The 271041-nt window shown below is 40.6% G+C and overlaps 2 protein-coding genes, 2 non-coding genes and 1 pseudogene across 8 annotated transcripts; 3 read left to right on the forward strand and 2 right to left on the reverse strand.

Annotated features, from left to right (window-relative positions):
* Window positions 1-256: 256 nt before the first annotated feature.
* HERC2 (HECT and RLD domain containing E3 ubiquitin protein ligase 2) lies at window positions 257-234974 on the reverse strand. Of its 5 annotated transcripts, none has more exons than XM_061431346.1 (94): window positions 234925-234974; window positions 234631-234677; window positions 233731-233833; window positions 221929-222043; window positions 200164-200301; window positions 193191-193410; window positions 190523-190623; window positions 189878-190034; window positions 188288-188398; window positions 187574-187745; window positions 185815-185988; window positions 183991-184179; window positions 183304-183455; window positions 181168-181325; window positions 180964-181077; window positions 178824-179075; window positions 174069-174262; window positions 165574-165774; window positions 162334-162562; window positions 162104-162228; window positions 149730-149908; window positions 145455-145639; window positions 143807-143962; window positions 142920-143105; window positions 137659-137829; window positions 137197-137300; window positions 136177-136327; window positions 132825-133039; window positions 132449-132581; window positions 132224-132351; window positions 131937-132132; window positions 129290-129423; window positions 128566-128739; window positions 128351-128487; window positions 128087-128238; window positions 127241-127432; window positions 119014-119201; window positions 117729-117921; window positions 116292-116474; window positions 114132-114313; window positions 113254-113401; window positions 112976-113172; window positions 112507-112737; window positions 111500-111638; window positions 109504-109647; window positions 106900-107042; window positions 103592-103859; window positions 103309-103445; window positions 102749-102847; window positions 100415-100583; window positions 100190-100315; window positions 98612-98720; window positions 98356-98495; window positions 93468-93658; window positions 92771-92876; window positions 92584-92675; window positions 83060-83235; window positions 76287-76398; window positions 74531-74612; window positions 74281-74424; window positions 72779-72869; window positions 72308-72485; window positions 72039-72120; window positions 71789-71960; window positions 70915-71059; window positions 69736-69961; window positions 62271-62442; window positions 60652-60841; window positions 59952-60092; window positions 53671-53862; window positions 50828-50981; window positions 44641-44748; window positions 43076-43207; window positions 42521-42679; window positions 42319-42437; window positions 41598-41723; window positions 41000-41155; window positions 40499-40614; window positions 40201-40399; window positions 29095-29309; window positions 24475-24652; window positions 23803-23964; window positions 21736-21827; window positions 21394-21533; window positions 16736-16923; window positions 15890-16087; window positions 13233-13316; window positions 4985-5126; window positions 4667-4861; window positions 3919-4031; window positions 3123-3313; window positions 2131-2236; window positions 1653-1865; window positions 257-981 (listed from the first exon to the last, which is right to left on the reverse strand). In XM_061431346.1, the coding sequence occupies exons 3-94, from the start codon at window positions 233800-233802 to the stop codon at window positions 709-711; spliced, it is 14514 nt and encodes a 4837-aa protein (XP_061287330.1). In that variant the 5' UTR covers window positions 233803-233833; window positions 234631-234677; window positions 234925-234974; the 3' UTR covers window positions 257-708. The 5 variants fall into 5 exon arrangements, with proteins under 5 accessions (XP_061287330.1, XP_061287337.1, XP_061287353.1 ...); XM_061431353.1 differs by having other exon boundaries at window positions 234879-234963; XM_061431369.1 differs by lacking the exon at window positions 234925-234974 and having other exon boundaries at window positions 137659-137814; window positions 234631-234719.
* LOC133256591 (ras-related protein Rap-1b-like) lies at window positions 10066-11991 on the forward strand. Its single transcript, XM_061431379.1, has one exon. The coding sequence runs from the start codon at window positions 10211-10213 to the stop codon at window positions 10697-10699; it is 489 nt and encodes a 162-aa protein (XP_061287363.1). The 5' UTR covers window positions 10066-10210; the 3' UTR covers window positions 10700-11991.
* Window positions 65719-66274, forward strand: LOC133256602 (NADH dehydrogenase [ubiquinone] 1 alpha subcomplex subunit 5-like; annotated as a pseudogene).
* TRNAC-GCA (transfer RNA cysteine (anticodon GCA)) lies at window positions 160072-160144 on the reverse strand. The gene has a single exon. It is a non-coding gene; the product is annotated as a tRNA-Cys (tRNA).
* TRNAE-CUC (transfer RNA glutamic acid (anticodon CUC)) lies at window positions 180132-180204 on the forward strand. The gene has a single exon. It is a non-coding gene; the product is annotated as a tRNA-Glu (tRNA).
* Window positions 234975-271041: the final 36067 nt, after the last annotated feature.

Genomic DNA, 271041 nt, shown 5'->3' on the forward strand with positions numbered 1-271041 from the left:
CAGTGCTAGTTTTAACCATATAGAAAGATCAGCTTGCAATTTTGTGACAAATGTTTTATTTATAGAGAATTAAAATTTAGGCATAAACATGACACAAACATTATATATAGCGCTGTCCATGACAGAAGTGACGACACTGCTCATGGAGAGGACTTGGCTCCAGTCACACACCGCAAATGCTGGCGTGAGCACCTGGGGAGGAGAGGGGAGCTGGCAGCCTTTTTGTTTGGTTTGGTTTAAATAACTTCTGGATGCGTTCAAGTAATACTGATCATTTAATGTTCAAAAAACTTTTAATAACAAATTTCAAGTAAAATTAATTGAAATATTTATAATAGGATTTCATTGTTACACAGTATTTCCAATGTACAATCAAGGCAATGCACAACATTTAAAAGGAAGGGGAAAATATCTATTGCACCCACAAGGGAAAAGGCTTTTTATTCATTTTCGGGGATGCTGCAATTCAATATTCATGTTAAAACCTTTACGCACTTTAGTAAACACGTCCTACATGTAATGCAGCACTGTGGGTTAGAAGACCCTTTTAACAGTTTCCAAGTGCAAGGCTAACTCTCCAATTGATATCCCACACACTAGGGTACTAACCCATCTCCTGGCACATATCACACCCTGAACTCTAAACTGTAGCACTCTGCCGTCTCAGTCAGTCTCGTGGGGTCTTGTGGTGGATGGCATTTATCCAGCTCAGTGTCCTGTTAGATAATCCTGGGTAGAATCTGAGGCAAATGAATCCACATCCTCGTTCTCCGAGTCGTCACTGCTATCATCTGCAGCCGGCTCCCCTGTGAGGGCTATGCGAGCGTAATCATCTGTGTCTATCGACTTGCAAAAGTGGATGGCGTATTTCAGTTTCTCCTCCAGCACCTGCTTACAGGAATACCTGGGCAACTTCAACAAGAAGAAGCATGTGTAGGATTCAGGAAGGAAATGGTCAGGTGGGTTGTATTTATCCAATACCTGTTAATGAAAAATGTTAAATAATCAGAGACCATGTACAGGACAGTTAAAACTGCAATCTGTTTTATTAGGTTCATTAGAGTTGACTCTCATTCACATACAGCATGATGTTTTTGGCTAAGAATAACAAAATATCAGAAAAAATATCATCTAGTCAATTTCAGAAATAAAAAGGAACAACTCATTAATTCTTAGGACTTTCAGTAAAAAATAGCAATTGGTTGCTGTGATTTCACCCCCAGGGGCTGGCAGGTAAACACAGCCTGATTCTGACCATTAAGAACTCAAGGCAGAACTCTTATCCTCAATCGAATGGGCACTCTGATTTTTCTCAGTAAGGAGCATTATTTATTAATTCGCCTAATTCAACCAGAGACTCAAACAAATGCTTTTTTACATGATGTATGTGCTCAGAATCTAGAATATGCTGACTTAATAGCAGCATATTCTGGGGGTGGCCAGATACATTTTTTAGAAGTAGGTAGTGGTACCCAACACCTGTAGTCATAAAATTCTGAGCTCTCATATCAGAGAAGTTAAGTGTTTTTCATTTTGTTTCCAGAGGGTAGAAAAACCATGTAACAGGAAAGAATTGTTTTCTCATCTGTGGCAGAGCTCTGTGTGAGGGGCATGACTCTCAGTTGATCCCAAAGGACATGCAGGAGCCACACCTGGATGACGAAGTCTCTGCCCCGAAAGTCAGCGATGGTCCTGGGCAGCCTTGTGCGGCCCCACACGAAGCGAAGGAAGAGGGAGCGCTCAGTGTTGGAGAAGGACTCCATCACCTCCCAGAACCACTGGATCAGGGGCGCAGAGGGCTCCACCCCCTTGTACGTTGCCACAGACTTTAAAAGATGCAGAGGGATGTCTGGGCTGCCACACACCTGTGGAGGGACACACTTCACATCAGCATACCACAGCTTTCTACCAGGGCTGGGGTGGGGAGGGTCAGGTGAGAGCGGCTGGAGGGGAGGGGTGGGAGGCAGCGAATACTCGCTTCCTGAGCACGTCTTACTTCACTCAAAAGGCATGAGCACATCTCAGACCTCCAAGAGCGAGATTTAACTGAGAGGTTAACTGGTGGTGCTGATTCAGTGGATTACCACGAGAAGGGCGCTGCAGGGAAGCACAGCAAAGGGGTGGGCATACCATCGTCTCCAATTCGTATCCGGTGAACAGAGAGAGAAGAGGGACAGGCACGACTCGGGCCATCCCCTCACGAACGGCAGCTACCTGCTCATCAAATTCGTGGAGTCTGAAAGAAAACATCCACTTTGCATTTCATGCAGATCATGACCTACTCATGCCAAGTCTCATTATGCTGACGGGCAAGGTGTGCGCTTTGCAGACACAGAGTCTCAAAGCTTCTCACGGACTGAGAAGCGAGACTGGCCCACAGAATTCTACTTCAAAAATGAGCCACAGCTATACCCATTACAAGACACAATTCTCCATCTTTCCCTCCTTCCCAGGAAGGAGCCAGAATTAGACATGCAGAGTCAGAGAGTCAGGTCCCACAACAGCCGAGCTAAGAACTTTCTGAAAGTCAATGCTGTATCCAAGGTCCTCGTGACTGGCGAGTTAGGGCATGAGATAGAAATGAACACAGGTGGACGACACAGGATACCTGCAAGGACTGCCCCCAGCCAGAATCCAGCAAGCAAAGCCCACGTGATACACTGGGCCTCATCCCAACACCCAGTTGGATGATTCTGGAGGACAAGGCTTCCAAAGACCACACTGAGGGGACAGTGGGCAGAGGTCATGGATGGTGCCGCCGGTCTGCAATGCAGCAAACACAACTGAGCGGTAGTGCGAGGGCCCCATGAGGGGTGGAGACCGTCCGAACACAGCCCTGCCCCGGGAAAGGCGGCACACAGAGGCCCCGGGACCTCTGCTGGCAGAGCCCAACAGGGCACTTCTCACCCCGGTGTTCTAGCCAGAGCCAGGAATCTCAGGTGAGAACAGTAAGTACTCTGACCCTGACTACAAAGGAAGCTTTGATGATTGCAGGCAGCAATTGCTGGAGCCAACTCCATTAAATTTTACTTATGGAAAAAAAGCTGCCACCCAAGCAAACCATTTTCTGCTATTTTTGCTATTTATTGAGTTGAAACTCTGGAAGGCAGACTGTCACACACCTGTAGTTTATTGCGAGCCGGACATACTCTGCACGGTTGTCCAGAGTGATGTGTGTGTACTTGGAGCTCAGCTGGATGTCCTGGCCGCTGGCACTAGGCACTGTGAAGGGCAGGCTCATGGCCTCAAACTCCTCTGAGGTCGCTTCATTATCACGGATGTACATGAGTCCAGGGATAAAATCTTTGTCGACCTTTCAAGGGAAGAAGGGAGTTCATCTACTGAGCCAGGGTTGTTCCTCTGCCCCAGGTCCCTGTTCACATCCCATACTTGGTCATGCCGGGTCTCGATCTGCCTGGAGCCTGTGGCAAGGCTGTGGCATGTGCCAGGAAATAAAGCAGCAGCAGCAGGGAAATGTTTTCACCCATGGAGCTGAAGAAAGAGTTTGCAACAAGGAAGTCCTTAAAATCACTTGCTGAGAGTGACTGTGTTGGTCAGAGGTGAGTCCCACCTGCACTGAGGGAACCACACCCTGGAGAGGTCCCAGGAGCCTAAACTGCCCCCCAGCTGCCTGCCCACGCGCTCAGCTGTGCCACAGGAAAGACAGCAAGCTTTCTCATCTGACGAGACTGTACAAGTGGCAAAGCCCACAAAGCAGGTATCAAGTTCTAGAAACAGGTTGGCCTGTGTCCACACCGCCACTCTGCTACCCGATGGCCAGCAGACTGATCATCATGAGTCTGTTGGGATCTCAGGGCAGGCTATGCCTCTTAACCAGACCGCAGGTGACCCCCACCATGCTTTGCACTGGACACACAGTGAGTCCCATTTCTCTGTCCTCTCCCTCCTGGAGGTTACCTCGCTGAGGTCTGCAATGGTGAGGCTCATCCCAGCCAGCTGCTTCCAGACAGGCTCAGCAAGGTTCAGACTCAGGGGACTTCCAGTCCGAATGGCAATACCCAGTAACACACCTGCTCATTCAAAGCACAGAAGACAGGATATACTTGGTGCTGATGACAAAGTGCCCAGTCCACTCAAGCACACAGTGGAGATGAGCTCGGCACTGGGGCCTCAGTGCCTTCCAAACCAACGCTGCCCCGATTCACAGAGACTTAGTCTGTCCGTGCAGCCTTATACCGTACACTAAGGTTCATTACTTGCTTCTGTTCCTATGGACTGAGTCTATAACTCTTCTGCTCTTTCCACCAACAGTTGTAGCCACAGTGGCTAATCCTTGTTCCTTATATGGCAAAGCAGACAGCTGGAGCTTCTCAAGGTAGTTGGAGGCAGTGCCATGAGTGATGGAAGCTGACCCTCACCAGGAGGGAGGGCCTGGCCAAATGTAAAGACTCTCTAAGATGTGATCCCAAGTTTTGGATATGTTTAAGGTGCAGAAACACAGTATCTCAGATCCTCTAAGCGACAAAGGCACCGTCTGGTCCTTAGCACACAGCTGCTAATGGTCCAGCTCTGCATGTCCCTGCAGCTACACACTGAGGAAGCTAAGGGAGGTATTTACAACAGCCACCACCAGTCCCAAGACAGCAGCCATTACACTAAGCAGAGCACATGGAGCTGCAGCACTGCATCCACACGAGAGGCCTACCCAAGAACCGGAACATGTTGGTGTGCACAGGCGCCCTGGCAGCTGGGCTGAACAGGTAGCAGTCCCGGTTGGCCCCCGACTCGTCCCTCCCATTGGGTGTTACGATCAGAAGTGGGGTGAGTCCATTCTGCAGCTCCTCACATATCTCAGCTATGGACTCACTGTAGCCACCACCACAGTCATCCACAGATTCACCTAGGGAAAAGGAGGGTCAGCAGCTCACAGTCACTGACTCCATCAGAGCCCCCTGGGGAGCATCTGGGGGGTCTCCCAGTTCTCCTCTCACACCAACACCCCTCCACACATGCGAGCTCTCACCCACAAACTTGACCTTCCAGACGCGGTGTGGGAGGAGGAGGCTGTCAGGACTGAACGAGGTCATCTTAGCGCACATCTGCCCAAAGACAGACTTGGTCCCATCAGGGCCCGCGAGGCCCCCTTTACTTCTTGAACGCTTGACCTAGAGACAGAAAGAAGGAAAATACATAACAAAGTCCACAGCAGAAAGCACATGGGTGCCATCTTCACAAACTGACCAGCCCTGGAACCCCTGCATCCAAAGCAGTGCTCTGCAGCTGATCATCCCTCCTGCAACCCTCACCTGCCCTGTCCTGGTCACAGTGGGGGTGACGGTGGGGTCCCTCTACAGACAACAAACAGCACTCAGATTCCTGGTGTCACCCCTACAACCTCAGGCCACTGTGAGCACCCAGCAAACTCAAGTACAACCACCTGAGCATGCCTGTGCAAACATGAAGGGCAGCTGGACCTCCCAAGAGTAACTCCTGTCCTCGTCTCCTCACCCACACCTGCTGAGGACCCCAAGGATCAGCTTTGAGCTCCTCTCTCTCCCGCCCTTGACACAGGCTGCCTGCTAGACAGCTGTGTCAGCCAGGCCAGGGCCCACTCACCAGCACACACAGCACATCAGGACGGGTGGCGTCTATCAAGAGAGCACAGACCACAGGGAAAGCTGCAAGCAGCTCAAGTAGGCAGTAACTGCAACCTGGTTTATCCTCACACTGTATTTAACCTTACCCATCGTCTCCATGCAGAGAAGGCAATGGCACCCCACTCCAGTACTCTTGCCTGGAAAATCCCATGGACGGAGGAGCCTGGTGGGCTGCAGTCCATGGGGTTGCTAAGAGTTGGACACGACTGAGCGACTTCACTTTTACTTTTCACTTTTATGCATTGGAGAAGGAAATAGCAACCTACTCCAGTGTTCTCGCCTGGAGAATCTCAGGGATGGGGGAGCCTGGTGGGCTGCTGTCTATGGGGTCGCACAGAGTCGGACACAACTGAAGCGATTTAGCAGCAGCAGAAGCAGCAGCAGCATCGTCTCCATGACGAAGAGACAGGATATCTGAAAGCAGCCTCTAAGCAGACCATCAGCCCTGGGAGGATCACATCCAGTGGCTCTGAGACCAGACCTGGATGCACCAGCTTGGCCAGAACAGAATCTTCCTTCTGTCCTTTTTTTCACCTGCACAGATTCTATTCAACCCTTGGGGTCACTGTGTCTCCAAGTATGAGCACTTATCCCACCTGAGTTTCTTATCATAAGCTATCCAGATTGATGTAAAAGTAGCTGTGGTTTTGCACTGTTGAAATTTGCCATTTGACACTGGAATACATTCTTAAATAAATGTGGTTATGTTATACTTCATTTTAACGTGCATTTCTTGCTTTATGTTTTTTGCTAATGATTTATTACTTGCTGCTTATTTTATATTTATTTTAAACGAGAGTACGTTATCGCTTCCCTGGTGGCTTAGATGGTAAAGCGTCTGCCTGCAATGCGGGAGACCCAGGTTCGATCCCTGGGTTGCGAAGATCTCCTGGAAAAGGAAATGGCAACCCACTCCAGTATTCTTGCCTGGAGAATCCCCACAGATGGAGGAGCATGGTAGGCTACAGTCCATGGGGTCACAAAGAGTCGGACACGACTGACTGAGAGTACATCATGAGAAACGCTGGGCTGGAGGAAGCACAAGCTGGAATCAAGATTGCCAGGAGAAATATCAATAACCTCAGATATGCAGATGACACCACCCTTATGGCAGAAAGTGAAGAACTAAAGAGCCTCTTGATGAAAGTGAAAGAGAGTGAAAAGTTGGCTTAAAGCTCAACATTCAGAAAACTAAGATCATGGCATCCGGTCCCATCATTTCATGGCAGATAGATGGGGAAACAATGGAAACAGTGGCTGACTTTATTTTTGGGGGCTCCAAAATCACTGCAGATGGTGACTGCAGCCATGAACTTAAAAAACGCTTACTCCTGGAAGGAAAGTTATGACCAACCTAGAGAGCACATTAAAAAGCAGAGAGATTACTTTGCCAACAAAAGTCTGTGGTTTTTCCTGTGGTCCTGTATGGATGTGAGAGTTGGACTCTAAAGAAAGCTGAGTGCCAAAGAATTGATGCTTTTGAACTGTGGTGTTGGAGAAGACTCTTGAGAGTCCCTTGGACTGCAAGGAGATCCAACCAGTCCATCCTAAAGGAGATCAGTCCTGGGTGTTCACTGGAAGGACTGATGTGGAAGCTGAAACTCCAATACTTTGGCCACCTGATGCGAAGAGCTGACTCAATGGAAAAGACCCTGATGCTGGGAAAGATTGAGGGCAGGAGGAGAAGGGGATGACAGAGGATGAGAAGGTTGGATGGCATCACTGACTTGATGGACATGGGTTTGAGTGAACTCCGGGAGTTGGTGAGGGACAGGGAGGCCTGTCGTGCTGCATGTGGTTCATGGGGTCGCAAAGAGTCAGATACAACTGAGCGAATGAACTGAACTGATGGAAATGATGTTAGACCAAAAGCAATTCAAGTGATTTTCTTATTCAAGTTCAAAATGGGTTGTAAAGCAGCAGAAACAACGCACAACATCAACAACGCATTTGGCCCAGGAACTGCTAACGAATGTACATTGCAGTGGTTGTTCAAAAAGTTATGCAAAGGAGATGAGCCTTGAAGATGAGGAGCATAGGGGCTGGTCATCGGAAGTTGACAATGACCAACTGACAGCAATCATCAAAGCTGATCCTCTCATAACTACACAAAAAGTTGCCCAAGAACTCAGTATCAACCATTCTACAGTCATTTTGCATTTGAAGCAAATTGGAAAGGTGAAAATACTCAGTAAGTGGGTGCCTCATGAGCTGACTGAAAATCAAAAAAATGGTCATTTTGAAGTGTCATCTTCTCTTTCTTTATGCACCAACAAACTATTTCTCGATTGGATTGTGATATGAGATGAAAAGTGGATTATATGACAACCAGTGATGACCAGTTCAGTGGTTGGCCCAAGAAGCAGCTCCAAAGCACTTCCCAAAGCCAAACTTGCACCAAAAAACAGGGTCACGGTCACTGGTGGTCTGCTGTTGGTTTGATCCACTACCACCTTCTGATTCCTGGAAAAATCATTACATCTGAGAACCATGCTCAGCAAATTGATGAGATGCACTGAAAACTGTAACGCCTACAGCCAGCACTGGTCAACTGAATGGGCCCAATTCTCCGTGACAACGCGCAACCGTATGTTGCACAACCAATGCTTCAAACGTTGAACAAACTGGGCTATGAAGTTCTGCCTCACTGCCATATTCACCTGACCTCTCGGCAACTGACACCACTTCTTCAAGCATCTCAACAACTTTGAGCGAAGGGAAAACACTTCCACAACCAGCAGAAGGCAGAAAATGCTTCCCAAAAGCTTGTCAAATCCTGAGGAATGGATTTTTATGCTACAGGAATAAACAAACTTATTTCTCATCGGCAAAAATGTGTTGATAGTAATGGTTTCTATTCTGATTAATAAAGATGTGTTTGAGTCTAGTTATACTGATTTAAAATTCAGGGTCTGAAACTGCAATTATTTTTGCACCAACCTAGTACGATGCCTCAACAGATCAGAACAATGGCCTCAAGCCCTTACTCAGCTACTCAGTGGACTAAGTAACCCTGCAGCCTGCATCTCAGGCTGTGCTTCAGAATCACCCAGGAAGCTCAGTCTGAAGTGATGGCAAAATGAGAAGTTAAGGAAAAATGATTCTGAAAATGTACTTTTACACTGACTCCTCTGGCTAAACTCTCATCATCCTCAACTTCTTTGTGAGTTCTCAGCTGAGTTTAACAACTAATTTTCCTTATTGCAGAAATTATCAATCTTAAGACTAAAAGAACAATGACAATAATAATAACAACAGTTTCCCGTGGAGTGAGTTTTCCTACACGCCACACATTCAGCTGCACGTTCTCATATGTCATTTCATTTAGCCTCAGCAGCTCTCTAAGGCATACAATACCTGGGGGGGAAGTGAGCTACACGAAGGAAGAGGATGTGTTCCTCTGTGAGGGTAAGTAAGACACAGACTTGCTTCCCACTTGAAAGATCACATCACCTCCATTTACAGTGCCAGTTAACACAACCTGATACTCTCAGCCGCTACGAAGGAGCATGGCTCTATGAATACAGCCAGGACACTGAAAGGACAGTGTTGTGTACCTGCTATTTCTGAACAGCAGGAATATAGGTAGTTTTAATTGTCTTTAAATTTTCTAAATTTTTGGAAATGTGCTCATTATCTATAATAAAATTTTAATATACACTGATTTTTAGACCCTGTTACAAAACTAAATCAAATTCAAACAGAAATACCCTCCAAGAACACAGCCTACTTTTAGTGTCTCTAGGGCACTTTTAACATAAAGTAAGAAAATCTCTCCACAGGTATCCCCACAAAAGTTGCAGCCCTGGGAGAGTACAGGGAAGAGGCCACCTACACCACCTTTCTGGGTGACTACTGGTGTCTGCGTTCAACTTGGACTCACAGACTGTCCCCTCCACCGCTCTGCTCTATTTTATCTCCATCTTTGTGGAAGTTCTTCCTAATTTTAAGAGTGGGTATGAAAGCCTGAATTGAGGAGAATCTGGCTCCGGCGCCTGAGGGTCTCTGTAGCTGGAGTGGCTGCTCCGACATCAACGAGCACTGTACACTGCACCGAAGGGTATTTATATGTCTTTTAAAAAATGTGCAATAAAATCTGTTTGCCCTCTTATCTATTCTTATCTAGTCACGTCTGTTCAGACATGCACCCAAAAGACTCATAACTCAAGGTACTAGGGATATAAAGACGAGAAAGAAAGAGTCATCAAGCACACAATGACTGAAAAATGTGCCTAGTGCAGATTCCAGGTTATCCAGGTTCCCAGACGACCAGGGCCCCTGGGCCTGGACACCCACATTAGGCCACTGGCCCCAGCATGGTGCCCGTGCATGTCTGAGGCAAGCCTGAGACCCAAGAACACCCAACTGCCTAAATTAGACGATCTGCAGCCATCAGCCTTCTGCACTTATGAACTTAAGTATTTAAAACCTAATAATGGAGCCGGAGTGGCGGCGGCGGCGGCGGCAGCAGCAGGGGTAGCGGCAGGACCGCCGTGGCGCCGGGAGCAGCGACTCGGAAGGAGCGTGAGGCGACGCTGGCTGCGGGCACCCGGTGACAGCGCGAGAGGTACTAGCTTTTACAAGCTTGCACCATGCGTGAGTATAAGCTAGTCGTTCTTGGCTCGGGAGGCGTTGGAAAATCTGCTCTGACTGTACAGTTTGTTCAAGGAATTTTTGTTGAAAAATATGATCCTACGATAGAAGATTCTTATAGAAAGCAAGTTGAAGTAGATGCACAGCAGTGTATGCTTGAAATCTTGGATACTGCAGGAACGGAACAATTCACAGCAATGAGGGATTTGTACATGAAAAATGGACAAGGCTTTGCGTTAGTTTATTCCATCACAGCACAGTCCACATTCAATGATTTACAAGATCTGAGAGAACAGATTCTTCGAGTTAAAGACACGGGTGATGTTCCAATGATTCTGGTTGGTAATAAGTGTGACTTGGAAGATGAAAGAGTTGTAGGAAAGGAACAAGGTCAAAATCTAGCAAGACAGTGGAACAACTGTGCATTCTTAGAATCCTCTGCAAAATTAAAAATAAATGTTAATGAGATCTTTTATGACCTAGTGTGACAAATTAACAGAAAAACTCCAGTGCCTGGGAAGGCCCGCAAAAAGTCGTCATGTCAGCTGCTTTAATATACTAAATGCATTGTAGCTCTGAGCCAGGTCTGAAGAACTGTTGCCCAATTCAACAGTGCCAGCATTCCAACTTTGTTAAACCTACCAACATCTTAAATGGACTTTCTGTGGTGGTACCCTTTAAGAGGCGGATGAAAACTACTACATCAGTTTGCACATTCTAATCACCTTCCAGTATCACAGAGAGATTTTTACTTATATAATAGTCCTAGAGTATGCAGCTGGTAAAACCAGAGGCTACAACCCAGTATTACTGCTAAGAGACATTTTTCATCCACCAATGTTGTACATGTATGAAAATGGTGTACTGTATACTTTAACACACCCCATACTTTGTATTGGAGAGTACAATAATGTAAATCCTAAAAGCACCACTATTTTAGCATAATAAAAGAAAGTCCAAAGAGCTCCTATATAGACTACTCCAGATAACTTTGCTTCTTTGATACTTGTAGCTTATTGTAATTTTTTTTAAAGAAATTCAAGGTCATTATCATTGTATTGTACAAATAAGCGCTTTGATTAACACAGCTATATAGTTTTTTTAATTTTTAAAAAACCTGTGGAGACAGTGATCTTGTCTTTAAAATATGATAGTCCTTTCAGTATAATGTCTTAGATTAAAGACGTTGCCTTTAATATCTGTTGGGAAGGAAATGTCCAGACTTTTCAAATCTTTTATTATATGTTTCCTTTTTTGTTTACATAGGGAACAATGTTTATAGTTGTGTGTACAGTGGGGGTCTACAACAAGAAGTGTATATTTTCAAACAATTTTTTAATGATTTAACAATTTTTGTAAATCATTTTCAGGCTTCTGCAGCTGTAGATTCTCACTGTGAATCCCCTGCTTGCTCATGCATAAGTGTATTTGCAATACCAAATATACAGGTTTAGTATTTTTGCCTGTTAGTGATTGTTTCCCATGTGTAACATTTTGGTTGAGATGTTAAATGGTGGAAGAGTACTGTGGATGTGAATGTGGGAAGTAATTTTAATCATGTGTAATTGGTCACAAGGCCTAAGTTGCAGTAACTATTGCTGTTTTATTTAACAATGCCTTGTTGCTTTGTATGCATTAACGTTTGGGTGTAAAGATTGTGTGTCTATCCAACAGGGAGCCACAGTATTTAAATTGACCAACCTAATGTTACAACTACTTTTGAGGTGGCCAAATGTAAACTAAAAGCCTTAATTAAAGTGGTGCAATTTTGTATAACTTAGCATCAGTAGTTCAATAAATTTGGATTGCCATGCAAAAAAAAAAAAAAACCTAATAATGTAGAGAAAACCAAAATGATTCTCCAAGGGGGGAAATAAAAGCTTTCTCATTAATCTAATTAAATAGCCCATTTGTTTGTGGAATGGGCTGACTGACCTCCAGCTTCACATTAAACATTATGACGTCAGTGAATTAATCACTTCCATCAGCATGGTCACATGTGTTCTCCAACAAAGGACAAGAGTTGTTGGAGAACTCTTCTCCAACAAAGGAGAAGAGTTGTTGCCTTAATTAAAAATGCCCCCCAAGAACAACTCTGGAAGAATTTCTAGTCATATAACCAACATCAGGGTAAAAATCATGTGCTAACAAGGAAGTTCAGGAACAAAGCACTTGTTCTTCATGGCTCGCTTTTGCTCCAGAGGTGGGGCCAATTTCATCTGCATGGTAAATGTCAAGTACACACACTGTCATCATTAGTGCCTTTTAATTCTTTTAATGTGAAGCTTATATACATTCGGCAGCAGTATAAGTCCAGAGATAGTCTCCTTTTCATTTCTTTGATTACTACTGTGATGCAAAGTCTTAGTATTAGTGATTCTGGCCTATTAAACTGGCAAAGTAAGCCATCAGAATTGGAAAGGGTGTGAGGCTGGTGTGAATACGAAACCTGCTCTGCATCTCAGAACCTAACCCAAGTGGGTGACTGAAGACACACACGTAGCTAGAGCCACACCAGCTGGCCCTGCTGTATCCCAGAAAAGCAAGCCCAACTTTCCAGCCCACAGCAGAGAAATCAGCATGTGCCGCTGGTTAGCAGAAACAATCGCACAGCCCCACGGCACATGACAGAGATCTGGGTGCTTACAATGCATTAAGGGGAACAGAGAGCAAGTTACCAAAGTCTAGTTCAGGTTATAACATACCCCACAAACATTAGCAGCAGTTGTCAACATGTGGTGGAAATATGGGTCATTTTTATTTTTCCCTTTTTGCTTATCTGGATTTGTGCTCCCAGGTTATCTGAAATAAGCTTTCCTTCTTCGTGTTATAAAGAAAACCATTTACACGGCCACCTGGCAGTCTCAGCACCACAAGCCATCCCACACACATGGTACCTTGCTCTCAAACCAAGGGCACAAGAGGAGTCTTGCTGTGAGCACTTGCCCCAGGCTGCAGGGACGCAACTCACAACCACAAAATCATCGCATCTGTGAACAGAGAACATCTCCATTTTGTTACCTGGATGCGGTTCAACTCCACCACAGGGCCGTGCTGGCGATCTCGCACCATAGTGGCTTGTACTACTTTTCGGAAGGCTGCTTCCTAAAACACACCACAACAAAATTTAGAATGTTATACATTAAGTATTACCCATAGATATTCCACGTCATAAAACTCCCTTTTTCAGGTCTGAGGTGGCCCAGGGGATTAGCCTGGCATCAATACACAAGTCCCTGCAGAGGCTGAGGCAGCCAGCAGGGCCAGTGCTTGGCACTGCTCCCTGCCTGCCATCTGGGGGTAGGAGGCACCCAACATGCCCTGGACACAGAAAGGAGAGGGCCAGAACCTGAGGAGCAGCTGCTCTAACTCAGGTCTCAGGCCAGGCTCAGGGCTAAGGAGAAACCTGAGGTTTCCCAGCCAACTGCAAGTCCAGTACTGGCAGACTGAGGCACCAACTACACCGCAGCACTGCTGTCCCGACAGAGACGCCAGACACAAGGCGGCAGCAGCAGGGAGCCAGGGGAGGGGCCAGGGCCGGGGTGGGGTGGGGAGACACCTGCACCCTGCACTGAGAGAAACCTGGAAAACCCAGGGTGAAGACGACAGGGAAGTGGAGTGGGTGCCAACTCCACCCGGGGAAGCATGCCTGTGTGGGCCCCAGCACATGGGGAGACTGTGCGGTGCTGTGCGCGTGCCTGAGGACAGGACCAGACCCCAGAGGCCCTCAAAGGAGACAGGGTCACTGGCAGACACGGGTCCCCACAAGTGGACCCCGTGTTCTTTTCTGGAGAAAGGGTGGCTAAGAGAGACGTAGAGGGCAGGGCACACTGCTCTTAAGTCAGAGCCCTAGAACTCTCACCTGTGGAGGAGGCGAAGGCAGAGGTGCTCCCATCTGCACAGAGGGGGCCACAGACACACACTCCACACCACCCAGGAGACTGCAGAGCAGGCCCCTCCCCACACAATCCTGAACACCAACCAGCTACCTTTGCCCTCACCCTTCCTGACCTCTGCTCTCCCCCTGCTCTGGGCAAGCGTTCCCTTCCCCACAGAGCAGCCCCCCTAGTCCCACCCTCCTGAGATGTGCTCTCTTCTGGGCTCTGCTGACTCCACAGTCACCAACAAAAACTACTTGCCAAAACTCCCAGCAGAAGCAGTCCTTTCTAACTAGGACCAAACAGGCTGATCCTCTGTTGCTGAGGAAACCTTTCAGCCTCCCTGAGGCCCCCATACCCCACTCAGTTACAGGAGACTCGCACACTGTGTGAGATGCTGCCTCTCTGCTCTCCCCACAAGGAAAGGCTTTCTCCCTTTTATTGTGCATTATCACCTCTACTCTGAGGGATTAAAGTAATGATGAAAGGAATCAATTTGCCATTTTTATTACTTAAAAATGGTTGAAGATTCAAATTTGATTTTACCTGTCCACAATTTTTTCCTGCTCCCCATTATCAGAGAAATTTTTCCATTACCACAATCCCCATCATTGCCTACATGTCTCTGCTGCTGCTGCTAAGTCACATCAGTTGTGTCTGACTCTGTGCAACCCCATAGATGGCAGCCCACCAGGCTCCCCGTCCCCAGGATTCTCCAGGCAAGAACACTGGAGTGGGTTGCCATTTTCTTCTCCAATGCATGAAAGTGAAAAGTGAAAATGAAGTTGCTCAGTCACATCGGACTCTTCAAGATCCCATGGACTGCAGCCTACCAGGTTCCTCCGTCCATGGGATTTTTCAGGCAGGAGTACTGGAGTAGGGTGCCATCACCTTCTTCGACATGTCTCTAAGCCACACATAAAATGTGTGCACCAGTCTTTTGTGGCTAGGAATTTTAGGAAATAAAGCTAATCCTGAAAAATAATCTGTTTGGACAGTACTCCAAAACATCTAAATTTTATTATCATTAAAAACAGGCCATGACCTTGGATTAAAAACCCTATTATGTCACAGAATCAGAACTCTCAGGGCAAGGACTCCTTAACCTAACCTCTATACTTTTTTCCCTGTATAAACACCCCCTAGCATACAGCAACTGAGCCTCTTCTAGGCCGTCCTGCCAAGATGCTTGCCAGAAACTTGATGACTTCAGATATCTCAATTCTAGACAGCTCAAATTATTACAAATGTCAGTGGGTCAAAATCTGTCTGACACCTTTCAGAAGCCCTCATTCCTGATTCTTTCCAGAGTCTGATAAATTACCTTCAATCAGGAATTTCTACATATCCTAGTATAATACTTTTATCTAAGCAATCTATAACTTCTGGGTCCTCTGCTAGACATACCTGGAGAAGAAATTATCTCATTTTTTTTCCTTCCTGCTGCCAGTAGGAATTTGCCATAAAGCCTCAAGTCCAGGATAGCAGAGAGCACTGTAAGAATGGAAGCTTAGTTTTGCCAACCCCCTCCTGAGGCGTGGGGTAGTGGGAAAGAGATTACCAGGAGAAATCAGCACCTAACCATTTTAATATAAGCTCCAAAAAAGAAGGGATTTGTGTCTGTCTGTCACCAATGCACTCTAAGAACCCAGGACAGAGCCTGGTACATAGTAGGTGCTCTGTGAACATTTGCTAAATGACCTGTTTTCAGTATATTTCTGGTTTAGAAATTTTTGTTGGATTAAAACTTACTAAGGATAACATCATCACCTACAGTAAAAATTGTTACCAGAGCAGTACCTTTCCCTGGGATATCAGAATTCCTCGAAGAGTGTCAAACCCCACAGATGGCCCAAGTCCAGTTTCATCGAGAGAGCCCTCAAGGTCAAACATGGGGATGCAGGGGCAAAAGAGCTCTGAGATGTGATGCAGGAGCAGCAGCCGGTTCCTCAGCGCTATGATAGGGATTTCCTGTAAATGATTGTACTCCATGGGAACCTGAAACATGGAAACTTGTTATGTCAATTTAGATGTCAAATGCACAGTTAAGCCACAGTATAGCAGATGGGTTGAAAATACTGTTCTTGAAAACAAAGAAGCACTATGACTTCTGAGTTTGGTTTGAAAAATCTTGCCATTTTAAAAATAATATTCTGGCCATTTTGCCTGAGCCAAGAAATGTTAACCAAGGAGAATGCTAAAAAAAAAAAAATTAGCTTATAGAATTATATTTACTACAGAAAACATACAATCTGTACTACCAGAATAGTTTATAAAATTTTTAATAAAGGTGACACACTGATATACACAGAATGTTGACAAGTGTGAATAATTAAGGTTCTTATATGTGTGAGTGCTCAGTTGTATATGACTCTTTGCGACCGCAGGGACTGTGCCCACCAGGCTCCTCTGTTCATGGAGTGTTCCAGGCAAGAATACTGGAGTGGGTAGCCATTTCCTACTCCAGGGGATTTTCCTGACCCAGGGATTGAACCTGGTAATTAAGGTTCTTAAAATACTGTTTTTATCATTATGAATCAGGGGAAAGGAAGTGTGTGCATGCTTATACACCCATAACTTAGTACATAGAGCATAACTTTGTCACAACATGCATGCCTGCTAGCCCACTTGGCTCAACCAACTGACCTGTACAGGGAGCTTCCCAGCACTGGCGGGCTTGCTGGTTGACCAGGCGAGAGTGTGTGCTGAGCCACAGGCCACACGGTTGACCTTCTTACCCTGAAGAGCAGCTACCAGCCGAGGCCTCTGGATGGCATTTGTTGTTCCGTCTCCCAACTGTCCCTCATCATTGTCACCCCATGTATAAACTTCACCTAAAGCAGCAGATTGAGAACAAGGACTTGCAGACAAGAACCAATAAATGCACAACCACCACATCTTCCCACGTATATAGTTCTCACTACCCTCCAACTGACTGTTGGAGGTCATCTGTGCAAAATGTTACACTTATGGTGACCTAGATGTCTTGGATCACAATACTTAAAAGGCAGCAGGATTCCCAGGATTCTTGACAGCCTCTGCTGGCTAAAACTCCTTTTCCAAGTGTGTCTGTTCACCAGACTAAGCATGTACCTGGAAGCAGCTCTTAATCCAAACAAGTAACATCAAAACAGATGGTAAAAACAATCCAAATTGATTTTGTATGTTAAAGGAAGAGAAAGTCAGTTTTTAACTAAACAAAATCCATGTCTTAAAGGAACATGTGCTCTTCTAATGGTTATTCCTATCCTAAACTCAAGATTCAAACACTGATGAGAATCACGCTTTTCAGCACACCATGCAAGACTCCAATCACAAAACACCACTGTATGGTTACGATGGTGATTAGAACAGAAGTGAATTTAGTTCTGCAGAGATGTCACAAGCCTTGCCAGATTCACAAAGACTCCTCAGGATGCCATGCAGCCATAAGCACCACTCTACAAAGTACAAGGCCTGCACAATGAAGGGCAGGGTGCTTGTGTCCTTCCCCTTCCTGTTCTGGATAGCTCAGTCCGAAAGCCACTGGGTAGGTGTCAGAGTGCAAACAAGAGGAAGAGAGCCTCTCTGCAGAGGCACAGCTGGGTGAAAAGACTCAGAATGCACAGGGGCAAGGGCTTCCACAAAGAGGGTAAGCCCAGTAGGAGAGGTAGGCCAAAGCAGGGAGCTGTATACCCATGAGAGGGCACAATCCTGATTGCCGGGGCAGTCACAACCGAGTGAGGTAAGGATCCACACGGGGGAGAAGTCAAAGGCAATGATGGGACAGCAGCCACTACAGGAAGAGTAAGTTGCTACATTAGAGGACCAGGTTTCTTACAAAAGAGAAAGGAGTTACAAGGATGGGGAGAGAGAAAACTAGAATGAATCGGTGGTTTAGAACTAGATGGTATGGGGAGGGAGGAGGGAGCAGGGTTCAGGATGGGGAACACATGTATACCTGTGGCAGATTCATTTTGATATATGGCAAAACCAATACAATATTGTAAAGTTAAATAAAATAAAAAAATAACTAGAGCTTGGGGTACTTGTGTGAACAAGTTGCGTTCACTGTATATATATACATACAGAAACAAACACAGATGTAATTTTGTATATTATTTACACATATATTCCCTAGCTCTGTCCTCTATGAAGGTCTGACAGCAGTGACAGCATTTTAACAATGAGCGCCTGTAGACCAGATTTTGTCTTTTAAATGCCATTTTCTCCAAAGGTACCAGGACTCCTTGGGGAAACATCAAATTCTAGGTCTGAGACATAAAGACTGAGGATAAGGACAGAATGTCTTACTGTGCCAGAAAGCACAGAAGTACTCAAGGAATAACGTGGGGATACTCCAGGAGATGAAATAGGGCATGATTTAAGCATCAAGGTAAGTAATAGCAACAGCTTATATTTTTGTTGTTGTTCAGTCACTAAGTTGTGTCCAACTCTTTGTATCCCCATTGAGTGCAGCATGCCAGGCTCCTCTGTCCTCCACTATTTCCCGGAGTTGCTCAAACTCATGTGTCCATTGAGTCGGTGATGTTATCTAACCCTCTCTTCCTCTGCCACACCCTTCTCCTTTTGCAGCATCAGTCTTTTTCAATGAGTTAGCTCTTCACATCAGGTGACCAAAGTATTGGAGCTTCAACTTTATCATCAGTACTTCAAATGAGTATTCATAGGGTTGATTTCCTTTAGGATTGACTGGTGTGATCTCCTTGAAGTCTAAAGGACTCTCAAGAGTATTCTCTAGCACCACAGTCTGAAAGGATCAATTCTTCGGTGCTCAGCTTTCTTTACGGTCCAACTCTCACATCCATACATGACTGCTAGAAACCATAGCTTTGACTGTACAGACCTTTGTTGGCAAAGTGATGGCTCTGCTTTTTATATACACTGTCTAGGTTTATCATAGCTTCCTTCCAAGGAGCAAGCGTCTTTTAATTTCATGGTTGAAGTCATCATCCACAGTGACTGTGGAGCCCAAAAAAATAAAGTCTGACACTGTTTCCACTGTTTCCCCATCTATTTGCGATGAAGTGATGGGACCAGATGCCATGATCTTCTTTTTTTGAATGTTGAGTTTTAAGCCAGCTTTTTCACTCTCCTCTTTCACTTTCATTAAGAGGCTCTTTAGTTCCTCTTCACTTTCTGCCATTAGAGTGGTATTATATGCAAATCTGAGGTGGTTGATATTTCTCCCAGTAATCTTGACTCCAGCTTGTGATTTATCCAGGCTGGCATTTTGCATAATGTACTCTGCATAGAAGTTAACCAACAACGTGACAATATAGTCTTGTCGTACTCCTTTCCCAATTTGGAATCAGTCAGTTGTTCCATGTCTGGTCCTAACTGCTGCTTCTGGACCCACATACAGGTTACTCAGGAGGCAGATAAGGTGTGGTACTCCCATCTCTTTAAGAATTTTCCACAATTTGTTGTGATCCACACAGTCAAAGGCTTTAGCATAGTCAATGAAGCAGAAGTAGATGTTTTTCTGGAATTCCCTTGCTTTCTCTATGATCCAACAGATGTCGGCAGTTTGATATCTGATTCCCCTGCCTTTTCTAAACCCAGCTTGTATATTTGGAAGTTCTTAGTTCACATACTGCTAAAGCCTAGCTTGTAGGGTCTGAGCATAACTCTGCTAACATGTGAAATGAGCGCCACAGATGGTAGTCTGAACAATTTTTGGCATTGCCTTTCTTTGCAACTGGAATGAAAACTGACCTTTTCCAGTCCTGTGGTCACTGCTGAGTTTTCTAGATGTGCTGACATATTGACTGCAGCACTTTAACAGCATCATCCTTTAGGATTTGAAATAGCTCAGCTGGAATTCCATCACCTCCACTAGCTTTGTTTGTAGTAATGTTTCCTAGGGCCCACTTGACGTCACACTCCAGAATGTCTGGCTCAAGGTGAGTGGCCACAAACAATCGTGGTTATCTGGGTCATTTAAGACCTTTCTTGTATAGTTCTTCTGTGTATTCTTAATTTTCTTAATCTCTTCTGCTTCTGTTAAGTCCTTACCCTGTCTGTCCTTTATTGTGCCCATCCTTGCATGAAACAAGCTTACATATATATAACTCATTAAATAAATTAGGAAACCATGAGTCCAACAAGATGAAAACAAAAAAATTTTAAATATCTGATGAGAATAAGTAAATAAAATGTTCAAGAACTCAGCATATCTTACTCAGAGCCACTGTTCATTACAGGGACACAAAGCAAAATCAGCAAACGGCACATGGATGAAGTGCAGAGAAAACCAGGAGCGAGCTCCCAACAGTCCCCCTGCAGGGCTGTCACACGGACATATTTAGTTCCCTGAGTAACAAGCTGTGGCCACGTGTGATGTGCTGTCCAACAGGGAAGCTCATTAGAAACTCAGTGCTCAGGACTTTGAGTGGGGCAGATCATGCAGGCACCTCTGTTCAGCATGTACCCAAGTTCCAGATTCCCGCCCAGAAGGAAGCAGGATTCAGCAGAGACCACACTCTTTTCAAACATTCTAACAAGGCCTCTTTCAACTGGGGTAGTGGGTTAGCCTGAAATCCAGGTTCCCAGAAGCCAGCTGAAGGCCAACCTCACAAGCAGGCCTTTCTAAAAATAGCCATCAAAGTGTGGGGCAAGTGTGGGCATATACTACTATGTGTAAACAGATAGCTAGTGGGAAACGGCCGCATGGCACAGGAAGCTTAGCTCGGTGCTTTGTGATGACCAGATGAATAGGATGGGGGTTGGGAGGGAAGGAGGCTCAAGAGGGAGGGGATATTTGGCCACCTGATGCCAAAGAACTGACTAATTTGAAAAGACCCTGATGCTGGGAAAGATTGAAGGTGGGAGGAGAAGGGGACAACAGAGGATGAGATGGTTGGATGGCATCACAGACTCAATGGACATGAGTTTGAGTAAACTCCAGGAGTTGGTGATGGACAGGGAGGCCTGGTGTGCTGCAGTCCATGGGGTCACAAAGAGTCAGAACGACTGAGCGACTGAACTGACCTGATACACACATACATACATATATAGCTGATTTACTTCATCATATAGCAGAAACTAATACATTGTAAAGCAGTTATACTGCAATTAAGAAAAAATAAATAAAAACAGCCATATCAGCCCTGCTCTGCTCTTTTCTGCCACGAAACACAATATATTCACAGGTATTAACACCAGAGGCCAACACCACAAATGTCTTTTCAGAATACAGTAATGAATCCCTCCATACCCACCCCTCACCACCTTACAGCTGTGTATTCATCCCTGACCTCTCAGATCACACACCTCCAAGTTACAAAATCGCTTCCACCTACCGTCCTCAGAGCAGCACACACAGTGCAGGGAGCCAGTGGCAATGGCAATGACTTTCTTCCCCTGCAGCCCTTGGACTTGCCGAGGTCTTCTAACATGGTCATCAGATCCATGACCCAGCCTATGATAATCACCTTTGCCCCTGCACACAAGAACATGGAACTTATGAGTACAATGCCATCTCATTCACCATGCTGCCCCACCCTTCTGCAAACACCTACAGGAAGACAGAAATTGCAGCCTGCCACAAAAGTTACATTTCAGTCTACAGAAAGACAGTTAATGTAACTTCAAATTAACAATCATTGGTTTTGGTGGAATTAAATAAACAGAATCTTGCATACCAAGTGTAAACAGCACCAGATTTGGTAAGGGCGACAGAAAACTGGGATCCACATTCCACTTTAACCACTCCAAGGCCTGTAAGAGAGTCAATCTAGAAGGGAAACGGTTCAATTAGACTGATTGAATCAAGGATTTTGCTGATGGCAGCACCCATATACTGAACTAAATCTAATAAAGAACTCTGAAAACCCTTACTTCTATGCCAAATATTTATTACAACTTAAAATCCTGCTCCATGTAACCAAGTACTCTCAAAAGGCTCTGAGGGTACAGAGGCCACAGGCAGGCAGAGACCCATAAGACCCGCCGCGTAAATGAACACACTGCTTGTCCCCAGAATTTACTCTCCCGACTCAGTTTGTCTTTATGGCAGCCCCACTCTCTAGCAAGCCCTGCACTTCACATCTGCCCTCCAGCCTTCCGAGACATAGAAGCCCACAGGGGAGGAGCAGGTAACAGGGAGGAGTAGCCAAGACAAACAGGGTTCTGTTACCAGCAATCCATCTGCCCAGGTTATTCCAATTAAAAACAATGGTGATTACGCCAGTATTAGAACCCACTCCCAGCCCCGCCCGCTCAAGGGTCCAGAACCTTCATAGCCAGCACCCAGACGTCTTGTTGGGATTCATTTACCTAGCTATCATCTTTCTTCACCTATCCATCTATGCTCCTTATTACTTGTTTCTGATCCCAGACTCAAGTTCTCATACTTAATTATAAATTTAAATTAGTAATAACTTAATTCTTTTAGTTTTTTCCTCACCCTACCCCCATCACAATGATATCAGTTAATATCCTCCAGTGCCCCCTCTCCCCAAGTACTTGACATTTCAATCCTGGTTAAGTCTAAAGCTTTCTCAGCATAAAAAAGTCAACAATTTTTTCATAAATGTGGAAACCATAAGCAACCTGTCACGTGGTTAAAATTCCATATAACTATAAGGGAAAAGAGAAAGTGGTGATTAGGACAAGGAGGCAGCCTTGAGTCCCAGATTTTCCAGCAACACCTGCCAAGGAGGCCCTGAGCAGCCACAGCCTCATGGCAGAGGTGCAGGTGCCGTCTCCTTCATCATGCCCTGCCTCTAGCCAGCACCTGCCAATGCCACACCACATGATAATGAAGCCTGTGGTGTCCACACTGCCCAGCATGGAAGCACATCAGCTCCTGAAATGTGGATACTGTTAAGCGAGGGAGTCAACTATAATTTTACTTACTAGCTCTGATTTAAGCTAACATTTTAGTAGTCATGTATGGCCAGTGGCTATTGTACTGAGCAGCACAGCTCTGAGAAGAACAGCTTGGCAGTTCCAGCTCACTCAGGTTCATATTCTGACTGGCCTTGAGTGGCTTCCCAGCCCCTCCCAGGCTGCCCATGCACCGTGCTGGCCTCTATTCCACACGGGCAGTCTCAGTACACCAGCAAGACAGGATGCCAAGCAGAGACAGCTTCTAGCTTTCTTTCACAGCACCTACACTCCCAAGTCCACAGCACATCACAGCTGCAGGCTGCTAGGCAGTCAGCAAGTGACCCAAGCACGCCAATGACGAAAAACCTCTGCCAACTACATATTCACAAAGGTAAAATACAGTTGTGACACAAATGTTAATAAACTACCCAGAGCCACTCAGCTCAAGTGAAGCCTCTTCTCTTGGCTTCTCACAAGATGTCCATCTAACAGTTTCTGACTAAGTCAGATGCAGCCTTTCAGCAAGTACTAGTACACTGCACAGCTACAGACCTCAGTAACCTGAAGAGTGTGAATGAATTGGTGGTTTTTCCTCAAACAGGGCTACATACTAATTAAAACCACAGACTATGTGATTCCTCACGTTCCAAGAGAGCACAAAACAGCACTTATATCTTTATACCTCTGGATCTTCCACTCACTTTTCACCCAATAACCCATTATATTTTTTCCAAAGAAGTTAAAGATGAAGTTAATGCGGTATAGGACAGGACATGAGCCCAGTAGGGCCCTGGGCTCGTGCACGCGGATGGTGCCATGAGCAACCTGAGCTACAGAGACCTCACACCCGAGGGCCCCAGAAACGTCAAGAGAAATACCTTCATGGGCACCTTGCAGCCATCACTGCCTCCTCTGCCCAGCTTGCCGTAGTCCCCATCCCCCCAGGACCAGACAGTGTCGTCATCCGTGAGGCAGAGGGTCTGGGCGTCTCCACTGCCACAGGCAACGTCGACCACACGGTGGCCCTGCAACGCCTCCACCTGCAGAGAAAAGGGACTTAGGGGTTATCTGACCACAACAGGAAGGAGAATCTCCCTGAGAGAGGCTGAGGATTTTTTTTTGTTTTTGGGATGCCTTTTTTAATTCTTCCCAAAAAACAGGTAATCTTAATAATCCTATAAGATAAGACAGAAGATACCCCTCACATATTCAAACTACAGGCATCTCAGCTATAAGAGGCAGGTCTCAGTGTCCAATGCTCAGTTCTGCCACCCTATGGCCTCACCCAAAAAAACTGGGCCTTCTAGGAGACAAAAGTCTCTAGGTAGATGCCAAAGCAATATTTACTAGTGTAGATAAAATTTCAACACTATCCTGTTTAAATGACCTATGGAAAATATACCAAGATGGTTTTCATTCCCACCAAAAATAAAACTGTTAACTCTGAAACTAAAATGAATCTGCAACAGGAAATACTTTTTATTTTTAAAAAAGGATAATGACAACGGCAAGCTGTCCCTCCAGACCTCCCAAGCAAAGCTTCTCCTCACCAGCTTCGGCTTTAACTGGTCCTCACTGTCACTGTGCCCCAGACGGCCATAGCGGCCTTTGCCCCAGGTGTACAGGTCCCCAGCTGCAGTGACACAAGCACTGTGGGCTCCACCGGCAGCAACATCAACCACCTCAGTTCCTCTCAGAGACTCAATGACGCGAGGACGGTCACACGGACTGCAAAAAACATCACCAAATATAGTAGAAAGAGTTTAATTCCTGAATATTTTTAAATTATTTAATATTAGGCTTCTGGTTTGCTGTTCACTTATTCAATGCACACCTCTCAATCTACATCAAGTCAATCATTAAAAAAAAGAAAATCAATCTGGAGGAATCCTTCAGGCCTGAACTCTAAATTACATAATACCCTACCTACCTTCTTTTATACAAACTGCCAAATGCCAGAGAAGAGATGTACAGTCTAAATCAAGGGGTAGCACTTACAGGTTGACTAAGTCTGGACTATAACCTGTTTTTGAAAGGCCAGTGAACTGAGAATGGGTTTTACATTTTTTAAGGGCTGTAAAACAAACAAACAAAACAAGAAAGAAGCATAGACAACAAAGATGGTATGTGACTGACAAAATATTTATTAGTATCTGGCCTTTTAGAGAAACAGGTTATCCACCCTTGCTATAAATCAACTTTTTATTTACAGACTCAAATAGTCTACAACGTGACCAAGCACTTTCTTTTTCTTGAGTTTTTAAAGCTCTTTTTAATGATTTCAGATACAAGACCTTAGTCAAATATATGATGGCAAATGTTTTCCCAGTCTGTAGCATGTCCATCTTAACACTGTCTTTATAAAAATTGTGAATTTCTTCAAAGAGAAGTTCACAATTTTTAAGAAGTCCAATTTATCCTATTTTTCTTTATTGAATTGTGCTTTTGGAGTTCTAGCTAAAAAATCTTTGTCTGACTTAAGGTCACAAAAGTTTTCCCCATGTTTTCTTCTAGAAGTTTTTAATTTTAGGTATATGAATTAATCTTGGATATGATGCAAGATAATTCAGGTTCAAAGATCGAGGTATTCCCTTAGGCAAGGCTGAAGATTTCAGGCTATGGTATGTGGAATTCAGGCTATAGTCCTTATTTCTGGACGGATTACTGGACATGTTGCACAGTCCATGCTTTAAACCAGATCTGAACAGAAGATCGGCTAGTTGGCCTAGGTAGAAAGTGAAGGATTTGGTTTAATTTTGTATATTAATGGTACAAGATAAGAATTTAGGTTCACTGTTTACCATATGGTTATTGAATTGTTCACAACCATTCACTGAAAAGACTATCTTTTCTCCAAAAACTTGTCTTTGAACATCTGTAAATTTTTCAATGCAAACTGTGAGGGACAAATCAAATTTCATTCTTCCATATTTATTGTGTCAGTATCTGCAAGTGCATTTTTGGACTGCCCATCCTGTTCTGCTCCACTGACGTATTTCTCTCTTTACAGTACCTCACAGTCTTGATTACTGTATCTTTATAATGAGACTTGAAGTTAGGTGGTATCAGCTCTCCAACTTTGCTCATTTTCAAAGTTTGTTTTTACTATTATAAGTACTTTGCATTTCCACATGAATTTTATAATCAGCTTGTCAATTTCTACACAAATTTTGAATGGGAAGGGGTTGAGTCGATAGGTTAATTTGGGAAAAACAACAAATTAACAATATTGAGTCTTCCAATCCATGAACACAGTATACTCCTCCATAATTTTAGGTCTTTTACAATTTCTCAGTAACATTTTTATAGGTTTTTTTTGTTGTCTATAAGTTATCCTATCTTTGGGTCAAATTTATTCCTTACTATTTCAATTTTAGGGGAAGGGTGCCATAAGTAGTATTTTAAAATTTCAATTTCTGATTGCATATGTAATATGTATAAAGACACACAATTGACTTTTTTTGATACAGGAATGTTTCCTTTGTCTACAACTGACTTTTATTTACTGATCTTCTATCCTGCAACTTTGCTAATCTCACCTCTTAATTCCAAAAGCTTTTCTGTAGATACCATCAGATTTTCCACATAAATAATTATATTATGTGTAAATGGACAGTTTTAATTCTGAATATTCACTGGAAGGACTGATGCTGAATCTCCAATACTTTGGCCACCTGATGAAAACAGCTGACTCATTAGAAAAGACCCTGATGCTGAGAAAGATGGAAAGCAGGAGGAAAAGGAGATGACAGAGGACAAGATGGTTGGACGGCATCACCAACTCAATGGACATGAGTTTGAGCAAGCTCCAGGAGATAGTGAAGGACAGGGGAGTCAGGTGTGCTGCAGTCCATGGGGTCACAAGGAGTTGGACTGAGCGACTGAACAACAACAAATTCTCTTTCCAATCTGAATGCCTTTTATCTCTCTGCATTGTTGTATTGCACTTGCTAAACCTGCTAAACAATGCTGAACACAACTGAATACAACAAGACAGGGATGTCCCTGTCTTGTTCCTGGAGACAGGAAAAGTGCTAGGTCTGCCACTATCAGGCACTATGTTAGTCCTAGGTTTAACAGAGATGTCCTGTATCAAGTTTAGGAAGTTTTCCTTCCTTCCTATATTGCTGAAAGTTTTTTTTTTTATCAGAAACAAAGGTTAATCTGCCAAATGCTTTTCTGCCTTTCATCCATTGAGATAATCAAAATAATTTTTCTTTTTTATACTGATCAATTTTTTAATGTTAAAACAATTATTCAATTTCTGGCATAAACCTCACTTGGCCATACTACTTTATCCTTTTACATACTGTTAAGACTCAATTTTCTAAACTATTAAGAATTTTTACATCTATGTCAATGAAGGATATTAGTCTGTATTTTCCTAATAATATCTGAGTCTCATTTTGATATAAGAATATAACTGTCCCCACAAAATACTAAATTGGGGCAAATTCCCTTCTTCACTATTCTGAAATAGTTTGTACAGAACTTGTATTATCTGTTACTTACATGTGTGGTAGAAATCACTAGTCATCTATATGGTCTTGAAGACTTATTTGTGGAAAATTTAGTTTTTTAAATAGACACAGGGCTATTCAAGTCATCCTTCCTGAGTGAGCATTAAAGAATACGTGTCCTTTGAGGAACATGTCCATTTCACCTCAACAGTTAAATCCGTTTGCATAAAGTTATTCAACATACTTCATCTTTCAGTAACTACACATCTTCAGTGATGAAAACTCCCTCATTCCTGATAGTCCTACACACTCGTGTGTGTGTGTGTAGAGATAGATCAGTTTAAATGGAGGTTTTCATTGATTACACTTTCTCAAAGAACTGATTTATGTTTTCTTTCATTTTCTTCCATTTTTCTGTTTTCTATTTCATGGATTCTTGCTCTGATCTTTCTTTCTTATTTCCTTCCTTCTGCTCACTTTATCTCTCTTATTCTAGTTTCTTTTTTTTTTTTTCCTGCTAATTATGAGTAGTTTATAATTCTAGTTTCTTAAAGTAGAAGCTGAGGTCATTGTTAGGGACCATTTTTCTTTTATAAAAAGGCATTTTATGCTATAAGTTTCCTTCTAAGTACTGCTTTTTCTCGATCCTACATATTTTTACATGCTGTTTTCACTTTCACTCAGTTCAAAATTGTTTCTAATTTAGCTCGGATTCTTTCTTTGACCTATCAGTTATTTTAACATGTTTTACTTACTTTCCAAATTAATGGAGGATTATACATTATTGATTTACTCAATTTCTAATCAATTCCATTGTGGTCAGAGAAAATCTTTTATATAACTTGAATCTTTTTGATTTATGAGATTAGTTTTCTGGCCCAAATTATGATCTATCTTAGCAGCTGTTCCATGTGTACTTAAAAAGAATGTCTTATTAAGTAAGTAGTATTCTATTGTGATCAAGTTGGTCGATAAAGTTGTTCAAGTCTCCTGACAGATTTCTATCCACCAACTCTAGCAGTTATTGAGTTGTTGTTCAGCTGCTAAGTCATGGCCAACTCTCTGCAACCCCGTGGACTGTAGCACTCCAGGCTTTCTTGCCTCTCAGTCTCCCCACAAGTGAGTGACAGTGCTCACCTCTGGAGATCACTGAACACACTTTATCGCCTGTTACTCAATGCCTTGAGGGCTGCTGTTTCATGTGTCTTGCCTGGTGCTTTAGTTATTTCAGATGCAAAGGTCCTGTGACTCCAAAGTGGCCTTTAGTTCCCATTAATTTTTAAAAATTACTGAGTGTGGTTGTTTTGTGTAAAAAACTGTGTCATCTGTGTGTTCCTTTCCCCTCACTGCCATTTGCTCTGTATTATAGGTATTTATAGGTTTAGCATCTGCATGTTCACAAAATGCCAGCTATTTGTGGAGAACTAGAACCAAGGTAAGCAGCCTCAGGGGAAAGGACAAGATGAAGCTCATCATACTTGGTAATCAGAAATCAAAATTCAGATTTGATGTCCCCCAACAGAGAGGTCATGTAGACGAGCCTAAATAATGTTACATGAATTATTTCTGCTAAATAAGTCACTAGGTTTGAGTAGATTATTGCAGATGTTGTCCTTAAAAACAAACTGCCAATATACTATACAAGCATTAGCACAAATAAAATCAAGAAAAGGAAAACATAACACTGAAAATGATGTTTTCACAAAATACCTTCTGTTGCCATGCCCCAACTTCCCATCTTCTGCTTCACCCCAAGAGTAAACTTCTCCTTCTGAAGAGAGGGCAAGACAGTGTTTTCCTCCTGAGTTCACAGCTACTTTCTTAATGAACACATGCTGAATGGATTCAAGTAATGTGGGGGTGGACACCGATTCTGTCCCTCCAACTCCTAGTCTGCCGCCCGCACCATACCCAGTGGCATACAGCTACAAGATAAAATAATACAGGCATCATATTTTTATCTAAGGATCCTATATTTTAATACTCAATAAATCAAATCAATGCCCTAGGTATTTTTACCACAGAAAAATGAAATTTAAAATTAAGACTTTATTTTTGCTTTATCAGAACTCTAAAAATTTAAGAAAAAATTACAATGAATAGAAACCCCAAATTCAGAAAATGTATTTTGAACATACGTCTTTTCCCTGAAAGTACTTCTATTTTTGTCTAGAATAGCAATTACAATTAATACCAAGAAAAGCAAAAACACTTTAATTATCTATTATATGCAACCCCGGAGAAGGAAATGGCAACCCACTCCAGAATTCTTGCCTGGAGAATCCCATGGACAGAGGAGCCTGGCAGCCCATGGTCCACAGGGCTGCAGAGAATCGGACACAACTGAAGCGACTAAGCACACGTGCACACACTACATGCAAATGCCAAATAACACCTACACAAATACCCACAGGAAAAGTATACATATATCAATATTTCAGCAAAGCAGTATATAAATCACATAGTAGAATATACTATTTTTTCATTCATTCTAGGTGGGTAATTCATTTAGGATATAAAACATCTTTATCATTAAAAAAAAAAGTCAAGACTGCCATTTCCAAATGCATGTCAAACACCCCTCCTGTAACAATTTAAAGGCTGCTTCACATTGTTTCAACTGGTCTGCTGCACTGACACAACAGGAAGGAAACTTGAAGGCCCAAAACAAGAAGTAAAACCAAGAATTCAGACAGATAAAGGAGCCCAAAGTCAGTTTCCCCTGGGAATGTTTTGAGGATCTCAAGTGCACAGGGTGTGGGGGGTTAGGAGTCAAGCCCAAAGGGAAACTGTGTAAAAAGAACAGGCTGAGAAGGGCTTCCTCTCACTCAGACTGAATGAGAACTAAGAAGAAAACAAAGAAAGTTGTCTTTCTCAACCTTAGGATTGAATGAAAGGGTGGAAAATCTCTCCTGAGAATTCATAACCACAAAAGCTGGTCACTGAGTTGGTTTTCAGTCTGAATTAATGCTACCTATGGTCTAAATTCTGTAGGTAGAGAATTTAATTTACAATGCCTTAGACTTGGAGTACCCTAAACTCTCTTTTGATTAGTGACTTTAGACCAGACCTCTAACACCACAAACTTCTTAACCAGCAGAGGCAGGAGAGAACACTATGTGAAAAAGCAAACAAATGTGCTGGCTTCTCTTTTTCTCTTCATTTAGATATCGCCTGATCCCTCAGGCTCTGCCTGGAAACTTTCATGGAGCTATTTCCAGGCAGTTTTCTATGCTTCAAAAAGCTGTCCCATCCTTTCAGAGTCCTACTTCTTGCAGATATTTAACTAAGATGTTAATAGATTCTAATAGTTTTGGATATCATTTTTTAAAATGTGTCCATTAATTGCATAACAAATCTAAATAAAAACAACAACAAAAAAAACTAGGCCTCATCTCAAAGAATTTCTACATAAAATTTTCCAAGGAAAATAGTCAGATCATAGTTTTAAAAATTCCCATTATCTAAGAGTGAAAAGAAACAAAGTCCAATATTATGTTTAAAGAAATAAAAACTTGAAAGTATCCCCAAGGAATGAGAGACTAAGATAACACAAAGCAGAACTTCCAGAAATTAAAAAAATAGAGTTTAAATTAAAAGCCCTGATGCATAAAAGAGTTATAAGCAGGTGAAGAAATATTAGAAAACTAGTATATGGCTCTAAGGAAATTATCCAGCATATGGCAAAGAAACACGGAAAGAAGAGGCAACAGAAAAGAAGAGAGAACTGGGAATAGATCTCCTCATTGAACATCAATTAGAACTCGGAGTTTTAAGTACAGATCATAGAGAAAATATGGCTGAGAGGCAATATTTGAAAAAATAATGTCTGAGAATTTATCAGAATGTTAAAAGACCAGTTCCCTAGAACCAGGAAGCTCATCCCTCATCCCTCACCACCTGGTTAAAAAAAAAACAATAAAAAAGGACAGGAAAAATAAAAAGAAATTGACATCTAAATATATCATAGTGAAAGTATAAGTCACTAAAGAAAGATTTTAGAAGCAGATGTTATACAAAGGAAGGATTTAACTTTCATTTGGGTAAAAATTAATCTGACTGCTGACATCCTAGGTCATGATCAATGAGGGCCAAAAACCAGAAGAACAAAACTTTTAATAGACTGACTAAAAATAATGGTCAACCGAAAATTTTATACTCTGGGACATGGCTTGGATTGCTACCCACAGGCCAAATCAGGCCCACCACCTGTTTTTTATTAAAAAAAGAAAAGTTTTATTAGAGCACAGGCACACTCACTCATTTTCATATTCACCACAAGCTGCTTTCATAATTGTAACAGAGATCAGATTGTATGATTCCCATAGCCAAAAAACACTATGGCAACCTTCACAGAAAAAGTTTGCAACACTGACCTAGAAAAAGGACAAAATTAAGATATTAAAAAAAACAATCAGGAGATTAACCAACAACAGACCCTCACTAAAAGAAACTGAAAATACATGTTTAAAGTATCAGTAGAAGGACTGACCACCTGCCCTGCCTCTTGAGAAATCTGTATGCAGGTCAAGAGGCAACAGTGAGAACCGGACATGGAACAACGGACTGGTTCCAAATAGGAAAAGGCTGTATATTGTCACCCATTTAACTTATATGCAGAGTGCATTATGAGAAACGCTGGGCTGGAATAAAGACTGCCGGGAGAAATATCAATAATCTCAGATATGCAGATGACACCACCCTTATTATACAGTGAAGAAGATATGCAGATGACACCACCCTTATTATAAAGCAAAGAAGAACTAAAGAGCCTCTTGAAAGTGAAAGAGGAGAGTGGAAAAATTGGCTTAAAGCTCAACATTCAGAAAACTAAGATCATGGCATCTGGTCCCATCACTTCATGGCAAATAGATGGGGAAACACTGGAAACGGTGACAGACTTTATTTTGGGGGGCTCCAAAATCATTGTAGATGGTGATGCAGCTATGAAATTAAAAGATGCTTGCTCCTTGGAAGAAAAGTTATGACCAACCTAGACAGCGTATTAAAAAGCAGAGACACTATTTTGTCAGCAAAGGTCTGTCTAGTCAAAGCTATGGTTTTTCCAGTAGTCATATGGATGCAAGAGTTGGACTATAAAGAAAGCTGAGCACCTAAGAATTGATGCTTTTTCCCTGTGGTATTGGAGAAGACTCTTGAGAGTCCCTTGGACTGTAAGGAGATCCAACCAGTCCATCCTAAAGGAAGTCAGTCCTGAATATTCATTGGAAGGACGGACGCTGAAGCTGAAGCTGCAATCCTTTGGCCACCTGATGTGAAGAACTGACTCATTTGAAAAGACCCTGATACTGGGAAAGATTGAAGGCAGGAGGAGAAGGGGATGACAGAGGATGAGATGGCTGGATGGCATCACTGACTCAATGGACATGAATTTGAGTAAACACCGGGAGTTGGTGATGGACAGGGAGGCCTGGCGTGCTGCAGTCCATGGGGTCGCAAAGAGTCAGACACAACTGAGCGATTGAACTGAACTGAGAAGGAAAATTATCCCAGATAATTGAGGACATAAGAAATAACTGGTGAGAAAAGATGTGTATAACATTTGGGTAAATCCAGAAAACTATATGGTCTATATAAAAAAACAATAATAATAATGTTTATTATTAGGGACACAGGTTAGGGCCAAAACGCAGAATAACAAAGGATCAGCCTTTCTTATTTGGGAGGAGTACAGAAATACTGACTAACTTTAGATTTTAGATATGTTAAAACAACCAGAAAACTCCAGAAAACAGAAAAAGAGTGCCGGGAGCCGGCATATTGCATACTGAGTGCATATTGCATATTGAGTGCAGCACTTTGCACAGCATCATCTTTCAGGATCTGGAATAGCTCAACTAGAATTCTATCACTGCCGGGAGCCAGCGTGAGGAGCTCCACCCATGACAAAGGTCATGAGGAAGGAGGCTCGGCATACGCAAAGGCGGGATCGAGCCTCAGGAGTCCCCCTGGAAATTCTCGAGCATCTACCCCCAAAACCAGAGTCTGCCTACTTTCTGCTTTGTGCTCTCACCTACACCTCTGACTTTACGGGGGGCTGGCCCCCACTACCTCTCTCTGAAAAAAGTTAGCTTACAGCTCCAGGTAATAATTCCTGGGTGTGACAGTGTTTAACCTACAAACTCCTTTGGAAATCCTCTAGCCTGCCTGAAAAGGTTTTTCCGGCCACATGTGATTGTTCAGAGCCTCCCAACTGTGAGAGGCAGGAGATGTTCTAAACTGTCTAAACACAGATTCCTTTGAGTAGTTAAAAGATTGATTAGAAATTGTATTGGTGAAGGGTTTTTCACTTATTGGGCCAATGTTTGCTGCTAAGTCTCCATACTCCTTACCTACTGTGTCCTTGGCAGTGTATTGATTGATATAATGGGAGTATAGAAATGTAAGTAGTAGCCTCAATGTTTGTAACCTTGGACCCTTGAGTTAATTCTTTTCTTGATTGAGCCCACCTCACCTTTGCCCTATAGGAATGCAGCTTTGTCCAATGCTTTTTTGGAGGCTGGTGCCTGACTTTGGAATAATCACCTTTAGAGAAAGATAAGTTTCTTAAAATGTTAACAGGCCTCCTGGCCAGAAGATGATGTAATTCACCTGAACTTTTGCATATGATAAGTTTGAAAGCCTGGCTTTGATTAGGACCAGGAACTGCTGTCCTTGCATGACTCCACCCCTTCCCCCATTATCCTCTATGCACAACTTAAGGTATAAAAACTACTTTGGAAAATAAAGTGCGGGCCTTGTTCACTGAAACTTGGTCTCCCCATGTCGCTCTCTCCCCCAAATTCTGGCTGAGTCTCCATCTGGAGCGCGGAACCCGCCATGCTTGCTAATTATGCCTGGGCTTCTAAGATCTGACCGGGGAGGCCTCAGTGTCTCCTCTCCTTCGGGAGAACGGAAGGATGCCTGCGGCCTATGTAAGTGGTGCAAACTTCTTGTCTTGAAGTTTTATTGGTCTCCCGCATAAACCAAGCTACTCAGCCTCTTTTCTCCACTGAATTTTCCTACTGAGCTATCCTCATCCTATTACTCTTTATATCTTTGATAAAATATTTAAATAAATAGGTCGCCAAGGCCGTCCCCGCTTCAAATACCCTGGATCAGCCGGGGCTGGTCCCCGGCAAAAGACAGCTACACTTCAACCCTTGATACTTCTAGGTAGCATGACCTTGATACTTCTGGCGGGTAGCCTCTGATTTGCTTCCCAGAGTCCCTGCTTGCAGGATTCCCACCCCTATGTAATCCCTCCTTAGATGTGGGCTGAGCCCAGTGACACTCTCCTAATGGATAGAATATAGCAACAGGGATGACATGTCACTTCTGCATTAGCTTGCACAAGACTGTGACTTCTGTCTTGCTCGCAGGCTCTCCTGCTTTGACAAAGCCAGCTGACATGTTGTAAGATGGCAAAGAGCTGAAGGCAACCTCAGCCAATAGGTCATGGCAAGCTGAATCTTCCTCAGGCCAGTCCTGCAGCAACTGCAGCCTGATGAGAGAGTCTAGGTTGGAGGACCAACCTAAGCCACCCAGACAGACTGTGACATAATAAATTTGTATTGTTTTATGTAAACTGTTGTAAGTTAAATATAGTATCATAACCTGACGTGCAATGGATAAGACAAATAAATATATTATGATGATCACACTCATGACCCTGGGTGTCCCTAAAATTCCAAACACAAACCAATATGTGTGTGTGTGTGTGTGTGTATGTATGTATACACAGGTGTGTGTGTATATATATATATAAATATTTATAAATATAAAAATAAAACAGAACCTAACCAAGTAAGGTTTCTTCAATGAATGCAAGACCGTTTGATACAGGAAAAGCAGTCAATCTAATACACTATATTAATCTTTGGCCCCCTGATGCAAAGAGCTGACTCACTGGGAAAGACCCTGAAGGCAGGAGAAGGGGGTGACAGAGGATGAGATGGCTGGACAGCATCACTGACTCAGTGGACATGACTGAGTTTTGAAGAAACTCCAGGAAATAGTGAAGGACAGGAATGCTGCAGTCTATACAGTTGCAAAGAGTTGGCCATGACTTAGCGACTAAACAACACGAGGAGAAAAACATCTGTATGTTAGTGTTTTAAATGTAGAAAGTTTGACAGAAGTCAATATCCATTCATAACTAGAAAAAGATGCAAACTTCCTTAATTTGATAAAGGGCATCTGTCAGGAAGCATTTAACAGGAGGCTTCCTGTGTGCTGTTTTGGATCTGTCATGAATCCTCTGTCCCTTAGCAAACTACTCCCAGGGGCTTAGGAATGCATGCATTTCCTTTGTTAGTTTTTCCATACGGTGATAAGTAACTATTTACGACCCTCTTCCTTTTTATGAACCATACAGTAAAAGTGATTATTTACGACCCTCTCTCTTTCATATAGATGACCTCATGTTTCCTTGATAACTTGTAAGTTTTGATTTTATCTCTGCTGGAAATAGCTACCTTGTAAGAGAGTATAAATACCCACAAAATGTTGAATAAGACACCTTTGCTCCATCAGAGCTTTGGGCCCCGTGTCTTCTCTCTCTCTCTCTCTCTCTCCTCTCTCTTTCTCTCTCTCTCTTTCAGGCTAATTCTCTGGAGTACAGAGGCCCTCTGGGTTCACTTTCCTGCCTGGGCTTTTAAGATCCTCTCCAGAAGGTGCTCTGCCCCTTCACCCCTTCGAGAGGGCGCCTGAGGCCTTCGTGAACAGAGCAAGCCCCGTGTCAGGGACGTCACTGGTTTTCTGTGTAAACCAAGGAATATCAGCCTCTTTCTCTCTCCTTTACTTTCTTATTGCCGACTCCAGACCACCAGGTTCCAGTCCATTAAAGGACTTCAACAGGCATCTATCAAAATCTCACAGTGTGTGAAGGATCCCATCACAGTGTTTCTTTTGCAGCCTAAATTAAGACAAAAAGAAGGTCCATTACCACCACCCCTGTTCAGTATTATACTGCAATTCCCACCCAGCCCAATTAGCTCCATTTCTCTGTAAAAGACAGGTGAACTGAAAAGGAATGAACAAAATTTATCTCAGAACATGAATTTATAAAGATGATACAAAACAGTTTGAGATACTAAGAAAGAAGAATATAATAAAATCACTAGACATATGGGCCACCCTTTGGATGAGGGCTTCCCTTGCGGCTCAGTTGGTAAAGAATCCATCTGCAATGCAGGAGACCTGGGTTTGATCCCTGGGTTGGGAAGCTGTTCCGGAGGAGGGAACAGGTACTCACTCCAGTATTCTGGCCATGGAGAATTCCATGGACTGTATGGGATTGCAAAGAGTTGGACATGACCGAGCAACTTTCACTTTCACTAGGCATACAGTCAATATATAAATATCAACTATTTGAACGTATCAGTAGCAATTTTTTAAAAGACAGCATTATGGGAGAACTTCCAAGACGGTGATAGAATAAGATGGGAAAGTCACCTTCCTCTCCACAAATACATCAAAAATACATCTACATATGGAACAACTCCTAAAGAACACCTTCTGAATGCTGCCAGAAGACCCAGACTTTCAAACAGGCAAGCCAATCTCCTTAGAATGAGGTAGGTCAAAAGATAAAGGTTAAAAAAACGAGACAAAGGATTTCAGGATGGGGACCTGAGCTCTGGGGAGACAGCTGTAAAGGAGGAAAAGTTTCCACATACTCAGAAACCCCTCATGGAAGGTGGGGCAGGGGGGGAGCTTCAGAACCTCAGAGGGGAACACAATGGCGGGGGCTCGGAAGGCAAAATGGAGAGAACTCACCACAAAGATAGCTGCCAAACATTACTTCCCAGGTGAGAAGCTGCTCATACTGCTGGCCTAGAACAAATCGGGGCTGAGTGCTGAGGCTCAAGCTTTGAATCTCAGGGAGAGGTCCTGATTTGGCCAACTGTGAGAATACTCTGAGGACGTTAGTAGGACACAGCTGAGGGAGTCCAGGGAAAAAACTGAGCATCCCAGAGAGACAAAATATCGTTGCCACTGGAACACTCCAACTCCTACTCCATGCATTTGCAGACAGCAGTGTGTGCCCAGGTGGTGGCTGTCAAAACCAGCAAAACTGGTAGGAGAGCCAGAGGCAGAAGTGACACGACTGCAGTTTACGTAAACATAAGTGACTAGACACTGCCAAAACCAGGGCAAGGGCCTGAGGCAGCAGACAAAAAGCCGTCACTGCAGTCCCGACCCCAGAGGCGGCAGCTGCCAACGGCTGTGAGCAGGCACAGGTTACTGCCCAACCCATGCTGGGAGTCTATGCAGCTTGGTTCTTCCTAGGGACCCACAAATTGAGGTATATTCCTCTGGGAGAGCACATGACCCGCCTCAGACTATGACAACATCTGGCAAGTCTAACGCCGCAGGCACTACTTAGTACATCCTAACTGTGGCTGCCACATTCCACCCTCTCCACAGCCCAAGGGAACAAGTGGGCCCTAATAAGCCTTGGCCTTCTCCGCCTCTTACCTGGCTAAGGAACAAACACTGGAGGATAGCCTATAAGCAGAGCTAATCGATCAAAATCACTAGAGTTGATCAACGAATATAACAGTCATAGGATATATTAATAAAATTAATATACAGAAATTCCTTGCATTCCTATACACTAACAGTGAAAAATCAGAAAGAGACATTAAGGAAACAATCCCATTCACCACTGCAACAAAAAGAAAATACCTAGGAATAAACTGACTTAAAAAGACAAAAGACTTGTATGCAGAGAACTATAAGACACTGATGAAAGAAATCAAAGATGACACAGAAAGATGGAGAGCTATTCCATGTTCTTGGAAGAATCAACATCATGAAACTGACTATACTACTCAAAGCAGATTCAATGCAATCCCTATCAAACTACCAATGGCATCTGTCACAGAACTGGAACACAAAATTTCACAATTTTTATGTAAACACAAAAGACCCCAAATAGACAAAGCAACCTTGAGAAAGAAAAAAAAGCTATAAGAATCAACCTTCCTGACTTCCGGCTATACTACAAAGCTACAGTCATCAAGATAGTATGGTTGGCACAAAAAACAAAAATAAAGACCAATGGAATAAGATAGAAAGCACAGAGATAAACCCACGCATCTATGGGCATCTATCTTTGACAAATGACACAAGAACATACAATGGAGAAAAGACAGCCTCTTCAGTAAGTGGTGCTGGGAAAACTGGACAGCTACACGTGAAAGAACAAAACTAGAACACCTCCTAAGACATACACAAAAATAAACTCAAAATGGATTAAAGATCAGAAACTATAAAGCTCCTAGAGGAAAACACAGGCAGCACACTCCTTGACATAAATCACAGTAAGATCCTCTATGACCCACCTCCTAGAATAATGGAAATTAAAACAAAATAAACAAGTAGGACCTAATTAAACTTGTAAGTTTTTGTACATCCAAGGAAACTATAAACAAGGATAAAATAATTGCAATTATTTTCTCCAAACTCTCAGAATGGAAGAAAACAGCTGCAATCCAAAATATACAAGTAGCTCATGCAGCTCAATATCAGAAAAACAAAGAACCCAATCAAAAAATTGGTGGAATATCTAAACAGACACTTCTCCAAAGACATACAGATGGCCAACAAACACATGAAAAGATGCTCAACACTGTTCATTATTAGAGAAATGCAAATCAAAACTACAATGAGTTATCACCTCATAACAGTCAGAATGGCGATCAGCAAAACATTTACCAACAACAAATGCTGGAGAGGGTGTGGAGAAAAGGGAACCCTCTTGCACTGTTGGTGGGAATGTAAATTGATACAGCCATTATGGAAGATAGTATGGAGATTCCTTAACAAGCTAGTCTTAGTTCAACTACCATATAACCCAGCAATCGCACTACTAGACATATACCCTGAGAAAACCATAATTGAAGAAGACACATGTGTTCACTGCAGTACTATTTATAGTAGCTAGGACATGGAACCAACCTAGATGTCCACTGACAGGTGAATGGATAAAGAAGCTGTGGTACATATATATAATGGATTATTACTCAGCTACAAAAAAAGAACGTATTTGAGTCAGTTTTAACGAAGGGGATGAACCTAGAGCCTATTATACAGAGAGAAGTAAGTCAGAGAAAAACAAATATTGTATATTAACACATATATATGAAATCTTTAAAGACGGTACTGATGAACCTATCTGCAGGGGAGCAATGGAGAGGCAAACATAGAGATCAGACTCGTGGGCACAGTGGGGGAAGGAGAGGGAGGGATGAACTCAAACAGTAACACTGAGGCATATACAGCACCATATGTAAAACAGATGGCCAGTGCAAATGTATGATGCAGGGAGCTCAAACCCAGTGCGCTGTGACAATCTAGAGCAGTGGGATGTGGTGGGAGGTGGGAGGGAGGTCCAAGAAGGAGGGGACATATGTATACCTATGGATGCTCATGTTGATGGACAGCAGAAACTAACACAATAATATAAAGCAATTACCGTCCAATTAAAAAATTTTTTAAAAGACAGCATTATGATAGCAGACAAAAAAGTAATACATCAAATGAACTGATTTGCAAATAACTATAATACACTTTTGTATGTATGCTGCATTTCAAAGTAAAAAATTCTAAAATCATAGAATACATTAAAGATTATACAGAAACACTATAGAATTTATGGCATACTGCTTTCAGTATACCATGAATACTATTAATCTTGAGATAATGTTTTAGTACACAATCCTTATACACACTATGAACTCAACTGCCCTCTAGCCACAGCTGTCTCGCAGTTTCGATGTCAGTGTGACAGAAAATACACCTTCTTACCTTCCCATCAGCTGTCACTGCAAAGAGCGTCTGCTCTCCTCCAATTAGTTGCACAGGTCTGAGGGCTGCAAGGGCTTCACATGGTGTAGGGACTTTAACTTTTGCACCTTCAATGCCCCCAAGCTGACCCCTATGATTATGACCCCATCCATAAATTGTTCCACTGCCACCAGCAGAAAGAGTCCAGTCATCTGGTCGCCTGTAACAAACATTAAAAAACAATTGACATGGGAAGAACTCCATGTTAAGCACCATTTTCCCAGAGACAATATTAATTCTTGTTTTGGCTATAGTCAACCTGTTCATCCACTGCACAAGCTGTTCATCTTGCTCTCTTCTAAAAATGCTGTGACTCTCATGGAGAACGTCCATGTTTTCGCCATCTGCCATTAGTTCACGAATTTTCTTAGCCACCTGGACAATATTATTATGAGATTATAAATCAAGCACTCATCTCTCAGGAATAAAATAAATAACACTAAGGCAAGAAGACAGGAGAGGAGGTCTTCCCAACCAAGAAAATGAGGGAATGCCAACATTGTGATTTTAGGGTTAATAATCAAAACCAAGACTATATTACATTGAAGATATTTTAAAATGTCTAGGCAGTATCATTATATCTTTACTAAAAACAAACTTTAACTGAAATTCAGTGTTATTCATTTTCAACTATGTGCTTCTTTTTTTACGATATTCCTTGCCAAGACAGATGTTACTATCTTGTAACACTGGCATCTTTTTACACTATAAAAGAAGACACTTTGCATCCCTAAAGAGGTTCCAAAATAAGGTACAATACCTCATCGAGAAACAGACGGGGCAGCGACGTTCTCTTGTCCAGGGCCACAGCAACACGGGAGGCCATGCAGTACCTCCGGAACCAAGCCCACTTGTGTGTTTCAGCACAGCAAGGGAGCGTGTCTAATTCCAGGTCACAAGCAAGAGCTACTAGTACCTGCAGCCAGCAAAAATTAACAACACAGGGATACTCAGACACAGCGAACATTCTACTTCACCAGCACTGCATGACCAAAGACAGCCCCCATGCAGGCTCTGTGTGGGTCTTCCTTCACAATTCCTCACTCCAGATAACTGCCACATGCCCAGCAAGGGGCGTGCCATCACCAATGATGTGGATTATTCCTACCCAGTTCCTAGTGATACACCCGACAACAGGAACCCAGATCAGACCACGGCTACAATACTTGCCACCTAAGTAAAAGCATCTAAAAGCACACTGTTATTAAAGCACAAGAGCTTAGACCACACAGTCTTGAAACTGTTTCACATTCACCTTCAGTACCTATACCTGTCCTCAGGGATGCCTGATATTTGATGTACTGTACTTGACAGCTCTCTGTGGTTCTCTCACCACCTCAAAACAAGCCAAGAATTACCTTAAAGAATGGGCTGTGCAGTAGCTGCTTGCCACCTCTCACAATAGGATCTTCATATTCAAACTGCCTTTGCAAAGCTTCTGGAAGGCCTTTCACCAAAGCAGCAAGAGCACTGCCTGAAAAACTCTTTTAAGAAAACAACAAAATTATAGCCCATACTAGGAAACCAAACTCAGGAGAGTTGAGTGTTTTGTTTCTATGAGTCAAATGTTTAATTATACTGATACTATTCTCCCCTAAAACAAGTGATTGATATTTATAAATGGGGAAAAAAATCTAAAAAGACACAATGAATACTGAAATTAAAAAGAAGAGCATGAAAATTCACTTCAGAATATTTGGTCTTAATTTCAGTATAACAAAAACAGTTCTCCCAGGGAACCAGAAAGGAATTTCTGCTTCAGAAACCTCCATCTCCAACATGGTTAAGATAAGCATTCTTTTAACAATAACTACTTCATCCAGCAAAACAAAGGGGATGTGGTGAGTTAGACTCATAAAGCTATTCTCATAGCCATCTACATGGGGCTGTTTCTATAATCAAAGTCCAGCCTGCACTCAGTATAATAGCAACATAAAGGGAGTCTGAATGCAAGAAAGGCTGTCTTAGTCCTATGTGAAATTTCCCAACTCTTCTGTGATTAAGAAGTTAAAATAATTAAAGCAACATTTTAGTCCCAAAGGGTCACACAACTAGAAACTATAATGTAATGTTTCATACCAGAGCTCTTGTTTCCCCATCATTATCTCCAAGTAGCCTGTTTATGTTAATTGATTGTCCAAATTCAGTTGTAAGAAGCTTCCTCAGTCTTTGAAGGGCCCACATTCTGTGACTGGCAGCTGAAACGAGAAGACAGAAAAGTCAGAGGATGACCATTCTTCTCAAGAAGTAAGACAGACCTGACAACAGAGGTGCCACTTACCCAAGGCACTCAGCTGTGCACAAGCTGCCAGGGACGCTGCAAGGCGGGGGATGATGCTTCTGTTTGAGGCAAGGTTGAGCCGGAAGTCCAACAAACAAGTTACCAAGTCCATGGACGGGCACGAGAGGACACAGCGATCAGAAAGTAGGTCTTTAGGGCCTGAAGAAAGGTAATTATAAATGTCCCCTTGTTGGGCAGGGCAACAGCTACCCCACAAGGAGATTCACCCAAAGTTGAGTGCGTCATCCACATGGATGCTACGGCTAGAGGGCTGCACCACTGTCGTGTCACGTGACTACGCTCCACACACTGACATTTCACCTGAGATCTCACACGGCTGAAGAACCGCAACCAGCAACAGCTGGAAGACTTTGGGTGAAAACAGAGAGCCACATCCCAACAGCCAGAAACTGAAGCAGCTCATGCAGTTCTGAGCCTTGATGTGGTGGGGCCTTGGGCAGTGCTGGGTCCCAACACAACAGAAGGTAGACTACAAGCACCAAGTGAAAATTCGTGTGTATTTCCCTTGCTTGGATCACCAACCCCCCTCCTCACCTGCAGCTGGCATGATGGGGTAGACTGTGAAGCGCCAGCCCCACCCATTCACAGACCCATCACTGATGAACTTCCACTTCAACTCATCCCCCGGGATGCGCAGTTCGCTGGACCAGTCAGACCACTCCCGGCCTGGGGGACAAAAGCACACTGGTGGTGGGTTTACCCCTCATCAGATCAACATCAACTTCCTTAGATACAAAGTCACTCACATCCTGTCTGAACGACAGCTGGCTCCTCTAGCCCACTGCCCAGGTGCGTCCACACCAAGGCCTTCAGCTCACACTGCAGCAAGCAACTGGGAAGCAGAGGACAGGTAGGCAGTGCCCCAACAGAAGACACTCAAACACAACCACAATGCTATGTGAGAGGCCCACAGAGCCAGTTCGTGCTCACACCAGGGTCAGGGCCTACAGAAGTTTCTTTGAGAGGGTCTGATGCAATGGTTATTACCCAGGCAGCCAAAGAGAAAGCCTCCATCTTCCTCAAAGGGGAAGCAAGTGTTCAGAGACACAGGGCCCCCACTGAAGCACAGGGGCGGTTCAGCACACATGAGCCACTCTCCAGAAAGAGGAGAGTAGCCTGCCAGAGCTTGCGGTGCCCTGGAGAGGAGCTGGGGAGACAAGCTTACAGTGTGCCACCCCAAATGAGCTTCCACTTAGAGGAGCCATCAGGCAGCAGTGTGGGAGTAGCCTGGAAGGGATCCTGTTGGAAGCAGAGAAACTGGAAACATGTCAGAACACTACTGCATACTACAGTGACATCTGTCAAACTGTCAGAAAAAAAAAAATCCATGCTCATCTGTGATACCACTTCATCCAAAGTAACCTCTTGTGAGTAAAATTCTACTGGCACACAGCCAGGCCCATCATTTATATTTGGTCTGTGACTGCCTTTGCTACAAAGGCAGAGGGGAGTAGTTATGTTAGGAAACATTTGTTGACCCTGGCTCCAGATGAAGAATAAAGATATCTTAAGAGATCTGCACACACAGACACATATACACCTGCACTGATGATTCTAAAAAACACAGTGAAGGGCATTTATCAAGCCCCCAGACAGAGTGATTCACTCTTGCTCAATCTCACGGAGCACATCAGAGCAGGGAGAGGCCCAAAGGAGACCCCTCCCATCTACTCCAGTACTGTCCACCACGCGCACACAACACTTACTCAGAGGGGAGCCTAACTCCTCACAGCAATCAATTAAAAAATAAAACCTTTAAGAAGCCTTGTAGTATGTCAACCTTTACCGTGCATGAGTCTGACAATCCCAAACATCTTACAGCACCATCTCCACTGTCTAGGTGAGACTGGACCCTCCCGACAACCAGTGCCCCCAAGAAGGACCGGCAGTCATACTGGACACCAGTAGTCCCACCCATTGGTGGGGAGGTACATGCATCACTTAATAAATCATCTTACTGAAAGCACAGGGGAAAACAGATAAAACCTACTGTATTTTGCAGTTAGGTCACTTATTGTTCTCTCGTGAAGTCGCACGTGAGAATGAAGCAGTAATGTGCTAATGGTTTCTACAAAAGCAAGCTCAACTCCTCTTCCTACCTGACCGCACGGAGACAATCCTGTTGACACCATCCATAACTGTGAGAGGGTCATGGCGCCTTTCGGTGGAGCACTGCCGGTCAAACTCCACCCTGAGTCCCTCTGCACCTGGAGGACAAGTAGGTACAAAAACAAGGTAACGCTCCCAGTCAACATACCACAGACAGGGCCAAAACCACACCACACAGAAGCAGTGAGTCTAAAATGATGTGCAACAGCCACCGAAAAGCAGAAAGGAAGAACTAACCTCAAAAAAGAAGGATTCCTCTCCCTCCAACTCTGCCTCCCACAAAATATTTCACCCATGATGAAACAATTGAAGACACTCTCACTTGGCCAACTAGTTTTGTGGTCTCACTTCTGGAAAGATTTTCATGCTATAGCCCTAACCAGACGACCAAGCTTTATTATCCTGCTCCCCCACATTTTAAAAGCCATATAAAATCATGTCCACCAAGAATTTAGCATTAGATCTAGAGTCTTCTCTGGGACAAATTAGCTTAGAAAAGAATCAGTGAAGGCTATGACCTGGGTTACGGTGGAGGGAAAAGGTTGGCAAAACAACTATAAAATCACTCAAAATAGTAAGAAACAATGATTCCAGGGCTCTTCAAATCAATTCAAGGCGAACAAACAAGCCGAGAAGAGTTCATTCACGGAAAAACTGCCCAACTCAGGTAGGGACAGTGAGAGCCTATGTGTTCTCGCCTAGGATTGCCCTGTGCGGCTGCAGCTCAGCTTTACCAGGATGGGACTCTGTCTCCAGTGACATGCTAACTGGTGCAAAGCAGGCGCAGTGCCTGGGCAGAGATCCTAAAAGTCAGAGAGTGGGGAGGGTAACTGAGGACATACAGAAAAGCTTGCGTCTTTGCTGGCTTAAGAATGTGGTGTGGCTGGGCGGGTGGCAGACATGAGAACTAGCCAGAAATCTAACAAGAAGATTCTGGAAGTCAGAGAACAGAGAAGGGCTCAATGAGGACGTCATGGAGGCCTGGGTGACTCGAGGCACATATCCTCAAGAAAACGGAGAGTTGGGTGTGCGTGTGCATGTGTGTGTGCATGTGTGCGTGCACTTGCGCGCACGCACACACACACACAGGAAAACTGCCAAAACACTGACTTCCATGCCCTCCCTTGCTTCCACCCACAGAGATCCATCCACAGATGGGGAAATGAGCAGGCTAAATCAAGCAGATGGAACAAACCCTAAAAGTCAGGCTAGAGAACAAAAATCAGAATTATAAAGTAAGCTAGGATATCAGTGAATATGTGACGCAGGGAAGAGATTTTAGAGAGTAATTCCAGGCATCTTACAAAATAAATGCACAAAACCACCATAGAAACCCAGCAACAATTACAAGTCTTTTTTAAAAACTCAGAAACCAAGTGTCACAACAGAATCTAAAATGTCTAAGTTTTCAACAAAATATAATGAGATATGCAAAAACACTGAAAAATGTGAGCCATACGCGGGAAGAAAATCAGACAACAGAAACTGACCCTAATGGGCCAGATGCTGAACCGAGTAGGCAATGACTTCAAAACTATAATAAATATGTTCAAAGAATTCACAAAAACAGTGAAAACATGATAACAAAGGAAAATATGATAACAATGACTCTGGGTCCTTAGACCTTTTTGTATAGTTCTGTGTATTCTTGTTGTCTCCTGTTAGCCTCTTCTGCTTCTTTTAGGTCTGAACAAAGCCCCAAAACACACGACAAAAAAACAAATATAAATTTAAAAAGTAAGCAAATCCACGATTACAACTGGGGATTTCAAAATTTAGCCTTCAACAACTGACAGGACAGATAGAGAGAAAAATCTGTAAAGATACAGAAGATTTCAACAAGACTACCTACCATCTTGAACTCTTATATACCTCTTTATCTGGCTGTTCATCTGTATTCTTTCTCATGTCCTTTATAATAAACTCCATGGAGGGGCAAAGAGTCGGACATGACTGAGCGACTGAACTGAACTGAACTTACAATAAACTAATAAACATAAGTAAATGCTTCTGTGAGTTCTGTGAGGTGCTATAGCAAATCAATTGAACTTCACTTCTGACTGGCATTTGAAGTGGGTGCCATCTTGGTGGGACTTAAGCCATTAACCTAGTGTCAGGACTGAGTTAAACTGCAGGACACCAGCTGATTTTGCACAGCTGCATGATGTGTGGAAACCCTCACATGTCTAATGTCAGAAGTAGAGTGCTATAGCTGGAGAATAGAGGAGACACAAGTGAGGGAGTTTTCATTTTTACTTTTGCTATATTTTATACAGAAAACATATTCTGTAAATATGTTTTCATGTTTATGGAAGAAGAATACCTACCCTACAAAAACTCTTTCAGAGAGTAGAGAAGGGAACATGCTACAATTCAATCTGTAAAGCCAGTATTACTCTAATATCAAAATGAGATCAAGATGTTACAAGAAAGGAAAGCTACATAAATAAATTTTAGTTTTTAATAAAAAAATAAAAAGAAAGGAAAGCCACAAACTGACACTATTCATGAAAATAGGTCAAAAAATCCTTAACAAAATATTAGCAAGCCAAATCCAGCAACATATACTATAGATTATACATTGTGGACAATTATGATTTGTCTAGAAATGCAATACAAGTTTAATATCCAGAAACTGATTCATATAACATGCCATACTAATAAAGGATTAATATAGAAAACAGTATGTCAATACACAGAAAAATCATTTGACAAAATCCAACACTCTCTCGTGATAAAATTTCCCCCACAAACTAGGAAGAGAAAGTTTCCTCAACTTGATAAAGGCATGTATGAAAAACCTATTGTTAACATACCTAATGCTAAGAGAATGATATGTATTCACTCTACTGGAACAAGGTAAGGATTTCCACTCTCATCCCTTGTATATAACATTAACTCCAGCTAGTCCCTATTCTAGCATAAGACAGAAACAGGTGATGTCTGTTAAATGTCACAAAGTATAACTGATTTGAAGAGGACGTCTACGAAACAAAATTTGGAAAAGGCTGTTCTAGTGTAGCAAGGAAAGGATTCCCTCCACAAGGGAGATATGATCAGAAACCCGTAACTAACTGCCTACGAGAATACTACTTCAGGCAGATGGCAAGTACAAAGTGAGACAAATGGCCTATTCCTGGAACATATTTAAGGGCCACCATAAAAGATGATGTGGAGGGCCCAGGAGAGACAGGTGAAGAGGAAGGGAATGCTGTTGGAGAGGCAAACAAGGTTCATGGGAAGTTGCACAGGCCATCATCAAGGATCTGAGTCTTATTTTAAGGTTACAGGAGTGCACTGGCAGATTTTAAGCAGAGCACCAGTATATTCTGACTCACTTTAAAAGAATCTCTCTCTCTGGTTGTCATGTAAGGAGCTGATTCTGGGAGACATAGAAGGTGAGAAGTAGAAGCAGAACATTTATATTATACTAGTATATGAGTTAGTATAATAAACAAGGTGAAACTAGATGGTTAGGCCCAGAATGATTCAGAATGGTGATAAATGGCTGAATCTGAAATACATTTTTAGAGTAGAAATGTTAGGACTTGCAGGCAGACTGGATATCAAGTAAGAGAAACAGGAACAGGAAGAGGTACACTAGACTTTGTCTTAGGTAACTGCTGAGTGGAATTACCTTTTGTTTAATTTCTACTATGAGAGAGTAAGAGTTCAAAGTTAAAGAAGCTTTTATAAATCCCATCTCATTCTAAAAGTTTAAGAAAATTAATTTCACATAAAAATAATCAGGATAAAATTATCAAGGTCAAATACAATATAAAGTTATTATTACAAAAGAGAGAAAAGGAGTAGAATAACATTCTCCTATAGACAATGAAGGCAAGCCAGAAAGATGTGCCCACAAAACACATGAAAAATGTAATCTATTATTTCAAACCAAGCTAAAAGAAATTAGGAAAATGATACACAATATGAAAGAAAAATATAAATAAGAATTAGGAGAAAACACTAAATGATAAAGTTTAGTAAACAATTTTTTTAATTTCAGAAATGAAAATTAAATTACAAAGAACATAGGGGCAAATAAACACAAAAGATATGCTTTGAGACAAACAGGAGGAAAGGAAGTAGCCAATATTGACTCTAAAGGCATCCAACACAAGATAACAATCACATATCCATGAAAAAGAAAATTGAAACAAGGTTGCAAACAAATACCACAAACTGTAATGCAAAAAAAACTGTCCTGAAAGACAAGACTCAAAACTATTCAACATTTTAAAGGGGCACAAACCCTTATCTGAGAATGTCACTTATAACACTTTCAACAACAAACTTTTACAGGAGGAAAATATGCTATTCAATAAAACTAACTTTCAAATGTGGGCAACCAACTTTTAGAACAAGTTGACTCATGTCAGGACTGTCATCCTCTGAGCCTTGCTGAGGAATTGACAAGAGAGTGAGCTTCAGACAATCATAGTAAGAAAGGAGACAACTAGAACTAAATGAAGATTAACAGGAAGAAAGCAGACTATGCAATAGCTATTATGCTCTGGGATTTATAGTATGACCAAGCTAATCAAATTTCAACAATGAAGAGAGCAAGAAACCAAGACAAAGTTTTGTTAACTATTTTCAGTAACCATATACATATCTGGTAGTGTTAGACTAGTACCCTGAGTCTTTTGTGCCTGTGATGTGGGATAAAGCAAGTACATAATTATAAGATATTCTAATTCTATCATTCCTCTGTCTTAGAACCAGGATTTGGGGGGAGAAAAGAAACAAAGACGGAACAGAAGAGGTTAAGTATAAATAGAAACGTGTAGTTCTGAATTTGGATCTATCATACCATTATGAACTCAAAAGAAAGTCGGTCAGTCAGTGAGACTGTCCACTCATTTACCCCATCTCTATTCGCTGAAAAAGTCTACAAACAACAACAGCCCAGTGATCTAAAATGCCATCTCCACTAAAAGACACCAGGGTAGACTCCAGGTGGAGAGGAGAAACTACATGACAGCCTGAAGCATCTTGTCTTATCAGACTACAAGGAAGTTACCGCTGGACCATAAGAAGCACTGGCAAGAGCCAAATACAACAGGGAGCTCAACGTCTGGAGACGCGATAACCTGAGCTTCAATAGGACAATAGTCACAATGGATTAAAGCCCATCACACATGTGCAAATCCATGGGTTCATGATATAAAAGAAAAAATAGGTAATTTTCTGACTATCTAGTGTTAAGGACTTGGTGCTTTCCCCATCTGTCAGTCTGGGTTCAGTCTCTGGTCAGGAAACTAAGATCCCACAAGCTATGAGGCACAGCCAAAAAAAAAACCCCAAAATAACTGGTCACCTTCAAAGAATGATGTGTTCGTTCTCATGAAAATGTAAAAAGAAGAGAAGAATCAAGCTTTTATCCTGCCTTTCTTATACAAACAGTACTCCTGGGTAACCAACCAAAGGATCAGGGAAAATGTCCCTATATAATGTAATCTAAATAATAAATAAGAAATGAAATAAGTAGAATAGCACCATTTTGCAACCACCAATGGACTTAATGGCCTCAGGTAATGAGCATCAGTAGCCGCTGCCATCACAAAAGTAAAGACAAGCAGATACTAGATGCTTCCAGATGCTGGATCACAAACACTAATGGTCCAGCCAGAGGGCCTGGCTGAACTAATCAGGCCGATGAATCAGGGGTAATCTGTAGAAAGACGGGACGGAGGAACAGGTGAAAGTGCAGAAGGGATGAATTATTGAAAAAAAAGGAAGAAACTACTGGTTAAAAGATACTTAAAAGATGGAAACTGTTTAATTAAGAGAGTTAAGATGAGAATGCACACTTGGGTAATAGAAACTGTCCAGAAATACAAGCCAGGACAGTGTCACATTAGAGGGGGCGACACATGGAGGGCTTCTGGGCACAGGCACAAGACTGCTTCTAGATCTGAGTTTCGGCAACTAAGGTATCCACGTAATAAGCATTAAGCTAAACATCTACTCTGCATAGTTTCCTGTATCATGTTTTGGGTAAGTGAGGTTTCTAGAAAAGGTGGGGAAAGTGACTCTAAAGCAATTTTGTCCCTTTTTTTTTTTATGTAAAACAAGGATGGCTACTTCGACTGATGCAATGGCAGAAATGGAGCTGTTCTACAGGCAGCTTTTATATGACCCCTGTGTCCTCCCTGGGGCAGCCCTCAGTACCTGGTATCTTCACTGTGCCGCTGGACGAAGTGTCATCAGTGTAGGGATGGCTACTCTCCACCACCACAGGCTGAGAGGACAGGCGGCCACTCTGTGAGTCTGTAGCCACATCCTCCAACTCGGTGACACAGAGCTCCAACAACATATCGGCCACCTGTGGGGGGAAGCAGGGGACAAAGCAGGAAGACATCAGGAGCCTGCCCGGTTCAGTTCTTTCCACAGGGACGGGGGCACGGAGAGCTTGGGAGTTTGAGAAATCTAGTGTAAATCAGGGCTCAGGTTCCTCACCAATAAAATCATGATAGCAGAGCTCACAGGGGTGCTGTGAAGCTTGGAGAGATCTATGTACAAGTAATAAGGAAGCACCTACACACAAAACACCCAATACATGCCAAGTGATGAAATGCCCGTGATCTCAGTCAGCACTTTCTCTTCACGTCAAGACAAGGTTACGTCCTAGTGAGGAAAATCTGCCCAGGAACAAAACTTTCAAGCAAGCAGCAGAAGGTGTAAAAATGACCAAAATCCTAGAAGGCATGGGGGTCAAGCAAAAGGGACAGGAATGGAGAGGAACGACCCAGCTGTCCAGGCTGAACGGTGGTAGACAGCACCGGAAATGAGACAACTGGGGGTGTCTCCTGACCCAAGACATTTAGGCTCAGCCCCCATACCATACAGCCCAACAATCCATAATGTTCAGATTTCATTTCAAAATTTTAGTGACTCACACCATTTAAATGGTCAATACTAGTGATTATATTTTGATTACTATTTTAAAAACAAACATTGTTACAGTAATTAACTTCCAAAGTTTTTAAACTTAGAAAAACTTACTGAGACCATTCTCTATTCTTTCAGAAATGATTATTTTAATCTATTTTTCCTTGTATTTAGATAATAAAGGTTATCTTAGTAAGAAGTTTCATTAATGACAATCTATAATCATTGCCATAATTTAGGTTTTATAATTATGAAAACAAAAGTTTCTCTTGTTTAAAAAGTCTCAAATACTAGATCAGGATGGGGCATAAGAGTAGCATCCTGCCACTGGCCAGGGAAGTTGGAAGAAAATCCCCATCTCTGTTTCTGTCTCCCCTTGAATTTGAGATGTTGATGTCATCTAACTCCTAATGCACAGCCTAGCAGGGGTTTTCTGGGCTTTAACACCTTCTTCTGCAAAGACAGCCAGTACCCCAGGAGAGCCAAATAAACTCTGAGAAGAGGGTGACAGAGGGGTCATAGATGTGGTTCTGCCCTCAAGAGTTTACAATCATCTCTCCCATCCACCAGACACCTGAGTGTCTTTGAGGGAGTAACGACCACTGAGAGCTTCAGTTTTCTTATCTGTAAACAAAGGGAAAGCCTGTGTTCTGTACTAAGAGAATGCACCAAGAACAGGGCCTGGAAGATATGTTTACAACAAATTCTACGTATTATTACTTTAAATCCACATTCTCATTCCATCCTTTCCTCTCACAAATGCAATACACTTGTAAAAACATTAATATTTTCCTTATGGAAATTCACCTTGATTTAATCTCTCAGAATTATGCCAAGTAACTTGCCTCAAAAAACTACGAAGCAGGAAACCTATAACCTTTCAGTTCTTCCTGAATATGATTAAGAAACAACAAGCCCCTAAAGTATCTACCAAATCATTTACTAGGATTTCAAGAACGCTCACCCATTCCTAAGCACACTATGGTTTTGGTGGTGGTATGGAAATCAAACCCAGGCGACACAACTGCACAGGGCATATGGCGTCACTCCTGACACAGCCCACTCTGAAGAGGCGGAGGGGGGCTGCTGGTAAGCAACAGGTGTCCCCAAGGATGCCCAAGGGCTTCAGAACTGATGAGTTCTACTTCTAAGGTACACTGATATGATATTGACTCGATACCATACATTAGCCACATGCGGTTGTTCGAACTTAAAAGTGAAATACAATGAAAACGTCAGTGCCTCAGGTGCACTAGCTACACTTCAAGAGCTCAAGAGCCATACGTGGCTAGGAGTCACCACACTGGATGGCTCGGGTACAGATCATCATCATGGCAGAAAATACTGCAGAACCCGTGCTACCAAACAGTAAAACCTACTTTAAATAGTTAATAGTTAAAATACTCTGATATTAAAGCATAAAAACTAGCATAATGGAACCAAAAAAAGTCTATAAAGGACCCAAATAAGTACAGTTTACAGTACAATAAGAGTGGTCTTCAAGTCACTGGGAAGAAGATGGATTTAGTCAATAAACTGTGTTGTTGCAACATGTTTGCCGTCTAGGAAAAAGTAAAGCTGAATCCCTACTTTATCCCCTATATCAAGATAAATTTCAGATGGTTCAAAAAGGTAAATATAATAACAAATGAAGCTCAGCTTGGTGCTCTGTGGTGACCTAGAGAGGTGGGATGAGGTGGTGGGAGGGAAGCTCAAGAGGGAGAGGACATATATATAAATATATATCCCTGACTCATGATGTTTGTATAACAAAAATACAACATTGTAAAGCAATTATATTCCAATAAAAAAATAACGAAAACAAAAATGATTAAAAGAAACCTGAGAGGATTTCTTAAACAATGTCATGCTCGTACCGTATTTACAGCATAATACAAAATCCAGAAGCCATAAATGAGAAAATTTGGCAGATCTGACTTTGCAAAAACTAGAAATTTCTAAATTCTAAAATATTAAAACAATGTTATAAGGCAAACTGAGGAGCAACTCAGCACAGATGGCAGAGAAGGGACTCATTTTCACCAGAATTCCTTGCAGCACAAGACGGCTGCAGCGCCTCCAGCCCACGCCCCTGCAGCTCAGCCCACGCCCCTGCAGCTCACCTGTGGGTAGGCGGTGCCCATGCCGGACAGCACCGCTGAAAGCACGTCCCGGCCCTTGTCCCCCGCCCGGCCACACACAGACAGCTTGAGCAGGTCCACCAAGACACGCGTGTCGTCCACAACCAACAAACTAGTGAATTCATCCAAGGACTGAAGTTCTGGGCCTGACACTTTATTCTGGCTTTCAACATCCTAAAAAAGTTCAACAATTAAAATGAGGAATCATATATTAAGAGACAAACAGTCAAGAACTCAAAGGATACATGATTACTAATGACGAATAAGGAACCTTCTAAGCTATTTACAACCATGAAATACTAGAATAAGAAATAAGAAGCCCCTAAATCTACACCACCTTGTACTATGCTTTCAAAATCAATCAACTATTTTACAAATTACCAACAGCAGCTGTCAAAAGGAATGCCTAAACTATAAAGAAATGACAATATATACTGTGACCAACTTCATATCTGAGGTTGTGTTTCAAGGGGAGACTTCAAATGAAATCTCACCATGTAAAATCTACCACCACAGGGTATGTTTCGGAGTCTTCTATCAACTGCATCTGTACACTATACTTTTACATCTTTTGCCTAGATCCTCTTCATAATTCTTTCTCAGAATATTACGTAACAGACTTTTTGACATATAAACATTGCTCATAATCTCTTGTTCCTTAGGTACTGTTAAGAAGAAAATAAACAGTCTTCTCAGTACTCCCCTTTTACTTCTCATTCACAGAATGTCAGTTAAAACAAACCACACCTGTGATTATTTACCTCTTTCCACATCAGCAGAAAAAGGAATTGCTTGTTTGCCTGTGACAGCATCACTGACCCATCACAATCCCACGTCATGAGGGTTTCCTGCCCAGGACAATCACCCCACAACCTGCTGCCACCACAGAGGAGCCTCTTGAAGGTTGGCAGTGGGGTCTGGCTTACATAAAGTAACAGAGAGATCCAACAGCTTCTAAGCTTAGAGGGAGTGGGTATCAGAGACCCGAGCCCTTTCTGTTTCTTAGGCAGAGGCCAGCTCTCCAGGGAAAGAACAAGATGCCACAAGTGTCTCTTCTCTTCTCTCTTGCTTTCTGGATCTCAGCGAAATCACTGTCAGTGGTTTTCAGAAACAGAAATAAGCCAGGGAAAGCACAAGCCCCACTTAGGAATCTTTAGGGGAATGTAATCCGAACAATTGTTTGGGAATTGTGCAGATTCCATCAATGCTCAAGTTGGCCCTGGAAACCATAGCTCTGAGGCAGGAGCATGGTTTCTCCCTTAAAAGAAACAGACCTTACTCCCACCTTCAAGTGAAGACACAGGGAATCAGCAAGTGAAGTGCATCAGAAACGAAGACACTCCAGAATCTCATTCACTGAAGGCCAGCAAAAACATTCAGTACAATATATTAATCATATATAACATCTTTGGTCTTATTTGAAACAATACCAAACATTTTTTTGGTGGGGTTGTTTAAAAAAAAAAATAGAGAACAAATCCAAAGGAACTGCTGAAAAATAAAATCACTAGTACTAGCTACATAACCTTGCTGTTGTTTAGTCACTAGGTCATGTCTGACTCTTCTGCGACCCCATGGACTGTATAGCCTGACAGGCTCCTCTGTCCATGGGATTTCCCAGGCAAGAATAGTGGAGTGGGTTGCCATGTAGTCTTTCAGGGAATCTTCCCAACCCAGGGATCAAATCCTCATCTGTTGTGTCTTCTGCATTAGCAGGTGGATTCTGTGCCCAAAACTAACATGAAAATTACTTTCCTGTTATTAATGACTCAAACAAAATTGAAATGATAGTAATTTCAGGCTATAATTTGTATAATGCCTATGCCTCATAAATAAATTTGTAAGAAAGAAATTATATCATCTTTCTTCTACCTAAAAGAAAAAATTTTGAATAATTCAGATTAATTTCTGCATTAAAACCTCACCTTAGGAGATTGCCAAATATCACAAGTTGAGTCCAGACATCTAATTTACAAATATCAACTTTCTTATTACTACAGGTTATGAATATTTTCCATAGCATTTATTTTTGACACTAGTGACAGCATAATAAATCAAGAGTTCCAAATGTAATTGAAAATATATGCTTGGAATATGCTGGAGACCATGTGAGCAGGATGAGATGGCCTGGGATAAGGAGCACCTGAGTAGGCTTGGGAGGTCGTCCACAATGGGAGGGTTGGGCAGGGGAGGCCGCCATGTGACAGAGCCAAGCCAAGTGGAAAGTGTTCCTGCTTTGGGCCAGCTGGCACTGGGTACAGGAGTGGGTCAAGCAGGATGAAAGGTCATCCCTGCACAGGCAGACTGGTTTTGAGTGCCAGAAGCTATGCAGGGGAAGGAGGATATCCATATGCGTGAGGAGAGACAGCCAAATGAGAAGGCAGCTAACTGAGGGGAAGTTATTAAACTGTCAATAGCAGGAGCCAGATTCCTCACTGAGAGAATAGCATGATCAATACAGAAAAGGAAGGAACTAGAATGAACCCTGTGCAGTTATTAGTACTGACTGTACTGCTGTGAATCAGTGGTTTTCAATATATGTAGGTATATACCAAAGTAAATATTAAATGCGTAACTTATTGAAAGCATATACACACACGTATTTTCTAGCTCTGCCCAGTAAGAAAGGAGATGAACTGCACTTCCCGCCATAGAAAACCAAAGATATTTCAGATCTTGGCTTTGAAATACCATTCTCCAAGAAAAAGAACCATGATTTTTTGGAGAAATAGGATTTCTGTGGTGCAGCACAAAACATCTTGATGAACCTAGAATTCTGTGTTGTGCAGGAAACAACAAAATAAAAGAATAATGAGAGTATGTTCAAAGAGAGAAAATTGTACCAAATATTTAAAGAATTGACACCAATCTTTCACAAACTCTCCCAACAAACAGAAGAGGAACACTGCCTAACTCATCTAGGAGGCCAGTGTTATGCTTTAATGCAAATCAGGAGAAGATATAGGTGCAAAAGTCCTTAACAAAATAGCAAAGCAATGCAACAGGCAAGTTAGGCCCTGGAATACAAAAAAGGGTAACAGAGTTTTGCCAAGAGAATGTACTGGTCATTGCAAATACCCTCTTCCAACAACACCAGAGCTGACTCTACACATGGACATCACCCAGATAATCAATACCAAAATCAGACGGACATCACCATTTGGCTACATTCCTTGCAGCCAAAGACAGAGAAGCGCTCTACAGTCAGCAAAAACAAGATGGGGAGCTGACTATGGCTCAGATCATGAACTCCTTATTGCAAAATTCAGACTTAAACTGAAGAAAGTAGAAAAAACCACTAGATCATTCAGATAAGATCTAAATCAAATCCCTTATGATTAAACAGTGGAAGTGACAAATAGATTTAAGGGATTAGATCTGACAGACGGACTGCCTGAACTATGGAAGGAGGTTTGTAACACTGTACAGGAAGCCATGATCAAAACCATTCCCAAGAAAAAGAAATGTAAAAAGGCAAAACAGTGTCTGAGGAAGCTTTACAAATAGCTGATAAAAGAAGAGAAATGAAAGGCAAAGGAGGAAAAAAAATATATATATACCCATCTGAATGCAGAGTTCCAAAGAATAGCAAAGAGAGATAAGAAAGCCTTCCTCAGTGATCAATGCAAAGAAATGGAAGAAAACAATAGAATGGGGGAATGACTAGAGATCTCTTGAAGAAAATCAGAGATACCAAGGGAACATTTCAGGCAAAGATGGGCTCAATAAAGAAAAGTAACACTATGGATCTAACAGAAGCAGAAGCTATTAAGATGAGGTGGCAAGAATACACAGAAGAACCATACAAAAAGATCTTAATGACCCAAATAACCATGATGGTGTGATCACTCACTTAGAGCCAGACATCCTGGAATGTGAAGTCAAGTGGGCCTTAGAAAGCATCACTACGAACAAAGCTAGTGGAGGTGATGGACTTCCAGTTGAGCTAGTTAAAATCCTAAAAGATGATGCTGTTAAAGTGCCGCACTCAGTATGCCAACAAATTTGGAAAACTCAGCAGTGGCCAAGACTAGAAAAAGGTCAGTTTTCAGTTTTCATGCCAATCCCAAAGAAAGGCAATGCCAAATAATGTTCAAACTACTGCACAACTGCACTCATCTCACATGCTAGCAAAGTAATACACAATATTCTCTAAGCTAGGCTTCAACAGTACATGAACTGAGAACTTCAAGATGTACAGGCTGGATTTAGAAAAGGCAGAGGAAGCAGGGATCAAATTGCCACATCCGCTAGATCTTAGAATTGAAGAAAATCATCTACTTCTGCTTCACTGACTATGCTAAAACCTTTGATGTGTGGATCACAAGAAACTGGAAAATTCTTAAGGAGATGGGAATACCAGACCACCTCACCTGCCTCCTGAGAAATCTGTATGCAGGTCATGAAGCAACAGTTAGAACTGGACATGGAACAACGGACTGGTTCCAAATTGGGAAGGGAGTATGTCAAGGCTGTATATTGTCACCCTGCTTATTTAACTTAAATGCAGAGTACATGATGCAAAATGTTGGACTGGGTGAAGCACAAGCTGGAATCAAGATTGCCGGAAGAAATATCAAAAACCTCAGATATGCAGATGACACCATCTTTATGGCAGAAAGCAAAGAAGAACTAAGAGCCTCTTGATGAAAGTGAAAGAGAAGAGTGAAAAGGCTGACTTAAAATTCAACATTCAAAAAATGAAGATCATGGCATCGGTCCCATCACTTCATGGCAAATAGATGGGAAACAATGGAAACTGTGAGAGACTATTTTTGGGGGCCCTGTATCACCGCAGATAGTGACTGCAATCATGAAATTAAAAAACGCTTGCTCCTTGGAAAAAAGTTATGACCAACCTAGATAGCATATTAAAAAACAGAGACATTACTTTGCCAACAAAGGTCCACCTAGTCAAAGCTATGGTTTTTCCAGTAGTCATGTATAGATGTGAGAGTTGACCATAAAGAAAGCTGAGCACCGAAGAATTGATGCTTTTGAACTGTGGTGTTGGAGAAGACTCTCTGCGAGTCCTTTGGACTGCAAAGAGATTCAATCCTAAAAGAAACCAGTCCTGAATATTCACTGGAAGGACTGATAGTGAAGCTGAAGCTCCAATACTCTGACCACCTGATGTGAAGAACTGACTCACTGGAAAAGATCCTGATGGTAGAAAGACTGAAGGCAGGAGAAGGAGACGACAGAGGATAAGATAGTTGGATGGTATCACCACTCAATGGACATGAGTTTGAGCAAGCTCCAGGTATTGGTGATGGCCAGGGAAGCCTGGAGTCATGCAGTTCATGGGGTTGCAAAGAGTCAGACAGGCCTGAGCGACTGAGCTAAACTGACTGTGCTATAAAGTAAAGTGCTCAAAGAAATATGGGGGCACATCAGAAAGACAAACCAGATGGAAAGGCCTACCAAAGGCCAAGTCTGGGACAATTTGGGTGTCAAATTGATGATAGTAATATGTCATTATTTGAGTAAAATAGAATTCCATGAATATATACCCACAGAAAGATGAGATGAAGAGGGAAAGTTCTTCCCTACTGAAGAGTAGCAACAATGGTATTCCAAAAGGAATGATGAAATCTGAAAAATCACCATTTGACAATTATCACAGTAGTAATGGACCCAGATGGAATTATCAAGAGATACTAAAAACTGGCAGATGAAAACATAATGAGGGATAAGCTAGTAACATAGTCCCAAAGTAAATTATCTCCCCAGGAATACCTATAAACATGCTTTTTTTTTAATTTATTAACTTCCAATAGTGAAATCTTGTAGACAAACTTAACAAATAAGAATTAATATCACCTGTGATGCAGCAAATCAACAATGCACACACCTCAAAAGAATGCACTGAAAAGAACTCTGCATCATTCTTGTGGCATTTCTTATAAAAAGAGGAACTTAAGGATGGTTCCATATTGAATACAAAAAGAGGTAACCCTCACACCTGGGCAGGATCTAGACCCGTAATGAGCAAAATCTGAGTCGGTCTCTGGAGCAGAAAATAGTCCCTGATCAGTGGCAATGTCCTGATACTTAGGAAGCACACTCTGAAGCTTTAAGGAAGGCTGGGATTATGCCATGCAGCTCTCCCACCAACAGTTTAGAAACACTCACAATTGGAGAATCTAGGTAGACAGTACAAAGGAGTATGCCATGCTCTATGTCTAGGAAATATTTCTGCAACTTGAGTGTACATTTAAGATTATTTCAAAATTAACCATTAAAGAAGAAAACCCCCTGACCTCTTTGGTTTTGGTCATGGTTTCTGCAATGATGCTGGCAGCTCCTGGGTCATCTGTTACTGGGATAAACGGCCGAGAAGAAGCTGAGCAAGCTGATGGGGTCACTGCAGAAGGGGTCACAGCATCCTCAGAAGAGATAATCTAGTTTGAAAATGAAGAAGAAAAACGAGAAACTTGGCAACATGGCACACTTCCCTTCTAACTCCAAAAGGCTTACTTACCCCTTAGGTCATCTGGAATATGCAAGATTTTACAGAGATAACCAGACATTTATATTACCAGCTACCACCTCCAGTGCAATCTGGGACAGCCCTGCAAAGTTAAGCATATTCATGTTCCCAGGAAAACCTATTAATATTCACAAGCAATCACATGAAAACAACTAAAATGAGCTCACATCTCTCCAAGCTGGGCTTTTCCCCAAAATAAATACAAAAACCTTTAGTTTTCACAGTGTTCAAGTTTCAGAATTATAGATGAACAACTGCGCGTTGTACTTAGCAACTTTTTAAAAGAATATTCCCATCTATACACTACAAGACTCCTTTTAAACAGAATACTAATTCAAGCCAAAAATCATAGTAGTAGACATAAAAACATTCTGAATTAAATTAAAGAATGACTTGTACTTTATAAGACACAAATGAGCTACCTTTCACTTCCTAATCAAACACTGCTTTACTGCTTTACCATTTTTTACCTCTCCTCTCTTTTCTTGCCATGGATTTGGACTCAATCTGTCTTCAATATCAACAGCCAGCACACACTCCTCTCCATTCATGGGACTGGCCATGGCAGATACGTCAGAAGCAGGTGCCGAGGAGGAGAAGGAAGGACACTCCACCGGGGCAACCATGCCAGCCGGCATCAGGGCCCCGACCACGGTGTCTCTGTCAGGAGAGAAAGCCAGGCCTGTGGTGAACTGAATCTACCTCTGCAGGATGGCAGAGTCAGGGGGCAGGGCAACTGTTTACTGAAGGATTCCCTCATTATTATAGAATAACTATAAAAAGAGAGTTTTAGAAAAATATTGAATGTTATTACTATGTATCTATTGCCTAAAATATTTACTCCTAATCTTATTTACTGAACGACCACAGTGATAACAGGTGAAAAACTGCCAACATAAAAATCAGACCAGAATAAGCCTCTGGATTTCTCTGAGAAATCTTGGTTGTTAAGAGTCTAAGGATAATTTGGGTTTTTTTGTTGTTAGGTCACTAAGTCATATCCAACTCTTTGCGACCCCATGGCCAGCAGGCACACCAGGCTTCCCTGTCTCTCACTATCTCCTGGAGTTTGTCCAAGGTCACGTCCATTGAATCAGTGATACCATCCAACCATCTCATCCTCTGTTGCACTCTTCTCCTTCTGCCTTCAAGCTTTCCTAGCACCAGAGTCTTTTCCAGTGAGCTGGAATTCACATTAGACGGCCAAAGTATTAAAGCTTCAGCATTAGTCCTTCCAATGATTATTCAGAATGTATTTCCTTTAAGATTAACGGGTTTGATCTCCTTGCTCTCCAAGGGGTTCTCAAGTCTTCTCAAGCACCACAGTTCAAAAGCATCAATTCTTCAGTGCTCTGCCTTCTTTACGGTCCAGCTCTCACATCTGTTCATGACTACTGGAAAGACTTTGACTATAGCCTTGACTATATGGACCTTTGTTGGCAAAGTGATGTCTCTGTTTTTTAATATACTGTCTAGGTTTGCCATAGCTTTCCTGCCAAGAAGCAATCATCTTCTAACTTCATGGCTGCAGTCACCATCCACAGTGATTTTGTGTTTATTGCAAGCCAGATACCAAAGGTGCCTCACACAAGGCAGTGAAGATTAAATATCCTCTCAACGACTAAGTTAGCCTTTAGTCTAAATTAATGTCCCTAAGTATTTATTTCTATTCATCATGTACATAACCACAATACAATGATTGATGGGCCATTTATTTAGTCTGCATGAAAATAGCAGCAAAATGGAGGAAAAGACAACACTATCAAATCTCTGCCTTAACAAGAGTGAAGGAGATGACAACTATCTTAAATATTACTGTATATAAGCATCAACTAATTCTTCCTCCCAAAACAGGTATAAAGCTTATTGGCCATAAAGAATAATGAAAATGTTCTTCAACTTGATTTTCTAATTCATATTTCAACCTCCATTGAAGAAAAGCATAAAGATACCATCATTCACTATCAAAGGGTGTATGACCTAAAATTCACAGTATTTAAAAACAGTAACAAACATTCTCCATCAAAAAAGGACAAAAACCTAAAGTTTACATAATTGTGGGATTTCAAAAGCTAGCAAACAAGCTTACCTGGCATACATGATTTGCAATGCTGTAAGTATATGAGATAAGGCCTGTTGTTTGGCCAGATTTCCATCTAATGATAGGAGAATCTTGGCAAGAGAAGGGCGATTTGGTTTAGAATTATTTGCACCATTGATTTTATTACTGGCAGGAGAAGAGTCAGCATCAGAAGGCACACCTGGAAAAGTAAAATAAAACTGGCTTCAATTTTTAAGATCAGAGTTTGCTCTATTTCTATAATTTGACCTTTCCATTTCATTTCAAAGCACACTGCAATCTGCATTTTGCTATTTCACAGATTAAATATTAGTTTCACTAATAATCTCGCATAGTTTAAAAACAAACATCTATAGCGAAGGTTTGCTATAACTACAAAAAAATGTAAATGCTTTTGCAAAATGTACTTACAACAATTTACGCTATACATATATAAGCCATGACAATACTATGATAACTATCTATATTTACTTATTGATGAAATGTAAAGCAAAAACAAAAAAATCCACAACAATGGTGAGAAGATAGTATATTCACCATATACAGTATTAGCAAGTTCCAGCCCACTGCCCTGAGAGTTCCCAGGCCTGATTACAGGGAGAGAACCAGATGGAGCCCAGTGGTCTCTGTGAGAAGAGGAGGTTGAGCTCAGCACCAGGGAATCCAATGTGGGCAAAGTTCACAGGACAGGATAAGAGGGAAAAGTTGCACAGAGAGTGCCCTGGAGATATGCAGGCATTCTCACTCATCCAGATAAGACGCCTTCATAAATGGGCATGACTCAGAGACAAAGAAAGAACTTGTATGAGAGGACTAGGAGAACACAGAGGTCCCAGCTACTGCCTGTTCCCATCAGCTAGAGGGAAGACCTCATCATTCACAAGGCACTGGGTGAAATACTCAGTGGTAGAGAATTATTAGTCCCACAATAGTATCAGCTCTGAATCCACTTAACAAATCCAAAACAAAGGTCCAAAGGGATCAAACTGTTTTGAGAGTAATTTAACTGTACGTAAGCTCAAGAAGATTCACTACACGCATAAAAATCTCCAGCAACATTCACAATGTATGGCATCAAACTAAAAGTTACCATGTTGGAAGAAAAGCAGGAAAATACCACTCAACTCAGGAAGAAAAATCGATCTAAACAATCCAGAATTGACACAGATATTACCATCAGCAGACAACTTAAGTTGAAATACTTATATCTGTATTCCATATGTTCAAAAGAAAATCAGAGACATAAAAGATAAAAAAAATACGCAAATCAAATTTCTAGAAAAGTAGCTAAGATGTCTGATTACCTTCTTATATCTGTATTACATATGTTCAAAAGAGAATCAGAGACGTAAAAAAAAAAAAAAAAACTCAAATCAAATTTCTAGAAAAGTAGCTAAGATGTCTGAGATTTAAACAGTAACATTAACAGCATATGAAAATGAAGCAAAGACGAGTGCATGTGAAGATACAGCAACAGAAACTATTCATGTGAAACAGAAAGAACAGTTTAAAAATGAACAATGTCATTTATCCGTGGAACAACTTGAGGAGTCCTAATACACATGGAACTAGACTTCCCAAAGGTACAGCAAAAAAAATTTTTTTGAAGAACAGTGACCGACAATTTTACAAAATGGATGAAAACTTAAAACTCAAGAGATCTAAGAGGCACCATGAACCACAAGTGCTTGAACCATGAAAATAAAAACCAGGGAAATAAAAACAAATTAATAAAACCAGGAAATAAAAACAAAATTAAAATCCTAAAAGCAGTCTTAGATAAAAGACATGCTATGTACAGAAGAACAAAGATAAGAATGACAGCAAATTCTCAATGAAAACAATGTCAACCAAAAATTATATAGTCAGCTAAAATATGGTGCAAACATGAAGCAAAATAATGCCTAGTTTAGCCATAAGAAGCTGAAAGGAAGAATCGCACATCTGAGCTGACAAGACATAAAAAAGGAATTTCTTCAAGCGGAAGAAAAGTGATTCAGATGGAAAAAGGATCTCCACAAAGAAATGAAGAACACTGGAAAGAGTAACTGTGTGAGTAAATACAGAGATACTCTTTTAACTCATTTAAATAGATAACCTGATGTTTAAAAAAACTGATTTAAACAACTGTAACATTTACAACATACAGAGAAAGGCATAACAAAGTAGCACTGAGGCCGGGAGGGCAGAAGCAGAGATGTATCACCGCGAGAGGCACACACTGCGCATGAAACAGTGTGACCCCACCTGCAGGTGGCACTGGTGCAGTCGCTCAGTTGAGTCCAGCTCTTGCGACCCCACGGACTGTAGCCCGCCAGGCTCCTCTGTCCATGGAATTCTCCAGCCAAGAATACTGGAGTGGGTTGCCATTTCCTTCTCCAGGGGATCTTTCCCACCCAGGAATCGAACCTGAGTCTCCTGCATTGCAGTCGATTCTTTACCTACTGAGCTACAAGGGAATCAGCTAAAGGCAGACTATGATACATTAAAGGTGCATAATTCCTAAAACAACCACTAAAGTAACACAAAAAGTTAAAGCTCAAAGAAAACAAAGAAGAAAATACAACATCAAAAAGAACAATTAATTCAAAGAAAGGCAGAAAAAGAGCAGAAAAAAACAATAAACAGCTAGGACTAATATAATACAAAACAAACAGCAGGATACTGATTGAAAACAAATACATTCATAATCACATTAAATGTGAGTGAAGTAAACACCCCAATTAGAGAGTCTCAGAGAAAAAATTAAAAAGCAAAATCCAACTATATGTTGCCTACCAGGAACTTTTTTTTAGTAGGTTAACAGTAAAAAGAATGGAAAAAATATATCATAGTTTCTCTTGTACCTATATTCTTAACAGTCAAACTTTATTTCAAAGCAAGAATTTCAAAGCCAAGGATGAGAGGATAATCTGTCATTAATGATGTCAGTGTCAATTACTCAAGGAGAGTAAACAGATGTTTACACTAGAAAACTGGGAAGACCCTAAGCCAAAGACCTAAGCTTCTTAGAAGAAAAGAATAAAGATTAAAGATCAGTGAAACAGAAAACAGAAAAACAACGAAGGAAAATCAAGGAAACCATTGGCTTATTTGAAAAAACTTAATAAAACTGATAAAGCTATAGACAAACTGGAAAGAGAAGACACAATTACCAATATAAGCAATGAGTAATAACACCACTATAGAGTCTACAAATACTAAAAGAAAAATAAGCAAACACTGAGACAACTTTATGCCATTAAGTTAAACTTGCATCAAAGACACAAATCTTACCATTAAAGAAACAGCTAGCCCTAAATCTTAAAGGAATTAAATTTATGGTTTAAAAATACTACACAGACAGGTGAAAGTTCTTAACTAGCTTTTTTTTTAAAGCAACTAGAACACAAAAAGGAACAAAAAGAATAATTCATATGTCAAAAATAAGCTGAAAAACATATAAAACTGGGCTGTCATGGTGGGCTGGCCCCAGAAGACCACTGGCCTTGTGGGACTAGCTTATGTTTAAGAGTCCACATGAGAAGCTAAGAACATGGTATACAAAGATTCTTGGATGTTCTTGGACGAATCCCTAAAAATACACCATATAGAAGGTATATAGTATAGATTACAAATAAGAAGCTGGGTATAGTTAAAATGGAACCAGAGGTTATAAAATTAAAAGAGCAACTTCAGAGTGGTTAATAGAAGAGATGATTTTTTTAGGCTGAAAATGAATTAAGTCTGCAAGAAAAATGGTGGAGTGGAAAACATGGGAGTCCTCAGTGGAAGAGCCTCCTGCCAACCAATGGAAATGGATAATATAAACATTAAGTGACTAGTATCTTCATGAGAAACTATATAGTCAAAAAGTTATATTAAAAATATTTTCATATTCATCTTATGATCAAGAAAACTGATACAGAACATATTTAGGACACTTGATAAAATGGATGATTATGGTACCAGGGGCTTGTGAATCAATTTTTGATTTATAGAGTAGCTATCCAAATTACTGAAGAAGCTGAAGTTGAACGGTTCTATGAAGACCTATAAGACCTTTGAGAACTAACATCCAAAAAAGATGTCCTTTTCATTATAGGGACTGGAATGCAAAGGTGGGAAGTCAAGAAACACCTGGAGTAACGGGCAGATTTGGCCTTGGAATACAGAATGAAGCAGGGCAAAAGCTAATAACAGTTTTGCCAAGAGAACGCACTGGGCATAGCAAACATTCTCTTCCAACAACACAAGAGAAGACTCTATACATGGACATCAGCAGATGGCCAACACCAAAATCAGATTGATTATATTCTTTGCAGCCAAAGATGGAGCTCTATATAGTCAGCAAAAAACAAGACCAGGAGCAGACTGTGGCTCAGATCACAAATTCCTTATTGCCAAATTCAGGCTTGAACTGAAGAAAGAAGGGAAAACCACTAACCCATTCAGGTATGACACAAATCAAATCCCTTATGATTATATAGTGGAAGTAAGAAATAGATTTAAGGGACTAGATCCGATAGAGTGCCTGATGAACTATGGACAGCGGTTCGTGACACTGTACAGGAGACAGGGATCAAGACCATCCCCAAGAAAAAGAAATGCAAAAAAGAAAAATGGCTATCTGAGAAGGCCTTACAAATAGCCGTGAAAAGAAGAGAAGAAAAAAGCAAAGGAGAAAAGGAAAGAAATACCTATTTAAATGCAGACTTCCAAAGAATAGCAAAGAGAGAAAAGAAAGCCTTCCTCAGCGATCAATACAAAGAAATAGAGGAAAACAACAGAATGGGAAAGACTAGAGATCTCCTCAAGAAAACTAGAGATACCAAGGGAACATTTCATGCAAAGATGGGCTCAATAAAGGACAGATGGTATGGACCTGACAGAAGCAGAAGATATTGAAAAGAGGTCACAAGAATACACAGAAGAACTGTACAAAAAAGATTTTCACGACCCAGATAATCACAATGATGTGATCACTCACCTAGAGCCAGACATCTTGGAATGTGAGGTCAAGTGGGCCTTAGGAAGCATCACTACAAACAAAGCTAGTGGAGGTGATGGAATTCCAGTTGAGCTTTTTCAAATTCTGAAAGATGATGCTGTGAAAGTGCCGTAATCAATATGCCAGCAAATTTGGAAAACTCAGCAGTGGCCACAGGACTGGAAAAGGTCAGTTTTCATTCCAATCCCAAAGAAAGGCAATGCCAAAGAATGCTCAAACTACCACACAATTGCACTCATCTCACACGCTAGTAAAGTAATGCTCAAAATTCTCCAAGCCAGGCTTCAGCAATACGTGAACCGTGAACTTCCAGATGTTCAAGCTGGTTTTAGAAAAGGCAGAAGAACCAGAGATCAAATTGCCAACATCCACTGGATCATCAAAAAAGCAAGAGAGTTCCAGAAAAACATCTATTTCTGCTTTACTGACTACGCCAAAGCCTTTGACTGTGTGGATCACAATAAACTGTGGAAAATTCTGAAAGAGATGGGAATACCAGACCACCTGACCTGCCTCTTGAGAAATCTGTATGCAGGTCAGGAAGCAACAGTTAGAACTAGACACAGAACAACAGACTGGTTCAAAATAGGAAAAGGAGTACGTCAAGGCTGTATTTTGTCATCCTGCTTATTTAACTTATATGCAGAGTACATCATGAGAAACGCTGGGCTGGAAGAAACACAAGCTGGAATCAAGATTGCCGGAAGAAATATCAATAACCTCAGATATGCAGATGACACCACCCTTATGGCAGAAAGTGAAGAGGAACTAAAAAGCCTCTTGATGAAGGTCAAAGAGGAGAGTGAAAAAGTTGGCTTAAAACTCCACATTCAGAAAACGAAGATTTGGCATCCGGTCCCATCACTTCATGGGAAACAGATGGGGAAACAGTGTCAGACTTATTTTTTGGGGCTCCAAAATCACGGCAGATGGTGATTGAAGCCATGAAATTAAAAGACGCTTACTCCTTGGAAGGAAAGTTATGACCAACCTAGACAGCATATTCAAAAGCAGAGACATTACTTTGCCAACAAAGGTCCATCTAGTCAAGGCTATGGTTTTTCCTGTGGTCATGTATGGATGTGAGAGTTGGACTGTGAAGAAGGCTGAGCGCTGAAGAATTGATGCTTTTGACTGTGGTGTTGGAGAAGACTCTTGAGAGTCCCTTAGACTGCAAGGAGATCCAACCAGTCCATTCTGAAGGAGATCAGCCCTGGGATTTCTTTGGAAGGAATGATGCTGAAGCTGAAACTCCAGTACTTTGACCACCTCATGCGAAGTATAGACTCATTGGAAAAGACTCTGATGCTGGGAGGGATTGGGGGCAGGAGGAGAAGGGGACGACAGAGGATGAGATGGCTGGATGGCATCACTGACTCGATGGACATGAGTCTGAGTGAACTCTGGGAGTTGGTGATGGACAGGGAGGCCTGGCGTGCTGCAATTCATGGGGTCGCAAAGAGTCGGACACGACTGAGCGAGTGAACTGAACTGAACTGAGCACTACACATCTACAGAATGGCTAAAATTAAAAACTGACTACATCAAATACAAACAAAAATATGGAGATGCTAGAGTTACAGAATAACCACTTTGCAAAACAGTTTGCAGTTCTTAAGAAAATAAACTTGTATCTACCATACCAGCCAATCATTCCTCTCCTAAGTACTTACCCTAGAGAAATGTAAGTATATGTGTCCATATAAAGACTATACACAAATGTTCAGAGCAAGTATTTGTATAGTCAAAATTAAGAAGCAACACCAAAGTCCATCAACAGGCAAACTGATGTATCAACTGCAGTATACCCATAAATAAAATGCTAGCCAACAATTAAAAAAGAATGAAATACTGATACATGCAACATGGATGAATCTCAAAATAATTATGGTGCGTGAAAAAAGTTAGATTAGAAAAAAAAGCACATACTATATGATTCCATTAATATAAAACTCTAAAATGGCAAACTGATCTACAGTGACAGACATGAAGTCAGTGGTTGTGGAAAGCTGGGAGGGGTCTACTCAAGGGTAGTATACACATTTGTTCATTATGTCGACTGTGATGATGCTCTCACAGGTGCACACATATCAAAGCTGATAAAAATTAGTCTACACAGGTTGGATTGTTTTAATATGTAGATTGTATTATTCATATATGTATTCATTTCTGAATACATATATGAATTCAGCTCTGAATAGAGCTGATGAAAACACCAAATGCCTAAACTTTAAAGTCCCTCAGTCTGCACACGTGCACAGCATTGCCAGAGCTGTCCTGATCTCAAGAACCAGCACTGTACTTCTTCTAGTTTTCATTCCAGCATAAATCATAGCACAGAGCACCATGACGACTCTGGGGCTATGGTTCAGAACATAGGTAACTCGGTGCTACAAACTCTAACCTAGTAGCAGTATTAAACATTCCATCTATGACATTCTATCTGTGCAGAAGGATCTCGTATAAAACACATATCTCGGTTACCTAAATAGGAAGCACCTAAAGGGTCTCTTGCAGTCTGGAAGAGGACAGGCTCGTGAACAGAGGGTGTTGCCACATCAACGGTTGTCCACGCCACACTGTGAGAAGACCCGCAAGCTACTCGTGTGATCTTCTGGCCTTCTAAGCCTTGCACAAGTGTGGGCTTCCTATTAACTGTGGTTGTGCCATTGCCCTGTTGGCCATGGTCATTGTCACCCCAAGCGTATACCTGTTAAGGGGATAAAAATAATTTTTCAACATTTCAGAACTTTAAGTTTACTTCAAAATTCTTGCTGAGTGCTTCCCGGATAGCTCCGCTGGTAAAGAATCTGCCTACAATGCAGGAGACCCTAGTTCAATTACTGGGTCAGGAAGGGACCTGCTGGAGAAGGGATAAGCTACCCACTCCAGTATTCTTGGGCTTCCCTTGTGACTCAGCTGGTAAAGAAATCTGCCTGCAATGCAGGAGACCTGGGTTCGATCGCCTGGGTTGGGAAGATCCCCTGGAGAAGGGAAAGGCTACCCGCTCCAGTATTCTGGCCTGGAGAATTCCATGGACTGTATAGTCCATGGGGTCACAAAGAGTCGGACGTGACTGAGCAACTTTCACTTTCATTTCCTTAATATCAACCCAATAAACTCATCTATATACTGTTCTTAGAAGCAGGAAGTTCTCCTCTTTAACTAAATATTGTAACATTTTTTCCTTAATTTTGAAAAGAGAAAATGATCCAAAAAATACGTTTACTTTTCAAGGAATTTTATGCTTTACAGAATTAGGAAGTATAATTCATTTTTATTTCATTCTGATTGAAGTACAATATGCTGATTTATTGTCATACATTTCAAATTGTCATAATTTCAAATTATATTATCTCTGAACCTGTCACAGGATAGCCTCTTATTGGAGGAACAAACAACTCTTATCAAGGATAACTTTAGTTCAGAAATGAAATACATACATTTCCCTATCAGACATTACAGTGGGAAAGCTCACTACTTTATAACGTGCATTACTCAGCAGTCTTTCCTGGATGCCCTCACTCATGCTGACAGTTAGGCAAATGTACATAGGAACACAGTGGACACAGCCCACCCTTCTGGTTTTTCAAGTACCAAGACTCACTTTATTTTGTCACAAGTTATACTATCAACATAAGATCTTGTCCCGAGCTCCCTTACCTGTCCTGCATCAGTGACCGCCAAGCAGTGCAGGGCCCCGACAGCCACATGCACAATCTTCTTCCCTCTCAGCCCTTCCACTACCTGTGGTTTCCGCACGTGCACATCCGAGCCATGGCCCAGTCTGAAATAGTCCCCCTTCCCCCTGTAAGGAATCAACAGTGAGTATTTTAATACATGATTATGGTCTGGCAATACCCCACAGCAAAATATTCACTGCCACAGCACTAGAGTCAGCTCAATGACAACAGACACAATGCCCAAGGTCTTAGAAATTATAAAATAGTATACCATTAATTCAAAATAATACATTAATTCTGCTAGCAAGATCCTTAATGTGTTTAACGGTACTTAAATTACTGATGTAGATTTCATAGACTGAAAACATGACACACAACCTCAAATGGCTCTTTAAAGATCTCTGTAGTGATTCTTCCCCAAGCTGCCACTGAGTCATGACGCTAAGACCAAGGCCATCACACTGTCTGCCCATGGTCAGCTGAATATTCCACCTCTCTCTGATTTAATAATCTTTCACTGGAAACACACATGAACTTTTTCAGGGATCAAAGAAATCAGAAATCTGTCTTCCACACATGTGATCACTAGGCTCCTTGCATGGCAAAAAAAGCAGAAAAAAGCCTCTACACATACTTTATCTAAATAAGAAAGACAAGCTAGGCTAAAATTTCTCCAGTGTTCTTTTCTAAACAACCCAGTTATAATTGGATATTTCTTCTTATAATATCATCACTAATCCCAACTCAGAATAAATAAAAGGACAAAGATGCCTGGATGAGCAAGAAAATAAAGGCGAACCCCTCCCTGGAAGGCCCTGAACAGACACACTGGTGGGTGACAGGCATTTACGTACCATGTCCAAACTACACCCGACTTAGTGAGGGCCAGGGAGAACTGTGCTCCACATTCGATCTGGCACACCCCTTGTCCATTAAGTCTCTCGATGTTCTGGGGGATGTTACAGCCTTCACTTCCTCCCCGGCCCAATTTTCCAAAGTCACCATCACCCCAGGAAAATACCAAACCTAGGTTTAAAAATATAGACATCAGGCCAGCATCTCACAACATTCCTCCCCTGAAACGTGGAGTCAGACAGGACTTACCTTCATCAGTCAGAGCCAGGGTCTGTGCATCTCTACTTCCACATGCCACTTGGATTACTCTGTGACCAAGAAGGACTTTCACCTACTCAATTACAAATTTAAAAACAGAATCAAGCACAGGCACCAAGAAAGCAAGGGAAATTTTTCCCCACAAAATGAAAGCCAATACTGCACATATCTTTATTAACTGTCCTAGACTCGGAGCTTATCTTCTCTGGAAATCAGCAGATGGGGAGCTTTCTGTAAGCAACAAAAATAGGTATAATCACCATTTTGGGCTTCAGTTGTGTTGTGTTATCCCCATGTCCCAAGCGGCCGTACTCTCCGAGACCCCAGGTGTACAGTTCACCACTGGACGTGAGGGCTGCACTGTGTGAGCTCCCACAGGCAATATCCCGGATTCGCTTGGTTTTCAGGGCCTCTATCAGCCGTGGCTTGTCACAGTTCCTAAAGCAAGATTAAATAATATTCCCTATCATCAATCTAGCCTCTTTAAAGAAGGGGGAAAAAAGGACATCTACACTGATCCACATTTAATCAAAACAGTATCTTTAGATTCACTGAACTATCAAACCTTAGAGCATGTGAGGCAAATCACATTCAGAGATATTTTTTAAATGTATTTTTAAGTTTCTTTTGTATAAATAACCCATCCTATTCAATTTTTTACAAAAATTATCCAAAAGCATTCATTATTATTAACAGTTTCTTATTAGCAAAAATGAAGAAAATATTCTTACATTCTACTAAAGTGTCCAAGTTTGCCATCATCACCTTCACCCCAGGAAAACACTTTGCCATCGACAGTTAAAGCGGTAGCGTGCCGTCCACCTGCAATAGTCACATAGGTAGAGGCTGCCAAAGTTGGTTTAAAAGAAGTTAACAGCATAACTACCTTTTTTGCTTGGCACACAGTATGTGTGAGTATCTGTGAAATGAGTAAATGGGATCAACATTTAAGGATGACAATTATATAAAATAAATGAACATTTCTACAAAGTTCAAGTCCTATAAAGGATTTTACTTGCAAAGAACCAGCAAAATAATGCTATTTTTAGCATTATTAACTTTAATGGGGTTGCTATATTAAATATATAAAAGATCAAAATTCAGATGGAAAAAGTAAAACTAAGTTCATTTGCAATTAGACAAATTAGCAAGTGTAATGGTATTCAGGCTTTTGTGAAATGCATCTCAACAATGAAATTACTAAAGCAAAAGTACCATCAATTGCAATAAAGGCATTATGCTCACTCTTCCCAAAACAATCAGTTCACACTCTTTCCTCACCACGGCCCACTCTTTCACTCCATCTATCCCAGCTCAGAACTGAAGAGTGTTTCCTCTCTGTCACCAGCTTCTAGGATCCAAGACCCACTTACCAACAGAGCCCACATGATCCAAGGCAATGTGCTCAGCTAAAAACAATGTTTCCCACACTCCCTCGCCCAGAGAGGATGGTGACAAAGATGATTGACGAGTGAGGCTTCGAGAAAAGCTCTCTGAAGGGGCAAAGTGGGCTTGAGGAAATGCTTATGTGCTCACCTGTAGCTGCAACGGGGATGGACAGCAACCCAGTGTCCCTCACGGGTACTGTAGCTGCAACACTGTCCCTCCCCCTCACCTCCAGATTTTTACAGAGGAGAATGGTAAAACACGATCTTGCTCAAGGCACTACTGTTCAGATTTTCTGTTATATGGGGTTAAATCTAACCCTATTCAGTATAAATACAAACTCAGTTTGTATCTAATTCGGTTTCATTCCTCAGAAGCCAAGCACAGTGCTTTAAAATAATGCTCTATATATTTCTTGAATTGAAGCACTATGACTTTTTAAAAAATGATCCTTTCTTATGGCTAGAATTTATAGACACTTGAAATCTGATGAAACTTACAGGCTCTCTTCCCAAAAAATAACACATATTTAGGCACAGAACATGATTACTGCAATCTTTTATGAACCTGAGACAACAGTTCAAAATTAAAAATCCCCTCCTTTGGAGGGGTACGCCCCACATGGCAGAATACCAACAAACCCTGATCTCCAAAAAGTCTTATGTAACAAATATAATTAAAACTCTAGACCATCTGAAGTTTTATATTACCCAATTTTTACTTCTAATAATGAGTAGAACTTGACAGAATGCAAGGACACTCTAGGGGAAACTGTTTAAAGCCCTGGGTAATTACAAAGCCTGAGCAGCAGGCTTGTCTGAGCACAAGTGTCAATTCTGGCCTGTACCTGAGTGAACAGCCACCTTCTTGACCACGTAACTGCTGAGAGCTGTGATCTGTCGCGGGATGGGCACAGTCCCACTGGAGATGCCCAGCCCCAGCCGGCCATTCGTGGCTTCTCCACAGGCATATACTTTTCCTTCCACTGTCACTGTAAGAAACAGGAGTGAGGAAGAGACTCACTTTTTGTGACACAACAACTATACATTTAGGCTTTAACATCATTTAAAACTTTTACGTTATTTGAATAATCATACCTGCAAACAAACTTTTAGAACCACCAGCCACCTGTACTACATTCAAAGCAGACAGTGTCTCAGAGAATGACGGAACTTTTATCTAAAACAAAATATTTTAAAAAAAGCAAAAGAAAAAAGAAAATTTTATTTACACTTTTAAAATTACAAGTAATCGTATTTAATAGTACAAAGAATTTACATGGTTACACTCTCCAAAGAATCTCTTGTCTATTACAGATGCATAAGCATTTTAAGAATGAAATGATATACTGGAATTTACTTTAAAATACGTAGGGGTGAGGCTATGTAGAAAATAAAGATAGAAATGTGACCATCCACAACTGCTAAAGCTGGTACAGTGACAAAAGGAGCAAGTCTCTATTCTGCCTACCAGGGAGGTACATCTGAACATCTCCATAATAAAAGGTGAAAAGAAAAAAAAAAAAAAAAAATACACATACTGTAAAGTTATAAACAAACATTTGGTAAACTATATTTTATTTCAGGTCATGTCCTCCTCATTCTTGTTAATTCCGACTTCTTTAAGAAACTATTAATATATGTGCAAATTTCCCATTAGAGATGAATGTGATTTCATTTAAAATTACTAAAGCCCTTGTCTAAAAAGTCTTTTATGATGCCCATACGTCATGAAGTATCAAACAGGCAATGCTACCGTGGAAGAAGGACGCTCTTCATCCCAACTATGAAGCACCCATCTGCCTTTCGTGTGCAAACACCCATGTGCACACAGGGCCCTCTAGAGAGCCCACAGTAATAAAAGAAGCGCCCAGATCTCCTGGGCCCCACACATCTCCAAAGGCAGTGCAGCGGCCTCAAAAACAAAGGGAACCCAAGGCTGCTGAATTATATAGGATCATTTTCATCATACTAGAACCATGGTCTCAAAATGAATGAGTTCTAACTTTCCGTTTCAGTGTCTCAACAATGCAAATAACAGGGATCTTACAATGAGTGAGGTCTCGTGAAATACTAAGTTGTGTCTGTGCTAAGTCGCTTCAGTCATGTTCAATTCTCTGTGACCTTATGGACTGAAGCTGCCTAGCTCCTCTGTCTGTGGGATTCTTCAGGCAAGAATACTGGAGTGTGCTGCTATGGCTTCCTCCAGGGGATCTTCCCGACCCAGGGATTGAACCTGCATCTCTTGGGTCTCCCGCATTGGCAGGTAGGTTCCTTACCAATAGCACAACCTGAGAAACCCAAGTAACACAGATGCTCAGTCAAAAAGAAACTGTTTTCAGACACTAAACCTTGGAGGAATCTATTCTGTGGCACCTTAGTTGAGAGCCACAGGTGAATTCAACTCGAGTTCAAATGCATACCTTGTCGTTCCTACTCTTTAAAATATAATCACAGTCTACAATTTTCACCTCTACACTTGTCAAATGTTTTCGGAAGTGTATCTTCTAGTTTATAAAACAGCAATAATGCAACTATAGCTAACATGCACTGTTTTCCAAGGACAGAGGCGTCTTAGAACCTAAAATGATAATGTCTATGAGTTCATGTCAAGAATTACTTAAGAAAAGTCCATTTTAAAAACAACATATAAAAGGTATGATGTATAGTAGAAATCAAACCAATATTGTAAAGCAATATTAAACCCTTCAATTAAAAATAAATAAATTTAAAACACACACACACACATAAAAGGGAAAATCATTATAAAAATTTTAAGAGGCCTGGCTAACTCTGGGCCTGTGTGGGCCCAAGCAGTGTGGGGTGGCGAGCGCATGGGGTGTCAGGCACACACCTTGGAACCCTTCAGACCTCCCAGCTGGTCCTTGTCATTCAGGCCCCACACAAATACTTTGGTTCTTATTGTAGCTGCTGATTCCAGACCTGCTGCCTTCTTTCTAATAAGGCTAATCAAAGTAAAAAAATAAAACAGAAACAGAGGTTAATCACATAGCAATTTTTTAAATAAAGAAGAAACAACCTAAAGCACACAGTTTGATGGTTACTACCAAACACTCTTAAAATTTTGCTATAACTAAACAAAATCCGAAGTATACACAAAAGTTAGTGGTACAGAGGGTCAAAATGTCTACAAACCAACATACTACCTTTCAATACTAGAATTTAACTTTAGCTATTTATCCTGGTGGAAATCTTTCTAGGAGTTGTTACTGTTGTTTAGTCGGTAAGTCCTATCTGACTCTCTGCAAGCCCACAGATTACAAAGGCTTCCCTGTCCTTTACTATCTCCCAGAGCTTACTCAAACTCATATCCATTGAGTCAGGGATGCCATCCAACCATCTCATCTTCTATCATCCCCTTTTCATCCTACCCTCAATCTCTCCCAGCATCAGGGTCTTTTCATATGAGTCAGCTCTTCAGATCGGGTGGTCAAATTACTGCAGCTTGAGTTTCAGCATCAATCCTTCCAATGAATATTCAAGGTTGATTTCCTTTAGGATTGACTGGTTTAATCTCCTTGTACTCCAAGGGACACGCGAGAGTCTTCTCTAGCACCACAGTTGGAAAGCATGGATTCTTATGCACTCAGCCTTCTTTATGGTCCAACCTGCACATCTGCACATGACTACTGGAAAAACTATAGCTTTGAATAGATGGACCTTTGTCAGCAAAGCGATGTATCTGCTTTTTAATATGCTGTCTATGTTTGTTGCTTCTATCTTTTAAATTCATGACTTCACTCACTATCAGCAGTGATTTTGGAGCCCAAGAAAATAAAATCTGTCACTGTTTCCACTTTTCCCTATCTATTTGCTATGAAGTGATGGAACTTGAAGTGACAGAACTTAATGTCATGATCTTTGTTTTATGAATGCTGAGCTTAAACCTAGGTTTTTCACTCTCCTCTCTCACCCTCATTAAGAGGCTTTTTCGTTCCTCTTAGCTTTCTGGCATTAGAGCGGTATCCTCTGCATAGCTGAAGTCGCTAACATTTGTCCCAGTAATCTTGATTCTAACTGTGACTCAACCAGCCCGGCACTTTGCTTGATGTACTCTGTATATAAGTTAAGTAAGAAGGGTGACAATATACAGCCTTGTCATACTCCTTTTCCAATTCTGAACCAGTCTGCTGTTCCCTGTCTGGTTCTACCTGCTGCTTCTTGACCTGCGTAAGTGTTTCCCAGAAGACAGGTAAGGTGGTCTGATATCCCCATCTCTTTAAGAATTTTCCAGTTTGTTGTGGATCCACACAGTCAAAGGCTTTAGCGTAGTCAATGAAACAGAAGTAAACATTTGTCTGAAACTTCCTTGCTTTCTCTATGACCCAGTGAATGTTGGGAATTTGATCTCTGGGTCCTCTGCCTTTTCTAAACCCAGCCTGTACATCTGAAAGTTCTTGGTTCACATACTGTTGATGCTTAGCTTGAAGGATTTTGACCATTACCTTGCTAGCATGTGAAATGCAACTTTATGGCAATTAGAACATTCTTTGGTGCTGCCCTTCTTTGGGATTCGAATGAAAACTGACCTTTTCCAGTCCTGGTGCCACTTCTGAGTTCTCCAAATTTGTGGGCATATTGAGTGGACACTTTCATAGCATCATTTTTTAGGATTTGAAATAGCTCAGCTGGAATTTCATCACTTCCACTAGTTTTGTTTATAGTGATGCTTCCTAAGGTCCACTTGACGTCACACTCCAGGATGTTCACCTCCAAGTAAGTAACCACACCACCAGGGTTATCTGGATCATTAAGATAGTTTTTGGATAGTTGTGCATTCTTGCCACCTCTTCTTATTCTCTCCTGCTTCTGTTAAGTCCTTACCCTTTCTGTTCTTTATCATGCCCATCCCTGTATGAAATGTTCCCTTGGTTCTTCAATTTTCTTGAAGAGATTTCTAGTCTTTCCCATTCTGTTGTTTTCCTCTATTTCTTTACATGAGTACATGAGTTAGTCACTCAGTCGTGCCCGACTCTTTGCGACCCCATGGACTGCAGCCCACCAAGCTCCTCTGTCCATGAGATTTTCCAGGCAAGGATACTGGAGTGGGTTGCCATTTCCTCCTCCAGGGTATCTTCCCAACCCAGGGATCAAAACCAGGTCTCCTGCACTGCAGGCAGATTCTTTACCGAGTGAGCTACAAAAGAAGCCCCTATTTCTTTACAGGATTCACTTAAGAAGGCTTTCTTATCTCTCCTTGCTATTCTCTGGCACTCTGCATTCAGTTGGGTATACTTCCGTTTCTTGCTTGCCTTTCACTTCTCTTCTATTCTCAGCAGTTTGTAAAACCTTCTCAGACAACCACTTTGTCTTCTAGTATTTTTTTCTTTGGGATAGGTATTGGTCACTGCCTCCTATACAATGTAACAAACCTCTGCCCATAGATCTTCAGGCACTTTTTCTACCAGATCTAATCCCTTGAACCTATTCATCACCTCCACTGTCTAATCATAAGGGATTTGATTTAGGTCATACCTGAATGGTCTAGTGGTTTTCCCTACTTCCTTCAATTTAAACGTGAATTTTGAAATAAGGAACTCATGATCTGAGGCACAATCAGTTCCAGTTCTTGTACCTTGCTAATGGGATATGGCTTCTCCATCTTTGGCTGTAAAGAATATAATCCATTTGATTTCAGTATCGATCATTGGGTGATGTCCATATGCAGAGTTGTCTCTTGTTATTGGAAGAGGGTGTTTGCTATGACCAGTGTGTTCTCCTGACAACACGTTAGCTTTTGCTCTGCTTCACTTTGTAGGACTTCCCTGGTAGCTCAGATGGTGAGGAATCCACCGGGGAATCAGGAGACTAGGGATCCATCCCTGGACTGGAAAGATCCCCTGGAGAAGGGAATGGCTACCCACTCCAGTATTCTTGCCTGAAGAATTCGATCGACAGAAGAGCCTGGTGAGCTAAAGTCCATGGGATTACAAAGAGTCAGACACAACTGAGTGCCTAACACTTTCAGAACTCTCCCCTGTGTTGTTGAAGAGGATGTTTGCTGTGACCAGTGTTTCTCTTGACAAAACTATTAGCTTTTGCCGTGCTTCATTTTGTAGTCCAAGGGCAAACTTGCCCTGTTACTACAGGTATTTCTTGACTTCCTAATTTTCCATTCAAATCCTTTATGATAAAAAGAGTAAATTTTTTGCTGTTAGTTCTATAAAGTGTTGTAGGTCTTCACAGAACCAGTCAATTTCGGCATCAGTGGTTGGAGCACAGACTTGGATTACTGTGATATTGAATGGTTTTGCCTTGGAAATGAACCAAGAGCATTTTGTTGATTTGGAGATTGCACCCAAGTACTGCATTTCCAACTCTTACTTACTATGAGGGCTACTCCATTTCTAAGGGATTCTTGCCCATATTAGTAGGTATAAGGGTTACCCAAATTGAATTTACCCAAAGACTCTTGAGAGTCCCTTGGACTGCAAGGAGATCCAACCAGTCCATTCTGAAGGAGATCAGCCCTGGGATTTCTTTAAAAGGAATGATGCTAAAGCTGAAACTCCAGTACTTTGGCCACCTTATGCGAAGAGTTGACTCACTGGAAAAGACTCTGATGCTGGGAGGGATTGGGGGCAAGAGGAGAAGGGGATGACAGAGGATGAGATGGCTGGATGGCATCACTGACTCGATGGATGTGAGTCTGAGTGAACTCTGGGAGTTGGTGATGGACAGGGAGGCCTGGCGTGCTGCGATTCATGGGGTCGCAAAGAGTCGGACATGACTGAGCGACTGATCTGATCTGATCTGATTCTCACTCATTTTATTTTACAGATTCCTAAGATGTCGATGCTCACTCTTGCCATCTCCTGCCCAACCACATCTAACTGACGGTGATTCATGGACCTAACATTCCAGGTTCCCATGCAATATTGTTCTTTATAACATCAGACTTTACTTTCACCACCAAACAAATCCACAACTGAAAGTCATTTCTGCTTTGGCCCAGTCTCTTCATTCTTCCTGGAGCTATTTTCCGCTCTTCCCCAGCAGGAGTGGACACGTTCTGACCTGGGGGGCTCATCTTCTGCTGTCATTATCTTTTTGCCTTTCATACTGTTCATGCAGTTCGCGAAGCAAGAATACTCGAAGGGTTTGCCATTCCCACCTCCAGTGGACCATGTTTCGTCAGAACTCTTTGATATGACCTGTTTGTCTTGAGAGGTCCTGCACAACGTGGCTCTTAGCTTCATTGAGTGATTGCAAGCCCCTTAGCTAGGACAAGGTTATGATCCATGAAGGGGCTTCCTATGAAACACTAGGAACTAGGAGACACTATAATTTTCTTGTACACCAAGTTGACCATGACATATTTTAAAGCAATTACCACTCATCACCTTAATATAACTACTATAGATGTAACTGGAGAGAATGCTGGTTAAACAGCTCTAAGAATCACCACCAGTACTGGCACTGTGGCCATGTCCCTAAATCCAGACCTCTGTTTGGTCATACTTTTTCCCAAAACAAATAATAAAATGGATTCAGTCATATGACCTCCAACGTGCTCTAATACAAGCACGTGAACCAAGGCAAAATGCAATTTTCTTACTTTATACCCTCTGTCCACTGTATGGTCAGCTATGCTAGAAGTCCCAACCTCCATTCTACCAGGGGAGGCCTGCCCTAAATTCCAGGGCTCCTGAAGCACAGGCAGCTGGCTCCTGCCACCTGACTCATTCTATCTTCTGACCTGCCCTCAACAGGTTAAAAGTTTGAACAACAAAGCCACAAATTCTTCAAAATATAATGAAAATAAAATTGAAAAAAATACTACAAAATAAGTATAATAGCAAAACCAGCAAGTGATGTCCATGAGTTAGGTGTTAACTATACTGTTAAAAAAACTTAAAAGTGGATATTGTTACTTCCAATTCGTTGTATATCATAAATCAGTTCAGCTCAGTTCAGTCGCTCTTGTGTCCGACTCTGCGACCCCATGAACCGCAGCACGCCAAGCCTCCCTGTCCATCACCAACTCCCAGAGTCCACCCAAACCCATGTCCATTGAATCAGTGATGCCATTCAACCATCTCCTCCTCTGACATCCCCTTCTCCTCCTGCCCCTCAATCTTTCCTACCATAAGAGTCTTTTCAAATGAATCAGCTCTTTGCATCAGGTGACCAAAGTATTGGAGTTTCAGCTTCAACATCAGTCCTTCCAATGAACACCCAGGACTGATCTCCTTTAGGATGGACTGGTTGGATCTCCTTGCAGTCCAAGGGACTCTCAAGAGTCTACTTCAACACCACAGTTAAAAGCATCAATTCTTTGGCACTCAGCTTTCTTCACAGTCCAACTCTCACATCCATACATGAACACTGGGAAAACCATTGCCTTGACTAGACGGACCTTTGTTGGCAAAGTAATGTCTCTGCTTTTGAATATGCTGTCTAGGTTGGTCATAACTTTCCTTCCAAGGAGTAAGTGTCTTTTAATTTCAAGGCTGTGAGTCACCATCTGCAGTGATCGTGGAGCCCAAAAAAATAAAGTCAGCCACAGTTTCCCCATCTATTTCCCATGAAGTGATGGGACCAGATGCCATGATCTTCGTTTTCTGAATGTTGAGCTAAGCCAACTTTTTCACTCTCCTCTTTCACTTTCATCAAGAGGCTTTTTTAGTTCTTCTTCACTTTCTGCCATAAAAGTGGTGTCATCTGCATATCTGAGGTTATTGATATTTCTCCTGGCAATCTTGATTCCAGCTTATGCTTCTTCCAGCCCAGTGTTTCTCATGATGTACTCTGAATATAAGTTAAATAAGCAGGGTGACAATATATACAGCCTTGACGTACTCCATTTCTTATTTGGAACCAGTCTGTTTTTCCATGTCCAGTTATAACTGTTGCTTCCTGACCTGCATACAGGTTTCTCAAGAGGCGGGTCAGGTAGTCTGATATTCCCATCTCTTTCAGAATTTTCCACAGTTTATTGTGATCCACACAGTCAAAGGCTTTGGCATAGCCAATAAATACAAATATAAATCATAAATAGACTGAGTCAATTAAAAAATTATACAACAGAAGACAAAGGATACATATATTCTAAAAATGGATGTTGCTTCTAGCTTCCAAATAATATAAACTATTTAATGCCACTGAACAATACACTTAACAACTGGTTAAAATGGTAAGTCTTATGTATATTCTACTATAATAAAAACTTTCAATTTACATGTTAACAATAAAATACGTAACATAAAAAAGGCTTTAAAATATATACCACCACATACTATCTCCACAGGAAAACACAATTAGGGACAAATAAATAAGAAAACTATAAGAATATACACCAAAATATTAACAGCGATATTTCAGGCACAAAAGTTAAACATTTGTATTTTTTCTTTTAAAAAAATTTTTCTAAATACAATGTTTCCGTATTAAATTTTTCCTAAAATTAAATTAAATTACAATTTTGGAAAACTTAACTAATATTTACCAAATAGTCCTATGAGCAATAATATAATACATATGGTCTATATAACACATATAGACTATATAATACAATAATCCTAATGTATTCTCACTATGAGATACACTCTAATTAAATATTGGCTTTTGAAAGTGAGAGTGTGGGCGTAAGCAAATAGCTCTCACCTCCCACTGTTGCCTTTTTCATCTTCTTCTTCTTCATTATCTGAAGCTAAGAAAGGAACTGCAGCCATATCTTCCTCCTCTGCACGTATCCGTCCCAGCAGGATGAGACCATGGATTTTACAATCAATTCCTGAGCTTCTGCACTGCTTTATGGCAATTTCAATATACCTGTGATACTAGACACAAACACAGTAAGCTGCAGAGCTTTCAGAGGCAAACACTTTAACTAGAGAGAAGGACATATGAAACATGCAGTATGTGGCAAGTCACAAGCCTTCCTAACACTTGAAGTATGGAGAATTTGACATCAACATGCACACACTGCTGTATTTAAAACAGATAACCAAAAGGACCTACTGTACAGCACAGAGAACACTGCTCAGTGTTATGTGGTAGCCTGGATAGGAGGGGAATTTGAGGGAGAATGGGTACATTACCTGTATGGCTAACTCACTCTGCTATGCTTGAAACTACACCATTGTTAAGCAGCTACACTTTAATATAAAATAAAAATTTAACAAAAAAATTTGACTACATACAAATTAGAAAAAACTATACAAAGAACTCATAACCCCACCAACTAGCCCAACAATTATCAATGTATGATTGATTTTGTTCATGTAGGGATTATCATAAGAAAATTCCTGACAACATGTTGTTTCAAAACTTCAGTAGGTATCAGCGAAATATCAGCATTTAACAAATACATCCACAGTACTCTTATGATAGCTAAAACAATAGTCTTATGTCATCTAAATGCTGCTGCTGCTGCTAAGTCGCCCCAGTCGTGTCCGACTCTGTGCGACCCCATAGACAGCAGCCCACCAGGCTCCACTGTCCCTGGGATTCTCCAGGCAAGAACACTGGAGTGGGTTGCCATTTCCTTCTCCAATGCAGGAAAGTGAAAAGTGAAAGTGAAGTCACTCAGTCGTGTCAGACTTTTAGCGACCCCATGGACTGCAGCCTACCAGGCTCCTCTGTCTATGGGACTTTCCAGGCAGGAGTACTGGAGTGGGGTGCCATTGCCTTCTCCGCATCTAAATGCTACCAGTGATCAAATTTTCTATCTGTCTTGTAAACATCTTTCTATTCTGGACTTGTTCAAATCTAGGTCAAACGCTGTACCGTCTTCACCATTCATTATTTTAAAGTTGGCCCTCTGTCCTGTGGTACGCCCACATCCCATACATGGCGTTTCTAAATGTAGTTTATCCCTCTAGCCCTATATTTCATGTGAACAAAGACTGACTGCTTCCAGGGGACCTATCAAACCTTAAGATCTATAATATCTATGATGTCACAGGAAGAACAATTTGAATAAAACAAACAAATAGAGAAATGAAAGATTCTATAGGAAAAAAAAAAGATAGTTTCTTTCTTTAGCAAGGAAAAAACAAAAGGGTTAAGATTTTAATGCAGTGCAAAGGGCAGACACTGTCTGACTCACGAATCATAGAAAGCAAATGCAAAGAACATTTATGGGATAACTGGGAAATTTTAAACACTGACTGGATATTGTATCATATTAAAGACAAAATTTTAGGTGTGATTTTATTGTGGTTACATTTTTAAAGTCCTTGTCAGAAATAGAAGTACTCACTACTGAAATAATGTCATGGCTAGAACTTGCTTTAAAACACTCAAAAAAATGGGGTGTAACACAGGAAGAGAGTTAGTGAAACACGACTGGCAAAAATGTTGATAATCATTGAAACTGGGTGGGAGGTTCATGGAGGATTCAGTATACTTTCTATTTTCAGTTATGTTAGAAAAATTCTGTTAACAAGCCATTTTTAGAGGAAAGGCAATGCTAGAGAGTTCCATAGCTTTAGGAATGATAATGCTCTACTTTGTAAGTTGGTCTGATGGGTGGAGACTGGGCCATGAATTTTCTGAGTACTCACAATGCTTAATATTTCTCATATATGTGGTATAAGCTATTTTGTGCTCATCAAATAATACATAATAAATTGTTTTCAACTGAAAATTTGTTAAAGTCAATATATCTTTTATGAATAATAACCTCAGTTTTTTATTAAATAAATTAATCCTTGGTTATTGATCTACTTAAAATACAAAGCAAAATTCAAACAAAAAATATTCAGTAGTATAATTCAGACATAAGACAAACTGCATTTTCCATTACCCTGGAATAAGTTATTACAATAAAATGCACTAAATGCATTATCTTTTCTCAAAAAAACTCAATAATATATTACATTTTCATCATTGGCCACTTTATTATTACCACCATTGATAGTAACTGTTAATTACATGGTATTTCACAAAATAGTTTAATGACACTGAAGAATGAATGGTGTTCTACAATTTTATTCATTGAAGACTGGAAGAAAATTTTAAAAAATCTTCCGGTGTACCCAAAGGCCAAATAATCAACTCTTGGATCTGGCAGGGGAAGTGCTAGTACGGTCCCATAGTCTCTAGACACAAGTTACCAACTTTCCACTCTTAAAAAAAATTAATCTATGACTGGCTGTGTACCAGGTTCTTTGATATAACACACTAGGACCCCATGAAACTTGTCTGTCCTTATGTGGGCATGTGTGTTAGTTGCTCAGTCGTGTCTGACTCTTCGACTCATGGACTATAGCCCACCAGGCTCCTCTGTCTATGGAATTCTCCAGGGAAGAACAATGGAGTGTGTTGCCATTCCCTTCTCCAGGAGATCTTCCTGACATAAGGATTGAACCTTGGTCTCTCACACAGCAGGGAGATTCTCTACCATGCGAGCTTCTTGGGAAGCCCTTTGTGAGAATACCAAAATAATAAAGCAATGACTAACAAACAGCACTTAATAATTTAAAAATAAACTCACGATGAATTTTAGATGAACAGAAAGTCAAATGTTTGACATCTTTATCCACTATCATACCAATTAAACAATTTCTCATGAGACAATGTATATATAAGCAGTAAAAAAAAAATTGCCTTAATTTGCATTATTTTAAATATATATAATTTACCAAAATAGTGTAGATTTACTGAAAGATTTATGTGGCAGTCTCACTAATCTATAATATGTTCTATTTAAAAGAACCTTCACTGATTCTATCAGAATTTTTAAGAGATAAAATTAACTTGGATTCATTTTGCAAATGTCCTTATTACCAAATTAAAGGTATGAAAACAAAAACAATTTCAGTGTCATATATATGGTTAAAAAGAACCACTGCTTACTAGTACATATTTAATGGAAATACCATGATGCTAGATGCCCAAAGAAGCCCAAGGTGTGTGGCAATGACTTCTGCCTAGAGCTTTTTACCTGCTTTTAACCAAAGACAATGAGGAAGGAATTTGTTTTGTTTTGAAATTGATCTGGTAAGCAACAAATTCAAGTTGTACACATGTCAAATTTTAAAATAAATACAATTATTTAACTAAGGGGAGAAAATGGGCTCAATATTATTATAGAGATGATGAGAAAAGGAACCTCTCTTGCCATTTGCAAACCATCAAAGGAATACTATCAGAGTGGTCAAGATGGCAGAGTAGAATAACCCTCAGCTCATCTCTTCTCACAAGCACAACAAAATCACAACAATCTGCAAAAGAACCATCACCAAAAGACTGAAACCACCAGGAAAGATCCTCTAAAGATGGACCACAACAAGAATGGCAGAAGGTGTGAACTCCTGATATAATCAAATCCCATACCCTCCAGGGTTCAGTTCAGTTCAGTTGCTCAGTCGTGTCCGACTCTTTGTGACCCCATGAATCGCAGCACGCCAGGCCTCCCTGTCCATCACCAACTTCCGCCAAAGATGCTTTTGTTTTGTTTTGTTTTTCCCAAAGATGCTTTTGAACTGTCGTGTTGGAGAAGACTCTTGAAAGTCCCTCCAGGGTTGGCAACCCACAAATTGGAGAATAATTATATTCAAGAGTTTTTCTCATGTCACTCTCCCCAGCCTGGGGGTCTGGCACAGGAAAGAGAACCTTAAGAACATTTGTCCTTGAAGGTCATAGGGGCCTGACTAGATGAGCTCTAGAAGGAGGACGGGTTGGGGTGGGGGGATACTTCACTCATACAGGGCACCTGCAAAACCTCATACGTGCCGGGACCAAGAGCAAAAGCAGTAATCGGATAGGTGCTGGGGCCACACCTACCTGCTGGTCTTAAGAGGGTCTCCTCAAAGGGGAGGCAGGGGGTGGCTGTGGCCCCGCCTGTGTGTGCAGACAATGGTGGCAGATACACTGGGGAAATATTCAGCTGCATGAGCTATCATGGAAGACAACATTCTGACACCAAGACCTGGCTCCAAACATCAGACTCTAGACTCCAGTGCTACAAGGCCTCAGCCCAAACAACAAACAGGGTGGGGACACAGCCCTACCCATCAACTTCAACTGACTCTAGACAAGGCCATGCCCACCAGAGGATCAAGACCCAACTTCACCTACCAGAGGACAGGCACCAGCCCCTCCCACCAGGAATCTCAACTATAAAAAATATCAACAACTTCAGATATGCAGATGATACCACTCTAATGGCAGAAACTGAAGAGGAATTAAAGAGCCTCTTGATGAGGGTGAAAGAGGAGAGTGAAAAACCTGGCTTAAACTCAATATTCAAAAAACAAGAACCATGGCACCCAGTCAGATCATATCATTGCAAATAGATGGGGACAAAATGGAAACAGTGACAGATTTTATTTCACTGCAGACGGTGCTCCAAAATCACTGCAGATGGTGATTGCAGCCACAAAATTAAAAGACACTTGCTTCTTGGAAGAAAAGCTATGACAAACCTAGATAGCATATTAAAAAGCAGAGATATCATTTTGGTCTGTAGAGTCAAAGGTATGATTTTTCCAGTAGTAATGTACGGATGTGAGAATTGGATCACAAAGAAGGCTGAGCACCCAAGAACTGATGCTTGCGAACTATGGTGCCAGAGAACACTCTTTAGTGCCCCTTGGAGTACAAGGAGATCAAACCAGTCAATCCTAAAGGAAATCAAGCCTGATATACACTGGAAGGACTGCTGCTGAAGCTCAAATACTTTGGCCACCTGATGTGAAGAGCCGACTCATTGGAAAAGACCTTGGTGCTGGGAAAGATTGAAGGCAGGAGGAGAAGGGGTTAACAGAGGATCAGATAGATGGTTGGATGGCATCACTGATTCAATGGACATGAATTTGAGCAAATTCTGGGAGATACTGAAGGACAGGAAAGTCTGGTGTGCTGCAGTCCATGGGATCACAAAGAGTCGGAAACGACTTAGCAAATGAACAATAACAATGCCTGCCAGAAGTAAGAAAACTATTAATCCTGCAGCCAACACATCAAGTCTGTAAATGCAGACCAGATCCTATCCTGAAACCAGCAGGCCCCTGGCCCTTTCTTCAGTGATGAAAGGAAGTTCACTGCTGGATTGCATAGGACCTCTCTTATAGAGGGCCACTTCTCCAAGGCTGAGAAATAGAACCAACCTACCACGTACACAAAAACACAAGAAGCAATTTTGACAAACTCAAACAATAGAATATGCTTCAGATGAAGGAGCAGGATAAAACATCAGAAGGAAAACAAACTGATGTGGTCGATTCTCAGGCAATCTACCAGGGAAAGAGTTCACAGTAATTATGGTAAAGATGATCAAAGAACTCAAGAGGAGCATGGATACCCAGAGAGAGAAATTAGAAGCGTTTTAAGAAAAAAATAGAAAATATACAGAACCACACAATTAATAAATACAATAAGCGAAATGAACAATACATTAGAAGGAATGAATAGTAAACTAAATCTGACAGAAGAATGGATTCATGAGCTGGAAGACAGAATAGCGGAAATCACCACCACCACACAGAAAAAAAGAACAAAAAGAAATAAGGGCAGTTTAAGAGATCTTTAGGGCAATATCAAGCACACAGATAGTCATATTATAAAGGTCCAAGAAAAAGAGAAAAGGTGTTTGATAAAATATTTGAGGAGATAATAGCTGAAAACTTCCCTAACTTGAGAAAGGAAAAAGTCAACCAAGTCCAGGAGGTGCATAGAGTCCCATAAAGGATTAACCTGCAGAGGAATATGTGCAGACATATTATAAACTAAATGAAAAAAAAAATGAACAAAAAGAGAGAATGTTAAAAGTAACAGAGGAAAAGTAAAAAATAACATACAAGGGATCTGCAATAATGCTATTAGCGGATTTTTTTTTTTTTTGAGGAAAGAACTCTGCAGACTAGAAGAGACTGGCATAAAATACTCGAAGTGATGAAAAAGAAAAATCTACACCCAAGAATACTCAGCAAAAGCTCTCACTGAAATTTGATGGAGAAAACAAAAGCTTTACAGACAAGTAAACATTTTTTAAGAACAACTCAGGAACACCAAACAAGCTTTATGATAAACTCTAAAGGAACTTCTCTAGGTGCAAAAGAAAAGGCCACAACTAGAAGCAAGACAGAAAATCATCCAAACATAAAGCTAGTAGGGAGGTTAAAAGACAAAAGTAGTAAAAATCCCACATTAAGGGTTTAAGGGTTATACAAAATAATTAGATGTGAGGCATGAATTGAAAAACAATGACCATGAGGGGAGTAGAGTACAAATGCACGGTATCTAAAATGTTTAAAATTAAGAGATAAGCAACTTAAAACAAGCACATATATAACTAGACTGTTGTACAAAAAACTCACATTAACCAGAAAACAAAAATCTATAATAGAAATACGCACAAAAAAGGAAATGAAATGCAAACTTACACTAAAGTTAGTCAAGTTACAAGAGAAGAGAACAAAGGAAAAAGGGAAAAAAAGACCTATGAAAACAAACTCAAAATAGCAAAATGGCAATATAAACATACTTATGGATAAACACGCTAAATGTAAATGGACTAAATGTATCCAAAGATGCTACCAGAAAACTACCTAGAGCTTATCAATGAATTCAGTAAATTTGCAGAATACAAAATTAATACACAAAAATCTGTTGCATTTCTATGCACTAACAATGAAAGAAAGAGATTAAATCAGAAAGAGAAACAATGATCGGAAAAAGAAATTAAGGAAACGATCCCCTTAATCATCACATCAAAAAGTATAAAATAACTAGACTAAACCTACCTAAGGAGGCAAAAAACCTGCATTTCAAAAGCTTTAGACACTAATGAAGGAAAAAGAAGACAATACAAACACATGGAAAGATAGACCTTGTTCTTGGATTGGAAGAACTGATATTGTGTGAACTATACTATCCCAGGCAATTTATAGATTCAATGCAATCACTATCAAGTTATCAATGGCATTTTTCAGAGAACAAGAAGAAAAAAATTTTTTAATTTGTATGGAGACACAAAGTACCCCAAAAAGCCAAAGCACTCTTTGAGAAAGAAATATAGAGCTGGAGGAAATCAGGCTCCTGACTTCAGGCTATACTACAAAGCTACAGTTATCAAAACAGTATGGAAATCACACAAAACCTGAAATATAGATCAACAGAATGAAAGCCCAGAAATAAACACATACATCAATGGTCAATCAATCTACAACAAATGAGGCAAGATCATACAACGGAGAAAAGATGGTTTCTTCAGTAAATGGTGCTGGGAAAGCTAGACAGTTACATGAAAATTAAAGAAATTAGAACACTCCCTAATACTATACACAAAAATAAACTCAAAAGGGATTAAAGACCTAAATCGAAGACCAGATACTATAAAACTATTAGAGGAAAATATAGGCAGAATACTCTTTGACATAAGTAGCAGCAAGATCTTCTTTGACCCACCTTCCAGAGTTATGGAAATATGAACAACAATAAACAAATGGGACTTAATTAAACTTAAAGCTTTTGCACAGCAAAGGAAACTATAAACAAGATGAAATGAATGAAGAAAACAATCGCAAACAAAGCAACTGACAAAGGATTAATCTCAAAATATACAAGCAGCTCATGAACAAACAAATCAAAAAACTGGCAGAAGACCTAAATAGATACTTCTCCAAATAAGACATACAGATGGCCAACAGGCACATGAAAAGATGACCAATTATTAGACGAATGCAATTGAAAACTATGATGATGTATCACTTCATACCAGTCACAATGGACATCATCAAAAAGGCTACAAATAATAAATGCTGGAGAGGGTGTGGAGAAAAGGGATCCCTCCTGCACTGTTGGTAGGAATGTAAATTGGTGCAGTGACCAGGGAGAACAGTACCGAGGTTCCTTAGAAAATCAAAATAAAAGTTGTCATATGATCCAGCAATCCCACTGCTAAGCATATATCTGAACAAAACTCTAATTCTAAAGATACATACAAGTCTTATGGATTCTGTGGGAGAGGGCAAGGGTGGGATGATTTGGGAGAATGGCACTTAAACATGTATAATATCGTATGTGAAATGAATCGCCAGTCCAGGTTCAATGCATGATACATGATGCTCGGGGCTGGTGCACTGGGATGACCCAGAGGGATGGTATGGGGAGGGAGGTGGGAGGGGGTTCAGGATGGAGAACACGTGTACACCTGTGGCAGATTCATGTTGATGTATGGCAAAACCAATACAATATTGTTATTAGCCTCCAATTAAAATAAATAAATTTAAAAAAAATAAAGATACATACACCTCAATGTTCATAGCAGCACTAGTTACAATGGCTAAAACAAGGAGGCAACCTAAATATCCATCAACAGAAAGATAAAAAAATGTGGTACCTATATACAATGAACTATTACTCTGCCATTTAAAAAAAAATGAAATAATACCATTTGCAGTACCATGGATGAATGCAGATATTTCATATTAAGTAAGTCAGACAGAAAAAAAAAAAATCATATGAAATCATTTATCTGTGAAATCTAACAAAATGACACAAATGAACTTACTTACAAAACAGAAATATACTCAGAAAACAAATTCATGATTACAAAAGGGGACGAGGGTGGGAGACAGGGGTTAGGAGTTTGGGATTAATCTCTACATATTACTATATAGGCAGAAAGAGAAGAGGCCAAGAGAGGAAGGATGAGATGGTTGGTGGCATCACCAATTCAATGAACATGAACTTGGGAAAACTCCAAGAGACAGTGAGGGACAGGGAGGCCTGCCATGCTGCAGTCCGTGGGGTCGTAAAGAGTTGAGCACAGGGAACTATATTCAAGATCTTTTAATAACCTTTAATGGAAAAGAATTTGAAAAAGAATACATATACACACACACACATTATATATAACGTATACACACAGTATTCTTGGGGTTCCCTTGCAGCTCAGCTGGTAAAGAATCTGCCTGCAATGCGGGAGACCTGGGTTTGATTCCTGGGTTGAGACGATCTCCTGGAAAAGGGAAAGGCTACCCACTCCATTATTCTGGCCATGGAGAAGTCCACGGGATCGCAAAGAGTCGAACACAACTGAGCAACTTTTCCACACACACCCATGTATGTATAACTGAATCACTTAGCAACTGAAAACACTGTAAATTAACTATATATCAATAAAAAATTTATATAATTATACCTTAAAAAAGAGGAACACTATCTAATCTACTCACCTCTGTGCAGTCATTCAGAAGAGATACCGTTGTGTCAGTGGGGTTGATGTTGATTGTCTTTAATTCAATTAGGTTATTTAGTGAATTTCCACCTAGGAAATAAAGGGACAGGAGCATAAAGGAATCAGACAAAGAAGTTTTCATTATATAATAGAAGATACTTTTTTGAGTAAAGTAACTCAATTACCTGACACAACAACCAGGGAAGGCATGTAGCTACTGTCAGCAGGATCTACAATCATTTTTAATCTATGAACAAGAACATCTGGGAAAATCTCCAAACGAATCCAATGCTTTAAAAGAAAAAGAAATAAGTATTCTACTCCATTACTTGTTTATTAGAAGAAAGCCTCCCTCTATGCCCCATAAATGATGTGTTTATAGCCTTTTGACATAGGGTGGTCCATTAATATCCATCAATGGGTGGGTTACAGAAAACATTAGAATCAAAGTAGAGGAAAAGCACCGTTCTCCAAGTCTAACCTTCATGGCTAGATGAGGCACACCCAAATATAAGTGCAATTAAATTAACATTCTAAAAAATAAACATATATTTATTAGGGTATATTAGAAAATCTTCTAATAAGAAGCAGAATCTGAACTCATACATTTTATGTGGGGGAGTAAAACAAAACAAAGCCCTATTTAACTCTCTATCAGTTAGATAAAATCTATCATTTATATTTTTTAAAATCTCTGACAATGAAAACTAAATGGCATATTACTCTGTACAGTTAAAATAATTATGAACTAAAATATAAAATGAGTACTGACAGGTGACATCCCAGTATACCTTCATAGGATTTTCAAAGTTTGTGTTCAAGCTCTAAAACGTAACACTTCTAAACAAAAGTGTCTTTGGACATGCCCCCATGGCACACTACCTTTCCTTGTGAACCAGAGGACTGCCAGCAGGGCTCACTGCCATCAATAAGACGAGAGGCTTGGTTCACAGAGGACGACACGTTTAGACTCTTCACCATCCGTGCCCAGCTATCCAGCAGCATTCCTGGCTGACTGTTGTGACAGCGTTTCAGCTGTTTTCCAGAACGGCCACAAAATATTGCAGACTGTCCTATTTAATGATGGCCAAACAGTGTTAATACTTGTAGAACAGAAACTTCACAACCAAGAAATAAAGAATTTTTTATTGAGGTCCTTACTTCAAGAAAACAGTAAGTTTCCAAATTAGAAGGAGCTATTACATAATACTTAAACGGCTTCAAAAAACCTAGCCAAGGTATTTTATCCCAATTTATGAGATGAAGTTCATATAATACTATGATTTATTCCACTTGACTCCCTCAAGTAACAACAGAGTGATGTATCTCCAGATAGAAGGACATATAAAAGCGGGGTATGAAGTTCAGTAACTGTGCTTACAGAAGACATTTTTTTAAAAGTTTTCATAAATGCAATAAAAACAAACTTGAAGAGTTTCTACTTTCTTAAATGGCAAATCTGGGAATTGATCTATCTCTTCCATTGAGGACAAGTAGAAGAGGCAGACAAAACATTTAAAGATGAATAAATCTTGAAAATATCAGAGTAAACAAGCTGATAAAGAATTGTGGGACCAGAATTGGAGGAAGGCTAAGATGAAAAGCATCAGAATGAGCTGCTCTGTGGATCAAAAAATGCTTTTCCCCAGTGGTATTTGTCAGTTTCTAAAGGGAGCCTTAAACAGGACACACAGCACAGCCCATCACGAAAGAAGAAACACAAAGAAAAACTCACACTCTGAGCTAGGGTCTCAATGGGAATAACCACAGAGGAAGAGAAGAGTTAACTCTACAAAGTTGTCTGTTTGTTTCCAGACTGCAGTTCTGCATGAAATCATCTCCATCAACGAAACTGGACTGAGGTGAGCCCAGATGTTAATTCTTACGCCAATTACCTAGAATTCCCAAATGGCACTAGTGGTAAAGAACCTGCCTGCAGACAAAGGAGATATGAGAGAGAGGGGTTCAATCCCTGGGCATCAGGAAGATCCCCTGATCCCCAAGGAGGGTATGGCAACCTCCACCAGTATTCTCACCAGGAGAATCCCATGGACAGAAGACCTTGGCAGACTACATCAATAGGGTTGCAAAAAAGTCTGACTCAACTGAAGTAACTTACAAAACACACATGCACCAATTACCGAGAAGATCAACCCTCTCTCCCTCCATCTCTGGAGAAAGGTAGCATCATAGGCCTCAAATTGATTCAAGAAGTAACTTTTGTTACCATATGTCCAGTACATGATGGAAAATGAGGAGACAAGGGAACATGACTACAACCTATGACAAATGACAGACAATAGAGAGAGACTCACAGAGGCTCCAGATAGAATTATAAAGTACAAATTTTATAATAACTATACTTAGTATGTTTGAAAAGATAAGACACTGAATATTTCAGCAGAGAATTGAAAATTATTTTTTAAAAGATGAGAACTGCTTAATACAGCAATTAAAATAAAAAACTCAATGTATAGGTTTACCAGCAGACTAGATTCAGATGAAAAAGAGAACTAGCAAAAATTATCTAGAATGAAGAACTGAAGAGCATAAGTTTAGAAAACATAAATGATGTGAAAAATTTAATAAACGGAAATAAGATCTATCTTATCAGAAAGAAGAATCCCAAAAAAGAAGGAAAAGAAAATAGGGCAGAGATTAATAATAGAAAAAATACTGGATGACGGGAAATTGTCCAAAACAAACAAAAGATATCAAAGCACAGATTTTAAAAGCCCTACTTTGAAAGCTGTAAAAAAAAAAACCTGAAATTTTTTTACCACACACACCAAAAAACGGGTAGTTATAATGAGAAGTGATGGATGTGTTAACTACCAACCTTGCTGCAGTAATCATTTTGCAATATATGTGTACCAAAGCATCCCACTGAACACTTTATACTTATACAATGTCATATGTCAATTATAGCTCAAAAAAGCTGGAAAATTAATTAATTAAAAGCATTACTAACTGCAAGAAAGATAAATACAAAGAAATATGTATATATGCATATGTAAGATTTGTGTAAGATAAATCTTACACAAATCTTTGTTTGAGATACGAGTATCTCAAAAGCAGATCTCCTTCATAAAGATAAAAAGGTATTATAAATTAGGACTATAAAAGAACATTCTCAACATGATAAAAGCTATTTATGAAAAACCTTCAGCTAACATTGTACACAATACTTAAAAACTGAAAGCTCCCCCTATGATAAGTCAAAAAACAAGACAAAGATGCCCATTTTTGCCACTCGTATTCAGCTTTGTACTGAAACACTTAGCTGAAGCAGTAAGGCAGGAAAAAGAAATATAAGGTATCCAAATTGGAAAGGAAGAAAAAGTAAGACTATCCCAGATCACAGACAACATATATATCTTACACATAGAAAACTAATGAAGACTACAAAAAAAGCCAAAACAAAACAAACTCAGTCAGAGAAAATAAATTCTTCTAAGTTGTTAGATATAAATTCAACAAGCAAAATGTGTTGAAACTATGTACTGAACATGTGTAGTGTGTATTTCTATGCACTGGCAATAGATATTTCAAGGAGGAATTTTAAAATAATAATTTAATATAGCATGAAAAATAAACACTTAGGAATAAATTCAACCAAGAACACACAAGACTTATACACTAATCACAAAACACTGATGAAAGAAACTAAAGAAGATCTAAGCAAAGACAACTGACAATTCTGTCCAAAGTGATATACAGAGTACATGCAATTCCTATCAAAATACTATTTTTCATAGAAGTAGAATCCATCCCCAAATTTATATTGACTTCCAAGGGACACCAAATAGTTAAAACCCTTCTTGAAAAAGAAGAAGGCTGAAAGATTCCCATTTCCCAATTTCAAGACTTACTACAAAAGCTACAATAATCACAGTGTCACGGTGTGGTACTTATGTAAGGATAGGCAAAAAGACCAACAGAGTAGACGAGAGAACCCAGGAAAAAACTCTCACATCTATGGCCAACTGATTTTCAGAAAGGGTGCCAAGACCATTCAATAGTGAAAGGACAGTCTTCTCAACAAATAGTTTTGGAAAAACTGGATACACATACTTAAAAGGATGAAATTACATATTATACTATGTATAGAAATTAACTCAAAGTGGTTCAAACTATAAACCTCTTATAAACATAGGGACGGATTTTCACAACTTTGGGTTTAGCAGTGATTTCTGAAGTGGACCCAGAAATAAGTATGACATCAAATGGCACAGACAAACAAAAGAAACAATAAATTAAAATTCATTAAAATGTAAAACTTTTATCACAGAATCCTATCAAGAGGGTGAAAAGAAAACCAACAGAATAGGGTAGAATATTTGCAAATCACATATCTGATTTGATGCCCACAATACATAAAGAATTCCTGCAAACTAACATCAAAAGTTTTGAAACTGAGCTGACACACCCCTTTGCCAAAGATATATAAAGAGCAAAAAGCACATGAAAAGAGGCTCAAAGCCATTTATCACTAGGGAAACTCAAAAATCAAAATCACAATGAGATAACTACTTCTCACCATTAGCATGGCTTCAAAAAAGAAGAAAGAAAATAAAATGGTGAGCATGTGGAAAAACCAGCATCCTCATATACTGCTGGTGAAAAAAAGTGAAATTGAAGTCGCTCAGTCGAGTCTGACTCTTTGCGACCCCATGGACTGTAGCCTACCAGGCTCCTCAGTCCATGGAATTTTCCAGGCAAGAGTACTGGAGTGGGTTGCCATTTCCTTCTCCAGGGTATCTTCCCAAACCAGGGATCAAACCCGGGTCTCCCGCACTGCAGGCAGACGCTTTACCGTCTGAGCCACCAGGGAAGCCCACTGCTGGTAGGAACGTAAAATGCTGCAGTCACCGTGGAAAACATTTTGATGGTTCCTTAAAAAGTTAAAGAACTACAGAATGGCCCTGCAATTCTACTCCTAGTTTTGAAATAGGGACACATTTGTCTATCAGTGTTCATAGCAACATTATTCACAATAGCTGAAAGGTATAAACAACCCAAATATCCATTAATAGAGGACTAGATAAGCAAAATGTGATATATACATACAATGGACTATTAGTCAGTCATAAGATGAAATTAAATTCTGATACACGCTATGTAACATGAACCCTAGAAACATAATCTAAGGTGAAATAAGTTAGATACACAAAAACACAAATTTTGTGTGGTTACACTTACAAATGAGGTACCTGTCTCTGTCTAATTCAGAGACAGAAAGTGGATAAGAGGTCGCCAGGGATTGGGGAAGGGAAGAATGGGCATTATTGCTTAATTGGTACACTCCTATATTGGAATGGTGAAAAAGTCTTAAAAATACTGACTGTTGACAGTGTGCAATATTCTCTTAATTATACACTTAGAAGTGATTAAAATGGCAAATTTTATGTTGCATATATTTTACCATAATAAAAAATATATATATATATATATATATACTAAAAGACATACAAATAAGTCTATCCAATTCTACATCCCATCCAACAAAACATTTATTAGTTTCTTGAGTCCATTTACTCTTTATGAAAATACAAGCAAACAACACTGTTATTCTAGTTCCATGGACTACTCATTACTTGGAAAAAAAAAACAAAACAGCAATTCATCAAGTGGGCAGGACCACCTTTCCTGTCTCACTGTGTACACAGTATAGTGCTCACCAATATGAACTTTAAAGAGGAAAATTAAGTATCCACAATAATTATCTAATAATAGTCTGTTGAAAGAGAAGATAACCAGTCTACTATACCTGGTTCATTTATTCTGCCAAATGTATGTCTGGTGTTGTGTTTTCTGGTTTTGAAGCAAGCTTCACAAAAATCAAAGTCATCACAGTTTCTGCATTTGAATCTAGATCCATTGATGGGAAACATCTGACAGCCATCACACCTATTTTTAAAATAGCCATTGAGTTGATAAGAAAAACATGAGGTCAGCTACCAAATTTAATTCCAAAGAAAACCATTCCTCCCAAACAAATCTGGCAATATAAAAATAAAACTCACGTAACCCCAGGGTGAACACTAGGTACCAATTCCATTTCTGATAACAGCCCAGTCCAGTGAGACTGCTGAGGAAAGTCGACAATAACATCTTTTCCATTGGCACTGAAAGCTAGGAGAGACAGAAATTGTTTGAAACATCTCTGTCACCAACAAAAACCTAAAATTAAATCTATACCTAGCTATGTGACACTGTATTATAGTTGTTTTTGTTTTACAAAGAGTACTTCTCTTTTAGAGAGGCATACTAAGACACTTTTGGATGAATTAACGCATGATGTCAATTGGGAATTAGCTTCAAAATAATGGAGGGAGAGGATCATGGATGAACAACTTTGGCCAGTAGTTGTCAACTGTTGATGCCAGGTGATGAGTACACAGAAGTTCTTTATACTATAGTCTCTATTTTTGTATACGTTTAAAATTTTCTACAGTAAGAAGGTTCATTTAATTACACCAAGCAAAAACTCCATTCAGTATCTTAGGGAATAAAAATTACATTAATAATATATCTACTGCCCTTTGGTGAAAGCTACTCTAAATATTAACTTCTAAATCAAGTTATTCTTTAAATTTATCTTTGCTTTGATTTGTAAAGCTTTGAAGAATCGCTTCAGAAAACTGTTAAACAAAACTGAAAACTGTTAAAGTAAAATATTAAATAATTGTTCTTATGTAATCGAAGAAACACTAATACCCCTGGGCCCACTGGGAAAGTACCACCACTGTGGCCATTTTTAATCTAAGCTGTACAGTAAGAGGTTTTCCTACAAGGATAAAGGAAGACAAAACAAAGAAAAATGGCACTGAGAGCAAATTTAAGATAAAATAAAACCACACAAATACTTAATCATTTCTCATGCAACTGTTAAAATGGATATGTATACCATTTAAAGGGTGCCATGTTTGATTTGAAATCTCAAGAATATCACATTAAACATAAAGTGAGGAAAATTTTGTGTTTCCAGTTGCCAACTTCTATCATTTGCACAAATCTATTTCTTAAATTTATTAAAAGAAAGAAAAACACTGAAGGAGCTAGCCATTTGGCAGGATTGACAGAACTTCAAAGAACCCCAACACAAGGCCACCCTGAGACTGTGACAGACTGAGGTAAAAACAAAACCACTCTTTTAACATATCTGGTCACATTCAATCTAATCCAAACCACAAGCCCATCCTGATTAGTATAAACAACTGCTTCCTTGCCAAGCATAAGCTCATCATGAGTCCATTATCTCTTCCTTCTAAATAGTATTTATTAAGATATCCATTCTTAGAATTACCCCAATTTCCTAAACCCTCCCCAAAAATACCAAATGCAAATTCCATTAGTCTTTGTTACACCACTTATGAAGACATCCCATTTCCAGGGTATGCATTCTCCCATCTGCAATGAGTTAATACACCCGACTCTGTCCAGTAACAGGTGTGCTGCAGCTCTACAGAGTACTGAAAAGCGAAAGAATACTGTGTATATATCATAAGGCTTGTTTTTCCTGCCCTTGAATGAAAAAAAGAGTTTACATTAGTTGATGAAAAGCTAAGCCCTTGGGAGTTTTCTTGCCTAGGTAATACTACCTTTCACAACCCCCACACTTTGATGAGTCACAGATCCCCACTTGTACTTCGGTGTTGTGACTGAAGCTTTGACACGAACTTTATCACCAATTTTGATGTGAGAAGGAGAACTTGGTGGAGGATAGCCTAGAGATTCCAATAAAAAAATATATAATTAGCATTCATTTTGGGGAACTCTGAATCTAATTAAGAAAGTCAAAAGAACTTAATAAAGAATGTTCTCACCTATAAGTTCCACATGAATATACCTAACCCAGTAAGTGCCTCCTTTCTGCTGCCAATCACACTGCACATTGAGGTCATGTAATCCATCCCTATCCAATTTGATGACTTTGCCCACATCTCCTTCACACACCTCTTCATATGTTCGACAGCATCTAACCATCATTCCCACCTAAAATTAAGTTAAAAATAGAGTCCAATGTATAGGTGAAACGATCAATTGTAAAGCAGCATTACTCTATCCTAAGAAAGAATTTCCTCTAGCACCCAGCATGCTCTCAATAATTTTACACAAAATGGCACCAGAACTCTTAAGAAAACTGCCTGGCTTGATGTTTGGGGCAGGAAATACATAAGATGAATCTGGATCAATTTGTGCCAGAAAGCAAGGGAGCTATCAAAGATTAATGGGTTCCCTCAAAAGAACAACCTGACCAAGAGGAAAAATGACTGAAACACATCAAATCCATAACAGCCAATAAACTCATCATATAAGCAAATTAAAGGTTTCTTGGTCATCTTTTTATAGTATAGGATTACCAATACACAACTGAAAATTCATAATACAAGCAAACAAAAAGCAACCATCTATTCTGCCTTTCCTATACAAACTATTTTACAGTGACAAGAGTGGATAAAGTTTTTTTCAATGTACAGAACTCTAGATAATAAATTTGGAAGGAATGACAAATTTAGAAAATCACTATTATGCATAATAGATAATAACATTATTATTTAGATAATAACATTATCTAGATAATAACATTAATCACTACTAAAGCTCCAAGATGGACAATTAATAAAGACTGGATGGTACAGATGACAACACTGCATGGTGGGCCATAATACAATAGTCTTTCCCAAGATGCAGCCAAAGTCCAATCAACCTCCAGCCCTCATTCTGACTTTACAGGAGATGCAGATGACAGGGAGGAAGATGTGGGGCAACATAATTTTAGTCACAAATAAATGGCATGAAAAGAAAAAAAAAAAGAGTAAAAAATGGTTCTAGGTTAAAAATACACATCACCCAAATGTGGGTGTAATCTTATTTGTATCTAAATCTTAAAAAATTATTGTAACAAGCTATTTTTGGAAAAAACTGGGAAAATCTGAGCCAGAATTAGATAATGAGATAATAGTTAGGAATTACTGTTTACTTTGTTAGGCAATGTTAAGTAACAGTACTGTCAGTAAGTTAAAAATAAAATCCTTTATTTAGAGATACATGTTGTTGACTTATTTAGAGGAGAAATGAGACCATTTCCAGGATTTTCACTGAAGTATACTAATGGGTCGGGAAGATCTGCTGGAGAAGGGATAGGCTACCCTCTCCAGTATTCTTGGGCTTCCCTGGTGGCTCAGGCAATGGCACCCCACTCCAGTACTCCTGCCTGGAAAATCCCATGGACGGAGGAACCTGGTAGGCTGCAGTCTACGGGGTCGCGAAGAGTCAGACACGACTGAGCGACTTCCCTTTCACTTTTCACTTTCATGCACTGGAGAAGGAAATGGCAACCCGCGACTTCCCTTTCACTTTTCACTTTCATGCATTGGAGAAGGAAATGGCAACCCACTCCAGTGTTCTTGCCTGGAGAATCCCAGGGACGGGGGAGCCTGGTGGGCTGCTGTCTATGAGGTCACACAGAGTCGGACACGACTGAAGTGACTTAGCAGCAGCAGCAATGCAGGAGACCTGGGTTCGATCCCTGGGTTGGGAAGATCTCCAGGAGAAGGGAAAGGCTACCCACTCCAATATTCTGGCTTGGAGAATTCCATGGACTATATAATCCATGGGATCACCAGAGAAACCAAGCAACTTTCACTTTAACACTAACTAGAGAGGAGGGCATGGCAACTCACTCCAGTATTCTTGCCTGGAAAATCCCATAGACAGAGGAGCCTGGTGGGCTACAGTCCATGGGGTTGCAAAGAGTCAGACACAACTAAAGCCACTTAGCACACACACACATTCTAACTATAACAAAAGAACTAAAACAGGAAAAGAAAGAATTTAGATTGAAAAGGACTACACAAAAAGCATAGCTAAAATTTACAATTAGATGGCAAGAAGAGTAATATTCTAAAAAAAAAAAAAAAAGCAAAAATAGATTATAAGTGTCCAGAATAGGGATAATCAGGAAGCACGGGTGTGTGTGCCACATCACTGTGGACAAGCCACTTTCTGCACATCTTCTGCTCCTCTGTCCTCTGCTCCAGTCATTGTTCCTCCCCTGGTTTGTGCTGGGCCCTCCCTCTCTGACTTTCTGAGATGCTCAAACATTTGCTGAATGAAAACCTAAGCAATCAAGGTTCTAGCCCAATACCATTACTCACCTGAATATTCTCTCTCACATACACAGCATAATCATCGTTGCTTAAGAAATCAGCTCGCTTTTTATAAGTCTGGCTCTCTGTTACAACAGCACCAGTGGACTACAAAAGATAAATACTTTTTTTTAAATGGTGAACCAGATAAACCTACTTAAAAAGAAAGTAGTAAGTGAAATCCATAATACTAAAAAAGTAATAATATTCTATGTTTTCACTATAAAATTCTTCACTTAAAAAAAGACTAATAGCAACAGCACTGTAAGCAGAATAAATCTCAAAAGGTGAAAGTACAGAAAATTTCTGAGGCAATTCCAAATCAGTCCCATAAAACAACTTACTCAAATCAGAAGTAAATATGTCATGTAAATAATGATTTTTTTAAGATCTTCTCTAATGGCGGCCCAACATCAATAGATGTTAAAGCTAAAGGTAATTAAGGCACAGAAATCCCAGGCAGCACTTAGTAGCTTTGCCACATGCCCAGCAGAACCACAGATAGGCCCCATGGAGTAGTGCAGAGGAATCCAGAACTCAGAACAGACGGGCACAAGGGAAGCACAGACCATAGCATAGGCCGTGTCATCCACATCCTCCACCACCTCCTCGTCTGAACATTCCTCAGACCCTGTGTCTGCATCCGAGAGATCCGTGACCTGCACATCAGCATGGTCCAGCAGCCACCCAACCAAGGCTTCCACGCCTAGGAGCAAGCACACACAGCACAACCACAATGAGGACCACAGCGATTGCGTGCCCAAGGGGCCTCTGACATTAGTATTTCAAGGGAAGCCTACGAACAGAAGGGTAGGCACATTAAATCAAACAACCATAAGGAAAATACAGTACCTGGCAAGCCAGCAGCATTCCCAGAGGCACCAGTGAGTGACTTGAGTGCAAACTCTATGTTCCTTCTAGGAAATCCCATTTCCATGAGCTGAACTACAATAGGCAGAACAGGACCAGGAGACTGCTTGTGCTTCTTCGCTCTGACTGGGCGAATATGCTGCACAGGGACAGGGGTCGTGGCCTCACTGGAGCTGCAGTCTTCAAACACAGGGCTCAATGGGTGGGTAGACTCCACAGCCAGACACTGACACACAGCCAAGGCAGCAGCCTGGGCAAATGAAAGCAGAGTTTGTAAATCAGGGGACTAAGAAGTCTAGAGAAATGGAAAGTACAGACTACTACAACAAACTGCAGTGCAGAAATATAGAAACCTAGGCTTACATGTGTATTTTTAAACGAATGGATAAAACATGTTTAAAAAAAGACAACTTTCACAGTTTAATGCAGTGGAAAGATTCAATGGCCCAATAACTTCGGCTTCAGTACACACAGTCTACCTGATAAATTACCAAATTAGCAATGTCCACTAAGGAAACTTCACAGAAGCACTGAGCTATGAGTGAGCAACAAGCCAAGGTGAGAGGTTTGATGGGGTGGGAGAAACAGACCCTTGCCCTTCCCAAAGACAAGTCAGTATTTGCCATAAAGTAATGGGGCTAGATGCCATGATCCTAGTTTAATACTGAGTTTTAAGTTTTTTTCTCCTCCTTTACACTTATCAAGAGGTTCTTTAGTTCCTCTTCACTTTCCACCATTAGAGGAAACCGCCCATCTGAGGTTGTTGATGTTTCTCCCGTCTATCTTGATTCCAGCTTGTAACTCATCCAGTCTGACATTTCTCTTGGGATGTGCTCAGCATAATGGTTAAATAAACAGAGAGACAACAGACAGCCCTGTCGGACTCCTTTCTCAATCCTAAACCAATCAGTTGTTCCATACAGGGTTCTAACTGTTGCTTCTTGACCCGCATACAGGTTTCTCAGGAGAGAAACAAGATGGTCTGGTATTCCCATCTTCTTAAGAGCTTTCCCAGTTTGTTATGATCCACATAGTCAAAGGTTTTAGCGTAGTCGATGAAGCAGAGGTGCATATTCTTCTGGAATTCCCTTGCTTTCTCTATGACCCAACGAAGTCTGGCAATTTGATCTCTGATTCCTCTGCCTTTACTAAACCCAGCTTGGATATCTGGAAGTTCTTGGTTGGCATAATGCTAAAGCCTAGCAGGCAAGACTTTAAATATGATCTTACTAGCTCGGGAGATGAGTGCAATTTTCCGATGGTTAGGACATTTTTTGGTACTACCCTTCTTGGGAATCAGGATAAGGACTGACCTTTTCCAGTCCTGTGGCCACTGCTGGGTCTTCCAGATTTGTTAATAATTATGAATTTTGGTCAAAATATTCTTAAAAACTGTTTGAAGACCCTGGAGAAAACAGGAATAGGGGCAACCTTGAGCACAAGGGAAGCCCACAGGGAAGCCACTAACAGGGGCAGTGTCACTGGGCAGCAGCCTGCTCGAGCAAGGACGGGTGAGGGAGAACCACAAAACGTGCGACCTCAAATCCTGGGCTGACTGCAAAGCTGAGCATGTGTGAGACTGAGGGGCCCAGCCAGAAGAAACTGCTGGGAGACCCAGTGCTAAGAAGATGGCGTGCCATCCCAGTCGAATGAAGTTTCAGCATTTTGGTCAAGACACAAAGGTTTCCACTGGAAGAGGTCCTAAATCTCACAGAACTAGAGACTAGGAGCCAGCCCTAAGGGGAAAATGATAAATCATCACCAAAAATTCTAGAACCAACCTCCTTAAGACTGAAGAAAACTACCACATACTGAACCATCTAAAAAAGAAAATAAAAGACATTTCATATAGAACAATGTCACATGAATTTCCATCAGGATCAAGGGAGAGGGGATTCCCTGGTGGTGCAGTGGTTAAGAATCCACCTTGCAATGTGGGACACCAACTGGATCCCTGGTCCGAGAAGATCCCACATGCCATGGGGCAACTAAGTCCATAGGCCACAACTGCTGAGCCAGGGCACGAGCGCCTGCAAGGCACAACTACGGAAGCCCTCGCACCTACAGCCTGTGCTCCCCAACAAGAAGAGTCATCGCAATGAGAAGCCCACGAACCAAAACCAGAGAAAGCCCACGTGTAGAAATGACCCACCACAGCCAAATAATGAATAAATAAATCTTTAAAAAAAAAAAGAATCAAAGGAGACAAAACAATCGTGGCTCGCTCTCTGGTACAAAAGCCCTTCCTGATTCATAAAGGACAACTCTAGGTCTACTTGTTTCTCCAAGTCTTATTTTTTCCTCAACTCTGGGCATCTCCCAACATGGCTCTGGGCTGCATCTGCTCAACACCCTTTTCATTGATTAGTTCCTCATTCCTCCGCATCCTGTTTTTATCTGACAAATGACTGGCAACATAGCCTTGCAACAACTTTAACCCAATCTCTCATCTCAGGTTTTCAGACCTAAGGAGCAGATGTCATTCGGACTTGGTCTGAGAAAGCCCGGCACCCTCCTCTCTCTGCTGCCCCCATGCCCAGTATTTCCTGAAGAATCCCTTTACACCCAACTGGCTTCCCAACTCACTCTGGATCCTGGCTCCCCACAGGGTCTTAGTCTCTGAGGATTTCTACTAGGGTATTTTCCACCTGCCAAACTGTCTGCTCAAGATTTTACTCCTGTCTTTGATTTTTTTTTCAGAATGTTTAATATAGTACACAGCAAGAAAGATTTTTTAAAATATCTAGTCTTCCATGTAGTGGGCCATGGAGTTTCCATCATACTCAGTCCTGATCAGGTCTCTTCTATGGGTACACGCCCACAGGCCCCCTCCCCGCAGTCCACAGCGCGTGCAGTGCAGGGCACATGCTCCAAAACAGGGCGTTGGCTGAGAGCCTGGGCATGTTCAAGAAAGGCTTTGGAGTGAGTGAAACAAACGAGCAAGCACCATACAGTGCTCCTAGGTCTAACAGCACTCTTTCAATAATCCTGGAAAAAGATCCCTCCATGAATACTTGAGCATTAACTCATGATGAATCTAGTTAATTTTTACAAACAATTTACAGAAACTCAAAATAAGATTAAACTTTTAACTCATTCATTGTCTGACTAGTACTGCAGTGCTCTATGACAGATATGGTTAAAACCTACCTAGTCCTAAGAATTATTTTGGCATATCATTTAAAATTCAAACCATATCCTTAAAAGAATACACTTCTGGCACACACACAAAATAAAGCTGTTTATAGTTTAATGCAGCAGATTAAAACTACCAGGTCTACTGACTATACCTCAAGCTCTTGTTTGTCAAATATGGCCTTCACAGGAGACGGCTGGGTGGCCGAGGCCAATAATTGCTGCAAGAGGATCATGGGGGGCTGCGGCCCTTCAGGAGACATGTCCACAAGGTCAGGGGATACAGCTGCGCCATCATCTGAATTTAAAAACAAAATATGGGTATATTCAACCACATACACCTCTTTACTATGAAAGACAGTGCACTAATCATGTTAAACCAGATATGATTTCTACCTAATCAAGCATTAGACAAGCAAAATCTTCAAGGCTTTTTCACTCCCTACATTCTGGCCTCAGTCCTTCTTTAGTTCATCTGTCTGTGTCTTTAAAGCCAACCAAAGCTACTTCCCAGATTACTGCCCTTAGTCCAGTTCTTTGCCTTTGCCATTTTGGTGTACACTCATTTCTGCAGAAACCTCTTCTATGAATCCCCCAAGTTTGTATCTCCAGCCCTAGCTTTTGTTAACCCTTGTTCAGACTATAAACTGACACCTAACCCAAATATGTCTAGGGGTTGTAAATCTTCTCAAAGTGCCAGAGAGTAAATAGTTTAGGCTTACTGACCATAGGATCTGTCACAGCTACTCAACTCTGCCACTGAAATGTAAAAGAAGCCAGAGATGACATGTAAACCAGCTGGTGCAGCTAGCAGCAATGTTACCATAAAATTTTGTAAGACAGGTGGCTGTGGTGTTTTCCTTAAAGCCCTGTTCTAGACAGCTCCATCTGGAGCCCCTGTTCTGCCCCAAGTGCAGGACGGTAATCCTGATTCAGTGCTGCCATAGTTCCTCAGGGGGATAACCACAGAGCAGTCAATCCAATTTCCTGGGCTCTGGTTTCCTGATCCTCTACAGTTGTGGATTATCTTCAAGGTCCCTAATGTCTAATACAGAATGAATCTGCACTTTTATTAGATTTACTTCATACTCAGCATGCTGTAATTAAATTCGTTAAGTCGAGGAAACGTAACTCTTAAGTCAAGGAAAAACACCACATACTCCATTGGACTTTCTAATTTTGTCAATAGCACTTCTCCCTGTCTTCCCTATAACTTGAGCTTGAAACATTAGCCACCTTTGACTTTCCACTGATTTTCCAAAAGGTCATCATCTAAAAAGACTATAGCATCACAGTCTCTACTGGTACTTTCTTTCCATTTTTTCATGCCTTCCCTTGGAAGACACTTTATCACTTGACATGATTTCCCCAACTCCATGATCTCCCAGTTTCAAATGCTCCTATAACTCACTAGCATATTTCTCATCCTGAATATCCTCCTTATCATGTGAAGCCCTGCCACATATTCCCAGTCAGCCTTACATTTCACCCTGGTAGCCATTGCACTCTATCACATGATTCAGCTGACCTCTCCCCAGCTTTAGCCCCATATTCATCTGAGCTCCTTGCAAAGGTCAGTACCCAAATATTCACTGCTTATGCCTCTGCTCCTACTGTCTCCTCCCCCAGGATGGAAAGTCCTTACCCCTGCAGCCAGGGCTGCCACACACCTCAAAGGCTGCTTGCTCTCCCCAGACCTCAGCTCCAGCACCCCAGGGCGCCTGTGAAACTGTGCTCACACGTCTTATAGCACAGAGGCCCATACCTTGGACAGTGCCATCTACTCTCATTTTCTCTCCCCACCCTGACTCCAGACAGTAAATCATAAACAAAGACGATCTTGTTTTCCATAATATTTACCACAATGTCTTTTAATAGGAGATAATAAAAACATATTTCATAGTTTTTTTTTTTCCTATTCAAAATGAAATGAGCTCACTCCAGAAAATTGAGATAATACAGAAAAGTACAAAGAAAATAGTCAGATGAAATTCTACTATCACTATTCTGGTAAGCAGATGAATGCAAATCTACAAACAGATGTATACAGCAATATCTTTTTATCATTTTGCTATTTCCATGGTATTAAACCTATATATGTATCATCATTTGTGAATGGTGCATGGTATTCCACTATATAGGTACACTATCTAATAATGGGCATTCAGGTGTCAGCACAAAAATAATATCAACAAAAAAAGCTATAATGAGCATCTGGAAACATGTGTCACGTGTTTCCAGATGAGATGTAAAAAGATATCAGCACCACGACATCTTTTCATGTGATAAATTCCCACAAGACAACTTATTAATCAGTGAATATACAAATGTATGTATTTTAAAGTCTAACATTTACTCAAATGACTGTTAGATGGTTCTACCAACTTAAATTCCCACTAGCATAGCAAAGTGTTAGGGTGGTGCCACTCTATGCACATGTGAACTACTTTACTGCCTTATTAAAAGATACAGATCCGGATTTTTTAGCTCTGCGGTGCAGCCTGAGAGTCCACATTTCTACATGTTCCTCATATGTGTCATCAATGCTACTGGTACTCAGACCACACCTTATATACGGAGGCAAGAGAACACTGTTTCCCTCCTCCCCACCAAACCCCCTCAGGTTTGTCTATCACTTTTCATCAGATACTGGCCCAACTGCACATGTAGAAGCCATCTGTATTTTCCCTCTCATGTTCCTTGCCTGTTTTCTATTTCTGCCTTTCTTACAGATCCAAAAGAGCTCCTTAAAAAGATACCTGTATGAGCAGCTGCAGCCTCCTGAACAGCTGGCTGAGACAAGATCTGCCTGAGCTGGTCCTGGTGGGAAAGCAGAGCACGGCCCGCCTTCAGAATATACAGTTTTAATTGCTGGCACCTCAGCAGATCCAAGTCTACTTGTCCTGTGGGAAAAAAAGGACTGAGCAGGAAAGGCACATGCTGCTTGGGCGTACCACCTCAGCTGCTGCTCAGCCCTGAGGAGGTCCTGCCCTGAGGGACTCAGCTGATCATGTCAAAGTCTGTCTGCAATCAAAGACTTGCCTTTCCCAGTGTTGTGGGAAAGCACGCTCTTCCTCCCCCAGGTCTTCTCCCTTTCTTGCTCCCCATGCATTACTTTGGGTAGGGGTGACGATTATGGCTTAACATAGTTAGAATCAAGTTAGCTATTGCTGCATGCATGCTCAGCCACTCTGTTGTGTCCAACTCTTTGCAATCCCATGGACGGTAGCCCACCAGGTTCCTTTCGCCATGGGATTATTCAAGCAAGAACATTGGAATGGGCTGCCATTTCCTTTTCCATAACTATGGCTAGTATAATCAAATATTTCCTAAACTGCTAAAATTTCAACCCCATACCTACATCACAAATAAAATACTTTCTTGTCATGCCAAGACATCTATGAGACAATTTTGTCAGAGACTTACAACATACAGTTCTATAACTCATCAAAATCATGGCACTCTCTAGAATCTTGGGGCTTCCCTGATAGCTCTCGAATTTTATCTAATCCAACAACTGCAGTAATGTCCCTGAGTTGACTGAGGAACAGCCTAGGGAAGACACTACAAAGATATAGGCAGCCCACAAGAAGAGTACGGAGAAGGCAATGGCACCCCACTCCAGTACTCCTGCCTGGAAAATCCCATGGACGGAGGAGCCTGGTAGGCTGCAGTCCATGGGGTCGCTACGAGTCAGATACGACTGAGCGACTTCACTTTCACTTTTCACTTTCATGCATTGGAGAAGGAAATGGCAACCCACTCCAGTGTTCTTGCCTGGAGAATCCCAGGGACGGGGGAGCCTGGTGAGCTGCTGTCTATGGGGTCGCACAGAGTCGGACACGACTGGAGTAACTTAGCAGCAGCAGCAGCAAGAGGAGTGAGACTACAATCATAGCTGCAGCATTCCAAAGCAAGACATGCTGGAGGTCATGGACGGCAGCTTGGAGCTGTGGGAATGTGGGTAGGAGGGCACAGGGAGAGTGAGGGGTGGCGCTAGGGCAGCAAGTGCCAGTACCTGGCAGGCAGGAAACACTGGCTAAGGGACACAGTTAGTTGAATTGTGGACATGCCATGGTTTACTTGCACCTGACCCTCTAGCCAGATATGTGAACTGGAGATCCAGAGTTAAAAGTGTTCATCATCATTAATCCTACAGCAGCAATTATAGGGATGGGAGAAATGGGTGAGAAAACTCAAGAAGAGTGGACCTAAAGAGCTAGAAATTATGGATGAAACCTCAAGGATTTCCAATGTGCAAAGAATAGTCAGGGAGAAGAACTCTCAAATAACATATGAGCAGCAATGTAAAGAAAATCAAGACAGCAGTGGAAGAGGAATATTTTAAGCATGAGTGGCCTTGGTCTTTCATGGGCGGCCTGCATCCAAATACCACGTGAAGCAGGACAAAGCACACAGGCCCTGCTGGGTATGTCTGTCATGAGGCCAGGAGCAGAGGTCCCAAAGTGTGATTAAGACAGGGGGTTGATGGGCAGTGAGAGAGAAAACAGACTCCTCTTCAAAAGGTGTGCTCAGAATATACGCTGGCCGGTGTTCTTCAGGTGCCACCCCACCCCAGCATCATTCTTTGTATCGCACACTCTCATCACCACTCCCATCATCGCTCAACCAATGGCCAATCCATCTGAATGCAAAGGCTTCAGCAATGCAAGAACTTACTCTGACAAAAGAACAAACACTGCTCAAACACTAGTTAAGACTGTAGCTGTTTCATCATGAAGCACATGTACTGACCTGCAAAACCCTGTTTAGGTGATTTCTTTATTTTGTGCTTTTCCAATTTGCTTCCAGCGAGGTTCACCAACTGAGCCCACACAGACAGCATGGGCTCTGTGAAGGGCAGGTTAGTGACACTGAACGCCACGGCGGGGAGCTAAAGAAAGAGCATAGAAACCTTCAAAGTGTGTCCATTGAAAAGAACAAACAAATGTTCTGAAAAGTTAGCATAATCAGGAATCTTAACTCCAAAATAACACATGTATTCAAAACTGTTTTTACATCTGAAAATAATTTTGACAGATGACCCTGAAGGTAAGATAAAGACTTACATGTATAGTAAATATAACCGAAATTAATTTTTTCTTGTCAACTTTTTAACAATAATTACATGATGGTGGTTGTTATTCTCAAGTATTTTCTATACATTTCAAATTTTCTATGACATGCATATCCTATAATCATCAAAAACAGTACTGTATTGAAACATACAGTAAAAGTGCACTTTTTCACTTTCACTTGCACTTAGGTTACACAAAGTACATAATTCATTCACTTTCCGAATGGACCCCCAGTTCACAGATTTAAGATGACAGTACCTGCTAAATATAGTCATGTCACTCAACACAGTAATTAAGCATTTTCTACATGAACAAAGATCATCATTTTAAAGGAATCATTTTTAGGTTTTTTGAAAGTTGAATTGTTCTATAAAAAATAAATTTCATAAATTCACATTCTAAAATAAATACAACTAATACACTTACACAAGATCTTCTAAATAACTAACACCCTTTCATGTCTTTAAAGGCTAAAATAAGACACATGAACTGCTAATCTATACAACCCTGTGAGACCTGATTAACCACAGGAATGGAATGCAAACAGAGAAAGAAAGGCAGTTTTCCTCAAGGTGGATAGCTACCTAGAAGGCAGACCCAAACCACAAGAATCAAGCTCCTTCTGGTTCTAATATAAAAGCCCTTCACCTTACTACCTAGCAACCTGAACATAAGTTCACTTACTGGCTTCAGCTGATTCAGTGGGCAAACACGACAGGTTCGCAAGTCACAGAACTGCACAGTGATTTTGCCCTTCGGAGTGATGCGAGTCACGGTGCCTTCTCCAAAGTCATCATGCATGACTTGTCCCCCTAGTCGCAACCGGCCGTCAATGCCTCCAATGACAGCCAGGACTGCCATGAGGCTCCCCACCTCAGGGTTCTCACAGTCAGGAAAGTAGTCATCTAACAGAGCCTAGTGCAGACAGACAGCAAACTTGAGGAGAGCCCAGAGAGCTAACCTACTTCTTATACATTACAATTAAGCCAAATTTACTTTTTATATTAGTTTCCTCAATAATTTTTTCCAGTAACAAATATTTTTAAATATATCCATGAACAAAATACATGGCATTTAAAAAGACAATCTGAAAGTTAAATCAACATTCTACAGAGAAACACTACCAGATGTGCAAAGCGCATGCAGCACCCACCCCTTCAGCCGGCTTTCCTGCACAGCTGCGAGTAACCGAGTGGAGCTGTGAGTTGATGTACTTGTTGATGAGCCCGTTCCACTGGCCCAGGGAGTGCAGGGTGCGGAGCAGCGCCACCACCTCCTCCGCCAGCGTGCTGCTGTGCGTAGCAGTCAGGGAAGCCTGCGGGCGGGCCCTCCGCCTCCTCAGAGTGGATTCTGTAGAACACACACAAAGGAAGGGCTACATGACGCCCTGCTTGCTCACCCAGGACACCAGGAAGGGGGAGAGATGCCCACCTCTGAGGAATGGGACATCTGAAGAGCAGGTGGTGAGCAAGCTGCCCAGGAAACCAAAGAGCTTTTCCACAAGGCACTCCATGTCCCTGGCCCGCTCTGTCTTGTCCCATGACGGCAGTACTGCTTGCAGCAAATGTACAGCTAAGATCTGATAAAGGTAATTTAAAACAGCAAGTATTAAAGAAAGCCATTATCTGAAAAATTATGAGGTAAAAGATTTTAATTTTTGTTCCTGTAATGCAATTAATTGTGTGAAAATTCTAACTATTTTACAGCCACATAATTACCTCAAAGTTGATTAATAATATGAATTATCAGGTTAAAAATAAGCTACATTACACATGCAGATACTCATTTAATTAAAAAATAATTTCTTTAGTTTAATTCTTCTCAAGACAAGTATACCACAACTATGGTGAAGATGAGAGCAGCTGATCATAGAAAAGCAAGTCATCTAAGGCTTAACAACTTCATCAATTTAAAATAATCAATATCTTTAGCCTCTTGTCTCAGGGCTTCCGAGGTGGCCCTAGTGGTAAAGAACCCGCCTGCTAATGCAGGAGACGTAAGAGATGCAGGCTCAATCCCTGGGTCGGGAAGATCCCCCAGAGTAGGAAGTGGCAACCAGTCCAGTATTCTTGCCTGGAGAATCTCTATGGACAGAGGAGCCTGGCAGGCTACAGTTCCAAGGGTCATAAAGCATTGAAACAACTGAGGAGACTTAGTATGCACTGGTACCTAGAAAATCCACCCTGTGTTAGTTCTTTTCTGCACTCAGGAACCTAATTACAATGGCCAGCCTGATGCCAACGCTGATGGGGCTCCCAATCCCAAAACTCACAGTGAGCGTAGATCAGTGTGGCAGCACAGTTAGTTACCTGCCGCTGTAGGGAGGCAGCGGTGAAAGGCGAGTGTCCCTCCACAACCTTCACAAGCAGTGAGATCCAGGGCGGGGAGCTGAGGGCCGCGCACATATGCGGCGTGAGGGCGATGCTGCGCACAAAGCCCAGGGTGCACCAGCTCCGGTGCTGCTCCCGGCACACCAGCCTGCTGGGGGAGGCTGGCAGAGCAAGACAGACCAGCTTGGCACTCACGCTCTAAAAACAAGCACTCAGAACCACCTTTACTTTCAACTTACCTAAGTCACACATTTTCAATAACAAGCTCCTTTACAAATATACTACAACGTCACTGACTCTAAGTGAGAAGAATGGGAGAATACTTGCAAGTTAGCTCAAGGAACACTTCACATTTTAAAATCTCTAAAGTACATGGAGATGGAGTAATTCAAACTCATTAAGGAATTTCATCTATGTACTGTCTCTAAGCAGTAGGAAAACAATCTACAATTCAAATAGCAGTTATCTGTGGGAGGGCAAATACCATAGTTTATAAATTTCACATGTTTTAAGTATCTCCCATGAGCTTGTTTATATTTAATCTGCATCATAAATTCCCAGCCCAAGTTTTAAGAAGGCTGTATTCCTAGAAAAAGAGTAAGAGGTTTTCATGAGACAGTGACCCTGACTGCTCCTCCAGAGTCTGCACTCATGGACACCTGGGGTGTCCACACCCTCCTGGCTGGCAGAGACTCTGAGGTGGGGGCATGCCACGTGACCTGCTCAGACACCAGACTAGCTCCCTTCCCCAGCTTCCACAGTCCAGCTCCCTGTTCACCAGGGACACTGCTCTTCAGAAACACGCTCATGCCACTCACTCAGTCACACTTAACAACACATGTGCACAGGCCCTGGCACCCCACCTCAGACGCCACTCTCACAGTCACTCGCACAGTCAAACTCTCCACATACCCAACTATACACATGCACACTCAATCTCACTCAAATTCACACATGCATACACATACACACTTGCACACACACACATACACATTTGCTCCAATCACTTCTTCAACTTCTCCCACACTTACACATACTCATATTCACATACTCAAACACTTTGGTAGACTGAATTGTACCCTCAAAATTCATGTTCACCCAGAGTCAGATGTGGAGATAAATTCTTCACAGAGATAATTATGATAAAGATTGAGATGACATTATACTGGATTTGGGTGAACCCCAAATCGAACGAAGGTACTTATAATAAGAGGCAGAAAAGAAGAGGGGAGGCATTCAACTAAAGATGAGGCAGAAACTGGAATGATGTGACCATACACCACACTTTTGAAGCCTGGAGGTACAAAAGCTAAAATTCAGGGTCTTCCCCCAGAGTGTCAGAAGGAGTATGCCTTGATTTTGGACTTCTGCCATCTAGAATTCTGGGAGAGTGAAGTTCTTGTTTTAAGCCTCTGTTAAGAGTTGAATTATGTTCCGCGACAATTCACATGTTGGAGTCCTAGTCCTTAGTACCTCAGAATGCAACCTTGTTTGGAAACTGATGCAGTAAGTTTAGATGAAGTTAAACTAGATTAGGGTGCATCCTTAATACAATGTAACTGACATTCTTATAAAAAGAAATCTGGAGACAGACACATACAGGGAGGATGCCACGTGAAGATGAGGGATGCCAAAGGGAAGATGAGGGAAGCCAAGGAATGCCAAAAGATTGCCAGCAAACCATCAGATGTTACAGAGGGCCATGAACAGATTCTGCCCTCAGATTCATAAAAAAGAACTCAATATGCTCATTCTTTGATCTTGAATTTCTAGCCTTCAGAACTGTGAAGAAGTAAATTTCTGAAATTGAGACGGCCCAGGCTGTGGTACTTTGATGTGGCAGGTTGTGTCTGTGGTGCCTTGTACACCCGCAGAGTGTGCAACACCCAGAGTGAGCTCTACTGTGAACTACCAGCTGTGGGCGTTAATGATAAATCAGTGCAGGCTCAACAACTGTGACAAACGTACCACTGTGAAGGGTGGTGCTGATAACGGAGAATGCAGCTACCATGTCTGTGGTAATTCATCACAACAGCCTTACCACACTGACACACACACACCCACAATCACCCACATACACACACACCCAAACTGATAGCCCAGTTCTGACTCTCTGGCCCACAACTCCCCACTGCATACATGTCTTGTCTGTTGTTCCACTCTCCACCAACATTCGCAGCAGCCCACAGAGAGTCTTCGTGGCTTCGCTCTGCATAACTTCAGCATGGACTCCAGCAGAAAGACAAAGAGTTTGCAGTAAATTAACAGTGCTGGTAAGCATCATTGCAGTGGGGTGAATATTCCTTTCAATTTGTTCAGCTTCTGAAAAAAAGAATCAAAATAAGGAACTACACTTCCAAAAAAAAAAAAAAGGAAAATGTCTCTACATGTTAACTTAAGGGATTTAATATCACATACTTCTTCTCTTACTGTAGACAGGGAAGCAGTTCTTTACATTAAAGATGGAATTCAGGATGCACTGAACACTCACCCTAACTGAAGGGAATAAGACTTTTCCATTACAGTTTAATTTTTTAAAGCAATCTCATCCTACAGCTCAGAAACACCAGAACAATTCCAAGGATTCATTCCTTAGAAAAACAACTTCAACATCAGAAGCTGGCTGCTGCTAAGGTGGCTGTGCCCTGGACAAGTATTAGGTGGGTGCTTCCATGGAAGGGAGCCACATGCTCACATGTACGGATCACTGGATCTTTGATAAGGAATACATGTGGAACCGGACCATCTTTCTGTCACTTGGCCAGCCCTGCTCAGGCCCCAACTTCACAACGGAAACCCCCTGGCAGAGAGGTAGGAGTAGGGACAATTGGCCTAGACACTGTCAGATCCAGTAATAACAAATCAGCGTTGACTACCTAGGTGGGGCCACACAGCTTCCCGTGTGCTACTTCTAAAGTGCCCCAGACAGGCATCATCGGTTTATATCTGATATGCGTGGAGTGGCCTACACACACCATGGGCACAGAACACCTAGCCCACCTTCCACACCACCCTTTCTCTAGTGAACTCAGTCTCTCAGGTTTTCTCTCCTAACCATAAAAGTGATCTTGGGAGCCTGTCATGCCATGTATACAGCAGACACCTGAGCCCCAAATCAGTGCCAGCCTCCTGGACAGTCTCACCAAGACTGGTATCCCAAGGTCTTTCAGACATGTCTGACAAATGTCATGAAGCCCTCCTCCTACAATTCTGCCTCTTAATACATAGGGTTTAACTTTCTGAGGTCATCAAATTCTCATCTTCATTTTACCAAAGGCAGTAAAGTACTAACTCCGCACTGTGTGACACATTCTGAGAGAAGGTGAAAGAAGGAAAAACACATGCTTCAGGGCATGGCAAGGCTATGTCCACTACACAAGGCACTGGCTCAGGGATCCCCGAAAATCCACCTGCCTCCACAACACTATCTCCAAGAGGGACAGGAACTATCCTGCTCCTGGGCCTGTTTCAACAAGACCTTCATGGAAAGCTTCACCTACGGAGTGCCACTCTCACTCCCAAAAGAAAGGACAAACAGCACATGCACACAGCTTGCCAGGGCCCCCAAACACCCACCAGAGTCATCCTCTGTGTCTGAGTCCTCTGCCGAAGGCTGTGTAGAGACTGGGAGCTCTGCCAACTTCAAGTCATACTTCCCCTCCTTCCCCATCCTGTAAGAGTTGGTGCTGCCTGTGTCCCACTGGACCCTGATCCACCCATCCTCTCCAAGTTCACCAATCACACGGCCAAGGCCAGGAGGAGGTCCATCCTGAGGAAGCCAAAACAAAGACTGGTTAAGAGAGTGCAGGCCTCTCACTGGAACACTGCCTATAAGGGTGGTTGCACAGACTTCAAGTCAGCAGAGGGCTCCAAACCCACCTATACTCAGAGCTCACCTCATCACTGTAGTGAACACCAGGACTAATCTGCCCACACTCCTAACAAAAGAGGTAAGTGGGGGAAGAACCACCTCACTTAGCATCCTCTATAAGCCAATGCAGACACCAGACTTTCCAGCCTGGTTCTGCCACCCTGCTCACTGGCCCCCCCTTATCCCACATGGGGCTTCACAAGGTTGGGAACCTCAAACAAGCACCAGAATCTCCTCACTCCCTTTCACTCTTCAATTATCCCTCAGACCTTAAGACTGAAACTCTACTTCTAATTTCTACGAGTAGAAGATGTTTTCAGGATGCTGCTATTTGTCCTGGACACACTGATTTCTGAGATGATTCTCAGGAGGTACATGCTTAAGAATGAAGCTGAGAAAACCTGGACAAGACAAGAACGCTCCACATCACAGTAGGGTGAGCACTGGCCTAGCTAGTTGCTCCAGTAATGGTGTAGAGCCCAGTCCCAACATCTACTCAGGGAGACCCGACAGACACACGTGAGCAAGGTGCTGGGGGAAGAAGGGGAAAGATGGACACTGCCCAAGCAGGTGCCTGTAGCTGCTGGGTCAGGATACCTAACTGGCACCTGGCCATCAGCTCACAGAGGCAGGGTCAGAGCTTTCACGACATGATTATTCAGATGCAGTTTACTCTCTCCTGCTCACCCTTACTCTTGGTCCAGGCTGAGCCTCAAGTCAAGCCTAGGCCAGGAGTGTCCCAAAACAAGCAGCTACTCCTCTAAGATGTGGTCCTGTTCAAGGGCCCTGGAGCAGGCTGCTGCCCTTCTCTACTGGTGCTGAGATTCTATTTGCCCACCCAGGAATCGGTAACTACATCGCCTGTCAACCACACCTGTCTTTTGAGTGTAGGTATTTATTCCAGTCTCCACCCACTCATTGCATGCAGGTCAGGATGCGCAGAGGGTGACTAATGTGTGGCTAAAGCGTTTAACTCAAATCTCTAAGGACCTGATCACCCCATTTCCAGTCCACGCCTCTCATGACCCTGGTTCCAATCTTCATCATGGCGGCCAACTCCGGCCCTGAAACTGGCAGCTGTACCGGGGCTGTTTCCTTCCGTGTCTCTTCCAAAACTGTAGCAGAAGCTCCTCGGGCAGAAGCATTCATGTCTTCTTCAACATTATCACAACTAGGGCCTATCAGAGCATCAGAAAAAGCAGATGAACCAATAAGCAGTTAAGTATTAATGAAGATGATAATTTTAAATAATCTATAGTGTAGTTTTTACCAATACAACAAATACCATCAAAGATTTACTGATGAGAACTAAGACATTTAAAAGGTAAGGAGAGGATAAAATATATAAATATGTATTAGAAATATGTAGAAGATTTTAGAAACTCTCAGAAAAGATATTTACTCTATTTCCAGGAATTATGATCCACTCCAAAAAGCAAAAATGATTAGAAAGACACTCATTACTCATATTATTAGAACAGGAAAACAAATGATATACAAAACCACCTAAATGTTTAACACTGTGAGAAATTAACAACCTTTAATTATGGTAATGTGAAGAAAAGAGCTGATAAGGAAGGCCTGATACTGCTGTCCCCAGAAAAGCCTGTTTACAGTGTTGGCCCTCAGCTGGCCTTCGGGAACCTGGATTTCGTGAAGGCTCCCACCAGTCCTTAACTGCCAAGAAGCCATTCCTGTGCCTACACTGCACAAACAACATGGTCTCTGCTAAAACCTGCTTCTTTCTGGGGGGTGTGAAGCTTACTCAAGTGCCGGGCAGAGATGCCTACATGACCTGCCCCAGTGAAAGCCCAGGGCACCAAGTCTCCATACTTTGCATGTAAAGACAACACTTCACATGTGTGGTCACAACTCTTTGCTAGGGGAACTAAGTGCACTGTGTGTCTCCCCCAGGAGAGGATTTGTGTCCGGTCTCTCACACTTTACCTATGTGCCACGGCTGATTCTGCTTCCTACTCTTTCACTGTAACAAACTTTAGCCCTAAGTGTGACTATATCTGGAGTCTTGTGAGGCCTGCGAGCAAATTATTAAAACTGGAGGTGGTCTTGGGAACCCTGACACAGGGGTGGCAGCAACAGGATTTGTTAGAACAATGCGGACTCACTCAAATATTGCAAAACCATTGTCTGGTACAAGGGAAAATGAAGGAGTAGGGACATGATGAAAATATGGTCCCTGGCGGCCATGGAACCCCTCACAGTATAAAACAGAAGGTGAGCTGTAATCCGTGAGAAGGAAAATTTACCAATGTATTCGAAATAGGAAATTTAACCCCAGGAACCAGCACGCTGGCCTGAGGGAGGGGTATGCACACTGGTAACCCTGTGGTTTTTATTCTCTCTCCAGGACAGAAAAGGCCCCAAACATTCCTTTTTGGGCTTGGTCGGGTGAAAATTTTAAAGTTTGTGTTCTGCTCACCTTCAAGAAGGAGGGAAAAAACATTGCTCAATTCCCAGGTCAGGAGTAAAGCTTTAAATAAACTGGAGGGAAAATAGTCTTTTTCTCAACCTGGGAGTGCCTCTGTGAGGCCCCAGAAGGGGCGGGGGTTCCATCTAGCTGGTACCTGCCCAGGCAGCTATAACGTTAACACTGTAAACGCTGAATTTGCTGCCAAGGGTTTGAATACATTTTGCGATAAGGAAAAAAGGAGAATCTTTTTTTAAGTGATTTGTATTTTGTGGCTATTGTATGTGAATATATACAGAAAATTTAATATAAAATATTGTATGCTTATGATTTCTTATATGAAGGAGAATCACCTTGATTAGAGAAAGCAACAAAGAGAGATATGTATTCATTGGACACAACTCCTTGGCTTTTCACAGTCAGTACTGTTAACAGAGGAAGCCCCCATAATTAACAATTTGTGCTCTTTTACCTATTGGAGTCTCTGGAAAAAAAGGGAGACAACAGGAAAATAGAGGAGAGGCAACTTTAGATGGAGATATATTTTTAAGATTTTTAAAAGCAATTTTTAGTTGCTAATGAGGTCCACAGAAATCAGATGCTGACTCAGTCTGGTGCATATTTCTGAATGGGTCCTGTGGGCACAAAGACTAGCAAAATCAAATTGCTTAGGAAAGCTTTGCTCTTTGATTTGGATTTAGAACACTGGCTCTGCAGTATCTAAACATTTCAGCAAAGAACAACATTATAAATGAATCAGATTTACCAGACATGAAGAGACATTCTATACAAAACCAGCAGAAAACACACTCTTCTCAAGTGTTCACAGGGAACACCCTCCAGGAGAGGTCACAAAATGATAAACTGAAATAAACTAAAATCATATAAATTATATTCTCTGATCACAGTGGAATGAAACTAGAAATTACAACAAAAGCTAGTAATGTCGTAAATATGTGAAAACTAAACAACACACAAGTATGTGAAAACTCAACAGGACAAAGAAAGAAAAACCACAACAAAAAGTAATACTTTGAAACAAATGAAAACAAAAACACAATATAGCAAAGCTTAAGAGATGCAGCAAAAACAGTACTAAGGAGGAAATTTAAATCTATAAATGCATACTTAAGATCTCAAAACAACTAAACAACTTAACTATACCTGGGGGAACTAGAAAAATAAGAACTAAGTAAACCTAAAGGTAGCAGAAGGGAAATAACAAACATTAGAACAGAGATAAATAGAACAATAGAATCAACAGTGAACAGTATGTGATGGCTGGATGGCATCATATCCATCTCTTACATCACATACATCTCTTCTTAAACTGGTAAAGTCTACCAAACACTAAAGAAGAATCAACACCAATTCTAACTCTTTCAAAGACAGAACAAGAGGGAACTACTCGCTAACTTACTCAATGAGGCCAGCATTACCCTGATAACAACAACAACAAAAATCTATAAAATATTGCTCAAAGAAATGAAAGAAGACCTAAACAAATATAAAATAATCTCATATTCATGGAATAAAAGACTTAATATTGTTAAGAGGGCAGTACTCTCCAAAAGGACCTACGTACAGATTCAATACAATCCTTGAAAATTTCAATGGCCCTTTAGCAAACAAGGAAAAGCCAGACCTGGAAGTCATATGGAAATGCAAGGGACCAGAAATAACTAAAATAATCACAAGAAAGAAAAAGCTGAAAGACAATTTTAAAACTTAACACAAAGCTTTTATCAGTGTTCAAAACAGTGTGGGATTAGCGCAATGACAGACACATAGAACAACACAAACAAAACTGAGATTCTAGAAGGAAACTTAAATAGCTACAGTCAAGATGATTTCTGACAAGGGTGCTAAGAATTTGAGAAGTCTTTCCAAAAAATGATACTGAAACAACTGGATAACCAAAAAATTAATAAAGTGAACCCTCATCTCACATCATATTAAAAAAATCATCTTAAAGTGGATCATAAAACTAAATACAAGACTTGATGAAGAAAATATAATGGGTAATCCTCATGACCTTGGATTTGCCAAGTATTTCTTAGACATAACATCAAAAGCACAAGCAACAGAAGAACAATAAGAATACTAATAAATAAAGTAGACATTTTATAATTTCTGTAAACCAAAGTAAAATAAAACCCAGAATGGAAAAAAAAAAAAAAAAAGTCCTCCAATCATATCACTGTTAACAGTCTAGTATCTAGAATGTCAAAGGACCTCTACAACTCAACAACACACACAACTGAATTTTTAAATGAGCAAAGGACCTGAATAGACATTATTTCCTAGATATACAAATGGCCAAGAAGTATGGGTACAGAGACTAATGTCATTCAGTATTGTTGTTGTTTGGCCACTAAGTTATGTCTGCCTCTTTGTAACCCATGGACTGTAGCATGCCAGGCTCCTTTATCCTCCACTGTCTCCCAGAGTTTGCTCAAATTAATGTCTATTGAGTCAGTGATGCTATCTAACCATCTCATCCTCTGCCGCCCTATCTCCTTTTGCCTTCAATATTTCCTTGCATCAGGGTCTTTTCCAATGAGTTGGCTGGTCGCATCAGGTGGCCAAAGTATGGGAGTTTCAGCATCAGTCCTTCAAATGAATATTCAGGGTTCATTTCCTTTAGGATTTACTGGTTTGATCTCCTTGCAATCCAAGAGACTCTCCAGAGTCTTCTTCAGCACCACAATTTGAAAGCATCAATTCTCTGGCACTTAGCCTTCTTTATGGTCCAACTCTCACATGCGTACATGATTACAGTAAGTTTGCTGGCAAAGTGACATTTCTGCTTTAAAATATGCTCTCTAGTTTTCTCATAGCTTTCCTTCCAAGGAGCAAGAGTCTTTTAATTTAATGGCTACAGTCACCATTCACAGTGATTTTTGAGCCCAATAAAATTGATCACTGCTTCTACTTTTTCCCTTTCTATTTGCCATGAAGTGATAGGACCAGATGCCATGACCTTATTTTTTTTTTTTAACGTTGAGTTTCAAGCCAGCTTTTTCCCCTCTCCTCTTTCACCCTCTCCAAGAGGCTCTTTAGTTCCTCTTCACTTCCTGCCATTAAAGCAGCAGCATCCGCATATCTGAGATTATTCATATTTCTCCCAGCAATCTTTGATTCCTCCAACTCAGTATTTCACATGATGTACTCTACAAGAAAGTTAAATAAGCAGGGTGACAATATACAGCCTTCTCATACTCTTCTATCAATTTTGAACCAATCCATTGTTCCATGTCCGGTTCTAACTTTTTCTTCTTGACCCACTTACAGGTTTCTCAGGAGAAAGGTAAGGTGGTTTGGTATTCCCATCTCTTTTAAGAATTTTCCACAGTCAAAGACTTTAGCAATGAAGCAGAATTAAGATGTTTTCTGGAACTCCCTTGCTCTCACCATGATGCAACAAATGTTGGCAATCTGATCTCTGCTTCCTCTGCCTCTTGAAACCCAGCTTGTACATATGGAAGTTCTTGGTTGAAGTCCTGGTAATGGACTTCCCTGGTGGCTCAGATAATAAAGTGTCTGCCTACAATGCGGGAAACCCAAGTTCATTCCCTGAGTCAGGAAGATCTCCTGGAGAGGGAAATGGCAACCCACTCCAGTACTCTTGCCTGGAAAATCCCATGGCCGGAGAAGCCTGGTAGGTGACACTCACTCCACAGGGTCGCAAAGACTCGCACACGACTGAGCAACTTCACTTTGTTTCTTTCTTTCTTTCTTACCAATATGCAAAATGAGTGCAACAGTACAGTAGTTTGAATATTTGTTGGCATTGCTTCTTCTTTGGGATTGGAGTGAAAACTGACCTTTTCCAGTCCTGTAGCCATTGAGTTTTCTAAATTTGCTGACATACTGACTGCAGCACTTTGACAGCATTATCTTTTAGGAATTTAAATAGCTCAGCTGGATTTCCATCACCTCCTCTTATTTTGTTCATAGTAATGCTTCCTAAAGCCCACTTGACTTCATACTCCAGGATGTCTTGCTCCAGGTGAGTGAAAACACCATTCTGGTCATGCCGCCAGTCACTAATACCTTCATTGTATACCTCTGTGTATTCACGCCACCTCTTCTTTCCAGTCTCTTCTGATTCTGTTAAGTGGGTGTCCTTTCTGTCCTTTATCATACCCATCCTTGTATGAAATGTTCCCTTGATAATATATCTCCAACTTTCTGGAAGAGATCTCTTGTCTTTTCCCATTCTGTTGCTTTCCTCCATTTCTTTGCACTGTTCATTTAATAAGGCGTTGCCAGTCTGTGGAACTCTGCATTCAGTTGGATATATCTTTCCCTTTCTCCCTTGCCTTTCACTTCTTTTCACAGCTATTTGTAACGCCTCCTCAGACAACCACTTTGCCTTCTGCACGTCTTTTTCTTTGAGATGGTTTTGGTCACTGCCTCCTGTACAATGTACCTCTGTTCATAGTTCTTCAGGCACTCTGTCTACCAGATCTAATCCCTTGAATCTATTTGTCATCGCCACCATACAATCATTAAGGGATTTGATTTAGGTTATAACTGAATGGTCTAGTGGTTTTCCCTACTTTCTTCAATTTAAGCCTGAATTTTGCTACACGGAGCTCATGATCTGAGCCACAGTCAGCTCTAGGTCTTGTTTTTACTGACTATATAGAGCTTTTCCATCTTTGGCTACAAAGAACATAATTAATCTGATTTCAGTATTGACCATCTGATGATGTCCATGTGTGGAGTTGTCTCTTGGGTTTGTTGGGGAAAGGGTGTTTGCTATGACCAGTGTGTTCTCTTGACAAAACTCCAACCCCATATTTGCCTGTCATTCTGAGTATATTTTCACTTCCCATTTTTGCATTCCAATCCCCTATGGACATCACTTTTTGGTGTGAGTTCAAGAATGCGTCATCAGCTCAGTTCAGTCGCGCAGTCATGTCTGACTCTTTGTGACCCCATGAATCACAGCACACCAGGCCTCCCTGTCCATCACCAACTCCCAGAGTTCACTTAAACTCATGTCCATCGAGTCGGTGATGCCATCCAACCATCTCATCCTCTGTCGTCACCTTCTCCTCCTGCCCCCAATCCCTCCCAGCATCAGGGTCTTCGCATCAGATGGCCAAAGTATTGGAGTTTTAGCTTCCACATCAGTCCTTCCAATGAACACCCAGGACTGATCTCCTTTAGGATGGACTGGTTGGATCTCCTTGCAGTCCAAGGGGCTCTCAAGAGTCTTCTCCAACACCACAGGTCTTCACAAAACTGGTCAACTTCAGCTTCTTCAGCCTCAGTGGTTGGGGCATAGACTTGGATTATTACTATGATGCTGAAAGGTTTGCCTTGGAAATATATCAAGATCATTCTGTCTTTTTTAGATTGCACCCAAACACTGCATTTCAGGCTCTTTCATAGCCTTCTGTGAAGGCTACTTCATTTCTTTTAAGGGATTCTTGGCCACAATAGTAGACATAATGCTCATTTGAATTAAATTCACCCATTCCCATCCATTTTAGCTCACTGATTGCTAAGATGTCAATGTTCATTCTTGCTATCTCCTGCTTCACCACATCCATCTTACCATGATTCAAGGACCTAACATTTCAGGTTCCTATGCAATATTGTTCTTTACAGTATTGACTTTACTTTCACCACCAGACACTCCATACCTGAGCATTGTTTTCACTTCTCCCTAGCCACTTCATTCTTTCTGGAGCTATCAGTAACTGCTCTCCTCTCTTCCCCAGTAGCATACTGGATACCTTCCAACCTGAGGAGCTCATCTTCTGCTATCTTATTTTTTTGCCTTTTCATACTGTCCATGGGGTTCTCCAGGCAAGAACACTGCAGTGGTTTGCTATTCCCTCCTCCAGTGGACCACAGTCTGTCAGTACTCTTCACTGTGACATTCTGGGTGGCCCTGCCCAGCATGGCTCATCACTTCACTGAGTTATGCAAGACCCTTCACCACAAGGCTGAGACCCATGAAAGAACACTCAGTATTAGAGAAGCATAAAACAAATCATAATGAAATATCACTTCACACTAACTTGAGTAGCCTAAATTAAAAACAAAAAAAATCAGAAAATAGCTTGCGTTGGCAAGGACATGGAGAAGCTGCAACTCTTGGCCCACTGTGGGTGAAAATGTAAGATGATATAGTGCTGTGGAATGGTCTGGCAATTTCTGAGCAAGCTGAACATAGGAATACCATATGACCCTGCAATTCTACTCCTATGTATATAACAAAGGGACTGCTAACAAGTTTGCAAATAAAAACCTGTACACAGATTTCCTAGCAATACTATTTAGCATGGCCAAAAGGTAGATATAAGCCAATAGCCATCAAAGGATGAACAGAACATAGTATATTCATATAATATTTATTAGCCATAAAAAGAAATGAAGTATTGATATTAATGCACGCTAAATAAGCCAGATACAAAAGGCTGAAATTTGTTTGTATGATTTCATTTGTATGAAATATCCAAACAAGTAAGTCCACAAAGATAGAAAGCAGATTTGCTACTGCCAATAATTAGGGGAGTGGGAAGTCAGGAGTCACTGGTAAATGGACATGTGTTTGCATTTCAGGTGATAAACAGTTATAGACAACAGCATTAATGCTTGCACAACACTGTGGATGTGATTACTGACAATGAATTATAAAATTACTTAGAATGGTAAATTTTATGTTATTTGTACTTATCCACCAAAAAAAAAAAAAAGTTTATAGAAAGAGAGATCAAGACAAACCAATGAAATTTTCACAAGTGACTTAGGGCAATGCCAACCCACCAATGAGACGAAGTGCTGTCTGTGTAAGAGCAAGCGTGCCAGAATTCAGCAGAAGGCTCAGATTGTGGGCACCGTGCTGCAGGGTGAGCATACTGAGCATTACCAGGAGAAAGCGAGCTTGTGGGGTCGTCCCCAGGCTTGGTCCTGATGGGTTCTCATTTGTAATTGTTTGCAAGGGGACAGGCTGGATACCTAAAAGGCATTGGCACTCAAATAAATTTCTTGTGCATTGATCCAAGAACATACACAAAGCAGAAATCATTAGCAATTTTTTTTAGTAAGTCTGTCTTTTTCATCAGATATCCAGAGTGTGGACATTGGGCAGTTCCGTATTACTCTGCAATAATCATACCACCGTCACTTCACATGTAGCTGTCTCCATGTATCTACAAAACTTGTAACTCTGCTCTTCTAAATATCCCTAGTGACTCACTCCTTTCATGTCAATTACAAGAGAGAGATTTCACTTGTCTTCCACAAACCAATCCTCCCTCTTCTCTGTAGATGCTTAAATTGTTAAGGAAATTATGTACTAATAAAAAATACATTTTAAGGTATACTGTGTGATACACTTGAAAATGTTAAAATATAAAAGCTTTGTATTAGGATAGTACAATATTACATCTTCTTTCAAATTCTGAAAGTTTAGTTTAGAATATGAGAAAGTTTAAAGCAGCTTAGATTATCATTCTAATGTACAAAGTTATGAAAGTCTTCAAAGCAAAAATTAGCATTTCAAAGTTTCCAGAATATATAATTAAGAGACAAACTAAGAAATAATGCTGATATCATTGACATCAATAGCAATTTTAATATAGCCTTTTAACCACCAGATTTTTAACTCACCAAGTTCTTTAAATTTGGTATTTGCATCTATCAAAACATTTCGAATATTCTGAACAGCCCAAGTATACAGCTTGCCAAAAGTAACTTCAAGCAGCATCCGATTAAAAGGTGGGATCAAATCAACATCCTTTAAACAGTCGGTAAGGGGTTCCCTTCAAACAAAGATGAAGAAGTTAACTCAGAATATTGCAGACTTTTAACTTCAATAAAACAATGCTCTGTTGTCACAGCTTCCCTTAATTAAGAAAAAACATAAAGTTTTACCCTATATCAATCCCTTCTGGAATAAGTCTTTGCCATCCACAGAACATAGCATACTGCACAGATGGAAGTAAGAAATTTTTGGCTGCCAGTTTTAAAATTGTATCTATCCCTTCCAGGCGAACTTCTGCTCTCTCCAACTGTGAAAAAAATCAATGCATACTGTTAAGTGTTTACGTATTATCCAAGACAGAGAAGAATGGTCTTACCAAGTTTACCTGTTTCAGTAAGCACTTTCTCATTTTTTCCACGTCCACTGGCTCTTCTTTAAGGGCAAATTCAGCAATTGTGCTGAGGAGTGCAGACTGAGGATACAAACCCTGAACATTCTGCTTCAACCACTTGTATCTGTGAACACCTGTAACCGTACTCAACAGTGGCTGCCACTTATCCTGACAAACGAAAACCATTTTCACCATCAGTTAACCCTATTCATATTAAGATGTGCTCTAAAACAATTACTCAAAGAAAATATAAATAAATGCCACTAGGTTTAAATTGGTAACATATTTTAACTTTAGGAACCAATGATAAAAACAACCATGTCGTAAACAGTCTTACAAATCAATGTATAATCTGTATACTTATGTACTTTGGAACTGGCTAACTTGACAAAGTTAAATTATCATCCATGTTAACAGTTTTTGGAGCAAAGGATACATTCAATGAATGAGTGAATAAATGAATGAATGAGTAAAATGGTGAACAAATAATGACACAGTATATAGCTAAGAGTAAAAGAAAACACTTCTCCAGCTATTGATTTGACCAGGGCACCATAAGTAAAGTGCATTTAAGCATCGCTGGGGCAGTTATTCATGCTGTTGGTAACTACCATAGTCTCTACTCATATTCAAAAACAAAGCAACAATACTTGTGGATTCCCTTCCAATGTGCTGTGCTTCTATATAGTCAGTCTTAGAATCACAAAAAATACTTCACCTTGGGTGATTTAATTGTAATGGGTCTTTTGTCCACATTTATAGGACTGTGAGGCAAAATGCAAGCTTCTTCTAAATCACTCTCTCCATTTCCAATTTTTTCTTCTTCCTCAGTAGATTCTGGTTTCTTAGGAACTATGTTTAAAAACATCATTCATTACAAAAATCCTTAAACATGATTTTACATTAAGAAATGTTTAAATTTGCATGAAGGTAGAGAATATGAATATTCTTTTCAAAGAAACATGTAAATATCATTGTCAAGTGCTCAAATTACAAAAAGTAAAGGCTATCATAATTATTCTCACATGACATTCAGTAATAACTCCCTGCCACTGCATGTCAGGGACAGAAAGATAGTGACAATGTTACAATGGAGAGAAGCCCTAAAGAATGAGAAGCCCAGAGGCTGACAAACTTTTTCATAAAGGGACAGAGAGTGAATAGAGTGAATATTTTAGTCTTTGCAGGCTATTCAATCTACTGCAAATACTCTACTGCTGCAGCATGAAAAGAAGCTAACTTTATTTGTGAACACTGTTAAACTTCATATAATTTTCATGTGTCACGTTCTTCTTTGTTTTTTATAAAATAACTTAAATGGAAAACCCAGCATTAGCTCACGGGGAGTACACAGTAAATGGCAGGCTACATTTGTCAACAGATCCTACTGTGCCCACTCAGGACTAGTATATTGGTTCTGTCACCGGGGTACAACTGAATCAATTAGATGCCTTTGGCTATGTTAGTCATCTTGTTTTTTAGCTATGTTTAGTCTTTTTTTTTTTTTTTGGCTGTGCTAGGTCTTCATTGCAGCTCTTGGACGCTTTCTTGCCACGTGCAGGCTTCCACGAGTTGTAGTATGTGTGCTTCTTTTTGTGGAGCATGGGCCCTAGAATGTAGGGGCTCAGCTGCTGTGGCTCACAGGCTTAGCTGCCCCACAGCATGTGGAATCTCAGTTCCCTGACCAGGTATCAAACCTGCATCCCCTGAATTGGGAGGCAGATTCTTAACCTCCTGGCCACCAGTGAAGTCCCTTAAGTTAGTCTTTTAAATGAGAGATTGAATTTGCAATTTAATATGTGGTGTTGCTTCTCTACTTTTGGTACTCTTCAAGGCTTTTAGTCTAATTCTTCTACTTTATAATTAACAGACAACACAATAAAACACTAACATATCAAGTCTGGGTTGCTCAAACCCTGCAAATTCCCAAGAAAGGCCTGTATCATCTGCACTGGCCCTTGCCCAACTCCTATGAATTGAGCTCTGAAACCTGGACATGCTCTCACTGAGAAGAATGTGCCTCAGGCATAGGACCACCTCAACCAGAGTGAACAGAGAGTTTGTGACTTATGTCAACTGTTCTACTCTGGATGGAGTCTGGGAAGCTGAGAGCAATCATGCAAGCCCCACGTGGCCATGTGACTGACAATCAACAACAACCCTGGACACCAAGGTTCAGGCAAGCATCCCTGACAGATAGCTTTGTCACATGTCACTGCTGAGAGAACCAAGCAGGACTCTGTGATTCACTAGAGCGAACACTGGAAGGAAGCCTGGGCCCGGTTTCCTCTGGAATTTCCTCCACGTGTCAATTTTTGCTAATCTTCCTCTGTTCTTTTTCATAGTAATAACCAAGAGTACAATAGCTCTTCTGAGTCCTATAGTACCCTACCAATGAATCAAAAAATTAGCATAAGACCAGTAATATTAATTATTTAAAAACTGCAATTAAATATATAACCCACATCAAGACATTTTAAGAGGTGACCATGTGAGCTCAGAGTCCAGGGAGGCAACAGCCACATGGGGATGGGACTGTTCTCCTTCCAGCTGAGATCCTATCTCCTGAGTCTCCTGGCCTCCTGGGTTAAAGGGGTCTCAGAAGTGCTCTTGCCCTATTTCCTAATTCAAAGCATTTCCAGGATCCAGATAAGCTATGGTTCAAGCCCAGGAACAAATAGTCTTCCATGACATTATTGTTTGTAATATTCATCAAAAACTCACTAATTAATATTGCTTAAAAGGCTGATCTGGGCATAAATCAATATAATTCATAAGAGTATAATCAGATACCTTGGTAGGTTTGTTTATAATCACAAATGACCAAATTATAAAGCTTTTTAAGTATTTTCACTCAAACTTTGGTTAATACAAAAACTCTTTTTCCTATCCCTACACAGCTGCTTCCTGAAAATAGCAGTAACTCTTTTGGTTCCTATTATAACAATCCTCCATGCTTCAGAATATTCAATATTTCCAAATAAAAACATTTATTCACAAGAATGGCAAGAATAATTGCCACTGGAAAGATTAAATCCATTACCGGATTAATTAAATCTCATTACTGGGACAACTGATTTAAAAAACACTTCACCTTTACCATCAATTTAATAAAGTTCACAGTATTTTTCAGTATCAGTTTACTAGTTACCAAATCATAACACATTCAGTCCCAAAGCTGCAACATTATCTCACGTCTTGGTTAAATAAGCAGCATTTGTATACTTAATCATAAATACACATAAAAACATTATAGCAGTTGTGAAAATGCCCATGTGGTGAGCAACAGCCAACAGCCTCACTCAAACCACAGACAGGAGGGGGACACAGGTGAAAGCATCCCCCTATACCCTTTACCTTCTTACCTCTCTTCTTCCTTCGTTCTCGAATTATCTTCTGAGCTATCCTTTTCCAACGGGGCAAAGAACTTAAGAGTTTAAATTTGGACATTATAGAGAGGTCATTACAAACTGCAGGTCTCAGTTCGTTAAAGAGGAACCTCAATCGTTCAATGACTGGGGCACAGACTTCCTTGTAAGAACGGCCCTGTTCTTGATGTGTCTACAAAGTTAAATATGAAAGGACAACTTAACAACAATACCCCACCAACTGTCCACAAAGCATAGAAGAAAGAGAATCAAAATCTACTTACCTTAATGAGTGAGCATTTTGCTTGATAAACAACTCTACAAACATCCACCACTGATTTAGGCAACGTTCTATGCTTTACTTGCTCAATACCAAGTGTACCTGCATGAACTAAAGATAATGCCACGTGACCTGTGAAAGATATTTAAGATAAAGTGAATATTAGTTATGACTGTGAAATATGTCAGTTGTAAGATCTATAGTACCGATAAAATACTGAGATTCATACCTAAATCTTCATGTTTTAAGAGGCAACATAACAGTAAGCGGCCAACCTCCTCCACAGGATGCTCAGGGGGAAAGGTGATGGGTGTGGTCAAGTGGCACTGCCTACAGTATCTTTCAATCTGACACAGAAAGTCCTGCAACAGAAACAGCTGGAGGTAACTTCAAAGCCAACCTTGCAACATCGTCATAAATTCTAAGTTGCTGCAACTTCTGATGCACTTGTGATCAGCGATGCTTCTAAAACTTCACTGGACACCGAAGTGAACCAGCCTCTTAACATCCCTCCAAATAAGATGCAAATGAAGTCTGTGCTAAGCTGTTCACAAGTCAAAGTCCTAAGGTAAACAGAAGGCACAGTGTGGGAAGGCCTCACTCACCTTCACATTGTGATCCTGAATGTTATTGTCAGCGATGGCTTGCAGGAATGCCTGGGCATGGTCCCCCAGGGCCTGTCTGTGGGAGCAGAGCCGGGACTTGCTGGCAGGAGTGCCCCCAGGAGAGCTACAGTGGTCCTCATCTTTCTCCTCATTGTAGCTGTAGTGGATCTGGCTAGTCTGCAGGCCGCCGGAGAAGATGGATGACTGAAGCCACTCTAGAGAGTGCATATACAAAGGTTAAAACAAAATCTGAGTGCACCATTCAGAAATAAACACTAGGGGAAAAAGAAAACTAAGTACTTCATTTAGGAGGTGAAATTCAGGATCACTCATATGCAAGTCTCATCTAACATATTTATATAGATTGGCTTATAATTCCTATGTCTAGCTGAAAAAAGGTAACACCTTCCAGTTACTCAACACATCTTAAGTATGGAATCAAAACGCAAAATAATACTTTCGATCCAACATTTACTGGATACCTGTTCAAGTATAGAGCTGTCCAGTTTCACAGATACCATGTGAAACTGAGTCTGTTTCTAACAGGGAAAAGAAAATGAGATACCACTTACACAAGTAATCCCCAACTTCAGTTGGGATAACTATACACTACAAAGTCTATGGTGGGAATGTGCGGAAGCAAACACCCCATTATTTGGAGGGCTCATACAGAATTTTTTTGTGATCTGGATGAAGACCAAGACACTGAGCATATAGGTAGGAGAACAGCACATGTGAAGGGTTCCAAGGAGAAAAACATGTTCAGGGTAATACATCTCCCTAAAGCATTAATCAAAAGACTAGTTCCAAATTGGGAAAGGAGTACATCAAGGCTGTATACTGTCACCCTGCTTATTTAACTTAGATGCAGAATACATCATGCAAAATGCTGGGCTAGATGAAGCACAAGCTGGAATCAAGATTGCCAGGAGAAATATCAATAACCTCAGATATGCAGATGACATCACCCTTACGGCAGAAACTGAAGAGGAAATAAAGAGCCTCTTGATTAAAGTGAAAGAGAAGAATGAAAAAGCTGGCTTAAAACTCAACATTCAAATAACGAAGATCATGGAATCTGGTCCCATCACTTCATGGCAAATAGATGGGGAAACAATGGAAACAGTGACAGACTATTTTTGGGGGCTCCAAAATCGCTACAGATGGTGACTTGCAGCCATGAAATTATAAGACGCTTGCTCCTTGGAAGAAAAGCTATGACCAACCTAGACAGCATATTAAAAAGCAGTTTAATATGTGACAGTGATTAATTTGTTGACAAAGGTCCATCTAGTCAAAGCTACGGCTTTCCCAGTAGTCATGAGTGGATGTAAGAGTTGGACCATAAACAAAGCTGAGCGTCAAAGAATTGATGCTTTTGAACTGTGGTGTTGGAGAAGACTCTTGAGAGCCCCTTAGGCTGCAAGGAGATCAAACCAATCAATCCTAAAGGAAATCAGTTCTGAATATTTATTGGAAGGACCGATGTTGAAGCTGAAGCTCTAATACTCTGGCTACCTGATGCAAAGAACTTGTTCACTGGAAAAGACCATGATGCTGGGAGAGACTGAAGGCAGGAGGAGAAGGGGCAACAGAGGATGAGATGGTTGGATGGCATTACCAACTTAATGGACATGAGTTTGAGCAAGCTCTGGGAGTTGGGGATGGACAAGGAAGCCTGGCATGCTGCAGTCCATGGGGTTGCAAAGAGTCAGACACAACTGAGCGACTGAACTGAGAGCATTAATCAAATAATAATAATGAGAGACTACTGAATATACAAGACAAGAACTTAAGTAAGGGATGGATGCTTGGAAACCTGAGATCCAGTATGTTGTAAAGGAGATCTGTGTGATGCACAGGCCAAGCACCATAAAAGCAAGTCCTCTATCAGTGCCAATGGGAATACCCATGTAACTGCTATGATGACTAAACTGAGATTCACCTCAAAGAATCAGCTTTTATAACTACAGATTTCTTTTCAATAACTTGTGCTATCAGAGTATTTCTCCAAAACTCAAGCAATCAAAACTGGGTTGACTCAATGTTCTTTTACTGGAAATTTAGATATTAAAGTATTCAGAGCATTCTCCAAAGTGCCACATTAATTCTTCCAAAACACAATCGTGACCATACCTTCCCTGAACCTCTCCATTTAGAACTCCCTCTTGTCTCTCTGCTCCAGTGGCGGCTTCTGATGTCCTAGAATGGAGAGACCCCCACACCACAAGCCCACAGTACCTACTGCTCCCCTCTACTCTGACACCTTGCAGTTCCTAGTTGATTTAGAAGAAGACAAGATCACCATCTTAGACGCTCTGAGGCAGCAAAGTGTACAGCACCTGCACCAAAGGTTTGTCCAGAAGGCAGGATGAGTAGGCACCATGGCAATCCTTGCCCACTAGCTTTCTCCCCTAACCCTCCACATGCACCACCCCAAAGCTGATTTTCTCAATGTTGCCCTCATACACCCAGTCTGCTAGGACTCCAATTTCACGATAGTTCCACCTCCATGAAATCTTTCCCTCCACCCACTCCTTACCTCCCAAACCACTTATAAATGACTCAATTTTATCTTCTACCACCATCCAACCTGACCTGTTTATGACGTCTAGGTACAGGAAGTAACTAAGGGCAGCTGCTGCTGCTCCTGCTAAGTTGCTTCAGTCATGTCTGACTCTGTGCAACCCCATAGACGGCAGCCCACCAGGCGCCTCTGTCCCCAGGATTCTCCAGGCAAGAATACTGGAGTGGGTTGCCATTTCCTTCTCCAAGCTAAGGGCAGGGTGCATCTAATTCTATACCTGCTTACATCCTCAGTGCCTAACATGGTAACTTCCATGAGAAATTACTCAAGAGATGTGCACGGGACAGTCAGTGGAGAAACAGATAGAGAAATACATAAATATGTTGAGTCATTCAAATGTATTATATGGGATATGGAGAAAATGTAATATTCTAGGTGGTTACGAATGTTGCCATCTCAAAATACACTGGATTGGAGTCTGGTAAAAACACAATCCTCAAACAGAACACCATCCTGAGGAACCGTCAGTCCACAACATGTAGACTTCTAGGCAGCAGGGAGCTGAGCCAATCTGTCAGAGGATGTGGAAGTGAGACCACACACAAGCTCAACCTTCCTGCACACCTCCAGCTTGCTTCCTGTGATGCCACAGATCGCACAAATGAAAGCCACTCACAGCTATTTCTATGAACTGGTTTAGTCTCACTATCCTTATATTTCCTCATCAACAACTGTGCTCATTCTTCTTCACTATCCTTAACGGCACTTACAGCTCCAGCTAAACTAACCTGCTAATCCGTTAACAGAAAACAAAATTTTTCTTACTGGCGCATTCGACCTCAACTGGAGACAGTGGTGTGCTCATAGCTAAATAGGAAGCATGTAATCCAAGGAGCAGGCCCAGATTCCTTTCAGTGTCTATAAGAGGTGAAGACAGACTTCCCAAATCTGGTATGGTAACAACTTCTTGGTCAGGCTGGGAAAGATAAATTTCATTATCAGTATGAAATGAAAATAGAATTAATTAACAACATTCAATCAAGAATTCCAACAGCTTTTATCCTTAAACAAGATATACTGCCATAATAAAGACTACGTCCTATAATAGTGAGCTCAGGCTGCCCCACAATAACAGAAGATTTTAATAACTGAGAGCAGACAGTACACATAGGTCTACTGGTAGCAAATCCAAAGCAATGATAAACGACTTAACTAGAAAATTCCTGAGGAAGTCAAACAGAAGGTAGAACAGAAAGGGTTCAAATGAAAATAATCTTAAACGCTGCTAGTCATATGACAACTTATAAACAAAATTAATTTTTCCCTTCATAAGATCCTTTAAACATTACCCTTGAGGCATAAATTAATACATTGTGTCACTTCTATATCCACATCTGGAAAGTCAATCTCAACATATAAATCCCAATGCTTATGAATATACAGAATGGGCATATTTCTATTCTAAAACACTATGCTATGAAATAGCTACTCCCAAAAAATACCTATCAAGATGTTAAGTCCTTCCAAATTTCTACATAGAATTACAATAAAATTGTAAAGATAAACAGTTAACTTTTGTGTGTGTGTGTGTGGTTCAGGGTTTGTATTTCTTACAAATTAACAATTTTAAAATAGTTTTTCAAGATCAGTACATCATAAATCTTAACAGGAATAAATGGAAATTGGCTTATTTAAAAAATCTTAAAAGATCTTTGCTTTTCATTTAATGACCCCTTCCTCTAAAAGATCCAGCTATCAATACTTCAGGGTAAAAACCACTTATCAGAAATATCCAGAGAGGGTCCCCACTGATGTCCACCTTGCTCACCACACACACAGCCTCACCTCCAGATACTGACCAACACAGAAAGCATGCATTGATTCCCGTGTGTCTTCAAACTGCAAAGCAGCTTCCAAAGCCACCACTGGGTCTTCCCCTACAAACTGAGCTGAAATAAAACAGAAAAAAGTAACATGACTTCAGTACAGTTTGCCTAGCCATTTATTACATAAACAGGAAATAGACTGTGCAGGTTAACTCCAAAGTAATATGATCTCTCACCCTCTGCCAGGGCTGTCTGGGTCAACTCAGAACCTGGAACAAGTTCCAACAAGTGTTGGAACAAAAACTGCGTAATTATAAGAAATTCTTTAAATATGTCTGAATTTGCTGTGATAGAAAGTCACTGATAGACTAAAATGTATGAGACCTGGAGCAGTTACTAAACTGATCATTTTAAACCAAAAGGTCTACTTAAGATGACACATTCACAACCTTTATCCATAAAGTAAAAGGCAATGCCTTACCAAGAATACTATTTCCTGTTAATGACTGCGTCTGGAAGTCCTTTATATCATACACTTTTCCATCAATCACAGTCCAGAAGCCTCCATCTTTATTGTGGTTCTCCAAATCAGCTTTGCGTATAAGTGTTACTTCCTCATTATTTCTACAGTTCTGACCTGTAAAAAATGACTCTGTGTATACAGAAACCAAAATCAATGAATCAATAGATCAATAGATAAAACGACTTGAACAAATTGCGTGAAAGAACTACAAGGTGAAATAGACAAATCCACAAACACAATAAGAAATTAACATACATCTTACTATAACTAACACCACAAACGAAAATTCAACAAGGATACAGAACGATTTAAAAACAAAAACACAACGTGATAGGATGAACATTAAGTCTGGCCGTATACCAAGCATCAAGCAAACCTCAAAAATTTCAAATAAGTCAAGTTACAGAGCATGTAAAATGACTACAATGCAGTTAAGTTAAAAACAGCTAAGGGAATTCCCTGGTAATCCAGTGGTTAGGACTCTGTGCGTTCACTGTCAAGGGCCTGGGTTCAATCCCTGGTCAGGGAACTAAGATCCTGTAAGCTGTATGGTGTGGCCACAAATAAATAAATAAAACAAGTAAAAAAAAATTAAAATCCCTACATTTGAAATTATGCTGTCATTATATATATATGTCATCCAAAATTCCCAGGAAAAAAATGACTGTGGAAATCAGAAAACTGAAACAAACAATAATGAAAATACTGCAAATCAACACTTGTGACATATAGCTAAGTATATTTTTGAAGCCATTTCTATCTTTAAATGTACATATTAGGAAAAAATAAAAGCTAAAAAGTTAATAAACATAAAATCAATAAAATTCAATGAGTTAAAATAATACTTCAAAAAAAGAGAAAACTTCACTAGTCAGCTTTGGAAGCATTAGGACTCCAACTTACTGTTACAAAAAGCAGTTCGGGTGGGCTGGGGGTGATGCTAGGATCGTGTCTTTCCTGTGCAAACTGTGCCTCGTGCCACCAGTTGAGGGCAGGGATGCTAGAGGACTGTAGAGCGAACACACTATATGAACCCCCTGGCCCACGTGACAGGACTGAAGGCGGGCCACCCAGCACCACGGGCAGAACAGAAAGCACACAGCATGACCTCAGCAACACTCCGACCCAACAAAACAGAAACCAAATCTCAGCAAACCTATCGGCAGTTTATAGAAAATATCACTGACAAAAGATGTTACGACTCGAAGAAGAGAATGCAATAAACCAAGTTCAGAAAATGTGAAATTCTCCAGAACAAACAGCCTACTTCTTTAAAAAACAAACAAAAAAAATAAACAGTACAACCAAAGTGAGGGAGGAGAGCCTGGAGATACGCTGCTGGGTAAAAAAAACAAGAAGTATATATGACCTTGACGACAGAGGACCTGTCTACATCCTGACTCAACATAACCACTAATAAAAAGAGTAATGAATCTGTTCATCTTAGAACAATGAGACTGTAGTTTCATTCTCCCAAAAAAGTTTTTATTGTTAACAGGTAAAGCATGTAAAAATCTTTAAAGACAGAAATTTGTTTTAAAATAATACAATCAATCAGATAAAAAGCATAGGAGAGCTTGGGGAATGTGAGGTTTTTGGGGTTTTTTTTTGCCACACCATGCAGCATGTAGGATCTTAGTTTCTGACTAAGGATTGAACCTGTGCCCCCTGCAGTGGAAGCCTGGAGTCCTAACCACCAGACTACCTGGGAAGTCCTTGGGAATGTAAATACTTGATTGTGCATTCATTATATTATTTTCTCTACTTTTATCTGTTGGAACATTTTCATAATAAACATTATAAAAATATCACTATGCTAACTAGCATAATTTCTCAAAAAGTTAGAAAAATTTCAGATTAAACCCTAAGGAAAAAATAAAAAAGTAAAGAACAGTGTAGTACCAGCACAATGACATTTAGAGCAATAGAACAGAAGAACCCAGAAATAAATCTTCACAATATATAGGCAATATTTTTTTTTTTTTTTTACAAGAACGGCAAGACCATTCAATGGGGAAAGGACAGTCTTTTCAAGAAATGGTGCTGCAAAAACTGAATATTCAAATGCAGATAAATCAAGTTGGACCTGTACCTTTTACCATACACAAAAATTAACTCAAAATAGATTAAAAACCTAAACATAAGAGCTAAAACTATAAATAAAACTCTTAGAAAAAAACAGGAGGAAAGCTTCATAACTCTGGATCTGTCAATCATTTTTTTAGACAAGACACCAAAAGCACAGACAACCTTCATTTAAAAAAAAAAAAATCAAAGGACACTATCAACAGAATGAAAAGGCAACCCACAGAATAAGAAAGTATTTGCAAGTCATACATATATTCTCAGAACATGTAACAAACTTCTTCAACTCAACAATGACAACAAGAAATTTGATTTAAAAATAAGAAAAATACTTGAAGAGACATTTCTCCAAAGATACGTACATGGTCAACAGGCTCATAAACAGATGCACACCACCACTAATCATTAGGAAAACCAAATCAAAACTACAATGCAATACCACTTGATCCTAATAGGATGGCTACTATTTTTTAACTTTTTACTTTGTATTAGGGTATAGTCAATTAACAAGGCTGATAGTTTCAGATGAACAGTGAAGGGACTCAGCCAAACATATCCACTCTCCCCAAAACTTCCCTCTCATCCAGGCTGCCAAATAACACTGAAGAGAGTTCCACATGCTATACAATAGGTCCCTATTGTTTATCCATTTTAAATATAGCAGTGTGTACATGTTCATCCTAAACTCCTTAACTATCTTATTCCCCATCCTTCCCCCTGCAATCTTAAGTTTGTTCTCTAAGACCGTGAGTCTCTGTTTCATAAGTTATTTCATTTGTATCATTTCTTTTTAGATTTCACATATATGGGCTGTCATATGGTATTTCTCCTGTCTGTCTGACTTACTTCACTCAGTATGACAATCTCCAGGTAGGATGGCTATTATTTAAAAAACAAACAAGTGTTGGCCAAGTAGGTGGAAAAACTAGAACTGTTCCTTTGTGCAATGCCTGTGGGAACTTCAAATGGCACAGCTACTGTGGTAAACAGAATGGCAATTCCTTAAGAAATTAAAAATGGAATTATCAAGTGCACTGGTGCTGAGTCACTCAGTTGTGTCCGACTCTTTGGCCCCATGGACTGCAGCCTGCCAAGCTCTTCTGTCTAGGGAACTGTCCAAGCAAGAATTCTGAACCAACTTTTGGCTATATACCCCAAAGAAGTGAAAGCAGGGACTCAGACATCTACACACCCATATTCACAGCAGCATTAATCACAGCAGCCAAAAGGTGGAAACAATCCACTATCCATTAACAGATGAATGTTACACCGTTATAGACAAAGAAGACATGAGATATATATACACACACAAATATGCAATAAAATACCACCCAGTCATAAACAAGAATGAAATTTGTCATCTGCAACATGAATAGAAAAAACTGTATAATCATCAAGAGATGCAGAAAAAAGTATTTGAGGAAGTTGGTGATGGACAGGGAGGCCTGGTGTGCTGTGATTCATGGGGTCGCAAAGAGTTGGACACAACTGAGCAACTGATCTGATCTGATCTAAATGTCCATTCAGAAATGAAAGGAAACATCCTTAATATTTTAAGGTATCTACAAAGAAAAAACAACAAATATCATAGTTCATACATGAACTTTGGCAAGTTTTTCCTCTGCTCCTAGGAGCAAGACAAGAGTGCCCGTTATCACCATTTCTATTCCACAGTGCACTAGAGGTGCCAGCAAGTATAGTATGTTCTGGCAGGAAGTCACACTCAGAAGCAGACACAGGCAGAGAGTCACTGATTTAGTCAAAGGTGGTACTCCAGAGGACAGACCACAACAGTCCTTCCAGCGAGTGCTGGCACAATGATCCTACAGACAAAACGCCTATGGAAAAAAATGGCGTATGCTAGGCATGGAGGTGGAACACTGAGTACTTCCCACTTCGTAGAGATGAAGACCAGTACAATCACTGTGGAAATCTGGCATTCTGTACTAAAGCACGCCTTACAAACCACCAAGAAACAGACGAACATTTAAGCAATTAATTTGTTATGGGTCACATGCCTATCTGATAAAACGATCAACAGAAGCAGGGGAACGGCAAGCACAAAAGCCCGGAGAAACTTTTCAGTAAGACAGAGACAGTGTTTGGGAAGGTTCTGCTTAATAAATGGTTTCCCCTGTGATCAGTCCCAAAGTTGACTTTGGTAATTTTGTGTATATGTTACACTTCACAATAAAAAAAACTCTATGTCTGAACTGCTGATCAAATTATAAGCTCTCAACCACATAGAGTAAAACAGACAAAAATCACAAATGACCATTTAAGTTCACCAAAGTAGATGAATTGTGTTGAAAATATTAGCTATAATAAAGAAATAAAAAATAATGTTCAATATCCTAAGGCTGGTTATTTTCCTCGGGACACTTGTTACTTTTTGTGTTAAGTAATACATATAAAAATGACAGTCTACAATGGTAGAAAGGCCTACCTTGCTTCAGCTTTCCTATAAAATGAAAGGTAAAGCACAATTAATTCTGTAAGTCCAGGAAGTCATAATGCTTAGACTTAGATTCAAGTGTCAAAGTTCAAAACTTTGAAAAGATAAGTTTCATTCCAATTTGGTAAGCACTAGAGACAGAAAGGATGGGAAGTGCCCAGTAGACTGTGGAAATTCCATAACTCATTAACATCACATAAGGCCACTGAGTTTAAGAAAGCCTTCCCATATCAATGTCTGCCTCCAAAGCAGGATCATAACTAACCATTTCAACTATATCTTCTGGAGACAATTCCCAAGAAAGGATTTTCCAGAATGCTCTAAAATAATCCAATTCAGGATGTAACAACCATTACTGACAGAAAAACTTTTCTTAAATATAACCCAAAACTATTCTGATGTTTCTTATTTTTGTTTTCCACTTACACTACCATCAAAGTGCTCAGTCGCTTCAGTCGTGTCTGACTCTGCAGCCCCATGGACCGCAGCCTGCCAGTTTCCTCTGTCCAAGAGACACTCCAGGCAAGAATACTGGAGTGGGTTGCCACCTCCTTCTCCACACTACAATCAGTGAAAATGGCAATAACTGGTGTTCCTTTGTCAAATTAGTCTTTCAAATGAAAGAGCAGACTAGGACAAAACTTTCCCCAGTGCAAGTCCTTAAGTGAAGGTGCCATACCCATGATGCCAGGCCAGGCTAACTCTTCAAGGTCATCCCTCTCCTTTCCTGGTGCCAGGTGGTTGAACCGATCCAGATGTTCTAACAAGCCACCCAGTAGAGGGACAGCTCCAGCCTCCTGCATGAGACCAGCATTTTTACTGAGCAGAAGCACTATAGACACTACTAGTTCTGGAAGGAGAATACCTACATTTAAAAAGAAAAAGAAAAAAAGGTATAAGACTTAAAACAAAAGTCTTTATCTTATAAAATCACTTTACAAGCTTGGGCTATGTTTAAATCCTGATAAATCACAAGATAAGGAACACTTGTCCTTCAGTATACTCTACAGGATTATTTTATCTTTCATTTTGAAAGAAACAAACATAGGTATCAAACAGAACCCTTTGAGTTATAAAAATACTTTTTTGAAAACACCGTTTCACCACAAAAGGAGTAGCTAGAGTTTTTTATTCAGAAAAACTAAGTGTTTTCAACTAAGTTAATCATCAGAAAAAAAGCACTCAATCATAATCATCTACTGTCACAGAATTAACTTGAAAAAATATTAAGGTCCTTAAAGGGGCAACTAATTCTTATGTTGCTGAAATAAAATTAGACAATTACCATTTATTTCATTATTGAAGTGCTAATAACGGTGGTATGACTCTAAAGCACCAATTCTATTTACACCAGGATGATTAACTCTAGAATTGCAACTAAAAAAGCAAAAGGTTAAAGACTAGGACTAGATATAGCCTAGTCTACAGTACTAGACATGTAGTTTACTCTACAGGACTAGATATATGAGGTAAAGGCATGCAAGTTTATCACAAAATGATACATTTTAAATCATATCAATCTTCAAAAATAAATACATGCCGACATTTAGGAAACAAGGTAAGTACCAGTGAAGTCCCCTTCCACAATGCAGGCCACCTCTGCAAAGTGCCGCCAGCTGGTGGAAGCAATGCTGGCTGCCACAGGCAGTATGTCTCCAATGTGTGTGCACAGAAGGGCTGTGTACTTCTTCAGCAAGGACCCAACCCCCATCAGTTCAGGACCTGGAGGGGAGATGTAGAGAATTTCATTTGCACTATCAAAATTTACCTTGTAAATAAACTTCATTGCTTCACTATTCTATCTTTATCTATTACATCTTTTATCTATAATAATTTTTTCAAACAGGAGTGGTTATTAACCCTTACTTAGTCCTTGGCTCCTTTTACAGCACATAATTTGAAAAACAGTGAGTTTGGATATATCAATTTTTAAACACTGAACTACACAGTGTTTAAAAACACTAAACCAAAGTTATAACTTAAGAGTTCTAAAACCTTATACGCAACATACATGTTTTTCAAGTCCAAATCTTAAGGCCTGAAAATTACTCTCAATGAACAGTTATGCCGTTTTCGATGTCATAAAAAATCTTCAACTTTTCCTGGTTCAACTTTTCCTGCTACATGACTCTTAATAGTCCTTGTGAGTTTATGACATCTCTTTCAGACTGAAATAGTTCACTGATTTCAACCTGAAATTTTCCATCTTCTACAGGTGCCTAACTATTTTCAGGAAGTAATCAAATTGTGTTAGAATACACCAGCTATAAAAACACTAAAAAAAAGTAGAAGACCCTTCCATTCCTGGCACAGAACTATCCCATAAAGACCCAACCACTCCTCTGGAGTTTGTGCAAGTGCTCTACTCTACACTGTACACAGAACTGAGCTCTTTCTTACATATCATCCTAATTCTCACAGGCACCCTCAAGTCTCATCCTAAGTCTGGTAGGTGAGGAATCAACAACTCCCAGGAGACTTTGTCCTATATCCAGCAGCTAACAAGCTAAAGCTGTAACTGAGATTCTCTTCCTCCAACAATGATGCATTTCTCCTACTACACTCATCTAGCTTACCAGGGTGACATACAAATATTAGGTCACAATTCTGTCCCCATGTCAGTCTCTAACAGTCTGTAACTAACATGTGGAATAAGTCTAACAGACCTTCTATAAGACTGCTTCCGCTGCTGCTGCTAAGTCGCTTCAGTCTTGTCCGACTCTGTGCGACCCCATAGATGGCAGACCACCAGGCTCCCCCGTCCCTGGGATTCTCCAGGCCAAGAACACTGGAGTGGCTTGCCATTTCCTTCTCCAATGCATGAAAGTGAAAGTGAAGGGGAAGTTGCTCAGTCGTGTCCTACTCTTAGCGACCCCATGGACTGCAGCCTACCAGGCTCCTCTGCCCATGGGATTTTCCAGGCAAGAGTACTGGAGTTGGGTGCCATTGCCTTCTCCTAACCTGAACATAAAGGATGCTATTTCTCATCTCTAAGGAATTTAAATGTTAACACAATGAAATAAAAATACTGATGAGTTTAAAACAGAAATATCTGTCCAAAATAAAAAGTAAATGTAAAATAAAGTCCTCCAAAATTGGTACATCTAATAGTATAAAACCTACACATGTAGGCCATGCAGAATAGGTATGTCAAAAAGCCTAAATAAAAAAGTCAAAATATATACAAGACACTTTAACACTTAAAGTAACTTACTAGAAATTTCTGAAGTCTGACCAACACTTTCTCCTGGATAAAGTTTACTGATAAGTAAGCGCTGAAAACGCAGCAACAAATCCAATGAAGCAGATCTTTCACGACTATGTTGCTCAAAGTCTAGACATGATGATATCCGACGGGCAACATCTTTCAATCTGGCTACTGTCTGAGAAGCAATGTTTCTATGTAGGAGAAAGAAAATTGCAAAATTAAGCAAGTTATGTTTGTATTTAAAGGGGGGAGGGATGTAAAAAAAAATCACAACATAAATTAAAATCAGAAATAAAGACCATACACCCTCGTGACCTGCGGCTGGCTTCCTTCCCCAATGTGTCAGGTGTACATGCAATAAGCATACCTCATTCAAAACTAAGCAGAGGCGTGCAGAAGACACTCAAAGGTAGAATGATACCCCTTGCCTTACAAATGTGCTCTTAAGGAGTTGCATGGAATAGTCCAAAATAATAGAAAACTCCTCTATAAACCTTTGGAAGGAAAAGTAACTGTTATATAATTTTTTATCCAAAGCTGCATTTCAAATACAAATGTGATACTATTCTTAAAGGTAAGATCCACTCGCACTTCATTTCAAATACAAATGCAACACTATTCTTAAAGATAAGATCCACTCACATTTCTGCATCTGCCTCACAAGTCTACCTTCAGATCTACTCAATTAAGCACCAGAGTGGGCCATGTGAAGGATACCCAGGGTTCAGAAAGTACAAGAAGGAAGACCAGAGTGGGTACAAATTAAAAAACGTCACAGTTAAAAGGTGCTCAAAGAACACAGAAACAAGGAAAGGAGAAGAGGGTCTGATACCAACTGCAGGATCCAACTTGAGTAATGAACCATCAGTAGATAATTGGGGAGAAAAGAGAAAGTATAATTAGAATAGTACTAAATGTTCCATGAGCAGAATGCAAAGGAACAAGGGCACAGAGGTCAAGACAAAGAAGGGGAGTGGACACAGTGGACACTGTAGGTGACAGAGTGCCAGGCTGCTGGGAATAAATTCTGCAGTGCTCAGCCACCAAGTTTTGAAAGAAATGTGCTATCCTTTTTGTGTCCAAGAAGGTAACTCAAGTGAGTGTGAAGGCAGATTAGAAGGCACGGAGAACACCAGATCAGACCCGACCACTCAGGGACAGCCCAGCACCAAGCGGACAAGGCCTGCCCTGCGGTCCTGAGAAGAGGAAGAGAAAGTAAGTCAGAGAAAGAGAAGAGCCAAAGCAGAGCCTGGCTGGGAACTTCTGTCAATGTAGCCCCACCACACCAGCCCTATTCCAGCCAAGAGCGCCTGGCATGGTCACTGAGCAGCAAAGTCCAGAACCTCTGCACAACACCAGGCCATGGAGAAGCATTCTGGTCCACTTCTTTGATTTCTTACACAATAGCAAGTTTAAGCAGAACCTCCAACAACCATACCTGCCCCCAGGCCTCAGTCCAGGAACTCATTCTGTCCTCACTCTACTCTACCTATAGCCGTGGAGTGAGGACAGAAGCAGAAGACACACATCAACATACACAGACAGGGTTGCAAACAAAAGGCAACAGGGAACCCTGGCTTGTGCTCAGCACTCCCAGCCACACAAAATGCAAGTGGGTGCTCAGGGCTTTGTTTTCGGTTCACCTCATCTTCCTGCTCCATGACCTGATAACCTGACCTGATAACCTGCCCTGATAACCGTATCACTAAAAGAAACAGTCTAGAATCTCGCTTTTATGCCATACATGATGGAGCAAAATATATTAACAGAACACAATACAAATGTTATTTCCCTAATAAAAAATTCAGAACCACAGTCAAAGTATATAATTCTGACAGAGTTTCATTGACTTAAAAATCTTCATAGCTCTCTATTTCCAAATATAAATGGTTTTCTGTGGCTCTTTGTCAGGATAGGAGTTACTCTGAAATCTGTTTCATGGCTTGCTTTGGGCAAACTACAATTTCTCCAACCTGTTGTCCAAATAATAAAATGCATCAGATGTCTCCAAAATCTCCAAACTGTAAACCTTCAGATTATTTTTCAACAACTCCATCAGCCAAGTCAATACATGAGTCTCATTTAGTCACAAAACCTTAAGGTTGGAAATAAATGTTAAAGTCTATCTCTCTAAGAGGAAAGGCAAATTATCTATGCTTATGAAAAGAGCAGAGATCACAGGCATTCTGTCAGTGAGAAAGTCATTCATACATTATTCTTTTTCTCTTTTCCAAAAAACTTTAAGGTACTATTTACTTCCATGATTCAGTTTTTGTTTTGTATTTTCCAAATAAGTACATCTTCATTATAAACTTGCTGTGGGGCCAACTCCTGCCTGTATGCCAAAGGAACCAAAAGTAAAGAGGAAGGGTCAGAAGACAATGTGAGAATGGTATAGAGAACATGGTGCAACAGGAAACGTCTGCCAGGGACTTACACACGTAATTTAGAATGTCTACCAGTCACACAAATAAAGGTAAAAAGAACATGTAAAATCAGTGTTAATAATGTATTTATTACCATATACTTAAAATATTATCATTTCAATGTAAAACCAATAAAAAACACTGAGAGTTTTATATCAGTTCTTTTTTACATAAAGTCTTCAAAAGCCATTGTGTATTCTGTATATTTTGTACATTTGTATATTTTGTGTATTTTGTACATTTCAATTCAGATAACTAAATTTTCATTGCAAATACCTGATCTGCACTTAAGGCTCATAAAAATGAAGAGATGAAAAGGTAAATTCATATGGCTTATTCCAAACATAAGTTTTCTAATAGGTGAATCAGGTCTAAGTTTTTAATTTGAATTTTAATTAATAAAAAAATAAAATCTCAGTGTCTTGGCTACATTGTGGACACATTTCAAATGTTCATCACATCAATGTGGCAAATGACTGCCAGACTAAATAGCATAGGTGCAGGCAGGTTAAGAGGGACAGGTCTCTACACACCGAGGGAAGAGACGGTCTGAACAGGCAGGAGAGCAAGAGAGCTGGCCTCTCATGAGGATGGCAACCTACCACAGGATGGAGAACAGGGAGCCCTCTGGTTGGCAGTGAGACCAGTGGGCCTAGGCACAGCCTCCTCAGCAAAGGAAGGCATAGTTAAGAACACAGAAAAGCACGTCTTGAGTTACATGCTTTTGCTTTAAAACTTCTGCATAACAATGACCATTTTCTCACTTGATCCTTAACTAACTCTGCAATGTAAACACTACTGTTATTACTCCCACAGTTACCACACTGGGCAGAGTTTCAGCTGCCAACTTTACACAAGCAGTCACAACTGAAATTTTCCAGGAAAAATTCTCAAGCTCTTTTCATTACCACCAAATACACTGAGTTAATTCACTTTATTTCAAATTGTGATTCTGAAGATTACAATGTACAAACATTGATTTTTAAAAAACCATCATCAGATAATTTTTTAAAATAAGAAAAAGCTTTTTAATTAGCATTTACTAAAATCTATAAAAGGAATTAGCTATAAAACATCCTCTTTTAAAAGCCACAGTGTGCCTGGTAAACTCTGGTGTTTCCTCATGTGGAGGGCAGGCCAACCCACACAAGCACACCCACCACTGCTCTGCATCTAGGGCTCACTTTCCTTTCTATATAAAAAATAAACCAGGAGCCAGGTTTACACAGAGTGGAGTTGTGTTACATAAAGGAGAATAATTTTTCAATGTCTAACAAATGCCTTTCAGAAACCACCCTGCTCTTTCACTTTTTTTGAAGGGCACAGTGACACAGGCTGACATTTTTCAGCAAACAGTGAGTAACTACTTCAGCCCTTATCTATGTTAGTCTCTGTTTATATTCTGATTCTCACTGGATCTTACCTCCTTCTGATTAAGTCCTTCAAATACAATGCTCACCATTCTTTTATTTAGTTCAGCTTTTAAAAGTTGTCTTAGAAATAAATATATATAAATCTATGATAGACAGAATGGCCAATGACACAACCAACTATTAAAAAAAATCTTACCATGATGATTTTCATTTGTATCTACCTACTTACTAATGAAGATAAGAATCTCACCCTACACTTATCACACACTCCAATTTTCTCCTGTGAGAAAACCTTTGGAATCTCTACTTCATACACTCTAACCTCTCATTTCACCTATATTTAAGAGTCTGCTCTAAAGTCTGTCTGAGGTACTTTTTGGAGTATTTCCTCAACAACTGAAGACATTTTTGAGTCCCCAGCACTCAATCTATCTTATTATGAAAATCAATAATTCTATTAAAATACATCTAATACTATTTACCTAAGAAGCTGTTGAATAAGCTGAACCAGAGGCAAGCACTGTTTTCCAGAAGATTCATAGATTCCCGTATTAATAAGATCTTTATCCAATGGAGTCCTACTTCTATGAAATGTCGAGGCATTTGCTTCCTGTTCATCAATTTCTTTTTCCTTCTGTGCTTCTTTTTTGGCTTCAATATCCTGTAATTCATGAAATACAAATTGGTTACCAGTAATCTTAGAAGCAGGCATGGAGGCACCGTGGGCTGAGCCTGGACCCCACAGCCTAGCTGTGTGCTGACCCACGCACCTGGGGACACTGGCTCACAGCCAAGCACTGAAAATCACACTGCTCAGCTGCTCTGTCGGAGAAGGCAATGGCACCCCAGTCCAGTACTCTTGCCTAGAAAATCCCATGGACGGAGGAGCTTGGTAAGCTGCAGTCCATGGCGTCGCCAAGAGTTGGACACGACTGAGCGACTTCACTTTCACTTTTCACTTTCATACATTGGAGAAGGAAATGGCAACCCACTCCAGTGTTCTTGCCTGGAGAATCCCAGGGACAGGGGAGTCTGGTGGGCTGCCGTCTATGGGGTCGCACAGAGTCGGACACGACTGAAGCGACTTAACAGCAGCAGCAGCTGCTCTGTTTGTAAACAGACAATTTGTCCTACAAACCCAACTGTCCAGGCTGCCAGTGCAAATGCTCTCCAGCCTCTGTGAAGCTCTTAGAATCTTTACTCCTGCTACTGGCCCTCACAACACCCAATGTGATCACCTAGGCAGAATCTATCTGCTTTGTAAACATGAAGCAATAAACCACTGAATGAGAGGATATATCCACAAGTTCTGTATCTGACATGGGACCTAAAAAATAGAGAGAGAACTCTTACAACTCAAAAATTAAAAGACAAATTACCTAGTTGTAAAGTAAGCAAAAAATGAATGGACATATCTTCAAAGAAGATATATAAATAGCTAATGAGCACATGAAAAGATATTCTACATCATTAGTCATCAGGGAATTTCACATCTGTCAGGACAGTAGAACAAAAAAGATGAATAGTATTAACAGCAAGCACTAGCAAGGATATGAAGAAACTGGAACTGACATACAATGTTACTGGGCATGCAGAATGGTACCGTCACTTAAGAAAACACTCTGACTATACCTCGAAACATTACACACAGAGTTACCATAAAACTCAGCAACTCTACTCCAAGGCATATGCCCATAAGGAATAAACACATATGTCCACAAAAAAACCTACACACAAATATTCATAACAGCATTATTCATAATAACTTAAAAGAGGGAATAATCTAAATGTCCATCAGCTGATAAATAGGTAAACAAAATGTGCTATATCCATACAAGAGAATACTGTCTAGCAACTTTAAAAAATTAAGTACAATATGAAGGTCACAACCTCACTGAACTTTGAAAACACTGTTAACTGGAAAAAGCCAAATACAAAAAGCCACACACTGTGCAAATTCATTTATATGAAGTGTCCAAAACAGAGAAATCTTTACAAACATAAAGTGGATTAGTGGTAGTCAGTGGCTGCAAGGAGTGGGGAATGGGCAGAAACGATTAAGGAGCACAAACTTTCTTTCTGGAGTGAGATAAGTCAGGAAATTAGACATTAGTGACAATGGCTGAAAAATTCTTCAAATATACAAAAAAAAAATCACTTTAAAAAACTGAATTTTATACTAGGTGAAGTAGAACTCAATAAGTTATTATTTTAAACAAGTTCTGAAGGAGGTATCTTTTGCCAGTCAAATGCAACCAATGTTCCTGAAAATGTACTATATACCAAGCATCCTCTAGCAGTCAAATTTAATGCAAAAAAAGCTAAGAATGTACTATATACCAAGCATTCCTCTAGCACTCAAATTTACTGCAAAAAAAGCATACAACTTCTTTCCTTCTGGTCTTTATTTTCTAACAGTGAACACCAGAATAAGTCTAAACACAACAGTCTGCTCCATCATGAGAAGTGGCTGGACTAGAATTGTGCCACCCACAATTAAGGTAAGAAGGCGACATGGGTTGGAAAGCTTAAAACTGTGTGTGCTTTTGACCAAATTTTATTACTAAAACTTTTTCATAATCAGTTCGGTTCAGTTGCTCAGTGATGACCAACTCTTTGCAACACCATGGACTGCAGCACACCAGGCCTGCCCGTGTATCACCAACTCCCGAGCTTGTTCAAAATAGTATCCATTGAGTCCGTGATGTCATCCAACCATCTCATCCTCTATCAGCCCATTCTCCTCCTGCCTTCAAACTTTCTAAGTATCAGGGTCTTTTCTAATGATTCAGTTCTTCGCATCAAGTGGCCAAATTGTTGGGAGCTTTGGCTTCAGCATCAGTACTTCCAATGAATGTTTAGGACTGATTTCCTTTAGGATGGACTGGTTTGATCTCCTTGTAGTGCAAGGGACTCTCAAAGAGTTATCTGCAACACCACAGTTAAAAAGCATCAATTCATCGGCACTCAGCCTTCATTATGGTCCAAATCTCACATCCATACGTGACTACTGGAAAAACCATAGCTTTCACTAGACAGACCTTTGTCCGCAAAGGGCTGTCTCTGCTTTTTAATATGCTGTCTACGTTTGTCATAGCTTTTCTTCCAAAGAGAAAGCGTCTTTCAATTTCAAGGCTGCAGTGACCATTTGCAGTGATTTTGGAGTCCAAGAAAGTAAAGTCTGTCACTGTTTCCATTGTTTCCCATCTATTTGCCATAAACTGATGGGACTGGATGCCATGATCTTGAATTTCTGAATGTTGAGTTTTAAGCCAGCTTTTCCACTCTCCTCTTTCACTTTCATCAAGAGGCTCTTTAGTTCCTCTTTGCTTTCTTCCATAAGGGTGATGTCATCTGCATCTTTGAGGTTATTGATATTTCTCCCGGCAATCTTGATTTCAGCTTGTGCTTCATCCAGCCCAGCATTTTGCATGATGTACGCTGCATATAAGTTAAATAAGCAAGGTAACAATATGCAGCCTTGACGTACTCCTTTCCCAACTTGGAACCAGTCTATTGTTCCATGTCAGATCTCACTGTTGCTTCTTTTCATTTTTTAATTGAAGGATAATTGCTTTACAGAATTTTGCTGTTTTCTGTTAACCGTTGCTTCTTGACCTGCATACAGATTCCTCAGGATGCAGGTAAGGTGGCCTGATATTCCCATCTCTTTAAGAATCTCCCACAGTTTGTTGTGATCCACATAGACAAAGACTTTAGGCAGTGAATGAAGCACAAGTAGATGTTTTTCTGGAACGTCTTGCTTTTTCTATGATCCAACGAATGTTGGCAACTTCCTCTCTGGTTCCTCTGCATTTTCTAAATCCAGATTGAACATCTGAAAGTTCTTGGTTCATGTACTGTCAAAGACTACCTTGGAGAATTTTGAGCATTACTTTACTAGCATGTGAGGTGAGTGCAATTATGTGTGAGTTTGAACATTCTTTAGTATTGCCTTTCTTTGGGAATGAAATGAAAATTGACCTTTTCCAGTCCTGTGGCCACTGCTGAGTTTTCCAAATTTGCTGGCATTTTGAGTGCAATACTTCAAAAGATCATCATTTAGGATCTGAAATAGCTCAGCTGGAATTCCATCACTTCCACTAGCTTTGTCCTAGTGATGCTTCCTAAGGCCCACTTGACTTCACATTCCAGGATGTATGGCTCTAGGTGAGTGATCACACCATCATGATTATCTGGGTCATTAAGATCTTTTTTGGATAGTTTGTCTATGTATTCTTGCTACCTCTTCTTAATATCTTCTGCTTCTGTTAGGTCCATACCGTTTCTGTCCTTTATTTGCCCATCTTTGCATGAACTGTTCCCTTGGTACCTCTAATTTTCTTGAAGAGATATCTAGTCTTTCCCATTCTATTGCTTTCTTCTATTTTTTTGCACTGATCACTTAGGCTTTCTTACCTCTCCTTGCTATTCTTTGGAACTCTGCATTCAGATGGGTGTATCTTTCCTCTTCTCCTTTGCCTTTTGCTTCTCTTCTTTTCTCAGCTATTTGTAAGGCCTCCACAGACAACCACTTTGCCTTTTTTCATTTCTTTTTCTTGGAGATGGCTTTGTTCACCACCTCCTGTACAATGTTACGAACCTCCGTCCATAGTTCTTCAGGAACTCTATCAGAACTAATCCTTTGAGTCTATTTGTCACTTCCCGTGTATAATTCTAAGGGATTTGATTTAGGTCACACCTGAATGGTATAGTGGTTTTCCCTACTTTTTCCAATCTAAGTCTGAATTTTGCAATAAGGAGTTCATGATCTGAGCCACTCAGCTCCCAGTTTTGTTGTTGCTGACTGTATAGAGCTTCTCCATCTTTGGCTGCAAAGAATATAATCAATCTGATTACAGTGTTGACCATCTAGTGATGTCCATTTGTAGAGTCATCAGTTGTGTTGTTGCAAGAGGGAGTTTGCTATGACCACTATGTTCTCTTGGCAAAACTCTGATAGCCTTTGCCCTGCTTCATTCTGTACTCCAAGGCCAAACATACCTGTTACTCCAGGTATCTCTTGAGGTCCTACTTTAGCATTCCAATCCTCTATGATGAAAAGGACATCTTTTTTTGGTGTTAGTTCTAGAAGATCTGTTGTTTTCCTCTATTTCTTTGCATTGATTGCTGAGGAAGGCTTTCTTATCTCTTCTTGCTATTCTTTGGAACTATCCATTCAGATGCTTATATCTTTCCTTTTCTCCTGTGCTTCTCACTTCTCTTCTTTTCACAGCTATTTGTAAGGCCTCCCCAGACAGCCATTTTGCTTTTTTGTATTTCTTTTCCATGGGGATGGTCTTGATCCCTGTCTCCTGTACAATGTCACGAACCTCATTCCATAGTTCATCAGGCACTCTGTCTATCAGATCTAGTCCCTTAAATCTATTTCTCACTTCCACTGTATAATCATAAGGGATTTGATTTAGGTCATATCTGAATGGTCTAGTGGTTTTCCCTACTTTCTTCAATTTCAGTCTGAATTTGGCAATAAGGAGTTCATGATCTGAGCCACAATCAGCTCCCAGTCCTGTTTTTGCTGAATGTATAGAGCTTCTCCATCTTTGGCTGCAAAGAATATAATCAATCTGATTTCAGTTTTGACCATGTGGTGATGTCCATGTGTAGAGTCTTCTCTTGTGTTGTTGGAAGAGGGTGTTTGCTATGACCAGTGCGTTCTCTTGGCAAAATTCTATTAGTCTTTGCCCTGCTTCATTCCGTATTCCAAGGCCAAATTTGCCTGTTACTCCAGGTGTTTCTTGACTTCCTACTTTTGAATTCTAGTCCCCTATAATGAAAAGGACGTCTTTTCTGGGTGTTAGTTCTAAAAGGTCTTGTAGATCTTCATAGAACCGTTCAACTTCAGCTTCTTCAGCGTTACTGGTTGGGGCATAGACTTGGACTACTGTGATATGGAATGGTTTGCCTTGGAAACGAACAGAGATCATTCTGTACTCCTTGGAAGAAAAGTTATGACCATCCTAGATAGCATACTGAAAAGCAGAGACATTACTTTGCCAACAAAGGTCCGTCTAGTAAAGGCTATGGTTTTTCCAGTGGTCATGTATGGATATGAGAGTTGGACTGTGAAAAAAGCTGAGAGCCAAAACATTGATGCTTTTGAACTGTGGTGGTGGAGAAGACTCTTCAGAGTCCCTTGGACTGCAAGGAGATCCAACCAGTCCATTCTAAAGATCAGCCCTGGGTGTTCTTTGGAAGGACTGATGCTAAAGCTGAAACTCCAGTACTTTGGCCACCTCATGCGAAGAGTTGACTCATTGGAAAAGACTCTGATGCTGGGAGGGATTGGGGGCAGGAGGAGAAGGGGACGACAGAGGATGAGCTGGCTGAACAGCATCACCGACTCAATGGACGTGAGTTTGAGTGAACTCCGGGAGATGGTGATGGACAGCGAGGCCTGGCATGCTGCGATTCATGGGGTCGCAAAGTGTCGGACACGACTGAGCAACTGAAATGAACTGAACTGAACTGAACTAGAAGGTCTTGTAGGTCATCATAGAATCATTCAACTTCATCTTCTTCAGCATTACTAGTCAGGTCATAGACTTGGATTACTGTGATGTTGAATGGTTTGCCTTGGAAATGAACACAGATCAGTCCATCCTTTTCGAGACTGCACCCAAGTACTGCATTTTGGACTCTTGTTGACTACAAGGGCTACTCCATTTCTTCTAAGAGATTCTTGCCCACAAGAGTAAATATAATGGTCATCTGAGTTAAATTCACCCACGCCAGTCCGCTGATTCCTAAAAGGTCGATGTTCACTCTTGCCATCTCCTGTTTGACCTCTTCCAGTCTAACTTGATTCATGGACCTAACATTCCAGGTTCCTATGCAATATTGTTCTTTCCAGCATCGAACTTTACTTCCATCACCAGTCACATCCACCCCTGGGTGTTGTTTTCTCTTTGGCTCCATCTCTTCATTCTTTCTGGAGTTATTTCTCTACTCTTCTCCAGTAGCAGATTGAACACGTACTGACCTGGGAAGTTCATCTTTCACTGTCATATTTTGTTACCTTTTCATACTGTTCATGGGGTTCTCAAGGCAAGAATACTGAAGTAGTTTCCTATTCCCTTCTCCAGTGGACCATGGTTTGTGGACCCATCCAGTGGACCCAATCCATCTTGGGTGGTCCTAGATGGCATGGCTCTTAGTTTCATTAGGTTAGACAAGTTTGTGACCCATGTGATCAGTTTGGTTGAAAGTTAAAGTGAAGTCGCTCAGTCATGTCCAACTCTTTGCAACCCCGTGGACTGTAGCCTACCACGCTTCTCCATCCATGGGATTTTCCAGGCAAGAGTACTGGAATGGGTTGCCATTTCTTTCTCCAGAGGATCTTCCTGACCCAGGGACTGAACCCGGGTCTCCGGCATTGTAGGCAGATGCTCTACCGTCTAAGCCACCAGAGATCAGTTTCGTTAGATTTCTGCAATTGTGGTTTTCATTCTGTCTGCCCTCTGATGGATAAGGATAAGAGGCTTTTGGAAGCTTCCTGATGGGAGGGCCTGGCTGTCTAGCTCTGATGGGTGGGGCCACGCTCAGTAAATCTTTAATCCATTTTTCTGTTGATGGGTGGGGCTGTCTTCCTTCCCTGTAGTTTGGTCTGAGGCCAAAACATGGTAGGGGTAATGGCAGCCTCCTTCAAAAGGAATTATGCTAGTATGCTGCAGCGCCCAGGACTGTCGCATTCAGTGTGCCTTACCCTGTGCCAGGACTGTTACAGGCAAGTCTGGCTCAGTCTCTGGTGGCGACACTGCTTCTTTCTCCTGGGTCCTGGTGCACAAGGTTTTGTTTGTGCCCTATCCAAGAGCCTGTTTCCCCAGTCCTATGGAAGTTATGTAATCAAATCCCCTGGCCTCCAAAGTCAAATTCCTTTGGGTTCTCAGTCCCTTTGCTGGAATCCCAGGTTGGGAAATCTGTTGTGGGCCCTTGAACTTTTGTAACAGTGCAAGAACGTCTTTGGTGTAATTGTTCTCCAGTTTGTGGGTCGACTGCTCGGTGGCTCTATGGTGAGGCTAATGGTGACCTCCTCAAGAGGACTTATGCTACACACCGTGCCTCCTAGGTCTGCTGCAGCCAGAGCCCCTGTCCCCACGGCAGGCTACTGTTGACCCATGCCTCCACAGGAGACACTCCAACAATCAAAGGCAGGTCTGGCTGTCTCTGTGGGGTCCCTGGGTCCTGGTGTGCACAAAGTTTTGTTTGAGCCCTCTGAGTGTGTCTGGCTGATATGGGGTTTGATTCTAAATGCAACTCCACCTTTCCTACCATCTTGTTGGGCCTTCTCCTTTGCTGTTGGATGTAGGGTATCTTTTTTTGGTGGGATCCAACAGTCTCCTGTTAATGGTTGTTCAGCAGTGAGTTGCAATTTTGGAGTTCTTGCAGAAGATGAACACACATCCTTCTACTCTGCCATCTTTACCATCTTTTTCCTAATTATCATTCTTACAACCAATAACTTATAATCTTTAAGAATATAATTAAAAATTACTTATAGTAATGTTGTTGTGCAGTTACTAAGTCATGTCCGACTCTTTCCAACCTATGGACTGCAGCATACCAGGCTTCCCTGTCCATCACTATTTCCCAGAGTTTGTTCAAATTCATGTCCGTTGAGTTGGTGATGCCATCAACCATCTCATCCTCTGCCGCTCCCTTCTCCTTCTGCCTTCAATCTTTTCCAGCAAGGGAATGTTTTCCAGTGAGTTGCCTCTTCACATCTGGTGGCTGAAGTACTGGAGCTTCAATTTCAGCATCAGGGCTTCCAATTAATAATTCAAGGTTGATTTACTTTAGGACTGACTAGCTTAATCTCCCTGCAGTCCAAGGGACTCTCCAGATTCTTCTCCAACACAATTCAAAAGCATTACTTTGGTGTGAAGCCTTCTTTATGATACAACTCTCATATCTGTACGTAACTACCAGAAAAAAACATAGCTTTGACTAGACAAACCTTTGCTAGCAAAGGGATGTTTCTGCTTTTTAATATGCTATCTAGGTTTGTCACAGCTTTCCTTCCAAAGAGCAAGTATCTTTTTCTTTCATGATTGCAGTCATTGTTTGCAGTGACTTTGGAATCCAAGAAAAAAAGAATCTGTCACTGCTTCCACTCCTTCCTCATCTATTTGCCATGATGTGATGGGACTGGCTTCTTTTTTTGAAAGCTGAGTTTCAAGCCAGCTTTTTCACTCTGATCTTTTACCCTCATCAAGAGGCTCTTTAGTTCCTCTTCACTTTCTGCCATTAAAGTGGTATTATCTGCATATCTGAAGTTGTTGATATTTCTCCTGGCAATCTTGATTCCAGCTTGCACTTCATCCAGCCCAGCATTTCGCATGATGTACTCTGCATATAACTTAAATAAGCAGGATGACAATATACAGCCTTGATGTTACTCCTTTCTGAATTTGGAACCAGTCCGTTGTTCCTAACTGTTGCTTCTTGATTAAGGTTCTTGATAACCTTCTGCATAAAGGTTTCTGAGGAGACAGGTAAGGTGGTCCGGTATTCCCATCTCTAAGAATTTTCCAGTTTGTTGTGATCTATACAAAGGCTTTCTCATAGTCAATGAAACAGAAGCAGATTTGGGGCGGGGGGGACTTCCTTGCTTTTTCTGTGATCCAATCAACGTTAGCAATTTGCTGTCTGCTTCCTCTGCCTTTTCTAAACCCAGCTAGTATATCTGGAAGTTCTCAGTTCACATACTGTTGAAGCCTCACTTGAAGAATTTTGAGCATAACTGTACTAACATGTGAAATGAGCACAACCATACGATAGTTTGAACATTCTTTGGCACTACCCTTCTTTGGAAGTAGAATTAATATTTATAGTAGTACAACAACAACAACAAAAAATATTTATAGTAGTAAAAATATCTAAAACCTAAATGGTCAACAATCAGAAATTGTTTTTAAAAAAGGAAACGTTAGTCCTTTTCCTTACGACAGACTTCCCCAAAGCCAACAGAACAAATGGACATAGCAGAAGGGTATTCAATATAGATGACATGGCAACCTGATGAGTGAAAAAGATACAAGCCACTAAGACCAATTCTAACATTATAATTACTACTGTTAGTAAATATTTGCATTTTTGAAAGCCTGGAAGACTACACACAAAAAAATATTAACAATGATTAATCCCACATGATGAGGTTTTTTATTTATGCCTTTCTGTAGCTTCAAAGTATTTTTGTCTTAAAACAAATGGCCTTTTGGCTATTTTTTTATGAACCTTAATTATTATCTAAGGATCAGCACCTGTATACTCTATAGCCTCTCTTCCCCTCCCAAGGTTCCACTCTCCAGCAGGAAGCACAAAATCAACATATGCTTACTAAATTAACAGGCTCTGAAAACACTGCTTGAGTCTAGTCCCCATATCACAGCTCCCATCAGGTGAGCTGTTACATTGAGCCACAGGAGACTCAGCAAGAGAAGGAAGCAGCCTAGAATCAACAAACTGCCACTCACTACTTACAATACCTTAGCACCACTATTAACTTCTGTAGTACTTCTGTGTCCATGCCCTAAAATGAAATTTTAAGACAACTTTTTCCACTAGTGAAAAAAACTCACATTTTCTGGCAATACAAGAAAACTTTAAACAGAAAAATTTTCTCTGTCCTATGGCCTTTCTCTCCTCGCTGTGCATGTTGTGTTCACATTAGTAAAAGTGAAGTCACTCAGCCGCGTGCAAATCTTTGCAACCCCATGGACTGTAGCTTTCCAGACTCCTATGTCCATGGGATTTTCCAGGCAAGTGTACTGGAATGGGTTGCCATTTTCTTCTCCAGGGGATTTTCCTAGCCCAGGGATCGAACCTGGGTCTCCTGCATTGCAGGCAGACACTTTACCGTCTGAGCCACCAGGGAAGCCCCTGTGTATTCACATTATGCATGAACTAAACCTCCTCATCAGCAGATATACCTGCTCAACCAAAGAGAAACATTCTACCAGGATCAACATGTAATACCTTAAAAGAAAACCCTCCTTCTTGATTTTCTAAGAGGCCATGAGGAGGCTTAGATCTGGACTATGTAAACTGTCAATAATAACATCATTTAATGTACAGCCCTCTATCTCAAAAAACTTATATAACTGTGCCTTGACTTGTAATGGGTGCAATAGTTCTCAGAAATTTCTGAGATGCTGTTCCTGGGGTATAATCCTATATTTGGCCTGAATAAAATTTTCTATCCCTTTTTTAGATCCACTGATTTTTTTTGTCGACATCAACATGGCTGACAAAGTTAAAAGAGAGAATGAAAGTAAAGTACACAGCACAGCATCTGAGGGAGAAAAGGCACACAGTGCATCATACTTGCTACTAACATCATTACATGTTGACTGCTTCTAATTTTTTTCAATTTAAGCAAAGTAGGTATATTTTCAAAACATTTTTAATACACTCACATCATCTGATTTTATCAGTTTAAGTTTTTAAATTGAAAACTATTATGACAAGAGCAACAAAAGTAGCTATGAATGACAAATATGCACATGCAAATAAAATTAACACCCCACCCTACTGTTTGACTGCTTCTAATTTTTTTCAATTTAAGCAAAGTAGGTATATTTTCAAAACATTTTTAATACACTCACATCATCCGATTTTATCAGTGTAAGTTTTTAAATTGAAAACTATTATGACAACAAGAGCAACAAAAGTAGCTATGAATGACAAGTATGCACATGCAAATACAAATTAACACCCCACCCTACTCCCAGAATAGCTATAGTCTTTAAAAAAAGACTGACATGCCTCATGTTAATGAGGTCAAGAAAGGGCTAGAACTCGCATACTGGCTGTTTAAATGTGCAATAAATGGCACAATCACGTTGAGAAATTGTATACACTCACCCTAGGATCCAGCAAATTCTAATTCAGAGTGTTTACCCAAAAGAAAAAAACAAGTGTTCACTACAGGACTTGTACACAGCATGATCACAGCAGCTCTAAGAATCAAAAATCATCATATGTCTACCAACAGGAGAATGGATACATCAACAGTGCCATAATCACACAAGGAAACACTTCTCACTAGCAAAAATTAATAACGCATCCAGCATATCTGAATCTAAAAATCATTATCAAGGCAAAATAAAGCTAACACAAATCAGTACTTATTGTATGATATCATTTATGTGAAAATCAAAACTGGCAAAAAAATTTCTTTTAATTTTTACTTATTTACTGATTTGGTGTTGGCTGCACTGGTCTTTGTTGCTGTACATGTGCTTTCTCTAGTTGTGACAAGCAGGACTACTCTCCAGTTGCAGTGTGTGGGCTTCTGAGCGCAGTGGCTTCTCTTGTTACGGAGCACACCAGCTTTGGTAGTTATGCCACTCAGTAGTTGGGGTGCCCAGGTTTAGTTATTCCTCTGCATGTGGAATCTTCCTGCACCAGGGATTGAACTCAGGTCCCCTGCATTGGCAGGCAGATTCTTAACCACTGCAAGTCCCTTAACCAATAAAGTCCCCCAAACTGGCCAACATCTTCTGAGAGAGGCAGGAAAAGTATGCTAACTTAACATGCACAAAGGCACTTTCTGGGGTGATGGCAATGATTTATATTATGATTGGGGTACCTGTCAAATTCACTTATTAATAAATAGACACAAAGTGGGTATATTTTATCATACTTAACAACTCAGTTCTTTTAAACTACTAGAAAAGTTTTAATTGCAGAAATATTTAGATGTTACTAAAAGTCTTATGTTTCAAAGTTTTTTTAATTCTGGCAAAGTTTCAATCTCAGCTCACTGGTAACTAAAATTGCTTCCATCAGCTTATACACACACGTGCACACACACATATTCCTAGGACCATACCTGGATTTCTGCAGTAATGGCTGCATTTAAGGCTGATTCTAAGCCTCCATCAGCCATTAAGCTGCCCACGAGAAGATCAATCATGAATCGACGACCTGGACTTATGTTAACTTCATTACCTGAAACTGGAAAAGGGCAAGTGTTTTCGCCAGTGTGTGGTAAGCACCATCCCCTGTCAGCACTCCTCCTGTGCCAGCCCCACACCACCCCTGTTCCTGGCCCAAGCCCACCTGCACAGGGTAGGAGAGCAGAGAGTGCCCGTGCCCGTTCCTCGGCAGTGGGCAGCAGCACTGACCATCCACTCTGCAACACAGCCTGGGCAGCCGCCTGCACAGTACTCAACACGCCTGCACTGCTGGCCAGAGCCACCACGGTCTGCTTCAGGCTGTTGAGGAGGACGCTGCCCAGACCTAAACCAAGGAATTCTGGGTCAACCTGGTGACTAATGGCAGCATGCAACTGAAAGGAGAAAAACAATTTTTACTTAGAAGCCCTTAAAATGAATGCTTTTCAAATTTTTATTAAAATAATATCTCAAATTGAGTTTTATTCAAATAGTAAAGGAAAAACTTCCAGTATAGGTATTTTTTTAACTAAAAAATGTTTATCCATAGTAATTGAGAATCTGAGGTAAAGTATTTCCATAAGAGGAATTTTTTAAACCTAACTATAAGTACATATACAGAAAAGCTCAATATCAACAAACTCATTAAACCCTGTGGAAACAGCACCTCCACCCCACTCTCAACCACCTGTACCATAGAAATAAGGACTATAAAACAATCAAAAAAGTATTAGAAGAGTAGATAGTCAAGCTGAGGGTATATAAAGAAATGCCTCAAGAGCTAAACCAGGACTCACACAGACACATACACAACAGGAGCTAAGGGGTTCTGGGCTCTGAGAGCACACCAAAGCCTTTTGAGACACAGGAAGGCCCACTGAACAGGAGCTGCCTGTCAGTCAGCCAGGACCTGGGGGGCAACACACTACGCACACAAAGCTTTGGGCACAGAGAACCCACAGGAAATCAGAGACTCAGCCTGCCTTACAAGCAGATGTGAAATCAAAGTTATATCAATCTAAGTATGGATATCACAAGTCAAGAATTGAACACTAAAACTCATCTAGAGCCGGAGGAACTCAATGGAACCTCACAGACAAAAGTATAAAACTGCCCTCTGAGGACATGTCCAAAGCTAAGAATAAATCCTAGACATAATGTATTAAAATCACAAAACAAGGGCAAAAATCCAAAAAGTCACCAAAGGGAAAGACAAATTAGCTACAAAGAAACAACAACTGCACCAGTAATGATTTCTCACTGGCAACAAGGTCAGAAGACAGTAGAAAATCTTCATGGCAACCCACTCCAGTGTTCTTGCCTGGAGAATCCCAGGGACAGGGGAGTCTGATGGGCTGCCGTCTATGGGGTCGCACAGAGTCGGACACAACTGAAGCGACTTAGCAGCAGCAGCAGCTAATAAAACAACATACAACCTAAAAAATTAAGCCTTATTAAATTATCTCAAGAGATGTTGAAGCTAATAAAGTTTTTCAGACGTTATAACTCACAGACCTTAATGAAGAAACTTACTGAAGGAGATATCCAGGAGAGAGGTGATATAAGTAACAACAGCAAAACAAACTGATTTTAAAAAAAAAAAAGGACTACATATCAGAGTTAAGTATGACCTCTCAAAATTATAATAATTAATTGAAGGGAAGTTTAAAAATAATTATATTTCACAAATTCTAGGAGGTATTTTCTTTCATGTTTTAACAACCCTAAAATCAGAATATCTTATCTATTGCAATTGGGAGTGTTCTTCTATTAGCTGCACACACACACAAAAAGTCCCTGGAGTCAATGTAACAGACTACCAAATAATTCAAATACTAATGGTGGAAAGAGACATTTAGGTTTAAGGCATCCTATAACCCCTGTATTTTTCAGGAAGAGAAATACTGATTAACTTAACATGTTGGGAAATTCACAAATAGTTAAAATTTTTTCTATAATATGAGTAATGTCCAGAAATCAAAATTTCAAAACTTGGGAACAATTAAAGCGATCTGAAAGGAAAAAATCTGAGAAACTTGACCAAAAGATAATAAAATGATGAACAAACTTACACAAAACATCAGTAATCACAAATATAAAAGATTAAATCCACATATTGAATAAATACTCTCAAACTGAATTCTTTTTACGAATTAAGCTATGTGAGTTAATTTTTTAAGACAGGACTAAAAGACCTTGAAAGACAAAACAAAGCAATGGGAAAACACAGCATTAGGTACATACGCCCTAATGGAACCAAGCCTAGGACCTGTACAAGGTCTTTCTCCACAGCTGTGGCAAAAGCAACGGAGTCACTGAAGACCATGGGAAGCAACAGGAAACAAGGACACCACACCACAGGTGCGCTTGTGAAGGAGCTTCTGTAAAAGACTCCTGGGGAAGGGAGGCAATTTCTAACCTTCTGCTAATTCCATGTTGCAATTAAAAGTTACATTCACTTTCCTGCTTTTTGAAAGCCAAGACAAAAAGGGGAGAGAACAAAAAGGGGACATGATGGGTCACATAGAAACCCTCACATTATAAAGGAGGAAAATTATTTTGCTCAGAAATATTGTTCTCTTGACATTAAGTCATAGGCGTTTTATTACAAAGAAAAACATGATCAAAGATTTTAGTTACAGTTTTACTTTTTAAAAAAGTTAAGGAAAAAAACTTTGTAGCTTTATTTTTTTATTGAAGGATAATTGCTTTACAGAATTTTGCTGTTTTCTGTCAAACCTCAACATGAATCAGCCACAGGTATACACATATCCCCTCCCTTTTGAACCTCCCTCCCATCTCCCGCCCCATCCCACCCCTCTAGGTTGATACAGAGCCCCTGTTTGAGTCTCCTGAGACACACAGCAAATTCCCAGCAAATTCCCCTTGGCTATCTATTTTACATATGGTAACGTTAAGTGTAGCTTTTCTTACACTGGCATTTATCCTTAACGTCTCCTGTGAGGAAGTGGAGGTACTACTGGAGGAAGCAGAACTTCCGGAATGAAGTTCTCCTCTCAGGCCAGAGAAGAGACTGGCAACCACATCCAGCTGATCATCTACTGTCATACCCAGTTACATCTTTACATACAGTAACCATAAATTCAAGACTGACTGTCTGATGAATGCCAACAAGCTGAATTCAGCCGTAATAACACAATCAATATATATATTCTTACCTGCATGCAGAGACTGACTTACAGGATAAACACAAAATAACCAGATTGATTTTTTTAAGCCTCATAAACATTATACTCCATCACAATCTTACTTTAAGACACTTCAAAATTTTCAACAGTAGTTCATTTAACAGGCTAAACCCCATGCCCTGTAATATGCATAAACATCATTATAAATACCTAAGACACTTATGTAATGGGGAAAAGGAAAGAAAAAGCATTAATACCTGAAGTCGTAGAAGATTGAGTGTTGCCACAGTCATACACTCTTTCTCTTGAGGTGGGGGCCAGTCAGCAGTGCCATCCATCCCCTCACTCACTTGCCGAAGTAGGAGATCTAACTGCTCAAAAGTCATTGAGCAGATGTCCACCACAAAAGGGACACGAAGGCCAATGGACCACTCAGAACAGGAAGACCAAGCAAAACTCTATGGAAGAAACACAAGAACCTAAAATGAATCTACACAATCAGTTATCAGCCTGTTCCACAAGAGATTCACCATTAGGAATGACAAAGATGCCCTAAATTACTACTTTTTCATCCCTCTAACTGTCCCAAAGGCGCAAGCATTTTCAGTTATCTAATTCACATACTAACAGCTTCCAATTTCCTCTCAATTCAGTACTCCATCTTGTTTTCAAAACTCTGTTTGCTACCAAAATTAAGCAACTGAGTAAAACTGAAAACTAAAATCTATTCAAATAACCCCAAAGAAGTCAGGAAACAATAAAGGAACAAAAAGAAGAAAGCAAACAAAAAAATTAATAAATGACAGACAAGGGTCTGAACATAAAAACAGAAAGAGAGAGATCATCAGGATACAGCAAAACCAAAACCTAACTATACAGCATCTATAAGAAATTTACCTTAAATATCAAGATAAAAGGTGGCTTAGTAAAGGGATGGGGAGTGGCTTTAGGAACCTGGAGTCTTAGGTTCATGCATCAAGGTAAATTAGAAGTGATCAAGCAGGAAATGGCAAGAGTGAACACAGGCATTTTAGGAATCAGAAAACTAAAATGGATGAGAATGAGTGAATTCAATCAGATGACCATGTGGAAAGAACCCCTTAGAAGAAATGGAGTAGGCCTCACAGTCAACCAAAGAGTCTGAAATGCAGTACCTGGGTGGAATCTCAAAAGCAACAAAATGATCTCAGTTGGTTTCTAAGGCAAACCTATTCAACATCCCAGTCATTCAAATCTATGCCCCAACCCCTAATGCCGAAGAAGCTGAAGTTGAATGGTTCCATAAAGTTCCACAAGACCTTCTAGAACACCAAAAAAGAAAAAAAAAAAGATGTCCTTTTCATCATAGAAAATTGGAATGCAAAAGCTGGAAGTCAACAGATACCTGGAACAATAGGCACATTTGGCCTTGGAGTATTAAAATGAAGCAGGGCAAAGGCTAACAGACTTCTGTCAAGAGAACACACTAGTCAAAGCAAACACCCTCTTCCAACAACACAAGAGATGACTTCAAACATGGACATCACCATGTCAGGTCAATACTGAAACAAAATTGATCATATCCTTTGCACCTCACGATGGAAAATCTCTGCAGTCAGAAAAAACCAGACCTGGACCTGACTGTGATTCAGATCATGAGCTCCTGATTGCAAAATTCAGGCTTAAACTGAAGAATGTAGGGAAAATGCCATTCAGGCACGACCTAAATCAAATCCATTACAATCGTACGGTAGATGTGACAAATAGCTTCAAGAGATTAGAGCTGGTAGGAAGAGTGCCTGAAGAACTATGGACAGAGGTTTATAACGTTGTATAGGAGGCACTGATCAAAATCATCCCAAAAGAAATCCAAGGAGGTAAAGTGCATGTGTGAGGAGTCGTTACAAATAGCTGAGGAAAGAGAAGCAAAAATCAAAGGAGAAAGAGAAAGATATATCCAACTGAATGCAGAGTTCTAGACAATAGTAAGGATAGATACGAAAGCATTCTTACATGAACAATGTAAAGAAATATAGGAAAACAGTAGAATAGGATAGGAAAGATCAGAGATCTCTTCAAGACATTTGGAGATAATCAAGGGAATATTTAATGCAAAGATGGACACAGTAAAAGATAGAAAGCATAAGGATTAAATAGAAGCAGAGAGTTTAAGAAGAGGTGAGAAGAATACGCAAAAGTATATAAGAAAGGTCTTAATGACATGGATAACCATGATTATGGTCATTCACCCAGAGGAGAACATCCTGAAGCTGAAGTCAAGTGGGCCTAAGGAAACATTACTACCAACAAAGCTAGTGAAGGTGATGGTATTCTAGCTGTTTAAAATCCTAAATGATGATGCTGTTAAAGTGCTACACTCAATATGTCAGCAAGTATGGAAAACTCAGCAATGGCCACAGAACTGGAAAAGGTCAGTTTTCATTCCAATCCCAAAGAAAGGCAATACCAAAGAATGTTCAAACTACCATACAATTGTGCTTATTTCACATTCCAGCAAGATAATGATCAAAATTCTTCAAGCAAGGCTTCAAGAGTACATGAACTGAAAACTTCCAGATGTAGTTACTGGGTTTAGAAAAGGAAGAGGGACCAGAGATCGAACTGCCAACATTTGTTGGATCATAGAAAAAGCAAGGGAATTCCAGAAAACATCTACTTTTGCTTCACTGACTACGCTAAACCCTGACTGTGTGGGTCACACCATTCACAACAAACTAGAAAATTCTTAAAGAGATGGGAATATACCTGTTTCCTGAGAAACCCTTATGCAGGTCAAGAAGCAACAGTTAGAACTGGACATGAACAATGGACTGGTTCCAAATTTGGAAAGGAGTATGTCAAGCCTGTATACTGTCACCCTATTTAACTTACATGCAGAGTACATCATGCAAAATGTGGGCTGAATGAATCACAAACTAGATTCAAGATTGCCGGGAGAAATATCAAGAACTTCAAATATGCAGATGATACCACTCTAACAGTAGAAACAGAACAGGAATTAAAGAACCTCTTGAAAAAGGTCAAAGAGGAGAATGAAAAAAAATGGCTTAAAACTCGATATTCAATAAACTAAGATCATCGAATCTGGTCCCATTACTTCATGGCAAAGAGATGGGGAAAAAAGAAAAAAAGGAACAGGGACAGATTTTATTTTCTTGGCTCCAAAATCACTGGGGGCAGTAACTGCAGCCATGAAATTCAAAGATGCTTGTTCCTTGGAAGAAAAGCCATAAGAAACCTAGGCAGCATATTAAAAAGCAAAGACGTCACTTTGCTTCAAAGGGTCATATAGTCAAAGCTATGGTTTTTCCAGTAGTCATGTATGGATGCGAGAGTTGGACTATAAAGAAAGCTGAGTGCTGAAGAATTTGATGCTTTTGAACTGTGGTGCTGTAGAAGACTCTTGAGAATCCTTGAACTGCAAGGAGATCAAACCAGTCAACCTTAAAGGACATCAGTCCTTAACATTCACTGCAAGAACTGATGCTGAAGATGAAGCTCTAATACTCTGGCCACCTGATGTGATGAGCCAACTCACTGGAAAAGACCCTGATGCTGGGAAAGATTGAGGGCAGAAGAAATGGTGACAGAGGATGAGATGGTTGGATGGCATCACCGACTCAATGGACATGAGTTTGAGCAAACTGTGGGAGACACTGAAGGACAGGGGAGCCTGATGTGCTGCAGTCCATGAAGTCACAAAGAGTTGGACAGGACTTGGCCACTAAACAATAAAACAACAATCCTCTTTGATCCACCTCCTACAGTAATTTAAGTAAAAAAATGGGATTTAATTAAACTTAAAAGCTTTTATCAGCAATTATTCAGTCACTACAGCATGTCCAACTCTTTGGCAATTCCACAGACTGTAGCCCACCATGCTCCCCTGGCCATAGGATTTCCCAAGCAAGAATACTGCAATGGGGTGCCATTTCCTTCTGCAGGGGATCTTCTGAGCCAGGGATGAATCCACATCTCCTGCTTTGGCAAGTGGATTCTTTACCACTGAGCCACCAGGGAAGCCCCATGCATAGCAAGGAAACTCTGAACAAGGTGAAGACAACCCCCAGAATGGCAGGAAAAAGTTATTGCAAATGTAACAACTGACAAAGGATTAATTTCTAAAATATACAAGCAGTTCATGTAGCTCAACAGCAGAAAAACAAATACCCCAATCAAAAAACGGGCAGAAGACCTAAACATTTCTCAAAAGAAGACGTATAGATGGCTAAAAAACACACGCAAAGATGATCAACATCACTCATAATTATTAGAGAAATGCACATCAAAATTACAATGAGGTATCACCTCACACCAGCCAGAATGGCCATCAGCAAAAAAAAATCTACAAACAATAAATGAGTGTGGAAAAAAAGAAACCATCTTGCACTGCTGGTGGGCATATAAACTGATACAGCCACTCTAAAGAACAGTATGGTGATTCCTTTAAAAACTAGGAATAAAACTACCATATAGTCCAGTAATTCCCACTACTGGGCATATACCCTAAGAAACCATAACTGAAAAAGGCACATGTACCCCAATGTTCATCACAGCACTATTTATAATAGCCAGGACCTGGAAGCAACCTAGATGTCCATCAACAGAGGAATGGATAAAGAAGTTGTGGTACATGTATACAATGGAGTATTACTCAGCCATAAAAAGGAACACATATGAGTCAGTTCTAGTGAGGTGGATGAACCTAGAGCCTGTTGTACAGAGTGAAGTAAGTCAGAAAGAGAAAAGCAAATATTGTGTGTTAATGCATATATATGTAAAATCTAGAAAACTGATACTGATAAACCTATTTTCACGCAGGAATAGAGATGCAGACATAGAGAAGACTTGTGGACACAGCAGGGGAAGTAGAGGTGGGACGAACTGAGAGAGCAGCAGTGAAACATATACACTACCATATGCAAAATAGATAACTAATGGGAAGTTGCTCTATGACACAGGGAGCTCAACACAGTGTTCTGTGATAACCTAGAGGGGTGGGGGGGGGGGGTTGGGAGGGAGGACAAGAGGGACAGACATGTATATACTTATGGTTGATTCATGTTGTACAACAGAAGCCAATACAATATTGTAAAGCAATTATCTCTGTAGCTCAGACGGTAAAGAACCTGCCTGCAATGCAGGAGACCCAGATTCAATTCCTGGATTGGGAAGATCCTCTGGAGAAGGGAATGGCAACCCACTCCAGTATTCTTGCCTGGAAAATTCTATGGACAGAGGAGCCTGGAAAGCTACAGTCCGCAAAGCAAAGAGTTGGACACAACTGAGCAACTAACATTCCACTCCAGATTATCCTCAAATTGAAAATAAATGTTTTAAAAAGATATAGATTTAACAAAACAGGATTTATATGCTGAAAACCCTGATAAATGAAATCAACAAAAATGCAAATAAACATTTAAACATAATATTTTAATAGACTAGAAACCTCAATGTAGCAAAAATGTCAATTCTTCACAAACCGGTAATAGGCTGAACACAATCTCTACCAAAACCTAAGCAAGGTATTTCTGCAAACACAGACAAGATTATTCTAAATTTTAATGGATAGGCAGAGGAACTAAAATATAGACTTCTTAAATTTTTTTCAAACAAGGCTGGAAGAGTTATAATACACAATTACTAAGAAAATTAAAATGGAGTACCTACATTAAAAAAGAAACTTCAGAGCAAGGAAAAACAAGGATCAAGTGGGGCACTGAAAAACAACCGAAAGGTCAATTCACCAAGACAACCAAACATTCAAAATGTGTATGTATCAAACAAAAATTTCAAAATACATAGAACAAAATTGATAGATTTATCCTAAAATGCCAATGAAATCTCAAGGTATCCCAAATAACCAAAGGAATCTTGAAAAGGAATAACCAAGTTGGGAAAAGATTAATTCCTAATTCAAAACTTAACAAAAAACTACATTAATCAAAACAGTGTGGTCTGGTACAAAGTCAGATTCAAAGACCAATGAAGCAGACTACAGTAAACATTGCCTATATGGTCAAATGATATTCGACAAGTGCCAAGACTATTCAGTGGGGAAAGAACAAAGGTTTTTCTATAAACAGTGCTGGGAAAACTGCAGAAGAATCCATTTGATCCTTATCTTATATCATATATGAAACAATGGATCAAAGACCATAAAACATAAGACTTCAAACTATGAAACTATTAGAAGACTGGAAAATCTACATGATCATGTATTTCTTGGATATGTATATGACACTGAAAGCAGTGAAAACAGAAGAAAAATTAAAACTTTTGTGCATCAAAGAACACTATCAACAGAATAAAAAGAAAACCATAGAATGATGGAAAAACAGTTGTAAATCATCTTCCTGATAAGGGATTAATAACCACAATATATCAAGAACTGCTACAACTTAAAAAAGAAATCTAATTCAAATATGGGCAAAGAACTTGAATACATTTCTCCAAAAAAGATATACAAATGGTCAATAAGCACTGACCATTTCATTAGGGAAGTGCAAATCAAAACCACAGTGTGATACCACTTCATACTCACTGTGATGGCCTTTAAACAAAAAAAGAAACAAAGAAAATAACCAGTTGACAAGAATGTGGAAAACATGAAACCCTTGTGCATAACTAGGGGAGTGTAAAAATCATGCAGCTGTTGTAGAAAAACAGTAAGGTAGCGTCTCAAAAATTTAAACATAGTTACCATAATGATCCAGCAATTCCAGTCCTAGATATATACTGAAAAAAACTGAAAAGCAGGGACTCACACAGAAATTTCTACACTAATATCTGCTTTTCTTTTTGGTCACCACAGGCAGGATCTTAGTTCCCTGTCCAGGGATCAAACCCACACCCACTTCAGTAGAAGGCCCTATAGCTACATTATTCACAATAGCCAGAGACAAACAACCCATGTGTTCACTGAAGGAGGAATGGATAAACAAAATGTGGGAGATACACACACATGAATGTTATCAAACCTTTAGAAAATAAAATTCTGATACATGCTACAACATACATCAATGCTGAACACATCATAATCAAATATGAAATAACCCAGACATAAAAGATCAAATTTTATGTGGTTCTATATATATGAGATACCTCAAACAGGCAAATTCAGAGAGTAAATTTCAGGTCACCAGGGGAGGAGAAATGGAGTTATTGTTTAATGGGTACAGAGTTTCTGTATGAGATGATGAAAAAGTTCTGAAGATGAACAGTAGTGATGGTAACACAACACTGGAGATATACTTAATGCCACTGTATGGTTTACCATAAATTTTTAATGATCAAAAGCACTAATATAAAAAAAACCTGATAGAACCAAAAAGAGAAATTAACAAATCCACAATTATTCTTAGAGATACCCAGAAAAATTTGTCCTTGTTGACAGAACAAGCAAACAGAAAATCAGCAAGGATCTAGAAAAACTGAGTAATACTATCAATGAACTAGATCTAACTGACATTTACAGAACACTTCAACAATGGTGAAACGCGTCAACAGCAAAATAGACACTGTTTTTAAGCACATATGCAGACCATTCACAAACAGAACACATTCTAAGATAAAAAAAACAAATCAAGAAATGAAATCATACAGAGTTTCTTCACTAACCACAATGGTTAACTAAATAATCAGTAACAAAGATAAAGAATGATCTCCAAAAATTTTGAAACTAAACAACACACTTAATCCATAGGGCAAAGAGCAATTCTCAAAAGAAATCAGAGCCAAACAAAAATGAAAATATATCAAGATTTGTAGATCCAACTGAAGCACTACTTAAGAGCAAAAATTATAGTATCAAGTGCTTACATACTACAAAAGAAAATGTCTAAAAATCAACCACCTAAGCTTTCTCCTAAACAAACTAAGAAAACAGTAAAGTGACACCAAAGCAAACCAAAAGGGGAAAAGGGACAAGAGGAGAAACCGATGAAACTGAAAGCAAAACAAGGGGAAATTTAATGAAACTAAAAGCTAGTTCTTTGAAAAGATGAAAAAAATGGGTAAACCTATAACAAAACTGGCAAAGAGAAAAGGCACAAATTACTCATGTCAGGACTGAACGAAGATATCACTGCAGACCCAAAAACTTCAAAAGGTCAGTAAGAAAACGCTAGTAAAGAAAATGCTACACACAGAAACTGGGTAACTTAGACAGAATGGAGCAATACCTTGAGTATCATAAACCATCAACACTCACCGAAGAGGAAATAATCTGAGCAATTCCAGATTAAAAAATTGAATTTGTGGTTAAAAATCTTTGGAGAAAGAAATCTCTAGGGTCATATAAATTCATAGGAAAACATTAAAAAAGAAATGACACTAATTCTACTTAACCCATTCCAGAAAACAGAACAGGACAGAACACTTGCCGATGCTATGAGGCCAGTTTCACCCTGATGAAAAGGCAAGAAAGTGTTGTTTAAGAAAGCCACAAACTAGTATCTCTGAAGAGGACTGACAGGAAAACTCTCAACAGTGTATTAGCAAATCAAATCCAACAATATAAAAAAAGAAGACCAAGTAGAGATTATCTCAAAAACACAAGGTTCACCCAGTATTAGAAAATCAATGCATTCCACTATATTAAACAGACTAAAGGAAAACATGATCACATCATTTGAGAAGAAAAAGCATTTGACAAAGGACTACACATACAAGTCAACTATGTTTCTACATACTACCAACAAATGACAGGAAATTAAAAATTCTATCAAATACCAAGCTATCTACTTTGTACCTGGGCAGGTCCACAGGCAATCCCGACTATATGTTTGGTATCCAGTCCAGGCAGCGCAGAGGGTTCCGGCTTAGTCACACGCAATGTGTCAAAGTGCTGACATTGGTCATTGCTCCCCCAGCTGTGGACCTCACTGTCCTCAGTCAAGGCCAGGCAGTGGGTAGACCCTGCAGCCACATCAATCACCTTCTTCCCTGGGGGCAAAGGAGGATGCAGATATAGCTTTATATCTATGACTTGTGTTGCAATGAAGATATTTACTCTAAGACACTCAGGTCAGAAGGCATTTAATGTAATTGCTTTAATATTATTCACAATTCACCTGCTTTACATACATTATTAAAACCTCCGCTGTGTTTTACTAGCTACAATCTATTAAGACCTATAGCCTACAAATAAAATAATACTGTGAAATGAAAAGGATCTATTCATTTTCCTCATCCTTGTTCAAAAAAGACACCTGTACTTTGAATTAACTAGAGATCATATTTTCTTATCCCAATGTATAACCATGCAAAGTGTACTCCTCTTTAAAAGACTATGTTTTTGGAACAGTTATAGGTTCACAGTGAAACTGAGGAGAAGGCACATATCTGCGATATATTACTGATTCCAATGGACACTAAGCCTCTCCCCATTATTAATGAGTCATTTTTTTACACACAGACATCCAGTTCTTCTGACATCATTTGTTGAACTGACAATCTTTGCTCCACTGTATTGCCTTTACTCCTCTGCCAAGGATCGGTTAACTATATTTATGTAGATCTATTTCCAAGCTCTCTCTTCTTTTCTCCTTTTCTTGTCATCATACTTTGTGTTTAGTCACTTAGTCGTGTCTGACTCTTTGCAACCCTTTGGACTTTACCCTGCCAGACTCCTCTGTCATGGGATTTTTCATGCAAGAATGCTGGAGTGGGTTGCCATCCTTCAACCCACTCCAGTGGATCCTTCCACTGGATCCTTCCAACAGGGATCAAACATGCATCTCATGGCTCTTCTGCACTGCAGGTAGACTCTTTACCTGCTGAGCCATCAGGAAAGCCCATAAAGATCATATTTTAGCCAATACCAAACTGTTCTGATCACTGCAGCTTTACAGTTAAGTCTTGAAGTTGGACAGTATCAGTCTTACAATTTGCTCTTCTCCTTTAATACTGTGTTGGCTATTTTGCCTTTCGATATAAACTTTAGACTCGGTTTGTTGATATTCAGAAAATAACTTTCTGGGATTTTGATTGGAATTGCATTAAATCTATAAAACAAGTTGGAAAGAACTGACATCTTAACAATATTCAGTGCTTCTATCAATGAACTTAGAATATCTTTCCATTTAGTTATTTGATTTCATTCATCAGTTTTCCTCATACAGATCTCATATATAGAGAGAGAGAGATAGATAGATAGATATAGATATAGACAGATAGATTTATATAGATTTATACTTATGTATTTCATTCTTAGGTTGCTACTGCAAACGGCATTGTATATCTAATTTCAAATTCTACTTGTTAGTTGCCAGTATGTAAGAAAGAAATTAACTTTGGCATATTAACCTTGTATGTCACAACCTTGTTAGTCAGGAGGGTTTTGGGTCAATTCTTTCAAATTTTCAACATAAACAATCAAGTTATCTGTGAACAAAGTTTTATTTATTCCTTCTCAATCTGTATAGCTTTTATTTCCTTTTCTTGTTTTATTGCATTAGCTAAACTTCCAGTAATAATTTGGACAGAAAATGATGAAATGGAACATCCTTTCTCCATGACAACGCCCAACCAGATGTCGTACAACCAATGCATCACAAGTTGAACAAACTGGGTTATGAAGTTTTGCCTCACCTGCCATATTCACCTGACCTCTCGCCATCCAACTACCACTTCTTCAAGCATGCCAACAACTTTTGCAGGGAAAACACTTCCTCAACCAGCAGGAGGCAGAAAATGCTTTCCAAGAGTTCGTTGAATCCCAAAGCATAGATTTTTAAGCTACAGGAATACACAAACTTATTTCTCATTAGCGAAAATTGTTGATTACTATGGTTCCTATTTTGATTAATAAAAATGTGTTTGAACCTAGTTATAATGATTTAAAATTCATGGTCGGAAACCACAATTACGATCGCATGAACCTAATAGTCTTTATCACGTTGAGGAAGTTTCCTCTATTCCTAATTAAGTTTTTTTTTTAAATCATGAATGGGTATTGAAATTTTGTCAAAAGCTTTTTTTGCACTTATTGATAGGATCATGTGATTTTTCTTCTTTCATCTGTCAACTTGATGGATTAACTGATTTTTTAACACTGAACCAGCCTTTCATATGTCTTGAGTTCATACATATACTTATTATTATATATTTTTTTCTTTATATGTCACCCATCAATGGACACTACAGTTAGATACATGTCTTAGCTATTGTAAATAATGCTGCAATAAACATGGGGATGCAGATTTTTTTTTGAGTTAGTGTCTTTGATATCCAGAAGTAGAACTGCTGGCAGTTCTATTTTTATTTTTTGAGGAACCTCCATACTGTTTTCCAGAGTGGCTCCACCAGTTTACAGTCCCACCAATGGTGCACAAAGTTTCCCTTATCTCTACATCCTTGCCAGCTCTTATTATTTCTTGTCTTTTGATAACAGACATTCTAAGAGGTAAGAGGTGATATCTCAATGTTTTGAAATTATTTCATTGACGATTAGTGATGTTGAACATCTTTTCACGTACCTGCTAGCCATAATACGTTTTCTTTGGAAAAATGACTATTCAGATCATTTTTTTTTTTTGCTCTTGAGTTATATGAGATTTATATATTTTGAATATTAACTCCTTATCAAATATATGACTTACAAATATTTCCGGCCATTTCATAGTTTGCCGTTTCATTTCTTTGATGGTTTCCTTTGCTAGGCAGAAAGATTATTGATTTTAGATCTCTCTTCTTATATATTTGAAGCTATAAATTTCCATCTAAGCTTTCACTGTATGCCACAAATTTTTAAAAGTTGTATTTTCATTTAGTTTAAAATATTTTAAAGTTTCTCTTGAGATGTCTTCATTGACCTATGTTTTATCTGGAAGTAAACTATTTTATCTCTATGTATTTGGGGATTTTCCAGCTAACTTTCTGTTACTGATTTCTGGTTAATTCCATTGTAGTCTGAGAGGAGACACTGATTTCTCTTCTTTTAAATTGTTAAGGTGTGTTTTATGGCCTGGTCTATCTTGGTGAAAGTCAAAGTACACTGTTTATTTAGAAAGTTTTCTAAAACAAAATCTGTTTTTTATTTTTCCCCAAAGTTAAAAGATATAAATATAAAATATATTTTTCTATTTAATAGTGTTAGCAAAGTATTATAATTTTGCCTATTAGTATATTTAACATGACACAAACATGTTATGTCATGTTAAGAGGTCATGCTTAACATGAGGCCATGCTTTCAGACATATCAACATACAAAAAAATTCAGCTGAAAAAACTCTACTACAGTAAAGAAGACAATTCTATCCTAAGAGCCTCTCCTAAGAACAAATGACTATATCAACAATCACCTATACTTACTATACTCTCATAGTAAGCTATCCCTGTATCTAACTAATGTGGCTGAGGAACTTGATTTCATCTAGTAAATGAAGGGAATATAAACACAAAGGCAAATAAAATTCAAATGCAGCTCCTTAGTAAACAACCAACCTTATTAACTCTAGAACTTACCTCAGACACTTAGAAAATAATAAACACCATGTGAACACACAAAACTTCTAATCACCAAAGTATTAACATGTTTTAAAATAAAAATGATGGGGAAATGAACTGGCAAGTCCCACTTAAAATTCTCACTTCTAAACTCAAAGCAAAAACATAAAGATGAATCCAGGTAAGTAACCCAACAAACTGTATCCCTTATGCCAAATGCAGCACAAGGCCTGTTTCTGTGAATCAAAGTGTACTGGAACACAGGTCCATTTGTTTTCCTATTGTCTATGACTGCTTTAAGGTTACAATAGCAAGGCTGAGTAGTTAGGAGAGACGGCATAAGGTCCTCAAACCTAAAATCATACAGAGAGCCTGGTCCAAAAAAAAACAGCCTGCCCACCTTATGTAGTGTAGCAACAGAGCACTACAGGTCCCACTTGATACATTTATCACCACCCTCTCCCATACTTCAGAAGGTATTTGCAAAGCACAGCTACATGTGTTGGCTCTCATTCCTCCCATCTACTGAGAATGCATACTGGACACCTTGAAACCAAAAAAAGAGGATTCATCCATCAAGCATCAGTTCAACAAGACCACTCCAGGCTGACCGAATCCTATCTCCCTTTGTGCTACATACATATCCATAGTCTTAGCAAGATCTACAGTATAACTACAGATGACCTCACCAAACAGAAGCTAATCTCACCAAGGCCAATTTAATGAGTAATGAAATGAGTACTTGCCCCCCGATCCCATACACACACACAAAAAAAACCTCTCCAATAAAATAGAAAAAAACAACAAAAAACAACTCTCCAATATTGGAAAAATTTAAAGTTTCAAATTAAATTTGCTGAGAATAATTCTAGGTCACTTTTTAATACCGACAAACCACGTTCCATTTATTATCTGTATCTATTAAAATGTGGGTAAAAGCTTCTAATTTCATGGGTCATTCACAGAATGTCATGTAAAGGGAAAATACCTGCAAACTTTAAAAGATTACTGAAGAAAACTCCTCAAATGGTTTTAAAAGTTTACATTTTGCACTCACCTTGCAATCCTTCCAAGAGTTTGGGATAACGAACATGTTCCTCTGTTCCATGCCCAAGTCTCTGGTTGTCACCCTTTCCCCATGAATAAACTTGGCCGTCTTTTGTCAAGGCAACAGAAAACTGGCTTCCACATCGGACTTTGACAACATCCAAGTCTTGCAGCTTTTCAATCAGCTTTGGCGTTTTGCAGCCATCACTGCCACCTCTGCCCAGCTTCCCATAGTCGCCATCTCCCCAGGACCACACCTGACCTAAAAAGCACAAACTATCTAAGTAAAAATAGCTGTACATCTAAATAAGCCTTTTAAATGTCTGAAAATAATCCATATAGCCAAAAGCACACAAAAATCTAGATCACTAATGTATACAGTTGACACAAATGAAATCTAGTTTCTATTTCAGGTTGTTACAGAAGCAATTAAGAAATGGAGAGACTTCCCTGGTAGTTAAGAATCTACTTTCCAATGCAGGGGACAGAGTTCAATCCTGGTACGGGAACTAAGATCCCACATAGCTCAGGGGAACTAAGCCTGGCACTGCAACTACTGAGCCCACACACCTCCACTAGAAAAGCTCTCACGCCACAACAAAGGATCCCCACGCCGCAACCAAGACCTGACTCAGCCAAAAACATTAATTTAAAAAATTTAAAAGAAAGGTAAGAAGTAGAAAGCTGACTTTTCATTTTGTTTTAACTGAATGAATAGTAAAGTCCTGTGTGTGCTAAGTCGCTTCAGTCGTATCCGGCTCTTTGCGATCCTATGGACTGTAGCCCTCCAGGCTCCTCTGTCCTTGGGATTATTCAGCAAGAATACTGAAGGTACTGAAGGGGGTTGCCATGCTCTCCTCCAGGGTATCTTCTGGACCCAGGGATTGAACCAGCATCTCCTGCATTGGCAGGTGGGTTCTTTACCACTACTGCCACCTGAGGAAAGCAATAAGCCCTAACCCTTACTAGTCTGGCCTCATGAAACAGCTTCCACTAAGTATTAAACACAGAACAAAAGCTCTACTGCCTCCACAGAACACAGTGACTAGACCCATGGCATACTGCACACTATCTCAGGTCTGCCTGCCAACATTCTTGTTATGCTGACCACATGTCAAACATACAACAGTATTTATTTCCAATAAAAATTTTAGTGCAATTTAATTAAATATTACATAAAGGGATAAAATAAAGTTGCTATCTGTGGGAGAGCAAGGCTGACAGGCTCCCAACTAATGCTGACAGACAGACCCCACAATTCAAAGGACAGACTCCCACAATACTGAAAGACAAATACTATTTTTAAAATATTGGGAATTCCCTGGCAGTCCAGTGGTTAGGACTCTGCACTCTCACTGCTGAGGGCCCAGGTTCAATTCCTGGTCAGGGAACTAAAAACCCCGCAAGCCACACAGTGCAGTCAAAAAAAAGAAAAAAACTCAACATCAAACCTGGTAAGTATATCCACAAAAAGTGTCACACGAGTACAATCTCACTGCTGCTGCTACTGCTGCTGCTAAGTCACTTCAGTCGTGTCCGACTCTGTGTGACCCCATAGACAGCAGCCCACCAGGCTCCCCCGTCCCTGGGATTCTCCAGGCAAGAACACTGGAGTGGGTTGCCATTTCCTTCTCCAATGCATGAAAGTGAAAAGTGAAAGTGAAGTCGCTCAGTCGTGTCCGACCCTCAGCGACCCCATGGACGGCAGCCTTCCAGGCTCCTCCGTCCATGGGAGTTTCCAGGCAAGAGTACTGGAGTGGGATGCCATTGCCTTCTCCATAATCTCACTAATGAACACAAATATAAAACTGAAATTAAAAGCAAGTATCATACTGTGAATACACAAAGACTAACAATAAGCAGGATTTACAACAGAGAATCAAGGGTGGCTCAACATTAGGAAAAGTAGTCATAATAATAGAAATAATACATCAATTATTCCATTTATTTTCATTTCTTTGTTAAAAAATAAAATGCCCAACTAGGAAGGCTGGCCCTGGGCAATGGAAACTACGAGTCTCATAACATCTCCACCTCTTCCAAACACACTGAGGTGCATATGCACTTAGAGCCTCCAAAGCTCACTCCCTCTAGGGAAGTGGCCCTCCTCATCCTGAGAGCTCTCCCAAGGCAGCACGTGCTGCACATACCATTCTCTGTCACGGCCAGGGTCTGAGCATCACCACTTCCACAAGCCACATCAATGACCTTCAGTCCTTTGAGCCCCGCAACCAGCATGGGAATGGCCTCATCTTCACTGGAGCCTTCAAACAGACAGGACTATTGTTACTGCAAGTATTTGAGAAAGCAGCGGCCTTACGCAGCGTGCCCAAGCTGGCTCAGAGCAGACGTACCGTGGCCCAGTCGGCCATAGTTCCCCCTGCCCCAGGTGTACAGCTCCCCTTCGGCTGTGATGGCTGCACTGTATGTGCTTCCACATGCAATGTGCACCACATGCTTCCCGGCCTGCTTTCCAGAGAAAGCAGAGATCACCTTAGGTTCCTCAAGAGGCCTGTGGAGACAAAAGGAGCAAACATGAATGCACTTCTGAGCCTTTCCTACTAGTGACACTCCCAGGAATGAACTATCAGAGCATTGAGATAACTTTGCCTTTCAGGCGTCTTATGAAATAATTAAGAAATACAGAATCCAAACACTTACATGATTTTTTGTTAAGTGGGCACCTAATGCCAAGCGTCACACCCAGCATACTGTTAAAGACACAGATGATCAAACCCATGGCAGCTTTGGTCACAGTGGTCTGAGCAGTGGCCTATTCACAGATGGCACAAGTGCAGCAATAGGAAAGGAAGAAGCTCAGGAACTGCACTGAGTAACACAGCCAGAAACAAAATACTCCAAAGTGGCAAAAACCAGCAGCCAGAGGTGGGGAGCAGGGGTTGGCTGCAGAAGGGTCCAAAGAAGCCGGGGTGAGGGGTGCTAATAGAAGCACTCCGTATCTGTTACAATGGCTCCCAACCTCAAGCATTTGTGAAGCTCACCAAACTGTACATAGAAAGCTGGTGAATTTGTAAATCTCATGCACATGGCTGAAATTTATATATATTTGTTAAACAAACAGGGAAGAAATGATGGGCAAGGTTTACTGATCACACTGCAATCTATTTTTCACAAATGAAAAGTAGGAAGCAGCAAGGATTAATTGGGTAGAAGAGACCACTAGCTGATTCACTTTCAAAATTAGCAAATGCCCAATGCTTGTAATCTAAAATACGGCTGCCATGATCACTAACACTCATTCTGGCCTCTCCAAAGACACAGCTCACTTATTTTGTGACACACTATTCTGCAAAATAAGCACACAGAGGGAGGGGCACACGCTAAGAGGAACAAAGGAATTACTCCAGCACCACCTCCCCATTCAGCTCAAGTTTCAACCCCCCACCCCGAAGTTTCTCTGCACCTTCTGCATGTGCACCATTCTTCTTTCCCTTAACTCCTCAGGCAATAGACACGTTACTCAACTAGCACTCAATCTCAACTGAGTGTTATTTAATTACAAACTATTTTATGCATGGTAATTACATCCAACATTTAAAAAGTAAAAAGACTAATGCCTCTAACCCAAACCTCAACTCTTTCAAGTCCTGTGAGCCCCAAGCCAATCCCTGTCTCCCTGTTACCTGAGATTAACAATAATTCTAAGTTCTGTGCTTGTAATTCCTTTTCTTCACTATCATTTTACTAGATTTGTCTGAAACTCCTACAACACTATCAAGTTTAGGACACCAAGTCTGCTGAATGCTAACACCCAGAGTGCATGACTCTTTTTCCACAATTTGGGATCCTTCCTGGATATGTCTACTTCCACCCAGTGAGAACGGGCCAGTCTCCTCTCAACTCTGCGGCCGCCCACTCCCTGCTCATGGCTCTGACAACCTCGAAATGGGCTGCATCTTCAAACTCGACCTAAAACTAATGTTTTCTCCACCAACCTCCACTCACAACAGTAACATGAAAGGCTTCCTGTGACTGCAAGGCAGCCATCAGAACTCTTTATTTTCATGACTCCACATTTAGAACAACCATTCTGTTTTGTTTCTGGTCTCTTACAATAGTCAAAATAACACATTAGAAAACTCGTCATTTTTGTAGCTGTGAAAATCATAGTGTGGCTCAAGGAAATGAGGACGTTATCTGATAGAGATGTGCTGAGGTAACAAATGAAGGAAGAAGAGGGTGGAATTCAGTTTAGAAAACTCTGCAGTGAGGATGCAGTATGTGTATCAACAGGAGTAGCAAAAGCCAGGGGAGAAGAACACAACGGCCCACTGCCATCACTGTCTATGCAGCATGCAGAAACCCCCATGTCACAAGGGCAGATCCATCTAGGGGGGCAGCTCTCTCCACTGCAGCCCTGCACGTCTGAGCAGCTGCACAACCCTCACCACACTTTTCTTTGCCACCTTATTTTGGTTACAGCATCACAAAAGCAGAGTGTATCAGGTACAGGAACAGGCTGCACATACACGGTGTCTCCGTGGCCCAGACGTCCGCCGTCCCCGCAGCCCCAGGAATATACCTCTCCAGTGGCTGCCAAGGCCAGGTAATGGTGACCGTCTGAATGGGCAGCAATTTTTACAATGTTTCTGGAGGCAAGCCCCTGGACCAACTGTGGGGCCTAAAAAAGGTAAAAACAGGAGGAAAATTAGTAAGCAATCCAAGGACAAGAAAACTGCATGACTTGCCTCACTCGTGTGTCTTACTCTAGTAAGCCCACTTAGACTAAACCTCTCTGGTGGCTGTACAGCTGGCCTGCCCAGACCTACAGAGCAGCACCAGGCAGGTGCCACGTGCCGCATGGCATGTCTAGACCACTTCTGCACAGGAAATGTGCAACTACAGGTGAAGAGCGCCCATCTGCCATCATCCCCACGAGTTTCTCATCTGTTACTTCCTGGTCCCAAATACAGTTTGTAAATGGGAATAATAGTTGACAATAATTGACACTATAAGGAGTTCCTGAGCTTAAGAACTAAGAAATTCTGCCCCAAAATCTTGACAATAATGATTTCAATCAAGACTTTTAAATACAATTAATAATATACAATGAGCTGCTGCTTATAAATCTTCAGAAATCAACCGACATAAAAAAAGACAAGATATGTAGCATACATAGCAGAGAGCCCCCTCCACCAACCCACCCCAGGACCTACAAGTGTGTCACTGTTGTAGGCTTGCGTGTATACACGGCCATTCCTCGACAAGATCAGGAAGCGCTTCTCTGCACAGGCAATCTGCGTGACCCCCAGGTTGGCAAGGCCTTCACACTGAATGGGACCGATCACATTGGCATAGTACTTCCATCCTATTAACCCCCATCCTATGACTTCTTGTAATGATCCCTGTCAAATAATGAAGTAAGTAAATATTTTCTTCATATCACCAAGAAAATTTCCTTCTTAGGAAAAAATTAAGAATAATTCATAAAAGGAGTAACAAACAGATATAATAAGATAAAAATAAAGCAAGTAAAGAAGGAAGCTGATTCAAAACATTAAAATAACTCAGAACACCCCATACAGCCTCCGTTAGCAGGTAAGATAAGTAAATGGACAGGTTACTTTTCCAGAGCATTTCATTTAACAGAGCACATTAAAAAGTAGAACAAGTAGATCTTAAATATATTTTCAAATGCTCAGAACATAGGTTACCACTCTGCCGTAACAGGTAGGGACCCAGAGGTCTGCACGCCTGCAGATAAGCATCCCTGCTGTTAGTGGGGTTAAAGGAGTCAAGCCGCATGACAGCAACTGGGGGATAACCAGCTCCCATGTCCTCCACACCAGGTACATCACAGCTGCACACGTGTGCACCTGCGTGTACACACAGAGAAGAACAAAGGTCGTGTACACACAGAGAAGAACAAAGGGACGAGGGTAGCCATCGCAATACCACCTACACAGCAAACTTCTAGCAACACGAGTGTTCACCAACAGGAAACTGATTTTAAAAAATCATGACACATTCACACGTGGACCACTAAGCTGTTTTTTAACATAAAGCGAGAAGCTCTTCACTCATATAGAGTATCCTGATTAGTGAAAAGACAAGCTACAGAAGGGCTATAACATACTACCACTGAGAGAACACTGAGAGGGCACATGAAGACCCGCAAAGTGAGAAGCAGCAGGTGGAAAACTGGGTGAGACCAGGCAGAGAGACAGGACGTGTCAATGCACCCTCGCATTTAGCTTTTACTTTTGAACCATGTAAATGTATTATTTGGAAAACATAAATTACTGTAAAATAAAATAAATACTCTTCAAATTGAAAGTTAGACTGAATTCCCTGGTAGTCCAGTGAACAAGACTCTACATTCTCACTGCCAGTGATCCAGATTCAATACCTGGTCTGGGAACTAAGATCCTACAAACCTCATGATGCAGTCCCCACCTTTCCCCCAAAATTAAAAGTCAGAAAAATCTGCATTTTGCTGCATAGGAGAAACTAACATATTTCAAATCAACTACACTCCAATAAAAATTAATTTTAAGTACTTATACTATCAAGAACAAAGTTTAAAAACTCTGGATTAGAATCAGGATTCTTTGTGTGACCTTCGCGAAGTTCACTCCAATGCAGCCTTCTCATCCATATGATGGGACAACACTGCAATGATTGGGTGTGACTGTATGAGGTTCTCGGTGAGCCTGTATCAGCAGATCCTCACACAGGTAGATTAGTGTCGGACACACCACTATGTTCCTGCTAAGGAAGACAGCACAGCATGCAGCTATGTGAACACAGGAGACCTCTCTGGGGACATACCTGCTGAATCTGGAACCTGGGATGGGTCCTGAACCTCTGTGTATCAGTCTGCTCACAGTGACAGCTAGTGACTAACACCTCCAAGTGTACACGTTCAAAAGCTGAAAGCAAACTTCAGCCCAACCCCAGAGAAAGCGAGTCTCCACACAGGCACAGAATGAGACTCTAGGAACAAATACAGAAAGAATAAACCTTGCTATCCCACTTACCTTATGAGATGTTGGAGAGCTACAGAGAGGCGGCATACACGGGGTGGCCAGGCGATCTAAGTGTGCCATGACAACAACTGCAGTCTGTCGCAAGTCTATAGCAAGCTCATTGTCTTGTGGAAGAGTAAGGTACCTCAGGAAACTCTCATTGGGGCTCAGAGGGCCAGAGAGAAGCTAAAGAAGAAAAGTAAAAAAAACAGCTTCAGAAATGGGAGAAAATTAAAGTAACACAAGTAGTCTTTCACCGCTCTTTATATTTTGATACCCACAGTCAGACATGACCTGTAAACCTCCCTCTCTTTGGCTGTCACATAAGAAGTACTGCTGATGCACTAAGATCTACACACTCACTGCACACGGAGGTGCCCATACATCCACACACCCATCAGCTGTGTGCCAACTCCACACAGGTCACGGACACTGCCCCATCTTCCTCGGGTTCACCATCCCAAGGACCTTCAGAAGAATGCAGAGCTATCTACTTGGGAACAAAAGCACTGTACCTCAACTTGGCTTTGAAAACAGAACAATAACCATTATTTTAATCTAAAGCTTGCCCACTCATCAGAAAAGTAACAATTTTGTTTGTACATTAATAATTCTAATTCTGCTAATACCAGAACAGCCTTATTATCATCAAAGACTGTAAAGTAATAGAATAACTAGGCTGGAACTTCATATCAGAACTGCTAAGTTTTTCCAGAAAAGACCTGCAAACTCAAACTTGTGCCTTTCAAAAGCAGCAGTCCCAGGGGTTTGGACCTAGGCAGGCCTGCTCTGCCACCAGCCTGTTTCCTAGGACTGAACACAGTGATGGCTGAGGTAACGTTTTCTGCACAGAGCTCCACACTCAGGAAGGGCCAACAAATTGAGTCACTATTTTCAATGCTGTTTTTCTAACATTCTTCTAAAAATGTGTATTTCAGACCTGGCTCCTTGCTGCCAACGTAGCAGATGCAGGCTAAAGGAGGTGTGGTCCGTAAATGGCACGTGAAGGAAGACAGAGGAGGAAGAGAAGATTTGCCTAGTGCCCCTGGGAGGGTCAAAACCAATCCACAGTAACTGCTCTCAACAGACAGAGTGAGGCGTTGTTGCTCCTTCCCACTCTAGCTGAGCCTAGACTCCCTGCCCCACTGCCCATGGCTTGCTGCAAGTACCATCAGAACACACTTGACTCTCACACGTTTTCCTGAAATAGCATCAGGATTTTTAATACATCTTTATTCCGCTACTATTACCTTGCTCCCACATGGAGGTGAGCATGCCTTCTTTACACCTTCCACAGCCCCATCACAGCCAAAGCACAACACAAGTGGTTGCTGGGAACACACAAGCACTAAACTTACAAACACAAAGGGCTCAATGACTCATGCAGCAGGAAGAAAACTCCGTGGCCAACAAGGCAGCCGCAGACAGATCTCTCTAAAAGCACAAACTGATTATGTCAAGAAGCATGCTCCTAATACACAATCCAGAACAACATCTACGAAACACAGCTGGCTCTGATCCCTCCTTAGTTGCTGCAAAGAATCCAAATGTGACCATGTCAACTTCTGCTGCATCAACTGTGACCCAACCATGACCTCCCATACCTATCCCACACCTGACTCACTGTTGTAACTGCCAAAAACATACCCCCGCCAAGAAGCAACTACTATCACAGATATGTGCTCTGGGCTTGTTCATAAAAGGTTAAATCCTTTAGGATAAGCAAAATGAAGACAGCTATTTAGGTGCCACGTCTCATGATGATACCTACGTGAGTGTCCACCTCGGCACAGGGGCCATCTTTGCTGCAGACGATGCTCCGGAATCTCCGCAGCAGCGGAAGGAGAGGGGCACTGGTGCCCTGGGCAGACCGCTCATTGTCAGTCTCCCGTGTCCCACTATCCCACAGGTGCAGCAGCAGCAGGACAGCAGATAACATCTGACTGGAAGAGAAAATATCCTCATGCTCTAGTAAAGACAGATTAATTTTTTTGGCCACAGTCTATAAAAAATAAAAGTAGATAGCTAAATAAAATTGAAGAAATACTTTAAATATGAAAGGTAACTAAAACAAGGCCATGAAAAATGAAAACAAATCTAGGCAGTAAAATCGCTAAACAAATAATTTAGCACAAGACATCCATCTTCTGTGGATAAGAAATACAAAACCAGTTAGGAAGTTCAAACAGCACTTTCTACAGGGAATTTCTAGGACCTTAAATTAATGGAATAAAAATAACAATTTGAAGAAAATTAAGAGAGAGAGACAAAGGAAAAAAAACAGTTTTCTAGACTACTAGAAAGTTGATCATAAAAAGGAAAACTTAAAAGTGCAGCCAGATCTGAAAGAAGGGTCCTGGGACATGGCTCTTTGATCACAGATCCTCACACGTTTGCTGCAATCACAAACAGTTCAAGGAAATGCAACAGCTGCTCAATACAGAGGCGTTTCCCAACCACACGTCCAGTCTGTGGCACGCCTCACCTCAGCGCGCCTCTCTGCACAGCCAGTTCTAGCAGGATGGCCAGGGCCAGGTGCTGGTCCTGCAGGGGGATGCTTCCTGGCCCTTTGGTTCCAGGCGTTCCATGAACATCCCTGAAATGACAGCGGAGGATGCAGGGACAAAGTGACAACAGAGCTTAAAGAGAACGTGCTTACAATAGGCATGCTATTAATGTTAAACTAATTATACTCCCTCTCCCATGAAGAAGTGTTTTTAGTATTTAGAATCAAGTTTCTGAGACTTGCTTACTCAAATTTAATCAGATACTCTAAGGATACAATTAACTTATAAGACAAGATTTTATTATAAGTATTGATTCAGACACTATAAGATGATTACATTATAAGACATTCCAAGTTGCTACAGCATAAAACTACTTATATCATTATTCAAATCATGAGGAGAAAAATGTTTGTTTAGACATGTTTCCAGTTTCAGTGACATGTAAGGCTATTATAGTATCAACATTCATCTACAAAAGTAGAGAAGAATCCATTTATAAAACCATCTGAAAACCTATAGGCAAAATGTCAGTTTACTTTTATTTCTGACCAAAGAAATAATTTTAACTTTTCCTTGTTCTCCAAAAATAAATAAGTCTTCTTAACCCAAGATGAGGGAGGGAGGATCTTCCAACATCACTGATGAAATCACTCAGTCGTGTCTGACTCTTTGTGACCCCATGGACTGTAGGCCACCAGGCTCCTCCATCCATGGAATTTTCTAGGCAAGAGTACTAGAGTGGGTTGCCATTTCCTTCTCCAAGGGATCTTCCCAACTCAGGGATCGAACCCGGGTCTCCTGCATTGCTTTACCATCTGAGCCACCAGGGAATCGCCCAAGCCTATTTTCAGGGCCTCCCAATCCTAAACTCCATGGCAATGACATCAGAAACTCTGAATAGCTAAACCCACAGCCCACTGGCATGGAGACCACAGGTGTCTTCCTTGCTGCAAGGGACACAGCAGGTGAAGAGAATGAGAATAAACTCTCTTCCCCTGTCTCTGCTGTTTAATTTTGTATTGAGTATACACATTTTCCTTAAACTTAAAAACTATTAACAAACATGCAGAGCACCTAAGACCAGAGTTCATGGCTTTCCTTAAAGAAAAATGATTTGCATTCATATCTTTTCACACTGAGAAGACCCGCTGTAGGTTTAAACATTTCGTTCTGAATCAGTTGTTTAGTCCCACATCGTCTATTAGGACAATACCCACCACTCAGAATGGTGGCACCTGCATTCACTGAGAGATGCATAACAGGTGCTCAAACACTTTAGGAAATACTGATATCCAAATCATAAAATTTCTGAAAAAAATAAGTAACAAAAGCATGATTCATTTTCCACTCCATTGAGTATGACAGCCTACTAGGTGTAATCACAGTATCGAAAGTCAAACATTTGAAAAGCTGAGAACCAAAGATCTGGAATCACAGAGCTGACGGTATGCAGGAAACATGCCAGGAATCAATCTACTAAGTTTCTTATCTCTAAACAGAAGAAGAGACAAGACTCTGAAGCGGGCTGGAACCATTCACACAGTAAGACATGAAAAGGAACAACTCACCCAGTCACGACGGACCTGAGGAACCGGGTTGCTCTTTCTACCACCTCCAGCCACACAGAGGATACCGTGCTCTCATCAAAAAGGGAGGCCTCAGGCAGCGCTCTCAGAGCATCCAGAGACTCCTGCAACAGCTCACTGCAGAGGTCCGCGTCCTCTCCTGGGCACACACACACACACACACATATGACAGATGAGGCCGTCCGTCCCCCAGCAGCACACACACTGAGCACTCCCCACTCCCAGGTGGGTTTTCTAGTCCCAGAGTGAGAGAATGACACTGGCACATTTTGTATTTCCCACTTTCCTCTCAATTAGAAACCCCAAGAACTCAGAGATTAAAAGTTAACAGTTGTTCCAAAGTCAATTCTTTATTTTATGACTCTTATATGGGCAACTCTACTTTCTGGTTGTCCTAGAAAACATATCAGTACTGAGGCACTGCAGTGGTTTACCTGGAATGTGTGTGTGCATACACACATTTTTAGGCCTAAAAATCAAACTGACTATGAAGTCTCTCATTTTACCAACAAGGAAAATGAGGCATAGAGAGCACATAGACCATCCTAGGGATATGTGTTGGCAGAAGTGAGCCAAGAATCCACATCTCCTGACGTGGCAGGAAAAGAGAACATGCTGGGCACATACCTGAGCGCCAGGCCCTGCGCAGAAATGCAAAGGCGAAGGAGAGAGCTGCCCTGGACCCAACTCTTGCCAGACCTTCCACGCCTTTGCCTGCAGGCCGGGAACTGCAAACAACACACATGGGGTGGGGGAGAGTGGGAACTGTCAGTCAAGAGGCATGTGCAAATGCTAAAATAAAGCATGCAGTACAAAAGGATTTGTTCCAAAACGTGATCAGTGGGTTTCTTTAGACAGAAGATCACAAACAACTTTTAGTTTGACACTTTAAAAACTTTTACTAAATGTCCTTTGTAAAGGAAAAGCTTTCTCTTTGAGCAAAAGAAAGATATTTACAAAGAATTTTAAATGACTTGCAAAAACACAAAAATAATCTCAAGGAACTAGTATTATTAGCTGGATAAACAGTAAGTACATAAAAGGGGGAAATAACCTCATGCAATAAAGAAAAGGCAGGCGACGGGTGAGGAGCACACAGAAGACAACGCATCCAGGCCAGGAGTCTGCTTTGGCTCTCTCCCTGCCTGGGTAAATGTGACCACTGGGTCTGCAGGCCCCATACTCATGCTCTTCTCCTTCATCCCGCCTCCTGAGAGGTTACCCTCTCCTGAATTTAGTGCTTATCATTCTCAGATGTCTTTTTAAGCTTTTTATTACTTACATATGTTAATGTAACAAGACATGGTTTCGTTGTACATCTATTAAGAAGTCATACAAACCATAAAAATCATCCTTGAAAAAAAAAACTAGAATACAAAAAAGTGTGTACAGTATAAACTTAATCATAAACAGCAATTTTATTTTCAACTTTATACTACCATGGTTTTTGTACCATATATTTTATTCTCTTTCATAATCAGTTAGAAATGCTATTAAAAATGGGCAAGATATGGAATATTCTCCTCAAGACACAATCAAGTCAAATTAGCAGTGAAGAATGTGAGCACCCAACAGAGGCGGCTGGTAGGCACAAGTTGGTAAATCCTGAAGAGAACACAACATGTGCCTGGGGAGCTCTGAGGAAACACAAACAACTGCAGTTAGTGGCTGCCTCCTACGAGGCAACTGGGCGCCTGCAAGACAGGAATAAGGAGATTTATACCGAATAAGAATTATAACCTTAAAGGATAAAGATGTATAATAAGACATGTGGTCTTTAAAACAATAAATACACAGACAAAGTCAATTCAGATGAAGTGGGAGGAGCACCCCACACAGGGAACCCTTTAAGAAACACATTCCAGGAGAAACATGAGTCTAGGGCTCTCCTGAGCCAATCGTGACCTTATCCATGGAAAAGGAGCCCAGTAGTCCTAAACTGGCATGGTGCAAGAACTGCTAAATCTTCAACAAGTGGCTCTCTATTTTATAGATATTTAAGCAAACAGAAACAGAAACAGTTTGGACACACTCCCATCTACACTGATCAACTATTTAACCCAGAGCTAGTTCTGTGAAAAAGGTAAAAACTCACTACTATCCAAATAGGTTGAGAAATTAGGAAATCTATAAATATTTAGGAGATAACACTATACATCTAACAAAATGGCTACAGTAAATAAGTGACAATACCAAAAGCTGACAAGGATAGAAAAAAACCACCACTCATACTTGGCTGATGAGAATGTAAAATTGTACAGTTATTCTGGACATAGTATGAAAATGCCTTACAAACCCAAACTTAAGACCCAGCAATTGCACTCTAAGTTATTCATCCAGAGAAACTGAAAATTATGTTCACAGAAAAACCTGTAGAAAATATTCACAGCAACTTTATTCAAAATACTCAAAAATTATAAACAACTGAGATACCTTCAAAAGGTGAGTGGTTAAAAAAATATGGTACACCTATACATGGAATCCTGTTCAACAGTAATGACACATGCATATACCTGGAAGAACCTCAAAGGAATAATACTGAGTGAAAAAGCCAACCTCATAAAGTTACATAATAGACATGGAAAACAGGTTAATAGTTACAGCTATAAAAAAGGGTCCCCTGACTGGGGCAGTTCTGACAGAAACCTACACCTGTGATAAAATCACCTGGAAAAACATACACAAAGGACTGAGAGCACCTAAAACAGGAAATATGAGTGACACAGGTAAAATGTACCAACGGCAACATGCTAACTGTGATTTTGCGTTACAGTTTCCAAGTGGCTAACCCTGGAGAACCCGGCCAAAGGGTATAAGGAATCCCTGTATCATTTCTTACAACCACCAGTGAGTTCATAAAAGCACCTCTTTAATTAAAGAATGAGTAAATCACATTAAGAAGAAAAAAAAATGAAGCATCTAAACTAGTTAAGCACTACTGCAATATGATAATTTCCTATCCAATACCAAAATTAAACAAAAAGAACATAATGTTCAGATCAGATTATCAAATCTTGACATGCTGATCTAACTTCTGACCAGTTTTTACTGCTACTGACAGAAAAGTGTCTTTAATGGGACAGGTTACAGCATGGCCTGATACTTCATAAGCAAACTGGGAAAGCCATTCTCCAAATTATATAAAACATACAAAAAGGGAAACCAAGAATAAAATTTCAAAAAAAGGAAAAAGCAGACTACATTGTAAGTCTTAATTAAACTTTCCTTATTAAACAAACCAGCCTGAGTTTTACATTTAGCTGTTATCAGGATACTTTCTTAATTATATTATTACCTTTTTTTGTCCACAGGAGGCAAAGAAATGTTGCTGCTTTTCCACTTAACTTTGACATTCTCCTGGAAAACGGTTCTATTCAAGGCAATGAAATATCGTTCCAAAACAATGAGCCTCTGCTTGAGTCTCAGAGCTGAAAGGGTGGTGGTCGCTGACTGGATGGCCAGAGCTTGCTGCTCTTTAACCAACACAGAAAGACACTCCTTCAATTCATTCACATCTAGAAAACAACATAGAATATCCAACCTCTGAATATCATGGGCACAGTTTGTTTTAAGGTTGATAGGTAATAATAATAGGTAACACTTGAGTGCTTAATATGTGCCACAAATGATTTTGAGCACTTAACACACATTAGGTAATCCTCACAGGCCCCATAGAGAGGCAGTACTGGGAGGGCATTCTATGGAAGAGGCAACTCAGCTCAGAGTACCTGCCCAATGTCACCCAAATGAGTGTGGCATTCTGTCCTTCTGTAAACATGGTATAAGGTTAAAAAAGTTTTTAACACAACACTATGAAGTCAATACTTATTAGCAATACATTTCCTAGACAGAAAGAAAAACCATATTCAGTATTTTTATGTTATGAAAACAAATTCATAATGAAAATAATGCTTCAATAAATTGCCCAGCATACAATACTCATGAAAGTTGATACATTTACTGGAATGTTTCAGAGGAAGATGAAATTAACTAGTCAGAATGTGCTACGGATAACGGGTATTTCATTACACTACTCCTTCTACCATGTATGTTTGAAATTTTCCACAGTTTAGGACTTTTTTTAGGTACCTAGAAGAAAGTTACATGAATGAAAATAATTAAAAGGAGTCTCATCTAGCAATTAATCATAAAGCTGTCTAAAGTTGAAATATAAGTTACCTTCCACCAATCCCTTATAACAGTACAGTACCCAGTGGTGACCAGAGCAGGGGTGTCCTGTTCTTTTTGTTCTATCGCTAATGCTGATTAGTTATGAGGCTAAACCAATCAACACCCTGATAGCTTTATATCCCAAGAGACAACAGCCACATACCTAGTGAATGTCCCTATATGGAAGACACCTACTTCTCAGCTACCCATGACCTCAACATGCTTTTCCCATGAGAAAGGAGATCACAGAAGGCATCAGATGGACACACCTCACCTCTCTTTAGGGAGGCCACCAGGACAAAGCTTCTCTCACCAAGCACAGGCACTATGGCACAGAGACACACATTCAGACACCAGAGGCTGGATTCCAAGTATGGAAAGTTCCACTAGCTAAAACAGCCCATCATTACAAAATCTAGATGAAAAATACTTTAAAAAACATATATATCTTTTAAACTCTACATTAGGCTCAAGATGAAGTAGAAAGGTTTGTATGTGAGGTACTATCCCTAGCCTTCACAGGCATCCTTGCAGAATCACTGTTGGCCCACCACTGAGAGATGCCTGATTCCCTGTAGACACACAGGAGACGTCACTGAAATGGCATTGCCAAGGACAGCTCATCAGAATTTCTTCCAGAGATCAGGTCTAACAAATGGCACCTTCCAGAACAGTCATTGCATTCTCTACCATGCAATGATAAAGTCTCTCATCTGCTTAGCTACAAAATCCAGAGATAACTGTGAAACTTAGAGAAAGCACATATGCTCTTGAGCATCTGCCTGCTCTCCTTCCTGACTGTTCTACATCTGCTTGCCCTGTCCAACTCCTAATGCCAAGAAATCAGTCAGTTTTTGCAGGATACTTTGAAACAAGTTGGTGAGTGTTTACATACACACACAGAAATAAATCATGAGACCATGTGGGGAGCCAGCAGAACTCCAATCCCCTCCTGACATTAACAAAGTACAGCACCTTCTTGCTCTGTCAGAATGGTGTCACAGAAAGCCAGTGTAATAGTCTCAGGATATAACATGAAGATGCCTGTGTTTCAACAGAAGTTACTCACCACATCACGAACCAGGAAGATCTCAAAATTAATTTTCAAAAGACAATCAACAGATGGAAAAACCAAGATGACAGAGACATTAGAATACTCTGAAAAAGATTTTAAAGAAGCCACAGATTAAAAATGCCTCAAAACCAAAAACACACTTGAAACATGAGAAAATAGAAAACCTAAGTCAAAAAAGATGTCTTTAAAAAAAAAAAAAAAGAACCAAATGGAAATTTTGGAACCAAAATAAAAAGTTCAGTGAAAAGGCTCAACAGTAGAATGGAAAAAAAAAATTAAAAGCTGGAAGTTGCCCAATCTGAATCAAGACCAAAAATACACTGCAAAAAATAAAACCGCGCTGAACTAAAACTATGCTAGAAGGATTCACCAGCACATTACATGAAGCAGCAGAAAGGCTCAGTGAACTCAAAGACAGGGTAATTCACCTAATCAGAGCAACAAAAAGAAAAAAGAATGAAAAAAATGCGGAAACAGCTTAAGGGATACATGACACAACATCAAGCAGACTAACATTTGCAGGGCCCCAGAAGGAGAAGACGCGGAGAAAGGCGCAGAGAAGTGATGCAATGTAACACAGGTACAAACCTGCCAAACGGGGAGGAAGCAGACACTGAAATCTAGCAAGTCCAGGGAGTCTGAGATGGACATGGGCACACTGCTATACTTACAGTGGATAACCCACAAGGACCTACTGTAGGTATGTCACACGGGACCTACTCGATGTTATGTAGCAGCCCAGATAGGAAGTGAGTCTGAGGAGAATGCATACATGTGCATGCATGACTGAGCCTCTTTGCTGGTCACCTGAAACTGTCACAACACTGTTAATCAGCTATACCCCAATACAAAATAAAAATAAATAAGTAATAGTCACCTATATTCTACCTACAAAAGACTATCTTCAGACAAGGACAACACACAGACTGAAAATGAAGGGATGGAAAAAGATACTCCATGCAAATGAAAACCTAAAGAAACCTGGGGTACCTACACTTAGATTAGATAAATAAATTTTAAAACAGAACTGTAACAGGAGACAAAGAAGAGCATTACGTAATGATAAAGAGGTGAGTCTAACAAAAGGACTAACATTTGTAAAATAGTTATACATCTAACATAGGCATAACCATATACAAAGCAAATCTTAACAGACCTAAAAAGAGAAATCAATTGCTATACAATAATAGTACAGGACTCACTTACATCAACAGATAAATCATTCAGACAGAAAAATCACTAAAATAACATCAGACTTAAATGACAACGTAAGACCTGACGGCCTTAACAGTTAATATACAGTTCATTCCATCCAAAAGTAACAGAATACACATTCTTCTCAAGCGCACATGAAACATTCTCCATAACAAAAAACATATTAGGCCACAACAAACTTCATTAGACTGAAATAACATCAAGAATCTTTCCAAACTATTAAGTTATGAAATTGGAAATCAATTACAAAAAGAAAACTGGAAAATTCACAACACATGGAGATACAACAACACGCCACTGAAGAATAATGGGTCAGTGAAGAAATCAAAAGAGAAATTTTTAAAAATACCTTCAGACAAAGAAAAACAGAACTGCAACCTACCAAACTTACCAGATACAGCAAGAGCAGTTCTAACAGGGAAGTTCAGAAAGATAAACGTCTACCCCAAAAAAAGAAAAAGAAAAAAAGAAAAATCTCAAACAAGAAACTAAATAACCTAAGTAAACACCTCAATAAACTCAAAAAAAAAAAAAAAAAGAAATGAAAAGAAAGAACAAATGAAGCCCGAAGTTATCAGATGGAAGGAAACAATAAAGATAAGAGTGGGAACAATTCAAAGAGAATAAAAAGATGATATAAAAGATCAATAAAACCAACAGCTGTTTTTTGAAAAGATAAAACTGACAAACTGTTAGCTAGAATCACCAAGAAACAGAGAGGGCCCAAATAAATAAAATCATAAATATAAAAGAAACTGTTACAACTGGCACCAGAGAAATACAACTATACACCAACTGAAGACTAGATGAAATAAATTCCTAGAAACATATAAAATTTCAAGACTGAATCATTAAGAAATAGAAAATATGACCAGACCAATAACCTGTAAGGAGACTGAATTATTCATCAAAAACCTCCCAACAAACAAACTCCAGGACCAAAGGACTTCACTGGGGAATTATGCAAAACCTTCAAAGAAGAATTAATTCTAATTCTTCTCAAATTCTTCCAAGGATAAAGGAAAAAACGAAAAAAAAAGGACGGAATACTTCCAAACTCATTTTATAAGACCAGGATTACCCTGATACCAAAAACAGACAGGACAACCACCAGAAAAGAAAATTTCAGCACAATTACCCTGATGTTCACAAATGCAAAAATATTCAACAAAATATTCATCAAAAAAATCAACAATACATTAAAAGAATCATGAGTGAGTGAAGTCGCTCAGTCATGTCCGACTCTTTGCGACCCCATGGACTGTAGCCTACCAGGCTCCTCCCTCCATGGGATTCTCCAGACAAGAGTACTGGAGTGGGTTGCCATTTCCTTCTCCAGGGGATCTTCCCGACCCAGGGATCGAACCCGGGTCTCCTGAATTCCAGGCAGACGCTTTCCACGGATACAAAAATAGATCAACATCCACAAATCAATCAATGTGCTATACAATAGTAACAAACTGAAGGATAAATATCATATAATCACCTCAATAGATGCAGAAAAAGCATTTGCCATAACTCAATACACATTTATCATAAATACTCTCAATATAGTGGGTAAAGAGGGAACATACGTCAATGTAATAAAGGCTATTTATGATAAGCCCAGAGCTAACACCATACTCCGGAGAAGGCAATGGCACCCCACTCCAGTACTCTTGCCTGGAAAATCCCATGGACAGAGGAGCCTGGTAGGCTGCAGTCCTTGGGGTCGCGAACAGTCTGATACGACTGAGCGACTTCACTTTCACTTTTCACTTTCATGCACTGGAGAAGGAAATGGCAACCCACTCCAGTGTTCTTGCCTGGAGAATCCCAGGGACGGGGGAACCTGGTGGGCTGCCATCCATTGGGTCGCACAGAGTCGGACACGACTGAAGCGACTTAGCAGCAGCAGCAGCACCACCATACTCAATGCTGAAAAGCTGAAACATTTCCTCTAATATAAGGTACAAGGATACCCACTCTCACAACATTTTTTCAACACTGTATTTGAAGTTCTAGCCACAGCAAAGAAGAAAAAGTAATCTAAACTGTAAAGGAGTAAGTAAAACTGTCACTGCTTGTAATGTCATGACATAAAATCCTGAAGACACTCAAAAGAATTATCAGAACTCGTCAATGAATTTGGTAAAGTTTTAGGATACAAAATTAATAAACACAAACCTGTTGCATTTCTATTCACAATGAACTATCAGAATGAGAAATTAGGAAAAAGGGTCCTAATGACAACTGCATCAAAAAGAATAAAATAGCTAGGAATAAATCTAAGGAGGTAAAAGAACTGTAGTTAAAAAACTGTAAGACACTGATAAAGGAACCTGACAATGTAAGACATACTGTGCTCATATAATGAAAGAATTAATATTACTTAAATGACCATACCACCCATCTACAGATTCAATGCAATTCCTATCAAAATTTCAATGACATTTTTTAAAGAACTAGAACAAATAATCCTAAAATTTGTACAGAAACATAAACAAAAAATCTCAAATATTTAAAATATTTTTGAGATAGAACAAAGCTAGAGGTATCATGCTCCCTGATTTTAAACTATAAGACTTATATGAAAGACCTGAAACCATGAAACTTCTAGAAAAACTAGGCAATATGCTCTTTGACACTGGTCCTAGCAATATCTTTCTGGATATGTTTCTTCAGGCAAGGGACACAAAAGCAAAAATAAACTAATGGGACCTCATCAAACTAAAAAGCTTCTGCACAGTGAAGAAAACTATCAACAAAATGATAAAGCTGCCCACTGAATAGATGATATTTATAAACAATATATCCAATAAGGATTAACGTACAAAATCTCACTCAACATTAAAACAAAAAACCAATTCAATTAAAAAATGGGCAGAGAAAACCACAATTCTAAAAGACACATGCGCCCCAATGTTTGTCGCAACACTACTTACAATGGCCAGGACATGGAAGCAACCTAGATGTCCAGTGACAGATGAATGGATAAAGAAGTATATATGGGCAACAGTACATATATACAAAGGAATATCACTCAGCCATAAAAAGGAACAAATGTGACTCGGGTGAACTGAGGTGGATGAACCTAGAGCCTATTATACAGAGTGAAGTTAAGTCAGAAAGAGAAAAACAAATATCATGTATTAACCTTGGACAGTTAGGAGATCAAACCAGTCAATTCAAAAGGAAATCAACCCTGAATATTCACTGGAAGGACAGATACTGAAGCTGAAACTCCAATACTTTGGCCCTCTGATACAAACAGCTGATTCACTGGAAAAGACCCTGATGCCGGGAAGGATTGAAAGCAGCAGAAGGGGCCGACAGAGGATGAGATGGCTGGATGGCAACCATCTTAAATGAGGTAACTAGACTAGTCAAAATCCTAAAGACAGAAAGTGATTTCCAAGGCAAGGAAGGGAAGTTTCCGTTTCGGAAGATAAAGAGGCTCTGGAAATGGATGGTATACAACAGTGTGAATGTATTTAATGTCACTAAACGGTACGCTTAAAACTGACTGAAATGGTAAAATGTATGCTATGCACAGTCTACTAAAATATAAACTTGGAGGAGGAAATGCAAACCCACTCCAGTACTCTTTCCAGGAAAATCCCATGGACAGAGGAGCCTGGTGGGCTACAGTCCATACAGTGGCAAAGAGTCAGATACAACCAAGTGACTGAGCGCACTACTAAAATATAAAAATTTAAGTTTAATTTTTAAAAATCCCATGACAAAAATAAAGTCCATCTACTTTATCTAGAAAATGAATGCCAAGCCATTCATTTCAAAAAACTAGAATTTGAGTAGATCTTCATACCTGGTTGCTTACCCCATACCCAGCTCTCTAGGATTGACTTGGCCCTATATGCAGGTGCAGGAGTTTCTTCCTCTTCTTTTTTCTCTTTGTCATTCAGATCTTCTTTCTTTGTTCCAATCTGAGTATCAACACCATCATCTGGAAAATTTTTTATAAATTTAAGTATATAAATTGCTTTTTAAAATGTAACATAACACTTGCCAGTCTCTTTGCAAATTTTCACCCAAAAAATGGAAAAGTTAAGTTGCAACACACATCATTAGCTGACCATTTGACAATTGGGAAGAAAAAATTACATGACTCATCAACATAACATACAGTGTGATTTAAGAAGTAATGAATGGCCCAGTGACTCTTTTCATTTGAAAAATCAAAATATCATTCAAACTGTTCTTTGACGTATGTCTTCCAAGACATACTATCGATTTCCTACTATATTTCTCAACTAAAAATCTTAAGTCTTTGATATTAACATTAATTGTTTTTATCCAGTGATTTCCAATTGCAGTGTGTCCACAGTAAGGGAGGACATGGAATGGGAATATGATTCAAAAATCATCTTCAACTCTATACACTGCCCTACCCCACACCAACTGAGAACCAATGTTACACAGGGCCACTACCAACTGAAATAGTAATTCAGCAATGCTGCAATACAGAAGTAAACTGAGTACCACAACTTTAGGCCACTGACTAGTTGGCCTAAGAAAAATTGTTATGAAACTCCTTACTTAGCAAGTTAAGAGAGAACTAATATTCACCTTGAAGTGTAAATGTATCCTATCCTAGAAGACCGCTACTAAATGAACTATTTTCTAAATAATAGAAACTATTTCCTAAATAGTAATTAGAAATAGTTGACTCTTGAACATGTGCAGTCAAAAATCCACAGTTCTTCCATATCCAGCAATTCAAACCACCGATCATGCAGTACCATAGTACTTACTACTGAAAAAAAATCTGCTCATATGTGGACCTGCATAGTTCAAACCTGTGTTGTTATTTAGCATCCACTATTACATCTACATCTGTGAAAAAAGAGTGTATCATACCACAGATAGTAAAGAGTATCTAAAACCAACAAGGTATAAAAGAAACTCCGACATTCTATAAGAAAAATATCAAATGTCCAACAGAAGCAACCCCAAAAAGCTAATGCTATGAAAAGATACTAAATTCATACTTAGAAAAAGTATAAATTAAAACAATGAAATATTACTTTACACTCACCAAACTCACAACTGTTAGAAAGCTAAAATAAAAGCTCCAAGGCAGGACCTTTTATTCCTTTTCCATCTGGTTTTGCTCTGTTTCCCAAGGGCCTAGAACAACAGATGCCAGGGATTAAGCCCTCGATGATGAGGGCTATTATTATTTAGTTCAATAACTAAATAATGCCAAGTGTCAGGAGAAATGTGGAGCTGGAGGCACAAATCTTCAGACACAGCTGTGGAGGAGTTGCGCCCACAGCCCACCTGAAGAGCAATCTAGGGCACGGGAGGTCCAGCAGTCGCCTCCAGGCACATGCCCACAGAGCTCTGGGACAGGCCTGTGACGGGAGACATGGAGACAAAGGCTCACAGCAATCTAACGCACCTCAGACATAGCATAATGTGTGAACACTGTACACGAGTATGTTTTAAATACCAGTGTATTTAAAATAAAAACACACAAAAAAATAAAATAAAATAAAAACACAAAAACAAATTCATTAGACAGAAAAACACTTAAAAATATCGATTTGGAAATAGTGTGTCAGGAACTGACAAGTATAATTAACTCAACGTTCTGCCCCTGAGGCCAAAGAAAAAGCCCTTGTCACAGTATACTACTTATGTCCCATTCCCTCAACGTCATGCCATATCTATGGTTAACGGTACCTCTTTTATTTACAGAAATATCAAGGATTCCCTGGCAGTCCAGTGGTTGGGACTCTGCACTCTCACCATCAAGGGTTTGGGTTCAGTCCCTGGTTGGGAAATGAGATCCTGCAAGCCATACAACGTGGCCCATAAAGAAAAAAGGGAATAAAAAATAAATCCAACAAAACATAGATTATTTTTGTAATGTAACTAAAGAGCCTCTTAATGAGGTGAAAGAGCAGAGTGAAAAAGCTGACTTAAAATTCAACATTCAAAAAACTAAGATCATGGCATCCAGTCTCATCATTTCATGGGAAATAAATGGGGAAAAAATGGAAACAGTGATGGACTATTTTCTTGGGCTCCAAAATCACTGCTGACAGTGACTGCAGCCATGAAATTAAAGCTGCTTCTTCCGTGGAAGGAAAGCTATAACAAACCTAGACAGCAAATTAAAAAGCACAGACGTTACTTTGCCAAAAAGGTCCATACAGTCAAAGCTATTATGTTTCCAGTAGTCATGTATGGATGTCAGAGCTGGACCATAAAGAAGGCTGAGAGCCCAAGAATTGATGCTTTTGAACTGTCGTGTTGGAGAAGACTCCCCTCGACTGCAAGGAGATCAAACCTGTCAATCCTAAAGGAAATCAATCCTGAATAGGCATTGAAAGGACTGATACTAATGCTGAAGCTCCAATACTTTGGCCACCTGATGCAAAGAGCTGACTCATTAGAAAAGACCCTAATGCTGGGAAAGATTGAAGGGAGAAGGGGACAACAGAGGAAGAGATGGTTGGATGGTATCACTCACTCAATGGACATGAGTTTGAGCAAGCTCCAGGAGGTGGTGAAGGACAGGGAACCCTGGTGTGCTGCAGTCTATGGGGTCGCAAAGAGTCAGACAGGACTGAGCAGCAGCAACAACTTAAAAACAATGTTCCAATATCCAAAAAAGGTAGGTGAGAGAAACAGAAAACAGAGCAGAAACAGAAAACAAATAGTAAGACGAGAAGTCTTAAAATCTAAACATATCATGAATTATACTATAAATGATCTGAACACAAAAGATGGACTGTCACAATGGATTTTCTAAAAATGACCCAACTACATGCAATCTCTACAAAACTCACTTGGAATATAAAAATATAAGGAGATTAGAAGTAAATAAATGGAAAATATATATATACCAAACAATACTAATCAAAAGAAAGTTGAAATGACTATTTTAATATCATATAAAACGGATGCCAGAGAAAAGAAAATTACTGGAGATAAAGCAGAATATAACATAATAATAAAGCAGTAAATTCACCAAAGAAAACATAACAACCTTGCATGTGTATGAAGTCAAAATAAAGCCCCAAAACATACAAAACAACAACTAAAAGGAAAAATGGACAAATCCACAATTATGTTAGAGACACCAATACTACCCTGTCAGTAACAAAACAAGCAGAGAGAAAACCAGCACTGATAAGGAACTGAAAATCATAAGCATAAACCAAACAGATGTGATCAACACTTTATACAACAAGCTATCCAATAAGAGTAGAACATGCCTTCTTTTTAAAGTATACATTGAATATTCACCAAGACAGATCACATTTCAAAAAAGCAGGACTGAAGAAGGGGGACAAAAATGAAACAGCACAAGAAAAGTGAAAATAAGCTGAAGTGTACAATACAAAGTACCTGGCCATACAGCAGAGCATTATTCTTTTTAATCCTTACAAAAAATTCTTCCAGCAGGCAGGCTTCTGTCTCCTGTTCACAGATGCAAAAGATACTGCACCTCACAGTACAGTTCAGGCAAAGAGCTTGGGCTAGAACGCAGTGTAGGCTGTAACTGCTGGGCCCTACACGCCCATAGGGTCTGCCTACAAGGCTGGGGGCAAACTCCAGCCTGAAGCTGGCTCATGTACGGTCTGAAAGCTAAGAAAAGATTTCACATCTTAAATGGTTGAAAAGTAATCAAAAGACTATTTTCTAATGAAAACATTATAAAAACTTTACATTTCAATGTGAAGTTTTGTGTATGGCTGCTTTGGCACAACTGCAGGGTCCCAAAAGTGGGTCCCCTGGCCGTTTAGAGTAAGTCTGTCAACCTCTGATGCAAATCTCATTGTAAATATTACAAATAAAAACACAAAATGCTAATATAACATCAGCAATATAATCTTTCATCACCAGGAAGCAGACAAGAAGCATCACTAAACACAACTCAAGTTTTACTCTCAGGAGCATAAACAAGAACGTTTACAATAGCAAACGCAGGAGGCAGTCACTTGAGGATACAAAAACAACCAAGAAGAGCTCCACAACAAGCTCTGAGACAAAAGGTTAAGTATGTCTTTCTTCTTTCCATTAACACAGGGCTCAAAAGTTTACAGAGAGCAAACAAACAGAACATAAACTATTATGGAACACACACACAGCACAGATAATGGAAAGATGGGGATACAGGAGTCGGGGAGTTGATCTTCCTAACGTTCCAGGGTAACACCCTGAAGGGGAAGAGCAGATTTCAGGAGATGAAATGAGGACTAGAAGACTTTAACACTCTCCTGTTCTAGTACAGTAAGAAGATTTTTCACAACCACCCAATGAGATTTCCTCTCAAAGCACTGTCCGAAGGTGCTTGGTAGAGGACCTACAGAAAGAGGAGTTGTTCTTGCTTAGTCGCTATGCTTGAGGTCCAGAGTAAGCAGAAGGCTAGAGGTACAGGCAACCCCTTTGTGCAGTTCTCCCCACACAGGCAGGACCACAGCTGGAGCAGCACTCCTAAAACGGCCCAGGGCCACCAAGACTCCTGCATTCTACTGCGCAACATAAGTTCAACTGTGTTTTATTTTCACTTTAATCACTACCTTGAAGAAAGCTTGTTCACTAATACAGACTTCTCAATTAAAAAAAAAAATAGACTGTAAGTAAAAAAAAAAGAACTACAGGTATCTAAGAACATTCCCCTTCATGGATCACAGCCTTGTTGTTGCGAAGGAGCTTGCATAACACAACGAAATCTATGACCAAAACCATGCCAGGTCACCCAAGACAGATGGGTCATAGTGAAGGGTTGTGACAAAACATGGTCCACTGGAGGAAGAAATGGCAACCGACTCTAGTATTCTTGCCTGGAGAACTCCACGGAGAATATGAAAAGGCAAAAAGATATGACGCCAAAAGATGAGCCCCCCGGGTGGGAAGATGTCTAATATACTACGAAAGATGACCCCCTAGGACGGAAGATGTCCAATACACTACTGGGAATACTATTAGATGGCACTTACTAATAGCTCCAGAAAGAATGAAACGGCGGGGCCTCAGTGGAACAATGCTCATCTGTGGAGGTGACTGGAGGTGAAAGTAAAGTCTGATGCTGTAAAGAACAATATTGCATAGGGGCGGATTCATTTTGATATTTGGCAAAACTAATACAATTATGTAAAGTTTAAAAATAAAATTTTTAAAAAAAAAAAAAAAATATTGCATAGGAACTTGGAAGTGGTCAAGCAGGAGATGGAAAGGTTGAACATTAACACCTTACGAATCAGTGAACTCAACTGGACAGGAATGGGAGAATTTAACTGAGATGGCCATTATATCTAATACAGTGGGCAAGAATCCCTTAGAAGAAATGGAGTAGCCCTCACAGTCAATAAAGAGAGTCCAAAATGCAGTATTTGGGTGCAATCTCAACAATGACAGAATGATCTTGGTTCATTTCCAAGGCAAACCATCCAACATGACAGTAATGCAAGTCTACTCCCCAAACACTGATGCCGAAGAAGGCAAAGTTGAGCAGTCTTACGAAAACCCACAACACCTTCTAAAACTAACACCAAAAAAAGATGTCCATTTCATCATAGGGGATTGGAATGCAAAAGCAGGAAGTCAAGAGATACCCAGAATAACAGGCAAGGTTGGCCTCAGAGGATAAAATGAAGCAGGGCAAAGGCTAACAGTTTTGTCAAGAGAACACGCCGATCACAGCAAACACCCTATTCCAACAATCTAAGAGACTACTCTACATATGGACATCACCAGATAGTCAACATCGAAATCCAACTGATTATGTTCTTTGCAGCCAAAAATGAAAACGCCAGGAGAAATATCAACAACCTTGATACGCAGATGATACCACTCTAATGGCTGAAAGTGAAGAGAAACTAAAGAGCCTCTTGAGGGTGAAAGAGCAGAGTGGAAAAAGCTGGCTTAAAACTCAACATTCAAACAACTAAGATCATGACATCTGGGCACATCACTTCACAGCAAATAGATGGAAGAAAAATGGAAACAGTGAGATTTTATTTTCTTGGGCTCCAAAATCACTGCAGATGATGACTGTAGCCATGAAATTCAAAGATGCTTGCTCCCTGTAAGCTATGACAAACCTAGACAGTGTGTTGCCAACAATGGTCCATACAGTCAAAGCTATGGTTTTTCCATTAGTCGTGTAATGATGTGAGAGTTGGACCATAAAGAAGGCTGAGCATGGAAGAATTGATATTTTTGAACTGTAGAGCTGGAGAAGACTCTTGAGAGTTCCTTGGTCAGCAAGGAGATCAAACCAATCAATCCTAAAGGAAATTAACCTGAATATTCACTGGAAGAACTTTTGCTGAAGCTCCAATACTTTGGCCATGTGATGGGAAGAGCCGATGCACTGGAAAAGAATCTGATGCTGGGAAAGATCTAGGGCAGGAGGAGAAGGGGGCAACAGAGAATGAGATGGTTAAACGGCATCACCAACTCAGTGGACATGAATTAAGCAAAGTCCAGGAGAAAGCAGAGGACAGAGAAGCCTGTTGTCCATGGGTTGCAAAGTCATACATGACTTAGTGACTGAACAACAATCTAAATTTATCACTGAAAATTCTCCACAAAAACGGAAAAGGAATGGGCTGGGGGGTGGGGGGGGGGGCGGTGATTACACGTGTGTTGGTGGCAGGGGGAGACTGATTTATTTTAAGGAATTGGCTTCCACAATGGTGGAAATTCAACTCCAAAAACTGCAAAGAAAGCAAGAAAGGTGGGGACCAAGGAACAGTTGATGTTACAGTTTTGAGTCCAAAGGCAATCTGGAGGGAAAATTTCTTCTTGCTGGAAGACAGTTAGTCTTTTCTCTACTCAGACTCTTCACGTGACTGGATGAGGCCCACCCACATTATGAAGTGTAATTTGCTTTACTCAAAGTCCATGGATTTACATGTGAATTTCATTCAAAATTCACTTTCATAGAAACATCCAGAATAATATTTAATCAAACAAATATCTAGACAACATGGCTTGGCAAAGTTGATACATAAGATAAACCATTACACTAAAGATCTCAATTAATAAAATTAATTAAAACTAAAAGGAGATACTTCAAGATGGTGGAGGAATAGGATAGGGAGACCACTTTCTCCCCCACAAATTCATCAAATGATCATCTGAATGCTGAGCAACTTCCACCAAACAACATCTGAACACTGGCAGAGGACACCAGGCACCCAGAAAGGCAGCCCAATCTCTTCGAAAAGGAGGTAGGACAAAATACAAAAGACAAAAAGAGATACAAAAGAGTTAGGGACAGAGACCTGTCCTGGGGAGGGAGTCCTGAAGTTTCCACACAGTAGGAAACCCTCTCACAGACAGGTGTGTGGGGACTTTTGGAATCTCAGAAGGCAACATACCCAGAAGAAAAAAAAAAAAAAAAAAAACCCCAGAGAATACACACCTAACTACAAATGCAGAAATGGGAACATTCCCAAGAAAGGCTCTAACCTAACAACCTAACGGGTAGCCTGGCCTGCTCACAGAACAAAGGAATGAGGGAATACCAAAGGAGAATGCCTGGAGGCAGAGGCAGGCTTGCAACAGCCAGAGCTGGAAGGCAAGGGACTGCTACAATCTCACCCCCAGAGAAAACATCTTCCACCAAACTGTGAGGAGGCTCCCAGCTGCTAATGCTGACTTCCTGAGACCCTGGACGGCTGACATCGGCCAGGAGGGTCTAGGGTGAGACCAGCTCTCCAGAAGAGACACACAGCACACCTGATATGGTACTCTCATGGTGCCCCTGGGAAACTGAGCAGCTGGGACCAGGAGGTGATTGAGACACACAGCCCCCTCGGGACAGCATGCTCACCAAGCACCCGGGGGCCTGAGCTGCTCAGACAGGAGAAGGGCACAAAATGTACACCCAACCCACAGAGACCGAGCCAGAACTGTGTCTGAGTGTCTCCTGTGGAGGGACGGGTCAGCAGTGGCCTGCCACAGGGGCTCTGGGTGCAGCAGACCTGGGTATGGCAAAAACCTTGGTGGAGGTCACCATTAACCCCACCATAGAGCCACCAGAACTTACACAGGACTGGGCAAACAGACTCTTAGAGGGCACAAACAAAACCTTCCACGCACCAGGAATCAGGAGAAAGGATCAGTGACCTCACAAGTTACTGACCCAGACATGCCCGTCACTGTCCAGCAGTCTCCAGCGGAGGCTAGGTTCGGCAGTGGCCTGCTGCAGGGTCAGGGGCAATGAGTGCAGCAGTGTGTGCATGGGGCCTTTTGAAGGAGGTCACCATTATCTTCATTACCTCCACCACAGATTGGCCTCAGGTCAAGCAACCAGGAGGAACACAGCTATGCCCACTAACAGAAAACTGGACTAAAGATGTACCGAACATGGCCCCACCCATAAGAAGAAGACCCAGTTTCCCCTGAGTCAGTCTCTCCCATCAGGAAGCTTCCATAAGCCTCTTATCCCTATCTATCAGAGGGCAGACAGAATGAAAACCACGATCACAGAAAACTAACCAAATGGATCACATGGACGGCAGCTTTGTCTAGCTCCATGAAACTATGAGTCATGCTGTGTGGGGTCACCCAAGATGGACGGGTCATTGTGCAGTGTTCTGACAAAACGTGGTCCACTGGAGAAGGGAATGGCAAACCACTTCAGTATTCTTGCTTTGAGAACCCCATCAACAAAATGAAAAGGCAAAAAGGTATGACACTGAAAGATGAACTCCCAGGTCGGTAGGTGTCCTATATGCTACTGGAGAAGAGTAGAGAAATAACTCCACAAAAAATGAAGACACAGAGCTAAAGCAAAAACAACACCCAGTTGGGGATGTGACAGGGATAGAAGTAAAGTCTGATGCTATAAAAAGCAATATTGCACAGGAACCTGGAATGTTAGGTCCATGAATCAAGGCAAATTGGAAGCGGTCAAACAGGAGATGGCAAGAGTGAACATCAACATTTTAGGAATCAGTGAACTAAAATGGACAGGAATGGGAGAATTTAACTGAGATGGCCATTATATCTACTCCTGTGGGCAAGAATCCCTTAGAAGAAATGGAGTAGCCATCACAGCCAACATAAGAGTCTGAAATGCAATACTTGGATGCAATCTCAAAAAAAACAGAATGATCTCTGTTCGTTTCCAAGGCAAACCATTCAATATCATAGTAATACAAGTCTATAACCTGACCAATAATGCTGAAGAAGCTGAACTTGAACAGTTGTATGAAGATCTACAAGACCTTCTAGAACTAACACTCAAAAAAGATGTCCTCTTCATTATAGAGGACTGGAATGCAAAAGCAGGAAGTCAAGAGACACCTGGAGTAACAGACAGATTTCGCCTTGGAGTACAAAACGAAGCAGGTAAAAGGCTAACAGAGTTTTTCCGAGAATGCACTGGTGGTAGCAAACACCCTCTTGCAACAACACAAGAGAAGACTCTACATATGGACATCACTAGATGGTCAATACCAAAATCAGATTGACTATATTTTTGCAGCCAAAGATGAAGAACCTCTATTCAGTTCAGTTCAGTTCAGTCACTCAGTTGTGTCTGAGTCTTTGCAACCCCATGAGCTGCAGCATGCCAGGCCTCCCTGTCCAACAACAAGTCCCAGAACCTACCCTAACTCATGTCCATTGAGTTGGTGATGCAATCCAACCATCTCATCCTCTGTCGTCCCCTTCTCCTCCTGCCCTCAATCTTTCCCAGCATCAGGGTCTTTTCAAATAAGTCAGCTCTTCACATCAGGTGGCCATGGTATTGGACTCTCAGCTTCAGCATCAGTCCTTCCAATGAATATTCAGGACTGATTTCCTTTAGAACTCACTGGTTTGATCTCTTTGCAGTCCAAGGGACTCTCAAGAGCCTCCTCCAACACCACAATGAAAAAGTATCAATTCTTTGGCGCTCAGCTTTCTTTATGTCCAACTCTCACATCTATACATGACTACTAGAAAAACCATAGCCCTGACTAGACAGACTTTTGTTGGCAAAGTAATGTCTGCTTTTTAATATGCTGTCTAGGTTGGTCATAACTTACCTTCCAAGGAGTAAGCGTCTTTTAATTTCATGGCTGCAGTCACCATCTGCAGTGATTTTGGAGCCCAAAAAAATAGTCTGACACTGTTTCCACTGTTTCCCCATCTATTTCCCATGAAGTGATGGGACCGGATGCCATGATCTTCATTTTCTGAATGTTGAGCTTTAAGCCAACTTTTTCACTCTCCTCTTTCACTTTCATCAAGAGGCTTTTTAGTTCCTCTTCACTTTCTGCCATAAGGGTAGTGACCTAAATCAAATCCCTTACGATTAAACAGAGGAAGTGACAAATAGATTCAAGGGATTAGATCTGATAGACAGTGTCTGAAGAACTACGGATGGAGGTTCATGACACTGTACAGGAGGCAGTGATCAAGACCATCCCCAAGAAAAAGAAATGCAAAAAGGCAAAACAGTTGTCTGAGGAGGCCTTAAAAATAGCTGAGAAAAGAAGAGAAGAGAAAGGCAAAGGAGAAAAGGAAAAATATACCCATTTAAATGCAGAGTTCCAAAGAACAGCAAAAAGATACAAGAAAGCCTTCCTCAGCGACCAGTGCAAAGAAATAGAGGAAAACAACAGAATGGGAAAGACTAGAGATGTCTTCAAGAAAATTAGAGATAACAAGGGAACATTTCAAGCAAAGATGAGCACAATAAAGGACAGATACGGTCCTTAACAGAAGCAGAAGATATTAAGAGGTGGCAATAATACACAGAAGAACTATACAAAAAGACCTTAATGACCCAGATAACCACAATGGTGTGATCACTCACCTAGAGCCAGACATCCTAAAATGCAAAATCAAGTAGGCTTTAGAATCATCACTAAGAACAAAGATAGTGGAGATGATGGAATTCCAGCTGAGCTATTTCAAATCCTGAAAGATGATGCTTTTAAAGTGCTGCACTCAATATGCCAGCAAATTTGGAAAACTCAGCAATGGCCACAGGACTGGAATAGGTCAGTTTTCATTCCATTCCAAAGAAAGGCAATGCCAAAGAATGTTCAAACTACTGCACAATTGCACTCATCTCACACACCAGCAAAGTAATGCTCAAAATTCTTGAAGTCATGCTTCAACAGTACATGAACCATGAATTTCCAGATGTTAAAGTTGGATTCAGAAAAGGCAGAGGAACCAGAGATCAAACTGCCATCATCTGCTGGATGATAGAAAAAGCAAGAAAATTCCAGAAAAACATCTACTTCGGCTTCAATGATTACAGCAAAGCCTCTGACTGTGTGGATCGCAACAAACTGGAAAATTCTTCAAGAGATGGGAATACCAGACCACCTTACCTGCCTCCTGCAAAACATGTTTGCAGGTCAAGAAGCAACAGTTAAAACTGGACATGGAACAAAAGACTGGTTCCAAATCAGGAAAGGAGTATGTCAAGGCTGTATATTTTCACCCTGCTTGTTTAACTTCTATGCAGAGTACATCAAGCAAAATGCTGGGCTGGATGAAGCACAAGCTGGAATTAAGACTGCCAGGAGAAATATCAATAACCTCAGATACGCAGATGACAACACCCTTATGACAGAAAGCAAAGAGGAACTAAACAGCCTCTTGATGAAAGTGAAAGAGGAGAGTGAAAAAGCTGGCTTAAAACTCAACATCCAAAAAACAAAGATCATGGTATCAAGTTAAATCACTTCATGGCAAATAGATAGGGGAAAAATGGAAACAGTGACAGACTATTTTCTTGGGCTCCAAAATTTCTGCATATGTTGACTGCACCCATGAAATTAAAAGACACTTGGTCTTTGGAAGAAAAGCTATGATAAACCTAGACAGCATATTAAAAAGCAGTTTGTGATTACATTGCTGACAAATGTCTGCATAGTCAAAGCTATCTTTTCTCTGGTAATCACATATGGATGTGAGAGTTGGGACTATAAAGAAAGCTGAGCACCAAAGAATTGATGCTTTTGAACTGTGGTGTTGGAAAAGATTCTTGAGAGTCCCTTGGACTGCAAGGAAATCCAACCAGTCCATCCTAAAGGAAATCAGTCCTGAATATTCATAGGAAGGACTGATGCTGAAGCTGAAACTCTAGTACTTTGGCCACCTGATGTGAAGACTTATTGGAAAAGACTCTGATGCTGGGAAAGACTGAAGACGGGAGGAGAAGAGGACAACAGAGATGGTTGGGTGGCAACACCAACTCTATGGACATGAGTTTGAGCAAGCTCCAGGAGTTGGGGATGGACACGGAAGCCTGGCATACTGCAGTCCATAGGGTCGCAAAGAGTTGGACACGACTGAACTGACTTACTGAATTTGTGAAATCCTGTACAAATGCTAAGAGAGACTACTAGATCATCAGTCACCACGCCCAAGTTAACAAATAAATGTACACATGCCTTTGCCTCTTCATGCTACTGTATGCCAAGATGCAAAATCAACTTTACACTTCTTAATCATTAGCACATTCTTTTTGCTTATTAAACATATTAAATGGGACTCATAATGTGGACTCCAGAGTTCTGCTAAAATGTTTAACACCAATATCATACTTTTTAATCTGTGGTATAATAAAAATATTTATTTGGTCTTTGGTCTAGATTCCTGGTACAGAGCTTCTAAAACCCTTGCAATTTACTCAGGAGTGTCTTTTGATATTCACAACAAGCTCCTTTCCACTATACCTGAGCTTATGCTAAGGAACTGACTCAGGATGGGGCCTCTAGATAGCTCCATGATGTGAGCTGGTCACCAGAAAGACCCAATAGTGATTAGAGGGGAAAACTATCAGGACCATCTCCTGACCTCTAGAGAGAGAGAGGTTGGAGATTAAATAAAATCTCTTGAGCACAAAAACTGGGGGATATTTCAGGTTGGTGAATACACAGATGTGCTGGGAGGCTGGAGGGCCAAGAAAAGGCATGGAGGCTCTGAGCCCCTTCCCCACACCTTGCCTCTGCGTCTCTTCCACTTGGCTGTTTTGAGCTGTCTTCTTTATAATAAACCAACAAAGTGTTTTCCTGAATTTTGTGAGTTTTTCTAGGCAATTATTGAACCTGAGAGGGTTATGGAAACCTCTAAATTTGTAGTCAGTCAGGCAAATGTGAGAGTAACCTGGGAATTCCAGCTGAGTCTGGCATCTGAAGTGGAGGCAGCCTTGGAGAACTGAGCCCTTCACTTGTGAGGACCGAACTCCAGTAGTTAAGTGTCAGAACTGGACTGAATTATCAGACATTCAGTTGGTGCTGGAGAATCACAGAATTAGTGTAGAACCACACTCTGAATTTGTTGTTGTTTAGTCGCTAAGTCATGTCCGACTGTTTTGTGATCCCATGTACTACAGCCCACCAGGCTTCTCTGTCCATGGGATTCTCCAGGCAAGAATACTGAAGTGGGTTGCCATTTCCTTCTCCAGAGGATCCTCCTGACCCAGGGATCAAACCTGTGTCTCCTGCACTGACAGGAAGATTCCTTACCCATGAGCCACCAGGGAAGCCCACTATCTGAATCAGAGGCTACTTAACTCAGATCAAAGTCATAATCTCAACCACATGAATGGCTGAGATTAAACAAGAAAGAATGCTGGCAGAGAAACATAAATATATAAGCAAGATGCTAAAGATTACTATCAAGGAAGAAAGACAGTAATTTCTGTCTTAAAGAAAAATGTCCAGTTATGCAAAAACATGAAACAAGATGGTAAGAGATAAGTTGGCAGATACATTAAGTAACAGAAGATCTGAGGTAAACTTTATCTGCCTTAGTTAACAAAACCTACAAAAAATGTGTCAGAATTGACAAAGTTGATCAATAAAGAAAGGTGTGAACCCTTTACTACCACCCTGGGCTTTCTCTCTGTGATTATAGCACAGCCATCCTCTCTCGAGCCCAGATCAACTTCCTCTGAAAGCTGTTTGATGCCATCTTCCCAGGATCAGCTCTCTTCCTGTCTCTGAAACTCTCAAGGTAGTTAGACTTTGGCTGTACAGACACAACACACTTTGAAAAGAAAACATCATCAGCAGAACTTGGAACCATGTCAGAAATGCAAATTCCCAAGTCCTACCCAAATCCAAGAAATCATAAATTCTAAGGGTGGGGCCAGACACTGGTCAGGCCAGTATCTGACCGAGACTCCAGGTGATCCTAATGAACTACAGAGTTTGAGAACCCTTGGGCTACAGAATCAGGATTCAACTGAGTTCTCACTGCTAGAAGGACTGAGTCCTGACTACTCTTCCTAACACTCACAGCCCTTTGTGCAATAGCGTCTAGCCTTGAGTTTATAAATGTGCCCCCCCAGAATGTGTCCACTGCATCAGCAGCTGCATTCTCCTAGATTTAGATGCGGCTGAGCACTCAAGCAGTCCATGTCCCTCCAGGCTGGCCCACACCTATCTGCTGCTCCCTGTCCACCATACATACCACTGCTCTTCACAGTCCTCCACCTGGAGGATCCCAGCTGCACCACCACCCTTGGGCCCAGGCCAGGTCTCCTTGACAAACCGCAGGAATCAGGCCACTCCTGAACTCCACCAGCCCTGGTTGTGGGTAACATCATGGGGTTTTTATGATCCTGTTAAACACTTCTGTATGCAAATACATTTTCTGCCCAAATAATCATGAATTATTTGGGAAGAAAAGCCACATCCAATATTTTATATCCTCCACAGAGAAACTATAAAACCAGGAGAAAAGTTGTCACGTTCTTTTAAAAAAAAAAAAAAAAATTAAAAACTCATCTCTGGATGCTTAAAATTGAAACACATGTAACTAAAGAGCACTGACTAAAAAAAAAAAAAAAAAAAGGCACTGACTAGACCAAGAGAAAAGAAAACCTTAAAAACAATGCACAATACAAAGTCAGAAAAAGCCAAAATAAACTCCATAAGAACTATATAAAAACTATAAAAAGTTAGTACTGATGTCCATAAATGACATTAGTAATGTAACAGAAATAGCAATAAAATTTTTTAAGAGGCCTGACTACGCAAACAACTAGCTAGTATATTTCTACAATCTGCACAGACTGAGAAGGTTTACAATATATGAAACAGTTCTTCACACAAAGGTCAGCCCCTGACAAAAATTTAAAAATCAAGTTTAGTGTATCTGTTATTAGCCTCTTAACTCTCCCTTCTTTACATCCTATTCCCTCCTCTATTTTCCCTCAAAATAATAAATACTGTAACTCTAAACAGGGTTGTAAGAAACAGTCACTTGAAAAAAAAGTGTAAGATTATAATCTAGCCTGTCTTTTGTAGGGCAGGCCCCAAAAAGGAAACACAAAGCTTACTACCTAGATGGAAGCACTCTTTCATCAGTAGGATCAAAAAGTTCTAAAAGGAAGAAAAGAAGGTTTATTCCAAGGTAAGCTCCAATTATTAAAAGCTACTATGTCCAGAAATGAATGAAGAAAACAAGCTAAGCCAGAGTAAGAACCCATCCTGAATCGCCGTGTGTGCAGGAGAAAACGGTCATCCCCAGGAAGCAGAGGAAAGGAAACGGCGCCTCTAAGGCTTCTGCTCTGATCTGTGTTTTCCTCAGAATCAGCCACACTACAGTTACATACAATGCACACAGTTTTCTGAGGAGAGGTGAGGTGGTCTGGTATTTCTATCTCTTTGAGAATTTTCCAGTTTCTTGTGATCCAGACAGTCAAAGAGTCTGCACAGTCAATGTAGCAAATGTTTTTCTGGAATTCCCTTGCTTTCTCTATGATTCAATGAATTATGGCAATTTGATCTCTGGTTCCTCTGCCTTTTCTAAATTCAGCTTGTACATCTATCTAGAAGTTCTAGATTCACATACTGCTGAAGCAGAGCTTGAAGGATTTTGAGCACACCCTTACTAGATGTGAAATGAGCACAACTGTACGACAGTCTGAACATTCTTTGGCATTATCCTTCTTTAGGATTAGAATGAAAATAGACCTTTTCCAGTCCTGGGGCCACTGCTGAGTTTTCCAAATTTGCTAACATACTGAGTGCAGCAATTTGACAGCATCACCTTTTAGAATTTTAAACAGCTCAACTGAAATTCCATCACCTCCACTAGGTTTGTTTGTAGTTATGCTTCCTAAGGCCCACTTGACTTCAGTCCAGGATGTATGGTTCTAGACACGTGATCACACCATCATGGTTATCCAGGTCACTAAGACCTTTCCTGTATAGTTCCTCTGTGTATTCCTGTCACCTCTTCTTAATCTCTTCTGCTTCTGTTAAGTTCTTGCTATTTCTGTCCTTTTTTGTTGCCCATTTCTGCATGAAATGTTCCCGTGGTATCTCCAGTTTTTTTGAAGAGATCTCTAGTCTTTCCCATTCTATTGTTTTCCTTTACTTTTTTGCATTGTTCGTTAAAGAAGGCTTTCTTATCTCTCACTGCTATTCTCTGGAACTAAGCATTCAGTTCGGTATATCTCTTCCTTTCTCAGCCTCCTCAAACCACCATTTTGCCTTTGTCTATTTTTCTTTGGGATGGTTTTGATTACTTCCTCCTGTACAATATTACGAACCTCTGGCCATCATTCTTCAGGCACTCTGTCTACCAGATCTAATTCCTTGAATCAATTTGTCACCTCCACTGTATAATCATAAGAGATTTAATTTGGGTCATTAACAGACTGGCCTAGTGGTTTTCCCTACGTTCTTCAATTTAAGCCTGAATTTGCAATAGGGAGCTCATGATCTGAGCCACAGTCAGCTCCAGGTCTTTTTTCTGTGGACTGTACAGAAATTCTCCATCTTTGCCTACAAAGGACATAATCAATCTGATTTCGGTATTGACCTCTAGTGACGTCCATGTGTAGAGTCATCTCTTGCGTCACTGAAAAAAGGGTGTTTACTATGACCAGTGTGTTAGTGTTTGCTCTGATTCATTTTATATTCCAAGGCCAAACCTGACTGTTATTCTGGGTATCCCTTGACTTCCTGCTTTTGAATTCCAATCTTCTATGTGAAAAGGACAAAAGAAGGAATCTTTTTTTGATGTTAGTTATAGAAGGTCTTGTAGGTCTTCAAAGTACCAGTCGACTTCAGCTTCTCTGGCATCAAGGAGGCTGGGACATAGACTTCCGTTTACTGTGATGTTGAACGGTTTGCCTTGGAAAATAAACCGAGATCATTCTGTCATTTTTGAGACTGAATCGAAATACTGCATTTTGGACTCTTTTGTTGACTATGAGGGCTACTCCCTTTGTTCTAAAGGATTCTTGCCCACAGTAGTAGATACAATAATCATCTGAATTAAATTCACCCATTCCCATTCGTTTTAGCTCACTGATTGCTAAGATATCAATGTTCATTCTTGCCATCTCCTGCTTAAGCACCTCCAAGTTACCCTGATTCACAGATCTAACATTCCAGGTTACAATGCAATATTGTTCTTTACAGCACCGGACTTTACTTTCACCACCAGATACATCCACAGTTGAAATGAAAGTCATTTCAGCTTTGGCCCAAATGCTTCATTCTTTCTAGAGCTACTACTAATTGCCTTCTGCTCTTGCCCAGTAGCATACTGGACACCTTCCAACCTAGGGGCTCATCTTCCAGTGTCATATCTTTTTGCTTTTTCATACTGTTCATGGGGTTCTTGCAGCAAAAATACTGGAGTGGTTAGCCATTCCCCTGCTTGAGTGGACCACATTTTGTCAGAATTCTTCATTATGACCTGCCTGTCTCATGTGGCCCTGAACCACATGGCTTACAGCTTCACTGAGGCATGCAAGTCCCTTCACCACGAAAAGGTTATGATCCACAAAGGGGGAATATCAGACCACCTTACCTGGATCCTGAGAAACCTGTACATGGGTGAAAAAGAAACAGAATTGGACAAGGAACTGGTTTAAAATTGGGAAAGGAGTAAAACAAGGCTATATACTGTCACCCTGTTTATTTAACTTTTATGCAGAGTACATTAAGCAAAATGCTGGGCTGGATGAATCACAGAATGGAATTAAGATTGCTGGGAGAAATATCTACAATCTCAGCTGTCCGAATGATATCACTCTAACAGCAGAAAGTGAAGAGGAACTGAAGAGCCTCTTGATGAAGGTGAAAGAACAGAGTGAAAAAGCTAGCTTGAAAGTCAACATTCAAAAAACTAAGATCATAGCATCCAGTCCTGTAACTTCATAGCCAACAGAAGGGGAAAGGGTAGAAGCAGTGACAAATTTTATTTTCCTGGGCTCCAAAATTACTATGGATGGTGACTGCAGCCATGAAATTCAAAGATGTTTGTTCCCTAGAAGGAAAGCAATGTCAAACCTAGACAGCATATTAAAAAGCAGAGATATCACTTAAGCTCTGTAAAGTCAAAGCTATGGTTTTTCCAGTAGTCATGTATGGATGTGAGTGTTGGCCCATTAAGAAGGCTGAGTGCCAAAGAATGGATGCTTTCGAATTGTGGTTCTAGAGAAGGCTCTGGAGAGTCCCTTGGACTGCAAGGAGCTCCAACCAGTCAATCCTGCTGCTGCTGCTGCTGCTAAGTCGCTTCAGTCGTGTCCGACTCTGTGCGACCCCAGAGACGGAAGCCCACCAGGCTCCCCTGTCCTTGGGATTCTCCAGGCAAGAACACTGGAGTGAGTTGCCATTTCCTTCTCCAATGAATAAAAGTGAAAAGTGAAAGGGAAGTCACTCAGTCGTGTCCGACTCTTAGCAACCCCATGGACTACAGCCTACCAGGCTCCTCCATCCATGGGATTTTCCAGGCAAGAGTATTGGAGTGGGGTGCCATTGCCTAGGATATCAATCCTGAATATTCATTGGAAGGATTGATGCTTAAGCTTCAAAACTTTGGCCACCTGATGCAAAGAGCCAACTCATTGGAAAAGACCCTGATGCTGGGAAAGACTGAATTCAACAGGAAGAGGGCAGCAGAAGATGAGATGGTTAAGACAGCTTAACTAACTCAATAGACGTGAATCGGAGCAAACTCTGGGAGATAGATGAAGGGCAGGGAAACCTGACATGCTGCAATCCATGGGGTTGCAAAGAGTCATCAGACGGGTCTTACTGACTGAACAACAACAAAATAATGTACATGCTCTTGGAAATTCCCTGAAAGTCCAGTGGTTAAGACTCTGCAGTTTCCCTGCCAGGGGCCTTGGTTTGAAACCTGGTTGGAGAACTGAGGTCCCACAAGCTGCTATATAATGCAGCCACCCCCCCCAAAAAAAAATACCATGGTCTTAAAAATGAAATTAGGTGTATAAATCTATCTATTAAAAAAGTATTTTTTCATAACAAAAAGCATATATCATGTCTTATTAAAAACAATAACTTCTACTGAATGTCAAGAAAAAATATTAATTTGGGACCTATATAAAGAACAATTACACTTTGCTTTCTTTTATTTTTTTAAATTTATTTACTTTTGGCCCTTCTGGGTCCTTGTTGCTGTCCTCAGGCTTTCTCTGGATGCGGAGAGTGGGCACTACTCTCCAGTTTCAGTGTGCAGGCTTCTCATCTCAGCGGCTTCTCTTGTTGTGGAGCCTAGGCTCTAGGGCATGACGGCTTCAGTAGCTGCAGCTCCCAGGCTCTAGTTCTGGTGCACAGGCTTAGTTGCTCTGTGGCATATGGGATCTTCTCGGACATGGGATCAAACCCGTGTCTCCTGCATTGGCAGAAGGATTCTTTACCACTGATCCATCAGGGAGGCCCTACATTTTGCTTTCTAACCACATATTTTTTAATCTAACCACTATTAGTCATCAAATGCAATGAATAAGAAATAGACTTTGAATTTTTCCATGTAATTAGTTTTTCTCAGAATATCTTTTAGAACTAATATTTCACAAAAAACGTTTTAAAAAGTATGTTTTAATGCATTAGTACTGGAAGGACAGGACGAAAAGGCACAAAAACTTCAAAAGTATACAGAATGAACTACTAAAACTAATAAATCATTACAAACTGAAACAAACATGTAACGTGATTACATGATACTATTTACATGAAAGTGTAGAACAGGCAAAACCAATCCACAACAGAAAAAGATCAGATCAGTGGTTGCCTATGAGTAGAGAGGGCAAGATGGAGCCAGTAAGGGGCACGTGAGAACCTTCAAAGTAGGAGTACCAATAAGTGGTTGGTTACACCAATTATGTCTGTTGAAACTTATGGAACAGGAAACTCAAAACATGTATTTTATTATGGGTAAGTTCTGCCCTAAAGACAAAAAGCTACACTGAAGTCAATCTTGTTAATAATATGCATGAAGTGTCTAAGGAAGTCAGGTAAGATGCACCAGTGGACAGAGGATAGATTAGTATGATCCAGGGGATGAGTGTGCACCTGCTCACTGTACAGACCTGTCCGTTGTTGTGGGTGCATGGAAGTTTTCACAATAAAATATCAGGAAAAAAAATGAGCTCACTCTGCTAGACACTGTAACTGAAAAGATATATTGTTTTTCCAATGTATTTTCAAGTGGACACTATTCTAATTCATTCTACGAAAAGTTACTTTCTTTTTTCTTTTTTTAATGTGGACCATTTTTAAAGCCTTTCTTTAATTTGTTACAATATTGCTTCCCTTTTATGCTTTGGTTTTTGGCTGCAGGCATGTAGCTCTCCAACCAGGGACTGAACCCGCACCCCCTGCATCAGAAGGTGAAGTCCTATCCACCGGACAGCCGGGGAAGTCCCACTACTTTCTAAAATAACTTTATCCATCCTGATGATTTTCAAATAGGAGGACTAATAAACTTCAGCAGTGGGTCTCAAGTAGGGTTGTTCAGATTCTACAGGTTTGGGGTGGGTATAGGCATCCATTTCTTTTTAAAGTCTAAACAGTGATTCTGATTCACAGCCAAAGTCAAGAACAACTGACTTCACTGCGTTTTCATAATCCTATCCCCAACAAGAGTGTTCACTGATACTTCCCTGCACAGACAAATACAATAAAAGTCCACAGGCCAAAGGCTTCCAAAAAGTGTTTTATACACTCCCACAGGATAGTCACAGGGGTTTCCCAGGTAGTGTAGTGGAGAAGACTGCCTGGCAATGCATGAAACGCAAAAGACAGGCTTCAATCCCTGGGTCAGGAAGACCCCCTGGAGGAAACAATGGTAACCCATTCCAGTCTTCTCACCTAGAAAATCCCATGGACAGAGGAGAATCCCAGGCTACAGCCCATGGAGTTGCAGAGTCAGACACGACTGAACACGCGTGCGCACACACACACACACACGCACACACACATGCACACACACGCACAGGGTAGTCATGTTGGAAAATTTCAGAATACTATTTCCACTCAACCTCATAAAAACCACAATTTATAGTTAGCCAAAGCAAGGTATATTTCAAAACTTAGAGGAAAAAACAGTAAGTGGAGTTCCCAGAAGCTGCAAATGAGACATCAGAGGAAGGACACCACAGCAGGTGGCTCTGCAATTAAAAGGCCTTCAATTTGAGTAGAAAAACAAAATTCAGGAAGCGCCTAATATTAATTATCATTTAGGCATTTCCAAAGTGAAAGCAAAACTTCAGAGTTATACTCAGCCACACTCCTGTCCATACAGCACATTCTAAAATTTCTATAGAATTCAATTTATAAAGGTCTTCAAAAAATGAAAAATATTAGTTAAAGGCCCTTACCTTTTCTAGGAGGAAGCTCTCCATTTTGTGATAGTTCTGTCCCAGTATATACAATTTCTCCATCTTTAACCATTTCATTCCACAGACCACAGAGTCCATCTCTTGTGAATGCAAGCTAGTAATGACAAAAAAAATAAATTCAGAGTGATCATACTCACAATGCAATTTTTAAAGAATAATGTGAAAAAAAAATCTCACTTATTATTCAGTCATTCAGCATTTAATGAAAACTGTCCCAAGGTACACAGTTAAGTGAACAAGGTACCATGCACAATATTTTACATACTAAGTTTTACTTAAGATACAAGATAAAAGACACATGTGGGCACATGCTCTGGAAAGATAAGCCAGTCACAAATAATGTGATCACTTATAGGAAGGGGAACATGGGTAGAAGGCAGGAGAGGTGAATGAAAGCAAGATTTTGAGTTTACCTTACATGCAAGTTAACCCGTTTATTAAGAAAACTACACTTCACCCTTGAATAACCTGGAGGTTAATCCAAATATAACTTTGATAGTGAGCCAGGAATACTTAGGTTTGCACCAAAAAAGCTGCTCAAAGCCTGATAGGAACTCCTCCACAGGCCAAACTGAGAATAATTTTGAACAGCAAAATATATAACAACTATATTAGACTGAAATAGTAAATAAAAACATGAGTCCATACTGATATTCAAAGACAAAATAACATTCTCACAAAAAGTGCTCTTGGCTGTCCACATTTGGGAGTCAGAAAAGGTTTCCCAGAGCAAGCAGTCATTGACCAAGGGTCGGGGCACAGTGAACACCCACAGAAAGCATTCATTCTGAAAGCTGCAGGTACAGTAGAAACCCTCTTCTCAGACAGACAATACACTTTACACTAAAACAAACACATCTGTTTGCCCACCTTTCAATGGAAGGCCAGGGCCTTTTCTTGGCTCACAAGTCCACTAGCTTGTTCCTTGCCATCAGTCCCGCATACACCACTCTCATGAAGCACTCACTATTTCCAGACTCACCAAGAACTGAAGGGCACTTTGTGAACAATCTTAGTACACAATTCTTCTACAAGACATCTCCCCCAATCCTTATCAATTCTCTCTTTCCTAACCTGCACAAGTAATTTTTTCAGCATCTCAGTTTTACCCAAGCAATGTGTAGTAGGCAAATCTAAGATGCCCTAAAGATTCTTACCCCCTGGCACACACACACCCTGGGTAATCCTCTCTCTGAGTTTAGGCAGGACCTCCGAACACAGGAGAGGGCATCACAACTGGACTAGGTTTTGTTTCTTTCTGTGGCAAAGGTGAAGGAATTTCCCATATACAATTAAGGTCTCACATCAGCTAATATCTAGTCAATCAAAAGGAAAATTATCCTAGGGTCATGTGAGGTAAAAGCCCTTAAGAGAATGGGACCCTCCAGAAGAGACGCTCTCCACAGCCACTGCCATGAGCTGCCTATGGAGAGGGGTGTCTCCTAGGAGGCCACAACTCAGTCCCACAGTCCCACAAACTGAACTCCACCGACAAGGACACCAATAAAACCCTAGATGAGAATGCAAACTGGTCAGCACCCTGACTGCAGCCTGTGAGTCCTAAAGCAGAAGACCCAGCTAAGCCATGGTCAGACTCCTGATCCACAGAGAAAAGGAGCAGAGAGTACACTGAGTTGTTTTAACTGAACATTTTCTGGTCAGTGACTTGTTACACAGCAATAGAAAACCAAATTGACAACCGACTTAGTTCTCATAGAAGCAACAACTTTCTCTCAGCACTCATATTTGTTCACATCACTGAATGAGACAACTGCCATAAACATGCTTAAGACCAAAATACACGACTGCTGGCAAAAGTATCAACTAGCAGAGGGGGAAGTAAATACTTCCTAAAAAGTGAGCCACAAACATTCAGGACCCCTGCTGTTTTAACACATGATGGAAAGGTCTGGCTCACCTGCTGACCTGGATAAGAGGAGGGACCTAAGACCTCTCCCTGGGCTCAGTCCAGGCCCACGTGGCCACACAGGCTGGGAATCAAACAATAACCAGACTAAACAGCCCCACGTGTGCTGCACTTGAGCAGTTACCTGCCACCTTTGGGGGCTCCAGGAAATAAATGACCACACATCCAGTCGTAACTCAGTGTCAGAGCAGTGGACCAGGACAGAGGAAGAAACCAAACACAGAGAAAACAGGATGAGAGCTTAAGTCAAGACAAAAAAGAGTATTTAAGACATTTCAGATCAAATGGGACAGATCAGATGTGAAAAACAAGGTAGAGAACAGACAAAATGACAGAATTTGCTCAGTTTTAACCACTGATACTTGCACCAACTACTGAACATAAACATGGAGATCCTCTCCCCGTGCACACACATACACATACACACAATACACATACACTGCAAACACAAATTCCGATCTTAGCAGAGGGTTCAGGGCTAGAGATTCAAACCTGGAAGGCATCAGCAAATGGGCTGCAGACCTGGAGAAGATGCCCACACCCAAGGAGGGAGGGTCCTCAGCCCTGACGGCCCACTAGGATTACCCCAGGGTGGCTGGGGATGATACAATTATTAAAGAACAGGCCGAGGAAGCCCCATTTACATGAAGACAAGAATCATCACTATCGTCCTTTCTTTCTCTCATCACTTTAGTAGTGTTGGGAAGGATGGGGGTAGGGCAGAAGCTGTGTGGAAGGTAGAAACTGGGTATCTGGAGGGATACCCACTGTAAAAGCCTCCTAGGAGCCGGGGACATGAACTCAAGTAACCACCACGCAAACTACATGATTCAGGCATCTGAAAGGATTCAAGGAAGGAGGGAACATTGCTAAGGTAACAAAGCAAGCTTCCCTGGAGGAAGCCTTGAAAGAGTTGGACTGTGAAAGGCAGAGATGAAGTCCCTGGGAGAGCATTCCAAGGCACTGGAGGAAAGCACAGGATCCCAAGGAGAAAGAAACTGGGAAACAATCATGGCACTGGAAAAAGAGCATGCACAAGCAATACAATTCACTTAAATTTGTCAGTTTAAGAGTATTTGTACAACAGTCTACAAATAGCTTGTTTTGGGGCTTCCCTGTTGGCTCCGTGGTAAAGAATCCCTACATGGGAGACATGGGTTTAATTCCTGACCCAGGAAGACCCTACATCATGCGGAGCAACTAAGCCCATGCACCGCAACTACTGAGCTCGTGCTCTAGAGCCCAGAAGCAGCAACTACCGAGTGCATCGACAGCCCGTGCTCCAAAACAGAAGCCACCACCACGAGACGCCCAAACACCCCAACCAGAGAGTAAACCCCACCTGCCACAACTGGAGAGAAGCCCGAGAGCAGTGAAGATCCAGCACAACCAAAAATAAATTTTTAAAAAATCCTGACCTTATTAGTAGCTAATTTACAAAAACATTCCCAATGGCTAACAATACAGTTCTTAAATTTTAACTTTTTTCATACAGAATCCAGATATCTCTAATTAGTAGTATTCATTCTGAGGGTCCTTTACCAATTTGCTCTTATATTCTTACCTCATACCTCTAAAATGACATAACAGGTAAAGGCATTTTCATCCTGAAAAGAAGCCAACAAGGCAGGGGGTAGTAACAGGGCCAACTGTGAGAGACAGTAACTAAAACTTAGCAGTTCAATTACCTGACCAAGGTCACCAAGATCACCAAGGTCATCAGTTTGGGGGAAGAAGCCAAACTCTCCAGCTTGTTTTCTTCTCATCAACATGAACCAACAGGTGCAGTAAGGAGGCCTGGGGGAGCCACTGAAGGGGCCACAATATTTGAAAACCAAACAGAATCGGGCAAGAGGTCTTTTAAGGTATCTATTAACATGATCACTCAGAACTGTGTAATTATGCAATATAATTCAAAATAGAATGTGCCCAATGAAATGGCATTAACTTATAGTTTAGATATTTATTTTTTCTATCTTTAAAATATTTTTGAAATGTGATCTGTTCAAATATTTGCAGATGACTATAAAGATATCTAGCTTTTTTCTTAGCTGTGCAGAAAAATACCTTCTAAACACCTGTTGAACACAGGATAACCTATCAATCCCAAACAAATTTAAGAATGACAAATTCTAGAAAGAAAGAAATTCTGGGAAAGTCACAAGAAAACATAAAGTACATCAGTTTGAAGATATCCAAGCAGCAAGGAAGAACAAACCTAAGACCCAAGAGAGAACAGCCCAAGGCGCTGAAGACTGCCTCCTGAGGCACATGCCAACTCTGCAAGTAGAGCTGAGACCAAGCAGACCTCAGTGGAGCTGCTGAGAAAGGACGGAGCCCTGGTCCTCACAGGGGAGAAGCCTGGTAAACACGCCATACCTTGAACAGAACCTCCAAGGGCCACATACACAGAAGCACAGGTAAAGTGCAAGCAGACTGACAGGAGCCCAGCTCTGAATCATCACAGCTCCATATTGCTCTGCAGTAACCTGGAGTCACTAGTGTTACTAGCTTGACAGATTCTCTCTGGAGAAGAGATTATCCAGGGCCTCAAATGACCACAACAATTTTTCACATACAATACCTAGAACTCAAAAATAATAATAAGATAAGACTACTGCTACTGCTGCTGCTGCTGCTGCTAAGTCACTTCAGTCGTGTTTGACCCTGTGCAACCCCATAGACAGCAGCCCACCAGGCTCTGCCGTCCCTGGGATTCTCCAGGCAAGAACACTGGAGTGGGTTGCCATTTCCTTCTCCGATGCATGAAAGTGAAAAGTGAAAGTAAAGTCGCTCAGTCACACCCGACTCTTAGCAACCCCATGGACTGCAGCCTACCAGGCTCCTCCATCCACGGGGTTTACCAGGCAAGAGTACTGGAGTGGGGTGCCACGGCCTTCTCTGAAGATAAGACTACATAACTAAAAAAATGGAAAAAAATAAATAAATAAAAATGGAAGTCAGCATAAACAAATCAAGAGTAGATCAAGAAAACAGAAACAGAGACATAGCCTTTCCCTAAAAAGGAAAGCCTAAGTAATGGACTAAAGCAGTGACACTTTCTCTGGAAGGTACCAGCCCAGGGCAGTGAGGGGACATAGCAAGTTACTACACAAGTCAGCAAATTAAGGCCCAGCTAAGAGGCCAAATCTAGCTTACAATCCGATTTTATGATTCTTAGCCCTCAAGCTAAGAGGGGTTTTACATGTCTCAGTGGTTGAAACAATCAAGAGAAGAAAAATATATTTCATGACACATGAAAATTATGACATTCAAATTTCAGTATCCATAAAGTTTCTGGGCCTACCACCACACACTTGTTTCACATACTATCTGTATCTACTTTCACATGACAACGGCAGAGATGAGCGGTTGTTACAGACAACCTATGGCCCATAGAAATATTCACGATCTGGGCCTTTAGAGAAAAGTTTGCTGACTCCTGTTTTACCACACTAGTCCCCACTCCAAGATGTGCTGCAGGCACTTTCACTAGGCAGTGGGGCTCTTAACCAAAGTGCAAGAAGAAACCACAGAACCATCCAAAGAGGGGAAAAAAGGGGGGAGAGGGAGATTAAAATAGCCAGTTCCCTTACCTCTCTTTACCAAGTGGTGCATGTTCACCTCATGGAAAATGAGCTTCTGCTCTCCCCCACTTTCCAGACTTTGTCACCTACCACTCCATGGCAGGTGGCTGGGAAGCCACAACCTACGCCTTGTTGTGTGACATTACATCTAAGAGCAGGAATAGAAGGGTGGCCCACAGGCATGCTGGGGTATCAATCCAGAGGGAAAGGAAGATGCAGTGGAGGAATCAAAAAAGGCTGCACAAGGTTTGATGCGTCCAAGCAATTAAAAGATCATGTTAACAATCTCAACAAAGAACTAGAAACTACAGAAAAGTCCCTAATGTGGCAGTTAAGCAAACTGCCAAAACACTTCAAACTCAACATTACAACAGATGCATTTTAAGGTTTTCCTGGTGGTCCAGTGGTTAAGAATCCACCTGCCAATGCATGGGACATGGGTTCAATCAGTTCGATCTCTGCTCAGGAAAGATCCCATGTGCCACGAAGCAACTAAGTCCACGTGCCACAACTACTGAGCCCGTGCTCTGGAGTCCGAGAGCCACAACCACTGAGCCCGCGTGACTAGAGCCTGTGCTCTGCAACAAGTGAAGTCACCAAAATGAGAAGCCCGTGCACTGCAACCAAGAGCAGCCCCTGCTTGCTGCAACTAGAGAAGGCATGTGCACAGCAACCAGGAACCAGACTTGTCAAAAAATAAGTAAATCTTTTAAATAGATGCATTTTACTAAATATAATTAATTACACCTCAATAAAATGCAGTCATACGAAAATGTGGAAATTCTAAAACAAAAAATACAAATCTAAAATTAAAATGTCAATAAATGAGATCAGATTGGGAAGGCCTGTTCTCCCACCTGTGAAGAATTAACTTCTTTAGTAATTACATCTCTGGTAGAAAGCCAGACCGAATATATCAAACAACTGTTTTCCAACACTGGGCAAAAGATCCAGTGTGATCTGTGATTCCCATGAAGGGCAATAATGAAGTAAGAGTCCAAGCTTAATGCCTAGAAGCAGCTTCCAGACTGTAGCACAGGAAAGAGGAACCCAAATAGAACCCAGAAGTCTTGCTGAAAGGAGGAGCAGATTGCCTGTAAGCAGGTCAAAATGACAAGAATATAGGAGAGGAAGTTGGCTGCAGAGAGAACAATCTCTGGAGCTGGACAGAGGGGCCCCCTTGAGACTCTAGCTGGGTATTGATCTGGGTACAGGTTGAGAACACTACCAAGAATAGGCAAAGCAGCACTAAAAAAGAGCAGGCAGAACCCCAATCAATATTCACAGTCTAGGAAAAGCCTGTTTCCACCAACCAGAACAGAAAGACCTCCCAACACACCAAGCATCAGACAGAGTCCTAAGAAGGACACTGCCTTAATGAGGCAGATAAATAGCCCAAGGTTAAAGGCTGTGCTAGATCAGCCCAAACAAACTTTAGGCTCAATCTTTGAAAAGACCAAACTGATTCCAAGTAACTTACAAGCATGTCAGACAAAACTACAGCTCTTCAAGAGAATAAAACAAAATCTAGCACAGAATAACATATTTATTTACAAACTGCTGCTTCAGTCGTGTCTGACTCTGTGCGACCCCACAGACAGCAGCCCAACAGGCTCCTCTGTCCCTGGGATTCTCCAGCCAAGAATACTGGAGTGGGCTGCCATTTCCTTCTCCAATGTATGAAAGTGAAAAGTGAAAGTGAAGTCACTCAGTCATGTCTGACTCTTAGCGACATTCAATAAAAAAATTAACAAGCATGCCAACATATCCTATAACCAGAGCAATAAATCAACAGAAATGATGAAATCAATCAAAATAAACAGAAACAATAGGGGTGATGGAATTAGCAGACAAGAATGTTAAAAGCTCCACTATAGAGATGTATCATATATTGACAGAGAAAAATACGAACATGATAACAAGTAAAATGGAAGATAGCAATCAGGACTGGAATGGAACCTCTAGAGATGAAAAATAGAGGATCTAAAGTAAAAACTTCAATGCACAGGATTAACTAGACACTGTAGAACAGTTCTACTCTAATCCACTATGTCTAAGCATACAACTGTTACATGCTATGTTCCATCCTTTATAAAATTCATTTACTCTGGGTCCTATCCGTAACTATAGGTCTGACACCAACCACCAGTCTTTATGTTAATCTACAGTCATTCAGTCATCTAAACATCTTTAGTCTCTATTCACTTCCTCAGGAAGGACTCATGGAAACAATATTTTCTGAGCTCCTACTCATTGATTTTCTTTTCTTGGGTGCCTTAAATATGTTACTCAGCTTTCTTCCAACATAAGGCCTGTTGTCACGTCTGATAATAAACTCATTTTCTTTCCTTTATAATTATTATTAGTCTTTTCCAAGACCCAAAGCTACAAGAAAAAGACTAAATATATAAATCTGACAAAATAATCCAAAATACAGAAAAGATACAAATAACCAAAGTGAAGTCGCTCAGTCGTGTCCAACTCTTTGCGACCCCATGAACTGCAGCCTCCGAAACTCATGAATGAAAAAATGAGGAATGCTACCAATTCTACAGAACGAAAATAAATACAAAAAGTCATTATGAAAATCAAGTAAGTTACCTTTCAATCAAGCAAATACCTTGTATTTACAGCATTCTTTTTTGAATTTGGCCAAGCCATATGGCATGTGGGATCTTAGTTCCCCAACCAGGGATCAAACCTGTGACCTCTGCATTGGAAGCACAGTCTTAACTAGAGCACTAGGGAAGTCCCTACAACATTCTTTTATTTCTACATTATCATCTGTCAACTGAAAAACGTGAGATTAGAAATTACCAAGATGTTCATGTTTACATTTTTTAATCTACTAGTATTTCCAAGCATAAAGTGACAAGTTTAATTTTAAAAGCTAATTTTTATGCTGAATCATTTTAAATTGATGATTAGAAGAAAAGAAAAGTTTAATCTGAGTTGAATTACTGATATACTTAACAAATTTGATGGGCCTCAAAAGCATTATACCAAATGAACAAACCTAATTTCACAAGGTCACATACCACATGACATTCTCAAAATGACAAAATTATGGAGATGGAGAACAAATCAGTGCTTGCCAGGGGTCAGAGATGGTAGAGGAAGTGTGAATACAGAGGGACAGCAGGAGGGAGATGTTTGTAGTGATGGAACACTTCTGGATCTCAATTTTAATGGTTACATAAATAGACACGTACGATAAAATGGCATAGAACTAGGCACACATTACACCAATGTCAGTTTCCCGGTTTTAACACTGTACCTAAGACTGCAACACTGAGGGAGTCTGGGAGAAGAGTATACAGTGACCTCTGTACTTCATTTGCAACTTTCTGTGAGTCTATTAATATTTCAAAATAAAAAGTTTTAAAAAATTGCCTCACACATATCTAATTTCATGTTTCACCTCAAAGAACCCAAAAACAGAAACTGGAGGAGATTCATTTGAGTACAGTTTATGCAAAAAAGAGCAGGATAATGCCATTCCTGACCCCATGCTCCAAGACACACCTTTAACCTTACATCAAGACTAGCAAATAAGTGTGCACATATCTTTCAAAAATAAAATGTTTTTAAGGGATTATGTACTATTTTTACAGTTCTTTCCCTTAATTGACTTTTTGGTTCACCAAAAAAACTACCAATCACAAAAGATAGGATTTTACTGTAAATACAAAAATGGTAATGGCATTGATTGATGTAACAAATGTAACAAACACTTCTGAGCTCTCTATTTTGTTGCGTCCTCAAGAGAATTGTGAAGGAAAATATGACAAATAACGGAACTCCACACAACAACCAGGAAAGAGAACTGAAGAAACAAGAAGCATTATATGTGTAAAAACCAGATATGTGCCTGCCATATAATGGGCACTCCATTAGAGGCAACCGGTTGCAAGGCTTGAGGCATCTAAATATCTCTGATGCAGAAAGTCTAGGATTAGTGTCTATATCCTCCATAATATATACATATTAAAATTTTTCAGTCTCCAAAAACTTTTCCTTTCAAAAATCACTAAAAACCTCAAGGGCATTTCAAATAAAAATAGCCAAAGAAAATGTATTTGCTAAACCTTATGACTAAGAAACACATTTCTACCCCACATACTGTTCATTAACCTGGTATCAATCCTGTTCCCGATACAAAAGCCTACCTAAGGAATGGGACACTTCTCACTCCAGGTGGAAGAGACATCCCCAACTAGATAAGGGTAAAACCTGTCAGCATAAGGCCTGCATCTTATAGGCCTGTCAGCAATAGACAGCATTTGTCTTCAGGAAGGATTCCAAAGAGTAAACTACGTCTAAGTTACTCCTTCAGTTCAGTCGCTTAGTCGTGTCCAACTCTTTGCGACCCCATGAACTGCGCAGCACGCCAGGCCTCCCTGACCATCACCAACTCCCAGAGTCTACCCAAACCTATGTCCATCGAGTCAGTGATGCCACCCAACCATCTCATCCTCTGTCGTCCCTTTTCCTCCTGCCCTCAATCTTTCCCAGCATCAGTCTTTTCAAATTCCTTAGGGTAAAACAAGATTCACTCCTCACACTTAGTAAGCAACACTGGAAAAACTGTATAAAACCAAGGTCAGCAATCACTTTTTTCACACTATTTTCACATTTTTCTCACAGCTTCAGTAACCATACCACATTTTGCCTCTGATTCACAATCCAAAACCTAAGTCTTGTCACTTATTCCTAGAAGTTTGGAAGACTTTTGTATAGTACTCAAATGTCTAAGAAGCACCAAACACTTTATATTACACTAAATAAATCAAAAGTTAAATGGTAAGCACTTGAAGGTATAAGTGGTATTTTTTTTTAACTCATCATAGGCACTCAACTCAACATTAAACTCATTTTAGATCAACATGCTAAAATTCATATTAAGCAGTTACTTGATTATGATTGCTAACAAAATAGAAACTTCATCAGGTAAAGTTCTTTACTTCAATTAAATTTTATATAAAGATAATTCTTAAAGTGGGTTTGTCTGGATGTCATCAATAAAAAATTATCTATCTCTCACCTCCCCCAATCCTGCTGGGGAAAAAAAGTTACTACTATGCCAATTCTTAACCCAATTCTTCTTGATTTTCTTATCTAACATTATGCCATTAATAACAATTTCATCATCCACAACACAGTTCTTAACATTTATTTAGCTCTGCCACCAACTAATACTCAATACTTAAAAAAAAATTTAGGGACCTCCTTGGGGGTCCAGTGTCTAAGACTCTGCACTGCCAATGCAGGGGGCCGCAGTTTGATCCCTGGTCAGAGAACTAGATCCCACATGTTGGAACAAAAGAATTAACATGCTGCAACTAAAAGTCCCACATACCACAACTAAGACCTAGGGCAGTCAAATAAATAATCAATATTATAAATAAATAAATATTTTTTAAAAAGAGGGGTAATAATGCTTCACTTCAAGTGTCTAAGATCAACTGCTTACAGAATACATGACTTGCATCATACAGTTCAGAAGACTGTATTTAAACAAAGTTAAGATTACTTGAGAAATACTTTAAATAGTTAACCTCAAGGAAGAGGGAAAGAACACACACTGCAAAATTATTTCAGCGATTTCTGAGGGCAATAGCAAGTTACAAAAGCAGTTTTTCCATTTGCAAACAAAACTAATGGGATAAAAAATAGACTACAGAAACATTACTGTTACTGTTTATTGATCATTTCTCAGCAAGTTTGCAATTACCTTAAAAAATAATATTAGAAAATCTATGGTTAACATTTTGTTTTCACACGCTCTTGATACAAAAATCTAAGTACTCCTCTTAAGAACAGTGACAAATAAAAACAAACAGCTCAACTGAATTCATCTCTCCAGAAACACAAACACAGAATGCCATAAAAATGAGTTGAGTTGCTGCAGGACACAATAAATTACTGTATGTCACTTTTCTCCACATAATTAACTGAACATCTCAAAAAGTATCACTAATCTGTCACCAAGGTATGGCTAAGAATGATACAGACCTTGTGAAAAAAAGAAAAAAATGTTTGCATAACTTTTATCTCGTTTCTTGCATTTATAAATAACTGTAATTAAAATGTAGATACACTCTATGAAAACAATAACAAGTACATTTTGAGTTACAGAAAATAAACCTGCTTCTCTAATATGACAAGATCAGATCTGCATGCCCTTATATAACCTTGGAAAGGGTTAACCAGAAATATAACTCTGCAGGTAGGAAGACAAGAGAAAAAAGGCTGTCAAAACCCCACCTGTATATCTGTTTTCAACCATTTGGAGTCAAGTCGAGCCTGAGCAGCCAAACAAAAAGAATCAGAAGGCATCTTTCCCCTGCTTTCCTCCCAGTCGTGAAACCTGCAAGCAAGGAATATTACTCAGCCATAAAAAGAACAAAACAATGCCATTTGCAGCAACATAGATGGACCTAGAGATTCTGATACTGAGTGAAGTCAGAGGAAGACAAATATCATATATTGCTTATATGTGTAATCTTAAAGCTACAAATGAACTTATCTACAGAACCGAAATAGAGTTATAGGTATTGAAAATAAACTTATGGGGGGCAGGGGTGATAAACTGGGAGATTGGGATTGAGTAGTACACATAAAATAGACAATTAATAAGGACCTAATGTAAAGCACAGGGAACTCTACTCAACTGTAATGGCCTGTATGTGAAAAGAATCTAAAAATAGACTGCACATGTGTATATGCCTAACTGATTCACTTTGTGTAGACCTGAAACGAACACAAACACCACCGTAAATCAATTACACCCCACTAAAAATTTTTTTAAAACCTGCAATATTGAAGACCTAAACCTCTTCAGAATTTTACAAAGTCCCTCCCGCAAGGTTTAATGCAGCAAAAAGAACAGAAATGGAGAAGGGGAGCACTAGGGAGAGGGGAGTCAGAGGAGGAGGGAGAAAGACAGAGGGAGGGAGGAAAAAGCCTACTTCGAGTCCAGGTAAGAGACTCACAGACAGGGTTCGCCCGCGTCTATACTACATGGGCGAGACCTTGAGAATGGACGGTCACAGAGACCAAATCACAATGTCATTTCCTTCCCTTAAATCCAAAAGGTTAACACACAAACTGCAGGAACCCCACGCCTCCACGACAAATGACACCAGCATGCATTATCCGCTTTACCTCAGAGCAGCAACTGGTGAGTGAAATAAATTAATCAAAATTCACGTCTGCAGAAAAATCCAAAACAATAATCACTTGGAAATGAAAAGACAGCCTGAGACGCGCGCCGAAGGCGGTCAGCGCAGGCCCGGGCCCAGCGGCTGTGCCAACGCCCGCCGTGGCCCGGCTTGGCCCGGCCCCGGCCCGCACCGCCCCAGCGGCCGGCCGCCCTCGCCGCACCCCCGCCACCCGGAGTACGAAGACCGTACGGCACAGGCCCCCAGCCGCTTAGCTCCAGCTCGTGCTAACACAGACCAGCCGCCACTGGCTCCGCCGGTGCTCGCAATCCCGGCGTCTCTTGCGGCCGGAGAGGCGGGTCGACGCGGGGCTAAGGCCCACGATGCTCAGCCAATTGCATTGAGGCGTCGCCGCGGGCCCAGCCAATGGGAAAGAGGAACCTCCTCGCCCCTCCTCCCGATTCTCCAATTTTCTTCTATCCTGCTCGTCTTCTTCCTTAAGCTCACCCCTCTGCGGTCAGGGCCAACCGAAGACGCCGAGAGGCGGGATTTCCGCCGAATGCACGCACACACGCACGCGCTCCTGACCCGGATTTCGCACTGCGCTCTCAGAAAGCCGTCAAGTGTGGTGGGCGTCTAAGACACCGGACTAGTACAGGGACGTGCGGCCTGGACGGGCGCTGGGGCTAAAAATGAGATTGGGGTCTGCAAGAGCCTCTTTCTGCCTGTTGCACTGAGTGCTGCTGAAACCCTGGGCAGAATACGTGGAGCAGCTGGTGGCAGGGGAATCGGAAAAGGAAGTGAGAGCTTTTAGGTCCACAACCAGCAGCCGAAAAACTAATTCTTAAGAAGTGCAAAACAAATTTATGTAAAGTATGTTATCAGATCATAATGTACTTAAGTACAAATCATTAAAAGATACATGCCATGTGATAAACCATAATGGAAAAGAATGTGAAAAAGAATGCGTATATATATATATAACTCAGTCCCTTTACTGTACAGCAGGAGACGCAGGAAACGGAATTTCAATTTCTGGATGGGGAAGATACCCTGGAGGAGGAAATGGCAACCCACTCCAGTATTCTTGCGGGGAAAATCCCATGGACAAGAGAAGCCTGATGGGCTAGAACTACTGAGACTACACCACAAAGCTCAGATACTCACAGACGCAATCCAAAGTTACAGTGCCTTGATGCTGAGATGCTGAATTTAGTTCCCAGGGAAGGAACTCTATAGTGCCATTTGCTACTTGGGGTGCAGTCTACCTCTGTAGCAGCTCACAAGCAAAACAAATGCTGAACGCTATTTTCACTCTGCCTGTTTTTCATAAAAGCAAAAATTCTCTGGGATTTCTTTTGGTTAGCGAAAACGGGTAGTAATATAGGGCTTTTCATAAAAGTAACGTGGAGTAAAATAAACTTATGAAAAGGGGTTCCCTCTACCTGAAACAATTGTATACATACAAATTTGACCATTTATATGAAATGGGTTAATTCCATGAAAGTTGTACACTCAAAAAGAAATTGATAACCTGAACAGGACTATACCTATTAAATTGAATTCACAGTTAAAAAATCTTCCAAAAAAGAAACCTCCAGGACCAAATTATTTCATTGGTGGATTCTGGTTCTACTAAATATTTAATAAAGAAGTAACACAAGCTCTTCCAAAAAATTGAAGAGTAGTAAACATTTTCATTATATAAGCCTAATATTATCCTAATAACAAAACCAGAAAAAGGCATTACAAGAAAACTCAAAAGACCAATATGCAAACATATTACTAGATGCAAAAAAAATTTTAGACAACTTTTTGCAAATGGATTCCACCAACATACAGAAAGAATAACACAGCCTAAGTGGAGTAATTCACCATGAGATGATCTCAACAGCAAAAAAAAAAAATGCTTTTGACAAAATCCAACATTTCATTATAAAAACTCAGCAACATAGAAAGAGAGCTCCACCTGATAATGAACACTTATGAAAACCTGCATGCAAGCCAAAACAGTCTTGTAAAAGAACAAAGGTGGAGGACTCACACCATCTGATATGAAAACCTACTACAAAACTATATAAACAAAACTTTTAATACTTCCAAAAGGATAAAAATATACATCAATGGATTAGAATACAGAATAAACATTCATAATCTGGTCAGTTGATTTCTGACAAGACTACTCAGTAATGAAAGGACAGCCTTTTCTATAAATGATTCTGGGAAAACTGAATATCCACATGCAAAAGAATGAAGTTGGACCCTTGCCTTATATATTCCATATATAAAAATTAACTCAAAATTAATCAAATCTAAAAGTAAGAACTAGAAATATAAAACTCTTAGAAAAACACATGGGAGAAAACGTCACCTTCATGACATTGAATTTAGCAATGATTTCTTAGACAATGACACCAAAAGCACAAGCAACAACAGCAACAAATAGACAAGTTGAATAAACTTAAAGCTTTGCTTATCCCTAATGTTATTTAGGTTCCTACTTCTCATCCTTTTCCCCCACCTAAACCCTTTGGAACTTATAGACTATCATCCACAACATCTTCAATTGATTTTTTAATATTCTCCTCATGTTACTATTCTAATGAAAAATTTGTTGTCCCCTGTAGAAAAAATCAGTCACTTTTTATTCTTGCACATATGTACATCTTAGGGCATGAAGTTGTTCCTGTCACTTTTAAACTGTTTTTCCTTCTGCTTCACTTAAGAAAACAAAACCCAAACTTCTTTGAAAGTGAAAGTTACTCAGGCATGTCCGACTCTCTGCAACTCCATGGACTTTACAGTCCGTGGAATTCTTCAGGCCAGGGGATCTTCCCAACCCAGGTCTCCTGCATTGCAGGCAGATTCTTTACCAGCTGAGCCACAAGGAAAGCCCAAGAATACTGGAGTGGGTAGCCTATCCCTTCTCCCGGGGATCTTCCTCACTCAGGAATCAAACCAGGGTCTCCAGCATTGCAGGTGGATTCTTTACAAACTGAGCCATAAGGGAAGCCCTTACTATAAGACTATACTATCGTCTGCTTCTGATTGCAATAATCCACACTCCTTTTCATCACCTCTCATGTTCGCTGAAGAACAGGAATCACTCATCCAGTTCCCTAACCTCTCAGGACCACCCTTTCTTCCTGCTCCACCTGAGCCATTAACCACCCTGATCAGTTCCATTCACCAAATCTCCTTGAACATCACAACTGTGGGCCTCTGACTCTTTGATCACCACATCTTATCTTTCTAGTTCACTTCCTCTAGTAACTATGCCAACAATCTTCAACCCCTTTAGGAGTCCTGAGTCACAGTCTCACTTTTTTTTTTTTTTTTTTGCCAAGTTAAATTTTGCAGCCCAGAATATCACTTGCCCATAATCTCTAACCACTTGCACCCCTCTCCCTCCATTGTACTTCCGTGGGAAACCTCAGCACTGGATGACTCTGCTCCACTCACTTGGAATGTGGCTGAATTCCTGAGGTACACTACCGAGTATCCACTCAATAGTTCTTTCCATTCGCCTGGTGCTCCTGGTACCCAGAATACAATAGGCCTGAGGATGAAAAGCCAGATAGGATTTCCCTGGTGGCATGGGGAATAAGAACCTGCCTGCCAACGCACGGCACATGGGTTCAATCCCTGATCTGGGAAGATTCCACATGCCTTGGAGCAACTAAGCCCATGTGCCACAGCTCCTGAGCCCACATGCCACAACTAATGAAGCCCATGCACCTGGAGCCTGTGCTCCACAACAAGAGAAGCCACCGATGAGAAGCTCATGCACCACAATGAAGAACAGCCCTTGCTTGCCACAACTAGAGAAAGCCTGCACACAGCAAGGAAGACCCAGTGCAGCCAAAAATAAAAGAATTAAAAACCAGCCAGCAGGGGTAGCAGAGTGGAGGGATGGTAAGCGACCATAGAAGACGTACATGTACCACTCACCAATCTTGAGCCCATTCACCCCAAGACTTACTAAGGGTAGAAAAAATTAACAACCAGATATTACTGCAGTCAGAAGCACTCTAATTGGTGAAACTTCTCGCCATGAAAATTACCATCATAATTTCTGTCTGTAGTTTCTTTCTTTCTTCTGTTACTGTGGATAAAGCTTCCCATGTCTTATAGATAGACAATCCCCCTGCTAGGGCTCTGGATCCACATCCTCAGCTATCAGTGACTCCATTCAGGAATTAGTCCTTGCCTCCTCTCCCCTCCATCCTTCCCTCTCTGCTGTATCTGTTCTATCAACTTATAAATATGCCTGGATCCTAGCTTTAAAGACCCTCCTTTGAATTCTGCATGTTCCTTCAGAAACTTCCTCATTTCTCTCTTACTTTCTGTTTAGCAATTTTTTTTCAAGTGGTCTCTACTTTCTACCTTTATTTCTCCATCCCATTCTCACTTGACCACACCAGTCAGGCTTTGTTCCCACCACTTATGAGGACACTCTTGGAGAGGTTACAAATGACCTTCACTTGGCCAAATCTCATATCAGTCATCAATCCTCACCATTTGTGATCTCCCAGTAAGTTCATCGGAGAAGGCAATGGCAACCCACTCCAGTACTCTTGCCTGGAAAATCCCATGGACGGAGGAGCCTGGTGGGCTGCAGTCCATGGGGTCATGAAGAGTCGGACACGACTGAGTGACTTCATTTTCACTTTTCACTTTCATGCATTGGAGAATGAAATGGCAACCCACTCCAGTGTTCTTGCCTGAAGAATCCCAGGGACAGTGGAGCCTGGTGGGCTGCCGTCTATGGGGTCGCACAGAGTTGGACATGACTGAAGCGACTCAGCAGCAGCAGCAGCAGTAAGTTCATAGTTGCTCGCATCTTCATTATTGAAATTTGTTCTTCACATTTACCCATGTTTCTTCCTACATGACTGGAAATTCTTCATCAGGCTCCTTATTTTCCTGACCTTTCTATATTGAAATGACCCAAGCTTATTCCTCATCTCTTTTCTTTATGAATGCTTATTCCCTGGGTAATGTCATCTAATCCTGTGACTTTCAATATGCTAATAACTCCCAAGTTTGACATCTTTCATCAAATCTAATATGCCTTGATGTCATTATTTTCTTGATTTTACTAAAAGATGTCAAAGAAGATGTCATAACTGAATCACAATTTCCACTTGTCTGACATCTGTTGACAACAGGATGCATCCTTATTTCAGAGATATTAAAACATGGAAAATGTGTACCTCAGAATTGAGGAAATAAGATTTATAGATTTCCATTTCTAAATTCCAGTCCTACATCCAATCACCCATTTGGAAGAATAATATGTATCTCAAATTTAGCATGTCCAAAAGTGAATATAGGCTCTCCCCTCCCCACCTCCTGTTCTTCTCAGTAAGTAGGCTACATTTCGCCCAGTTTCTCAGGCCAAAAACTTTGGAATCATCCATAACTCCTCTCTTTCTCTCATGTGCAACATCCAACCCAAGAATAAATCCCATTGGCTCGATCTTGAGTTAGATCATTTCACATCATCTCCACAACAACATGGTCCAAAATGCCTTAATCTCTCACCTGGACCTATGCAAGATGCTCTTAACTCCTCCCCCTACTTCCAATTTTGTGCACCACCATCTGTTTTCCACCCAAGCAACCTCATGATACTTTTCAAATATGCTTCAGATTATCTCTCCCTAACCACACCCTCTAATGGCTTCTCATCATACTTTGAATAAAATCCAAGATCACTATCATGTCTGCAAGCTATACCTGGTTCACTCCCCACTCCTCTGTGCTTTCTTCCTTCTACTTTCTTCTTTACCCACTGCACTCCAGGTACCCTGGTCTTCCTGCTGCTTTAACATGCCAAATGTGTTTTTGTTCCAGGGCCTTTGCCCTTATTGTTCTCCCTACTTGGAAAGATCTTTCCTTAGAAACTTATCTGGTTTTCCTCTATTTATACATAGCTCAAAGACTCATCAACATCTGACTCCACACCCCAACTCACAGTGTCCAAGAGAGGAAACCTCCTTGACTATTTCCAGGCAATGGAGAGGATCACTCTCTCTTGAGGAAGTTATCCATCCTTGGGTCAATCATCAGAGCCAAGAGGAGAGTCATACGATATAAAACACCTACTTAGATCCAGTCCTTTGGCAGAAGCTATAGGTTCGATGTATTTTCAAATAAGATGCATGAGTTGGGTAGGTACTCATATAACAAGTCTATTTACAATTTCTTTACCTTTTTGATTGGTCAAGTTTCCAATAATTAAGAGGAAGAGCTTTGCAGACAGACTGTCTCTGTTAAATTTTGTTTCTGCTTCTCACTAGCTATGTGACTTTTGGCGAGTCATTCAGTCTCATTTTATTTAATTGTCCATTTTAATATTTTCTTCATCACGCCACACAGCATATGGGATCTTAGTTCCCTGACCAGGGAGTGAACTGCACCCATTGCATTGGAAGCACAGAGTTTTAACCACTGGACTGCCAGAGAAGTCCCTAGTCTTATTTTTAAATAAGGATAATAAACGTATCCACCTCATAGAATTACTTTGAGGATTGACATAACTGATACAATGTGCCTAGAACAGTGCCTAGTAAGATCTTAATTTATGTTAGCAATTATCATCATCATTATCATCATCATCATCATTCCCCTTGGCCTCACTCTAGCTCCAGTTAGTTATTTGGAGCTGAAGGAGACCCCAAAGACAAAGGAGAAAAAAAGGTAATTTATCCCACCAGAAGATTCCTGTATGTGCTATAGAGTCATAGAGGTTTGAATTCTGAGTTAGCTGCTTCTATGTGAACTTGTGGAAGTTGTTTAACCTCAGTTCCTTTACTTGTGATGCAAGAGCCTCACTGCCTAGCTCTTGAAATGTTCCGCCGGTCAGAGACAATGTGTGTGAGGTGTCATGCAGTCTGTAACTAACAACCAGCCATAGCATCAGAGACAGTTCCTCTTTGTTTCCAAGCATACATGAAGACTGTATTTCCTTTTGAAGTGAGGTAGAGTCATACCAGTAGGTAATGGGTAGAAATGGCATACATCAGTTCTGAGCTAGAGCATTAGTTGCTGATGTGAGATCCTCTAGCATTCTCTTCCTCTACATAACAATTATAGGATTGTATAACAAATGTAGAAGTAATGGCAAAATTAGGGAAGCACTGTTTTGCAAATCCTAATAACACTGACTCAGGCAACTCGTAGGAAAACCATTAGGTGAATGATTGATGTCCTACAGTAATGCTACCCAAAAGGCTTTCTAGTCACAAGGGGAAAACCTTAATTGTCCTGAATGATATCATCCTAATTCTGTGACCACTGTTAGTAACTCTGATGAAAGGTCAACTAATATTTTGAGTCTTCTGACATAATACAAAATATACAGTATTACCCATGATACACTCTAGTTTTTAAAAAAATAAGAATTTTTCATTAAATCTATGCTTTCATTAAATCTTTTCTTTTTAAATGTTTTCATTAAATCTATCAAGTCTTTAGACTCTTATAACTTTTGAGTTACAGGACACATAGGTATTAGAAATACAAGGTGAAATCATCACAAGTAATCTGACCTAGTCTCATCAAGTCAATGGTGTGAAGAAAGGGTCTGAATTAGATAAAAAGAGAATTTAGATACTTATGTGATTTAAGAGATCAAATATAAATGCAGAGTCCTGAGTTGAATACTTTTGACAATTTCCATTTAAAAGTCATTTGGAGGATAATAAGATAAATCTGAATAAGATCTGGGTTTTAAATTATGTGGATATATACTGAAATTTAAAAAGTGAATATCATTGATGGAGAAAAAGCAAATTGAAAAACAATGTACGGGATGAAAATATTTTGCAAAACAGTGTGTGTATGTGGACGCACACATTGAAAAAGATCTAGGAATATACATTCTAAGGGATTAATAGTGATAAAATTTGGACAATGAAAAAAGATGTGATTATTTTCTTAGTTATGCTTATCTGTATTTTCTAGTTTTCTAAACATATAAAGGTTAAATTGTACTCTAAAAATAAGTAAATATAATAAGTGCGTGCATGCTCAGTCATGTCCGACTCTTTGCAGCCCCATGGACTGTAGCCTACCAGGCTCCTCTGTCCCTGGAATTATCCAGGCAAGAATACTGGAGTGGGTTGCATTTCCTACTCCAAAATATAACAAGACTTCACTGCAAAAAAGTGAAATGTAAACTTTTTTTTTAGTTAGCTGGAAAAATTTTATTTCTGGAAATATAGTTTCTGAGAAAAAAAAAAATCTTACCACTTAAAAACACCTCGACATATTAGAAATTATATTACAGTCTAAATGTAACCAAGTTTTAAAACCTCAAGAATGTTTCTAGATATAATGCAAATAGAAACTGAGAGCTAAAGCAATGATAGAGTAAGAAAGCCTTTGTAACATGAAAGTAGTTGCCCATACGTGGAACCTAGACACCTGGAATCCCAAATCTGAGAGACAATCTTGGAGCACTGGGAGTAAGTGTTCATACAGGGAGCCTGAGTTAGAGACTTACAAGCAGGAGAGATGAGGATATTCACCCTGGGGAAGTTAACCATATTCAGAACTTAGATGTTTGTCATCTACCAAGGAGAAGAAATGGGATTGTTGCCCAGAGAGTAAAGGTTCATTCTTAGAGCTTACAGACTTGGGGTGCAACAAGTAGAGGAGACAGGGCCTTGACACCCTGGAAGTAGGTAACTCTATGTGGAACCTAGACAGGTGGGACCCTTATAATCTGAACTTGCGGAATTGGATTCAAGCAAGGAACAAAGACAGCTTTGGTGGCCTGGTAATAGTAACCCATACTGGGAATAGGAACCTGAGATCCAAAAGGATAGGACACATGGCTTTTGTGCCTGGATGTAGATTATACTCAGAACTTGGAGAACTGGGGTACGACAGTGACGAAACAAAGCCTTAGTTCCCTGGGCATAAACACACTGGATCCCACACGCAGAAGAAACAAAGTCTTAACGCCCTTAAACCATGTGCACATACTTAGTATTTCTGCTCATGAGATCAAACAAGCAGTAGAGACAGGCTTTAGAACCCTAAAAGTAGTAGTCAATACCCAGATTTTATACTAGGAATCCAAAAGGCAGAAGGGCCTCTGCCTCAGTACTAGGATACTTTCCTGTCATCAAAACCTGATATCCATAGCAAGAAACTAAAATGATATTTTAAAGCAACTATCAACTCAGTTCAATTGCTCAGTCCTGTGACTCTTTATGTCTCCATGGACTGCAGCACGCCAGGCTTCGCTGTCCATCACCAACTCCTGGAGCTTACTCAAACTCATATTCATTGAATCAGTGATGCCATCCAACCATCTCATCCTCTGTCATCCCCTTCTCCTCATGCCTTCAATCTTTCCCAAAATCACAGTCTTTTCCACTGAGTCAGTTCTTCGCATCAGGTGGCCAAAGTATTGGAGTTTCAGCTTCAGCATCAGTCCTTCCAATGAATATTCAGGACTGATTTCCTTTAGGATTGACTGGTTTGATCTCCTTGCAGTCCAAAGGACTCGCAAGAGTCTTCTCCAACACCACCATTCAAAAACATCAATTCTTCAGCACTCAGCTTTCTTTTAGTCCAACTCTCACAATAATTTTTTTTAAATAACCCAAGATCCAACAAGCAAGGAAGAAACATTGCCCTAGGTGTACTTGCCAGCTCCCAGATTCTAGAGACTTGGAATCCACAAAGCAGAATATCTGAGACCTTCTTGCATGGGGAAATTTTGCCACTATTGGAAACATACAGACCTGGAATCCAACAAGCATAGGACATAAGGCCTTACCCTGGGAGTAGCTGCTGATCTGCTGAACTTGGAGGTCTGGATTCCTTCAAGCTGGGGAGCCAGGATCTTTTCACCTTGGGAATAGTTGCTTATACCCAGATCATAGAGATCTGAACTTTGCTAAGGAGAAAAGGAAAAAATCATGAATGCTCTTGGTGTTATTGCCCATTCTAGGATCCTAGAGAATTGGATTCCAACAAGCAGAGGAGCCTGTGCCTCTGTGCCTGGAGATTATTTGCTTTAGCGATTATTATTGTTTAGTGGATAAGTTGTATTTGACTCTTCTGCAACCCCATGGACTATAGCCTACCAGACTACTCTGTCCATGTGATTTCCCAAGCAACAATACTGGAGTGGATTACCATTTCTTTCTCCAGGGGATCTTCCCAACCCAGATAACAAACCTGTGGCTCCTGTATTGCAGGTGAATTCTTTACCACTGAGCCACCACTCAGACCTTAATGATAAGAGATCCAACAAGCAGAGAAAAATGGACATGGTGCCATAGGAGCTTGTAAAAATTTTGGACTCAAAAGATCAGGGACCCATAAAGTAGAATATATGAGAGCTTTTTTTTGCCCAAGTAGAAGTTGCCCCAACTCAACACAGAAATCTGAACTCCAACAAGCAGACTCCAACTACTCTGAAAGTAGCTGCCTATATTCAGATTAGAGATCTGGGGTGCAATAGCAAAGAATACAATGCTTTGGTGACATGAGAGTAGTTTCTAGAAAATTGGGAATTATCAATCAGGGAAACAAGGTCCTGTGCCTTAGAAGGTATACATACTCTAGACTTAGATATGTGGAAAACAAAGAGCAAAGAAGGTTAATTTTTGGTGTTCTGGGAGTAGTTCCTTATAACCTGAACTCAGTATTCCAATAAGCAGGAGAGATGTAGGCTTGGTAACTGTAAGATTATGTGCCCATATTCAAAACAGAAAGATCTGGAATCTAACCAGTAAAAGATGTGAGGTGATGATACCCTGAACATAGTTATCGTACTCAGAACATAGTTGCTGCTAAGTCACTTCAGTCGTGTCCAACTCTGTGCGACCCCACAGATGGCAGCCCACCAGGTTCCCCCATCCCTGGGATTCTCCAGGCAAGAATACTGGAGTGGGTTGCTATTTCCTTCTCCACAGAACATAGTTACCTGGGATTTAATAAGGTCAGGAGACAAGACATGATGTCCTCACAGCAGCTACCATACCCAGAACTACAGACCTGAGACTCAATAAGGAGAGAAAACAGAGCTTACTGCCTTGGAAGTCTATTCTTTCACTCAAACCCTAAAATGTGGGATTCAACAAGCAAGTAAAAAAAGTTTTGATGTTTTGTGCATAGTGGATTATACTCAGAAACTAGAGGCTCATTTTTTTAAATATTTATTTATTTGCCTACACTGAATCTTATTTGCAACACAAGGGATCTTCAATCTTCACTGTAGCACATGTGATCTAGTTCCCTGACCAGAGATAGAACCCGGGCCCCCAGCATTGGGAGTGCAGAGTCTTAACCACTGGATCACCAGGAAAGTCCCAAGGCTTATTTTTAATAAAGGTATTTGACCAGGTCTTGGTGCCCAGAGAGTATTCTCCCAAACTTGAATAGAGACCTGAGATTGAATACAAAGGAGACAAGGTCCTGTTTCTACTTCTGCTTTATTGACTATGCCAAAGCCTTTGACTGTGTGGATCACAATAAACTGTGGAAAATTCTGAAAGAGATGGGAACACCAGACCACCTGCCCTGCCTCTTGAGAAACCGGTATGCAGGTCAGGAAGCAACAGTTAGAATTGGACATGGAACAACAGACTGGTTCCAAATCAGGCAAGGAGTACGTCAAGGCTGTATATTGTCACCCTGCTTATTGAACTTATATGCAGAGTACATCATGAGAATGCTGGGCTGGAAGAAGCACAAGCTGGAATCAAGATTGCCGGGAGAAATATCAATAACCTCAGATATGCAGATGACACCACCATTATGGCAGAAAGCTAAGAAGGACTAAAGAGCCTTTTGATGCAAGCGAAAGAGGAGAGTGAAAAAGTTGGCTTAAAACTCAACGTTCAAAAAACTAAGATCATGGCATCCGGTCCCATCTCTTCATGGCAAATAGATGGGGAAGCAATGGAAACAGTGACAGACTTTATTTTGGGGGGCTCCAAAATCACTGCAGATGGCGACTGCAGCCATGAAATTAAAAGACGCTTGCTCTTTGGAGGAAAAGCTATGACCAACCTAGACAGCATATTGAAAAGCAGAGACATTACTTTGCCAACAAAGGTCCATCTAGTCAAGGCTATGGTTTTTCCAGTAGTCATGTATGGATGTGAGAGTTGGACTATAAAGAAAGCTGAGTGCCAAAGAATTGCTGCTTTTGAACTGTGGTGTTGGAGCAGACTCTTGAGATCCTTGGACTGCAAGGAGATCCAACCAGTCCATCCTAAAGGAAATCAGTCCTGAATATTCATTGGAAGGACTGATGCTGAACCTGAAGATCCTATACTTTGGCCACCTGATGTGAAGAACTGACTCATTTGAAAAGTGATTTTGGGAAAGATTCAAGGCAGGAGGAGAAGGGGATGACAGAGGATGAGATGGTTGGATGGCATCACCGACTCAATGGACATGAATCTGAGCAAGCTCCGGGGGTTGGTGATGGACAGGGAAGCCTGGCTTGCTGCAGTCCACGGAGTCACAAAGAATCGGACATGACTGAGCAACTGAACTGAAGGCCCTGTTTCCCACGATTGGTTCTTAAACACCAGGGATCCAACAAGCAGAATAGAATAGGCTTTGCTGAGTTGAAAGAAGTAGAGAATAATTCATTATTATTATGAATCTAAATTCTTTCTACTGAAGAATAGACAAGGCCTTAGTCTTAGAATAGTTGCCAGTACCTGAAACCAACAAGCAAGGAGGACCAATAAACAACAAGCAAGAATGACCAGTTTTTGTGTATTATGGTTTGCTCTCTACTGTGAACCTAGACTTTGGTGCCAATAAGAGAGGAAGTCAGCCTTAGGCACCGAGTGAGTAGTTGTCTATGCTTTGAACCTAGAGAATTTGTATCCAACAAGTATAGATACTCATACTTGAAATCTTGACATCTTGTTTTGTGGCGGTCTCAACCAATCTATAGTGGTGCTGTTAGCTGGGAATGTCTGGGGCACTCATCTAGACCCATACTGCTTGTGGCAGCTCCGCAGACATTTCCCCAGTGGTATGGCTGAACTAGCCCTTGTGGTTTTTATTATGATTGCAAGATGCACATCAGCAACAAACATCATGGAACTTTGAAAAAGCAAGTTTTATTACTCATAGGTCCTAGAGGATACACTGCATGCCTGAGGCAAGATAGCAAGGTTATGGAGAGAGAGAGAGTGCATACAGATGGAGGGTTCTGCCTAGGGATTTAAGGGTTCACTATTGGTGAATTTACCACTTGAGTTAATGGTAAATCAGTGCTCATGTATGGTTGTGAGAGCGGAACCATAAAGAATGCAAAACACCAAAGAATTTATGCCTTTGAACTATGGTGCTGGAGAAGACTCCTGAAAATCCCTTGGACAGCACAGAGATCAAACCAGTCAATCTTAAGAGAGATAAACCCTGACTATCTGGAAGGACTGATGCTAAAACTGAAGCTCTTAAAGATGACTCATTGGGAAAGTCCCTGATTCTAGGAAAATTTGAGGGCAGAAGAGGACGTCAGAGGGGAGAGATGGCTGGATGGCTTCACCAATGCAATGAACATGAACTTGGGCAAACTCTGGGAAATGGTGAGAGACAGGGAGGCCTGTCAGGCTGCAGTCCATGGGGTTGCAAAGAACTGGACATGACTGGTAACTGAACAACAGCCACAATTGGTGAATTTAAAACATAAGAGCAAGGATTAAAGTGCACAAAGGGGAAAGTGGAAAGCAGGGTTGGTCAGTTATCTGGTCTTCATGGATTTTCTGTAAAGGGGAAATTTATGAATGGGTTATCTCTTCATCTAATTTGGTAGCTAGGAATATGTTTATTCAAGATGGACTTCTCTGAAATGTGTATGTGTGCTTAGTTGCTCACTCATGTCCGACTCTTTGCAACCCCATGGACTACAGCCTGCTGGACTCCTATGCCTGTGGGGTTCTCCAAGCAAAAATACTGGAGTGGGTTGCCATGCCCTCCTCCAGGGGATCTTCCCAACCCAGGGATCGAACTCAGGTCTCCTGCATTGCAGGAGGATTCTCTACTGTCTGAGCCACCAGGGAAGCCCTCTTTGAAATGAGGGCTTCTGCAATCAAAAGCTTAGTGTCAGGCACTCACCTTCACATATGGGATGCAACAAGCCATGGAAACAAGTTTTGGTTGTTGTTACTGTTCATTTGCTAAGTGGTGTGATGACATGTACTGTAGCACACCAGGCTCCTCTAGGAGTTTGCTCAAATTCATGTCCTTTGAGTCAGTGATGCTATCTAGGCATCTAATTCTCTACTTCCCCCTTCTCCTTTTGCCTTCAATCCTTCCCAGCATCAGGGTCTTTTCCAGTAAGTCAGCTCTTCTCATCAGATGGCCAAAGTACTGAAGCTTCAGCTTCAGAGACAGTTCATTCTTCCAAAGAATAATCAGGATTGATTTCCTTTAGGATTGACTTGTTTGATCTCTTTGTAGTCCAAGACTTTCAGTAGTCTTCTCCATCACCACGATTCAAAAGCATCAATTCTTCAGCACTCAGCCTTCTTTATGGACCAACTCTCACATCTGTACATGACTAATGGAAAACCATAGCTTTGACTATATGACCTTTGTTGGTAAAGTGATGTCTCTACTTTTTAATATGCTGTCTAGGTTTGTCATAGCTTTCCTTCAAAGGAGCAAGTGTCTTTTAATTTCATGGCTGCATTTACCATCCACAGTAATTTTTGGGACCTAAGAAAATAAAATTTGTTACTGCTTTTACTTTTTTCCCATTATATTTGCCATGAAGTGATGGGACCAGATGCCATGATCTTTGTTTTTTGAATGTTGAGTTTAAAGCCAGCTCTCACTCTTTATTTTCACCCTCATCAAGAGGCTCTTTAGTTCCTCTTCACTTTCTGCCATTAGAGTGGTATCATTTGCATATCTGCGATTATAGATATTTCTCCCAGCAGTCTTGATTCCAGCTTGTGATTCATCCAGCCTGGCATTTCGTATGATGCATTTGGCATATAAGTTAAATAAACAGGATGAGAGTATACAGCCTTGTCTTACTCTTTGCCCAATTTTGAAGCACTTTGTTGTTCCATGTCTGGTTCTAACTGTTGTTTCTTGACCCACATACAGGTTTCTCAGGAGACAGTTAAGGTGGTCTGGTACCCTCATCTTTTGGAGAATTTTCCACTAATTGTTGTGATCCATACAGTCAAAGGCTTTTAGCATAGTCAATGAAGCAGAAGTAGATGTTTTTCTGGAATTCTCTTGCTTTTCTAAGATCCAGCAGATGTTGGCAGCTTGATCTCTGGTTCTTCTGCCTCTTCAAAACCCAGGTTTTACATCTGGAAGTTCTTGGTTCACATACTGCTGAAGTCTAGATTGAAGGATTTTGAGCATTACCTTGCTAGCATATGAAATGAGTGCAACTGTATGGTAGTTTGAATATTCTTTGGCATTGCCTTTCTTTTGGATTGAAATTCAGTTCAGTTCAGTTGCTCAATCGTGTCTGACTCTTTGCGACCCCATTAATCACAGCACGCCAGGCCTCCCTGTCCATCACCATCTCCTGGAGTTCACTCAGACTCACGTCCATTGAGTCGGTGATGCCATCCAGCCATCTCATCCTTTGTTGTCCCCTTCTCCTCCTGCCCCCATTACCTCCCAGCATCAGAGTTTTTTCCAATGAGTCAACTCTTCGCATGAGGTGGCCAAAGTACTGGAGTTTCAGCTTCAGCATCAGTCCTTCCAATGAACACCCAGGACTGATCTCCTTTAGGATGGACTGGTTGGATCTCCTTGCAGTCCAAGGGGCTCTCGAGAGTCTTCTCCAACACCACAGTTCAAAAGCATCAATTCTTCAGTGCTCAGCCTTCTTCACAGTCCAACTCTCACATCCATACATGCCCACGGGAAAAACCATAGCCTTGACTAGACAGACCTTTGTTGGCAAAGTAATGTCTCTGCTTTTGAATATGCTGTCTAGGTTGGTCAAACTTTCTTTCCAAGGAGTAAGCGTCTTTTAATTTCATGGCTGCAATCACCATCTGCAGTGATTTTGGAGCCCCCAAAAATAAAGTGTGACACTGTTTCCACTGTTTCCCCATCTATTTCCCATGAAGTGATGGGACCAGATGCCATGATCTTCGTTTTCTGAATGTTGAGCTTTAAGCCAACTTTTTCACTCTCCTCTTTCACTCTCATCAAGAGGCTTTTTAGTTCCTCTTCACTTTCAGCCACAAGGGTGGTGTCATCTGCATATCTGAGGTTATTGATATTTCTCCCGGCAATCTTGATTCCAGCTTGTGCTTCTTCCAGCCCAGAGTTTCTCATGATGTACTCTGCATATAAGTTAAATAAGCAGGCCTGGCGTGCTGCAATTCATGGAGTTGCAAAGAGTTGGATACACCTGAGAGATTGAACTGAACTGAACTAAGAATAGATTGAAAGAATGTCTCAAGGTTTTAAAGGTATTACCAGACCCATTCCCACAACATACATCTTGAATGCAAACTAGTACAGCCACTATGGAGAACAGTGTGGAGATCCTTAAAAAACTGGAAATAGAACTGCCTTATGATCCAGCAATCCCACTGCTGGGCATACACACTGAGGAAACTAGAATTGAAAGAGACATGTATACCCCAATGTTCATCGCAGCGCTGTTTACAATAGCCAGGACATGGAAGCAACCTAGATGTTCATCAGCAGATGAATGGATAAGAAAGCTATGGTACATATACACAATGGAGTATTACTCAGCCATTAAAAAGAATACATTTAAATCAGTTCTAATGAGGTGGATGAAACTGGAGCCTATTATACAGAGTGAAGTAAGCCAGAAAGAAAAACACCAACACAGTATACTAACACATATGTATGGAATTTAGAAAGATGGTAACAATAACCCTGTACACGAGACAGCAAAAGAGACACTGGTGTATAGACAGTCCTTTGGACTCTGTGGGAGAGAGAGAGGGTGGGATGATTTGGGAGAATGGCATTGAAATGTGTATAATATCACATATGAAACGAGTCGCCAGTCCAGGTTTGATGCACGATACTGGATGCTTGGGGCTGGTGCACTGGGATGACCCAGAGGGATGGTATGGGGAGGGAGGAGGGAGGAGGGTTCAGGATGGGGAACACATGTATACCTGTGGCAGATTCATTTTGATATATGGCAAAACCAATACAATATTTTAAAGTTAAATAAAATAAAATTTAAAAAAGAAAAAAAGAAGGAGAAAAAAAAAACAGGCTTAGTCAGAAGTTTCTTGCTAAGATGGAGAAACATTTCCTCAAGCAAGATACAATGTTGTTGTATAATCATTAGTACAGAGCTTAAGGAAAAACATACCCTTGAGCAAGATGAGTTGTTTTGTTGCATAATCATTAGTTCTGGGCTTAAGGAAAGTCTAAGAATAAATAGATTGTTGCCATAACAACTCAGAAGTTAAGAAAAAAAATGTCTTATGTGACAATAGGAAGGAATATATACTAAAAAAAAAAAAAAACTTGTTCTTTTTCCTCCTGGAGGGTCCTGGACCCCTTATCAACCTAAGAATCAACTCTCTCACTTACAATTAATATTCAGAGCTGGTTTCCTCTAGGATTGACTCGTTTGATCTCCTTGGAGTCCAAGAATTCTCGAGAGTCCCCTCCAGCACCACAATTCAAAAGCATCAATTATTTGGTGCTCAGCCTTCCTTGTTATCCCACTCTCACATCTGTACATGACTACTGGAAAAAACATAGCTTTGACTATATAGACCTTTGTTGGCAAGGTGATGTCTCTGCTTTTTAGTAGACTGTCTATGTTTGTCACAGCTTTCCTTCCAAGGAGCAAGCATCTTTTAATTTCACAGCTGCAGTCACTGTCCACAGTGATTTTGGAGCCTGAGAAAATAAAGTCTGTCACTGTTTCCATTTTCCCCCATCTATTTTCCATGAAGTTATGGGGTTAATTAAGAGAAATAAATTACAAAAGTGAGCCAAGTAGAAATTCTGGTGTTGAATAGTACAATAACTGAAATGAAAAATCTCCTGGAGGGGCAAAATAGTAAATTGAAGCAGGAAAAATAAAAATAAAAATCAATGACTTGAAATTATGTCAATTGAGATTATCTTGTCTTAGAAATAGAATTAAAAAAAAAAGAGCAAGGAAAACAGTCTCAGAGGTGTCTAGAACACCTATCTAGTGTACAACTATACACATAATGGGAGTTGCAGAAGAGACATAAAATGGGCCACACCCACCTAGGAAGAATATGTGTTCTGCTGCTGTTGGGTGGAATATTCTAGAGAAAAGCAGGAGAGTAGTTCTCTCTAGGCCAGGAGGCAGTGCTGTGAGACAGAAGGAGAAGGTAAGTTCTTCTGTTACTGAGCCAGGCTTACTCTGTTCGCCATACAATAGGCCAATAAATCCAGGAGATGAGGTGTTGAGGCAAGGACTAAGACTTTATTTGGAGAGCTAACTGATGGAGAAGATGGCAGACTATCATTTCAGAACAAGCAAAAGCTGAGAGAATTCAGCACCACAAAACCAGCTCTCCAACAAATGCTAAAGGATCTTCTCTAGACAGGAAACACAGAAAAGGTGTATAAACTCGAACCCAAAACAACAAAGTAAATGGCAACAGGATCATACTTATCAATAATTACCTTAAATGTAAATGGGTTGAATGCCCCAACCAAAAGACAAAGACTGGCTGAATGGATACAAAAACAAGACCCCTATATATGTTGTCTACGATAGACCCACCTCGAAACAAGGGACACATATAGACTGAAAGTGAACAGCTGGAAAAAGATATTCCACGCAAATAGAGACCAAGAGAAAGCAGAAGTAGTAATACTCATATCAGATAAAATAGACTTTAAAACAAAGGCTGTGAAAAGAGATAAAGAAGGACACTACATAATGATCAAAGGATCAGTCCAAGAAGAAGATATAACAATTATAAATATATATGCACCCAACATAGGAGCACTGCAATATGTAAGGCAAATGTTAACAAGTATGAAGTGAAGTGAAGTTGCTCAGTTGTGTCCAACTCTTTGCAACCTCGTGGACTGTAGCCCACCAGGCTCCTCTGTCCATGGGATTCTCCAGGCAAGAATACTGGACTGGGTTGCCATTTCCTTCTCCAAGTATGAAAGGGGAAATTAATAATAACACAATAATAGTGGGAGACTTTAATACCCCACTCACACCTATGGATAGATCAACTAAACAGAAAATTAACAAGGAAACACAAACTCTAAATGATACAATGGACCAATTAGACCTAATTGATGCCTATAGGACATTTCACCCCAAAACAATGAATTTCACCTTTTTCTCAAGTGCACATGGAAACTTTTCCAGGATAGATCACATCCTGGGCTATAAATCTAGCCTTGGTAAATTTAAAAAAAATTGAAATCATTCCAAGCATCTTTTCTGGCCACAATGCAGTAAGATTAGATGTCAATTACAGGAGAAAAACTATTAAAATTTCCAACATATGGAGGCTGAACAACACATTTCTGAATAACCAACAAATCACAGAAGAAATAAAAAAAGAAATCAAAATATGCATAGAAATGAATGAAAATGAAAACACAACAACCCAAAACCTATGCTGCTGCTGCTGCTAAGTCACTTTAGTCATGTCCAACTCTGTGCAACCCCATAGATGGAAGCCCACCAGGCTCCTCTGTCCATGGGATTCTCTAGGCAAGAATACTGGAGTGGGTTGCCATTTCCTTCTCCAACCCAAAACCTATGGGACACTGTAAAAGCAGTGCTAAGGGGAAGGTTCATAGCGATACAGGCTTACCTCAAGAAACAAGAAAAAAGTCAAATAAATAACCTAACTCTAGGCCTAAAGCAAGTAGAAAAGGAAGAAATGAAGAACCCCAGGGTTAGTAGAAGGAAAGAAATCTTAAAAATTAGGGCAGAAATAAATGCAAAAGAAACAAAAGAGACAATAGCAAAAATCAACAAAGCTAAAAGCTGGTTCTTTGAGAAGATAAATAAAATTGACAAACCACTAGCCAGACTCATCAAGAAACAAAGGGAGAAGAATCAAATCAACAAAATTAGAAATGAAAATGGAGAAATCACAACAGACAACACAGAAATACAAAGGATCATAAGAGACTACTATCAGCAACCATATGCCAATAAAATGGACAACTTGGAAGAAATGGACAAATTCTTAGAAAAGTATAATTTTCCAAAATGGAACCAGCAAGAAATAGAAAATCTTAACAGACTCATCACAAGCATGGAAATCGAAACTGTAATCAGAAATCTTCCAGCAAACAAAAGCCCAGACGGCTTCACAGCTGAATTCTACCAAAAATTTAGAGAAGAGCTAACACCTATCCCACTCAAACTCTTCCAGAAAATTGCAGAGGAAGGCGAACTTCCAAATTCATTCTATCATTTCAAAATAACCATCTTGTCAGAGCCTGGATGCCAGGTTCTTTTATAGATCAGAGATGCAGTGAGGTGAGGAAACAAAGTAAAAATACCATTTAATTCTTGCAAATATCTCCTAGATTGGCAAGCCTCAGGCAGGGGATGTGTTAATTTTTTCTTCCTTCAATCTACAGGTGGACAGCTTATGAACAAAGGCACTTTAGTTTAACAGTCCGTCAGAGCAGGGCAGAGTTCCCTGGGGCAGGCCATTATGTATGCTTATAAAAAAAAAGTGGCAAAACAAGCAATAAACTTTAAGGAACAGATTCAACATGGAGTCAAATTAACCCTTCCTGGTTACACTTCTTGGCTGCTGCCAACAATCTAGATTTTGGCCTGGGAGGTGGTTAGCTAAAAATTAGCTGGGAATTGACTGTATACTACTTTATTTCACTGTGTCTTTGATTACTTTCCTATGTGTTTTATAGTTCACAATTTGCTGTGAGTCACTTTAGTAGTTTCCTCCTCTTTGCGACCTTGTGGACTGTATCCCACAGACCTTATGGACTATGGGATTCTCCAGGCAAGAATACTGGAGTGGGTTTCCTCCTCCAGAGGATCTTGCTGACCCAAGGAGTCTCTTATGTCTCCTGCATTGGCAGGCAGGTTCTTTACCACTAGTGCCACCTGGGAAGCCCATAGTTAACAATAAGTGAAGTATAAAAACAGAAAGAATTGATAGCTATGCACAATTAAACGCATTTAAATTTCACTTCCCACAAATAATTTTTTCTTGTCCTTATCTCAATAGTTTCCTCTGTAGAAAAGCTGGAAGAGTTTTGGAGGTGGGAAGTTGTTTCTTTTTTTCTTAAAGTTTTTAGTAGTGGATCTAGCTCAAAACTCCATTTTGAATTACCCATATCACCTTAAGGTATAATCATCCTTCTTTATCCTATGTGAAAGATAAGACATTGCCTGCCATATTGATAAACAAACAATGTTGTAGGAATCAAGCCACTACAGCTAACTCTGATAGTGAACCTTAAGGGAATTCAGGGTGGAGATGAATGGACTACCCACTGCCCAGCCCTCAGCCGCTACAACCACCCCCAGTGGTGCACCCTGAGAGAACTCAGGATGGAAAAGAAGAGATTACTGGCCCTAGATAGCTAAAGTGCGTATCAAAGAAATGCTTTCAGTGAGTCCAGATTCTTACATCTTCTCATACAGAGAAAAATACTAAATTCCTTAACTTATCTGGTTCTTTTTAATCACCTGTAGTCTTTTGGTGGTCTGACTACTTGGTTATTGTTGCAAAAACCCCTATATATTCTGGCTTCTTCCTTACCTCTTCAGAGCAGTCTCTCAGAGTATCTGAGAGGCTGCCTCCTAGGTTTAAAGTCTTCAGAATGTCTGCCAAATAAAACATAATTCTCAAATTTTAAGTTGTGCGTAGTTTTCTGTCCACACCTATGTTGACCGAAAAAGATGCACAACTTGAGAGTTGCAAATTAAGTTTTGTTTGGGGCAAAATGAGGACTGCAGCCTGGGAGACATCACTTCAAGTTAGTCCTGAGAGACTCCTCCAAAGAGGCAGTGGGGGAAGGTCAATACATAAGATTTTGGTGAAGGGGGAGTTCAGTACAATTAAGCACTCATTTTAAAAAGATTTTCTGCTAGTCATGAGGAGCTGATGTCATCATAAAGGGATTTAGTGCTTTTCTAGATATGAAGAGATCCAAGGATTGAAATCATGAAATCAGTTCCTGAAAATATTTAACTATCTAAAGGCCTGTTCCACTAGACTTCCTGAAGCACAGAGTGCCTCACTCCATCCTGAACTCTCCCAGAGGGTGTTGAAGGTCAACAGCTACTGCAGCACAGGGTTCAGTCTCCACAGAAGCAGATGGAAAATGCCCTTGTTGCTCAGTCACTGACAGTGCTCTTGGCTGCCAATTTGTAGTTGACACCTACTTAAAGCTTTCTCCAAAAAATACCACTGCACTTAATGAAATCTAATCCACTCGAAACAGGTTGCTGCTGGCTGCTATGGTGCCTCCAGCTTGGTCTGAAAGCCCTTCTCAGCTTTAAAAATCTATTATTTACTAGTTGGTGTATGGGTCAGCATTTCTGGATGTGGTTAGAAATTATACAGTAGGCACCCAAGACTCAGCATAGGCCTGTGCTGGGAGGGCTTTGCCTCCTTCAGGGTCAGAGCTGCCAGGCTTCCCTGTGTTTGTTCTGAGCTGGCTGACTCAGCCCAGAATTACATACCCCCAAAACTTGCATGAGTGTAAGCAGTTGTTTACAGAAAACTGCCCTCACAGGAAGCCACTTTTCTTGTTAAAGGTATATCATAACTAACTTTTAAACTAGGCACCACCATTGGTAAGGATAATTATGACAACTAAATAGCTCAGAAATCCCACTGGGGATTTTAGATAAAGAGGGAACTTCAGGGGAGACCACAGTTAGTTAATGATCACTCAAGAAAGCAGGTTTGCTTAACCACAGAACCAACAGGCTTGCTTAGCAACAAAACCATGCAACAGAAGCATAAGATTTGCCTCAAAACAATAAAACAATGGTGGCACATTCTACCCAGTGACTCAGTAAGTTAATGATTCCTAGGACATGCTATCTGCACACTTAAAAAACAATAATTTACTGAAAGATGAAACTTCAAAGTGAAAGACCCTCATTGTACTGAAACCTGAAATAATTTTTTCACAGTGCCATGACAGTTCTGGCTTGATCATGTAGGAACAAAAAAACTCTTCTGCCCAACCTGGAGGGCTTCCAAGATGGTGCTAGAGGTAAAGAACCCACCTGCCAATGCAGGAGATGGAGGAGATGCAGGTTTGATCCCTGGGTTGGGAAGATCCCCTGGAGAAGGGCATGGCAACCCACTCCAGTATCTTGCCTGGAGAATCCCATGGACAGAAGAGCCTGGCAACCTACAGTCCATAGGGTCACAAAGAATCAGACATGACTGAAGTGACTTAGCATGCAAAGCACACCCAACCTGGAGGAGGAGCTGGCAATGGAAGTGTGATCTCTTCTCAAAATGAGGAAGAAGGTGGTCTTTTCCCGCTTCTCAGTTTTCCTTTGATTAGAAAACTGTAGCCTGCTAAGTTTTCAGCATACTGCACCCTCTCACTTGTCTGCTTGTAAGCCTCACAAGTGTCCTATTCTAACAAAGCACTTCTTATGTATCATTTTGCCTCTGGCTAAAATCTTCCTGCACTGAGACATAAAGAACTGGAGCTCTTTGGGGGTCCCTAATACTCTACCTAGTAGTTTCACCATCGTCTACTCTTCTCCCAGCCAAGCACACCATTCAAATCTTTTAATCACACAATACTTTGCCTAAATTGTCAGTTCTGTAGGTCAAAGAAATAAAAATGAAGAATAAATAATTAACAGACAACCAGATTTCTTCCCTAGCCTCCTCTTCAGCAATCTCCTGAACAAACTATTGAGGCAGAAGTTGTTAGGCAGTTAGTGTAGGAACTCTGAGACCTCAGCCTGTTTCAGGAAAAATCCCTCTTCATTAACCTAGTCAAGGCTATGGTTTTTCCTGTGGTCATGTATGGATGTGAGAGTTGGACTGTGAAGAAAGCTGAGCACCAAAGAATTGATGCTTTTGAACTGTGGTGTTGGAGAAGACTCTTGAGAGTCCCTTGGACTGCAAGGAGATCCAACCAGTCCATTCTGAAGGAGATCAGCCCTGGGATTTCTTTGGAAGGAATGATGCTAAAGCTGAAACTCCAGTACTTTGGCCACCTCATGCGAAGAGTTGACTCACTGGAAAAGACTCTGATGCTGGGAGGGATTGGGGGCAGGAGGAGAAGGGGACGCCAGAGGATGAGATGGCTGGATGACATCATTGACTCGATGGACATGAGTCTGAGTGAACTCTGGGAGTTGGTGATGGACAGGGAGGCCTGGCCTGTTGCGATTCATGGGGTCACAAAGAGTTGGACACGACTGAGCGACTGATCTGATCTAATACCCTATGTCCTGAATTACTGGCTCTCAGAGTCCTTGGTCTGATTAAATTATCAGCACTCAGATCCAGGAAAGGGTAGTAATTAACTTCTGTTCCATATGCCTGAGGGAAAAACAATTGGTGATCATTAATCTTTAGACTATATATCTGATCCATTGTAAAATGGACACGGGTCATGAAAAAAGTCATGGGATGGCGACTTAATGTCTATGAAAACTAACAATCTGAGGATCAAAAGAAGACATAAAGATGTCAAGTTAAACATTGTGACCTTTAAACTGATTGTTAGAAATGACACATGTTAAAAGTAAGAACCAATCAAAAGTGTACAAATCAATGCTAGTAAGGATATAAACTGCTGTAAGTCCCACCTTTTCAGGGCACTTCATCCCCTCTCAGTGTCTATGCTAACAGCTTTGTACTTTCTTTCTCTCTGAAATAAATCCTGTTTGCTTGCTACTGTGAGTGGTTGTGTGTTTGTGCAGTTCATTCTTTGTCTCTGTGAACAAAAGTTCAGATTCGCTTTTCACTGTGTGACCAAAACTGTTTGAACAAGATACTTCTAGATGAAGATCACAAGAGGTCAACAAGCCTGTACACAAGGTTGTACACAATAGAGGATGGTGATGACTCCCTATCTCAATGATTAACTGAACTTACTTTCATGTTTCCCTTTAAAAGTTTCAGGGCCAAGCAGAATCTTCAAAGGTGGTTTTTTGGGACACTGAGTCTACCAACTCCTTGAATTTCTGGCATCCTGATTAAGGTCATTTTTCTTTTCTAGTATTTGTGAGTATGTAATTGCTTTTGTAAGTTGCAAGCAGCAGGACTCAGTGCATTCAGTAACATGAGCACTCTTTCAGATGGGGCTAAACACTGACTTCTCAAGGCCTTTTGGCTCCACCACAGACCCTGGGGCCTGCTGGCATCACTACTGTGGACTCCTTGTCCCAGACAAGAAGGCTTTCCCTAGACAGCCTCACTTCAGTCCCGAGAACTAGAGGCCCAAAGACTCTGACCAGAGGGCTTCTTCCTTCAAGAACCCCTTGTCAGCCTCAGCTCTTTTCATGGGACTCATCCAACAGAGCTAGGAAGAAGACATTGCTTTAAACCATGTTCAGTGAATCAATACACCAAGGACCTATGGATTTCATAATTCCTGAAAGAGAAGCCAAGGGGCTGGCCTCTTCATGGAGGATGGGGCAGAAGACACTGCTTTCTGCTCACCTTACTCTTTCTCTGGCCTAGCAAGGTCAGGAGAGATCAGCATGCCCAGAAGAAGCCTCCTCCATCCCTTCTCTTTCTTCTGTGACTGGAGTGTATGAGACATGTGCCTCACTGGGACGGTTCTGCAAACTTCCTTCTCCAAGTTGGCTGTATCATGGTTTTTAGTACCAGAATTAGATGAACAAAACTGGTACTTTACTGAATATTACTTGGGAATGTGCATACTACTTTGGATATTTCCATTGTTTTATCTCTGTTACAAGTTAAATGTTGTGTTATACTGAGTATTGGTAAATGTGTGGTGGTATCAGGACTGTCAAACAATGTTTGCGGGAGTAGAGAGTAGTAAAATCACATTACAAAGTTGTTTTGTGAACATATTCCTACCCTCAGAAATTCCACCCCTAGGTTTTTACACAAGAGAAATGAGTGCATATGTCCGCAAGGAGATTTGTATAACAGTGTTCATAACCATTTAAAAAATTATTTGTTTTGTTTTTGGCTGCACTGGGTCTCTGTTGCTGCACACGGGCTTTCTCTAGCAAGGGCTAGTCACTATGGTGGCTTCTCTTGCTGAGGAGCACAGGTTCTAGAGCATGCAGGCTTCAGTAGTTGTGGCACTCAGCCTTGGTTGCCCCAAGCCATGTGGAATCTTCCTGGACCAGGGATTGAATCTGAGTCCCCTGCACTGGCAGGCAGAGTCTTAACAACTGGACCACCAGGAAATCCCATAGCCATTTTTCTTCATAATAGTCCCCAAGTTCATACAATCTAAATGCCTATCAACCAGAGAATGGATAAATCCTGTGATACTCACTTAATGGAGTACTACACACACACACACACACACACACACACACACAGAATGAGGCGGTAGAACATTCAATAATATGGACTAATCTCACAGATATTAGGTTGAATTAAGAAATGAGGTACAAGGGAATATTCACTATATGATTTCACTTATATGAAGTTCAAGGGCTTCCCTGGTAGCTCAGTTGGTCAGGAATATGCTTGAATTTCAGGAGACCAGGGATTGGTCCCTAGGTCAGGAAGATCTCCTGGAGAAGGAAATGGCACCCCACTTCAGTATTCTTGCCTGGAAAATCTCAGGGACAGTCCTGGCACGCTACAGTCCATGAAGTCGCAAGGGTCAGAGATGACATAGTGACTACACCACCACCATATGGAGTTCAAGAAAGCAAACTAAATGATAAAATGAAAAGGAATCTTCTGGGGTCTTAGGAATTTTGTATATCTTGATCTGGGCAGCAGTTAGATAGATAGATAGACCAAGCTGCACACTTAAGATTCCAATTAGTAAATGTAGAAAAGCTGAGTGATTTATAAAAATCACCATTTCACCGTATTAATTTATTCAGGCAATGAATGAAACTATTAGTTGAAAGGATGAAGGGAGAGTTTAGAGTGGAGGGATCAGGTTCTTATCACCCGAACCCACTGACCTTATCAGGCATTGGGTGCCTCCATATTTGATACAATATAAATAAAATCATTAGCACTATCTATGTCATATTTTTAACATTAAAAAGTAGAACTGGAATCTAATTACACATGTAAAAGTAACATCCAATGTATAGAAAATATGAATAGAAGAACAAATAAAATATTGTCACACACAAAAAAACTAGCAGACTTCATTAGTTATCTATTGCTGTATGACAAAATTAGAGGCTTAAAAAATATTTATCATCTTACAGTTTCTGTGTGTAAGGACTCAGCATGGCTTAGCTGGTTCTCTCCTTAGGGTCTCACAAGGCTGAAATCAAGATATTGACTGAGACTCTTTTTAACATTAAAAGACTCATCTACTTGGAATTTATTTGGCTGTAAGTTGTAATAAATGGATCCAATGTAATGTTCTTTCTTTGATCACCAAGTTGTGCTCAGCTTATCCATTAACATTTCCACCACACAATAGTTAAGCAGTTCCAATAAAGTTTACAACTTTTCTAGTTCTGTGTGTAGTTGTGTGTGTACAAGCTCAGTCGTGTCTGATGCTGTGACCCCGTGGATTGTAGCCCACCAGGCTCCTCTCCCCATAGAATTCTCCAGGAAAGAATATTGGAGTGGATTGCCATTCCCTCCTCTAGGGGATCTTCCCAACCCAGGGATTGAAACTGCATCTCTTAATTCTCTTGTATTGGCAGACTGATTCTTTACCAATTGAGCCACCTGGGAAGCTTTGTGTGTAAAAATGAGTAAATAGTTTTTTCTGAGTAAGACTTGAGTTCCTCCTGCTTTTAAAATTAATAGAATCAATCTGTTGGCTTTGTGATACTTGGTTAATCTACTCAGATACCTTTTATGAGCGTACTTCCCTTACTATAACTGATGTATGGAGGAAACTCTTACTGCAAATACACAAGAGAAAAAAGAAAGAAAGAAAGGGAAGAAAAAGACAGACACACAGACAGATAGATAGATAGGTAGATAAACTGTCCTGAGAGAGGCCTGCTTGCAAAGTTTTCCATTGGGTGACCTCTGGGAACTTGGATTTAGTTAGGCCTCTGACAGTTTCCCTGGTGGCTCAGACGGTAAAGCGTCTGCCTGCAATGCCGGAGACCCAGGTTCGATTCCCGGGTCAGGAAGATCCCCTGGAGAACGAAATGGCAATCCACTCCAGCACTCTTGCCTGGAAAATCCTATGGACGGAAGAGCTTGATAGGCTACAGTCCATGGGGTCACAAAGAGTTGGACACGACTGAGCGACTTCACTTTCTTTCTGACAGCTTCATTATTATCTTTTCCCCTAACTGATAAGAAGGTTCACTGTGCCTGTTTCTTGTGCAAACAAATAGGGGTTATGTTGAACCCTTGCTTTCCTGTAGGAGGTTCTTGAATTTCGGTGTATGACTGACCATGGAGAAAATCTTTAGACTCTTGGGGTCAGGCAAGTTTTCATGGCAGATTGCACTTCATACATGTTGTCACAGCTCATTGTTGAAGAAATTAAGCACATACTGTGTGACCTTTGAAAGAGAACTCTTGGAAGCTGACTCTTGGTTTCATCCAGACTTCAACCCATGGACCTTTCCCTTTGCTGATTTTGCTTTACAGCCTTGCATTGTAAAAGCCAATGTCAGGAGTATGACTATATGCTGAATCCTTATGAGTCTTGCTAGTGAATCATCAAACCACTGAGTGGTCTTGGGAACCCCTGACACAGATGCTTAATAAGAACATAGAACAATGAAAGCAGAACTCAGACACTGGATAACAAGACAATGGATAAAATGAAAAAGAAAATTTCAGAGCTAAGGAAATAGAACACCACCATTATCCTATTAGCAGTTTTATCCTATTAGTTGTTGTTCAGCCACCAAGTTGTGTCCGACTCTTCAAGATTCCAAAGTCAGCAGCACACCAGGCTTCCCTGTCCCTTACCATCTCCTGGAGTTTGCCCAAGTTCATGTCCATTGAATTGGAGATACCATCCAATTTCTGTCGCCCTCTTCTGCCTTCAGTCTTTCTCAGCATCAGGGTCTCTTCCAATGATATATATGGAGATAATTAAGAAAATACAGATAAAATACTATTCAACACAAAGAGAACTGGAGTCTTTAAAAGAGAATTTACCTGATAGAACCTAAGAAGAAGGACAGTTTGAGGATATTTAAAAAACAGTGGTAGGGACTTTACTGGTGATCCAGTAGTTAGGAATCCACCTGTCAATGCAGGGAACATGGGTTTGATTCCTGGTCAGGGAAATGGATCCTGCAGGTTGCAACTAAAAGATCCTATATGCCCAAATAAATTTTAAAAATATATTAAAAAAAAACCCACAGTGGTAAAGAATTGCCTGAAAGAAGGAAAAACAATCTACAAAAGAAAGGATATACTAGGAAGGATATGCGCTAGGAAGAATGATATAGATTGAGCAATACTGTAATATACCCTGATTGAGCTATTGTGCTTCAAGAATAAATAATTCTGGAGGCACTAAGCAGAAGAGAGGTGAAATAAAGAGTCTCTCCTACTACCTATTTCCTTAAAACATTTGACGCAAATAGCAAAAAACCAGGATTAGACAGATTTGGAAGAATGAATTCATAGATTTTAAAAAGTGTTATTCTCAGTACTTTTATATACACTTGAAATACTTTATGATGAAGGAAGACAACAGCTTTTTCAATCTTTCCTGACTTCTCATTTGCATTTTTTATTTGCATCCCTGACCACGAGGGACCAATGCCCACTACTGAAGCTGACCTTGCTCTGCCTCTTTTGCATGTGAGTAAAGGGTTCCATCCAGTTTCCATCCATGAGCCGTGTCTCTCCTGGCAACCCTGACATCTACAAACCATGAAGAGAGTAGATATCCTGGGACTGCTAGTCTTGCTGGCAGGCATTCCTATGCTATTTGCTATTCTCCATGCAGTAGGACTTTTCCCTGAGGGTGGTTACAGGTGCTGTTTGCTTGACAAATCCATTTCCATACAGGCTCACACACTCTTTTTTATTTTCCTTGTGAAATTAAAAAAAAATCAAATCTGCAGTGTAATTATTTCATCTGTAAATACTTTCATAGTTGTCTGTAATAGTCAAGATATTAGTATAGTCACAATTTTATTATTGTACCCAAGAAAATTAACAACCATTCCTCAACATTATTTATACCATATTTGGGTTCAATTTCCCCTGACTTTGGACTCAGACTTAAAATAACATTAAATGTCAGAAGTCAATGGGACAATACCTGCAAAGTTTTAGGAAAATAAAGTATAGCCTGGAAATATAAGACATGTCCATTTTGTAGTTCAAGCAAACTCTCTGTAAATAAAAAAGCTCAAAGACTGTAGAACCCATAGTTGTTTATTTTTAATATAAAGTCATTGAAAAATTTCCAGTGGATCAAAGATGAATGGGAAACCTTGGTAAAAGGATGATATGAACAATGACTCACTTTCACATATATTTAAGAGACCTCTGGGATCATATCAAATGCCCCAACATTCGAATTATAGGAGCCCAGAAGAAGAAGAGAAAAAGAAATGGTATGAGAAAATTTTTGAAGAGATTATAGTTGAAAATTTCCCCAACACGGAAAAGGAAATAGTCAATAAAGTCCAAGAGGCACAAAGAGTCCCATACAGGATAAATCCAAGGAGAAACACACCAAGACACATACTAATCAAACTAACAAAGACCAAACACAAAGAAAGAATATTAAAAGCAGCCAGGGAGAAGCAACAAGTACCATACAAGGGAAACCCCATATGCTTTACAGCTGATCTTTCAGCAGAAACTCTGCAGGCCAGAAGGGAATGGCAGGATATATTTAAAGTACTGAAAGGGAAAAATCTACAACCAAGATTACTGTACCCAGCAAGGATTCCATTCAAAATTGATGGAGAAATAAAGAGCTTTTCAGACGAGCAAAAGGTAAGACAATTCAGTACCACCCAACCAGCTTTACAACAAATGTTAAATGGACTTATACAGTCAGGAAATACAATAGAAGGAAAAAGATGTACGAAATCAACCCCAAACAATTAGAAGATGGCAATAGTAACATATATCAATAATTACTTTAAATGTAAATGGATTAAATGCTCCAACCAAAAGACACAGACTGGCTGATTGGATACAAAAACAAGACCCATATATACGTTGTCTACAACAAACCCACATCACACCTAAAGACACATATAGACCAAAAGTGAGAGAATGGAAAAACATATTCCACGCAAACGGGAAGCAAAGGAAAGCTGGAGTAGCAATCCTCCTAACAGACAAGTGAAGATGCTCAGTCGTGTCTGACTCTTTGCGACCCTGTGGACTGTAGCCTACCAGGCTCCTCCGTTCATGGGATTCTCCAGGCAAGGATACTGGAGTGGGTTGCCATTTCCTTCTCCAACAGACAAAATAGACCTTAACATAAAGAAGATTACAAGAGATAAGGAAGGACACTACATAATGATCAAGGGATCAATCCAAGAGAAAGACATAACAATTGTAAATATCTATGCACCCAACGTAGGAGCACCTCAATTCACATATATTTAATTCACAATTCACAATTCACCTATCTTAAATAGGTATGAATAAAGAATAGTCTCCAAGTGTTGTATGTCTCAACATATAAAACATTTCAAGGAGTCAGAAAGTAAGCTGATTTCCTCACTTCTCATTGACATTAAGTTTGAAATGTGGAGTTAAGAAAAACATAATAACTACCATCTCTTACTGCTTTTCATTTAAATTTTAGTGGTATCTTTAAGGAACAAATATCTCTTATGGCATATTAGTGTTTATCTCATCTTGGGTAGTTACTTTAGTTTCTTTTCAGTTTTCTAAATGTCAAATCCAAGTTATGTACATGTGCCTTCCCATTGGATAAAATGTCTACCTATATATCCATATCCTGGAAAACTGTCTGGAGTGGAGTTCTCAATGGTAATAAGTTACTTTAGCAAGATGAAATTGAGATGATGTTATATTCTCTAAATTTATTGAGTTTTTTTTTTAAACTTAGCATGCCTCTTTTTCCAAAAGCGCTTTAGTCTTTTTCTTAAAAGAAATGTAAAAGTAGCATTATTAGAAAAGTAAAACATTATGATTATGGTAATGCTGTTGCTGCTGTGTCCACTTGCTTCTGCTGAGATTTAAGATACAAGATGTTGTTTATGTTTTCAAAAAACATCATTGATGTTCAGTTCAGTTCAGTTGCTCAGTCGTGTCCGACTCTTTGCGACCCCATGAATAGCAGCACACCAGGCCTCCCTGTCCATCACCAACTCCCGGAGTTCACTCAAACTCACATCCATCGAGTCAGTGATGCCATCCAGCCATCTCATCCTCTGGTGTCCGCTTCTCCTCCTGCCCCCAATCCCTCCCAGCATCAGAGTCTTTTCCAGTGAGTCAACTCTTCGCGTGAGGTGGCCAAAGTATTGGAGTTTCAGCTTTAGCATCATTCCTTCCAAAGAAATCCCAGGGCTGATCTCCTTCAGAATGGACTGGTTGGATCTCCTTGCAGTCCAAGGGACTCTCAAGAGTCTTCTCCAACACCACAGTTCAAAAGCATCAATTCTTCGGTGCTCAGCCTTCTTCACAGTCCAACTCTCACATCCATACATGACCACAGGAAAAACCATAGCCTTGACTAGATGGACCTTAGTTGGCAAAGTAATGTCTCTGCTTTTCAATATGCTATCTAGGTTGGTCATAACTTTTCTTCCAAGGAGTAAGTGTCTTTTAATTTCATGGCTGCAGTCACCATCTGCCATGATTTTGGAGCCCCCAAAAATAAAGTGTGACACTGTTTCCACTGTTTCCCCATATATTTCCTATGAAGTGATGGGACCAGATGCCATGATTTTTGTTTTCTGAATGTTGAGCTTTAAGCCAACTTTTTCACTCTCCTCTTTCACTTTCATCAAGAGGCTTTTGAGTTCCTCTTCACTTTCTGCCATAAGGGTGGTGTCATCTGCATATCTGAGGTGATTGATATTTCTCCCAGCAATCTTGATTCCAGCTTGTGTTTCTTCCAGCCCAGCGTTTCTCATGATGTACTCTGCATAGAAGTTAAATAAGCAGGGTGACAATGTACAGCCTTGATGTACTCCTTTTCCTATTTGGAACCAGTCTGTTGTTCCATGTCCAGTTCTAACTGGTGCTTCCTGATCTGCATATAGGTTTCTCAAGAGGCAAGTCAGGTGGTCTGGTATTCCCATCTCTTTCAGAATGATTTCATTACTGAATGATGTTCAGTAGTATATTTAAAAAGAATAAGCAACCACTTCATACCTACTAGAATGGCTATGGGAAAAAGACTATGGGAAAATAAGAAGTATTGGTGATAATTTGGAGAAATTGGAACCCTCATGTGTTACTGGTGGGGACATAAAATGGTATAGTGGCTGTGGAAAAGTTTGGTGGTTCTTCAAAAAGCTAAATATAGAATTTACCACATGACTCAGCAATTCCACTCTTAGGTGTATACCCCAAAGAATTTAAGTCAGAGACTCCAATAGATACTTTCATGAAAATGATCACTGTAACGACATTCACAACAGCCAAAAGGTGGAAACAACCGAATTGTCCATCAAACGATGACTAGGTAAACAAAATGTTACAACACATGCATGGATAAATGCTAAAACATGCATGAATCTCAAAAATGTTATACTGAGAGACACAAGCCAGTCACAGAAGGACAAATATAGTTCAATTCCACTTATATGAAATTTCTAAAATAGGCCAATTCACAGAGGCAGAAAGTTAGCTGGTTAGCAGGGACTAGGGGGAGGGAAATGGGATAAGCTTTATGGTTACAGTTTCTGTTTATAATAATGGAAAACTTTTGGAAATAGTAATAAGGGTTGCTCAACATTGTCAATGTAATTAGTGCCACTGAATTGTATGTTTAAAAATGGTTAAAATGGTAAGTTTTATGTTATGCATACATTACCACAACAAGAAAGAAAAAGCAGAAGACTAAATTCATTCAGCATAAAAGTTTTCATACAGAAATAGTATTTGATTTTTATATTCCTTCACAAACAGTGATGTATATAGGTATAGATTGATACTCTTCAGTATTTTTAAAACTTAGGAAAATGGTCACTTATAATAGAAAAACAAACAAACTAGTAGCAACTTTACTGTTGAAGCAGTCTGAGCTCAGGTTGGAAAAGAATTTCCAGACAGAGTATTTCAAAAGGGAATGAGTTTATTAGGAGCAAGAAGCAGAGATAATGAAGGTGCCGTAAGTGCAGCAGGCCAAACTCCTGACAAACCAGGGAGAGTCAGTATTTTTGTGGCTTAGTAGCCAATCTTTATAGCTTCAAGACAAAACAAAATTCCTGCTGGAAGGTTGGCATTAGGTGATTGGTTGAGGCGCCATAGGGTGTTTACTGGAGTGGGCATCTTTGCCTAACTTGGAGTTAGGAGTTTGGAGTTAGTGATGATCAGGGGTTTTTGCCAAACATTAAAAAGGGGTTCAATTAGTTTCTTGGGTGAGGTTGACTCTGGGCTCTGCTTCTGTGGCCTTGGTACAAGTCCTTGTACCTATGGCCTGGGGCAGGACTCAACACTAACAACCAACAGCCAAACAGTTACACAGATTATGGTAATTAACTTTAAGGGAGATTATACTATCATTTCTGTATTTCTGTACAAGAACTTTAATGCTAAGAAGGAAATGGCAACCCACTCCAGCATTCTTGCCTGGAGAATCCCATGGACAGAGGAGCCTGGTAGGTTCCCAGTCCATAGGATTGCAAGAGTCGGACATGACTTAGCGACTAAACCACCAACACTATACTATCATTAAAACAATCATTGTGCAGAAACGTTAAAACTGATTATGGTATATTAAATAAAAAGGCTATTTTGCATATGGCAATTAAATTGTACTTAAGGTAGGAAAACATTTTAAATAATAACTATTAGGCTGGGGTAGTGGCCACGGGACTGGAAAAGGTCAGTTTTCATTCCAATCCCAAAGAAAGGCAATGCCAAAGAATGCTCAAACTACCACACAATTGTACTCATCTCACATGCTAGTAAAGTAATGCTCAAAATTCTCCAAGCCAGGCTTCACCAATATGTGAACCATGAACTTCCTGATGTTCAAGCTGGTTTTAGAAAAGGCAGAGGAACCAGAGATCAAATTGCCAACATCCGCTGGATCATCGAAAAAGCAAGAGAGTTCCAGTAAAACATCTATTTCTGCTTTATTGACTATGCCAAAACCTTTGACTGCGTGGATCACTATAAACTGTGGAAAATTCTGAAAGAGATGGGAACACCAGACCACCTGACCTGCCTCTTGAGAAATCTGTATGCAGGTCAGGAAGCAACAGTTAGAACTGGACATGGAACAACAGACTGGTTCCAAATAGGAAAAGGAGTACATCAGGGCTGTATATTGTCACCCTGCTTACTTAACTTATATGCAGAGTACATCATGAGAAATGCTAGGCTAGATGAAGCACAAGCTGGAATCAAGATTGCTGGGAGAAATATCAATCACCTCAGATACGCAGATGACACCACCCTTATGGCAGAAAGTGAAGAGGAACTCAAAAACCTCTTGATGAAAGTGAAAGTGGAGAGTGAAAAAGTTGGCTTAAAGCTCAACATTCAGAAAACGAAGATCATGGCTTCCGGTCCCATCACTTCATAGGAAATATATGGGGAAACAGTGGAAACAGTGTCACACTTTATTTTTGGGGGCTCCAAAATCATGGCAGATGGTGACTGCAGCCATGAAATTAAAAGACGCTTACTCTTTGGAAGAAAAGTTATGACCAACCTAGATAGCATATTGAAAAGCAGAGACATTACTTTGCCAACTAAGGTCCATCTAGTCAAGGCTATGGTTTTTCCTGTGGTCATGTATGGATGTGAGAGTTGGACTGTGAAGAAGGCTGAGTGCCGAAGAATTGATGCTTTTGAACTGTGGTGTTGGAGAAGACTCTTGAGAGTCCCTTGGACTGCAAGGAGATCCAACCAGTCCATTCTGAAGATCAGCCCTGGGATTTCTTTGGAAGGAATGATGCTAAAGCTGAAACTCCAATACTTTGGCCACCTCATGCGAAGAGTTGACTCACTGGAAAAGACTCTGATGCTGGGAGGGATTGGGGGCAGGAGGAGAAGGGGACGCCAGAGGATGAGATGGCTGGATGGCATCACTGACTCGATGGATGTGAGTCTGAGTGAACTCCGGGAGTTGGTGATGGACAGGGAGGCCTGGCGTGCTGCTATTCATGGGGTCGCAAAGGGTCGGACACGACTGAACGACTGAACTGAACTGA

Source organism: Bos javanicus, chromosome 2 (genome assembly GCF_032452875.1).
Source record: "Bos javanicus breed banteng chromosome 2, ARS-OSU_banteng_1.0, whole genome shotgun sequence".
In the NCBI taxonomy this organism is placed as follows: Eukaryota; Metazoa; Chordata; class Mammalia; order Artiodactyla; family Bovidae; genus Bos; species Bos javanicus.

Coding starts and splice junctions, on each gene's coding strand:
- LOC133256591 (XM_061431379.1), top strand. CDS start 10,211: ATGCGTGAGTATAAGCTAGTCGTTCTTGGCTCGGGAGGCGTTGGAAAA.
- HERC2 (XM_061431346.1), bottom strand. CDS start 233,802: ATGCCTTCTGATTCTTTTTGTTTGGCTGCTCAGGCTCGACTTGACTCC. Junction 132,133..132,223: donor CAAAATGCTCACTCATTAAG/GTAAGTAGATTT, acceptor TTAACTTTGTAG/ACACATCAAGAACAGGGCCG. Junction 98,721..100,189: donor AAGTGTGGGGGTTGTGAAAG/GTAGTATTACCT, acceptor TGTCTCTCCTAG/CTTTCAGTGCCAATGGAAAA.